This window comes from Lissotriton helveticus, chromosome 8 (assembly GCF_964261635.1).
Source record: "Lissotriton helveticus chromosome 8, aLisHel1.1, whole genome shotgun sequence".
NCBI classification, from domain to species: Eukaryota; Metazoa; Chordata; class Amphibia; order Caudata; family Salamandridae; genus Lissotriton; species Lissotriton helveticus.
In genome coordinates, this window is record NC_136069.1 from 622,276,900 (window position 1) to 622,565,257 (window position 288,358).

General features: G+C 43.3%; 1 protein-coding gene across 1 annotated transcript; it reads right to left on the bottom strand.

Moving 5' to 3' along the window:
• Positions 1-30,797: 30,797 nt before the first annotated feature.
• On the bottom strand, positions 30,798-193,250 carry EDNRB (endothelin receptor type B). The gene is made up of 8 exons (XM_078657483.1): positions 193,063-193,250; positions 191,216-191,776; positions 76,308-76,420; positions 76,004-76,208; positions 65,656-65,805; positions 58,535-58,668; positions 39,715-39,823; positions 30,798-33,797 (listed from the first exon to the last, which is right to left on the bottom strand). The coding sequence occupies exons 2-8, from the start codon at positions 191,666-191,668 to the stop codon at positions 33,666-33,668; spliced, it is 1,296 nt and encodes a 431-aa protein (XP_078513609.1). The 5' UTR covers positions 191,669-191,776; positions 193,063-193,250; the 3' UTR covers positions 30,798-33,665.
• Positions 193,251-288,358: the final 95,108 nt, after the last annotated feature.

The window sequence follows — 288,358 nt, forward strand, 5'->3', positions numbered from 1 at the left end:
CAGGCCAAGAAAGGCCCGTGCTGGCCTGAATCTTTGCTAGCTTAAGTTTGAGAGTGCCATTGTAACACTCTACCAGACCCGCTGACTGAGGATGGTTTGCCGCATGGAATTTTTGTTTAATGCCTAAACCTACACACAGCTTTTGCATAATTTGACCTACAAATTCACTTCCATTATCACTCCAGACAATGCGCGGCAAACCAAACCTCGGGAAGAATTCTTTCAAGAGTATTTTAGCAGTGGACAAAGCAGTATTGTCCTTTAGGGGGTAGGCCTCTATCCATCTGGAAAAGGCACAAACCACCACCAGGACATACTTGAGAATATTGGAACGTTCCATATGAATGTAATCTATCTGCAGTACCTCGAATGGGTATGTAGGGGGTGCAAAGTGACCTGCTGGAGTTGGAGTTCCTTTTCCTGGGTTGTGCATCAAACAAACAATGCAATGTTTCACCACATTTTCTGCACATTTTGGAATACCCTCATTCTGCCATACTGGAGCTAAAAGTTTGCATATACCACGGGCATTAATATGGGCTGGTCCATGAGCCATAGTAACTACAGGCAGCACATACGCATCAGGTAACAACCATCGCTGATGCTCTGACAATTCCGTCCAACATCCCGTACTATCCAACATTCCCGTACTTTCTTTCCACGTACTCAATTCTTTCTCAGTGGCCTCCTTCTGAATTGCTTTCACACTTTCCACTGTGTCTTCACACATACCAGCTTCTGCAACCCATCTAGCAGGCCCTGCAACATACATGCGACTTTCAACATTCCTCGCTGTTTCCTTCGCTACCTCATCTGCAAATGCATTCCCTCGACCCACGTCATCAATAATCTTCTTGTGCGCACTGCACTTCACAATCGCTATCTGAATAGGCAGGGCAAGTGAGTCAAGAAGATCCGTTACCAACTGACCATGCTGTATTTTAGTGCCGTGGGAGGTAAAGAATCCTCTTTCCCTCCACAAACGACCAAAACTATGGGCAACACCAAATGCATATTGACTGTCAGTATAGACAGTCACTCTTTTCCCTTTCGCCAACACACATGCTCTTGTCAACGCAATCAGTTCTGCAGCTTGCGCTGAGTTATGCAAAATGCGTGCAGTTTCTACCACTGTGCACAACGTCGTGACTGCATAAGCAGCTGTTGTTTCGCCATTAGAGAGCTTGAAACATGACCCATCCACCCATAGGGTACACAGCAAGACCACTGACTCATTGTCAGGGAAATTGCTCTCCCACTCTCGCAGCTCCACCATTAAGTGAGGTGCCCCTGCCCCTGCACTCTTGAGTGTTGGTGATCGAGGCCCTCCTCCACCCGCAGGTTTCCCTGCGCCTCATCCCTTGTGGTCCAGTGGACCTCGGTCTCCTTTCTTTCTTTCTGCTCCTTCACTCGTTTTTCTCCCCTTTCTATCTTTCACCTTTCTGCACCTCTGCTCTTTTGCGCCTTATTTCTGCCCATTTCCCTTTCTCTCCCTCTGCTCCTTCACTCGTTTTCACTCGTTTTTTTTCCCCTTTCTATCTTTCACCTTTCTGCACCTCTGCTCTTTTGTGCCTTATTTCTGCCTATTTTCCCTTTCTCTCCCTCTGCTCCTTCACTCGTTTTTTTACCCTTTCTATCTTTCACCTTTCTGCTCTTTTCTGCATCTCTGCTCTTTTGTGCCTTATTTCTGCTTATTTTCCCTTTTTTCTTTATCCCGTCTTTCCTCCCTTTACCTTTCCCTGCCGCTGCTGCCCCCGCGGCTCCTCCCCCCCCAGCACGACCGGCCCAATCCAGCTCCCCTCCCCGCTCCCGCCTCCCAGCTGTCCAGCCCTCCCCGACCCCTACTTAATGGCGGCCACTGCGGGGACAGGCGAGCAAGACCACTGACTCATTGTCAGTGAAATTGCTCTCCCACCCTCAAGTGAGGTGCCCCTGCACTCTTGAGTGTTGGTGATCGAGGCCCTCCTCCACCCGCAGGTTTCCCTGCGCCTCATCCCTGGTGGTCCAGTGGACCTCTGTCTCCTTTCTTTCTTTCTGCTCCTTCACTCGTTTTTCTCCCCTTTCTATCTTTCACCTTTCTGCACCTCTGCTCTTTTGCGCCTTATTTCCGCCCATTTCCCTTTCTCTCCCTCTGCTCCTTCACTCGTTTTCACTCGTTTTTTTCCCCTTTCTATCTTTCACCTTTCTGCACCTCTGCTCTTTTGTGCCTTATTTCTGCCCATTTTCCCGTTCTCTCCCTCTGCTCCTTCACTCGTTTTTTTCACTCGTTTTTTTACCCTTTCTATCTTTCACCTTTCTGCTCTTTTCTGCATCTCTGCTCTTTTGTGCCTTATTTCTGCTTATTTTCCCTTTTTTCTTTATCCCTTCTTTCCTCCCTTTACCTTTCCCCGCCGCAGCTGCCCCCGCGGCCCCTCCACCCCCAGCACGACCGGCCCAATCCAGCTCCCCTCCCCGCTCCCGCCTCCCAGCTGTCCAGCCCTCCCCGACCCCTACTTAATGGCGGCCACTGCGGGGACAGGCGAGCAAGACCACTGACTCATTGTCAGTGAAATTGCTCTCCCACCCTCGCAGCTCCACCATTAACCGCATGCGTGCGGGCGGAATTCCGCTCGTATGCTGAGATATGCGAAACCGCATGTTACGTGACGATCTGGGCTCGTCATCAGCGTAGCAAGAGGCTACCTCATGACGAGCCCAGCTCGTCATCAGCGTCGAAGGGGTTAAGTGAGGTGCCCCTGCCCCTGCACTCTTGAGTGTTGGTGATCGAGGCCCTCCTCCACCCTCAGGTTTCCCTGCACCTCATTCCTGGTGGTCCAGTGGACCTCTGTCTCCTTTCTTTCTTTCTGCTCCTTCACTCGTTTTTCTCCCCTTTCTATCTTTCACCTTTCTGCACCTCTGCTCTTTTGCGCCTTATTTCTTCCCATTTCCCTTTCTCTCCCACTGCTCCTTCACTCGTTTTCACTCGTTTTTTTCCCCTTTCTATCTTTCACCTTTCTGCACCTCTGCTCTTATTTTCCCTTTTTTCTTTATCCCTTCTTTCCTCCCTTTACCTTTCCCTGCCGCTGCTGCCCCCGCGGCCCCTCCCGCCCCAAGCACAACCAGCTCCCCTCCCCGCTCCCGCCTCCCAACTGTCCAGCCCTCCCCGACCCCTACTTAATGGCGGCCACTGGTGCACCGAAGGCGCGTCAAAGGCAAGCACGTCTGCGCCCGTCTGCGACCCGTCCGCGACCAGCACCAGGAACCCTGGACCTCCGCCACGCCAACGCTACGACTCAGCAGCACTCCACGCACTCAACCCAGGCTGCAACAACAACTGCAAGCTAGCATCACCAGCCGACACCCATGGACCCTTCAGCTGTCACCGCTGCCGGCACACCTGCAGCACCGCCAAGAACACGGATCCAGCAAAACCCGCCCACAAGAACACAACCGAACCGAAGACCCTGCAATGCATCCTCCTCAACGTCCGATCCCTCCACAAACATGCCACAGAAATCTGGGACCTCCTCGACAGCACAACCCCAGACGTAGCATTCTTCACCGAAACCTGGACCAACACCACATCGGGACCGGACATCGCCATCGCCATCCCCCAAGGATACAAGATCTCCAGGAAGGACCGCCCCATCCACCCAGGAGGAGGAATCGCCATCGTCCACAAATCCAGCCTCCGCCTGAGCACACTCCCTGACGAGTCCACAGAACTGATGGAACACCTTCACTTCAAGATACTGGCCAGCCCCACCGCAGCCCTCCGAGGAACCCTCATCTACCAACCCCCTGGACCCCGTGGACCCTTCGCCAACTCCATCACGGACATTATCTCCCCGCAGGCCATTGCATCCACCAACTACACCCTGCTGGGAGACCTCAACTTCCACCTCGACAATCAACTGGACCCCAACTCCACATCCCTCCTGGACAACCTCCGCAACATTGGACTCCGCCAGATCGTGACCGAGCCCACGCACTCAGCAGGACACACCCTCGACCCCCTCTTCACTACAGGAAACTCCATCACCTTCAGCCACACCACCGAACTCCCATGGACCGACCATCGTTGCGTCCACTTCACCTTCAGAACACCCACCATCCACAGACACCAGCACCTGCTTCCACAAAGAAACTGGACCAAAATCACCGATGATCAGCTCACCTCCTCACTCAACAACTCCACCCCAACCATCGCGGAAAACGACGACCCCAACACCGCAGCCCGAACCCTGCATAGATGGATCTCGGACAGCACCAACACCATAGCCCCCTTCAAGAAAAACAACAATACCCGTGCCAAGAAAGCCAGATGGTTTACCACCGAACTTCGAGAGTCCAGGTGCACATGCCGCCGCCTCGAAAAGGCCTGGAGAAACACCAAATCCACAGAAGCCCACAACAACTTCAGAGCCGCCACCAACGCCCACCATCAACTCATCAGAGAAACGAGGAAAAAAGCGATTGAAGACAGAATCTCCACCCACGCACACAACAGCAAGGAACTCTTCAGCATCATCAAGGAGTTCGCCCAACCCACCAGTGAGTCTACCGACATCCCTCCCTCACAAGACCTCTGCGACAAACTCAGCATCTTTTTCCACCACAAAATCAAGAGCATCTACGACAACTTCGACGAAGACAACCAACACACTGAACCCTCACCAACCACCCCCGACATCCGGAAACCAGCGATTGATGACTGGACAGCCCTCACCACCAAAGACACACTGAAGACAATGAAGTCAATCCACTCAGGGGCCCCCACGGACCCCTGCCCCCACCACATCTTCAACAGAGCCGCCAACACCATCGCACCCATGCTCCGCCAAACCATCAACCGCTCCCTGGCGACCGCCTCATTCCCCGACGACTGGAAACACGCCGAGGTCAACCCCCTCCTAAAGAAACCCTCAGCGGACCTCACCGACCTCAAAAACTACAGACCCATCTGCCTGCTCCCGTTCCCAGCGAAAGTCATCGAGAAAGCCATCAACAGCCAACTCGCCACATTCATTGAAGAACACAACATCCTCGACTCCTCCCAATCTGGCTTCAGAAAAAATCACAGTACGGAAACCGCCCTCCTCGCCGCAACAGACGACATCTGCACCTTACTGGACAAAGGAGAAACAGTAGCCCTCATCCTCCTCGACCTATCAGCGGCGTTCGACACAGTCTCCCACCGCACCCTAATACGCAGACTCTACGATGCAGGAATCCAGGACAAGGCCCTCGACTGGATCTGCTCCTTCCTCTCCAGCAGGACGCAGCGGGTCAGACTCCCCCCTTTCCTCTCGGACCCCACACCTATCACCTGCGGAGTCCCCCAAGGCTCCTCCCTCAGCCCGACGCTCTTCAACGTCTACATGGCTCCACTTGCCCCCATCGTCAGAACCTACGGACTCAACATCGTGTCATATGCAGACGACACCCAGCTCATCCTCTCCCTATCCAACGAGCCCAACACCGCCAGACGCAACTTTCGAGAAGGCATGGAAGCCGTCGCCAAATGGATGAAAAACAGCTGCCTACAACTAAACACCAACAAAACAGAAGTACTCATCATGGGCCCAAACCCCGACGCCTGGAGTGACACCTGGTGGCCCACCGCCCTCGGAAACCCGCCAACCCCCACAGACCACGAACGCAACCTGGGAATCATCCTGGACTCCGAGCTCAAAATGGACCGCCAGATCAACTCTGTCTCATCTTCCTGCTTCCACACCCTCCGCCTCCTTCGTAAGACCTTCAAATGGATCCCCCTCGAACACCGAAAGACAGTCACTCACGCCCTGGTCACCAGCAGACTCGACTACGGCAACGCACTCTACGCCGGAATAAACAAAAACCTCATCCGCAAGCTACAGAACATCCAGAACGCCGCCGCAAGACTGGTCCTCAACCTGCCAAAACACTGCCACATCTCCCAGCACCTGCGCACACTCCACTGGCTCCCCGTCGAGGCGAGAATCACCTTCAAGATGCTCACCCACGCACACAATGCCCTCCACGGCACCGGACCAGCATACCTGAACAGCCGACTCAAATTCCACGCACCCCAAAGAACCCTACGATCAGCCCAGCTTTCCTACGCTGTGGTCCCCCGCACCAGAAAGACCAGATCGGGAGGCCGCTCCTTCTCCTTCCTCGCGGCCAAAGCATGGAACGCCCTTCCGCTCCACCTCAGACAGACAACATCGCTCCCCATCTTCGCAAGAAACCTCAAAACCTGGCTCTTCGACAGAACCCCTCCTTGATGGAATGGAACCTGCACCCCCCCAACTCCCCCCCCACCCCTAGCGCCTTGAGACCCTTACGGGTGAGTAGTCGCGCTTTAACAAACTCCTGATAGAGGGTACCATCCGGATCCACAAGTGGTGTATCCTTGAGGTCTATTCGACCCTTTGTTTCTTCTTCAGTGCGAAGAAAACAATCGTGCTGATCTTGTACATTATTAACATCCAAAACAGGCAACAATGTGGCTGGATTCAAAACATTACATCTTCTTATATGTATATGACTAGCTAGAAGCGTCAACTCATATCCAGACAAACGAGCACTCGTTAAATGCTGAGTTTTTGTCCTATTAAGAAGAGTATCCACTGCATGTGGCACCATAACATTAAGAGTATGATCTAACACTAGTCCAGCGTACTGACGAATAGAAATGGCCGCTGCTGCTGTTGCTCTAAGGCAACTAGGTAATGCCTTCGCTACTGGATCTAATGTTGCAGAAAAATAGGCACACGGCCTTTGTTTATCACCGAATCGTTGCGTTAAGACTGATAATGCGCAACCTTTCCTTTCATGCACATAAAGTGTGAAAGGTTTACTGTAATCTGGAGTACCTAACACAGGAGCAGAACACAAAGCAGTACGTAAGTCTGTAAAACTCTTTTGGCATTCATCAGTCCAAGGCAAAGGCTGAGGCGTATCTTTAAGTGTAAGTGCCAACAAAGGTTTAGCAAGAAGGGAAAAATTTGGAATCCATTGCCTACAATAAGAGGTAATACCTAAGAAAGCACGCACTTCTCTCTGTGACAACGGTACAGACATTCGTGCAATTGCATGAATACGTTCTGGAGTCAATCGCCTTCCCTCCTTCGACAAGAGATGACCTAAGTAGGTAACCTCTTGTCGGCAATATTGTAACTTGGAAGACGATACTTTATGATGTAAATCAGAAAAATGCTGTAAGAGCGATACGGTCGCTGCTTTACAAACAGTCTCAGAATCAGCAGCAATCAATAGATCATCCACATATTGGATAAGAGTGGCACCTGAGGGCAAAGAAAATGTATCAAGTTGCGACTTCAAAGCTTGACTGTATATTGAAGGACTCTCACAATAGCCTTGAGGTGCGCGTTTAAACCGGAAGCTTCGACCTCCGAGAGAGAAGCTGAAAAGATCTCTACTTTCCTCAGCAATAGGAATGCTAAAGAAAGCATTCTTAAGATCGATCACTGAGAACCAGACTGCTGAAGCAGGAATCATAGTAAGCAAAGTCATGATCTCTGGCACAACAGGAAATTGAGGGACAACAATTTTGTTGACCTCTCGAAGATCAATTACAAAGCGGTAAACAGGTGGCTGAGAGGGATCAGTACATTTAAGAATAGGCAAAACAGGACTATTGCAGACGTTTCCTCTACTCTCTTCAACCACACCCTTCTGAACCAAATCATGAACAATGGCCAACAAGGCTCGCTCACCGTCACTGGAGATTTTATATTGAGGAACACGTGGCATCTTAACATTGTCTTTGACAGTAATGACATACGGTGGAATTTGTAACAAACCAACATCATTTGGACCCACAGCCCAAAGTTTAGCCGGAAGAGATTGCAACTCGGGTGGCAGCTGTTCCTTAGAAACATACATTGGAGAAATCGTTTTATCACCCAATGTAAGATGTACACCAGAGGGTGAACAATACAATGTAGCATATAAACGTTTCAAAAGGTCTAAACCCAACAAATTCTCTCCGCAACCTGTCGTTAAAAGGAGTGGAGCTTCCAAATCATATGGACCAATGGAAATGGGCAAGGGACAAGAAATAGGATTTGAAACTGGGGCGCCAGAGAATCCTACAGAAACATTTGTTAAGCCGGACAAAGGTGCCCCAGGGAGTTTAGAACGCATGATAGAACTTCTCATAGCGCCAGTATCCAAGAGAAATGGTTCTGTAACACCTAATGCCATAACATTATCATAAGGTCCTTCCTGATCTACTGGAACTGATATGACTCCCTCACTTTGTCTCTGGCTGTCCTAGCTAGTATGGAAAGCAACATTCTCATTGTCGTAACAATAGTCATCATTGTAGTATTGTGCAGATTGAGAAGTCTGCTGGTCAAAATAATTCGCAGAAGCTTGAGAAGGAGAGGAACGTCGTTCCTGAGTAGGGGCACCACGACCTCTACCTCTAGATATGGATCGAGAATCACCACGACCTCGTGGCGCTAACGATCCACCATACCGTTGTAATAAAATCGGACAAGTGTTCTTAAAATGACCCTCTTCCTTACAGTAGGCACACTGGTTGGGGCCCCATGGAGTCCGAGGAACAGAGGGAACTGGCTTCTGCAACAACCTCTGAAACTGTGGGGGCTGGGAAAATGAGGGTTGAGCAGAACGAGGGGGGTAAGCCTGTTGCAAAAGAACCTTCGTTTTCAAGTCTTTTGTCTTTTTCTCCGCTTTCTCCTTATCTTCCTTCTCCCTATTCTCATAATATTGAGCAGTAGCCAATATCTGGGCAGTGGAAGAGACAGCCCACGAACTCTCCGACTGTTTTAATTTATTCGATAAGTCTGGAAGTAAATTAAAAACAAACTTGTCTACGAATAATCGCTGTCCCCCTTCAGTGCTCATGTCTTGCCCACTGTGGTCGATGAAAGTCTCCTCGAAACGAGTAAAGTCGGAGACACTTTCATCCATCTTCTGCTTACATGCTGCCAACTTATCTCAGTTAACGCGCTTCGCAGGCATTAAAGTTTTCATCAAATCTATTATTTTTCCAGGTAATTCTATAATCAAAGCATCTGGTTTGGCCCCACCTACTTGACCTACGTCAGCAGCCGTAATGGCAGCCCAATCACCACCTAAGGCTACCGCATGATCCTGCCTACGAATCTTAGCCCATATAGCTTGTGGGACTACATTCCCCATGAGTAAGTCAATATCAGCCAAATTCATAATACAAGCGTCAACAGTCTGAGACAGCTCCTTATAATATCCAGCAGGATTCTTACGAGGGTCCGGTAAAGACTGTTTAAGAGCCAATACTTCCGATCTTTTCCACGGGTCATGTACCCATATACGCTGAAAATGAGCAGGAACACCTGGATTATTACCTGCTTGGGGAACTGCATCTCTCCATATTGGAGGAACTTCTCGCATAGGATATTGTGTCGTCTTACGACGAACCGCAGGATCAGACTCAGGTGAATTTTGAGAGAAAAGGGTAGACCGAAAAGCAACAAGTTGCTGAACAGCGCGCTCCACAGCAGAACCCACGATCAATCCCTTATCAAATTGATCCTGGATGTCAAATAAATCTCGAGGAGGCGAGTCTAGATCTACGTCTCCCCATGCTTTAATCAAAGTATTGCACATTACATCAAATACGTATCTCTGTGTGGGCGCGTTCCTTTGAAGAAAAGTATCTAATATATCATACGGTACACGACTCGTGATCCAATTAGAAGCAAGGGAATCTAATTTAGTTTGTTCTTCGAAATCTGGAAATTGACTACGAGATTGCCTCCTAGACGAGGCAGGAGAGAAGAAAAGAGAGCCAAGCAAAGGCGACAACAGACCTGCGACAGTATCAACTAAACGCTGTCTAGCTGTAGGGGAATCTGAAACTAAAACGGGAGACAATGTATTCTGTAAAACAGAAGAAGAATCTGTAGCGAAAGAAACGACAGATGGAGAAGGTGAGGCACAGGAGATTGGGGTACAGACATTGTCGGCAAAGGAGGCATAGACAAAATGACGGGGACAGGTATTTGTGCAGGAAGGACAGCGGCCGCATTGGCAGCAGGCTGTAATGGTGGTGCATTGGCTCCTACCACGTAAGGCAGAGGTAATGTCAACAAATGGGACACGAAAGAATCGTCATCAGGAGTTTTACTCTTTGTAACGGTAGGCAATACAGGATAGCATCTATCCACTGCCATACGATGTTGTCTTTCCGACACCTGAATCATCTGATCAGTTTCATCATTTTTAAATTGCTGGGCAGCCTGTAGAATCGTCACACTCTGCTCTTTCTTATCTTTCTTCATTTGCTTAATTTCTTTCTGTTTGGCTTCCTTGCGCCATAGGCGAAAAGAGTCAAACATTGCCGGCCGGGCTTTTCTCTTGAATAAAATCGCTTCCAAATTATTTAAAATATCTGTCTCAAAGGACCCATGTTGCGGCCATTGTAAAACACCAACTGGAGGAATCGGACACGAATCCTCCAACCGGGAGTCCGCAGAACAAGCACAACAACAGAATTTCTTACATTTGCTAAATCCAGGCATTTTAACCTTACAAACGTCAAGGGATCTGTTTAGACAATAAAGTCACAGCACAAACGTACTTACCCCTTGGCTTCGGTTAGCGCGCTAATCGAATAACAAAAATACAAAACAAAGAGAGTGGGCGCTACCCACAAATACTTACCTAAATGCTTTTCTCACGCCAACAGATGTCCGTCTATCGTCTCGCGATACCAATCATCACCAGGGGCCAAGGCAGGGCGACAGTCAGGGCAGCAGTCGTCAGCAGCCGTCGGGAAGGAGTAGCCACGCTTCAAAAGACCTTCGGTCCACTTCGACATGCAGGGGTCGCTCACGTGGTTCGCGAAATCCTCCGGAATTTTCCCGCGAAGCTCCTCACGACTCTGGGGCAAAACTACTACCGCTGAAGTCGCCCCACGTTGGGCCGCCAATTGGAGAACCTGGCCTTATGGGCCAAGCGGCGCAGGGCATGCCTTAAGATCCCCGAGTTCACCTGCCTTGACCGACAGAGACACTGGACACTGTTAGGCGTAGAAAAGTAGTTTATTAGCTGCAGCTAAGCACAGTTATCTAAGAAGTACCACACAGGTAGGTTCTCAAGAGACTGCCACTTCAATCTGTGGCGCACAGTCTATTATACAACACAAGTTTACAATGATAACTCCCAAGATACACAAAACTAACGAATAGGAATAGTTCGAAAACAAGTATCAGATGTCTAAAACACACCCTCCTTTCAGACCCCGTGTGCTCCCCTCCCATCAGGTTAATCAACACAGGTGACGGTAATCCAGTTTGCAAGTGGTAAAACATGTGTAGAATGCTTCAAAAGGAGAGCTATGTAACAAGAGAACACACAGAGAGAATAGTGAAGGCCAGTTAAATAAGATAAGGTAGAGAAGAATGGTGGGACCTAAACAGTGGAATAAAGTCATGGATTAATCAGTCTAGACATGGCTTTGCGAACTCGGCCGGACCCTGACATCAGTATTGCACACAAGGACAAAGGTTGCTCTTCGACAAGAAAAACACCGAGCAGCTGAAAGTGGCAAAAAGACCATTTTCCTGCGTTAGCCGTGCTGCCTGAGTGAGGCAACATAAAATGGCGACTGAACGCAAAATGGTGACTGTAGCAAAGGGAGGCTAAAACTACGTAACCTCAGTAGGGATTTAATGTGTTGATCCAATTACAAAAATCCTCCCAAATTTCCCTTTCGGCTTTCCAAAAGATGAGAATGTCATCCATAAATCTGTGCCCCAGGATGATGTTAGTCTTAAGGGGATTATTGGTCAGAGAAATTGCTTTTCTTCAAAGTTGGCAATGTAGTGACATGCCAGACTGAGAGCAAAGGTACTCCCCATTAAAGTCCCTAGGTTTAATGGTATAGTTGTTCTCCATTTTGAAAAAGGTTTTCTATCAAACCTATTGTAGCACATTCCATTAGGAAGCTGATGGGAGTGGCCAAAGTCCATGTCTCTGTGAGAAGGGTGCTCCCTATTACCTCTACGGTGGCCCCCTGGGGGTCAGGATGACTTTTCATTAGAAAATCTGCCTCATTTATTTATTTATTTTCTTTTTTTTATAAATTTCTTTATTGATTTTCAGAATAATACAGTTACAGCTCTGATAAGAGAAAAATCTAAAAACAATCAAAGAAAATAGAAAACATAAAAACAGTGCACTTGCCATATAAGCCATATTACACAAGATAAAGGTATTGCAGAAAACAATGACATCTCCAAGATGACATTAGCGACCACTATATAAAAGAACCATGGTCAGTCACAAGTAGATGTAAATCCAGCTGTGCAAGTGTCATGACAATAAACATGGCCCTCCCACAGTGCATACCATGTACCTGACTATATCCCAGTGACTGTTTTATTTGTCCCTGTGATCGTTATACCTTTAATTTGAGCCAAGCCAACTTCATTGCCTGAGTTGACTTCCGCACCTGTACCGCCCGTCTGTCCTTGGACCCAGTCTATGAATGGCCCCCCGAAGTCTTTAGGCCTAGAGGCTGGCGGCAGTCAGTCCCCAAAACGTGGCTAGCTGCGTTCGCCCATATGTGACCTCTCTGATCCAATTCTTAACAGTTGGTTTTCTCTTACTACCCCATAGCAAGGCTATTTGACGCTTGGCGAAAAGAAGCAGCAGTGCGTGTAGTTTACGTTTTTTGACATGTGGTCTTTAACATACCCCAACAAGCACAATAGTGGAGAAGGAGACAGTGCAACCTCCAAAATCTGGTTTATAGCTGCAAATATCCCAGCCCAATAGTCAGTAATGACCGGACAGTCTCATGTCATAAGTAAAAAGGAGGTTGCAACCGCCCCGCATCGCCAGCAACAGGCATCTTCCCTTAGCCCCATTTTATGTAAACCAATGGGTGTTCTATAATAGCGATGTAAAAACTTGAAATGAATAAGCCTGAGCTTATAATTGGGCGATAACTCGGTCATCGGAGCACAACCATATGCCCATTGTTCGTCTGACAGGGGGGGCGCTGTATTGGCAACCCATTTCTGATGAGTGTGAGAGGCAGCAACAGGGGCGTCATGTTGTATGGTCGTGTACAGTCTGGTGATGAGCTTGCATGAGGATGGAGACCGCAAAAGGTGTTCTAAAGCGTTTAATGGAGTTGGCTGAGTGGGGAATTCTCTATGTAATGCCTTACAGGCAGCCCAGAGCTTGTGGTACAAGAAGGCCTCACCGAAGGGCACTATTTGTCCTTCCTCTGCAACTGGCGGGCCTCTAAACGTCCCCTCGGGGTACAAGTCTGCAAATGTGTGAAAAGACAACCTTTTCGCCACCTTGCCACTGATCTCGCCCAAAATATTGGGCAACATGGGATTTTGTGCGAGGGGAATAGAGGGGGCATACAGAACCTTTGCTCCCGCCCTTCTTCGCAATCCATCCCAGGCCCACCTCAGGGTCTCTGGTGTGTCAATGTCCTCCCTGGGTCTCCTAAAGGTCTGATATATATGGCCACTCTGAGAGGAACATGCACCACTACATCCGCCTCCACTGCCACGTGAGGTTGAAAAGGCGTCGGGTGCACCCAGTAATGCTGGAATTGTGCCTGCGCACATAGTGCATACAATCTCATATCCAGTGCGCCCAGCCCGCCCTGAGCGTTTGGAAGCGACAAAAAGTCCCACGACACCCGCGCTTGTCCATTCACCCAAACCAACAAGGTCATTAAGGATTGTAATGTTTTGAAGAACGGTCGTGTGAGTATAAGTGGTAAGTTTACGAAAAGATTCACAAATTTAGGCAAAACAATCATTTTTACCAATGCAATTTTCCCTGCAAGTGATAAATGGAGTTTGGTCCATAAGGCTACATTATCCTCCAGCCAGGGTATGGTCTTGCCATAATTCAAATTCCAAATGACATGTTCCTACTAATCCAGACCCCCAAATACTTCACCTGTTCCTGTTCCCATTTTAATGGAAATTCCGAGGCCACTACCCTGGTGTTGTCAGTTAAGGGGAAAATCACAGACTTTGCCCAGTTTATGGTCACCCCAGAGAGCCCGCCAAACCTGATGAATTCTCGTGACACTATGTCAAGATTACGCTCAGGGTTAAGAATGTACAACGTGATGTCGTCCGCATATAGTGAAATCAACAGACTACGCGAGGTAAAGCCAATACCCTTATCGGTGTGGTGGTGTCTGATGCGTGCAGCTAATGACTCCATCGCGATAGCGAACAACAAGGGCGATAGCAGGCAGCCTTGCCTAAGTCTGCCTCATTTCTAGTTATCCATCCTTGTACCTCTGCGGTGGACACCAATGAGGTAATCTGTGTCAGCAGACGTTCAGTAGGGTCTTGATGGATGGAAGTGTAGTATTTGCATTTTGATAACTGCGGAGACATTTAGCATCATAGCTTTTAGATGCCAAAATCACTGTGGTGCCCGCTTTGTCTGTCTGCTTTATGGTAATGTATCTATGGGTAGTCAAGTCCTTGACTGTCTGTAATTCCAATTTGGATCGATTCTAAAAGCTGCGGAATGAGCAATTCTTATCTACATCTTTCAAGATGGCTTGTTCAAAAGAAAGAAGTTTATAGGGCACCATTTTAGCAGTGGGGGTAAAAGTCGCTGGGTTACGTAATCCAGAGTCTGTTTGATCTGGGATAGGCTTTCCTTTGAATAATGTCTTCAGACGTATATTGCAAAAAAAGTTTTGTGAAACGCAACTCATCTGAAACCTATCTGTGCTTGGGGTGGGTACAAAACCCAGACCCTTTAGTAGACATCCAGACTCAGTTTCAGTCAATGGTCTGGGTGATATATTGTCAACTAGTCTTTCTTCCCCGATTGGCTCCTGAGAGTCGTCTGTTGTGGAGTTGGCTCTTGCCACTGGACTCTCTTGTGCTGTTGCCCTCTTCTTTTTCCTCTTCCTCTGCCCCAGCCTCTGCCTAAAAAATGTGTGGTTGTACTGTTGCGGGAAGGGGGGTTGAGGGTCATGGGTATACCTTGGAAAAGTGCCATCCCTTATACAAACAAAGGTGGTGGACCCCTTCTCTCATTAATTGTTTTTACTGCTCCTTCTGCAATGTTGATCCCCAAGGCATTCGGCCGTGTTGATATTACGTACCAACCAATGTTTCAGGATGCTCTAAACTTTAAGAAGGAATTGAGGAGCAGTGAGACTAGTCTTTGCTGGGAGGTTGACATTTGCCTTGGCCAGACAAAAAGTACACCGGAGGAACTGGCAAAACAATCAAATGACTCTTCTATGGTGTATGTTCAGAAACAACATCAGCCATCATTGGCATCTAGGAAGTCCAATGGGTCGCTCACTGCTTGTCCTACCAGCGTGTTTCCCCAAAGCATTGGATGCTGCGTAGGCTGCCAAAAATATCTTCAGGTCTGGTACCGCTCGTGGCACGCAGGAGCGTAACCTGGGCTCGTCAGCCCCACCGGCTCAAGGGAGCCTGAATATAAAAGAAAGTCCAATGGGTCGCTCACTGCTTGTCCTACCAGCCTGTTGCCCCAAAGCATTGTGGTCCATGAAGTGAGCATCAGCGGGTGCGCCTCTGCCTGGGTCTTGGGCAAAAAATCAGTCGCGTTGGCCATCCCTGGACACGTGTTTCGAGGTTGTTGCCTCTCATCAGCAGGGAGTAGGAATGTATGTAGGGGTGCTGCGTAGGCTGCCAAAAATATCTTCAGGTCTGGTACCGCTCGTGGCACGCAGGAGCGTAACCTGGGCTCGTCAGCCCCACCGGCTCAAGGGAGCCTGAATATAAAAGAAAGTCCAATGAGTCGCTCACTGCTTGTCCTACCAGCGTGTTGCCCCAAAGCATTGTGGTCCATGAAGTGAGCATCAGCGGGTGCGCCTCTGCCTGGGTCTAGGGCAAAAAATCAGTCGCGTTGGCCATCCCTGGACACGTGTTTCGAGGTTGTTGCCTCTCGTCAGCAGGGAGTAGGAATGTATGTAGGGGTGCTGCATAGGCTGCCAAAAATATCTTCAGGTCTGGTACCGCTCGTGGCATGCAGGAGCGTAACCTGGGCTCGTCAGCCCCACCGGCTCAAGGGAGCCTGAATATAAAAGAAAGTCCAATGGGTCGCTCACTGCTTGTCCTACCAGCGTGTTGCCCCAAAGCATTGTGGTCCATGAAGTGAGCATCAGCGGATGCGCCTCTGCCTGGGTCTTGGGCAAAAAATCAGTCGCGTTGGCCATCCCTGGACACGTGTTTCGAGGTTGTTGCCTCTCGTCAGCAGGGAGTAGGAATGTATGTAGGGGTGCAGCGTAGGCTGGCAAAAAAATCTTCAGGTCTGGTACCGCTCGTGGCACGCAGGAGCGTAACCTGGGCTCGTCAGCCCCACCGGCTCAAGGGAGCCTGAATATAAAAGAAAGTCCAATGGGTCGCTCACTGCTTGTCCTACCAGCGTGTTGCCCCAAAGCATTGTGGTCCATGAAGTGAGCATCAGCGGGTGCGCCTCTGCCTGGGTCTTGGGCAAAAAATCATTCGCGTTGGCCATCCCTGGACACGTGTTTCGAGGTTGTTGCCTCTCGTCAGCAGGGAGTAGGAATGTATGTAGGGGTGCTGCGTAGGCTGCCAAAAATATCTTCAGGTCTGGTACCGCTCGTGGCACGCAGGAGCGTAACCTGGGCTCGTCAGCCCCACCGGCTCAAGGGAGCCTGAATATAAAAGAAAGTCCAATGGGTCGCTCACTGCTTGTCCTACCAGCGTGTTGCCCCAAAGCATTGTGGTCCATGAAGTGAGCATCAGCGGGTGCGCCTCTGCCTGGGTCTTGGGCAAAAAATCAGTCGCGTTGGCCATCCCTGGACACGTTTTTCGAGGTTGTTGCCTCTCGTCAGCAGGGAGTAGGAATGTATGTAGGGGTGCTGCATAGGCTGCCAAAAGATACAATTAAAGGAAACAGAAGGCTAACTTTTCTAGTTCCTACAGATTGGCAGATGCTTATTTATCTCCTACCCTCCCCTAATGTGTTGCAGCCCTGACTATGACAGGCATAGATCCAAACTGTCTCTTGGACTTCACATGCAGATCTTTGAGGCAACTTGAATCAAAGTCATTACTCTTTTTTGAATTCTGAGCATCATGAATATTGACTTCCTCAATTTAGTTTGTGTACCTTAATGGATATTTCTTACCACATATCCCCATCGACCATAAAACTGAGATGTTCATGAGGTTTGCCTTCCGGAGGGACTGCTTTAATTTATAAATGATTTCCATCATCCTGAAGACAATTGAATAAGTCAATTTTAGCTGACTTTGTTTTCCAATCATAGTTGGTACTACATGTTGCATGCAAGGGCATGACATGCCTCTGTGTTCCTGAAAAAAGAACAGTTTCATGATAAACTGTAACACAGTCAATCTGATCCCCTCTCAGGGCCTTGCTTATATTTGGGACAGGTTTGACACCAATGTTGGGTCAATCTCCCTTTCCTATGTTCAATTTGCTCAGGTGCCAGGTAAGTCTTGTTAGGTTACCCAAATAGACCATCAAACAAGCAGTGGGAGGGGGAGGGTCATAGTGGGAGAGATTACAAAAATCACATATGACCTACAAAGGATAGTTGGTTATGAGGAGGAAGCCTGGACTGCCAAATGCAGAGACATATCCCCAGATGTACAAAGACTCTTTCTGCCAAGTGGTTTTGTGTACTCAATCATTGCCTTACAATATAAATTCTGCTAGCAAGGTAGTATCTTTATTGGAAAGATCCTCCATAGGAAAATTAAGATCACCTAAAATAGCGAAATGAGTGTGCGAGATGCATGGTTTCATCCTCTGGCCCCAATTTGTGAGGAACTGCATTTGTGAACCAGGGGGATGATATATCAACAGGCCTGCGAAAATAACTTTCCCATGAATTTTAAGTCTGAAATGTGCTGTTCCTTACACCTCACTGATTACTATTTGCTCCAGAGTGCAGTTAAGAGACTCTGGGCTAGATGTACGACTATTGGAATTTACGACTCACACATTGCGTCAAATTGCGAGTCCTAATTTGCGAGTCGCAAAATCCAATGTACATCAGTGTCTGAGACACTGTTTGTGATTCCAAATGGAGTCGCAAATTGCATGCCTCATGAATATTAATGAGGCTGTCGCAATTTGCGACCACATTGGGAATGACTAGCACTCGCAGGGATGGTGGCCTGCTGGGGTCAGCAGACTATGTCTGGAACTGCTTTTAAATAAAGCAGTTTTTTTTAATGCAGCCTGTTTTACTTAAAGGAAAACAGGATGCATTTAAAAATAAAAATGAAAGTCTTCAGTTTCATTTTTTAAGGGCAGGCAGTGGTCCCCGGGGCCACTGCTTGCCCTCAAAAAATATTTGTGCATCCATTCCCAAAGGGGAAGGGGTCTCGTGGGGACCCCTTCCCATTTGCGATGGGCTTACCACCCTTCTGAGAAGGTTTTTGAGTCGCTATTAGGAAGGGGTGCCCTTGCCAAGCCCTACCTAATAGTGAGTCGTTAACCCTATTTTGCGAGTCGCTAATTGATTAGCGACTCGCAAATTAGGGTTAGTACATTGGCCTGACTTATTTTGCGGTCGCAAAGGGGCTGACATCCCCTTTGCAACTGCAAAAATCGGTCGTACATCTGGCCCTCTTTGCTGAATATAGCTAAGCCTCTCCCAGCCCAACCATGAAGGTCTACTCGAGAGATACTGTACCCCGTTGGGACTGGCTCTGCTAGATCCAGTCCCGAATATTCCTCTTCCCAGGTTTCTTTTATAAAAAGGCAGTCTAAATCATAGTTACAAATCAGATCATTCGCTTCTTGTTTATGTTTAATAAGTGACCGCGCATTAATAAGGGCACCTGCTATCTTCAGCGTGGTTCCGCTTCCCATTCAGCTGAAGGTCACTTCGTAGAGTTTGGTGCTAGGTTTAAAAATATTGCAGTTAGGGCACAGCGGGTGAACCAAGCTATCAGGGGAAATCGTAGGGCAAGCCCTTGGCTTACCTGTGGGATGCCACATGACTAGCTGCTCTCAGGAGTACTACTACTGCAGACCGTACAAAGGACAAAAATACAAGTAGTATAGGTAAACAGCTAATCTCCATAGATTTCCTGACCCCCTCCTACTAATTCCCATTATGGAACTAGATGACTCTGAATGAGAATGTGATTTACTATTTATTATGTTTTTATGCATAGGATGTGATTTAGTTATATATGATACTAGTTGGCTACTATAATGAATTTACTAAAGGAGTTATGATAATTTAGATTTTTTCTTATGGGGGCAGTCACATAAGTGATGCAAGATAATTTTTCTGACCTTCTTTGAGGTAAGACTGTTTTACTACTGATAAAACATGTCTTACCATTCTAAATTAATTTAAAAAAAATTTGGCAAGTGTTTTATTACATTGTAGGATGCTGCCATACTATGACTTGATGAAGACCCTACCTGTAAATAGCCGAATTGGGGCAAAACATTGACATAATAATTTGTTGGCTGCCATTTTATGCACTATTCATGAACCAGCCACCATTCCATATGCTTTTCACTGTCCACTTATGTCACCAGTAACTTGTACTGTGCCAGAACATTGAACACCTACATGTTCTTTTTATTCCATATGGGAATAAAATAGATAACCTATGCTCAAAATTCAATTATATTGTTACTTTTTATTTTTTAAGGGAGTATGTTGTGATGAGTTCTTCTTCTCTCTCAAAATTAAATGGTTCTTTTAATTCAAATCTGAGGGACTCATTACATTACTTCTATACCCAGGTTTCCAGGAACACTCAGTCATCCCTCGTTTGTTCTTGGTTTCCATACCTCTTTAATTCTACTAAAGGTCTCCTTTCCTTACTGTACCACAGCCTAGTCATCTTATCCTCTTCCAATCAGATTTGTTATTACCCACTTGTAATACGCATAGCTCATTAGTCATTTTCTGTTGAATTTTGTTCTGAAAGATTAGGAATGGCAAAAATGTGAAATATTTCCTAAATATTGATTCAAATTTTGTATGTTGTGTGAAATGCTCTTCTTCCAGTAGGGTGCATACACATACACAAGCTATGGGAGATACTGGTGGGAGACTCAAGCAAGGAGAAACTATGTTGCAGGGGTTGTAGCATTGGCTTGGCACACCTTACTTATGTATGTCAGAATTTGTATGTCTGTCACTCAGTCCATCTATTTAATTTTTGGTGAAAATATTTTTATTACATTTTACACAGAGGTATCGTCCACGAAAGTAACAAACAAAGTATTTTTGAAAAACTGGACAAACCATTTCATAAAAAGAGTCGCAGCCCGTTTCCACTCTCACCCCAGCAACCAATCTTCTCCAAACCCCAAATTCAGAAGGAAGATCCACTCACTGATCTGACCACCAAGAAGTACATATATCCTGACTCGTCTGTGAACACAATTCATTAATTAAGATGGGAAGAGAACAGAAAAAGAAACCAAGAAAAATCATCGGTCCAGTATCAAGCAGAGGAACAGCCTTACATCTAGACTCAATCAAAACTGCCAAAGGACTGCCATCGGGGACAGAGTAACCTGTGAGCCAGGCCCTACCCAGCATAGTATGTGCTGGTTTCGGTTTAGGATGGGTGCCGTTCAGATTGCTAATCAGTCTCTACATCTCCAGAATAGTTCAAAGATGGTGATACCAGTGCACCAATGGAGGGTAGTCTGCATATTTCCACTTTGGGTGATGTTTAATTTAGCGCCTCACAGACATTGCAACACCATATGCCATTACTGTTTCACTCATGATATCCGGAGGTGCCAGAAACTCCCGGTCCGCCAGAGACCTTTTGCTCCAACCTGCATGCTTCAGGAGAAAAAGAACGTACAATCGGGCCTTCTCTGGGGCTGCCCCAAGAATATGGAACTCACTCCCACCTGCCATCAGAAGATTACCGTCTCTAGCTTACTTCAAAAAGGAGGCCCAAACTTTCCTAATGGGCAAATTCCTCTACTAATGCTCACGTTACAATCACATCCGTAACCTGGCTTCACCTATCGTTACGGCTCCTTATGATACCCACCCGGCACTTCCGAACAAGCCCCCCAGGTGTTGAGACTGCTTCTCTAGCTTAATGTATCGATTTGTTCCTACCCAAAATGTATCCTGATATTATGATTGTTTGTTCTACCATATGCTGTATCTACCTGTGTCCCTATCCCTTCGGCTCTCTTCCCCCCTGTGTCCTTGTATCCTACCTGTTACTACTGTAAAGCGCCCTGATACCCTCACAGGTCTGGTTTGCACTCTATACTACTCTAAATAAGCATAGCCTTTAGGTCTGCAGGTTTGAGGTCCAGAAGTATCACTCCATATGGGAAAGGGATAGGGAAACCAAAAATGGGAAACCACCTGCTCCTAAAAAGGTTGGAACTTGGGACACCCCCGCCAATGGGCAGAGCTTCTGAGTGTCACACAGCCCCTCCTCAGAGATGCATCATGGCACATGCTATGCAGGTGAACTGGAGTATAGTGCCAACCAAACCAGATCGTGTAGTGGATTTTCCTGCGTAGGACCAAGATCGATGATGAGTAAATGTCCCTGCCACGGTGCTCTCAGTGCTTATGTACGATCTGCTTCCCTATCCCCTCACACTCTTCATAATGTTTCCATGCAGAGGGCAAGTCCTGCATTAGAAGCAATTTTCCCCTTGGTGTGATTTAAGTGCAATATAGGCATTTAGTATGATCAGGTTTTGACTTTAGAATGGGATTTCTGAATTGTGCCGGATCACCTTTTGTATTCGCTAGCATCTGTACTACTGTATGTTTAAAACGTAAATAATTTTCTGTGATATTGTTTTTCAGTATAATTCCTGCAAACTCTAATAAAAATACCTATAAAAACAAGTAAGTTTTAAATTCCAGAGATGACACCTCTACAGGGGAAAAAAGTTTAAAAACAGGTTTTGTCCCTAATAGCAGCAGAGAGAATAAAAGGATGAGTAATCCATTGCCGGATCTAAGCGTAACGGAGGCACTCTGTACCCAGGAGGGCAGAATCCACCTTGCATTGCAGGAATGTCTTCTGGGTCACACTGACATACATCATTCAGCACTCCCTCACTCCATCGTCAGAAGGCTATTCCCTCCACAGTGGGAGTAAAAGCAGCATTGCAATGGATTGACATGTATGCTCAAGGGAGTATCACCATATCCTTTGAAGCAATGTAAGTATCCCACACTCCTAATGTGGTACTCACAGGAGTGCTGAGATAAGGATTGGGGGGGCTATAAAGCTTCGTCTCCTAAACTATGTCCCAGATAGTTCTGTGAACTGCAGAATAGTTCTTCCTGTGCCAATTCTTCTTAGATTCTAGTGTAGACCATTATGTTACAATTCTGAATTGGGCAGCTGTGAAGCTGGTCTCTGAGGAATCCGTGGGGCCTTGCCCCTCCAGAAAAATCAAAGCTGTAGTTGCTGAAGTAAGCTCCATTCAGCCAGATCAAAAGTGCATGGAACACATAAAGTAGGCGCTGCAATATGGACATCTTTATTGCATTGATCATTCCTGTCAAAGAGAGAATAAGATCCCCATGGACCCCAGGTCAGTTTCTATGGACACAACCAGGTGGGGGGAGTAGTTGATGAGAAAAGCTCTCCGGGGTCTTCAGGATTCTGACCCCAGGATATTTAATAGAGTTTTTGGCCCATCTGAAGTGGAGGAACGCTCCCAATGTAACCCTCTCTGCATGTGCAGAGTGAGATTCAACAACTCAGATTTCTCATACTTCATTTTATACCCTGAGACTGCTTCAAAAGATCGCTAAAGGTCTAACATTGCAGCCAAAGTTGTGAACAAGGAGCCCAAAGTTAACAGAACATTGTCTTCATAAAACAAGATTTTGTAATCCTGTGCCCCAAATGGTATGTCAGACACCGAATCAGTTTGTCATATCAGGCCTGTGAGGGGATCAATGAAAAAGGCAAATAAATGTGGGGAAGGTGGACATCCTTACTAGTGCCCCTATCTAGTGCAAAGGGTGCAGAACTCTGACCATTAGGCGAGACCCTCACTGTTGGCCTGGCATCGTTAGAAAAAATTATTTTCACAAACGTAGGCCTATGCACATTCTGTGTAATGTTAATTGCAAGAAAGACTAGTATACCCATTTGAAAGCCTTTCAAGGATGGCAGAAAGTTTCTTCAGATAGACTTTTTTGACCATGTATATGGTAGTGTGGATATTATCATGTGCCTGGTGCCCCTGGACAGAACCTCTGTGATCGGGATGGACCATAGTTGGAAGTACCTCATTGAGACGGCTAGCTAACATTTTAGTATATACTTTAAAATATATATTCAACTGCGCGATCAGACAAAAAGTCATTCACAACTTAAGGCCCTTATCTGGTTTTGGAATAAATGTAATAATCGCTTCCCTTTTGGAAGGTGTAGTGGAGCCTATGTCTAATACTTGAGTAAGGAAACCAGTTTAGGGGTGAATTTAGAGGAGAACACCCTATAAAATTTGGATCTGAGCTCATCAGGGCCTGGGGCATGGTTAGATTTAAGTGGCTTTAAGGCCTGTTTAACTTCATTCAACTGGATCAGCTGGTTGAGCATCTCCCTCAGTAATGCCATGAGTCAGGGACGCATGAAGCCTTCCACAAAATTCACCTGTCCCTCTACAAAATTGGGGTGTGCACTGTATAGGTAGGGATAGAAGCTGTGGAAATGGTTTGATTGATCACAGTCATCAGTAGGTTCAGATTTCTCTTGTATATTCTTTCTCTCTTTTGTCCCACAGTAATTTAGCTAGTTGACTCCCCACTTTCTCTCAAGTGATGTGTGAGCTTTTTCTGAGAAGGGTACGTTTAGCCTTATTGGTATAGTTCATACAAAGTTGCCTTCTGGCCGCTATGAACCTGTGTGTGTTCAAGCTGGAAGGTTGCAAAGATCTCTTACATTTCAGTTCTTTAATGTCCAGTTCTAGTGTTTGAACCGCTATCTTACTGAGGTGGTGCTTCTCAACAGCAGCTGCTATGAAAAGGCCTCTAATCAGTGCTTTAAAGGCATCCCCAACACCGCTCTTCAGTCCCTCCCCATCCTCATTCGTTTCAAAGTACTCATCAATTTGGTGGCTAATTTCTTCATGCATCAACAAGTTGCACAGCAGACAGGGGTGCAGGTGCCAACCCCTAGGTCGTTGCAGAGATCCCAGATCCACACATGGTGTGACTGGGGAATGGTCAAAAAACAACATTTAAGCCAATATCCATTGGGCGGGTCATAGCCATGAGTGTTTTGCTAAAACTATGTTATCAATGGTTGAATACTTGCAATGGACTTGAGAGTAAAAGTGTGGCTCAAGTCTGAAGAGTGGAGTTCACGCCAAGAGTCTCTGTGGCCTAGGTTTGCAAGTGGCATCTGTAGTCGCCTCAAGAGTGTACCTGTGAGGAACGGCCCCCTCCCTCCCAGTCTTCGTGGGAAATCCACAGTGTATTAAATTCTCCTCTCAATATAATGTTGCCTCGGGTTACCCCAATAGGTCTTCCAGGAACTTCAAAAGAAAGGCATCTTTAGCCACATTGGGGGCGTAAAGAGAGGCCACAATAATGGATCATCTCTGCAGGAACCCAACCAGAACCTCTTATCAGCCCTCCTTATCTGTCTTGATATGGGAGAAAGAACAAGGTATGTTCTGTTTGACATAAATTGCAACGCTGCATTGTTTAGTAGGGGCTGAGAAGTGGCAACCTATAGGGTAGGTCCTGTGCTACACTTTCCCTTCTTTTATCATAGGAGGTGTGTTACCTCAGACATGCTAAATCTGGTGTCATATGTCATAAACACTTCCAAACCGCCATTCTTTTATTATGTGCATTGAGGCCCCTCGCATTCATCGATATCCATTCGTTGATCCTTCATTTTAGACCCTGGTCAGAGCGCAGATCTGCCAAGCTCGTATTAAAGTCTTGGCGTAATTCATTGCAAAGTTCAACTTTAAATGTACAAAGACTTTCCATGAGGTCAGACTTTGTCAGGGACATGGCAGGTTGGTCTTAAGAGGGATGAACCATCTCCAGATCTTGGTCAAATTGTGCTTCATGAGGAGGTATGTCCAAGGAGGCCAGTAGGCCACTGCTACTCATTTTCGGGGGGGTGGGCGCACAGGAAAGAGCAGAGGAATTGAAGCAGGTTGCTACACCAGGAGGCCGGGGGGGCACGAGCAGTGACCACCGTCCTCAGGTCCTATGGAAAGTCACCTCCTTTGCAATGTAGCCCCCACCTCTAGGCAGGCAGTATCAACAAGGTAGGAATATATGGATAAGAATAGGTTCACTATACTTAAATCCACATCTATGTACCTTCAAAGTATGTAGATGTGGAGTTGAGTAGTAAACTGATTCTCACCTATATGCACTTACTTTCAAAATATTTTGATTGTCTATATTTAGACCTCAATGTTTTGACCTCACAATATTATTTCGTCAAAAGCTAATATAGAAATGTTTTTTCAGATCTTAAATTATGTTGCAGTACTGATGAAATCACTGATTAAGTATATATAATTATTGTGCATAGTGACATTTTTGGTGGTGAAGTGGGCCGAAATAAACCACTTGTCTTGTAAATGAATTTGTAATCTCATGTGTTTTTCAAACTTTCTCCTAGGGGCACAATTATACTATCAAACATATGCTTTTGGTGGTGGTGGTGGGGGGCAAGGGGGTTCTCAAAGAAAATCCTTAATTTACCAGATTTTTCCTCCATTATGTAAAGTCCACAAAATTAGCAAAGCCTTAATAAAAAACGTCACAGAGTGGAGTAGGAAATGTTTCACAACTCACACTACTCCTCTATATGTCAACCTAGATAAAGGGTGATAATATTATCAACTATGGAAGGATGAAAAGCTAAGCCAAGTTGATAGAAGACTGACCTGCAGGTTATCCCCTGAAGTTTGTGTGAGGTTCAAATCAAGAAACGAATCAACTCGATTGGGTTTTCCAAAGTTTCAAACCAGTGGTAAGCTTGGCTGATTAAACCGCCACCCTCTCCTCTTTGGTTCTTTTTGGTGCAAGTTCATTCTTCACACTGATCCATGTGATTATTTAAGTGTCATGGCTGAGGAATAATGTGTGTTACATGGATTATATTTAGTCTACATTTTAGGTTCCCTTTTTAACTTACCATCTTTTTAAGATGGTGGTTTGCACATGTTTTTCACACGGGAAAATGCCACGTGTGCATTAATTGTGGTAGACGTTGTTTTGTAGACCGCACTTGCAAGGAAACAGATTCTAGAAGGCAATGTCCTAGCTTTATTATTTGCATGAAGGAAACAACTCTTTTTCTCCAGACTAAGGGCCTCATTAGGATGGAGGATTTTCAGCATTCCTCCGGGCCGGCGGAAGCCACCGCCGGCCCGGAGGATGCGGAAAATCCTCTGCGGAACCACCAAAGACCCACCGCCACATTAGGATGGCTGGTGGGTCCGGGTTTCCGTCCGCAGCTTTTCCGCCGCGGTTGGCTCACAACCGCGGCGGAAAAGCACTAATATGGTGATGGTGTCTCTCAGACACCGTCAGCCAGATTAGGATGGGCTCTGAAACATGCTTTTCCGCGGCGGCTTTTCCGCCGTGGAAAAGCATGTGTAACTTCAATGCGGGGGCCCGTTGCGGGCCCCCTAGGTGAAGGGGGGGTGGGGGGTGCACATGGGGGGTAACTATGGTACCCCCCTGCATTTGTATGCAGAAAGCGGCAGGCACCGCGCGGTGCCTGCCACTTTCTACATACAAATGCAATGCGTGCATTTTTAACATTGCTGCGGGTGCAGCTTGAAGCCGCACCCGCCGCAATGTTAAAAATAGAGGATGTGACCGCCAGGGTGGCGGTCACATCCTAATTGCACTGGAGTGACCTCCGCAGGCAATGCGGAGGTTCCCTCCTACTCTATGGTGGCGGACGGACTCAGGTCCGCCATCATAATGTGCCCCTTAGTAAAGATGTTTTTCTGTGTCTCTAGGAGAATGAGCTAAGGCTGTAGTTTTATTATTTAAACAGCATCTGTTTTTATTTCAGTGAAAGTCACTTTACACTGGAGTTATCATGAATGCGGCAGAGAGCTGTGAATGAGATGCAGCTCTGCAGATCTCAACATTCATCCTAAGAAGGAGGATAGCTGCACAAGCAAAGATGAGTGCAGACTTAAATACTTAAATGCAGTGCATTTGTTAATGCACTGAGCCCGGTTCCCTGAGACATTACACCAAGGTATGTGGTTAGATCATTCCAACTGGGTCTGGCAGAAGGGTACTCCCACAACGCTCCTACTAGAGTAGGTGTATTAGTGATAGATAAGAGTAACATTAGGAACAATTAACGTGGTTGAATTGTTTGTGTTTTTTACCATTCTAATAATGCTTATAACAATGATGTCTCATCTGTCTAATTATCGCAGTTCATGTTCTACTTACAATGATTAGATCTTTTCAATTAACATTTGAAAAAGTATTACTGTCTCTTCTTTTTGTAAAACTTTGGAAATGTAAAAGTGACCAACGATAGGGTTAGATCTGTTTCCATGAATTCCCTGCGAATAAGAGTGGTCATGTTTGAATTTGTTGACAGTATCTACTAATCTGGAGGCTGGAGGTTTAAAAGTTTAGATGTGGTACAGTGAGTTAGCCAAAAAACATGTACTGATGATTTAAGAAGACTCAGTCTCTGTATTATAAACATTTGATGATCCAACACACAGTCCTACTAAATTTGTATGAACCATATAACAGGTGATTATCCAACTTCTACACTCTGAAACCTTACAATGCCTTTCTACCCCATGTGAGTGGCTACTGGGTGCAAGGGAGTGTGGTGCTGTCAGGTGTACACTCTGACTTGTGTGAAATGTTCTGCTTGGATAATGACAGAGCACATCAGCTGTTCGGCCTGTGGATGGTGACAGGTCAGCGAGGGAGGCTGCACAAACTTGGCACAAAAAAACAGTCCTTCATTCAGCTTGGAGAAAGATGTAAAAGAAAGTTCAAATTCATCGATACCTAATTTTGGATAGATAAAACAAATTTGTCAAAAATAGATAATTGATCATCTCAGTGAGGCAATGCATATGAAGTTGACAGAAAAAAAGCAAAATCTCTAGGCCGGGCATCTGTGAATTCTGATATAGAGTTCCCTTCAATTACACTGATAAGCCCTAAATTACATTACTAAGCATGCCATGTTTATGAATCATTTCTTTTTATTGAGTTAACAGCATTAAAACACAGCTATGTACCTACAACCCCATGGGCCAACAGTGTAAAAACAATAGAAGGTGTGTACACAGCTTGCACCAACAACTTTGGGACCAGCAGCGTTAAAGGCAATGACAACCATACAAGTAGTTTTAAACAACCCCAAAGAACAGTCCCCTCAGCCACCAAGTATTTCTAGGTGTATAGCAAAGCAATAAATAGAGTTACCAGTCAATTTTAGGGTAAAGGAAAAGTTGTGTAGGTGTCATCATGTGGATGATTTGACGATTCACTGAAGCCAGAGCCAGGAGAGGGAATAAGTAGTAGAAGCTTCAAGTATGACGGGCATGTCAGTTTGTTAAACTCCGCAGAGAGATTGTGAATATAAGGATCCCAGTCAGTAGTGTAGTCATCTAATGTCTGTTCTAAGGCTAGGGACATTTTCTCCACGCCCAAAATAAAACAAAGTTTGTACAGCCGGGAAGTAGACTGAGGGCTCTTGTCAGTGCCACAAAGTGCAAGAATAACCTGGTGCGCTGCACCCAATGCTAGTGCCATATGTTTAATTCTGTGAGAGGGTCAGGCAATCCCAGGACAGTATAGGCAGGGAATCGGAGGATAGATGCCGCAAAAGCCTTATCTATTTCATTTAAAACTTGGTCCCAGAAACGATTACTTTTGGGGCAATGCCATAGAGGTGGAGAAGGGAGCCCATCCTCGGGCAAACCCCTCCAACATTCTTTAGAACGCTCTGCATTCCATGTGCTTATCTTCACGGGGGTCAAATACTAGTAGGACACTATGTTATATGTAGACGCTGGGCTGGACATGTTGTGTGTTGTATGTCGAGCTTGGTAGAATATGTCCACCTACTTGGAATCCAAGAGAGGTCTGCCAATCTCTTCCTCCTAGTGCTTCTGCCTCACATAGCGGGTGACAACCGCTTCCCCACCAAATATGGTATACAACTTGGAAATAAGCAGATGGTCACTTTTTTTAGTATTATACATTTTTCAAAAGGGGTCAAAGGTTGCTCCGCATGGGGCTGAATGGAAGGGTGTAGCACCCAATGGCATATTTGAAAGTATGGAACGCGATAGACAAAAAAGATCTGGCTGTAGACCTGGGGTGAAATTAGGGTTGGTCAAAATCATTTCATTGGCGAGGAAAAGCTCATCAGCCCGAATATGACTGCCACTGTGTCCCAGACCCGAAACATAGCTCCCGTAACCCGGGAAGAATAAAGACCCCCAAGCTGTATGTCTTTTGGGGAGCTAAGGCTCCCTCTAGATATGGGAGACAACAACTGCCTGGTTCATAGGACACCAGTGTTTCTCAGTGAGAGGTCTAGTCCACTCAACTAGGAATTGTAGTTGCAAGGCGTAAAAGTGTAAAAGTACCACAGGAGGAGGGGCACTGCAAGACCCCATCATGTGTAAGGCAATAAAGGAGGTATTTTTGCAATCAAGGCTTTTCCCTAACCAAATACACTTGTTATTCTCAACTTGCATGGATTGAAGTATTTGTTTGGGTGGGGTCAACGGCAATACTTGAAATAAATAAAGGTTGCGGAGCAAAGTGGTCATTTTAATAGCCACAATCCTACCCAACCAGGAAAGGCCCAGACATTCCCAATTATGGATATCTGATCTGAATAGTTTGGTTAGTGTGATATAATTAGGAGCAATGGTGTTGGAGATAGTGCTAGCCAATTGGATCTTAAGATGAGGGATGGATGTGCGAGTCCACTCAAATAGAAATTGAGACTGTAAAGAGGCCACTGAGGGAGGGAGAAAGGGTAATGCAACACAGAACAATATCAACGGAAGGGAGAGGAACCGATAACACCCGAAGATATCACTGCAGTGGCATTGATCTGGATCTTTGTAACACATATCCAAACCCAATGGCAGAGAGAAAACAATCTAACAATGGAGCCAATGCCCATTCGCATTATCAGCAATGGGGGGAGGCAATGGACCTCATTACTTGAGAAGATTTCTTTGAAGAAAAGCAACTTGCACAAATCTGGAGCTAACACTAGATTGTAGGAAAATGCACAGTGTGTCTATTAACAGCCACATATGCCTCTGACATGTATTTTTAAAGGCCACACTGTGGAGATGCAACTTATGATAGCCCATAGAAAGGTAATTTTAACATTAGTATTGATTTTAATAAGCTTTACATTGTAATGTGAACATGTATACAGTAAGCCAAATGGATTATTGAGAGTTTCTATGATATTAGGAAACAAAACTGACATTTCAAATAAATAAATAAAGATTAGATATGTGATACATTGTGAACATTGTCTTTTTTAAATTCAGAACAATGTAAACATGTGCAAATGTCAAGTAAAATCATGTTTTACTTTTTTAGAATGTTCCGATTTTACATTAGATTGCTCAAAAATAGAACTTAAAAACTACCCAATAGTTTTTTTATCAGAATTGGTTCATATGTACAATTTTGCAACAAGATATCATATTTTTTAAACAGGGCTAAAGATAGAATTATGCAAATCTTTCCTTTATTTTCACAAGTGCATTTGTGATAAAAAACTGTAATAATTTAAGCAAGTAGACAGACATAAAAATAACTAAAATTTTTATTTTTGTCAATATATGTTGATGACTGGTATAAAAAACATTAGAGATTAAATTCTATAGGTACATAAACACACATATATATTACAAGACTATACAAAGTTATTAGCAAAGTATGCCATACATTCAGGTAGTTGTATTTTAATCAAAGCAGTTCTAAACCCAATTGTTGTATGCAGTTATACATTTTAAATACAAATATAGACATATAACTTTATGAAAATAATACTGATCAATTTATATTTCAGGATGACATTAGTTACCCGTTTCGAGTAGTATGAGTGCACTGCATTGAAATAATTTTCACAAAGATCTAACAATGCTGTTTGGTTACGAAAATATATATATTTTTAAACAATTTTAGGGTGTCATAACGTAGAGCAAGCACAAACAACATAGTTGATCTTGCTTCTATTCCATGGATCTAGGTCAAAAGGTACATAATAGTGACAGATATTACACTTCACACTACAGTTGCAAATGCCTTCTGATGGTGATAAATGGTGTTTGCATCCAGTGGTGTAGCTTAGTCAGTGAGATTTGGTGGGACTAATTCATAAATTTCCCCACTAAAAAACTGTATCCCGAAGGGTGATGAGAGGACCAAAGTTTGGGATATGAACAGGTTCATTGCTGATTTGTATTAGGTGAGCCTCTGTCTAAGTTCCTGATAAAAAAACATAACTATTTAAAAACGTTTAGTCAAATAAGAATGAAGAGAAAAACCAACAAAGGCATAGGAGTCCCAACTCGGGCCCCCACACCTAACTCTCAGACCACAAATGCATTTATTTCAGGGGTGTCACACCCCAAACACCCCCTGAAGCTATGCCCATTTGCATCACCCAACAATACTAGTTGATCGCCCTCAAAAGGATGAAAGATGTTTTGTAACCATATATTTTTCATATTACACAATTTCTTTAATCAGAGCTCTGGCCCACTAAGCTACTTATGAGTAGATATTCTGCTGTTGTGATCAAACCGATCACAGGTTAGTGTTCTATGCGCCTTTTGTTAGAACACACATGCCCCTTATGGCAACTTTCATAATTTATGAGGCTAAATCATTATAAAGTCACAGACATTTAATTTAGGAGTTAAGTGTTTTTCAATGTTTGTCAAAAGTAGATTTGCCACAATGTACTTGCACTGTACAGAAATGGGGAAACATGGTAGACACTTGTCAGAAGGAGGTCAGAGATGGCATTATTCCCCAGACTCCAGGCTTTTTCTGGACCCTGCACATGAATACTAAAATGCATATAAATATTTTGGATCAAGTCTGCCTGTTTATAGGAGGCTGACACATCACATACCACTAGAAGGATGTAGATGATGGAGCTGCCCTTGTTTATCTTTCCATATAGGACTTTTTCTTTTTAATTAGAAACAGGTGTTCCTATTGTAAGAGGCTTACATGACGTTTTTGACCGGGCCTGAATAAATGTCTGACATGAGTGTCATGGTGTCTGCTACTGAATAATTACAACTCAAGGAGCCAATTCACCCTTCCTTTTAGCAAATGTTCAGACTGGAACAATGTGAATGTTATCTGAAAGAGGACATTCATTAACATTTTTGAAGATGTACAATTAGAGATTATGAGTCACTAAATGATGATCATGCTTGCACACTTGAAATCTCCAACAGATGTAGCTCTACATTCTAAAATAATGCATTTTCACACCTCACATGAGCTTACATGCTGATTACAAATCCAGCAAATTTATAAACTTTAATGTTGAACATGATGTAATATTTTAGTAATACAGCATTGACTAATATGTTTACAGAGTGTTTATTGCTCTAGACAATTCACACACATTTAACTTATAAAGCGGACACTTTATTTTACAAAACGCATTTAATATGGACCCTTTCCTCCAACCCTTATTATCGTATCTCCTTTCTTGGGCAATGTCTAGGGCTGCATCAATTGTGTGTCTTTTACAAGACATTGTGACACCCTTGAAGAAGTGATATTTTGTTGGGCTTTCACCTTAATACCGTGGCAAACATATCTACTCAGAGGAGCAATGGGGTACCCCAAAATCCACTCCACTGGTTGCAACTGTTGAATCTTACTGCAAACTAATACGCATAATGTTTCTGTCAAAGATTAGGCAAAACTTTGCTGTACTGATCTTCAGACCATTCTTACCATGCATTGTCCTCTGATATGTTTCACCCTACCCTACAGTGGTTCATAATTTTCCAACGCATTCAGTGGCCATCGTTCTATATCACTTTTGCTCTACTGCATCAATAAAATGATTGGATTGCAGTACTTGCATTGGATATCACACTTCACCACAAAACTGTCCTCAATACACAACTTGTGGCTCTCAAAGGAGAATGGAAGCCGGTGCATTCATTTTAATTCTAGAAACAAGGGGGTTAAGAAGCTTCTATTACACTTATGTTAATGTTATCTGTTGTTTATTCTGTGGTTGAAAACCATAAAAGCCACATCATCCATTTGATGCAAAAATTATTTTGTCTTCAACGTAATTAGTTCTTTTGAGTCCCCGTCGTAAAAAGAATCTCGTAAAACATTTTGACTTGCATAAGCCGTCGGTGAAGTGATTAAAGATTATCTTGAGGAGCTCAAAGTGCAGCATCCAAAAGGTGTAAGTGCTTGAGCTGTTCATTTTAATTTTCTTTGTTATTTCTTTTGGGCTATTCCTGTATTAGGCGAACACGTGCACATGTTCAACGCAGTACGTTTGTCCTGTTCAAGTCTACACAGAAACAATGCATTTGGAATCCCAGAGTCGCTACTGCGTTGATATATTAATTTAAGATGTAGCAAAAGTAAGAGTTGGCAAAGTCCAGGCTTCCATTCAGTCCTATGTAGAGCTGTCCTTGTTACTAGAACTGAAGTTGTCGTATCCATGATCGTTGGCTTTAAACTTCAGGCACGAAACTTTTTCCTCTGAAGGCAGCATGTCTTTTGACTGGCACCAGCAGCACAAACATGACTAGTTTTGAACAGAGAATAAAAGGAATTTAGTTACACATGGCTTTTGTACTCAAAACATTGTGATTTCTTGTGACAGATAAGTATCATTCACAGATGCTGTTTTGCTCAAAACAGTTTGTTTTTATATGCTTTCATTACTGTCCATATTTGAATAAGGAATGCCTCCTATATACAAAGTAATACAGCTTTTTTTTAAGCTGCTAATAATAGCTTTGACTTCCTATTTTCCGCAAGTAAAGTTTTATACAAAACTTGATGAATATGATTTCTGCTTGTTTACACAAATATGATAGAATTGGTGGCCACTTTACAGTCAGCTTAAACAAGGAAATTTACTTTAGTTTTAAAAAGTTAGAAATATCTCATTTGTTTACTCTCCAGTTAGTTTACCAGTCTGCAGCCCTTTCAGCAAATGCCATTCCATTTTTTGCCTCAAAACCTGGTTACAAGTTAATGATAGTCAAATTAGCTAGTTACCTGGAAAATTTCTATTGGACATTAGACAAGCCATTCTCTGGCAGAAAGAGAACATTCACCTGCAGATATGAGTATATTCATCTACTTAGCATTAAACTCCGACCAAAGTGCGACATATAATAAAGGAGCACATCCACACAAACAGCGAACTACTGTTAATTTTGGAATAGTAAGAGAAATCGTTCTTTCAGGAGAAATACTGACATCATCACTACCTTATTCCTCCTCTTTTGATTCTCTCCGTGAGGCCTACAAACAAGTTTGCCTATTACCAATCAATAATGTTATACAGTAAAAGAAACTGGTAACTTACCTGTAAAAGTAGTTTTGAAGTGTGTAACTCTTATACAATCACATTTATTTATTTTGAAAGTTTTATATAGCGCAAACAATATCTTTGCAGATAACAGAGCGCTTTACAAAGGCAAGGGGTAAGTGATTGGTAGGGTGGGTACACGAGGGAGCATAGTTAAGAAGGTAGGTCATCAATGCAAGTAGTACAAATAAGAGGGAGCATGAACAATCAGGTAGGAACAATCACATGTTTTGCATTAGTCCTCACCCTAGTAGTTGTGGTTGGAAATCATGACTTAAGGTCTGATTTAGAGTTTGGCAGATTGATATTTGATTACAAAAGTGATGGATATCCCATCCATCCTTTTGCAAGTGCATTAGGATGTAGTGAGCTTGTAATAAGGCGGGGAGGATATCTGTTGCATGTATGATGGAGTACCTGCCCACCAAACTATAAATGAGGCCTCGGGAAAGTTTCTTCTTTTTGTAAGTCAACCAAAGTCAGGGTCTATGACTGTGGGCCCGCTTCACAGAACTAACTTAAGACAAAATCCTTAACTTACTACCGTTTTGGTATTCACAGAAGGCACTTACTCATTTTGGTATTCACAGAAGGCACTTACTCATTTCGGTATTCACAGAAGTTAGGAGTCCTAACTTTAGGACTCCTAAATGCCTTCTGTGAATACCGAAAGTCTTAAAGTTAGGATTTAGTTTAGGAGTAGTAAAGTTAGGAGTCTTAACTTTAGGACTCCTAAATGCCTTCTGTGAATACCGAAAGTCTTAAAGTTAGGATTTTTCTCAGTTTAGGAGTAGTAAAGTTAGGACTGCTAACTTTAGGACTCCTAAACTGAGAAAAATCCTAACTTTAAGACTTTCGGTATTCACAGAAGGCATTTAGGAGTCCTAAAGTTAGAAGTTCTAACTTTACAACTCCTAAACTGAGAAAAATCCTAACTTTAAGACTTTTGGTATTCACAGAAGGCATTTAGGAGTCCTAAAGTTAGGACTCCTAACTTCTGGGAATACCGAAATGAGTAAGTGCCTTCTGTGAATACCAAAATGAGTAAGTTAGTTTAGGATTTTGTCTTCAGTTAGTTCTGTCAATCGGGCCCTGTGAGCATAAGTCCAAACTGCCCCAGTACATCTGCTCTGTCTTCAAATTCGTTTTTTTGATCTGTGGCCTATATCATTTCTAATGCTGGGAAATCATTTAAAAGCATGGTAATAGTAAATGCCCATTGGGGCCAGTGGGAGTGTGTAAATAAATGCTTCCACCATGTTGATAAGTGCACTAGAAAAACTCTTTGTTGTTTTAATGTAGGTACACTTACATCTAAAACGGAACCTAATCTCCGTTTGTCATGTTAAAATTACCAACCAGAATAATTAAGAAGATGTTTCCAAACCTCTGTGTCTTAAGTGGTGGATGATGTTAACATTATGAAGAGCCTTTCAAAATTCAATCAGTCTCATGAGGAAAGGGTGTCATTATAAACGTTTAACCACATCGATGCTATGCATTTTCCCCTCCTGTGCTGGGATTTACTCATTCCTATGTTTCATGACGAGCTGGGCTCGTCATGAGCGTGCGAGGAGGCTACCTCATGACGAGCCCAGCTCGTCATGAGCGTGGAAGGGGTTAATAGAAATATGTTACTACCTTTAAATCTCAAATCCCAGACCTGAATGTTGGGGAAACTTGTGAATTCTTAGACCCCTCAATTGAGAGAAAAAGAAGTCCACATAAAACAGTCTGCATTTGGCCTTGCCAGATTTCGATTGAAGAGCTGGTAATGCATAAGGTTCAAATCCTTCAACAAAGGGAATGAAGCTGACCAGTGCTATTGCAGAATTATGATGTTGAATTGACAAACAAAAGCCCATAGTTTTGATCGTATGCCTACTGTGTTCCATGGGATAACACTAAGACCATCAAGAAGAAAGTCATTAGCATTCAGTTTATCAGGTGATGCACATATATGGTGCCTTGTGTGTAGAAAGACAATCAATAGTGTCAAGAAATTCAGGAAGGGAAAACCTGTTAGAAAGTACAAGAGAGGTATTGAAGGAATGTCGCTAAATTGCAGTTTGCTAGAAAGATCGGTCTGGATGGGTTGTGTAATAAGATGTGGTCCATATGAAATAGTCTGTTAGATATTGGCCAAACTTTGCTCAATGTCAGTTAAAACTGCAGATGAAGTATCCTTTAATTTTGATATAAAAATGTCAAAACATGTCTGGAAGTCACCACATACAGCCTTGTTTGCCCACTGTTTATATCTTGAGCTAGTATTGCCCTGAGATTACCTTTGAGTTTTCTTAATGGAAACATTCACATCTTGAAAATATACATTAGCAATAACCATGTCACTGTTTTAAACTGGACCCTGAGACTGTTGATGTCAGAAAAATAGGTGGTACTTTTTTAGACCTTGTATTGGACATCACATTAATTATGGACTTAGTGTATTCAATTTCACATTATTCTGGTCACCCGCTCCAAAACCTCTCTCTCTGTGGAGTAGATTGCCATTTCTTAGTGGGAGCATCTCTTGTCGTGGGGTGGTAGCTTTAAGTGTACCCATGTCATCTATAAGTAATGCAGGAAGTGGGTCAGGACAGAAAGAGCCAGAATGAAAGAAAAGGGACCTTCTCCAGCCACCTTCTGCCTCCGTCAGGCCACAATTGTGCCTACCAATTACCTGCAGTTTGCCTGGCCTTTTCTCAGGTGTGTCCCACTCTGCAGTTATCCTCCCTGAGGTGATGGTGGGTGGGATAAAATAATAACAGAGACTTTGGCTCTCAATCAAATTTAGCAAGTGAGACAATTCCAGTATCAGATACAAACACTTATTTTTCAATGTGTGAAATGGAATCTTTTGCATCTTAAACAGTTTTACCAGAAACCATCTGAAGAAGACGCCTCACCAACTCAGGAATGCTTTTCTTTTACAATTAAATGCCATCTTCAATTTTCAATGATTGAAAACATCAGTCCATTGTACACTTACTGGCACATGCATCAAGGTAGGCTTTTGCGATTCCTTAATTGCGATTATTAAGGAATCGCAAAAGTCTATGCATGGAGGAATTGCTATAAAAATAGCGATTCCTAAACATTCCTTAATTGCAACTCGCAAATTGCGAGTCACAATTAAGGAATGCCTTCCCATTCATTCTTATGATACCACAGGCCCATAGGAATGAATAGGAGATTTCATGCACAATTTGCGAGTACCAATAGGTAATAGCAAATTGCGCATGCATTTTCAAGGGTGCAAGGCTGTCAAAAGGACACCCTGTTGCACCCCTAAAATTTAATTGGGCACCCATGTTGTGCACACACATACCCTAAGGGCATGTGTGTGTAACCTAAAACTTTAGAAAATGCATTTCAGTGCATTTTTCAAAGTTTCTGCAAATTACAGACAAGTTTGATTTGTCTGTAATTTGCGGTCCCAAATAGCAAAATCGCTATTTGAAAGTGCTTCTAGCATAGCATTTAAGAAATCGCAAATTGCGGTTCCTTAAATGCAATTGCAATTTAGGAATTCGAAAATAATTCCGAATTCTTAAATTGCGCATAGAAAACACTTTCATGCATCTCCAAAGGCCAATTTGTGATAGCAAACGGCAGATTTTTGTGAATCGCACCGTTTACGATCTCAAAAACCTTTGATGCATGTGCCCCTGAGTCTTCACTGCAATCCCTGTTTCTGCCTCTGTTTCTGTTGGTGTTTCAAAGCCGAGAAGCTATCTTTATCTCAGTTGTTTGCTTTACTAAGAGCATTAAAATGATATATAGTACACCACGAATCCTGATATCGTTCAAATTGGGAGCAGTTTGGTATGCAGTTTCTGAGAAAATGCCGACTGATTGAACCTGCTAAAGGTTCAATTGGATATCTTCTCCCTTGTCTACTCATCAGCAATCTTCACTATGTATTTCATAGTTCAGTGCAGATCAGTTCAAAGAAGCTCAGGATATAAGTTTGAAAAAATGGCTTAGGAGACAGGATCTTCATTGCAAACTGAAAATAAATGCAAACAGATTTTGCGTCTGTCTTCAGTGCATTTCTAGATGTGAATTAGCACTAAGGGGAAAATGTAGGAAAAGTGGCGCATTCAGCAAGTCACCTTGCTGCGCTGCATCACGTGTGAAAGGCAGAAATGCACCATATTTAAAGCATACGTTGCATTCCTGACTTTTTCTCCTGTGCTGGCGCTCAATGGGCTGCCTAGTGCCAACACAGGCACAGTTGCACCATGGTACAAGGGTGCCTGTGTTTGATGCAGGATTATTTTTGTGCAGGGAGGAACACCTTCCTGCACAAAAACAAGCCTAGAGACATATTCTCCTATCTATGTGTGTTGCAGAATGCAGCACTCACGCCTCTTTAGGAGGCGTATCTTTTTGGTGCATTTCCAGCTTTACAGGGTTTTGTAAATCTGGGAATGGGTCAAAAACCAAGGGAGTTGCTTAGGAACACCCATACAATGCCCATTGCAGAGTAATGCAATGCAGCGATTTGTGTTGCTTTGCATCACAACACATTTTTGGAGCCACTCAAAACCTGGCAAAGTGGCTTTGCATGTCTTCAAAAATCTGTCTTAGAGGTTTGCGTCATGCATGTACAATGTTACCTGGTGCAAATGTGACACAACAGTCTCATAAATATGCCCCTATTTGTGGTCTCTTTTTTCCCCTAGACCAAACAATAAAAACACAATGAAATGTGGTACTCATGCATTCAAATGGGTGCTAAACCTTTTGTCTGTGCTATAATAACTAACTTGAATGCAAGCACAAAACCTTGGGAAACAAGTGTAAATGTGACGATAGAGGTTCTTGCACCTAGATCTATTGCCAGGCTTTATTCAAACCTCTTTGCGTCGAAAATCAATCATCAACTTCTATAATGTAACCCACAAGACATTATGCAATTCTGACATAAAAACATCAAATTTAGCATTATTTGGAGTACTCAAAATACTAGCAAAATCAGATGCCTTCAAATCATTTGCAAAATACTAATATTTAACTTCTATTGTCAATAAACTATTTTGTATTTTTCAGCAGTGCTGTTTATATGTATCAAAACGACTAAATGAAATGATGCAACATTTGAACTAAATCTTACCTTAAAGCAGTTTTTGAATCTTGTGCTCACCATATACAATGCAATAGGATTGATGCATGAATTTAGAGAAGCCATATTGATACCAATGTAGTCCAACAAAAGAAAAATGCTGTAGAAATACAAAATGGAACACATTATAATAATAAACCTTCAAAGGACAGTTGTGGTACTTCTTCAGTATGCTAAACGGAAACAAGAGTAGGGGTAATTTTAAGTCTCTTTTTAAAGCTGACGACAGCCTAAAATGTCTTGGGTTAGCAGATAGCATTCTGCTCCTGAGCATTGCAGTCATTTCTGATAATTGTCCTTGATCTGTAGCTATAATTCTGCATGTTATTCTAGTAATACCTGACATGTCCTGTAAACCAGAGAAAATGATTCTGGCAGCCTTTTTGCTGCTTTGATTTGACTTGCACTAATCATTGGTGAAAATACTCAATTCACAAAGATTTTTGTAGTAATATGTGTTCCCATTCCCTGTTTGTCTGAGCTGGTGTCTGGAAGGTTCAGAGTGAATGATGTAGTAGAACATTGGTGGGTGGTGTGGAGTGAGCTAGGAGGCAGGTAGTTGGAGAGAGGATGGATCCCTGACAAGCCCTACCTGCTGTTACTGCTGGAACCTAAGAGCCAAACACGAAGTAAAGCACTTACATCCTACCTGAATGGCTCCAGAGTCCGGTATGAAGACCTTGCTCATCAGTTAACATTGTGCGTTATTGACTTTTATGGTACTTCTGGCTTACTCCTGAATTCTAAGAGTAAACCAGGAGTAGTCAATGCCTACTTCTGATTACTCCTGGAACTCAGGTGCAAGTCAAGAGTACTATAAGATTATGGGGCATATGTATCAAAAAATACTTTTGCGATTCTCAAATTGCGATATTTAGAGAATCGCAATTAGAGAATCGCAAACTGCAATGTATGTAGGATTCGCTAAATATTTTGTGAATCCTACATATTCCTTATTTGCGAATCGCAAATTGAGATCAGCAAATAAGGAATACCTTGCCATTCATTCCTATGGACTAGGAGGCCCATAGGAATGAATGGGAATACATTGTCAAATTGCGATTACCAATTAGAGAATCGCAAATTGAGAATGCTTTTTTAAGGTTACAAGGGTGCCAAAAGGACACCCTGTTGCACCCCTGAAATATGTATTTGTGCACATGTGGTGCACATGCATGACCTAATGGGCATGTATGTGTGCCACATGGCAATTTGAAAAATGCACAAAAATGAATTTTCAAAGAAATTGCAAATTATCGCCAACTTGAAGTTGATGGTAATTTGCGATTCCTTAAGGCTACATTGCATTTCAGGATCTTAATTTGCGATTCCTTAAATGCAATCACAAAATAGAGAATTGCAAATTTTGCAATTCTCTAATTTGCAATCCCTTTTGGGATGATACATCCCAAAAGGCCTTTTCCCGTTCGCAAACGGGCCTATTCTGAGAATCGGCCTGTTTGCAAATGGGCAAAGGGCTTGATACATATAACCCTAAGTCACATCAAAATCTTAGCAGCTTGGGCTCAATGTTTCTGCTTTTTTCCTGAAATCTCCATGCATGTTTAGAATATTGTAGAAATGGCTGCCAGATAATATCAATCCTGACCAGGAATTTCCACAATACCCTATGGATGTGTTCTATATATCACCAATTGTCTTTAAACTAATATTTGATGTGTACATGTACGATACAGTAAGCACATTTTTAACGGGCTACAAAACAATCATACCTAGAGATTGTCAAACTGAATTAAATGAAGTAATTATACTACAAATAAGCATTGGCAAAGTCAAGAACACTGTCTGTAATTTTTTGTGTATATGTTTTTTAGCCTTGTTTGGAAAGCTAGCAGAGCCAAAAAGAAAAATGTTGGTGCCCAAAATGAAGCACTCTATTTTCCAGTCAGATATTTGCTTGTGCACAAGCAAAATGCTGTCACACTGAAGAAAACCACTGGCTGAAGTGGTCTAACACATACTATGTGCTGCACTGGTTGGAACAAAGCTGTGAATGACAGTTAACAGTCCAATAGATGAAGAAGGCTGACAAATAGTATATACAAGCAGACACACACACATGCACACACGCACACACATTTTTCACAGTGACAGTCTTTTGCTTTGCTAACAACTTTAGCACCATATGACAAATGTTCAAAACATTTTCTAACAAGTAAGGTCATCCACTTGAGCTTCTTCCGAGAAGGTTGTTGGTGGTCCTTCATGCTGTGGCCAAGAAAAAGGAGGGTTTCAAAGCATTGATTTTCATGTTTATTATTCTCATTGGAAATGTTGGAAAGCGGTACACAAAAAATGGCTAATTAAACACATTTGGCAGAAAGGTTAAATGTTACTCAGAAAGCATGCTTTTTGGTACTTGGTGTAAATCTGTCCAGTCATTATCGAGAAATTTGTGTCTTAATTGGTGCCTAGGTGGTAATGAAGGGGTTAAAAAAATAGGTATATCTAGACTGTTGCTGTCCCAATATGCTCTGATTGGCCACTTTAAAAGGGACTAGATAATCCTAATTGGCTGGCCACAGCCATACAGGACTCAGGAACACTGTCCCTGTGTCATGAAAATTAATTAAAGAATATATAAGGGGGCAAGGTGAGTGCACCCTGATCCAGGCGAAATGTGGGGGCGGGAGAAGGCATAGAGGCCCCCCCTTGATTGACTGCCTACAACATTGACAACATGCTGTAGCAGCCACTGCAAGACCCAGGGCCATGGTCCCCACTGAAATGCATTGTAGCTAATGGCATGTTTTGAGTCACAAAAAAGGACCACATACATATAATGGTAATAACAGATTTTAATAGCTATATCAATTATGTGTTGGTGGTAGCACACTCATTTTAGGAACTTTGATATGCTCTAAGGTGATTTTTCCCAGTGGAAAAAATACTGGTCCTCTTGGAATTTGATGAACCATGTTTGAGAGAAAACTATTTCCTCTCATGAATTGCTCACAGAGGTTATGGAAGGAGCTCCAGAAGGTAGAATGAGAGCACATTTTCTATAAATTCACACTATTTTACTCAGCTATGTGATAATAAAATCTGATATTCTTAGGAAAACGTACTTCTAACAGCACCAGCAGTCTGTGTGTTGACTACCCAGTGTTATATTGAAGCTTCCCATAGTTTTCCAATGAACACAGAAGTGTTGCAAACCTGAAGCTATCTTGATGGATTCAAAAGCTGTAAAACGTTTAAGCAATTCTTTTACAAAAGAACAAAATGATTGGTTTTATGTCATAGACATTTTGCTTAGGACTCTAGCAAGCTAAAATGTGGACATATTTTCTAGGAGTTAAAATGTATTTCTCAAGAACTACAATATAGGGGGTCTGAGGGAAAATTTGAGAGACCAAACAGGATTCAATCCCCCTTTCTACTATATCAAACACAAATAGAATCAGTGGTCTCATATGTAGCGTGCCTCAGAAATTAAGTCTAAGAGCACCTAACAATTTAATGTACTTTGTCAAAAGCATGAGAAGACAAAAAGATGCAGAAAACAGAAATGAAAAGACAGGCAAAAAAACACCTCAGGATAATTGGTGTCCCATCATTACACATTTGAGTGCCCAGTGTCATCATCTGTGTTACCAAACAACTGCCTCTCACTTTCCCTTGATAATGAGGGAGCAGCCAGGAGGTTAAATTGTATCCTCTTGTGGATTCACAAAAGGGAAAGACAAGTGCAAAAGGGAATTTTTATGAAATATTTATGAAAGAAAGCAGTGCAAGAAAGAGAACGTGAGTTAAAATAGGATAAACTCCAAGGCTAAGTGTTAATAATATTCCTTTGGTAATTGCTTAGAGGAGCCTTCCAATCTAAAACCAAAGTGCAAGTGAAAGAAGAAAAAAGACAAACAAATTCCTAATACTCATGTAAAAAGAAAAAAAAAGAAAAAGTGCTTACCACTACTTGTCTAAGACAGGACCTCACCTCAATAGGCACCAGCTCAAGTTTTGTTGAGTGAGGCCCGCTCTGTAAAGTGGGAATTTTCTAAAAATATGTAAACAGTTGTAGCTCTAGCAAAATCAGCTACCAACAGTGTTTAGGTATAACCCAAAATATAACAAAAAGCAGGCTTTAATTCAAAACCTAACTTATTAGGCACCCACTTATTTCAGCACCCACTTATTTCGAATAGTGAGAGAGAAAGCCCCAGCATCACTCGTGAATGTTTGTATACATCGTGCAAATGGACAAGCCAAAAGAAAAGGAAAGAAAAATAACAATCACACGCGCTCTGCTTACCTATTCATCGGTACCTCCAGGTAGGACCTTTGCTGGAGTGGAGGTATCCGACGAGGTAGCCGGCGTGTCTTATATACTAATGAGACCAGGTGTTCTACATCTACACAAGGCTGGCACTGTTTAATGGCGTCACTCCGGCAAGACTACAGATTTGCAGCGAGCTTGCTGGGAAGTATAGTCATGGTTAATCTTATTTGAGGCACGTGATGTTTACCGATCTAAAACTGCCATAATGTGCCTACAAAACGTCCTTCCTGTGTTTTATTGTATTAGTGTGATAATAATTTGTTTGAAGAGAAAAAGGGGGTATCGCAACATCGCGTCGCTCACGTGATGCAATGCCGTCACTCATGAGGGAGTCTCTAAGAAGGACTACAGAACAACGGCGAGCACGCCGGGAAATGTAGTCTTCCTAATAAAGATCGTCCATAGCAATGTTTCAGTTTATATCTACATCGTGCTGCACTATTATATACAGCAACTCTATTCATATGCCCAACTAGAGAGCGCAAATGACATCACTCAAGCGGGCGTTGATAGAAAAGACTACAAAACAGCGGCAAGCACGCTGGGAGATGTAGTCATACTATGATGATCTATAACAGAACTTGAGTTCATGTATACATCATGCTACACTGTAATGTACAGCATCTTAATTCACATGCTCATACAAACAACCACTGTGTCTATCCTCTTAATCAGTCATATTAAATAAATGTTAATTTGTAATCTTTGATGTGATGTGTCACAAATCAGTGAATACCTGATATTTCAAATATGCTTTGCTCTTACTGTGTCTGGTATTTCTAAAATATCATGATGACTGGCAGGATTTTATTGCTGTGTTATCAAAAGAGACTAGCTTAAATATGACCAATATTGTTAGGACTCTGATTAGATTTGTCATGGGCACCTCGTTGGTGAGTCCATGAAGCCCTCACCCACCAACCTGGTTGGTGGCATGCTTCATCATCGGGCCCACCCAGTGACACCTACTGTGTCCCGGGTGTGCTGCGACGCCTGATTACAGCGGAGCTGGTATTTTACTGAGAGTGCAGTGTGAGGTGTAAAATGAAGTGTGAGTTAAAACGGCTTGGCGAGGGTCCCAGTACCCGAGGGTAAATTAAATTTTAATAACTGGGCCCCCGTCAGCGGTTAAAATAAGGCTTGGGGATGTTTAAGGGAGGCGAGTTACTACCTCCTACATCCATCAGTTGGTCGACATGTTTCAGCCAGTGCCTTAAACTAAATCTGGCTTTACTCAGGACCTTTTTAAAATAGAGTGTAGTGCAGGTTAAAAAGGAGTGTAATCCCGGCTATGTGTTACACTCACTAAGGTGTTTCTCTAAGTGTGAGAGGGGGGATTCCCTTCTCATATATGCGCTTAGATTTTGCAGCCAATGCTTCCGGAGTACGAGGACGGTGCAACAGGTACAAGGCAGGCTCTGACCAGAAAAGCTGGTCAACCCCTTACCGCTTCACTCCTGGAAGCATTGGCTGCAAAATCTAAGCGCATATATGAGATGGGAATCCCCCCTCTCACACTTAGAGAAACACCTTAGTGAGTGTAACACATAGCCTGGATTACACTCCTTTTTAACCTGCACTACACTCTATTTTAAAAAGGTCCTGAGGAAAGCCAGATTTAGTTTAAGGCACTGGCTGAAACATGTCGACCAACTGATGGATGTAGGAGGTAGTAACTCGCCTCCCTTAAACATCCCCAAGCCTTATTTTAACCGCTGACGGGGGCCCAGTTATTAAAATTTAATTTACCCTCAGGTACTGGGACCCTCGCCAAGCCGTTTTAACTCACACTTCATTTTACACCTCACACTGCACTCTCAGTAAAATACCAGCTCCGATGTAATCAGACATCGCAGCACACCTGGGACACATTAGGTGTCACTGGGTGGGCCCGATGATGAAGCATGCCACCAACCAGGTTGGTGGGTGAGGGCTTCATGAACTCACCAACGAGGTGCCCATGACAAATCTAATCAGAGTCCTAACAATATTAGTCAAATTTAAGCTAGTCTCTTTTGATAACACATATAAACCACGGGGACTCGGACTAGCTTTCTAGTCCTCACTCTCTCTCTCTTGATACACGCAGGATTTTATTGCTGCCACTCACACAATCCTATGATCTAATGACTATTTGTTGGACAGCGACATCCAGGGAATGGCATAATTTAGTCCTGTAATGTCACTCGACAACCTAAAGACACATCTTTGCTATCGTTGGAACAAAAAAGAGGAAACATCACTCATATGTGATGGAATAAATGGTTTTTCTAATACAGTCCACCTGAAATCTTCTGTTTTGTGTTCTTCCTCGACAAAGTATTTTGTTAACCTTGTCATGGTTTTCTTGAACCGGAAGCTGCTCTTGTTTTCCATCATTCGGAGTTTCACTTTCCGTGTAGTCATTCCTACATACTTGTACTCACAGGGACATGTGATCAAGTAGATCAGGTTATCACTGTTACAATTCGTAAAGCTTTTCTGTATCCACAGTTTGGAACTACTTATATCGATGGATTTAGTTTGTTTGGTCTGGGGACATACTCCGAAGGTTCAGGGACATTTCCCTTGTGGTTCCTGTGGAGTATGTGCATTTGTCATCCCGAGTGGGATGGGTATGCTCAGACGTGAGTCCCATGCTCTCCACACCACTAGAGTCAAGCTATCCAGGCTGATGAAGTCTAATAGCCAGAAACCGGTCCTTGGATGCTTGATTCCGGTCCAGGAAAGACATGGCTTGGCAGTTCGGGATGGACTGTTCCCATGAGGCACAGGGTCAAGGCTGATTTGCATATGGCCATGACTGACCTGGGGTGGAGTGCAAAAAAACGATGGATTTAGGCCCAGATCTCTGTACTGGGGTGAATGTATGACATTGTTCTGCATTCTGTCCATCAATTGTTGTTTTTGCACGTATATAATAGTGCAGCACGATGTAGACATAAACTGAAACATTGTTATGGACGATCTTCATTAGGGAGACTACATTTTCCGGTGTTTTCGCCGTTGTTCTGTAGTCCTTTTTAGAGACGCCCTTATGAGTGACGGCATTGCATCACATGAGCGACGCGATGTTGCGATACCCCGTTTTTCTCTTTTTATCTTCAAACAAATTATTATCACACTAATACAATAAAACACAGGAAGGACCTTTTGTAGGCACATTATGGCTGTTTTAGATCGGTAAACATCGAGTGCCTCAAATAAGCTTAACCGTGACTACACTTACCAGCAAGCTCACTGCAAATTTGTTGTCTTGCCGGAGTGACACCATTAAACAGTGCCAGCCTTGTGTAAATGTAGAACACCTGGTCTCATTAGTATATAAGACACGCCGCTCCCTCGTCGGATACCTCCACTCTAGCAAAGGTCCTACCTGGAGGTACCGACGGATAGGTAAATGGAGCGCGTGTGATTGTGATTGTTATTTTCTTATCCTTTTCTTCTGGCTTGTCCATTTGCACGATGTATACAAACATTCACGAGTGATGCTGGGGCTTTCTCTCTCACTATTCGAAATAAGTGGGTGCCGGTTTCCCTGAACATCATGCTAAGAGATACAATTTCATGTTATGGTTAGTTCCAGGCATAAAGATACATTGGCATTTTACAATTGAGGTGAAATTGCTGTTCCATGCAAGTTGGGTTCCTATATTATGACAATTTTTTCTAAGTATACTTCCAGAATCTGTTTTTTTGAGGAATCGCGAGCATGTGACATGCTCCTAAGCCGCTGTGGTTGTTAGTTTAGGTTTTGAATTAAAGCCTGCTTTTTGTTAAATTTTGGGTTATACCTAAACACTGTTGGTAGCTGATTTTGCTAGAGCTACAACTGTTTATATATTTTTATAAAATTCCCACTGTACAGAGCGGGCCTCATTCAACAGAACTTGAGCTGGTGCCTAGTGAGGTGAGGTCCTGTCTTAGACAAGTAGTGGTAAGCACTCTTTCTTCTTTTTTCTTTTTACATGAGTATTAGGAATTTGTTTGAAACAAATTGATGCAGATATATGTTTTACATTTATGTGTTTTTCTTTAGATATTATCTAAGAATCATGCTTGTACTAAGGATTTGAAAATCTACAACAGAAAATAAACAGTATGTATGAACCTTTTTTCCAATGTTGCAGTGACATATGTTGAGGTCCTGACGAAAGCCGGGAGATTTGTCCCTGTGGGTGAAACATGTTGACCACTGAGACAGTGAAAAACTTCTAACTCTCTTTTTTCTTCTTTCACTAGCACTTTGGTTTTAGATTGGAAGACTCTTCTAAGCGATTACCAAAGAAATATTATTAACACTTAGCCTTGGAGTTTTTCCGATTTTAACTCATCTTCTTTTTCTTGCACTGCTTTCTTTCATAAATATTTCATAAAAATTCCCTTTTGCACTTGTCTTTCCCTTGTGTGAATCCACGAGAGGATACAACTTAACCTCCTGGCTGCTCCCTAATTATCAAGGGAAAGTGAGAGGCAGTGGTTTGGTAACCCAGATGATGACACTGGTCACTCAAATGTGTAATGATGGGACACAAATTATCCTGAGTTGGTTATTTGCTTGTCTTTTCATTTCTGTTTTCCGCATCTTTTTGTCTTCTCATGCTTTTGACAAAGTACATTAAATTGTTAGGTGCTCTCAGACTTAATTTCTGAGGCACGCTACATACGAGACCACGGATTCTATTTGTGTTTGAAATGTCCATGTCAGTAAAACAGACAAAAACAAGTACTTTGAACACGGGAAAAGTATGTCAGTTATCTCCCCAGTGTGCTCCTGCAACTACCCACAGTGTTCTAATAAACAACTACTGAATTAACATTTGTCTTTACAGCAAAAATGTGGCACACCTGAAGCCATCTTCGTGGAAACAAAACGTAAAGCATTTCCTTTAGAAATGAAGCACAATGGGCTGTAGAGGGTATGAGCAAGGGTGCAGGGGCAGGCACACAGACCATGGAGGGCAGAAGAGAGAGTGGCTGGGGCAGCAAGCTGACCATGGAGGGTAGGCTGGTTTGAGCAGTGGCAGCACAAAAGACCAAGAGGGTAGGAAGGAGGGAGCAGGGGTACGCACATGGAGAATGGAGGTGACAAAAGCTTCTATATATAATAGTATTAACATGATAATACATAACGTGTATGTGAAGCTGATTGCATGTATTCTAGCATTTTTCAGTATAGACGTTGATTTTAAAACAAATGGATTTATTTTGCAGCCATCGTTAAGCACACAGCCATATTTTCACTTGTGTTTACCCCAGCATGCAGACTATTCTTGCACAAGCAACTTTGTAAACAATGTTTTTGCGATGTAATATCACTTTCCCACAATGTGTTTTTATTGAGAACTTCTCATTGTATAATAAGTAATAATATTTGTACTAACTACTGAGGGGTCTAAAGAGCACCAAGGATGGGAAGTATATTATGTGAATCTGTGGCAAAATGTTGAGGCTCTGGTCTCAGAAACTGTATTGTTCTTTCTTTATGTAATTGGTTCAAACCGTTGGGCTCTTACATAATTGTATTGAATTTTTGACTTTTATTGAACATTTTTATTGAATGTATGACTTTTATTGCATTTTATTACTTTTATTGCTTTTTAGCGGTTGTGGGCTCATTGTCCCTTGACTTTTAGGAGGCAGCACCATGCATAATTGTATAGAATTTTTGACTTTTATTGAACAATTGTATTGAATGTATGATTTTTATAGCATTGTATTACTTTTATTGTTTCTTAGCGGTTGTGGGCTCATTGTACCTTGACTTTTAGGAGGCAGTACCATGCCGGTCTGACCTCTGATTTATAAGTTTGATTTATTCTTTAAAGTTGAACTATATCTGATTCTACCTATCCATTTCCTGTACTTGATTCTTAGCTTCATGCTATTTACTAAGATAAATGACTAACTGACTGACTTTTACTATTCAATTTGCCTTTTGTAATGATTTTAACCCTTAATAGGTTGACCACAGATGGCAAGCGGGAAGGGCCAGAGGTATCCAGATAGTAGACAGAGGGCAGCATCCTGATCACAGAGAGCATGCCGTAATGAGTTGGGGGCTGCGCTATGGACCATTGAGGGCACCAGAGAGGGGGCAGGGGCATGCCCATGGAGAACAGAGAGCAGAAGAAGGGGCACAGGCAGCCAGCTGCCCATAGAGGACAGGCCATCATAGGCAGGGGCAGCACAGTGCACCATGTAGAGGAGAGAACATAGGGCAGGCGGGAGGGTGGCAATAGCCGCTAGCTGACCAGGGAGCACAATCTGGCATGGGCAGGGGCATAATGCTTGCCATAAAGGTCAACCTTGAGCTGGCAGTGGCAGATGGAGAATGGAAGGCAGGTGGGAGGGATGCAGGGACAGGGGAAACAAGTTGACTATTCAGGACATGGTGGCATGTGCTGGGGAAGCATCCTGACCACGGAGGGATGGAGGCAGGCAGCTAAGTCATGCAGATGGAGAACATGGCAGTTAGAAAGGAGCAGGGGAAGGGACAGCAAGCTGATCACAGAGGCCAGGCTGCTGTAGGTTGGCCACCCACATAGGTGACCTGGAACATCCTCCACAGTGCTGCTAAAGCGTTTCCGCACTTGGAGTGTTGAATATGTTAACAGAAATTCACTTAAAAAATGTTTGATAAAACATTATAGTTAGATATTTTAAAATGATCTTCTCTTTCATTAACAAAAACTTGAAATGTACTACAAAAAAAGTTTATAAATTAAAAAACACTGTATTTCACCAGTTACAGTTCAGTGAACTAACTGTAACCTGCGCCCCTCATACATTACATCACTCATGACATGTTAAATTTCAACATTGATGACATCACTGATGACATCTCAAATTACATCATTGATATATAGGATCTTTTTTAAACAATAAGGCTAGCAAAACAGCTAAAGATATCTCTAGGCCAGAGCTAGGTGCTGACAGTTCAAAGAAATGGGACACCATCAAAGTAAATTGATATGGTATTCTCTGGCCATTGAACTGTGTCTAATTCTATGCAATCGGCATGTATGGCAGCTATGATAAGTATAATATTGCCTGTTTACATCATTTAAATAATACAAATCATGGATGGAACAGCATAATAATCAATAAGGAACTCTATGGCAAAAGGAAAGACGCTTGCTATCAAGTTATATGTGCAATTTCATTATATAATTGACTGCCACACCACACAGCAGGTACCACTGCTACCTGGAAGCTGATAACAGGGTGTTATTCTTTTTAAGAGTACATTACCTTCCAGATTGTTATTAATGGAAGGATTTAGAAGAGACAGTAGTTAGGCATCATTCTCAACAAATGCCTCTAATAATACTTCCACAAAAATGGCTGGAAAACCATTAATTCATAGTTACTTTGGGAGTTAAGGTTGCATTTCCTAGGTATCGGATTGATAGTAACTTCTAAATGCCCAGATAATGTTTATACTTAAATTTCCAGTTTATGCATCCATCAAAGGCAACAAAGGCAACTTTTTCTAATGTTCTCATTATTGTTTACTATTGTTAGTCCATGTAAGTCCATAAAATATCGACCTGTAAATAAGCCATCATTCTTCATCAGCAAAAGAAGTTAGGGTCATATTTAGGAAGGAGCCTATATATCATGGTTTTGCATTGCCCTTGTACCACGCAAGGGGACGCAAAACCTAGAATGATATTTACCAAGCCACACAAGGCTGACGTACGTGGGCCTGTGTGGCTTGGTAAATGTGAAGAAATGCAAGGCAGCACAAGACATAGACCTGAAAAGGCGTCAAAAAGCTTCACCTCCCCAGGGAGTGATAACGAGGAGAGATATGCAGATTTCTCCTCGCTTTTTCCTCTTTCAATGCGTGATGCATTTTACAGCACACATAGAAAGAGGAATGAGCCTCAGAGGATTGTGTCCCTTCCTGTACTAAAACAACCCTGCCTACAACGCAGGCACACTTGCGCCAATGGTGCAAGGGTGCCTGCTTTTGCGCCAGGCAGCAGCTTTTTCGCCTGTACAGGCAGAGAGCAGGAATACACTGTATAATGTTAAACATGGCGTATTCCTGGCATTTTCCTCCCACACAATGCAGCACAGAAATGTGGCTTACTGCTTTGTGTGAATATTTTATTAATATATGCCCCTAAATATTCAAGCAACACAACACCATGCAGCAAGTCACCTTCGTGAGCTCCACTTTGCTGCAGGAAAGAGGGAAAATCGAGGAGACATAAGAATATGTCTCCTCGTTACGCATCTCCTGAGGAGGCATAATATTTTGACGCATTCACATATCTAACACCACTGCTAAATCTGGCACTGTCCCAAAATCCATGGGTGGATGCATGGGAACACCCACACTCCACCCATGGAACACATCCCTTGGGCAGCGTAACACAAGGCAACAACTTGCATGCCTTGTGTTAGTCCACATTTACCAAGCCACACAGTGCCTTGCAGGATAGCCTTGCATGGCTTGGTAAATGTCATTCTAGGTTTTGTGTCGCTCTTGCGTCCACTTGCAGGGTGCAAGGGTGCTGCAATTCCATGATAAATATGCCCCAGTTACTTTTTTAGTTATCGCATAGAAACAGCATTAGCTATCTTATTAGCCTCTTGCCATTATTATTTTACATATATGTATACACACATATAGATACATATACACACACACACACACACACACATATATATATATATATATGTATATGTGACATCTTTTCATGATGAGAACATATGGATGAGATGTAATATACTATTCTATTTAATTAAGATGCATCATTGATATTTGCAACTGAGGAGATCGGGGCACTTGCTCAGTATTCTGACATCTATTTAAGATTAGAACATATGGATGAACTTTCATATTGGAGAGAATCTGAGATTACGAACGTAATATAGTGTGATCGATATGTTTTGCATAGTTAAAGCTTGTTTGACTGTGCTGAGGATGAATATAAAAGATAATCTTGTTATTATTGTTATTTTTTCAAATAAGCTGCCATGGGCCTTAACCATTATGCCCTTTTTATATGGACGTCCAGTTAATTAACGTTTTCATTTGTGAAGACTTTTTCTATGTTTATGATTCACTTTTTTTGCAAACAGTATGCAAAAATGATGTTTTTTATTGGGAATCTGAATTGATGCACTGAAATTATGTTTGGGTGATCTATGGATTACACAAAATGAATTGTAGTGAGTAATGGGTTTTTGATGCGCTGAGTTTGATGAAGCTGTATCGACTTGTGGGGACACGTAATATTTTCTCAGTGCTCATTACCTGGAATTACTTATTTTCTATGGGAAATGGAGCTTATTCGCCTTGACAAAGGCTGTTTACAGCCAAAATGAGTCCGAGCGGCTGAGTTCCGTGTAACTAATACATTTGAATTTTTACACACGCATCCTGGAGTACCCTCTTTTCTTTCGGCGTCAGCCGAACTATATATAGGGTTTTGATCAATCCCCTTAATCCAATGGTCTGGTTCACATGTTTCTTCCTCCCACCACAGCCTACAGTATGGGGCGATTGGTCATATCTATGGTGAACTTTCAAAAAGCTAAATACTGTGAATCAGTCAGGAGCTACCATGCTAAGTTAAAACTTGCCCAGGCTACTTACTATGAATACAAAATTAATGGGGTGGTAAATTCCACTAGAAAGCTGTTTAAAGTCACCAAAGCCTTATCAGAAACCTAATCTATTAGCCCGGCTCTTGAATTCTCTAATGTCAGGTGCAACAATCTTGCTACCTGTTTTCATAATGACACAGTTTACATTTATCGATTTTTCCAAGGTATTGAGGGAGCCAGGGACCCCATTGTCGAGCTTGATAGCTTGAATGGCAGAATCCAGGTCTTCTGGGAAATTACCCATCTATCCTATGACAGTTTTGTGAATGTTTTAGTCACATCAAATCTGGCTCACCTTGCGATCCTACACCCCCTAGGATCCTCTTGTGGGTGCTGAAATCATTTTTCCAATTCTCCAGGATATGGCCAATTTATCCTTAGAAGAGGGAACAGTCTTGGCAGAGTGGAAGCATACTATCGTTAAAATCATTTTAAAGATACCAAATGCAGATTCCACCTGCTTGGCAAACTATTGTTCCATATCCTTGCTTCCAGGATTGAGTAAAGTGTTGGAAAAACACATTAAAAAGCATCTCTCCGAATTTATTAAAACCAACATTAGACTTCACTTCGCCCAAACCGGTTTCAGGCTCAAACATAGCACTGAGACCTCCCTTTTAGCAGAAGTGGAGGATGCTAAAATGAAGCTTGAGCAAGGTGGCATATCAGCTATTATCCTTCTTGACCTCAGCGCTGCCTTCCACACATGGAATCATGATGTACTCTTAGAAAGGATTCTCAGGACCGGATATCAGGACCTGCCCTGGATTGGCTAAGGTTGTTTCTTTCTGACAGATCCTTCCAGGTTTATGAGAAGTCTTTCTCCTCAGATACCTTTCCTCTTCAGTGTAGTGTCCTGCAGGGCTCTTCCTTGAGCCCAACACTTTTTAATTTATACATGCAGCCACCTGTGGATATTGTAAAACCATTTGGGATCTCTAGAGTATCATATGCGTATGACCCCCCCAACTGGTTTTCCCGCTACACCTGACCATGAACCGTCTTCACCCACCTTAGGACCCTGTATGGAGGTAGTGGCCAGTTGGATGGATAAATCCTGTCTGAAGCTATATGGCAACAAAACCGAGTTGATGGTTTTGGGGAACTATCACCCTCATCGTCTTAAAAAACCCTCATTTACGGATGAACCATGGTGCGGTATATCTTGGTTCTCCGCCTGGTAGGTTACGTGAAAAGCATCACCATCGGGTATTTTTTTAGGCTTTCCTCCACCTAGAAGAGGACCCACTGGTATCTTACTAGTGATCAGAGAAAGTGAGAGTGAGCTTGGAGTGTGATTAAAATTACCTCCATCTAACAACCTCGTTTTTATTGTGCTGAGGATGGGGTAAAGATAAAATAAAGAAGGCATACGGAAAGAGAAGGGTTACTGTTCTGTGGCGCCTAGTGAAGATCATAGCTGGTCAACATGTTTCAGCTCATGGGAGCCCAGTCGCGTCAATGGGCTTTCTTCAAGACCAAATAGTTACACTCTACTGTGTAGTAATGTGTAGGAGTAAGTGTAAGGGTAAGATCAAAACCTTGGTCGATTTTGCAGAAATGAGTGGTTACATCTCCACACAGAAGGCAGATTTCTTGGTGATGTGGGAAGAAAAACTCCCCTATTTGTCTACGTTACCCAAGATACACAAGAACAGAACCTCACCACTGGGGCATCCGATCATTTTGGGGATTGGTTCTCTGTTAGAACCCTTATCAAGCTTTTGTGATTTTTTTCTGAAGCCTTTAGTACGGAATACCACAACATACTTGAAAGACACGAAAAGTCTTCTGAACCTTCTCAAAGAAATAGATGTGGACACTAACTCAACCTTCCTAATGAGTCCCGATATTGAGAGCCTTTACACAAGCCTCCCACAGGACAACCAAGTTGAGCTTATCAGCAAAGCCCTAGCTGAACCTACATGGTAGTTCCGGACTCCAAGAGCCTTCATCACTGAGTGTGCTAAATTAGCCCTCAAAGAAATTTCTTTGAATTCGAAGGTGACCTGTGTTTACAAATTAATGGGATTTCTATGTGCAGTATTTTTGCCCCGAGTGCGACAGGCCTTTATGTCTACGATTTTGAAAAGAAATTCATCCTCCACACGAACAACCCCTATGGCAGCCACATTTTATTTGGGAGAAGGTACATAGATGACATCCTGCTGATTTGGCAAGGACCAAGTGACGTACTCTATGCTTCTCTTGAGTCAATCAACAAATGCGACAAAAACCTAAAATGTACCCACTCCTTTGACAAAAAGGTGATGATGTTCCTAGATATCACCATCACTAAGGAACATGGCAGATTGGAGACTAAAACCTACCACAAACCTACTGCCAAAAATAACCGGTTACAATTTGACAGTTTTCGCCGTAGGGCATTAAGGGAAAATCTGCCCTATGGACATTTCCTCCATCTGAGGAGGGATTGTAGCAAACTAGGGGACTAAATGGCCCAAGCGGCAGATCTTTCCAGAAAACTCAAGACCCATGGCTACCCAGACAGAAACCTTAAAACCTCACAAAAACGGGCTCGGAATCAACAACGAGACTCTCTTCTTGAGGATAATCCCTAGGAATACAAAATAAATCCAGTTGACATATGTAACAACATGTAGCACAATTTTTTATTTAGTTACAAAGTCTATCAATAAACACCGGCAAATACTTCGGACAGGAAAAAGGGAATGGGAAAAATCACTGATTTCCTTCAAGAAAGCAAGGAGCCTAAAGGACTCCTTAGTTTCCACCTGCCCTAGAATAGCTGGAAGTGCTCAAACAACAACAGTTCTGAATGTTTGGGGTCTTTCAAACGTGACTGGACACTACCCCTGTGGTAATTGTAGTGTGTGTCACCTTAAGGCCCCCAGAAAAAGTCTTGATCTGGAATTTAACAAGACCTGGGTTCTACGTACAAACTAACTGTAACTCTGCCAAAGTGGTATAACTGATAACGTGCCCCTGTGGTTTACGGTACATAGCAGGAAAGTGAAACAACGTATCTGCAAACATCGTAGTAACATCAGGTGCAACCAAAACACAACAAGAATAACAGAACATTTTTTGCAAACAGGCCACACAACAAATGACCTAAGATTGACAATCATTAGCAAGTACAAACGACACAAAAACTCTTATTGGAAAAAGAACAGAGATGGGTATACAGATGTTCTACCCATAATGAGGGCCTTAATGACAACATTCCCTGGAACACACTTAACCAGAGGTGATATACCCTTGGGATGACCAGGCACATCTACACATAATTCACACTGGACAGAGTAGAACTAGGTCCAATATCTTAACTGTATTTTAGGGATGGTGGGTATATGAAAACCCTTAATGATTTAATAGGTTCCTTTGAAACGAGACTGCACACTGAAATGACCTCTCTCTTATTTAAGCTGGGTTGAGATATGAAGCAATATCTGTGGACACCCACCCTGATAGCGCAAATTAAAGGTTAGCATAATGCCCAGCGTTTGTGCATCTCCAGTCAACATGTTATCCATGTCGTGGGGTAGTAATTGAACGTTTTTTTTGCCATCATTTTTTTCACCTTGTTATTTTAAATTTTCTGAAAACTTTAATTAAATGTTTCTGATAATAGTCCATTACCTATCGGAGAGCATGCACCATTTTGTGCTCCATTGCGTTTGTACACACCCAGTAATTTAATGCAAGGTCTCAATAAAGCATTATACGAAGCATGCCTGTCAAGTGTGGGTTAATATTACCAAAGAGAACGCCCGCGTGCTGACGTCACTACGCCCCATGTGATGACGCACACGGAAACAGTGTCAGAGATTTAATGTGGTTAGCCCGGGAGGCAGGTTATCCTTGGGATCCCCGGCCGGGACTGAAGTAGGTGCCAGATGCGGGCGCTTACCGTGATGAAGTGAGTAGGGCAACTGCCCATTAAAATGCCAGATAACTAACACGTACTGATCTTTCTGATTTTTCATACTTATTCTTTTCAAGGGTTTGACTACAGGTATCGCCCCCCCCACCAGGATCCATAGGGTATTGCACACTTGCGATCAACGTAAGATGCCAGTAGAGTTATATTTCTTCATCATGTGTTTTTTCTAATGTGTTTTTTTCTAATGTTTCTTCCCTTATATATAAATCCTTTTTTTTTTTTTTTTAATGAACCATCACATTGTCTCCTTATAAATTGACAAGCTGGAGAGCCCGTAGTGTTCGGTTTCTCTCCCCTGACAGGGCAATTTTGGCAAGTTGCATGTGAATTTCCTATAAATAGATCACACCACTAGCATCACAAGTAGGATTGAAAGCATGCGTATGATGGCTAATATTGGTGGCCTCTTAGACACATGTGTGTGCACTACTTGCACTAGGGTCATGGGTGGAATAAACTAGTGAAGATCCATGCATGTGGATCATGAGTCATTGCACCTGGTGAACCTTTCTTGAATAAAGGATCATTAACCTTATGTGTTTTTTCTTCCAGAACAGGTCGTTGGTGGCAGAACCGTAAGTTTGCGGTTCACTTCTCATCGAGTGAGTGCACCTTAGCGAGTGCACTTATTTTCCCACTGTTCCTGAAGAAATGCTAGTTATTAAGCAACGAAAGGCTGACACACGTAGACCAAATGACGACCTTACCACGGATGTTAATGACCAATTAAGTCACAGAGAACATCCCCTTGCTATTTAAACCTTGCCTATGACCCTACCAATACATTTCTAGGTGTCATAGAGGCAATTTTAATCATTTTCACTTGTCACTCGCTTTGCACTGTTCACAAAAAAACCTTTATTGCATCATGTCCTTATTACAGTCTGGAACAGGTACTTGAACTTTTACTTTTGTGGTAATTATATTAAATTTGTACCGCATTTTGGGCTCACCTCAACAGATCACATCTATTGGGGTCCATCTGATCGTATATCGTTTGCTTCAAAATCCGGCTGAGATGGAGTGGAAACCAGCAGAGAGCAAAAACAAGCACAAGGCAAAAAACAGTTTTTGCCACTTCACGTCTCTAAGGGGAATAAATATCAGTGTTAACAAGAATTTATAATTTATCTACTCTGAAAGAACAGTCCAATGTTAATTATGCACCTACCGGTTCCTTTAGTACTTACAACAAAAATTGTTAATTCTGCTTTTAATACCAGTCACAGAGTATGCTCTCTCAAAACATTATTGCTTTGTATTGTAAGGATTCAGCAGAGATTTGGCTACAAAGTTATTCTGATATCAGCAGTGTATACAAACTGTACAAATATATCAAATCGTTCTTCTCATCTAGAAAATATCATAGGTTTGCATTCATTGATGTAGTGCAAGAGTAAAATGTGACTTTTCATTGTTCATGTGATGTTGATGAAGAAAATAGAGCCTGAGTTGCAAATGTGAAGAAGGGTCCACCTGCTTCATTTAGAGTCGGGAGAACTGTAAGTATTCCGTGGATGTTGCCCCAGTGGGCTATGTCAATGGAGTGCTTCCTCCGATGGCCAAAAGGAGTGGGGACCATCGCAGAAAGGACTTTACACCATCAACCCTATGTTTGGTGTATGGTGTAAAGTCTTTATTTTCCCGTCCTTCACCAACAGGAAACAAACTGTGGAAAGGGATAGGAAAAAACAATATTGAATCCCACACCCAGAAGAAAATTTCCTGGGAAGGGAGGCCATTAGTATTTTGTTTTTCATAAATAAACTCCCCCTGTGGTAGTTTGTTTTTAAAAACAAAAAACTTTTAAAACGGTTCATGGCGGGTCGACATTGCTAAAGGTACCGTCTTTCCTGCATTGACAAGAACTGCTGTGACAGTGGTTCCTCTCAATGTATTGAATTTTAGCACGGCTGGTGGTCAACTTTGAAATTTGGTGGGCAAATGTCACTAGGGATGATGCAGATCAATCAGCCCTATAGTTATTTGAATTGAGCCCTTTACCATGAACTCCCCCCCCCCCCAAGTTGTAGAAGTACGTTGTACGTGAAGTGGAATCACTGAGACTGCCAATGCACTACTGCAGGAAAAGCCATAGGCTTGATTCTTAAAGATGTTACTGTACTTAGGTGTGCCCTACTGTTAGAAAACTGTTGACTTACTACAGAGCTCCAAGTGTAAGCCAGGCGTACACTTATCTTACTCCTGCAATTCAGGAATAACCCAGAAGTATTACAATAGTGAGTCATGGCTATTCCTAAAAATCGTTATGAATTTGGCCCTATGTTTACGTTTTTGGTGGGAACTAAAGGTGCCACTTACTGCGACTGCATCAAAGTGCATCCAGTGACACCTGCAGAGACAGAGGCTTTTCCAAAATCAACTCGTTGGATGGGCATCAGAGATGTATCTTCCTTATGGTCAGCGACACTGGAATTATTCAATTATGTGGCCACAGCATTTTCCACATAATCTTGGATTTTATTTACGTGCCACATAATTCACCTTCTGGGCATGATTTGCACATTACACAAAAATTGTTTTTTTTTATATTAAATTGATCAAAAATTACTAAAAAAGTGCCAAAATGGGGTTCTGCTCAATGACAGATTATCGGCCGAGGCTATCTAATTCCCTTCCTATTGTTGATTGCTGCATCCGAGTGTTGAAGTGGTACTAATGAGGATTACATTTTCCATCTGATAGTATTATTAGGTGTTGGAATGGCAAATAACATAATATAACTGTCCCAAATTGTGTGTCATTATGCCGCATCATTTGCCTTTTCTTGCAACATGATTATGTCAACTCTGCCCCAACACTTGGTCCTTCAATGCAGCATAATTCTAGTGTCCCTCTTTATGATGTTCAAAGGGAAATGGAGACAGGAATTCTGCTTTCATGATTTAATGGAATTTGTACTTCCATTGCCCAAGTTTAAGACAATTGTAGCACGTTATGCCTGGAAAAAAAGACACTACTTCCTAGTAAAAGTAAATATGTGCTATTCTACATGCTTTGCATAGTTTCCATGCACATAAACATAAGACATTGAGCAACAGCACACTAATAAATGAGTTCCTGCTAAGAAGCACTCTGCTGTTAAAATTGCTTCTCCAGTGGCACAATTATAAAGTACTGTAAATGTTGATTGGATAAGCAATCCCAAATTTTCTGTTGAAATCAGTGGATGTGCATTTGTGAAATGTATGTCACTGTCACCCCCATCACCTGAACTTAAGCTAGAACATAAAATAGACACACGGCTGAAAGTATAGGCAATATAGAGTATGTTTTGTTAATGTCAGATGGTAACGATTGCTAGGAAAGCCAGCTCACACAGTGCCACCATGCGCGACGTGACATCAACTCCCTTCGCTCAGTCCCCTGGTGAAGAGACAGTCTCATAGAGTGGCAGGGAAGGTGAGCTGGATACTTCTGCATTGGGTGAGTTTCTAGCTTGTCTTTGGAAGCTTTAAGCCGCCGAGGTCGAATAAGAGGTGTGAAAACTTTCCCGGACATCTATACTTGCCTAAGCAAGTTGTTGTTGTGTTTTTGAGGCGGGCAGGCTATTGAGGTGGGGTGGAGGGTTGCAGAATTGCTTCTCAGGAAGTTCTTGGAAAGAAGTCCCCTCCTCTGTAAGGCTCCACCCCTTCTCACACTGTGATAGTTTTATGTTGGCAGGTTTGAATTGTCTTGTTTTTTTTTATGTTTGTTCTTTTGCTTGCAATGGTCATGCATGAGGGAAATATTCCATACAGACATTTTGTACAAAGTTACCATTTACAGTAATCCATATATAAACACTCAGCCAACAGGATATGGGTGCTGTATTGGTGTGTAGCTCAATACTTTATTTCAGTTGCTTCCTAATGGAAACCTCAAATTAACCTATATTTCTGAATGATACATTCTTTTTAATATGTATAGTATTTAGAACATTTATCCCAACAAGTGCAGCAAGCTTAGGAACAGTGAAAATTTAGTGTAGAGTGGGTCACATTGGATTTGGCCGGAAGCAACCTCTCTATCAAGGGAAATGCTTTGGCACTGTAGTCACATCACCACTGCATTATACTATTGCAAGAACCAGAAGCATATTCTTTCAGAGTGGAAGAATAGCATTGAAAAATTCACACGTAGCAACAAAAACAACAACCTTTACACCAGCTCGCAGAGAAACTATGTTATACAGTTGCCTCATCCACCTCGATATGCTAACTATTGTGCCTGCTAGGACAGGGCCAAGCAGTTGCATTTTAACAACAGCTTTATTCCCCCGCCTGATACCAGTTCGGGAGGTCTGAGGGCACCCAGGAACCCTGGTCACATAGCATTGAATTTTCCAAAATTATTTTTTCATGATGGAGTCTCCAAACTCCAGAACATTTAGTATGGTCCTTCTCTTTATCTCTCCCCCCCCCCCCCATCACTATAGGGCAGGTCTGTACCCACATACCCATGTCATTTATTTGGTTTGATACAAAACTCTATTCATCACATCACTTTGAAGAACCTTCAAGAATGTCTGTGTAGAGCCATTCCCCGGAAAATTAACCTACACTTGGATTTACATGTGTATACTGACATGGAGCTAATGCAGTTGAAACAAATTTGCTAGGACCTGTCAAGTGTGTTTTCCTGGCTTATGCTAACTAGACATCAATAAGGCCCGATGCCATCTTGTCCAAAATGGATGAAGCAAGATGTGGATGTGTTTATTTCTGAATGACACTATTCTTGAAGAAAGCCTGGCAAAGGTCCTAGTGTAAGAATTTTTTAACACCTTGGCTGCTAAGGCTTTTCCCCTCCTGTGCTGCAGAATTAGGTTTCCCATTATACATGACGAGTTGACCTTGTCATGAGCACAGCTCCAGTGTGCCTCATGACGAGTTCACCTTGTCATTAGCATGGAAAAGGTTAAGGAAGTTTCACTTGCATACCGTACTGCATTTATGCGCAATTGTTCACTGTTTTTTATGTAACTGGTTTGTTCAGACACCTCTGGATGAAATTAGATCCAAAGGGATGAATCAATATTCATGTGGCGGTTTAGTCTTAAGGTGGTAGGGTTATGGAATGTTTTGAAATTCTGTAAGATGGTTTGTTGAAAATGTAATTCTTTGCTCACGCCATGGTGGCTCTGCAGTTCTAATACTTTTCTATGGAGAAAATGGCAATATAAACCCTTGATTTGGGGGGTGAGCCAGAACTTTTTAGACCAGTGCTTCCCAAAATTTTTGAAAATGATCCAATTTTTAGAGCGACAAACGTTTGCAAACCACCTAGCATTAATGGATATGACGCATGCGATTTTTTTAAATGTAACTAAAACATTGTCTAGTCGCACACTGTCATTTTTATACAGCACATTTTCCATTGAAATGGCTACTAAATTTGCCCAGATATACAGGGTCTGATTCACAAAAAGCCTGCATAGTTGCGGTGAAGGCTCTACATTCGTGGCGGAAGCGCCAGAACTGCGGAGCCCCCGTTTCGACTGCAGAGGCTCTTTGTGAATGATATTGTATGAAAATCGAGTTTCATTGAATATTTATCATTTGTGTATCACCAATTAAAGTGTCTTGATTTGTTTTCATCCTAATAAAATCTTTATTTCCATCCCACTTGAAAATTACAAAAACGTGCTTCATTTTTGCTTTCATAACTGCTGAATGTGTACAGTTAATTTACAGGTATTTAAATTGTGTTGGGTTAGAAAACAATGACATCCAAAGCCTTTCCTAAGCATGTACCCAACTGAGATTGTTACATAAGTCAAAAACGTTTCTTTCTGTGACTGCAAAGCAATCGGAGTTCCAAAACACCAATACCCATGTTAGAAAAACAAAAGCAGCAAATTGTCAGAAGACATAGCTTGACATTTGACCTCGGTCCTTGAAGTGCAGCAAATGTGACAAGATAAAAACAAAATTTAAATGCGTCATTATTTATTGCTTGAACTTTCTGACCCACGAAAAATAGACTTACAAGCACACTCGTGGGTCCCGACCTACAGTTTGGGAAACACTGCTATAGAGACCTTTCCTGTGCTACTAGGGATGCTGTCCGTTTTCTTACTGATTTTGCTACATATTTGAGACTTAGCCTTGATTTTGCTTATGATTCTGCATTATTTCTATTACTGAGAGCCTTCATGGCAATGCCTTTATGCATTTAAATGACGTTTGCTGCACCTGCACTTCTCTATTTCAGTATTGTACCCTTTTAAATTGTGTAATAAATATTTATGGTTGTCCTAAATTCCTCTCTAGAAGTTACTTTCTGAGTCAGTTCGTTCTTTATTGACTGCATTTTAAAATGCTATTTTTGAACATTGTTTATGGAACACACTGCCTCGTGATTCGAGATTAACAGCATTCTTGATCCACCCAAATCCTGAACGTGTTATTGAGCTGTAAACTTTTATGGGTACAGCATGCGCATAACAGATTTGTTTGGAGCGGAATATTAGGCCCAGAAGAAAGCTTGTTGGGAGACAGGACAGCAGATACTGTCTTCTTTAAATAACAGGAAGGGATTGAGGAAGATATTACTGAGCGTGCTGGAGCAATAAGGCAGGATGACAATTAAAAAAAATATATATTAATACAGGAGATGGAAGACTTGCTGATAGTGGTGGGGGAGAGTGCAAGGATGTCATTTATTTTGTATGGATGGTTAAAGAAGGGTACTTTCAAAGTTTTTTATTGTTGTTTTAATTACGTGGGTTGGGGTTGGGAGGGATGGCCGGAGGTTGGGTGACAAAACAATAGGTATGCATTTTTTCTAAATGTATACCTTGGGGGAGATTAGCTGTGAGGGTTAGGGCTTGATGTGCGTGGCTCCTCCATGGCTCTTTCACCCATGCTCAGCTAGTCACTGTGATCAGATGAACACGTTAAAAGCATCTGGGGGTCTAAGCTGTACACAAAGTTGTAGATGAGTAGCTGTCAAGTTTTCCACCTCTAGTTTCAATGTGACATCATAGCCAACCCAAGCGTCACTCTTACCTATTTGAGATCTGTGGGAACCCCTCAAAGGAAAACAATCCCTTAACCGAAAGCTACCAGTAACTATTTATATGGCCGAATTCTCTGATGTACATGTTGAGTTATTTTATCATAGTTGATGATTAACTGACTGTTAGGGTGTCGAGAATATTTATTAATCTTTCCTTCCTTAATAGGAGCAAATTATAACTGTTCTCGTACATCTGATTTGGCACAATTGTAGAATAGAATACAATATTCTAGTGTACAATTAAGAAATCTAAACCATTTCCTTGGGAAATATTTTCTTATATCACTCTAAAATATTTTCCATAACATGTCCTTCCCTTCCTTCCTTCCCCTTTCCTGTGAAAAATGGGTTAATAGGGGCTCTTTATTACACTTTCTGAAACAGGTACTTCTTGACCTTCTGCTTCTAACTTAAGTGTTCAGATGAATATGATAAATGAGTTTAGAAATGTTTGTGAATCGAAAAAAAGTTACACCTGATTGTGCATGCACACCATATGTGTGTAATTTCTCTACCCACTTTCCTAAAACGACACATAAAAGAAAACGTAAGTGTGCCTAAGTTATGCACACGTGAGCAAGTTACATAGTCTTAACTCACAGACATATGTACCTGTTGAATCTTCTGATAATATGGTGCGATTAACAGAAGCATAAAATACTCTAATTTAAAAATTTGTAAATTGATCTCTATAAGTAGGAATCATTTTTCCTAGTATTGAATATGGAAGAAATCTAAATTTCCTGAATTTGCCCCCCCCCCCATATTCAATAAAACTTTCTCTAATCACAGTGCCATAAAAATAGCTGGGTGAGTTAATTTTGTAACACGGTCTTGCACCTAGGTAACGAACAATCATTGATGGTGAACATTTGATGCATTGATCCACATTTTAGCTTCTTCTTAGTTGAACATCTGGAAATAGTTGACACAACAGCCTAAATGCATTTTGTCTAGATTTAATTTAATGTGAGGCTTTTCTTAAAGATAGGACTTAATCAAAGAGTAAGTAAAGACAATTTATCTAAAAAATGTCAGTTACATTTCTTACCTGTTTTAAGTGGTCGTTCAAAGCAATCTCCAGCCCTCCTTTCTTTCTCAGCATCTCACATGTCATTAGAGTATAGAAAAATGCAGTGATCGCCAATGGTAGGCAGAAATAGAAGCTGAACAGCCACCAGTCTTTTGATTTCTGGTAAAACTGCAAAATGAGACATTTGTTAAGGGGCTCAGTATTTTGCCAAAGTTCATATTTACTTATTTCTAAACCTGTGCCCTAATGACTTCTCTCTGATACTTCTACCACATCTGCGACTTATTCATTTTCTTACTACCATGACCACATCGTTACAATCACAGCCAGCGTGTTCAACTGTCTGGTCCATTCGGTTGTAAAATAAGCCATTCCCTTTGTAACCTTGAAGATAGGAGGTGATGGTATGGAAATATGAGAACAATCATCATGGCAATGTTGTTTTCCACTGCTTGTATTTGTTCTAAAACCACAATGATACAAGCTATAGTTGCTTACACCAACAGTGTACATTAGAGAAAATCTTGCAGTGCCTTGGGATGGAGGTTGTAAGGAGGTTTTGCAAAATAATGCTGGCATGTAACTACAAGAACTGAACCCTTATCATCAGTTTGCAGCAGCAGTCCATGACCAATGATAAGCCGTATGCAATGGTGTTTGGTTATTAGTAAAGTCAGCTTATAGAGAACGCACAACAAACAAAGATGATCCTTTAATAATTCCATGGGGTATTCATGCCCCTTACCTCAGAGAATGGAATGTGAGAAGATATAGACATATCAATTGCAGATCTTTAGCTGAGTGGTCACTGTGCTGAGCTACTTAATGACTGTCATTAAGGATGTACAAACAATACATTATTACTTATGTGAAGTAGTAGTTTTAGAACTTGAAGAATTTTCTGGATTCAAGTGCCATATCATCTAATGGTATGGTGCGGAATTGTCTCTTTTAGTCCCTTTTCTTCCTATTTTTAATGTGGGCGTTGTAGAGTGAACAATTTAGTGCTATGCCCCTCCTGATATGATGTCAGATGCCACTGTTTGTGGTAGTAGCCATCATCAGATTCTTTTTTCCTCTTGACTACTGTTCTGTAGTTCTGGGATTCCCTTTCCCCTGCACATATTCCTCCCACATCTTTTTTGCAACTCACCTCATTTTCAAGCAGGAGGGAGGGTCGCAAAATATTGCAAACAATTTTCCAACCCACAAATCTACTCCTACAGGCGAGTAACCATTTTGTTTTGCAGCATGATTTTTTCTTGGATTCACATGCTGTACATAGATTTTGTAGCATTATTCTGTGTTCTTTGGAGGTTGGGTTAAAGTGAGTGAGTATTTGAGAACTGGTGTTTTTCTACACTTTGTCACACCTGCGCTTCTTTGTTACCTTCGATATCCACACAATAAGGTATTATGGAAGTGTGTATTGAAGACAATGTGGCTGCCAAGCAGATGTCCATAATGGAAACATTAGAAATGAAAAGCATTTTAGCTCCATTTCTTTCTTATTGTTTGTGTCCTTTTTTCCTAAGTGATACTATTGTGTCTTGTAGCATGTCTACAGTGTCTGAACTGTCCATCTTGCAATACGCTCCGAAGTGACTGGTGAGCCTTTATTTTTGGTGCAAAGGAGATGCAAAATTGGTGCCTCTTAATGTTTTGTCTTGTTTCCTGCAGTTAATACATGACTGCCCTAGTATGTGACGGATCCTTATTGCGTGATCTTGCTTTTTTGGGAGAAAGATGCTAGTTCTATAGATTAATAGATATAGAAGTGTGAAATGACCTTTCTGAAAACAAATAGATTTTTCCTCATTACCACTCTGCCCTTATGTATCTACAAGTAAAGTTCTTGTGATGTGAGTGCTTAATCACTGACTTTTTGTAAAGATGTGATGGTAGCAAGATGGCTCCTTGAATGTTAAGAACTTCGGTTCCACCTTATGCATATACTCAACTGGTGGTTTCATTAACTGTGTGAAACCACATTAATATGTGGGCTAATCTTGGCTGTGTCAGTTTTTTTGCTCCTTTTAAGAATCTCTTGATTGCCATTGTGCTGAAGAATTATCATCCTGTGCTGCTCCTTGTGGTATGCCACTACAGCCAACTGACTTGCTTTTAGTGCGGTTCAGAAAAAGGTTCTCATCTAGAAGATGGACCAGGTACCAGACAATAGCAGTATCACTTGTTCAGCTGTCACCAAATCCTCCCCTATTACACCAGTGAATTAATCTTTTCCATTTTGTAGTGTAGCACTTCAGTATGGTGGGTCTTCCAGCCTCTCTCAGGACTTTTATGTGTATATGGGGTAATCTTTGGTGCCTCAGAAGCCATGCTGCTAGGCTGAGGGTGTTTGTTATAAAACAGGGGTAGACCCAATATAGTCAAAGGACCTGGGTATTCATTAGTATAGACAACAATTGGTCCTCGACATCATTTTACTGGTAAAGATACTCATAACATTTGATCAATCTAATTAACTCCACAATCAGACTTAATCTATAGTCTTTTTGACATAAATGATAATAGCCCACAACCTCAAAGAACATTTACAGTATGTGCCAATAAATCAATAAACTCGAAAAGAGAGGAAGTTCAGCTGACGTAAGTAATTTAATATATCATGTATTGACAAATGAAAATCAATATTTCTATGTACACATATTTACACAAATCCTAAGACGAAATACATTTTAACTCTAAAACTGGAAAAAAGAGAACGTGCACAGAGATAGATAAAGCGTGTGCTCAAGTGAATGATCAAGAGGATCAGGAAAACAGTGTAGATCATTTATATACAGGAAAACATTGAGCCTGTCCTAGGTATAGCTTGTAAAAAATACTTCTTTTTTACTCGCTAGGTACTATCTACAATCCCTTGGTCCTTAAGTTGCCCCGTTGGCAATAGGGTTACCAGGGAAAGGAGGGTGGAAGGTGGACTGGGGACAGGGGTCAATAGGTACAGGCTCCCAGAGGGGAATGTCGTCGACGTTTCGACCCAAAAGAGAGTGGGCGGTTTAAGTCCTCAACAGCGGGTCTTCATCAGGACGGAGTGACAAGGGATATCTCTCAAAGTGCACGTCAATTAAAACCATTTGTGTGGCACCCTCCCGTGGTGCCTTGATACGTCCAAGTGCGACGACTGGTCCGCACTTGTAATATGCAAGTGTCCAAAAAATTTTTTACCAATGCGATTGTCACTGGTGTACTTATTTCAGAGTTGTATGCTGTTAGCTCAGCACGTCTGGTGCCTCACGCTCGTGTGTACATTCAACGCCGAGGTAACTGGTTATTCAGCTCCGTTTCGCGATGTGCAGCCTTCCGTCTTGCACCGCGTTTTGGAATGCGGAAGCTTCCGCATTCCAAAACGCGGTGCAAGACGGAAGGCTGCACATCGCGAAACGGAGCTGAATGTACACACGAGCGTGAGGCACCAGACGTGCTGAGCTAACAGCATACAACTCTGAAATAAGTACACCAGTGACAATCGCATTGGTAAAAATTTTTTTGGACACTTGCATATTACAAGTGCGGACCAGTCGTCGCACTTGGACGTATCAAGGCACCACGGGAGGGTGCCACACAAATGGTTTTAATTGACGTGCACTTTGAGAGATATCCCTTGTCACTCCGTCCTGATGAAGACCCGCTGTTGAGGACTTAAACCGCCCACTCTCTTTTGGGTCGAAACGTCGACGACATTCCCCTCTGGGAGCCTGTACCTATTGACCCCTGTCCCCAGTCCACCTTCCACCCTCCTTTCCCTGGTAACCCTATTGCCAACGGGGCAACTTAAGGACCAAGGGATTGTAGATAGTACCTAGCGAGTAAAAAAGAAGTATTTTTTACAAGCTATACCTAGGACAGGCTCAATGTTTTCCTGTATATAAATGATCTACACTGTTTTCCTGATCCTCTTGATCATTCACTTGAGCACACGCTTTATCTATCTCTGTGCACGTTCTCTTTTTTCCAGTTTTAGAGTTAAAATGTATTTCGTCTTAGGATTTGTGTAAATATGTGTACATAGAAATATTGATTTTCATTTGTCAATACATGATATATTAAATTACTTACGTCAGCTGAACTTCCTCTCTTTTCGAGTTTATTGATTTATTGGCACATACTGTAAATGTTCTTTGAGGTTGTGGGCTATTATCATTTATGTCAAAAAGACTATAGATTAAGTCTGATTGTGGAGTTAATTAGATTGATCAAATGTTATGAGTATCTTTGCTAGGCTGAGGGTGGCTGAATCAGACCCCTTTGAATTGTCAACAATTCTTGATGAGCTGTCACTGATCTCCCTGTTTTATGCCATCTCCACTAGATGTGACAACCATGTCTGTCTGACCCATTGAGGCGCAATCAGAATCAGTGTCATCATTGTCATTGTTGTTTTTTTGCCTCGGTCAATGATTAGTGATATCAATGGGATTGGGTCAAACGTGTATACAAAGTGTATCAGACTGGCCTATCAATAGGACATTTCTCAGGGCCTGTTGTTGTGGGTATCCTGATACAAGACTTTGGCATTTTGCATTTTATTTATTTTATTTTTATTTTACAGAGTTTTATATAGCTCGAACTTGACCTGCATTCTCTTGTTTTGCAAAGAGATCTATCTCTGGTGTACTCCATTTTCAGTAGATCCTGTCTACAATGTGCTGTTTTTCTTGTGGTCATGTGAGGAGTACGTGTGCCTGTTTAGCCTGTCTGCTTCTGTGTATAGAACCCCTGGCAGGTGTATGGCTACTAGGGCTTTCTTTCTCCAAATAGGTTATTTCGATATGTCCTGTACTAACTTGAACAGGATGTGTGACCTTGTTCTTCCCAGAGTGTTGAGGTAAAACATAGTGATTATATTTTCTGTCTGGATTTGAACCATTCTGCCCCTGGCCTGAGTCTGGAAGGCCTTTACAGCTAAAAAGAGGATTTTTAGTTCTAACAGATTTATAGGTTTCACTCTTTCCTTCTGGTTGCTATGGCCCCCGGCTTTCAGTCCTCCCATGTGAACCCCCTCCCCATGTGGGATGCCTCTGTTTTGATGGTTACAGAGGGTGTTGGTTGGTTTAAAGATATGTCCACTGTGTGCCAAGTATTACCCTTCCTTCAGCCAAAGAATGACTTCTTGAAGTGTGGCCACCTTGATTTTGTTGCCTTGATGAATTTGTTCAAAATGCATTGGTCTAGAATGGAATTCCATGTTTTGCCTGAATTGGGCTCTAGGAAGTAAAGGTAGTAGACCCCTTAATGTTTTTCTTCCTCTGTATCTCTTGTTTGCTTTGAAGGTTCTCAACTCCTTGCTTCAGGCACAGCAATTGTATCTTTTTTCTTTTTTTACTGAGTTTTATAAAACTTGACCCAAAGGTATCGGTTATCAGAGCGCTTTACATAGCACCAGTTGCGTTATATGAGGACACATCAATTTATTGTTAGGACTGGGGAGATTAAGTAATTTGCTCAGAATCACAGGATGTTCAGTGTCGTTGCCGAGACCCGAACCCAGTTCCCCAGATTCAAGGACAACCGCCCTAGCTGTTAGGCCAACTCCTCTCCATAAACTCCTCTCCTTGCTACTGGTTCTTGCCTGTAGCCTGATTGTTGGAGGCTTTTGTTCCAGCTCCATAAAATTGCAATGCTGTATTATGTGTCCATTTGTCAGAGGTGGTTGCCCTCCTCTTCTAGGGGAAACCTCCAATTCTTCCCACTACTGGGATTGTGTATTGGGGTGTACTGCTGGCAAGTCACCTGCTTGCTGGTTCTGACCCCTGTTGAGTGTGACCTCTTCATATCTCCTCTAAAAAGTGCTAACTTGGTGTTGCGAGTTGTTGCCACTACAATGGTGCACTGTCAGTTCTGGTCTGTGGCAGGATGCCTCCATGGGGAATGACACTGTGATATTTCTCTTGCGGGCACCCTTCGTCTTGCTGTGACTAACACCCGAACTGCAAGTCGGACATCATGGTTTTGTTTTCTTCATTCTTTGCAGTGGCTTGTCCACCGCATTCACAAAGATGTTTTGTCCATAAAATTCATGTTTATTATAGCCACCTGCCGTTCATGCTTAAAACCTAAAACAGGCATATCTATTTAGGGTGGTGACTGGGCACAACTGCCTGCTGGCTGTATCTGCGCCATCCAGTACCAATTGGAGGTGCATGTTGAAGATCTTCTTTTCCTCCTGGATAACTGCCTTCACATACTTCTTATACTAATCTGGGAGATGCTCCACTAACTCTTCAATTTTCTCCCATTGTCGGTGTCCATTCCTGCTGAGCAATGAGTTTGAGTTGCCTATGCCCAATTGTGTGGCAGCTGACACCTCCATCCGGCGACTCACCTTCTTCACCCTTTTGCTCTCCTTGCTTAGAGGGCAACCCCTGGTAGCATGAGCATAAATTACACAAAATGCCAATCCAATATTTTGCACTATGTTGTTAACAAAATACTTTTTTGTTCGTTTGCGTTATTTTTGTGCTTCCACATTAAGATTTTTGCCAAAATGAAAACTCAATTATGCAATGGGGTACCATTTGAGGTATGTTGTCTAACAAAATTAATTTGAAATGCCAAAAATTTCACAAGATTATGCTGACTTAACAATTACATAGATTTCTTAACTGGGTAGCTCTAAGAAACACTAAGGTATTGTTGAGACGGGCCTTTCTCCTGCATGGCATACAGTTATATTCTCCTGCCCTGAGTGCCTAACTGTGAGTATTTGCTATACTGGTTGGTGAATTTTGGCCGAGCCTCGCAATAATTTAGTTTTTGAGCAACGGTCTAGGGTTGTTCTTTGACATGAATGAGGTTCTGAACACAACTTTAGACCTAAAAGTGTGCCGTGAGCATACACTTAATACATTTATAATGGACTACTGTACCTGTCATGGGTTTAGCAAGTAGGAGTGGTGGTGGCACTGAATCACATTTTATGAATCCATAGTTGTTAGCAGGCATGTTTATTTGTGTCCCTGGAGTGGAGACCTACTCATCTACTCATGTAAAGTTCCATTTCCATGCACTAGCCCAGATCCACAATGGTTTTTGGTGTGTTTTTGTGGCCTACATGGTAGATGCATTGTGTGCATGTGTGAGCCAGGGTAATAGTGGCCCGTGGGATCCATTTTGGATACACCTGGCCTGACTTTCTGCACAAGAAGCTGGAGTGATGAGAAAGTTACACTAAAGTGATCAGAGAGTAGGCAATACTCCTTTTATACTACAGTTAGGCCTTTGGCTAAGAAAAGCTGCTCATTAGCCTTTCTGTAATGAAGGGTGAGACTGCAGCCTCTGTTGTTCATGGCAAAAGGGACCCTTTTGGTGAGGACAACCATACGTTTTCCCCTGTCTCTACTCTGGTGTAGTTAGCTCACACCTCTTTTTTCCTCTGTTGTAGATTCTACAGCATCACTCAGCACAGGTCTGTGTCTGGAGAGTAGCCTGAAAAGGGCATTTAAAAGAAGACACACCAGAAGCCCATTCTGAAAGTGTAGACAGTGGCGCAACATCTCCTTTCTGCTTTCACTTTATACAAGTGGGAGAAAATGACCTACTTTTTGTTCCAGTTACAAGTTCTCTTTGACCAAGGAAAGGAGTGTTTCACAGAATACTCGAAGGACTGCTGTGCCGCTAGAGCAGGTGCCCGCCTTACAGTCAACTTCAAAAGGGCAAAAGGCCATTATCTGAATTCTGACTAGAAAAAAACTGCCCAGCTTACAAGAAGTGGCTAGAAGCCAACCTGACTACTGACAGAGAGAGAGAAGGAGTTTGCCACCATGCAAGGGGTGTGACTGACCAGGAAGAGCCAGAAGCTGCAACACCTCAGTGCTGGTGGGATCTGTCAGAGGAAGGACGACAGAAGAGAGTGATCTGCATGTCCCAGGTGTTGATGAGCATCGTACTATTCAGAGCAACCAAAGAAGTGTGCCTGCAGCTGTCCATGCTGCTTTGACCATGGGCAGGTTACCTTCGACAGTCCACACCGCTGTTATCTAGAAGTACGCCTGTGTTTGTCCCCATCTCTGTGACCATGAGCAAAGTGCATGTTTAGCTGTTCTCTGTGCTACTTTTACTCAAAGGTAGCATGACCCTCCAGCATCAACCCATTGTTGGAAGATCCCAAAAGTGAGTAAGAAGTCTACTGTGACCTACCCTGCTACATGTGGCCATTACCTGTACATCTGGCTGGAACACTCAAATGGCAGTCAACTGCCTTACCCTCTCCAGGACAGAAGTAGGTCACATCGGTGTGAAGAGCAAGAAGAGAGATTGAATGCATTCCCATCCCAGTACCATTCTAGGTCCTGCCTAAATAAAGAACTGCATTTGCAATGATGCTGCAAACTAAAAAAGGGAAACTGTTCTGAACAGAGTGCTTCCAAATCTATAAGGGGAAATCTGCAGTTGAGCTTTGATTCATGCCTTTACATAATCTCTAACACACAAGACAGATCCATATAATGCAAAGACGATGAGACACCTGAGTGGTGGACAGGGTGGTTGGCATATTGAAACACAATAACCCCTCGCCAGTTCCGTGAACAGAATCCATTAGCTATTGCATGGGTGGTATTTGATTTTAAGATATTAATAAAGTATTTTCTTTTTGTTAAGTAAGGCAGTGGGATGGGCAATTAATTATTGTGCCTCTGGGTGATTGCTGATTTCTGAGCTTACTCACCCCAACACTACATCCCCCCTCGAAGAAGCCTGTGACAGCTCGCCATTACTACTACTGAGATTGCTGAAGATGTGTACTTGGCCAAGTTTGCAGAGTGATAGTAAGATGGACCCCATGACATTTGAGGTGCACAACCCCAACCTCCACAGATGAGGCCCAGAAGATCCTGCTTCAACCATGCAAACCCCAACGGGGTCTGATGGTGTATTCTCTCCAAGACCTTCACCAGAAGCCAGCCCAGTTCTTTGAGCACTTAACATCATTTGCCTTGATGTATACTTTTCAGAAAACTTTGGATTGTGTTCCTTAGAAAACTGGTTCATCCAGTTAAATTGATAGAAACCTGATAGAAAATTAGAGATCTTACATGTATGGACTGTGTCATTTGATTGGCTCTCGCCAACAACAGTTCTGTTTTTAACATTTCCCATCTCAATCTGTCATCTACCAGCAATGTATTGGTACTCTTATTTTACAAGATTTCTATTTTCCTTCTTGCATTTCAACTAGTCTACCTTTATTACATATGTATGGGGAGAGGAGTTGGCCTAATGGCTAGGGCGGTCGACCTCGAATCTGGGGAACCGGGTTCGAGTCTTGGCAATAACGCTGAATATCCTGTGATTCTGGGCAAATCACTTAATCTCCCCGTGCCTAAAAAAACATGGATGTGTCCTCATGTAATGCAACTGGTGCTATGTAAAGCGCTCCGATACCTTCGGGTCAAGTTTGCGCTATATAAAACTCCGTAAAATAAAAAACATATGTTCCCTCCCTGTGTGTGTTGGCATTACTTCTCACAATAAACTACATTTTTTAAAAATGTTTTATTACTTCAGAAAAGGGGTACGTGACAAACACAATTCAATGGACACCTTCAGGTTTTATCAACTTCTTTATGGGCTTTTAATGACTGGAATTGGTCATTGGTAATAAATCTCAATAGACTAAAGCACCTGTTCCAAATGTCTCTGTGCAACCTGCAAATCACATATTCCATATCCAGTATTGTGACTCAACCTTTCATCCTTTTGAGGTCAAAAGTATCATAGGGTGAAGGTAATCCTTGGTATCCAAAGATCATCACAATCTAACAAACGCTGTAGCAGCAAGTTATTAGCATTATGATGTGTAACTGGAATGTCGATGTAGGAATCTTGATGGCTACAAAATATCGTGGACACAATATTGAAGGACAAAATATTGTACGGTAAGTAATTATAGATTTTCTATACAGCTTTACATATATGTGCCTTGACAGTATGTATGTTTTCAAGATGCATTTATTTGGAGTTAAGAATAGTAAATCTATACTTCATCTGTATGCACGTACCTTTCTATATTTTATCTCTCGATATTCTGTCCACGATATTGGTGAATCTCAAATATTCTTAGCATCAATATTCTGTAGTACAATGGTTTAATAGGACATTAGATGACTCTTGACACTAACCTCATATAGCCCTATAGCTCACTGCTCTGTACTATACTGGCTGCTAACAGGGAGAACCAGACAGACACACATTGAAATGTTGGAACCGCAGGCCTATACCAGTCACTATTGACCATGAACCACACCATTGTTGTATTCAAGGAAGCTTTTAACATTCCACTTTTCTAATAATGCAAAATTAGGCAATCATGAAAGTCAGGCTGAGCATGAGACCACCTCACCTGCATAAAACCATAATTTTGCTTGGGATGCAACAGGCAGATTCGAAGCTCCTGTCCTCTGTATTGTGTATAAACCATGTCAAAGCCTATAGCTTCTGGAACTGCTAGGACGATTGAGAGAACCCATATCAAGATGATTTCCACTGCCGTCCATTTTGGGACGCCGATTCCTCTTATGCGGCTCCAGGAAGCAACTGCCCGATACCTAGAGATGAAGATAGTGCAGAATATGGAAATACCAATAAGTGTTGTGTATCTTGCAAACTGATTTTAAAGGTATTTAAATTGAGTGGCTACTTCTTACCTGTCAATGCTGAGGGCACATAAGCTCAAGACTGTGATTCCAACCGAGGATTTCTGAATAAAAGGCACCAGTTTGCACATCTCAACACCAAAGGGCCAATCTCCAGCATTGAGCTGAAAAACAACATGGATTTATTTCTACATATCTGCTACTGCTACTATTATATTCAATAAAGCAAAAAACATCAGTGCCATAGCTTTTCGTCACCCAGAGACACAACCCTGAATATAGTTAAAACACCAAGGCAAGGTAATGCACTAGCTCAATGAGTTAGTCATATGCTCTCAATATCCACGTGTAACCAGCAGGTCATAGGTTTGATTCTCTACATGAATAGTTTATCCATTCATCCTTCAAATGTAGATCAAAAGAATACAACAGAGCTAGGTAATGGAAACACCAGTTACTTAAAGTACTGAGATGGTGAACATTTTGGTGGTAGCAAATGCTAGAAAAATGTGATATTCGGAACTGGTATATGAAATATCCATTCACAAAAAGTGGTTGCAAATTGCTTACCGATTTTCTGTGAATGAAAAATTAATTTTGGGAACTGACCTACGCACTAATAGGCCGGTTCACAAAATTCCAAATTGCGGTATGTTGCAATCCAACCTACCGCACTCATATTCATGAAATAGGCCACAAATTGTGACCCATTATGATTCACTGTCATTGGAGGGACAGTGGCCTGCCAGCGTCAGCAGAACATCATGTCTGCAAAAATTGTTTTTTTAAACACCACATATTTTCCTTAGAGGAAGAAGGGATGTGTTTATAAAAAAATACAACTTTTTTTATTAACTATTGTTAAGACTAGGCAGTGGTCCTTCTGCCTGAGGGGCCTTTTACCATGTGCAAAATAGTTACCCAATCCTTTGAGGTGTTGGTTGCCAATCAAAGCAATCACAAGCCATTGTTACATACCTAGAGAATTCGCAAGTAGGAAGTGCTACTTCCAATTTGTGATTCGGTATGTACTCAGAAACCTACTTTGTGATTCAGCAACGTGCTACCGAAAGGCAATTTGGGTTTTGTACATACTCTAAAGCTATTTTGAGGTAATAAAGATTCCAGTTTTGTGAATCGAACCTTTGTCAGCACAAAATGTCTTTGTACATCAGACCCTTAGTTTCTTGCTCATATGATTAGATTTGTCAAAAATCCTAGATGCACACATGAGTCTCCACATGAATTTTTAGAGTTTCAGGCTTTTAGACTAGGTATTGGTCAAACTGTTAAAAACAGATTCATGTCCAACCTTTAATTATTCTGATCCATTATCAAATTCAGAGTGATCAAGAGTTCTAATTTGTGCAAACAGTAGTAAATCTGTACCCACAAATTTACTACCTCCTGTGGGTACAGATTTACTATAGTTTGAAATTCACAAAGCATTTCCAGGTTACGTCATGAAGTCTTCACTAAACACGCCTTTGTAAGCATAATTCTGAAAATGTTCCTCGCATTATTTTTTTTCGTAGTAAATATATGCAAATGCATATTTTTGGAAGTGAAAAAAACAAAGAAATTACTATTTGTTTCTATTTTTCTTCACAGGGAACACATTTTTACCCGTGCAGAAACTGTTCCATATATTGCTAGTAATTTTGATGGGGTTGCTTTCCCAGCCTGGAAATTGATTTACTTATGCCCTTTTCAGTATTGGCACAAGTTTCCAGGCACACTTCTGGATGCCATTATCAAGTGTTAGACCTGTGGCTGCAGATTTACGACTTTCTTTGAGAGGTGTGAACACAGCAGTTATGACCAGTAGCAAGATTATTGCCCAGAGCAATGAATAAAAGAAGTCCCATGCCCAGTTTTGAAATAAAGTGGTGAAATATGAAAAATAATTCAGAAATTTAACTTAGAAAATACAGGTCAATACAGTACCAGATTTTGCATTGGCAAGACAAGGCACATACATGTTGTTAGAGATTGTAGTACTAGGATCACAAATAGGCTTAAGGTACAAAGAGCGTACAAGGTGTGCCCAAATAGGGTAACACAGCCCCATCTCCTCCAATACCTCTTGAATTTGAAAGTTTCTACCTGTTGGATAGCTGTCAACCTTTCAAAGTTTAATGAGGGTCCTCTCCACTGGCAAGAAAATGCTGGTCCTAGTTGAACTTTCCATTATAGTGCTCTAGATTGAAAAGATATGTTGGAGGGTTGTAGCAGAAAAATGGCCACTTTAAAAAAAGATTCAGAGTAAAATACCAGACCAAGTATTTCACACTCGCTTTACATCAAAACTAACAGCTTTCTAACTATTACCTGCTAAAGGATTACTATTATAAAAGTCTATCTAGACCCTCTAAATGGGGTATTACTAGCATTTAAATTGATTGTTATGAATAGTCTACACCCCACTCCTTAACTCAATCACCTGATGTTGGTATCCGTCACACCATCACTAAATAGATAAGAGGAGAATCAGAAGGAGAAATGAGAACAACTGCAGGATTTAGTAAGTCGGGGTACCCTCCACCATCTATGCCACAATGTGTGGTCCTTGTCCATCACCAGCTTACATATCATATCATATGCAAGCTAAAGCTTACACAAAAGTGGGGAGGGGGCTGTTGGTAGAGTATTGCATTTATTTAAAGTTAACTCTGGACTTTAACCAAAGCTCCTTAAAAAAGTGTCCCTCATTTTTATGCACAATGTGAGGATCTGGGTGTACTATATGTTATGGCTGTAGGGCCTTATCGTGGAGTAAACTCACAGACACTACCTTGGGTCCAGTCAGTATCATTTACTCAACCTTAGCACAACCCTGGGTAGCTGTGGCTGCGAGCAGTAAGGCTTGGCAAAGGAACTAACTGTGGTGCATTTAACAGCTCCAAACAACGGAATAAGAAAGTCAATCAACAATAAAGATACATGACAATAATTTATAAAAAATAAAGAATATATTTATGAATGCTAGAGTCCTTGATCAATCAAAATTCTCGGGAGGGTTTCGGAGATACAGATTTTTAAAGTAATAAATACATTTTAATGCAACCACAAACAAGCATTGGTGAACAAAAACTTTGTAAGCTTTTGAAAAGTTTGAACAGTTAGTTTGACGACTCTGACCCGGGATGGGTGACCAATTCCAACAGGGCACAGGTCTAGGAATCTGGTATGGATACTTTGGACAATTACCTGTCTACCAGAAAAAATTTTAAGCAAGTCCCAAACTTTACAGAACAACCGCTATAGACTTCAATGGTCCTGATGGTGAGGGATGGGGGCAAAGGAGGCTCCGGATGTTGTGAGGTAGACGGGGTGAATTGCGGTTGATCCCCAGGTTCATCGGTGGGTTGAGGTGACTTTGACCATGACACTTGGGTTCCCAGGATGTCCTCTTTGCAACGGTCAATGTCCAGCTGCGGCTGAGCACTCATTCACATGACACAACGGTCACAGCAAATATACTTGGTTGGGGCTAGTATCCCTTGGGAGCAATGAATCCGGTTGCAGATAGCACTACCGAATTTGGTCGACATGGGTGCATCTTTTGGCTATCACAGACTTGTCTCTCAGTGTGTCCAGCAACTGGCAGGGGCACGGCAACTGTGGTGGCTACCACTTTGTTGCCTTGGACATTGTCAGATCTTGTGTCCCTGGAACAGGTTCCAGGGGATCAGCCAACTTATCTTCGGAGTCACTGATATTGGTGAAGGCGGGAAATCAACTTTTAAAGTGTCAGGAGTGACAGGCACAGTCCCAGTCTTGCTAGCCCAAAAGTGCAGCAGGTGCAGTCTTCTCGATAATGCAGCCTCTTTTGTGCAGGTAGAACGCAGCAGGGCAGTCTTTCCTTTGCCCACTCTTCATCTCCAGTGTGAACTGAGGAGCAGGGTGCCAGGGGTGCCCTACTTATCCCAGGAATGAGCCCCGAGGTAACCATGTTGTCACTGGTTAATGGGCTACTATGTTCCCTTCTCTCTGGTGAAGACGTTTCTGTGATGTGTGGTATCTGGCTCTCCTAGAGCGCCCTGTTCGTGCCCCTTTTAAGATGTCACAACCCTTCTTAAGTCATCAGGAGCAGGGTAGTACACACTAGAAGTGTGGCTATCAGTGAGCTACATGCCCACAGGAAAACGGGTTTGGACACAGGTTTCCCTTCCTTGGCTCTGTCTCCTAATTGACTCCTTGAACTAAAGACATCCTCCTCAGGGATGCTGTCTCAAGCAGCCCTTCAAAGGCAGCTTCACCTTTGAAGCCTGTATTTGGGCTAACAACCTGATTGGCCATCCTGGGAGAGGAGGTGACATCTTACTCTGCCACAACTGCCTTTGTTCCTGAGCCTGGGATTTGTTCACACATCTCCCCAGGCAGTCAGAAATGGTGGGCAACTTTCTAAAAGTTGCTCAACTTTAGTAGTGAGTTAAACTCTGGCCTGGCCATCAGGTTGGACTTAATGTCAGAATTAATTTGATACTTTACTTGACCTGTTAGGTAGTCCCATTCAGACGTTTGCCAGGCTGGGATGCCAGCAGGTAATCCTGTGTTAGCCAATGGGACCCCAAACATTTCCACAGTAAACCAACAATCTGGAAGGGTTGCTTCTAAAATATATTGGAAATAATATGTCCTACTCAATAATATATAGTTCCTTGCCATAGAGCTCCATAGACCTTCCTGAAGGGAGACCTACGCATATCACTAAGGGAAGTGGTGACTTTGCCATTAGGTGTAATAGCAAAGTCAAATTAGCAGTGTAAGACACTGCAGTCTCCAGTGTCAGGCATGGGTCTATTTTGTGTCTGTCACATGCAGGGTGGCAGAACCAGTACTGTAGCCCTAGGTGAACACTTTGCCTTACATGCCCTTGGTACCTTGGGTACCATATACTAGGGACTTATAAGTAAGTCAGTCCTTGCAAATTGGCTGTATCTAATTAAACATACATTTTTTAATGATGGGTCCGAACACTGGCACTGAGGTCTGGACAGCCGGCCTCACTGCCCTTCCAAATTTGAAACCCAGCAGCTAGTAGTATGAATGGGGCTGAACTTGTGGGGAAACCTTCACAAAAGCCTGCTTCCTTACACACAATGTACACCAAAATGTATCCAGCAGGTCTCAGGTTTCAAAAGTGGCACAATAGTAGGTCTCAGAGTTGTTTCTTAGTAAAAGAGCTGAGTTGCTTCATACTTTTAATGCAGAAATCCAAGTTTATCATACAGGTTCCTATCTCATTAAAATGTATTAGTGGTGTATCTCTGTAAAGACATGCATGTAATCTGAAGGGTATAATTTTTTATCTCAAGTATCAAATGGGAGAGAGAGGAATGGTACTGGAGCCAGTTCACTTCCCCATAAATGCATGTGTAAATCAAAAAGAACTAGCTACAACATAGGTGGTCCTAGTGTATGTTTGTTCATGGGAAAACACAATGTTTTTTTAAGAAGACCCTCACTCACCAACCTAGTTGGTGACATGCTTCATCATTGGGTCCCGCCCAAGGTCCTGAATGTTCCTTGGGTTTGCTTCGACGCCTTGATAAGGCAGAGCTGGTTTTGTGCAGTGAGTGTGTGATGAAAGGTGAATAAATATGAATTAAAAAACTGTCCTTAGGGTCCCTAAAAGAAGAAAAGACTATTTTAATATCTGTGCCCTTGGCAGTGGTTAAAAACGAGATGCGGTAAACCCTGGAGGTCTTTAGTAACTCTGATATCCTTATTGGTCAACATGTTTCAGCCATGCTCCTTTAATAAGGATGGTACAAAAGGGGGTGGGTATGGACGGAGCATCTGAACCAATCAAACACTCACACCCAGTCAAAAGATCTGGGTTTAATCCATCACCGTTCTTTAGCCCACTCTGCCACCGCAGTTCAGACACGGCTATATGCAAATCAGTCTGACCCTGTGCCTCATGGGAACAGTCCAGCCCGAACTGCCAAGCCATGCCTTCCCTGGACCGGAAACAAGCTACCGAGGACCGGTTTCTGGCATTACAGCCGTCTTCAGCCCGGCTTATTTATTTATTTATTTATTTATTTTATTTATAAAATTTCTATAGCGCACAAATACATTCCGCTGTCTCTGCGCTAGAGTTTACAGATTGCAAAGGGTTCCTATTGAAAGTTTACTGATTAAAAAGCCAGGTTTTAAGGTGCTTTCGAATGTTAGTAGTGATGGGCTAAATTTGATATAAGAAGGGAGCAGGTTCCATAGTTTAGAAGCAGCAACCACAAAGCGTTTGTCTCCCCATGTCGCTTTTTTTGTGCGTGGAATTTGGAGCTGTTGGGCTGCAGATGAGCGTAATGTTCGACTAGGTGTGTAAACACTAATGGCCTTTCTAAAAAATTCTGGTCCCATGTTGTTCAATGCCTTATATGTGATACACAAGGCCTTAAACTTTGTACGGCTTCTAACCGGCAACCAATGTAGTTGACGAATGATGGGAGAGATAGATGAATATTTAGGTGTGCCGGTTAGAATCCTTGCGGCAGCATTTTAAACAAGCTGTAATTTGTTCAAAACTTGCTCCTGCGCGTTCAACAGTAGGCCGTTGCAATAGTCCACTTTAGACAATACCAAAGTGGACATTAGGGTCTTGCCTGCATTTGGGGGAAGAAATGGAAGCAATTTCTTTACCATTCTTAGGGTAAAAAAGGAGGCTGAGACCACTGCGTTGGCATGGCTGACAAAAGCTAGCTTGTTGTCAAATAGAACTCCCAGATTTCTAACTTTGGATACTGGTGATGGGGGGGTTCCCAGCTCCGAAGGCCACCAAATTGGGGACCAAGACGGGGTCAGCTCACCAAATACCATAACCTCAGTCTTGTCAGAATTTAACTTTAAACAATTCTGATCCATCCAGGTACTGATGTCTCTCATACCCTCCTGGAAATTAGCGGCTACTGCTCCTCCATTTTTGTGGATCGCCAGGACCAGCTGGGTGTCATCGGCATATGAGGTCAATCCAATACCAAATGACTTGATCACCCTCGCCAAGTCCGACACATAGGCTTGCTCGAATCCAGTGGCAAAGTGAGCAAGGGACTCACGTCTGAGCATACCCTGCCAACTTATGGCGTACAAAGTGGTACAAAAGGGGGTGGTGATGGACGGAGCATCTGAACCAATCAAACACTCACACCCAGTGAAAAGATCTGGGTTTAATCCATCACTGTTCTTTAGCCCACTCTGCCACCCCAGTTCAGACATGGCCATATGCAAATCAGTCTGACCCTGTGCCTCATGGGAACAGTCCAGCCGAACTGCCAAGCCATGCCTTCCCTGCACCGGAAACAAGCTTCCGAGGACCATCACCACCCCCTTTTGCACCGTTTTGGCCGCCATAAGTGTGGCAATGTATGCTCAGACGTGAGTCCCTTGCTCACTTTACCACTGGATTCAAGCAAGCCGGGCTGAAGACGGCTGTAATGCCAGAAACCGGTCCTCGGAAGCTTGTTTCCGGTCCAGGGAAAGCATGGCTTGGCAGTTCGGGCTGGACTGTTCCCATGAGGCACAGGGTCAGACTGATTTGCATATGGCCATGTCTGAACTGGGGTGGCAGAGTGGGCTAAAGAACGGTGATGGATTAAACCCAGATCTTTTGACTGGGTGTGAGTGTTTGATTGGTTCAGATGCTCCATCCATCACCACCCCCTTTTGTACCCCTTTATTAGGATGGCTTTCGTCAGGACCTAAAGTGAATGAGTGCTAATGTGGTCTAAAAGGGTAGTGTGTTAAAGACCAACTATGTGGGGCACATGTTGACAATAAGGATATCAGAGTTACTAAAGACCTCCAGGGTTAACGGCTTCTCGTTTTTAACCACTGCCAAGGGCACCGATATTAAAATAGTCTTTTCTTTTTTTTGAGACCCGTAGGACAGTTTTTTAATTCATATTCATTCACCTTTCACTGCACACTCACTGCACAAAACCACCTCCGCTGTATTCAGGCATCGAAGCGCACCCAAGGAACATTCTGGACCTTTGGTGGGACCCAATGATGAAGCATGTCACCAACTAGGTTGGTGAGTGAGGGTCTTCTTAAAAAAGCAATGTGTTTTCCCATGTACAAACATACACTAGGAGCACCTATGTTGTAGCTAGTTATTTTTGGTTTACACATAATTTGTAATCCCACAAGGACTACCTCAAAATACCATTGGTCTGAGAGTAAAAACAAATCTGATTTCCGTGGGTAGTAAGTAACATAGATATGTAGCAGGAAACAGTTCTTTGTTGTGTGCTCATTATGTGGTCATTTATAGAATAATTAAGTAACTAGAATAGATTATTGTGGTATCCTTCACTATCTTATATGTGTGTGACTTGCTGATTGTAGAATGTTATTCTTAGAATGTCATGATGTAGTTATGTTATGATTCCAATTGAGGCCAGGACTGTTACTGCCTGCCTGTGTCTCCTGTGGATGAGATCCTTTTCTTCTTGAGATATTAATAAAGAAACCTTTTAACTATCCTTCATTCATGATGTACTTCTTCACATTGGCGACGAGGACGGGATGAAGACTTCTCTTCCAACTTTCAACATTCATTTTGAAGAAAAAGAAAAACTTTTCTTTTAAAAGGAAATTCTCTAAAAGGATCAAAGGAAATGTTTTAAAAGGATCTCAACACCAAGCCTCAACTTAAGGTACTTTGCACTAATTTTGTTTTCTTATTGGGCTTTGGAAATTAAGAAAAAGAAGATTCTACATTATTTTGAAATTTTTTTTCCTTTTCCTTTCCCTGCCATTACATTCTCTTTTGAGGCTTGAAAGTTTCTGGTCGCTTATCACACATCTAAAAAGTGGCAAATTTCATTGGCTTTCTTTTAAAATACTATTTTTATTTGTTGACTTTGAAAATACTTGCCCCTTTGACACCTTTTCAACCCCTGAAGTCTTGAAATTTGAAGACTCACCTCACGGAGGATTTTGTTTTATTTACCTACATTTCTAATGACTGCCTGCCGAGTTTCTTTCTCGTTTCTAAAGGATTAGCAGTAGAAACTATTCGCCTAAACGTCTCTAAGTGTTTTCATTGTGTAACTTTGGGCTTTTCGTGACTATGAGTGTGCAACGGAGCGAAATTTGAAAGTAAACAATTACCTCCACCCGCACGTTCCTCGCTCTGCCGTCCAGCCACGCTCTAAGCTCATTAACTACACGATGCGCGCATGCTCCTGACGCTGCGTTCCAAACGTGTCTACGCTGCGCTCCACATGCGTCACACTTAGACAGAGACGGAGCTTTCCTTGGCAACGTTTGGCTTTCCTTGGCAACGCCACACCGGAACGTCGGTTTACGGCGGCGCTTCCTCGCTAATCCTTTCTCCTCACGAACTTGAATGTGAGGAATGTGGGGAAGGTAACAGCATTTTATTCCATAACGGCAAGAACACCTGAATACTGTCAGAACTGTACTTCGTGGAATTTGTGGTCCTTAAAGACTTTATCTACGGTAACAGCATTTTATTTTAAAACGGCAAGAACACCTGAATACTGTTTGATCTGTGCTTTGTAGGATTTATGGTCTTTAAAGGATTTATCTACGCTGACACACTCAGCTTATTAGTGTGTGCGGTCAAACTATACTTTTACTCTTTAGTCATTTAACTATTATTTATTTACAGGGTCTGATGATAAACTCTTTGCATCGTGACATTTAAAGACTTTGTCTACGCTGACACACTCAGCTTTATTAGTGTGTATTTATTAACTATACTTATACTGTACTTCATTTTAACTATATTTTATTCACAGGTTTTTGCTGATAATCTCGTTTCTTTTGATGATAAATTTATTATTATACTGATATTTTATGCCATTTAATTTTACTTCCTTACAAATTCATTGACATACTTTACTGATATTATCTTCAAATAGTAATTATTTGATTTATTTCTGTGTTCACCCTAGTTTTCTGGTATTCTACTAGTGAGTTATGCAGAACGTTACAGCTGCGCCCTTTTTCCTATCAAAACCAGGGGATCCAGCCATTCGCTGGTCCAAATGGAAAAAATTGTTTCTAAATTGTGCAAGGGTATGTGGTACTTCTCTTTCTGCGGAAAGGAAGTCTGCACTTTTAATGCACTGCTTAGGCTCCGAAGGACAAGAAGTGTTCGAACATTTGCCTGAATTGACTACTGAAGAAGCAAACAATTTGAATGAATTTGAGATCAACATTAAAAAACTGGATAAACATTACTTGCCAAAAGTGAGTACCATCTTAGAAAGATACCACTTTGGCAGGCGTATCCAGAAAGATGAGGAGTCTGTTGAAACTTATGTCACGGCTTTACGCAAATTGGCTGCCACTTGTAAATTTGAAGGTACTTTAGAGGAAAGAATACGTGATCAATTCATGTTAGGATGTTGTTTAGAGAAAATTAAAGACGAACTGTGCCAAAAAGATGATCCAGATTTAGATGAGGTCATCACTATAGCCAAAAGATTAGAACACTCTCTTGCATGTGTAAAAGTTTTTAAGAAGGAAAAGGAGACGTCTGAGGAAAAAGTCCTAGTCGTTAATAAGAATGAGTCCCTGGGAAAACCAGACCAGAGAACAACTAGAACCACTAAGAAAATGTCCAACTCCGCTCTTTCTTCTTCTAATTTTTACAGAACCTCCACTAGTTCTAAGCTAAAGTGCTTTCGTTGTAATGCCTCTGATCATCTAGCCAATGATAAGTCGTGCCCTGCTTTATCTTCTAAATGTAACAATTGCGGTAAGGTAGGGCATTACTCGAAGGCTTGCAGGTCTCAAACAAATGAAAAAAAAAACAAGTGAAAGAAGTGATAATTGATGAAAACTCTGATTCTGATTCAGATGAGTTACATTGTGGTGAAATTTCCTTATTTGATGAAGACTCTAATTCTGATTCAGACAACATACTTTGTCGCGAAATTTCCTTATCTGATGGGAAAAAGTGTAAAGGTGCTGTTGATGTTGTACGCATTGATAATTGTGAAGTCAAGATGTTATTTGACTCTGGGGCAAAAATCACTTTAATACCCGAAGTTTTCTTTGAAAAGAAACTTTTTGGAAAGGTAAGAGTTTTTAGGCCTGATATAAGACCACTGGCCTATGGGAGAAAACCTATTAAACTCGTAGGTTATTTCAATGGTCAAATTGATTACAAGGGACGACTTACTGCGGGGAAAATTTACATCTCCTGCAGTGCGGACAGCATTCTAAGTTGGTTTCATCAGGCAGACTTACATGTCGCTTTAGTTCCTGGTGAGAACCCCTGCATTGTTCTAAGAGACATAGTATATCACTCTGGGGGGGATAATGATGTCTTAAATGATGTGTCCCCATGTGCAACTGGCTGTAATGTGGTAAGTGTAAATAAGGTCACTAATCTGAATACAAATGAGGTGTCTTATCCTGACTGGCGAGGACAATTTAAAAATGTCTTTAGTGACAAACTAGGTTGTCTTTCTGATTATGTTCATAATATTACCTTAAAGACAAATGCAGTTCCTGTGGCATGTAAAGTGCGTAGCGATCCTTTAGCTATGCAGGAGCCTATGCGACGGGAATTGGAGAAACTCTTGAGTGATGGAATCATTGTGAAATCTGAAGCAAGTGAGTGGGTTTCGCCTGTTGTCTTAGCGCGCAACCCTCAGGCGAGATTCGTTTTTGTGTTGACCTTAGAGGTCTTAATAGAGAGGTTGTAGCGGATAGATACCCTCTTCCCAATATTAATACCATGTTAACTTAACTTGGGGATGCCTGCATGTTCTCCACACTGGACCTTAGGGCTGCATACCATCAAGTCAGGATTGATGACATGTCCATGGGTCTCACAACCTTTATCACACCCTTTGGCACTTATAAGTTTACTCGCTTACCTTTTGGCTTAGTCTCTGCAGCCTCTGTTTTTCAGAGAGTAATGGAGAATGTATTGAAGGGTATTACTGGCGTTAAAATTTATCAGGATGATGTACTTGTTTTTGGTTCGTCACAAAATGAACATGATCTTAGAGTTAGATCTGTTCTGGAGCGTTTTGAGGACAGAGGGTTGACTTTAAGGGAAAATAAGTGTAGATTTAACTTTACTGAGATTGACTATTTAGGTCACTGTTTGACTCCTGATGGTGTAAAACCTAAGGACAAGTTAGTGAAAACTATACACAGTTTGCCTACGCCAAAGTCTAGAGAGGAATTGATTACCTTTCTAGGCATGGCGGAATATTATAACAAGTTTGTGCCTCATTTTGCGAACAAGACATCTAACATGAGAGATTTGTTAAAAAAAGGAGTAAAGTTTTCTTGGTCTCAAATGTGTCAAAAGGAGTATGAACTTGTCAAACAAGATTTAAGTCTAGCCCCTTCTTTACAGAGTTTTGATGTAGGTAATGATTCAATTTTGGTCACAGATGCTAGTTCCCGAGGCTTAGGAGCTGTGCTCAAACAAATGAGGGATGGAAAAGAGATGACCATCTTGTTTCTGTCTAGATCTTTAGTTGGCCCTGAATTGTCATATTCTGTGATCGAAAAGGAGGCTCTTTGTATTTATTGGGCAATTAGGAAATTGAAAAGTTTCTCTGGGGTAATTCGTTTGTGGTTCACACTGATCATAAACCATTGAAGGAGGTCTTTTATAAAAAAGGTTTGGATGCCATTTCTTCACGTATTTGTAAATGGGTTATCGCTCTCCAAGATTTTGAATTTGATGTGAGATATTTACCAGGTGTGAATAACAAGGTTGCTGATTGTCTATCTAGATTAGTTGTGGAGCAGAATGACCAAACTTCTTTATCTTCTGAAGATTCTTGGGAAGTAGATGAGTTCAAGGTGTGTGAGATTGTTGAAGGAATTGTTCAGGAGAATGATTGGAGAGACGCCATGTGTACAGACTCTGAATTACAGGAAGTTTGTGATTTGATGAGTAAAGGGTGGCCATGTCTTAAGAATTTGAGCGTTACTGCCAAGAGGTACTGGAATGTTAAGGATGAATTATCTTTAAAGGATGGATCGTTGTGGAGAGGCACTAGACTTATCCCTCCTTCTCTGATTAGGGAAAAAATTCTTCATTTAGCTCACCAGGGACACCAAGGCATATCCAAGACTAAGGAGAGAATACGGTTACATTTCTGGTGGCCAGGTATAGATATTCTTGTAGAGCGAATGATTCGCGATTGTGTTGAATGTAACTCCTCTGACAAGGTGTGTAAGACAAGGACGCAACCAATGGTCATTAGGGAGATGCCGGTACGTTGTTGGCAAGATGTAGCCTTAGACATTTTGGGTCCGATTTCTTCTGGGATTAGTCAACGGTATGTGTTAGTCATGATTGATATGCTCTCACGATGGCAAGAGATAAAAATCACCCAAAGCATCAAGACCAAGGATATAGTCAAATTTTTACGAGATATTTTTGCTAGGGAAGGGTTCCCTGAAACAATCCTTACAGATAATGGTGTACAGCTGGTATCAAAGGAGATGGAAGATTTCCTGGCGAATAAGGGTATTAAATATAAACGTTGTTCTCTTTACCATCCGGAATGTAACGGAATGGTGGAGAGGTTCAACCGAGTACTTAAGGAATCTATTCAGATTTCTAAAGATCAGGGCTCAGATTGGAAAGATAACCTGATGGAAAGAGTTATGGTGTATAGAATTACACCACATTCCACCACAGGTGAGATTCCTTTTGAGCTTTTCCGAGGTCGCACACCAAACACTTCAATATTTCAAACTTGGATGAGAAAATTAGGGGTGGAAACAGTAAATCACAACAGAGGCCTAAGTTCATTGAAACAGGAGGTGAAATCTGAGCTGAGGAAGAAGAACTTTGATAGCAGACATGTAGTTGCCCATTCCAAAGTGTGTGTTGGTGATCGGGTGAGGATACGTCTCCCACTTAGATCTTCAGGGCCAAAGTACTCTTCTCCTTTTTATGTCACAAAACTCTTTCGTAATGCTGTTAAACTAAATGATGGAAGGATTTGGAATTTGAATCGTGTTGCTTCATTTTCAGGTTCTGCTTTGAAAGACAAGGGGTCGAACAGTAATGATATTTCTGCTGGAAAGACTTTAACAAATAGCAATCTAATTAATAAAGAAGCTCATGTCGAGTCTGATGTTCCTGTCAGGAAAAGTACACGTTTAGTCCGTACTCCTGCAGCTCTTAGTGACTATGTTTTAAAATAGCACTTTTTATGTTTCAGGGGAAGGTGTGTGGTATCCTTCACTATCTTATATGTGTGTGACTTGCTGATTGTAGAATGTTATTCTTAGAATGTCATGATGTAGTTATGTTATGATTCCAATTGAGGCCAGGACTGGTCAGTTACTGCCTGCCTGGGTCTCCTGTGGATGAGATCCTTTTCTTCTTGAGATATTAATAAAGAAACTTTTTAACTATCCTTCCTTCATGATGTACTTCTTCACAATTATGCTGCATATATTGTGAATTTAGAGAACTTGCGCTTCAGTGAAAAGAGGATGCAACACACGTTCAGCAATTTATGATGTCTATCCTTGTTCTACGGATACTTTTCTAGCTTACAGGTGGAAAACAGTTCATCTCTTCATTCAGCCTGAAAATGTAAACCACTTTTCCTATCTCCGTTGAGTTCTTATTTGCTCATGTGACAGTCCTTCTGTTTGACATCTCACACATACAGCCAGCCAGAATATTCAATATCTAAAATAAATTCAACTATGGGTTCTAATGCCTGTCATCAGGTCACTAATTACAGACCGGAAACAGCCTTCACCACACAGTGCCTTTACCAAGCGGGCACTACAATGACCGCGTCTTCCCACACGTTCCTTTACCACATAAGTCATTACAACAACTTGCTTTAGGTAGCACATTGTTGGACTGGTGTTGGATTTTAAGTCCAACGCCTTCCCAATAATGACTTGTGTGGTAAAGGAACGCGTGGTAATGGCACCTTCATTGTATTGCCCGGGGTGTAAAGGCATGAGAGGTAAATGCATGCATGGTTCTGTCATACAACCATTACAGACCGAACAGCTGGCCACCTCTCCTTTCATTCACTCGTTACTTCATACTGAAAATCACACAGCTTTATGTTAGAATCAAGGGGAAATGTACCGTCGCTCACTGTCTAATCAGTGTCCCAGCATGTTGAGGTCTACAGGGGGTGAGTAGTTTAAAACTTGGGTGCAATTAAACTGATTTCAGGTCTGTACTCAGTACTCATAGAGCAATTCTATTCTAAACCAACATTTCATTCTGGTCTAAGGGTGTCACAAAATGATTTGAGGACTTCAATGGGCCACAATTCTGGCTGAAAACGGGAAAGGTCTTAGGGAATTACGAATAAAGTTAAGTTTCCTCAGAATACTGCATAATTGGCCCTGGTTCACTCACAAACTTCACTAAGCCTCCCATTACTTTCCTTAATAGCTCCCTTACTCAGGGAGTGGTGATCCCCCCTCTTAAATCAGCTACAATAGTGCCCATTTTAAAGAAGCCCGGCGCTGACCAATCCATCTCAGCTAATTACCGCCCTATTTCCCTGTTGCCATACTTGGGCAAGGTGCTTGAGCGCCATGTCACCTCGGTACTCAGCACCCACGTAGAAGCAAATGGGGGTCTGGCATCTCGTCAGGCCGGCTTCCGCCCCAGGCATTCTACCGAGTCTGTCGTGGTGTCAGTCTTGGACAACCTCAGGAAGGGTATGGATTGCAACAAACATCAGGCTCTGATGCTCCTCGACCTCTCCGCCGCCTTTGACACGGTGGACCATACCATCTTACTTTCACGTGTCAGGGCGGCGGGAATTGAGGGCTCAGCCCTGGTCTGGCTATCCTCCTTCCTGAGGGACCGCACCCAGGCGGTTCGGTTGGGGGACATCACGACCACCCCACTTCAAGTCACCTGCGGTGTCCCCCAGGGTTCCTCTCTTTCTCCCTTATTATTCAATCTTTACATCTTTCCTCTAATCCTGGCACTTCAGCAGCTGGAGGTCACCGTTTATAATTACGCGGATGACCTCCAGCTCATCTTTAATCTCTCCTCTTCTCCCCTCTCTATCTCAAATTTCCAGTCTACTATGATTTTCATCAGGGACTGGATGAACCACAACCATCTCAAGCTGAACCCGGACAAAACCGAGTTGGTTCTCACAGGTGGTTCTTCCAGTCCCTGGAACTCTCTCTTCTGGCCCTCTTGTTTTGGTCCCTCCCCCACTCCTTCCTCCACAGTTAAAACCCTGGGTGTTAAAATAAATAACCAACTCACTTTACACTCACAAATCAGCTCTGTGGTTTCTTCCTGTTTCCTCACTCTCCGAACTATTCGCGCTGTTGATCCAGCGGGCTATAGAAAATATATCATAAACTACGCTACCCAACTTCATAACCTATAAACAAAATTCTATACTAAATATGGACCCATTTATGAACCTGATATATTTTGGGCCTACTGAATCAGGTGGTCAGAATAAATCTATATACACATTATCTACACACTATATACATATTTATACATTTGCAAAAAGAATATTGTCATTAGAATAAAACCCAACCATTTAAACGACCACCATAGGTGATGTGATCTAGCTAATGGTAACCTATACTTCTAAATAATCAAGACCAGCTTGTTTGTCAAAAGTAAGATTTTATTTTCTAAATTATGGTATATATGTTGTAAGTTTTATAAATGAATTTTATTTGCAATAAAGCAAGCATGATGGTAAGAAATATAAGAAAAATACAATTTAAGCAATTGAATCAATTATAAAGAAATTATATAAAGTTTAGCATTTCTAAAACCTATTTCCCTAACTGAGCTAAATAGACAGAAATTAAAGTAAAGATCTTTGAGGATTCTTACGTGCTCCACGCAAAGTCCAGCAGCACATCACCCTCATCGGAAAGTCAGAAAGCAGCAGCCAGCCCAACCCTAAGGGCATGACTTTTTATACCTTTCTACGCTAACTAAACTAGCAAAGGAAAGTTTTCAGAAATCCTCGACGTCCCATTGGCTAAGAGTGACAAGTGACATGTCACCCGATTCTTAAAAAGTTCCACAAAATCATGTCTTACAAAGACCATTGTCTCTTCCACGTGAAGCCAGAAGCTTCCTGCGATTGCAACTTTGTATTAAGTCATCCTCGCAGCTTCCATAGTCTTTCAGTACAACTTCCGCGGATGCCAAGTTAAGGATTGACAAAAAGTTCATTTTCGACCTTGGCCATGTCCGACAGAATGATGTCAGCTCATCAGTTTTTGCTTTGTGAATGCAGCTTCAATAATCGTTTTAATTCAGAATGGGCGTCTCGTGACTTTCTGCAGAATTATAGATCAGCTCTTTTTCTGCGGCTCAAATAACTAGGCCCAAAAGCAGGCAACTTATGTTTTCTAGTATAAAACAAACACAAGAAAAGTATTAATGTAAGAAATAAAGTATATTCTGTATCCACCCCATGGTTTACTAATTAATTAACCCACCCGATTAATCAAAATGTTACCTAGCTAATGCAAACAAATAAAGCAGCGTTTATATTTACCAGTCTCCGTTTTTCTATGAGACCCATATGCACCTAGAATAGTAGAAATGACATCACACAGACAAGGAAAAGCAAAACAAGCACATGCTTCTTTTAAGTTTGCAGCAGTTAGTAATGACAAAAACGAAAACAATAAATTATTTTATTATTTTGCACGAACAAAAAGATGCAACAAATATGCACGTTTATGAGCACACATGTTAGTCCCTCCACGTGTAAAGTTTAATCTAAGTTGTATTAGCATGACATATCACAAATCATTAATAATTTTATTCATGTTATGGAAATGTGACTTTGCGAGTCTAAACAAAATTTTGTTTTCTATCTCGCTCCATCAACTCCCTCATCTGGTGATTAACAAATCACCACACCAGCACTCAAAATTTTGGTAAATTAAATTTTAAGAAATCGATTCAAATTCATTTGTATTAGTAAACCTAAAAATCTGTTTCAGCATAATCTTTGCAATTAACATGACGCTCTCTATGTAACTCCTGCAACTCAATCTCCCTTTCCTCTTCTTTTCTGAGTTTATAGATTCTCTTCTTTTCCTTCAACTGTTTCTTTCTTTTATGTAACAAACAACCTACTTTAGTCAAAATAAAAATGAATACTATTATAATCAAAGGTGCCAGAATCTTGCCAAGAATTGAACTTCCGATATTATGAAACCAGTTTTTAATTGCTTGAAACCTTTTTGAAAGTTTACCTGTAAAATCTTCTTCTTCTAAAGGAATTATCTCTGAATGCATTTGTGTAATATTCTTAATATACATTTCAATATTCTTACTTTCATCCGGTATATATGTACAGCAATGTTGGACATGTAAAATGCCACAGACTCCTCCCTCTTTTGCTAGGAGTATGTCTAAAGCAAGACGATCTTGAATTACCATGGATCTAATTGCAATAACTTCAACATTCACTAATTGAAATCCATCAGCAGTGTCTGTTGATAATCTATCAACTATAGTGGACAATTTTCTGATTCTCCCTGCATTTAGGGTTATACCAACAAAAGGTATTACAGCTTGGAAAATATCTCCCAGAACTTCAGTAAAAGTTTCTCTTTTAGCTCTATTTACATAATTATGAATTTTAAACAATCCTTCTGAATCTCTGTCAACATGAAACACTTTAGGAAAAACAATTCCCACATAACAAGTTCCATACCAATGGTCTGGAAGGTTATAGTAAGCTTTGTCACCACAAACAAAATAAATTCCAGGAAAGATAGGATCTTTTCCACCTTTAAATCCCCAACCTCCCATAATCTGATAAGTATCTTCACAGTTGCTTGCACCTACAAAATAATTATCAAAAAGTGTATTATCTCTTCTAATGCAAAGCTTTCCACTAACAGGTTTGTCTATGTGAATTGCAATATTTTCAAGCATTTTGCCATTTAATTTCTCATCCTCTTTTTGCCAGAAGGATGACTTAGTCTGTTTGACTAATTCATTTCTCTTATAAATTGCTCTTCTCTCCTCAACCATATTCAAAAATTTATTTCCTTCAGCACTTAATTTACATGTTAGATTATTCTTATAAGCATACTCATAAGTGAGTTCGTTAGTAACAAGGAAATATTCTCTCAATTGTTTTGCTTTCTTATGCTTATTTAAAGCATTATCAATCTTAACATTAGCAAAAATCTCATCATAATTTGAATAGTAATATTCTAAACGTCCAGTTTGGTAAAATAAACTAGTTAATACACTACATGTTACAGCATAAGTGAGAGGAAGCATATTATATGTTACTCCCTCAGAAACAGAAGCAGGTAACTTAACACAGACATAACAGTCTTTTGTATCCATTACCTTTACATATTCACTCAAAAGTTTTGTGAATGTATTGCTTGAAAAATCACCTATTGATTTATCTTGATGAATGTTAGACTGATGATCAATTACTTTTGCAGATGCACTATGTTTAGTTTGGCTAACCAGAGCTTTGCTTGTTATGTTAACTTTGTGTAATTCTCTATTCATTTCTAAAGGTATAATCACAGCTAGCACCAACCAGAGCAGAACTAAAATGAGCAGACACACCAGAGTCATCTTACAGCATCTTTTAAAAACAGAACATTTTGAAGTGCTCTCCTTAACGTAAGGCATTTTTAGGTTAGTTTTAGCCTCAAAAATAAAAATAAATTTTAAAATTTATATACACCCCCCTTTTAAAATATATTTTTCTTTTATAACCCTAAACAAGATTTCTTCGACCTTATGTCATACATAAGTTTTCTTCAACTAAACAGTTTTTCTTCGACCTTGTGTCAACTAACAGATTTTCTTCAGCCTTTTGCCAATTTAATAATTCTGTACTTCAATCATTGTCATTAATTTCTTGGATTTCGTTTTCTTCTTCACTACTATCATATATGTCTATAACAGGTGGAATTACTAAGTAAGTCCACTCAGGAGACTTGTATTTCTGGTTTGGTCTAATTATTCTCTTCCCTTTTCTCGATATCACTTCAATTTTTCTTCCAACTCCAATTTCTTTTCCTGGACTCTTTTGACTACTTATTTCTTCAACTTGTTCTATTGGCTTTTTGATCAATCTGACTCTCAATCTTCCACCAGGCCAGTAGTCTGCTTTTCTCACGTACTTCTTCTTTGGTTCAGAATTATTTGATTCTGATTTCCAAGTCCTTTTCTTTCCGTTTTCACTTCCACCTTCCACGTCACTTTCTTCAGTTTCGTAGTCTGAAATTTCAATTGACTCAGGAACTTCTCTATTCGGCAATTTCACTCCTTCAGGAACTTCACTTTGTCTTCCATCACTGGTACTCGGTAATTCGTTCTCCTCTTCTTCTTCAATTACCTCTAGCTTCCCAGATTTCGGATTTCTGTTCCTTACTTCAGAGCTTGTTCTCTGCCTTTCGGTACTCTCCTGGTCTGAAACTTCTTTTGGTTCAGCTTCTTTGTCTTCAATAGAGACAACTGAATCCTCAGTTATCTTTCCTTTTAACAGATTCTCTTCACCTTCATAATCTATTTCAATTATTTCTAAGTCTTTTCTTGTCAGATTTCCATTCACTGGCACAGTTTCCAGATGTCGACTTTCTTGTCGATCTTCAGAATCTGGAATTACTTCACCTTCTGTTCTATCTTCTGCTTCAGAATCAGAATCATCTGTGGTATCACTTTCAACATCAGAACTCTCAGGAGTTGGTACGGGAATAGTATGACTTGGATGAATCCAGCGCTTCAATCCTCTGCACTTTACAGCATTAGTAGTGATCAAGATTACCTGCCTAGGTTTCTGCCATCTAGGAGATAGACAATTCCTCCTCCGATGTACTTTCGTTCTGACCCAATCGCCAGGTCTCAGATCATGAGTCAAAACTTTTTCATTTGATTGAGCTTCAGTTCCCACCTGATTAGACACAGAAGTTACCATATCAGATAACCTTTTACAGTAATCCAAAATTGCACTGTCATTTATGCTCAACAGTTTACCTACAGGTACAAAAGCTTGCCTCATAACTCTTCCCATTAAAATTTCATGAGGACTCAGACCTGTCTTTTTATCTGGTGTACTTCTTAATGACATCAAAACAAGTGGAAGAGCATCAGTCCACTTAACACCTGTCTCTAGACACATTTTTCCAATTCTGTTTTTGATAGTTCCATTTATTTGTTCAACTACACCTGATGCCTCTGGTCTGTATGCACAGTGTATTTTCTGCTCAATGCTCAAAGCTTCACAAATTAACTTCAACAGTTTGTTATCAAAATGGCTTCCTCCATCACTCTCAATAGTGACTGGAAAACCGTACCTTGGGATGATTTCTCTGAGCATTAGTTTTGCTACTGTAATTGAATCACAATGTCGTGTAGGGAAAGCTTCTACCCATCTTGAGAATAGGCATACAATTACAAGTACATATTTCAAACAGTTGTGTAAGGGCATTTCAATGAAATCTATTTGTAACCTGGTAAAGGGACCACCCTCTCGACCAATTATTCCTGTCCCCACCACTGATTTTCTGTTTGGATTCATTTGTTGGCATGATAAACACCTTTGACAAAAAGATTCTGCAATGGTTCTAAATTTGGTATTGAACCATGTTTCTCTAAAAAGTCTGACCATAGAATCTCTTCCTAGATGTGCAGGACCATGATATAATCTGGCCATGTCAGCAATCAAGCAATTTGGTAAGACTATTCTGCCATCTTTGTAAACCCACACTCCATCTTCTTCACGTGGTCTACAATCTGATCTTAACCATAGGTCTTTTTCTTCATCATCTGCTTCGTTTTGTAAATCTCTAATCTCATGCCATGTTTCTACAACAGTTGTTAGCATTAATGAATTTGAATCAGTTTCTTTACTCCTCTCCCGATTGTATGAATAATTTTTCCTTGCGCAGTACTTTGCTGTTTCGTCTGCGAAGGCATTTCCCTTGGAAATATAATCAGTTCCTCTAGTGTGCGCTGCACACTTGACTATGGCAATTTCTTTTGGCAATTGTATTGCTTCAATTAATCTTCTAATGAAAACTGCATTTTTAATTGGTGATCCTGTTGATGTCATGTATCCTCTCTGTGACCAGAGTTGTCCATAATCATGCACAACTCCGTATCCATACTGACTATCAGTAATGATGGTAACTCTTATATCTTTTGATATTTCACATGCACGAATTAAAGCAATCAGTTCAGTCACTTGTGCTGAACGAACTCCTTCAAGACATGATGCTTCTTCAACATCTACAACTGTACAAACTGAGTATGAAGCTTTCAAGACACCTCCTTCGGATCTTAAGCATGAGCCATCTACAAAGTAGACAAAATCCGATTCAGACAAAGGTCTGTCTTTGATGTCTTTTCTTGGTTTTGTGCAGAATTCCATGACATCTAAACATTCATGTTCAGTTTCAATATCATCAATAATTTCAGAATCAGGCAGTAATGTAGAAGGATTCAGATTCAAACATCTTGAAATCGAAACATTATCTGCTCCCAGTATTATTTTCTCATACTTTGTCAATCTGCTACTTGTTAAATGTTGAGTCTTACCTCTTGTCAGTAATATTTCAACTGAATGAGGCACAAAAACTTTCACAGGAAATCCCATAATGATTCCTTCACTTTGTTCAAGGCTGATACTTGTAGCTGCAACTGCTTTCAAACATCCTGGTAATGCTTTTGCAATTGGATCAAGAACTGCGGAGAAGTATGCAATAGGTTTCTTTAGATTTCCATGTCTCTGTATTAATACAGATAATGCACATCCTTCTCTCTCACTGCAATACAGTTCAAAATCTTTCTCATAATTTGGCATACCCAAAGCAGGAGCTTGGCATAAGCTCTTTTTCAGGTTCTCAAAAGATTCTATCTCAGCATCATTGAGAATAATTGGATCTTTTACATCTGATTTGGTCAATCTTTGTAGTGGTTTTGCAATTACTGAAAATCCACTTATCCATTGTCGACAGTAACCTACCATTCCCAGGAACATTCTGACCTGTCTTTGTGTTCTTGGCGGTAACATTGCTTGAATCATTTTTATTCTCTCTATTGTTACTTGTCTTTTTCCTTTTGCAATTCTGTGACCAAGATATTTTACTTCTTGTTTGCAAAACTGTAGTTTTGCTGGGGACACTTTATGTCCTTCTTCTGCAAGGCGATTTAACAGAATTATTGTGTCTGTTACACAATTTTCTCTTGTCTTTGCAGCTATTAACAAATCATCAATATACTGCACCAGCGTAGACCTACCTGGTAAGTCTAAATCTTCTAATGATCTTTTTAACAATTCATTAAAGATTGAAGGACTTTCTGTATAGCCCTGAGGGATCCTTGTCCATCCAAGGGTCTTACCTTGGAATCTGAAAGCAAAAATTTCATAACTGTCTGGGTGTAAGGGAACAGTAAAGAATGCATTGCAAAGGTCAATAACTGTGTACCATTCAGCATCATGTGGAATCTGAAATAGAATTACTGCTGGATTTGGAACCACAGGACAACATGGAATGACAATTTGATTAATCTTTCTCAAATCTTGTACGATCCTAAATGTTCCGTTAGACTTTTTAACTCCCATAATTGGTGAATTACAAGAACTACTTTTCATTTCCTTTAATACGCCTTGCTTGATTAATTTTTCAATTATAGGTGTAATACCTTCAATTGTCTCTGTTTTCATTTTATACTGTGGAGTGTTTGGAAATTCTATTCCCTGTTTCAATGCAATTTTTACAGGATCTACGTTTTTCATCAGACCCATCTCATTCCCAGTAAAATCCCATATTTCAGATTTCACTGTTTCTTTTAGCTCTTCAGGTAAATCCTTTTCTTCAAATGCAGGAAACAATTTTGTTTCTTCTGCTTCCATCATCATCATTGTCATCCTGTACAAACCATCTTCCTCCATTGTTTGTAATTCAACTCCTTCAGGAGAACAATATATTCTGCAATTCATTTTACATAGGATGTCTCTGCCTAATAGATTTACTGGACTACTGTTACAAACCACAAATCTGTGTCTGTCTCTGTAATTTCCAATTTCAACTGGTACTGGATCAGTTAAGTCTGTTTTAATTTGCTGATTACTTACTCCCACAACTTGGATGGTATCCCCAGAGAGAGGTAGGTTTTCAATTTCCACTGATCTAACAGTAGAACGGGTAGCACCAGTGTCCACTAGAAAAGTGATGTCTACATCATTAACTTTCCCGTTTACATAAGGACCAGACTGGTCAACCTCAAGAGTGGCTCCAACAACACACTCTTCCTCCTCTCTCGGGCACCGTCAGCAATAATCATCAGAATCACTGTCTTGACTTTCTGTTAATAAAAATTGTTGTGAAGCATTTTGCATTTGAACCTTTTGCTGCTTTTGCTGTTTTTGTGGTTTTATTACCTGTTCACATCCCTGAAATCCCACGTTTGGATTATATTTTTGAACTCCCCCACAATTCGGAAAAGGTGGTTGTGGTAACTGGTCTTGACTATTATTCACCTGTTGTTGTTGCTGTTGTTGTAACTGTCGCTGAATATTAAATTCATTTAACCCCTGTTGCATCTGTAGCTGTCGCTGCAGGTTAACACCATTCTGCATCTGTGGATTCAATAAGGGATTCTTTGAGTTTCTAGGAGGATGAGGACACTCGTCCCTCCAATGTCCAATTTCGCCACAATTAAAACAAGGTAATCTTTGTTTCAGCTCTTCTATCTTTGGGCTAAATTTCTTTGGGAAATTATTACCTTTAAACTTTCCTTGTATCTGGTTTGCATTTCCAGTTTGAACAAAATTAGTGTTCTTATTTCCCATGCTGACAATCTGTTGCTCAGCCACCTTTACCTGAGCCCACATGGCTTTCTCCTTCAGCTTTTTCTGTTTTACTTCTAATTCATCGCTACAATATTTTGCTTTTCTTAGAATATCATCTACAGATAGTGCTTGCCATCCGACAATACTAGTTCTGATCATTTCTCCAATTTCAGGTTTTAGTCCATAAACAAATCTATAGATAAAATGACTCATGTCTTTTTCATCTAATTTTTCATAACCACTGTATTGTTTAAAGATTAACAATAGTCTTTCATAAAAAGAATGAACTGATTCTTTTGTTTCCTGTTCTGTTCTTTCTATTTTAACCCAATCAACTTCTTTGGGTGGAATTTTGTTTTTCATCCAAACAATTACTTTCTCATAGAAATCCATTACAAGTGGATTTGGGGCACCTGTTTCTTTAATTCGCTCAGGTTCTGCTTTTGGCCAACTAATAGATATTTTACATTCTGTCCAAAGATCAGATGGGACTACAATGTCAAAAAATCCATCTAAATCAATCCACAGAACTTTTGACACTTTGATAAATCTATCGACTTGCCTGTACCACTCAACTGGTTTCTCCCTCAATTTTGGAAAGTCATTTGTGAATAACAGAATGTCTTGTCTTGACCATGGGACATGAACATATCCTCCACCTGCAACTTCTCTCATTGGAAATTGTTTTGACAATTTTTCCAATCTTTCATCTTCCTTCCTTTTGGTCCATTTCACTCTCCATTTGTTCAGTTCTCCTAGCTTTTTGATATAGACAATCAAATCTTTAATGTGAACTATTCTTCCCATTGAGTTCAAACTCTCAATGTCACTTTCTGAAAAGTCTAATCTGTAATGCTTTGCAAAATTCTTTTGTTTACTCACATCGATTTCCAGTTCTGCAGCTAGATCTTCTAATTGATCATATTTATTTTTCGTTTTCCACTGAATACTTTTGCAAATGAATAGTAGTTCATCATCTCGATAGTAATTTAAACTATCTGGGCCAATTGTTCCAATTATTAATTCTTCTATATTCGCTTTTAATTTGGCCACATCAAGTTTTGGTGTGGTTACCCTGACTTCAGGACTTCCTACATCTGACATAGCACCCATTGGTGTTTTTGGAGATAAATCCTCATTAAAGGTTAAATCAGGCATTCTCGATCTAGAAGTGTTTAATTCAGTCAAGTCTGAATAAAATTTTTCGGCAGGCTTTTGAATTTCTGTATTTAAAGGAATAGTTAATCCGTTTTTGTTTGTATCTCTTTGATCAAATACAGGCTGAACAGGACCTATTGTTACTGGAACTGTGACAGCTTCCATGCCTTTTGTCATTCTTTTAATTAATTCTTCTTTAGACCTTAAATATTCATTATAATCAACATCCTCAACATTTCTTGTCTCTCTTGCATAATCTTTTGGAGGTTCCCTTGCTCTTGGAGTCATTGAAAAATGTCTACCTTCATTTCGAGCATTCTCGAATTCTGATCTTCTAGGAGTTTCAGTGATTTCACTATTATTTGGATAAAGTTTAGGAGCTTCACTAATTGGAGGTGCACTCGGTGAAGTTTCAGTAGAAACCACCGGAGTAGACCATGATCTAGGAGGTCTCAAAGGCTGATTAGGCTGTTTCTTTCTAGCAGTTGTATATATTTCTTCCATAACTGCATCCTCAGATTCACTTTCCATAGATTTCCCTGTAGGAGAACCCATTACCATTTCATGAATTAAATATAATCCTTCACTCATGTTTCCCTGTCTCCACATTCGCAATCTATCTTCATGAGTTTCTCTTTTCCATGATGGATTTTTAGAAGGTCTTTTAATTCCACTAGCTTCTCTTTGTAACTGATACATCTCGTCTTCCCACTCAACTAAAGCTTCAAATTGAGTTGGTCTCGGTTTTGGAACAAGAGCATTCATTTTCTCTCGTAAATTTCTTAAAACTCTTACATTAAATGAACCATCATCAGGCCAAGCTAAAACACCGTCATTTTTAGTATAACCTTTCCAACTGTCGAACCATAAGACAGTATGATATCCGTATTCACCTTCCATGTATGCTGCAGGTGTTTTATACTTATGAAGTAGTTTACCACCTCGCGTTTCGATTTTCTTGTCAGGTGAAAATAAATTCTTAAATTTCTGAAATAATGTTGTCTTTTTCTCAACATGTTTAAAATGATAACTCATTTTTAAGAGTTAAATTTAATTCACAAATTCGTTCGTAAAATATTTCCGGGATGTTCCACAAAACAACCAATCCGTGCGCGAAACACACCAACAAGCCAATGGCAGTTGAGCTACGTCACTTTTCTGCTCAACCAATAAATTTAGAAATTTTCCGAACGACCAATCAGTTCACAGGCCATCAGAGACTCAAGAGCCAATCAGAATACAGCTTGTGACGTAGGTCACCCAATCCCAGCGCGGCTCTGTGACGTACACAGCAGCTGCGGTTTCTCGCTTCTCACTCCTGGCGCTTACCCCTCCTTCACAAAATCTTTTCACAGCGCCATTTTAAGGACACTTTCAGTGTAAATTAATTCTTAACAATGACTATAAAGACAACATCTGTTCGTTTCACTAATTAGGATAGTTTACATACATTCAAGTATCCACACTTCGGAATAGACGGCGCTATTCACACTAAGGATAATATTCAATTGTCAGTAGAGTAATCTTACCCCACCCTTCTAACACGTATAATTATGAACTCGCTTTGCTCTGAACCCACCGCGAAGTGAAAGTTCTAAGAGTTCCACTTGAACATAAAATACAATTCAAACTCGCACTTTTACACGGAAAATTCCCTAAATTCAAACACACATGAAATCCGTACAGGACTCTCACCTGTTTATAGAATTCATGCACCGTTAGCAAAATAACGACGTTATCCGTACAGGGCTCTCACCTGTTTATAGATATGAAACATGTACCCGTACAGGACTCTAACCTGTTTATAGATAATCATGTACCGACGTTAATTTTACCCTTCACTCAAGCTCGGATATAACTAATACTCTCATCACAGTGAGTTTTATGGAAGGCGCTTTGTCCCTATTCTCATGCTGCTTTGATTTCTTAGAAAATCCTCACTATACAAGATTCAGACCTAGCCCTAAAACTGTGCTGCTCGGCGACAACACTATGGTACACGGCGATACCTCTTGTGATACTCGGCGATATCACTACAAACTGAACAGATGTCTTGCGTGACTAATTTCTCGCCACACAATCTATACCGGTATAGCTTACAGATAGCACGAAAAACGAACTTAACAAGTGTTAAAACATCGATCCTATTTCTATACCATGACGTAACCCTTAGCAACTAATATATTACCTTGGTTACCTCTTAGCAACCATCAATTTCTGCTACCAGAGAATTGATCCAGCGGGCTATAGAAAATATATCATAAACTACGCTACCCAACTTCATAACCTATAAACAAAATTCTATACTAAATATGGACCCATTTATGAACCTGATATATTTTGGGCCTACTGAATCAGGTGGTCAGAATAAATCTATATACACATTATCTACACACTATATACATATTTATACATTTGCAAAAAGAATATTGTCATTAGAATAAAACCCAACCATTTAAACGACCACCATAGGTGATGTGATCTAGCTAATGGTAACCTATACTTCTAAATAATCAAGACCAGCTTGTTTGTCAAAAGTAAGATTTTATTTTCTAAATTATGGTATATATGTTGTAAGTTTTATAAATGAATTTTATTTGCAATAAAGCAAGCATGATGGTAAGAAATATAAGAAAAATACAATTTAAGCAATTGAATCAATTATAAAGAAATTATATAAAGTTTAGCATTTCTAAAACCTATTTCCCTAACTGAGCTAAATAGACAGAAATTAAAGTAAAGATCTTTGAGGATTCTTACGTGCTCCACGCAAAGTCCAGCAGCACATCACCCTCATCGGAAAGTCAGAAAGCAGCAGCCAGCCCAACCCTAAGGGCATGACTTTTTATACCTTTCTACGCTAACTAAACTAGCAAAGGAAAGTTTTCAGAAATCCTCGACGTCCCATTGGCTAAGAGTGACAAGTGACATGTCACCCGATTCTTAAAAAGTTCCACAAAATCATGTCTTACAAAGACCATTGTCTCTTCCACGTGAAGCCAGAAGCTTCCTGCGATTGCAACTTTGTATTAAGTCATCCTCGCAGCTTCCATAGTCTTTCAGTACAACTTCCGCGGATGCCAAGTTAAGGATTGACAAAAAGTTCATTTTCGACCTTGGCCATGTCCGACAGAATGATGTCAGCTCATCAGTTTTTGCTTTGTGAATGCAGCTTCAATAATCGTTTTAATTCAGAATGGGCGTCTCGTGACTTTCTGCAGAATTATAGATCAGCTCTTTTTCTGCGGCTCAAATAACTAGGCCCAAAAGCAGGCAACTTATGTTTTCTAGTATAAAACAAACACAAGAAAAGTATTAATGTAAGAAATAAAGTATATTCTGTATCCACCCCATGGTTTACTAATTAATTAACCCACCCGATTAATCAAAATGTTACCTAGCTAATGCAAACAAATAAAGCAGCGTTTATATTTACCAGTCTCCGTTTTTCTATGAGACCCATATGCACCTAGAATAGTAGAAATGACATCACACAGACAAGGAAAAGCAAAACAAGCACATGCTTCTTTTAAGTTTGCAGCAGTTAGTAATGACAAAAACGAAAACAATAAATTATTTTATTATTTTGCACGAACAAAAAGATGCAACAAATATGCACGTTTATGAGCACACATGTTAGTCCCTCCACGTGTAAAGTTTAATCTAAGTTGTATTAGCATGACATATCACAAATCATTAATAATTTTATTCATGTTATGGAAATGTGACTTTGCGAGTCTAAACAAAATTTTGTTTTCTATCTCGCTCCATCACTGTCCCCCGTTTTTTTTCCCCCCAGGCACTTAAGCTGATCATGTCCGCGCTGGTGATCTCGCGGCTGGACTATGCCAATGCCCTGTACAACGGCATCCCAGCATACAGCCTGCACAAGCTCCAGATGGTCCAGAACCAAGCGGCTCGGTTGGTGTATGGTCTCCCACGTTTTCACCACTCAACACCCCTCCTTAAGGAGCTCCATTGGCTTCCTGTCAAGGAACGCTCCCTCTTTAAAACCGGCTGTATGGTCTTTCAGGCCCGCCAGGGCACCGCCCCAGCCTTCATCTCCTCTGAGATTAATGAATATGTCCCGGTCAGAGAGCTTCGTTCTTCCGCTAAATCCTTCCTGCAAATCCCGCGCTTTAAACGTAAAAAGTGGGGGGGAGCCAACTTTTCAACTTTGGCCCCCACCTTTTGGAACTCCCTCCCCGACCATTTACGATTTGCCACACAATACTCCTCCTTCCGCAAAGACCTAAAAACGTTTCTGTTTAAACAGGCCTTTTCCTTGTAACCTGTCCCTCCTTTCCCTGCACCAGGTTCACTCCGCCCTTAGTTGCTGGACCTACTACTGTAGCGCCAAGAAACCGTAGGGTGCACGCCGCGCTTTACAAATGTTTTTTAAATTAAATTAAATTAAGCACATCTCGACCTAAATTCAAACGGTTATAGATGTGCACAAACGGGAGGAGATCTGATACACATATTTTGTTGATGTCACTCTCATACCACTCTCTTCTGGAATGTGATATGGGAAGCAATGTGATAAGTGCATACTGTACACTTTCAATCTAAGAGGGATCAAGCTATCCTACATAACATGGAAGATGTTACAGGTCTCAGTGTACGTGAACAACATTTGATAACCTCTTTGCTTGCGACAGCTAAACTTTGGCCCTTAGCAAAATGGAAGAAACTGAATACCTCTTCCCTGTCAGACTGGTTCGACACATGGGTACATTGGCATAGTATAAAAGGCAATTTACAAACTCAACGATCAATTAGCAGAGTGTGGTCTTATATGGGATCCCTTCTTAGCGGTTCTCTGCAATGCATCTCCTACAGGAGACATGTGTAATTAGATTTGAAACGAGGCCCTGATCAATCAGAGGTAGCAACAGGAGCAAGGGTGGCTTACTCACCGGCGTTATAGCATTCTTTTATTCACACTTTGGCTCTATCCATGTTATAGAACCTGGGACAGGAATTATTTGATGCATTTAAAGATGAGTTATTTTGGAAGGCTATGCCTGATATACTGTAGCGTGCATACAGAGTGTTGTTGGCTGACTTGTAATAACTCAACTAATACGTTTATTTGCTACAATTTATTGTTATTTCAAAAGTGTTTCTATGCATGACTGATCTTTATCTCTTGTTATGATGAAGTTGAAAAACATGATGAACCAAAAAAACCTTGGGGGCAAGTCCTGTACATTAAGCTCATGGTTGGCCAGCTCAACTGCCATTCTTTGCAAAACAACGAGCCACTTTCCCAACATTTGTTTACATTGGATTTCAGAGGAAGTAAAGTAAAAATAAAAAAAGCGGAAATGGCTGCCAAGATGGATACCAATCCAAGATGAACGCTTTTTGTGAGCATTTGTGTGCATGCGGTGCAATGCATATGTGCATTATGATGCATGGATGCGTCATGAGCAGTAGCTTTGTGTTTATTTACCATTCCAACATGGCTGACAATCATCTAAAAAATAAAAAATAAGCATGCCTAGAACTTAAAAATGAAGCAAGTGCCCCAGCAGGACTTTTCAGTGGCTAGGCCCTGGAAATATTCTCTTTAAAAAAAACATGAAGCAGGTTCAGCAGGGAACCGAGAAGAAGCAAAGAGGTGGGCGTGGAGGATAGAGAGACGAGGAGTTGAAAGACACAGACAGTTTGTCCTCTCAATTAATAAAACACGATAAAGAGGCATTCATGAGAATGTGTGTCATGGACTACTTTTCTGAGTAGTCCACATATGCAAAAACCCATAGGTTAAACCAATGTTAATGGACCGCCCTGTCACCCAATGCCTAAAGCCAACTTAACCTCTTTAGCTAATGCCTCAAGGGGACCATCCAAACGTTCCGTTCTCTGTATTTATTTATATGTATGTATGTGTACCTGGATCTGTTTATTCTCCTTTGTGAGTGGTGAAGTGTGTACTGTGGTGTGTGTTGTGTGATGACATGAGCTCTTGACCTAATCAATAGGAATATTGATTCATTAAATTGAAGGTGCTGATTTGGGGGACAAAAACCTGGCCCATGACTGAATGCTGGGACCCTTTAAAGAATGAATGCTAAGCCATTTCGTCACCTTCATGTTTTTGCAATCATAAATAGGTCGAATACATGGATGTTTCCAATCTCTAAGCAACGCATTGCCTAAGCTATTTTTCAATGAAAATCGTGCATACAGAGAGCTGGCCTCTGAGCTATTTCAGGCAGAAGTCATAAAACAAGGAAATATTGTTCTCCTTTGAGTCTGCTAGTGAAGACTTACATTGATGTTAAGTGTCTCAAATGTTTATGTAAGAAGGAAGGCAAAGTCTATCTTCTTCACTTTTGTGGTTTGATTTATGTATGGCAGTTTATATTTCCAGACGGTAAAAACTTTGGGTCAGATTCACCACCACTTTATCACACCTAAGTTTGACTGAGTTAGGTAAAAACTGCCCTCTGTAGGCCCCATTTACAAACCACATTCATAGAAGCATGGAATTAAGTTACTCATGCATGTCGGTATATTTTACAACTGTGGAAAATGAGTATGGCAGGTTTTACACACTCAAAAGTACAGTGTTATGGATGGAACATGGGAGGTGCAGTAGGACTTTGTGAATGTTTGTGAACCTTTTTTTGGCTTTATATAGTGCAAACTAGGCCCAAAGGCATTGGGGCACTTTACGTGAGCACCAGGTGATTCAGAGAGGGACACATTAATTTGTTTGTTAGGCACGGGGAGATTAAGTGATTTACCCAGAATGACAGGATGTTGAGCGTCCCTGCTGAACTCGAACCTGGTTCCCCAGCTCCGAGGAAAACAGCTCTAGCCCTTAGGCCACATCCTAACCTTTGTAATTGCCTTTCATATTCAGTTTGTGCATTCACCATTCCTGCACACAAAAAACGCTGCCACAAGTGTGGGAATTTGGTGAGAAATTTACCTAAACTGTCCCCTCTTTAATAGGGTCATAAGAGAAAGGATTTCTCCACCTTTAGAAATATTAGAAGGTACGAGTCTTGCATAAACTATTTTGTCATGACATTGGCAAACGGGTACGTATTCCTTTCAAACGTTACATGAATGGACAACGTACAGTGGCACCCTTAGCAACACTCTTGAAGTAATGGAATGTCAGTCGTTAGCAGTAATTGGGAGTTTGCAGAAATAATTGAAGAGCTCTGGTAGCCAATTGTGCCCCATTGCTGTTCCCACCCTGCCCCTTCAGCATTCCATCCAGCCTCCCCCTTCAGCTAAGATGTTAGACAAACACACGCCTTCCTGTCATTGACAAAAACGTTTGCTTTAAACGCTTTACAACACTTGAGTCCTGATAAAGTTCTTAATAAGGATATGTACCCTTAGCGGGGAACAATACCACACAGAGGGCCCGCTAGTGATATTGTACTCATACACATATACATCCTGTTACACACCGACACTCATCCATAGAGTTACTATGGATGAGCAATACCACAACCCCTTACCTGCTGGCAATACATCTCTCTATATAGCGCTTTCTATCGCAGTCTCTGCATTTTAAAGTGCTTAATGTTAACAGACCCAGCGGAACTCGTTTTATTAAGCTTAGAAATATGACGACTAAGTCAATTCTCACAAATGTAAACCGTGGTCTGTACTTTGCATGTCTGGTGCATTAAGCCACTGGGTTATTTTAGTGCCCTTATTTTATCATCCAGACACATTGAGGCCCAGACCTCATTAATTTTAATGACTGTAGAAGATGCTTATCCAGATTAATCTTCAATATTTCCAGATGGGAAGTATAAATAACTGGGCCTTGTTCCCAATCAGGCCCACCACCTTCTGCAATGCCTACCATCAATGCTATGGAGAATATTGGGGTGCATTAGGATTCGTTAACCAACATGGCTTGATTCTAAGCTTTACTGAAGGCTGAGTAAGTCAATTTTCCAACATTTCTTGTTCCAATTCGTTCAACATGATGGTTCACACCTTTTACGTACATATGTCTGAGTGGTATTGAATGCATCATTACAATTTAATGCATCACCAGATCAATTGGTGTATCTAGATCTGCTGCACTTGTAACTCAGTCAAATAACCCAGTTTTGACTGGTGTGCCTCCCATTGTACAACTTCCATGCTGCCATGGATCCTGGAATCAACCAGTTGCAACATATCTTAGCTCGTCTTTTTGAAGGGACATCGGTTATTAGCCTTAAGACTGCTTCCAAGATTCAAATTCAAAAAGTTGAATAAGATGCCCAAGTAGTTGCTCACTCAAGAGGCACCCCATACTTCTGCCCAGGTAGTAGCCACACTTCTTGTAGATTTCCCCTGAACCCCTAAAGAGAAGAGACCACAAGACTTTACTGATCAAGTATCTGACATAGCGACTTGTGAATCACCATGGACCATTGTGCAATGTAATTTGTGATGAACTGTGTTTATATTTTATGATTTTTTGATGTAATGATAACGTTTATGGTTTAATATGCTGAAACAGAATAAAGTTTGAATTGACTGATTGATTGATTGACATAGTGACTCAAGGTTTGTATGAAATGTTTATGAACTTTCTTAGTAGGGCCAATTTTTTTTTATTGTGTCTGATTGTTTAAAAAGAGATGCTCTCTCAATGTAAATTAAACGTTCCATGTCACATACGAAAAAGGACAGCATTTTCTCAGAGAGAAGGAGTGGACAAAATTCAGGCAAAATAATGTCTTGATCCAAGTGAAAAGAAGATGAAGCATTAGGAATAAAGAAGCATCCAACATTAGATGTATTCTATCACAAACAGCAACCTTAATGCCTGGGTAGAACCCTTCCTGAAAAGAGAATATTTAGTCCATCAGTACTAAAAGGTTCGAGATTTCTTATGTCGCATCCGATCTAAAATAACTCCAAAGACAGTAATATGATTAAAGGGTTGGTTGTCTTCTGGAAGTCTATACTGCCATGGCTAGCTGTAGCGATAACCCCTTGCTTTGCAAACTGACCTGTTCAACGTCCAGACCATTATGATGGATTAAGGTTTCCTGGCCAACACCATAAACACCAGTGGAGAGTGAGTTATTGGCAACACCCATGTTAGACAAATATTCATCAGGCAGGTCCAATTATGAGCAATCAGATTAACCGAAACACCTTCCCTGTTTATCTGAAAATCTTCAAAATTACAGGGATGGAAGAGGGCTTTCTGCAATCCCTGGGGCCATGGGGAAGAAAGTGCAAGAATATGCATGAATCCCCCACAATCCCTACTCCCAGTCCTTGAACAAGAAGTTGGTAGGAAAGCAGTTGTCTGACTTGCGAACAAATCTGTGACTGGCAACCCCCCTCACTGACATATGACTGAAAACAATTGAGGGTTTAAGCGATAACCCAGAGAGTAGGAAAACCCCTGCTGAGCTGCACTGTTACAACATTGTCTTTACCCTAAATGTGAATTGCAGACAGGGACATTAAATACCGCTCTAAAAACATGCAATTTAGAAGATGAAGCTCCTCCATCTGTTTATTAGAGATTTGTCGGTCATATTTTCCTTTCTAACACAAATTGTCTTTCCCTCCATTGAAGGAGAAAATCTAAGGAGAACCAGATGAATTACTTCCTGCACCCTCCAATTGGGAGAGTGTTTTTTCTCCAAAAGAGACCATGTTCCTTGTAGGCTTTGTTCTTCCACCCATGCTCCCCAGTCTATACTTCTGGTGTCTGTTGTCACAACTGCCATTGCAGGAAGTGATAAAGAGACTCCTTTCAGAAGATGGTAGGGCTCCAGCTACCCATTTAACTCCTTCCTGGGAAGCTGAGCCATGTTATCGATAGCTTGTAATTCGAGAGATTTTGTTTTCCAAGAGGATAGAATGCAGGTCACTAGCAAACTAGGTCAAACCTGGCCCAAGGAACCACTGAAAGAGTTGCTGCCATATCTCCGCAAGTCTTCGCCCAGGATCTCACTGCTGCAGTTTTTTATACCAGGAGAGATCTCAGATTCTCTGATTATCTGTGTCCTCATTCCAGAAGACCCTAACGTCTGTATCTTTACAGCAACTGGCTCTATACATTCCAGTTCTAAATGAGAAGCCTCTCGATTTATTAGGAAATAATCATTTGGAAGAACCTTCAAAACTCCATGTCTGTCATCTCAAAGGCATAAATTCTGATGGCATGAGGTCTCACCTGATTTCTCTAGAAAATACATTCTTCACATACATTTTGGAATGTTGATGTGGTGTAGACCTCACCATTCTGTCAAGAGCAGAGGTATTAATTTTGTCATGCACCAACAAAGCTTAGTTTGAATATTTCTCACATTGATGAAAAGACTTTGTCTTCTAGTAATGGAATTTCAAGATTTTCAGGTTCTCTCTTACCTAATCCAAAACTTGTCTCATTTCTCACCTGGCATTCTTCCCAAACCTCAAAATACTAGGATCAGCATCCGAAGAACTAAAAGATGAATCTTGGCCAATAGTAGAATGATGCTTTGACCTCCTCCTTTCACTCTCCGAGGCCAAACTTTAATCAACAATCATTTTGATCAGAATTTGAATTTCATTGGCCATCATGATCTGGGGTGTGGCCTCGTAGGGGGCCCATGCAGTGTCCCATCCCCCTAATAATAGCTGAAATTCAGGTTTTAGGAGGTCTTGTCAAATCTGTGAAGCCACAGTAAATCTATATTTAATAAATTACCCACAAACAGCTTCTTGAGCTGTGCAGTTTCCATTAGAGTCCGCTGAAATGATATTGGAGCATGTTTATGATGTGGAAATGAGGTGGAAAAATGAAACCTAGAGTGGCTAAGTGCTGTCAGTACTTTCTGCTCCCCAGGCTGCACATTTTGAATCTTCAACGAATGTGCAACTGTGTGACTTTGAAGGGTAATCACACTGAAATTGATAGAAATAGAAAATAAATTAAGCACGAACAGCTTTCAGGGCAGGTCAAAATGCTGGTCTATGGGAGATATTTCACTTGTATGGAATGCAAATATGACTTGAAGGGTTACTTGAGGCCCTTAAAACAAGAGAGAGTTTGAAGGCATGGTGTTCCATCTCAGAGGGGCAAATACCTACTGGAGGAACATTGATGCAGGAGAGATTTCAGCACAAGCCCTGTGCAGGAGCAGACTGACCATTAACATTACCAGGATAATGTTCAATGGACCAGCTGCAATGACAACGTCTACAAATGCACCCTGCCAGATAGGCTCACTTCGTTGCCAGAGTTTCTTTTTATCCTTACTAGCAGCAAAAAACATAAGAGTAGGACAACCCGCCCTGAACACTCCACTCCAATGTCTGTATCCTCAAAAACCCTAATGCCCATAACCCCCCCCCCCCCCACCACCACCACCACCAACTCGTCATACCAAATTTTTTTTGTCACCTAACTACAGTGTTTAGTATTTGGTTATTTCTTGAAAATCAGGCCACTGTTCAAATTAGTATCGTATGTAAATTCAATATAGCTTGATATATTTCCATAAAAAGAAATGCTAAAGTGTCTTTGTGTGAAACCGGTTCGTGAGTCAAGTGTTTTACAGTTTCATCCAGCAGATAATTTAAGACACCAGACCCGAAGGTCAGGCAATTTATATTTTAGTTTTTTCGAGGCCCGGCAATGATGTCGCAGGATAGCTTAATTTAGAGAGAAATAAAAGTACTTTAGTTAAAAATAATTTTAAAATTAGGCCTTGAATATGTGATAATCATGAATCCTTCAACCCCTTGGCTTTCAAATGTGTTTTCAGGTCAGATAACATTGGTTACTAGTGCTGTATTCACATTGGATAAGATTACTCCGCCTCCTTTCTTGTCTGGCAGCCCCACCACTTTCAAAATTCCCCAGCTGACACTGCCAATACATAAATCCAAAGTACATGTACAACTACTAGGCAAGGCTGCCACAGTCACCTCATATCATTGCTAAGATGTAGGTTACTTTTTGACATGAGCTTTTAAATAGGTGGGATTCGTTTTAACAACCAGCTGCCTCTGGATGATTCTTTCAGACAGTTTAATGTATTTTGCGCGCAGTAGCTATGCCCATATTGCTGTATAGTACTGCCGCCAATGAAAGTGATATTAGCTGCCTTTTACTGCCTCGACAGGGTGTTTCTGTCACGCTCTGTAAATTATAAGCTGTTCAAGATGGCGGCAACTGTCAACACTGTGAAACGTGACATGCATAATTTCTTTGTTTCATGCCGGTGACCACTGTTTTTTGATTCTTACATGGCTTATGCTCCCTTGGCAAACCCAGAGCTTTCAACCACAATGCTTACTTTTCATAAAATGGTGGTATGTCTGACAAAGAAGAAAATTGTTCATGCAGGACAATTCTGCCGGTTAATTGGCATGAGATATATACTCTTTTTTAAATTCTAAGTGTAATTATTATCTCAACAAGTGGTTTCAAATGAATTCCAGCGTAAAACTGTTTAAAGTAAGATGCCACAACTCACTTATCGTATTGCCGTTTACCGTTTAAATACTTTATTTCGACATGCATGTCATAAAAGTTTAACATCAAAAATGGCCATTCAACATTATAGTATTTCCTTATAAGTGAGTTTGAAATTCAAAATGCTCCTGCACAGTGTTAATACATAGCGGGCACCTGTCCTCTCACTGATTTATTGGGCGACAGTATTAGGAGGAATGAAGAAGGTAGAAAGTGCTGAAACAGGAATTGAGCTGCAAAACAGAGAAAATGGAATGAATGACAACTGAAAAAGAAAAGAAACAAGCACTGGAAAAGTCAATCGTTTTCACTTGCCAATGTTTAACGAACAATACGAGTAGCTTTGCCAGTGCCTCACTGACTTTTCATGTTATAAGTGTACAAACCAATGCAAACATTGCTTCTACGCTTTTCAAGATGGACGTGTATTGCGTTATCAGTCCAACTACAAGTATATGTTATTCAAATATTGGTTTCTGTACTTCCAAGCTGGTGGTGATGTAACTTGTGTTCGCCATGATATGCTTTATCGTGACGTCACAGCATGGTGACCAACTTGAGAGTAAAAAAATAACAATGTTTTCATTGTTTTTCTATACTTTTACCATGGCTGGATGCCGCTTTTAGCTTTGCCAATGCCAGTTGAGTTTAAAATACTTCGAACCTGGCACAGCAAATAGCGGCTACAACCATGTGAGCGGAGTAGGTCCATGACATCAGTAGTGAAAGGTTACACCATAGACAATCCAAAGCAAGAATTAAAGAGCTAGGCTGCATGGGAGGCCAACCACCGAATAGGGACGAAAGCTACAAATAAAACAGGCATTGGCATAGCCAATAGATCTCACCGTTGTGACCTTCTAAGTATTTAGCCATGCAGCAGCACATTATCCTGAGTGCTACAAAATCTACTGTTACTTCACATGCCACCGGTGAACGACCACACACACCCAAGGAAGGGCCTCGGTGTTATTTCATGAAAATATGATAAAGTAGCTAGAAAATTCAAAATGTGTATTTCTTTAACAAAGAAGCTTTGACACTAATAGGCACATTATGACAATGTATTGAAAAGTACTCATTTAATGTGTTTTTTGTACAACTGGTAGTCTCAACTTGTATATCTGGAAGTCCTCTATAGAAGATAATGAAAGAAAAAAGAGTTTTAGTGAAATAAGATACCAGTAGCACATTAAACCATGACATAATAAATACCCAAAATCCTAAAGCATTAAAAATCAAACAATCACATTGATTAAGTTCCTTAAAAAATCAGCAAATACAATGCCTCAAAACCTATTTAAAATGGAGAAATGGTATTGCTATTGTAGTTTAAACCGTAAAGGTACTTTGAAGATGTTTACAAGCAAATTAGGAGTTGTTCCTTTTTCTGCAAAACACAAGCATAGTTTACAGATTTTCCAATGCGTTATGGAGTGAATGTATGTGGTGTGCAGTAGAATTATGTGGGTTGCATTGGAATTGTTAGATGTGGAATTTGTGTGGTGTGAAGTGGATTTGTGTTGTGAGATTATGTGGCATGGTGTGCTGTGGAATTATGTGGATATTAATTATGTGGTATTGAGTGTACTGGAAATATGTAGAGTGGAATTGTGTGTTATGGAGTGTAATTATGTCGAATTGTATTTTGTGTTGTGGAGTGGTATGTACTGAAGTGTAACTATGTGGGGAGCAGTCTAAGTTTGTGGCATGATGTTGAATTCTGTGGTGTGGATTGGATATATGGGATGTGTTGTATAATGGTGTTGTTGAGTTGAATTATGTGATGTGGATTAGAAATGTGTGAAGTTGAATTGTGTGCGATGGAACTGTATGGATAATTAACACTAACTAGTCAAAAGCAGCAAACCACAGAAGCCACCATTTTCAATTCACTCAAGATGATCTATGCCAAATAGCAAGTATTGAAGTACACACACCCAAAAAAGCACATATACAACGGATACAACTCCACTACTCTATGACCCTGGCACACTGATCCTCACTTTATTAGTTTGTGCATAGCAGAACCAGGAAACAAACCTCAGTCCAGGCAGTACAGAGTGGTGCTGCAAAACACATTTCAGATAAATCAGAGCCAGTGCAATGGAGTTCAACACAGTTCATTTTGTTTGAATCAAAGTGTGACCTGTTGGAGCATTGTTGCCCACCATTAACCTATGCATAGTATCGGTGCACGGTACACACCCCTGGCCCGCAGTGTATACCTCCAGCGGGTACACTAGCTAGTCACACTTCAAAACAAGCTCATACTGTGTAACCTTCTGCAACGCTATTTGCACATCCTTTTTTTGCATTTTTAAACTATAGGGGTTTATTGTGTACACAGATTTCCATGTGACAGTTGCTTAATTTAGCCAACGGTTTTAAACATGCCATCCCAGAAATAAACACACACTGGTAGAGAGGAGGTTAGGTTATCAGCTGTTTAGTTCAAGGGGCTGGGCCTCTACGGTGGCCAAGGACCACAAGTCTTGAGAAATTCATTAGAGACAGGCTACCAATAAACTTTTTACAAGCACGTGCCCTGGGGTCGGCTTTGTAGGGGTTTGCAAGTAAATGTGGGGGATGGGCGAATGTGGGGGCGCCAAAAGTGATTGTCGCACCGGCGCCACCAGTGCTAAAGCCGGCCATAGTTGCACTGACCCGTGGAGAACTGGCTGCATGCAGCCATCCAGCCTGCCCCTGAGGGCAGAGAGAGATGCGGTGCGCAGTGCCGCCTGCCCGTTCAGTTGGTAGCATGCAGAGTACTATGGGGGATTCCTCAGCTCCGATATACTACACAGAGCTGGGTGCAGTGCTATGCTGTCTTTTCTGTAGCACAAAATCCCAAGTTCTCATAAGTGTCCAGGCAGTAGTGCCAGACCCTGAGACCATGGGAAAATGGTGGCTGATGAAACACGGCTACTCTTTAAACAATCATGGATGGTGGTGTGGGGTGGGGCAGCAAGACAATTAAAATGAAACATAAAAATCCTAAATCACAGCACGAGCAGAGGAGAGGTGACGGCGGGCAGCAACACAAAGAAGAAATGCGGGCAACAGTTGTTTTTTAAAAGTACATGAAGCATAGAGTGTGCAGCAGAAAGACTAATTTAGCAAACCAATTCTGTGTTTGTGTACATGGGAGGAGATAGGAGGGCCGAAACTGGAAAGATCTGCATTTACGTTGTTGAGCAGACTTTTTTATTAGTCACTGTTTTAACATAGCCATCGGCTGTGATATTTTAAATTTCAATTGCATTTATCGTTATCCAACTGGTCGTGTTAAAAAAATTATGCAGCCGGATCACAGCGACAGATTCTGTTTGAAACAGACGTTAAGGTAAATTGTAATAATGTAACGCATCCCAAACTTGAGCACAGAAAATAACACGCAAAATTTGCAACATACCTACGGAATATTAAAGAGAGATCCCTGTAGCAGGTGCAGTCTCCAGGGCAGGAATAAAACAGCCAGAAGGTGGGGCAAATTTAAACATTCACCCCCAACAGCATAGGGTTTCGAAAGCCAGAGGAAACAACCAATGAGAAGTGCTGGGAGTGTTCAAAGCCCATAGAGTGAAAACTGCATGTCTGGAAGACAGGGCATGCCCACTACCTAGGCTCGACATAAAAAGCAAGGAGCTAAGATTGTCAAGGAATTACTTTCTGTATCCACACCGCACAAAGGACATAAGATGGGAGGAGACACAAAGAGAAAAGTGAATAATATAAGGGAAGGTGGAAGGAAAAAATTGAAAAATTAAATGAAGGGAAAATGTGGAAAATAGCACTTTGTACGAAAAAAAAAGAGAAAGAACACATCTTAAATGAGGTTGCAGATTGCAGTAATAGAAAAAAAAAAGAAACTAAAATAGCCGCAGATTTTTTTTCTGGAAGGGGGTTGGAGGAAAAACTCACACCCATGTATTATATAAAATACATAAACAAAACATACTCATAAAGATACGTCAAGTGTGTTTACATGACATGCAGATTGCAGTAAAAGAAGAAAAAAAAAAAGAAACTAAAATAGCCGCAGATTTCTATTCTGGAAGGGGGTTGGAGAAAAAACTCACACCCATTTATTATATGAAATATATAAACTAAACATAATCTTAAAGATACCGCAAGTGTATTTACATGACATTACATTACTACACCAGTGTCAGGGATTCACAGCCAGGTTCCATTTTGGAGAATTCTCCTGCTTTCAGTGATGGGCAGAATCACACTGTCTAAAATGATAGTACTCTGGTGAATGATATATTACTTTGCCAATCTCCCTCTTCTCCTGTCAGTGTAGTTTTTCCGTTTTATGGAGGTCCTGTTGCGTGATCTCATTTGGCACAGAGGCCACCACACAGTTGCACTGTCCATGCTTAGGCTGACCACTAACAACTGTGGCTTGGGGGTGCCCAATTACAAGCACTACTACCAAGCGGCTCAACAACAATGGGTAGCCACTGGTTTGCAGAGAGCCACATAGACAACACCACCTCGAATCATTTTTTCTGGTGGTTGGAACAGATCCTATCCTTGTTCCATCCCACTCAGACCAAGCTCCTTCGGCGTTGCGTTTGCTCCAAATGGCACATCACTGCTTTTGCAAGGAATTTACGTATCACAGACCCTACCCTTCTCTATGCTACTGCCGTTCCCCTGCTAGGCTCCGGTGCACCTGGGGCTCGCTGACATCCGCTGATCTACGAGGTTAGCATGTAGAGGGAGTGACGACCATGGGTGATCTCTTTCAGGACAGCACTCTAATGCCATTCGATGAGTTAGTGAAACAGCGTAACACTCCCAGGCGGCAACGTCTATCGTCCAATGCATTGGTTGATTTGACTGCATCAGCTGGAACATTGAGATGGTGGAACCCACACCTCATGCTGTAGTACAATATCTCCACAGCATGGGAGGCAGTTACAGGCTGGACGGCTGGCTTTCCAAAGCTATAGGGAGCACACCCAGACTTCTCTGATCAATCTGGGTGATAGATGGGAAACATAAATAGAGGTAGTTGTACCAAGCAAGGAATGGCACAGGATGTTGGCCTACCTGGCTGCAGTTTCTAGAAATGCAAGGATAAACCTCATCCACTTCATACAGCAAATCTACCGCCTGCCAAGATCAATGGGTTTGTCACTGAAGCGAATGCTGGTTTCCTGATGCTGACTTGCACTCTAAGCAATGGTTGTGCCCGTCCCTGTCCCAGTACTGGCTAACAATTACTTTGCAGCATGTGCAACTGACTGAAATAACTAGCCTTCACGGTTGGGATGTCTGTGGTCCGACTCATTCGCACACATCGTGAAACATAAACCTGTAGCATGCCTTCTTGATCTGGTTTTGCTTTAGGATATGCACACATTTGCGCCATTGGAAGGCCCCCCCTACTGCCTCTGCATGACAGCGCCCCCTTTTGGTTTTGGCTGGGGCAGAAAATACTGAACTGAACAGTGAGGACAGCGGCCTACTGCAATGCCCCATTCGAAAGAGATGCTCTAATGCTCAGCTTACAAGCACTGGCCAAAGATGATCCTCTCCTCCCTAGTTGTGCCTCTAGGGTCTTGGTAAGATATTCCCTGTGTTAATGCACACCCAGTGTAGCTCAACCTGACGGCACTTCCCCCCTGTCAGCGTTCCCTTGGTGCTGTCCTTTATATTCCATAGACTTGTGTTTGCTGGCTGGGTGGGCTTTCCCCCCTGCAGACACCACCCATGACACCCTAGATGCACGCTCAGATTACTACCTGCCCCTTGATCGCGACTGTACACAGGCGTATCTTTTGTTGCCCGTATATACATGCCGCTGTTATTGTTTCATACTCGCCCCTCCACTTGTTGTCCTTTCTTTTCATAACCCCCTCTGCTCATTGATGCTATATATGCATTTCCTGGTAGCAACATTGTTGTGCTAAAGTTTATCATCTTGATAGTTTTTCTTTTGCCCTGCCTGTTGTTGTTATTATGGCTGCAACAATGTACATGGCTACTGTACTGTTACCACTCTATTGTATTGTCGCCCCCATTATAAAACGCAATAAAGACAATTACATTTACATGACATTTACAATATCTATCTTGATGAATTAATAAGGAAGAAACTCGTTTTTGCAAAATAATGATCAATGAATCACAGTGTATTTTAATGGGGGCTAAGAGATCTATTTACATTCCCTCCCCTAGTTGCTTTGAATGCCCCTCCTGCACCATTACTTCACTGGCCGCCAGTGCAGGTCTGTATCGAACATCCAGTAGTGATTTTCATTTTTTTTTTTTTTACAAATCCCTAAATTTTAAACAGGACTTGCATTGCACTGCTAAGTGTAATAGAGATATGTACCTCTGCTGTTGTTCAGCTCTGGGGACCTTGATTTGCCCGAATGTGTTTTCATTATTCTGTGTCCTTAAAGCAACATTGAATGTCTTTAATCATTGTTATATGTTTTGATTCTAAACATTCATGCTACAAAAGGGTCTCCTGACATAATGACATGGAGTTAGGGCGCAAATGTTGTAGAATGGCCTTCCAATTATAACTGGGGATATTTTATCCCATATATAAAAGGGCAGCTTTATGATTTCAGTACTTTATTTCTGTCAGTTTTGTATGATGTATCTTAGCAATTTACATTTAATGTAGCTGGATGGATTGGTTTCTGTTGATTGTTCTTCTTTGTCTTGTATTGATTTACCTTCAGGGGTTTCCTCCTGATATGCTATGAAATCATTTTTCCTGGATCCAGTGTGACATATGGGGTCAAATAAGGGACATTCTACTCAATGAGTGCAAGCACAGACTAAAACCAAAGGCAAACCACAGGCACTAACAAGCACAAACCAACTTTTCAACCTAATCCTACTGTGCTACTTGTGTCAAATGGAACTCCATTTAGGCTATCCTCTGCAAATGCTGATCAGTGCTGCCAACTCCTAGATCTGCTCTATACCATCAGAATGCTCCTGCGACAAAAAATGCACTATTGGTTTGATCTATGTGTGTGAATTACCAGCACAATTGTTATGTAACTTTCTTGGCTCAGACAGCTTCAGCTCACTATAGGCAGACCTATTGGTCCCAACACATAAAATGTACTTGGAGTGTTTTTTGAGTTTGCCCCTTTGTATGGAAACAGGTTTTGTGCAGGTTTACCCCAACCATTTGCCCCCTAGGTACTGGTTTAATGGCTTTGCAATGCCCTGAGCACTGCTAAACAGGTCTCTGACCCTTGAAATGGTGTATGTTTAATTGGCTTGACCCAAATTGGCATAGCCTAACTTCCTTGTAAGTCCCCAGTATATACTACCAGGGGTAACCAGGGCCTGTATGTTAGATGTTCCCCAAGGGACTGCAGAACTAGTTGTGCCACCTGAGTGGGACAAGGTAAAACATGGCTCCCAGCCTGCCACTGCAGACTGGAAGGGCTGTTTAAAACTGCCAACTCGACTTTGCCAATAAAAGCAATGGCAAAGCCCAAACCTCTCTTTTTAATGTCTGTAGGTCACCCCCACAGCAGGCCTAATGAACCCTAATGCAGGGTGCTGTATGTTAGAAAGTGGAACATGCACTTTTACATGTTCCAACAGTAAAAAAAAACAAATTGTTGTTTTTACTGTGGAAAGGAGTGTACCCCATTGGGAAGTACAGAGTGACAGGCTGGCACCCCAGCCCTACTAACCTTTGAGTGGGACTACTAAGGTTGGTACCGTCTGTTATAAAAAAAAATCAGTACACTAAATCCAATTTAATGGTTAAATCTAATGTAATTTCACTTAACTTTAGTTACTACTTCAGTTGCCCAAGGTTTCCAGTGCCCGTTTACTGATGTACATGGGGCTTGTCCTGCAGACAGCTTTCCACCCTCCTGGGGAGATGTGCTAATAACTCCCAGGAACTGACACAATAGGGGCCTGCATGGGAGAGAGGTGCTATCCTCCTGCAGGAAGCCACATGTGTGTTAGCCCCAAAAGGCCAGCTTCAAACGAGATGCCACCTTTGAAGGGCTAATGGGTAACACTTAGCAGAAGGGCTGCTCTAGTGTTTAGGAAGACATGCTAGCACTGGGGACATTGGAGAAGAAGGCAGTAGTCAAACTGGTTTTTCCAGAGGTGTGTAGCCCTTTGGCAGCCACACTTCTGGGAGTGAGCAGAATGGGGCATCCTGGGAGACCTAGATGCCACACTTCCTAGGAAATGGCCATCAGGAGAGAGGGAACCTGGTAGCCCATTGGCTACAAACCACATTCTACCCTGAGGGGATTTTATGAAGATAAAGAGGGAATGCCTGGTACCAGGAACTCGGCCAACTTGGAAAAAGGTCTGAAGAAAGACTGCCCTGCTGCACCGACAGACCAGCAAAGAGAGGTTGCATCGACGAGGACTGCACCTGCTGCACATGGTGACTAGCGAAGTTAGAAACTGTGCATGCTGTATCCTGCTCAAGAAGACGTTGTCTCCAGAGCCCAGTCAAGCCAGAAGAACTCCAATGGCCAGTTGACTGGCCTTCTATGTGCAGCACAGGGACACAACAGCTGAAGAAGCTTGCTGGGGCAAGTTGGTAGCTCAAAGTCTTCAAGGCGCTACCACTGCTGCCGTACAGCACCAATGACGAAAACCTGGTCACAGAGTTGAACCCAAATTCGCTCTGGGGGTGCTGTCAGAGAGTCACTATTATCCTCAGAAGGCAGGTTTTTGACACAGCAAGGATTGACCTCTGATCGCAACAAAGGGCAACTGGTAGTCCAGAGGCGACTGGACTTTTGCCGGACCAGAGAGGATTTTATGAGATGTTGACCCTACAACCAGGACCCCCTCACCATCTTTGTGGACTGTGGCATCCCTGCAGGAAGACTTTCATCGACTGTGTAACATCCACAGCATCTTTAGAGAATCTTCAGCATCCTTCATACCTTGCATCAGGACCACTCCATAGAATTCCATTGCAACGCGGATAAAGTGCCTGGATCTGCAGAAGGATTGCTTCCCCTGTGAAGGTAACTGCTCTTGAGGACCTTGTTGGTCCCCCTGAGTAGCTCCCTGTTCAAGTCGGTTGCCCTAAGTGCTTCTAACCAACCGCACTTACACTTACCTACATTTTCTTAGAAAAGCTTTCTAAGTGTTCAATTCGTTGATTTTGCCAAGGCTTGTTTGCAGGTGAGTGCGATTGATTATTGCTTGTAAAAGCCATATCTCCAGAACCCTCTGGTGGATCTCTTTCATTCTAGTGTCTAGATTCTTACAAAAATAGAACCTAATATTATAAATTGGTGTTGGATTTCTTGAGTGCCATGCCAATTTCTTCTTTAATTGTTTTGGTTGCTGTTTAAATGCTTAACACCTGTTCGTCTGTGTAGGCTTTACTGCTCAGTGCTACAGCTACCCAGGACTGAGCTGAGGGTTTGAAAGATAAAACCTAAGGGTCCTAAATGGGTCGGTAAGTGTATTACCCGGTGAGGTTGCACTACCACATAAAATATACACCCCATTTCTCCACACCCTTGTTCAAGTCTTTTGTTGTCTGCCTGAGCTGTTAGCTCTTAATTTGCTGACTTACCTTCCTGTTGCTCATTTGTTTGATCCACGCGTTTTAACCTCCCAGTGTTGTGACTGGATACTTTGTACACACCTCCACAGCATACTTGATGCGATTTTTATTTGTTTGGATTGAGCACTCCATGGGAATGCATGTATTTCGTTACTTTCTCCCTCTTTTTACATGATTGCAGGCCATGTTTGTGCATGTGTGTGCATGCAACTTGCATCTTGATGCTGGTTTTTCCTCTCAATGCCAACAAACATTGGCAAAGCCAATAGCTCGGTCTTTTAGGAACAGAGACCTATTGGCTGTGCTAAAGATATTTTTTCTTTCTGGCACTAATACATTTCTATTGCAGCTCAAACACCCCATTGTGGAAAAATAATAGTATTTTGCACCCAGTGAGGTCAGTGTTAATAGCGAGGACACACAACAGATGCAACTAAAGATACAGCACAATGACATGGAAACAAATTATTTTAAGTTTCCTGAATTTCTGTCAACATTCCATCCGACAGAAGCCATAAGCCAATTCCTGATGCTGATAGATCTATGAGAAGGACGAAGAGCTGGAGTTGTGACTGTTATATTTGCTATGTCACCTTGAACATTGAAGATACAGTGGGTTACCTTTGAAATATTTAAATCTCACAATTGCTCTGGAAAAAGTTGCGATGTATTCTCAAATATTCTTTACAGTTTCATTGATTTGCCTATTTGCTACTAGCACTGCTTACAGGGGAACCACATACATCTCTCTCTCTCTGTCTCTCTCTCTCTCTACTCTTATTCAGGGTTGGTGGTCTCAAAAGACATTGTTGCTTTGGGAAATAGAGGGCCCACATGGTGAAATGCCTTGCGTTAGAGCTGATCCGATGCGAAACTGAAAAGGAAGCACCGTAAGACTGTCAGCCATTGAGCCATATTAGGCGCTTTTTTTTGCATTTTTTTCTACTGATAAATCAAAAACAAGTCAAAAATTCAGTATATGAATAGCATAATATTCACTTCCTAGCCTATAAAATCGAGACTTTCATTTACTAAGCTAGGACAATGTACATTTGGTACTGATTCAGGGAGTAGTTCCAGAAAACAACCCTCCTTTAAGTGTAGGTAAACAATTACTATCTGGCAACAGCAGTCCTCACAATCAAACAGGGTAATGCCCTACTCAGGAAATATCTGTGTTGGTTTTGTAGCCCTGCAGACCTCTATGTAAAGGTCGGGAGAAAGTATTGAGAATCACAAACATTGAGGCACCTATCTATGTGGTCAGATCTAAGTAGCATATTTATTTTTAATTGTAGAGATCAGGGGTTGCACAGCTGAGGAAATGTTGTATATTTGTGCAAAAAGCACCTGGCAGGGATTTAATGATCTGTATCTTATTGAATGCCTTTCATGGGTTGCCATGGACCATGATAGTAACCGTGTAAAACTCTCAAGCCATCACTAGGCCAGCGCGAGCCGCCACTGAAACGCAGATTCGAAACAAGCGCTTAGACCATGCCGAATCAGAGATTGACAAGTTTTCATGCACCTCCCACAGGAATCCGCAAGAAACTGAAGGGCAAATATTTTATCGCGCATTAGAATCTGATATAGAACTGGACAGCAAATCTGAATGCCCTCATTGTAGGTCCCCTCAGAGAGCATTCCTTGGCGGCCATCTCACTTTCCCACCAATTGTTTTTTTTTTATTTACGACTTCCTGTCCAGTGCTGCAGTTATATACGTACTTCACAAACTTGTCTCGCTGTGTCAGGATTCAGTCAGAGCAGTCGTAAGGTACACTAGGGTTGAAGATGGTGGAAGGATGGTTAGGTAAACGTAGGAGGTTGGAATCACTAGACCTCTAGCAGCCAGATAGTCAGCCCACTCACTTCCTTTATTGGGTCACTTCTAGATTACTGCTGGCAGAGACTTGTTTATGGCCCTTCATGGCGCATGGTGTTTGCCTGGCAAAGTGTTGTGAGCTTTTGTAGGTCTTCACCTCGGACCAGAGTGCAATGGTTATCCAGCCCTCACTTTTGCTGTTTTGTCCCTCTCAGTTTGCCTCTGCGTAGCTCCCAATAGGTTTCGCTTACTCTGTGTTGCTGCGTTTGTTGGTCCTTTTCTTGCTGGCCTCATAGATATGACCAGTGAGTTTGTGGTGTTTCCTGGGGCCCTCAGTGGGATTCCTGGTTGGCTTAAGGCTCATCAGAGCAATACCCACTACTGAAGCCGGTCAGCATCTCAAAGATCGATGTACCATAAATGTTCAACCCAGCTGGTATTCTTTCCTTACCCGTTATCCTCCATCTTCCATGCAGCTAGTTCATCAAGTCCTGTCTTTGTAACACTGAAATTGAGGGCATTGCTCTTCGATTTAGATTACTCTCTTTACAAGTAGTGAGATCTAGCCTCAAAAAACCCCATCCAAGCCATCATAAGAACGCATGACGAATTAGAAGAATGAATCTTTATGCTAAATCATATTAATCAATCGATCTCTTATCCATCTACTTAGATCACATCCTCACAGAAAACCTTGTTGTAGGCAATAATAACACCCCAGAAAGAAGACAAAATTCTGAGACAGTTATTGAAAGATAATTTGGAAAGAGATTTTATCTGACATTTTCGAGTGTAAGAGATTTGTTTCCCTCACTCCTTTCCTTGGATTCCCCAGATCTCTATAGGCAACAGTTCCATCATGCTTACATGTATAGGCATTTTTTGGCTGGCAGGGCCTTTCAGTTGATCTACACTGATAGAACCTGACTCTCTGTCGTGCTGTGACAGCCCCTCCACATCCTATAGTAATGGGAAATGTAAGCCCTAACAATGAATGAAATGCAGAAAAAATAAACAAACCAACATGTTTATTTTTTCCTAATGGCCATTGGGCTTACAACCCCATTTAGGGGCCGATCCGATCTCGCTCAGAAGGGCCCCGAACGCGATCCGGCTGGAAAAACTATGAGCCGAACGTGTGCTCTCCCCTTGACTCATGCAGCTGTACGAGCGAGCAAGTACAATGCGAGAAACATAAAATCGAATCCGGGTCCGAACCACTCCGTACGCCTCGTCCGTAAGCAAACCGTGCCGTGCAATGGAGGCGATTTCTGACCGAGCCAGTACGATGCATGTGTCAGACAGCCGGATCGAGCTGAAATTTCCTGCTCGCAAAACGTCCGGGAAGCTGCATGTGGGGGTCAGCATCAGACCCCCGTCACCCTCAGTCTTATGACTCAAACACAGGGGAGACCCAAGGGTCTACCTAACACAGGCATGTACGTTGCAGATGGCACCGACGTGTACCCACTGTAGGGGGCACCCTTGTGCAAGATGTACCCATTCAGTCAATGGGAGCTCATGTATGCGTTGTACGACCGGCTCCCATTGACTTCTATGGGAGTCCGACCGAACCGAGTCCGGTAGCATGCTCGCTCGGACTGCAGGAGTCTGGCTCGGTCGGAAAAAACTCTGGATCCGCTTTCCGACCCAGATCGGAATCGGCAACTAAGTGTCCGAAGGGAAGGACGCAGAAGGACTCAGAGACCAGCTTTTAAACAAGGAGAACTGGAGCAGTGCTGATTGAAGGCCATTTCCGCCATAAGTATGCCTAGCTAAATTTACAGCTAGGGTGGGGGGTGCTAACAGCCTAATTGATATTACCTGCAGGACCATAATGTTTTTTAATTATCCTCTTCTCATTATTGTATTTGTAAATTGTAATTTATAGAGCGCATTATTACCCAGAGGTCTCTAAGCGCTGTGTAGAGGGTGCACCAGAGCCAGAAGGAGTGAGCTGAAAGCTGCTTAGATATTGCCCCAAGCCTCTAAGAAAAGCAGCATCTTCAGCTTCTTACTAAATGGAAGGAGATTTGTTTCCTTGCGAAGGTTTGCCGGGAGGCTGTTCCACACCTAGGGAATAGTTGTCGAGAACGCTCTGCCGCCCATAGACGACAGGTTGAAGCGGGGGCATACCAGTAGTGGGGACAGTTTTCGCAGCTGTCTCAGCAGTCCGACACAAGTTCCAACGACTGCCAACACCTGTTGTCCCATGGATAGTTTGGCATCGATCTTGATGCCCAGGCTTTTCATGGCCACAGCTGGTTCTGGAAAAGGCCCAAGTTCCTTGGGCCAGAAGAGGTCGCTCCAAGGGTTGGAGGTTGTGGTGACTGCCAGTACCTCTGTTTTATCGGGCTTTATCTTTAGAGAGTTTGCTGCCTTCCAATTGACAGTAAATTTTAGAATGTTTTGCATCATTATGGGCCCTTACCTGCACCTCTGGCCCATAAATGGAGTTAGTTTAAAACGGTTATTGCCCGTAGGGAATAATGCTTAATTTCTATATGGCATTAAGCAATGAAACTATGACACTTCCTGGAATAATATTACAGGTATCACTTTCCCATATTGAATGATCGGTGCTCACACAACTATCAGCACCTTGACAAATTGAGCAGTGATGCAAATATTATGTACACCACTTTGACTAATCGACCTACCCACGGTTCTATATTTTCACACAAACATGCATATTACAGCAGTAACTATACCAGTTGTTTTTCTTTGTACAAAGCAAACTCTTTGGGATGTGTGTGGGCAGAGAAACTGTGAAAAGGCACATATCTTGTGCACAACTCGTGTTGATTCACCAGCACAGGTTTTGTGAGTGGATTTCCTAATGATCTTCCTAATACATTTTCTTATGAGCACCCTTGCAGATGCTGAACAGTTTGATAATGGCAACAGAAATGTTGTTGCTGCTGCTGACGGGCAATGCGTTGTTGCTGTTTCCACAAATATATCTGAATAAACGTGCCACAAAAAGCACAGCTTGCCAATATTTTTTTCCAGACATTTCTGTTGGGGAGAATCCCAACCCAAACTTGGAAAACACTAGCCCACAAAGTGCTGGAAAATGATACAGGAGCTTTATTGGGTGATGTGCCTGATTTTACACAAAGCTACAATTCTGAACTCAACCTGCTCGAATGGAGTTACGTAACCTTACGAAGACTTTTCTTTCAATAAATCCCATGGAGAAAAAAATGCTTAATCCATTAAATGCTTATTGCACTACATTGGCACCCACCAAGCACTAACTCCAGGTGAAATTCCACCACCACAGTCCAAGCATCACTGGGCCTGGAATTATTAGGTCCTCAAACTTTGAAACCATAATTCCAGGTCCGGAGAAACAAAACCCCTTCACATGGACAAGGGCTGAGGGCAACAGTGCAGCCCAGTCCCCACTCGACCCTGCATTAATATTGAGGAGCAGACAATGTTCCTCTGGGGAGGCACATTGACCCCCTTCCACCTCCAACAAGCGTCGCTGTCCTTCTCATCAATCCTCTTTGCTTTGAGCAGGTAGAACATGTTTCCACCCCAGAATCATGAAAAACTTCCTGGAAAAAGGACCCGGTATTACAGGGTTTGTGAAGTCACTCCCCATTCTAGTGAGAAACCAAGCAATCGCCAGAATTTGTTGTGTGGAAACTGACCTGATTTGGAGATTCCAGGCCTCTGGTATACCTGAACCAAATTTCAACACACACTTAATGACGGCTTTAGTGGTAGTGACTTTGTGATTGTTCACCCCATTTACACTGTCCTTTCACCAGACACTCTTCTAGAGCAGACCCCTTTTGCCCACTCCTCTGGGTCACATATAACTGTTGAAAGTTTGCATCTGACATTCATCAACATATGTTTTTTGAATGCTCATTGCTACAACCCTTTAGGGAGCTGGTCCAGAAACACTTGTCACTGATCTTTGGTACAGTAATTGAGCTTGCATTACCTATAATCTTATTGGGTCCATGGGCTTCACCTACTCCTTTGTCCCTTGATGCTACTGATATGCAATTGTTGGACCTCCTTATATCAATCGCTGTTAAAGTTATATTAACAGAGTGGAAGACCTTTAATTTATTATCACATCATACTTGGTGGGCATGGGTATCATATCTTCGTGGGGCTCATACTTTTGTTGCTGAGAAGCACTATACGCCATCCATTTCTAATACTGTTTGGAGGTCATTGGACAAATATATGAGCTTGGCTTCGCAAGGGTTTGTGGCTCAGTATCCTTTTGTGTTCATCTCTTAACTTGTCTCCCTCAATGAAGTAGCTGTCCCCATCTACCATCTATCGCTATCGTTTGTCCTTTCTTCTTTTCCTTTCTTTTCTCTTTTTCCCAGCTTACTATTTTTCTGCTCTTTCTTTTTCTCTCTTTCTTTTATTTTGTTGTCTATCTTAGCTAAACAATGCAACAGTTTTTTACCCAGATTTGATATTCTTTTAAATATAATATTTATTACATATATTATTTTTGTATTCATGAAATGTTTATCTATTTATGGTTCATAATGTCAAGTTGTATTGCATCCTATTATAATTGAATTAACTTGTGTCACTTAAAAATTAATAAAGATATTGGAACAAAAATAACTGTTGAAAGTTTGCACAATAACTCTGCAGTTGTAAATTACACCTCCCTATGACATTTCGTAGGATCTTGATTTTTTCCAACCCGGAACACAATTCACATGCAAATATGATATGACGCTTTTTGCAAATAGGTAAGGTTTTGAGAATCACGCCCTACCTACATCATTGGAATAGAATGCATTTTTCCTACAAGAAAGCCAAGAAATTCAAAACATAAAACCATTGACCTCTAAGATTTGGTTGCACCAATATTGCTATTGAACATCTGAGTGTAATGCTAAATTTATTGTACATGGTGGTAGATTTACGAGATTGTCATGCAGTGCTGTGCTGCACTTTGTGATAGGGAAAGGACAGGAGTGTGCCATATTTAAGTCAATATGATGCATTCCTGCCTTTTTCCCTGAGCTGATGCCCTTTTGGCAGCCTAGTGCCAATGCAGGCACCCTTGCACAATGGTACAAGGGTGCCACCGTTGCATGCAGGATTTATTTTGTGCAGGAAGGGGCTCGCTCCTCCCTGCACAAACACAATCCTGAGAAGCATATTACTCTCTCTATGTGTAGTGCAGAATCCGGCACACATAGAAAGATATTTCTGCATGTTATGTCTCTCCTGGGAATGTGTATCTTTTCGACACGTTCCCAGGTTTAACAATCCTGGTAAATCTGGGAATCTGTCAAAATCCATAGGTGTCGCGTGGGAACGCCCACGCTACGCCCATGGATCTTGTTCCCAGGTCAGATAAGGTGACGCAGAGATTTGAGCTACTTTGCTTTACTCCAGATTTATGGAGTCACTCAGGGCCACGCGGAGTGGCCTTGCATGGCTTCATAAATCTCACTTAAGGTTTGCATCGCTCATGTACCATGTTGCGTAGTGTAAACGTGATGCAAACCAGGTCATAAATGCCACTTGTTGTTTGTTATCAGTGCGTTGAACTGCTCCAGAATCACAAGAGAAATTAATATTGTCAGTTACATTATTTGGAAAACTTAATGCACAAGAGAAACATGACATAAGATGCTAACTGACAAGAAGCATGCTCCCTAGTGTCTATCACAGATGACTTGGGTGTGGTTTGATTCTTTCTTGCACTGAATCTCTTGGAACATTTGTGTTTTTTGACCACAATTTAAAGTTAATCCACTGGGGGAGTAGACTCAACCTATTCTAAGGAGTAGTCTAAATGGATAATTTAATGCTAAACATAGAGTAGTACCCAGCACATGTCATAGTCCATAACAGTGTCTACAAAAGTTTTTTGTAGTGCTCATGTTTCTTGGCCTTGATTTTTATTTCACTTGAGAAATGGACACTGAGACAAGCGCTGGCAAGTTAAGCGAAACTAGCCGCATAATACTGCGGAAAGGCTGAGGGTCAGGAAACTCGGCACGAGGCATACTGCCCGCCATTTCTGACATTCTCGAGGAAACACAACATCTGGAAGCTTTGCTTGATGAAAAGCAGAAGATCCACTTGAGAGAGCTAGGTCATGGATCTGATGAGGAAATAGAAGTTGAGTTATTCCACATGCACCGGAATCAGTCCCAGCAGGTTTTTTTTTAATTCAAGCTGATTAATTCTTCAAAAATTTCAAGCGATCTCAATTGAGAATTGTTTGGTTGATGTAAAAAACAGTATGTGCGACCGATAAAGGATCCTAATTATATGGCACTGTGCTCCATAACCTCGGTGTATTAATATAGAATGAAAACATCTGTAAACAGTTTAGGTTCATCTGAACACTACTGGAGTTCTGCAATATTGTATGGTCGCAGATATTCCTCTGGTCCTATAGTGGCTGATTCAGAGGATTTTCCTTTAAAATGGAGAATAACGCGCGTGATAACTACTTTTGCACTGTTTTGGATGTAAAAGCTCTTGCAGATGAAACTGACAGAATATGCATAGCTCAAAACCAGAGACGATTTGCGCAGAACTCATAATTAGAAATTTGGCAGAACTACCAAATTTATCCGATTGCAGCATTTCTGTACTACCTGGCCTGTTAGCATGTATGAACAGCTCTTGCATGAGCCACCCCTGGAGTTTTTTTTACAGTTCTTTATTTTTGTTATGGGAACAGGACATTAGCTTTTCTATCAGCAACGTTCTCACATGAGAGACAAAAGTACTTTTAGGCAAAGTTAAACCCTACAACATTGAACAGGAAGGAGACAGGCTGGAAAACTTCACGCTTTGCAAAGTATGTCCATCACCAATCGTTCATATAATACTGGGGGAATTTCAGTGCCCACAAATCTAGGACCAGGCTAAATTTGTGCCCATCTGATGATTTGAAATCGGGTACAAGCACCATTTGCAACCATTTTCCACAACACCTCAGTATTTCTAGTAAGGCTGCGCGTAGGTAATTTGTTGTATGCACCACTCAAATCCTTTGAGGTTGTTGGGGAATTTATTCATGACTCACTTGAGAATCAAAGGTAGGGATGGACAAACTCATCCCTTCACAAGTGTAGAAGAGACAATGTTGCTCTTTGCAAAGAGGTGGCAAGCACTAGACGTTGCAGAGGGTGGTTTTACTTTTTCCATCTTGTAACTATGGAGACAGAAACCCACCATTATGCATGAGACACCAGCTTCCAGGAGAGTGTGTTTCCCTTAAATTACTCATGGATGCCAACCAGTAGTTTCAGTAACCCTGCATGCCATTTTTATAGGTCTTGCCTGCCACAGTGCATGCATGCGGTAGCGCATGTGCTCTCAGTTGCGAGAGATATTGTGTTCTACAGGGGCCTTGGAGCATGCCCATTGGTTCCATCAGTGGCGTAACGAAAGTTTAAGGGGCCCACCTGCAAATGTACACAGAGGGGCCCCTGCTCCGGAATTAATCCGAGTGCTCAGGCCTAAGTACAGTGCTGAGGGGGCCCCCGCAGCTCGGGGGCCCCCTGCACCGCAGCGATGTAGGTGCCTGTGTTACGCCCCTGGGTTCCATTTGTGGGCTTCATTGTCACTCTTATTTGCTGCCTCCAAATGAGACAGTGTGAGAGAGCTTTACTTTCTCTTCTTTCGTCTGGAGCATTAACCAAGAACAGATAAGTTAATATTCTTGATTCGGGCCCTTCCCTTGCTGGCACTGTGATTGAGGTACTATTTTCTTCCTCTTGTGTTGCTTCTTTTTTTTAATTCTTCTTCTTGTCAGGGTGTTCCATGTTCCTTTGTCCATCCCGACCCTTCTATCGCATTGCTTCTTCCTTCCCATCCCCCCACCCCCTGGTGTCTGTGTTACATTCCCTCCAAGTCCCCACCCTCCCATTGCCCGTGTTGCCTCTTCCAATCTGTGTTGCCCCAACCGACTATAAAAAAGCACTATGATGCTGCCAGCGCTGGCTTGGCATCATAGCACTTTTTTTTTAACCTTCCTGTGTCATAGAGCTTCTTAAAAAAACTTTTATAACACTTTTTTCTTTAAAACTTTTAGCCATGCTGCACAGCAGGCACGCTGCTCTACAACATGACTAAAAGATATTGGCAAAGCCAGTAACTCTCACATAGGCAGAACACCTTGGCTTTACCAATGCTTTCCTCCCCTGGAGTTCCATTGTGGGAACTGAAGCTCGGTCATGCGAGGTAAGATAACCACGCCCCTCTTTTGACAGGCTGCAGCTGTTAAGCACAGTTGTTCCTGCTGCAACACATAGCACTTTTTTGGCCGACCTTTTTAATATTAAACCGTTAAATTTCACCAGCTTCGCGGTTCATTTAGCTGGTGAGGTTTTACATCAATGAAAGTGGTGACGTAGAATTTCATAACTGCATAACGGTTATTGTAAAGTTGATCGATAGGTCAATTTGAAAGTGTAATGTGGACAGATAAAAACAGTAATTCCTTATCGCAAGAAATACATTTGAGGTAATAGTTACAGATAAAGAAGTAATATGTAAGACTTAATTCAATGAATAGATCAGGCATTACTAAATCTGTACATGTACCCAGGCAAGTGATTATAAAATATCCCCTATTGAGCTCTACATTATATTGTGGCTCTGTTAGCAATCTGGGGCCACTTCGCCTGCCCGGCATGTTGCAGCTTATATGCCCCGCCACAAGTTGTTCGGTGTTTAACAATTTGGGGCATATTACCAACCTACAGCGATATTTATCGCTAAGTAGGGTTAGCGGTAATATTTTTATTGCCGCCCTTCACCTGTTTTTATCGCTGAGATAACTTGCTATTAGCAAGGTTTATCTCAAAAGCGATAAAAATCAGGCGAAATGCATGAATATCGCTGTCAATACAGCGATATTCACGCATTAGCGTGACAATGCTCTTAGCCATGTTATCCACCTGCCATTGGATAACATGGCTAAGAACTGGTCAGGGCAGACGTTAGCTTTTGGAGATATTTGCGCTTAGCGTGAATATTTCTCAAACTACGCCTGTGTCGATCATAGGCGATAGCGATGTTAGCGACTGTTTTCAGTCGCTAACATTTTGGCACGCCCACTTTGCATGTCATTAGCGATAAATATCGCAGACATGCAAAGCGGGTCCCAAAATGCTCGCTATCGCCTACAAGCTGTCGCTAACTGGTGTTAGCGACAGCTTGGTAATTGGGCGAGAAAATTAGCGCCGCTTTAGCGGGAAAAAGTCCCGCTAAAGCGGCGATAAGGGCCCTTGGTAATATGCCCCTTAATATCTGTTTTCTGTGAAGGCCACGAGGCCAAATGGAAATTTCCCTTTGGCCTAGACTAAACATGTCAATAGTAACCCCTTCAGAATTCTTCGTTTCCACGAGAACTGTAAATTTAAAATAATTCCTTTGTTTTTTTATTCCATAAAATTATGGAAAGAAACATCCGCTTTTAAAAAACTTAAGAAAAGAAGAGCATTGAAATTCCTGCCCTTGGGTTTGGTTCAAGACTCAACAACACCCTCGCAGCAAACGTGTGGGTAATGAGTAGCCCGTGTTTTGTTCACTCATTTGCATGTCTAATTTGCATTGGGCGCGGCGAGGACTCCTGAGACAATTGCGTCTCATTAGCGACGACAGATTGACACAGGAGCGTGAGACCTTGTGAAACTGCCTCGTGTATTTCACTGTTGATGAATCTCCCAGCAGGGGTTGTATGAGAACATTATAGTTGCCCAATTTATGAACAAAAACCTGTTTTTTTTCTTTTGATTCGAATTTTCTTGGAAAGGAATTCGGAGGTTTGTTCAAATGTCACCAAGGCCCCGATTTTTGGAGACACAAAGAGAACACAAATTCTAATTGATGAAGGGTGTATTACGTTGCGTTCCCGAGGACAGGCGTGAGTGTGCTCATTAATAAAGATTACCGCCGTTCCCAACAGTTATTTTGCATGTAAAATAAACTGGGAAATAAAGTACTTTGTATTTCTCTGTTCCATTGGCCAGCTCTGTTTTCCAATTTTCTCTTCTCGTTCGTTTTATGTTTTTTAAGAAAAGTGAACAAGATTCCAACAAAAGCAGGGTGAATTATGGGTGTTAAAATGCCTGCTCAAACGGAACCTCATTACCGCCTCATAGGACCTCCTCGTCCCACTCCTTTGAGCCAAAACTCAAAAACAAAGCATGTCCCAAAAGATACATGCTGAACCCAAAGCTTAAGCAAAATAAAGTTTAAGACAGAGCTGCATTCAAAACTGTCCACAGCAGCATATAACACTTCGAGACAATAATGCATGATGAAAGTGAGATGCGACTGCCAGGTAGCCACCCTACAAATCTCTGGGATAGAAACTCCTGCCGCCTCAGCCCAGGAATCAGACTCAGACTGAGTGGAGAGTATCTGAACTTGAGTTGAATGAGCCAGCCCCATAAACTTATAAGACTGGCAAACTGCCAAGCACACCCACCTACTGATGGTTGATGTAGACACCTTCTTCCCCTTAGCCACTCCCCACAGGACACAAACAGCACAGGGGAAAGACGAAAGCCTTGGGTATGCTTGCAGATAAATCTGAAGGGCCCTCAAAACATCCAATACAGAAGGATTCAGAACACCTGACTCCCCTGGAAAATCAGGAAGATCAGCCTCCTGCTTTAAATGGAGCTTAAAGCAGACCATAGGGAGAAAGACCACATCCAGCTGCAAAACCACTTGGTCTGGGAGAAACTTCAAATAGGGAATAGAGATAAGCAAGGCCCCCAATTCACCCAACGTCTGGGCTGAAGTAATGGTGAACGGAAAGGCCAACTTAGCAGACAGCCACAGCAAATAGGCCCCCAACAAAGGCTCAAAAGGGGACAATTGGAGCCTCTGCAAGATAGTCACCATATCCCAAGAGGGAACAATCACTGGAGTGACCGGGCGACAAAGTAGAAAACTCTGCAGCAGCTGAACCGCCAAAGAAGCAACACAGTCCAGTGCAACCCCCAAACCTATACAGGCACGGATAGCTGCCCATTGAGCAGTCAAAGTAGAGGGGGAAAGATTCTTTAAAAGACCATTCCTGAGGAATTCAAGATTTTTTGTCTGCTCCTCAGCAACATGATCCACCCCATGAGAGACACACCACCGGATAAAAGAGCCCCAATGTTTATTATAAGACTTATGGGTGGAATCGTTGCGAGAACGTTGAATATTGGTCAGAAATCAAGCTGGACCAATCATCATGGAACAAACAGAGCTGGTCTCCCACCCCGGCATAGTCACTTCTGACCAGCCCTTTGGGCTGCTGATTCTGGGATCAGGACTTGGTGAATGCAGCCCTCAACTTCGGACCAGTCTACGAAAGGGCTGAGAAGAGGAGAGAACTTCCTGAAAGGTCTGTGTATGGAAGAGCAATTTTTTCTAATGCACAGACTGGAAAGGCTTCAGCAATTGATATCCCATCGTGTTCAATTCGTCCCCAAATTGTTTGGGACCTTCAAAGGGCAGGTTATGAATTAAGGCCTTCGGTGCTGCTTCCAGACGCCATGGTTTTGTCCACAGTGACCATCTACCAGCCATCATCGCCCCTGCCAAGGAAGAGAAATCCCACAGGGTATCAAATGTAACGTCGGACAGAAATTGGCTCAACACCTCCATCTGTTTCAAGATAGGAGTGGGATCTCCTTGATTCTGAAGACAATTAGATAACTTCTGGAAATCCTTAATAAGGACTTATGAGGAATAAGTGCTTGCCTGGATCCCAAAATAGAATGAGAAGTATGCCCGCTTCAAGGCAGCCTCCACTTTCCTTTTAACAGGATAACAAAGAGAAGCCTTCTCAGAAGACAAGGAAGAGGTAGACGCCATAGAGGACAACATGGAATTGACCTTAGGGACCTGCGGAAATTGTTCATCAACCTGCGCCAGGTGATACCTATTGCCAGAAAGCATGGAATCCCCTGCTTATCGATATTGTGCCATTCCATATTTGTCTTTTGCTGAATTGTCCAGTTCCTCATCCTCATCCCATTTTTGTTTTCTTCGCAGAAGGCTCACTCAATGCATCCTGAACCACAGAATGAAGTGCACACAAACAACTTCCCATTTATAACTGTCTCCTAGCAACCAAGTCTAATTCCCTGTTAGACTTTAGAAGCTAAGGGTCAGCCTTGCTGCCTCTCCCGCATCCACATACAACGGAGACACCTCAACAAATAACACCACTGGTTTTGTGCTCCCAACAGTAAGGCCAAGCCACTGACCAATATAGAACTGAACAACTGCCAATACTGTTACATCAGATACTTTTATGATAACACCATCATATTGGAATTGAACACAACATGGGTCCAAGACTTATAATTCAGTCTGAATTAATCTTTTTGTTTTATTTCTATTTCTCAACACATTACTTTGATTTGATTTCACCAAATTTTCATACGGAGAGAGCAAAGTCATGACCCACAGAAAACGATGGTAAGGCCAGCGTGATATGTTGCCACACAAATTTTAAAACACAAAAGTGAAATGACATTCATTAAACGTGAAAATCAAAAGTTGCACTTACACCGTTTAAAACCACGTCGCGTTTTGACAGCCCGTCTAGGGAGAGGGAAAAAAAACAGCCATGGCGGAGCATAGGAGGGGTTTATATACTAAAATAAAGAAGACAAGCATTTCAGCAACCTGTAAGGGAGGCAGGAACACCTCTATAATGTAAGGACTGGGACGAAGAAGTACTATCAAGGGGTAATAGTCTTATGTTCTAACTTCGGCTAAATGATCAAGTACCATCTGCACATGCTGAACTTTTATGATACAAAACAGTATGAAATCCTTTGGTCTGAACTAAAATATGGTGATGAAACCTATAAGGCAAAATATGCTACAATAAACTAACACAAAACCAATATCTAGTGCCCACAGATCTAGCGTTGGGCAGATCTCTTAATAGGAGGAAATCCCTCACTCACCAAAGGTGACATGCTTCATTATTTGGGATTTCTCCTCCCAGAGGAAACACCTAGTTCCTCTGAGGGCAGGGAGCTCAGGGATGTTTTGAGTATTGGTGGAGTATACTAAACCCACAAGTTAGAAGATATAGTATGAGTGAGGTCGCAGCGTAAACAATACGAAAAAGTGAGAGAACTGTGAGCTAAAACTAGCTAATGAGCACACAATTTATTTTTTTATTAGGATATGCCCATTGCCAGGATTAAAATGCAGTGCACCAACGGTACGGGTTTAAACTGTTTTGGTGTACGTGAAAAAAGTGGTCAGCCTCGAATATCCAACCATGGATTGGGCTTTCGTCAGGACCTCAGAATGGTGTTGCTGCTTAAGTGAAATCGTGAGATAAATCAAAAAAGGATATCATACACAGACGAAATATCGTGTCAGTCTGTCTCATGACAAACCATGACCCGCAACTGCTGGGTCGTCAACCTCACCTCTACCTGGTGAAAGCTCAGGAAGGGGGCACTGCTCTCTACGTTAGTTCACCAGGTCCGTTTGAGCCTGTAGCCAGTCATTTCTGTTTTCACAGTGCTAGAAGCAGGAGTTTTTCTTTATTTAGTCCAACACAGAAAGATATTTTTTTTTATTAGATATTCTTCGGGATTTTAAATACTTGTAAATAGTTTAATACATTTCCTACAAAATTAAAGACATTGTATAATAACTATGGGCCTTTCGCCATGTTTTAGTCAACAAATGTTGCTCTACTGAAAGCAACTACTAACAGGTGGATTGAATGAAGCAGAAATATAATGGTAGGTTGCATTGGCCACACTTTGTTCCACCTCACCAGGTTTCTGAGCTAGAGAGAGTGCGATGATTGGGCATGCCTGATACAATAGTTTAGGATAAATATGTGGTGAAAGATTTCTAGCATAGTGAGATGCTGCCAAGGCTATGAATCTGATTCTTGCACCACTAAATGAAAGCCCACTTCTCTTTTTCGGTGTTTAATCTAAAACTACTGGAGGCTTTCTGGGGCAGCAAAGGCAAATGCACCAGACATTTGTGGAAGACATGGCAAACTGCATTGGGCAGAAGACGCTGAGCAATGTACAATTAGGGGAGTGATGGCTTCTATTTTTTTGGGTAAACATATTTTATTGTATTTCTAATAAGCAAAGTACTTCTACAATATATCAGCATTGAAGACAGTGGTCAGTCCACAGCCAGTCGCTAGGTTTAATAGTGAGCGGAGTGGCATCACAATCATTAGGGCAGTACAGCAGTGCATAAAAGTGGTAGTTTAACTAGTGCATGGTTAATAAACAATGTGAAGACCATTAACCAACCAGAACTAACCACATTCCCTCCCCTTACCCATCACTGGAACCCATATGAAAGAATAGTAGTGGAATCACTGTGGTTAATTTCTTAACAGGAATTGGAATCTGAGAAGGCGGAGCCAATTGGAATCTGAGAAGGCAGAGGATCTAAGCAAGCGGGCCGAGATCCTGTGGTCCAGTGGGCAGTTAAGTGTTCAGAGGGGGGAATCATGTTCAGATATTCCCTACTCTCTCATCCCTTCTATCAGGTCTTCCCATGCCCTAGCAAGTCCAGGGACCCTCTGCCCTTGTTAGCATCTCTGAGAACGGCATCGTCTCGATATTTCACCCAGGTAAGAAGATTGGCATTCCAACATTTCACCTGGGGGCCCGTAGATGCTTTCCATTTAATCATTATGTGGCGCTTCGCCAAAATGTGTGTCAGATCAAGAAATCTAGATGCCAGCTTCTACTTGGCTGGGCAGGAGAAGAGCCCTATTATATATTATGGGAGATAAGTATATGTTGCGGTCATTGAATTTGTTCAGGAAGTGAAGTACCTCAGTCCAATAGGGAGTCAAAGAGAATCCCCACACCATATGTAATATCTCCACCCTATCCAGGCCGCATCTGGGGCAGGGAAAGGGCAAGAATATGCCATAGCTATCAAGATATACAAAAGGGGATGATGGACGGAGCGGTTGAGCAAATCAAACACTCACCCCCAGTCAACTGATCTGGGTTTAATCCATCACCATTCTTTAGCCCACTCAGCCACCCCATTTCAGACATGGCCATATGCAAATCAGTCTTACCCTGTGCCTCATGGGAACAGTGTAGCCCGAAATATCAAGCCATGTCTTCCATGGACCGGAAACAAGCATCCTGATGAGGATTATGAATCCGAAACCGGTCCCAGGATGCTTGTTTCCGGTCCAGGGAAGACATGGCTTGGCAGTTCGGGCTGGACTGTTCCCATGAGGCTCGGGGTCAGACTGATTTGCATATAGCCATGTCTGAACTGGGGTGGCTGAGTGAACTAAAGAATGGTGATGGATTAAACCCAGATCAGTTGACTGGGGCTGAGTGTTTGATTTGCTCAAGCGCTCTGTCCATCATCCCCTTTTGTATAGCTATCAAGATATGGCACGTTCCTGCTCTCTCCTTACACTGTCGCACTTTTGGCTGCCTAGCGCAAATGCAGGCAGGATTGTTTTTGTGGAGGAAGAGACACCTTCCTGCACTTAACCCCTTCCATGCTCATGACGAGCCCAGCTCGGCATGAGGCACAGTGAAGCTGTTCTCATGACGAGCTGAGCTCGTCATAACGGCCGCGGCCCGCCCACGTGCGATTGATTCCCCGCCTGTGTGGGAGAATCAATCAGTGGGAGGGCTGTGACGAGCCCAGCTCGTCATGAGCACAGCTCCACTGTGCCTCATGACGAGCTGGGCTCGTCACGAGCACCGCGGCGCCATGCTCCCCCCCGCCCCAGCACCGTGGGGGAATTACCCCCGCGGCGAAGGGGTTAAACAATCCTTTGTTTTTTTTTCCTTATTCTACGTGCGCTGCAGAATGCTGTGCTGATAATATGTCTGATATTTTGCTTTCTTTCAGGTAGATGACATCTGCCTACATGCCACCAGTCATACCAGGTAAGAGTGGTGGGGCGGGCGGAGCTTTGGGGGTGAGTCAGCAGACGAGAACCAGGGAAAATAAAAGAAAAAAAGAAAACCACTTACCTTGCACTCGTCGCATCGCCGACTAGGCAATGCGGCAAGTGCAAGGTAAGGAGTTTTTTTTTACATTTTATTTTCCCTTGTCGTTTTAGGTCAACTCACCCCCGCCTGCCCCACCCCACGGCCCCACTGCTCTTACCTGCACCAGCCGCGACTACATGCTACAGCACTGCCCCCTGCTTGCATTTAAGTTCAGGGGTTTATTCTTTGTTATATACTGTATATATGCCTGGTCAGTACTCAGATTAGAGCAGGTGTATGAGCCACTTGATTGCTGTCAGAATAAGGCCACTGGAGCTGTAACGGGGGTAGGGGGCAAAGCTAACAAGGGTTGGAGCAGGTCGATTTGCTTCTGTCTAACTTAAGTCACTGCAAGTCAGAATCTTCTCAGTTATCAATTGCTATGTCACTGCCATTTTCTGGAGTTTGGTAGTTCCAGCACTTCTTGTGTGGAACCCTGTTATTGTAGGTTCAAGGTGACTGCTTTGCTTGATTGCACTGTATTATACTACAGCATGTGTATAGCCCTCACCACCCCTATGCGGCGTGCTTTTGAAGCACTTATCCACATGGATAACAAGCTGCCTCTTGTAAGGTGTGTGGTTGCAAGGGTATTGTTTTTCTTTTCAGTCTATCTGTGAAGTGCTTTCATGTCATGCATGAGGACCAAGGAGGTGCAGTTATCGTGGTATGGGACACAGAACCTAGCGGTGTGATGGGTGAGGATATGTGAGAGATAGAGGTACACATTATAATTGTGTTGAGGAACTAAATAAAACAATCATTTAATCAACACCAGCTGAGGCATAGGGTCAGCAAGATCCTTTGTGTGAACACCCTAAAAGGGCGTAATAAGACAAGGCTCAATAATCTATATGGCAACATATGCGAGGCAGAAACATTTGCCAGGGGACATGCTGTTAAATGAGTAAAAGAATGCTAAATGGGCAAGAATGTGAATTGGTACCAGGAATAGTGGCCATGCACCATTTAATTTTATTATGGCTGCTAATCACAAATGCTGCAGCCCCTAGTGTTTGTGTTTTTGAGGAGACCCATTTGGTATCCTCCAGTAAATATCAGCGATGCTGTGCAAGAGATCTGCAATATACTTTGCTTGGCCTCTGCACTTTCCTAGAAACCTCTTGCCTTTTACTCTCATGCTTATTTCAGCACTAGGAGTCCTTATTTGGAGGCTATATCAGTCAAGTTTTTACCACATATGTAATTTACTAGTAGTAAGTCTACTAGTAGTAAAGTTAATAGAAGTAACTTACCTTTGTTAATACGAAAAAAGTAGTAAGGTTAGAATTGTTCTCTCTTAGACTCTTGGTTTAACTACATCGTTGTGAATCAGGACCTTAATTTTTAAGGATTATGGTGTGGAAGTCTTAGACATCTTGCAAACAAGATTAATAGTAAAAAAATCTGACCCGTTATGATACAATAATGAACAGCAGTGCATTTCAACCATTAGAAATGAAATGGTAAAGTGCATTTGCCCTAAATAGCTTTACTGTTGTTGTTCACTATTATATTTTTTTCTGTGGAAAAACTACTTTCCCTAAGGCGGAGGCCCCACCAGTTTTGAGAGTATTCCCTCTATATTCCAAAAATCAAAACAGATGTACTCCTATTTTGACAAGAGAACTGCTAAGAATGTTATCAAGTTTGGAAAGAAATTCCAAAAAGTTTGACAATAACCACAAACTCGCCTGTTTGTGAGTGTTCAACACGGTTTGCTGGTGCTTCCACCTAGGAAAGCCCACAGACCCAGAAAGTTCAAAATCCTGCAATTATTCAGGAAGAGGATTTTGCACAGAACTGCTTTATGTTGCTAATGGTAGTCCAACCTAGGTGTGCAAAAATGTGAATATGCCCACTTTGATACAAAAATGCACTGGAACCATTTTGTCACTTGGAGAGCTCTTATCTAATGACATTGGTTTGGTGGCTTGCACATGAAGACATTTTACTGATCTGGCCAAATCTGCATCAAAAGTCTCCTCTTTTTTATTCTGCTTCAATACACTTACTACAGCATCGTTGAAATATGGTATTTGAAGCCATGTTCGGGTACACAGCTCTAACATAAAAATGTTGAAGTTCCCATGCTGAGACCATTCTGACTTTCACTGACAACTAGATGGCTTTATTATGTGGCCTTTGAAGTAAATGAGAAATGAATGTTATTTTGGTGGCAGGGGGCCAAGAAAGAGCACAGCTGTTTGTCATGCGTTGGTGTTTTAAACCATATATTATAGAATTCTGCTTTACTATTCTTGTTTTCAGGCAGTGTAGCTCAATTTTGCTTTGTAGTTTTTCAGTGTGGTTTTGGGCAGACATGTGGTACTAAAAATCGAAAAAATGAAATTTGACCTGACCTACTGTAAGCAAGATGCTAAGCTGTCATTTCTGAAGTATTTTGTTATGCAGGGGTTAGTTGAGTTCCACCTTTACACTAGTGCGTCTTTCATGTGTTCTTGGAATGTTGGAAATATGTTTAAATTTATAGGAGATAGAAAACAAAGTTTAGAGGAGAGCTCAAGAGCTTCACTTACCTTCTGTGCATAAACTATGGAACCGATTCACGAAAGTATGTATGAGGAAGGGAGTTAATACTCCTGTAGTACTCTTCTATTTTATATATTCTTGCATTTAATTGTGAATCGGCCCAGAATGTCCAACTACATAATAGTAAAAGTGCAAAGCGGGCATGGTCCTTTTTGTTTGTACTATATGTACATGAATAGTCTCTGAATATTCTCATTAAATTCCCATTTAGATTTTTTGTGGCCTTTTCACAAATATTTTTTGATTCATTTTATTTAATTTGTAAAATGTATATTGTTCACAAAGGCACATGTTCTTTGTCGGAAATGCAAACACAAGGCAAATTTCACATACAGTTGCTCTTACTTTCTCTGAATCTCTTCCTCCATACTATTAGGGATGTACTCCTCAGAAAGGAGGGGAAGAACAGTCCATCACATTCACAGGCTGAATTGAGTTGAGGTTTTGCAAATTGGGACGAGTACAGCCAATTTTATAGATGGAGATAAAATTCTGAATCAGCCTCTGAAACATCTTGGGGAGCTGAGATCCTGTTCCACTGGAGCTCAGTGCATCTTAACCTGAGTCTGACTCTATTTGTCAAACACTTCTGAGTTGCAGTACCAGACACCTCAGGCCTCTCTCATTGGTTGGGTGCCTGAATCTTGATCCCTATCGAAGACACCATTGATGTAAATGGATTGTCTGAAGTGATTGTCAACCTTTCTGTTTTGATAAAAACAATATCCACTTTCATTTTATGGATTACATAATCTTGAAGATTTTTCAAGACCTGCTCCTAACAGGTCCATTGGCACCTGAGATGCAGCTTTCAAAGCCACCCTCACATGGCCCTTGCATCGCCTTTGAGCTGAAGTGCATCCGCGTTGCCTCTGTAAAGTCACTAGGAAACTGCATTCCTGGAAGAACAAGCCCATCATCTGTGAAGGGGTTCTGTAAATATATACTTTGGGGGAGGCATATCTTGGTTTTTCTTTCAAAACATTAGATGAATAGTTGGCACGTCAATGTAAGCCTTCCAAATTAGCCAACCACTTTTATTTGTGCTTAAAGTGTATTCCAATATAAAGCAACAAAATTCCCACCCACCACTTTACATCGGTGTTTCTGCCTTAATACCAGCATGCCTTTCCCTTGGATTCTATTCATATTTTTTGGGTCCATAGTAGAATATAAATTTACCCATACATTTCTGCTGTTCATCATCAAGTCCTCACTTGCAGCTCTCTCTCTGTCTCATTCATTGACATTCTAGATATCTCACGTCACTGCCCTAGGCCATCACTGTAGTGAAATCACTATTATTAGGTTGAGCCTCGGCAGCGCAGGTGCTGCTCTGCGAGGCATGCTGTATTCGAGTATTGACCTAGAGCCCCGCCCACTTGCCGCCCATATTTTTCATTGGCTTGAAGCATTTTCCTTCGTAAATGCTGGTTTCTGATTTGTTAATAGGCTTGTAAGTCCCTACTTAGTACCACTTTGTCTTCATTTGTAATCTCCCATGGGGACGCTCCCTTTTACTTCAGTTGTTGCACTGTATTTCTTATTTAGTCTATCAGCACTATTTTCTTTAATGCATTTCCCCTAGTGCAGACACAACATGCTTTCCTGCAACATTCAGCGTGCCATGCACGCTTTAACTTTTCTAAGCAGCCCAGGACAATGGCAACCGAGGTCTCGCATTTACAAGAGTTTGAGCTACGGGAATTGTAAATAACAACGCCTTTTATTTATGTGTTAGTTATCTAAACACAAATAAATGGCATTAACCTTCACAATGCCAATAGCTTAAACTCGCAAATGCGAGATCTATTGCATTGCAAATGGTTGTTGTCATTTGCTTAAATGCCATTGACAGAGGTGAGTGTCTGGTCAACTTGCACTTCATTGAAGGCCTCTATATAGGAGGAGTCTGCTTCACAATTATTTTGTTGAAACGTACTCTTGTGAAACTCTTTATTTACTCCTGAATTCCAGGAGTAAGTCTATAGTAAGCCAGGAGTTCGCTTCAAAACTATTCTGCTGAAATGAATTCCTGTGGTTCACTTGGGCTACTTGGAGCAAGCCTTGAGTAAACCAGGAGTACTCCTAGCTTACTCTTGGAATTCAGGAGCAAGCCAGGAGTACCACAGGAGCAAGCCACACGTACTTGCTGGAAAACTTTTGCAAATCGGGTCCATAGAGCACTTAGTAATACTGGTAATGGGTGGCAGCAGTCCATTTCCAAATTCAAGGGATTTGTACATCAGAACCTGAAACAATTGCAAAGAAATGTCATGAGATTTGCAAGCAATAGGGTGTATACAATTTTGGGCCTGATTCACAAAGAATTTTCTGTAATTACGTGTGACTTACAACTTCTTGCTTACTCTTAGAATTAAGGAGTAAACCAGGAGTGCTTACGTTTCAGCTAAAGTCTTGTGCATTGTTTACCCTGTAAACATGTATATTCTGTGAACTTGTTGATGGCTCCAGCTTTTCCCAGTCAATTCAAAAGTCTTCATGGCATGCTTATATCCTAAGGTGACCTGACAACCAGAATTTTTCACGATGGATCCTGGAATAGCTCCATAAATTTGGCGCAAGTTCCAGTTTCCATACAGGGTTGCCCAAACATTGAGGGAGGCACGTTTTCAAGTGTTTCAGTGCATGATAAGTTAGCAACCCTTATCAGAAAGCAAGTGACACTGGGCCCGATTCACAGAACTAACTTAAGACAAAATCCTAAACTTACTACCATTTTGGTATTCACAGAAGGCATTTAGGAGTCCTAAAGTTAGGACTCCTAACTTCTGTGAATACCAAAATGAGTAAGTGCCTTCTGTGAATACCAAAATGAGTAAGTGCTTTCTGTGAATACCAAAATGGTAGTAAGTTTAGGATTTTGTCTTAAGTTAGTTCTGTGAATCGGGCCCACTGTGTGTAAAAAAGTAGTATTTAATTAACCCCTGGTGCCAGGGTTCGATAAGCAGTACAACAGTCGACCAATCGCTGCCCTGTCACAAAGGCCTACTGGGGAGGCGTTTTTTTTCCAGTTGACTTGCCCAATTGTCATGCACAAAATGAGACTGGGCCATGCTCCACAGGCACTGCGTGACGTGTGCCTGCTCCTGACCAGCTCTTAAGTCCTCACAAGAGAGGTGCTTTTTGGAATGCACTCGGCACTCACACTGAGGAGGGCAGGGTGTAGGAAGGTGGCTACCTGACTATGGTTACCCCAGATTTTTTGCCTGTGTTTAGCTGGTTTTTTGACTTAGTTGACCTGGTTCCCTGCTAATCAGGGCCCCAGGCCATCTGCTCTCTCTGTAAAATGGATTCCATGTACCCTAGGTACATACCACAATTGGAAATGGACTCCTTGTCAGCCCCTGTATAATGCACTATAGGTGCCCAGGGCATAGGGGCCACCAAGGCCTGCCAGGGGCTGCAGCATATCTTTTGCCACCCCTGGCTGGTTCTTAAATTGACACAACTGGCTGATCACTCAGCTGGGGTAAGGTGGTGTAATCACCCCTTACTTAGAAATAGTATACCTATATCTGGACACATATTAACCTGTGAGCCACTCCTATGGAAGGCCTCATCAATCCTGGAGGCAGAGTGTGTGGTTTAATGTGAGATGGAGCTCTAGCATGAGCTGAGCCTGTCTGCAGCTGTCGGGAACAACTCCCTAAGCTGTTTCAGGATAATGCCATACCATATACTCTTAATCGCCTTATAATCCTCGCGGTTATATAGCAACTTTGGTTTGGCTTTATCAAAACATGTCGTGTAAGGTGTCATACGATTTGGAATACTATCCCCTCGCCAGTTCTGGTGACGGGGATAGCATTCCACCCCTCTAGAGGGGTAAGACATGTTACTTTACTTAAATGCGGTTAATTTCTAAAAGGACCTTGGATCCACAAAATGGATGCCTCTGCCACAGACACGAATCTGACCCCCTGAAGCTGACCGAAACTCAGCCAAATGGGGCCTGGACAAAGGGTTTCCTGTCGCAGGGAGGTGCTACACCCCCTCAGACAGGAGATAGTGGATTGTAGCGGGGAGGTTTGAAAGAAACCAGACACTGCTTGGGGCGCACAAGGCTGCCCCTTGCATAATCCGGCCAAACCGGTTCTGGGGCACTCCAGCCCTCGTGCCAGGGCGGCCTGGATCAAAGGAAGGGGGTGTATCCACCCACTTCCTGGGTCCCACCCCTAGGAGGGGACCTAGCAGGTAATCCAACCCCCCAGATTCGAATAAGAGTGGGAGCAGTGCCAATGCACTTGAGATTATCCTGATGAAACATAAGAAACGAAACTCTGGACCCTTCGACATCCTACTTGACGTAGAAGCCCGAAGAATCTCCCTTGTGGTCAAGGAGTGACCACCCTGTGCAAACAGGCACCATCCAGCCATCAATGTCTGCTTTGTCGCAGTTCCCGCCGGAACTTGAGCGACAGAGATCGACGAGATTAAGCTTGCCTGCCTTCTAACAGCCCGATCCACAGTCCCTGCAGAGCTGAGACCCGTGGAGGCGACCGGAAGCGTGGGGCACGCCATCTTGGAAAGACCACGAGACGCTGACCGTGCAGCCCACAAGTGACCCTCGAAGCTGTACACCGGGGTTTGAGAAGCCCCAACCCTGAGCCACTCTTGCACCGAAGCTCACCCCTCTACACTCACCGAGTGCTGCGTGGGGCCCTTCTGCTACTTTTGGCTCAACGCGTTGGCCCGGTCACTTGCCAGCCGGCTAGTGGCCCCTGTGCCGACGAAACTTGAAATTCGACCTGCGAATCTGGTTGCTCCAGATCTGCACCAGCTCCCCTGAAAAGGAGCCCCCACTCTGACCCTCCTGGTTCGAGTGAGAAGCAATCTCCCGGTTCCGCGTGGATTGCTTTTGCCAAGTGTTGTTTGCTCCAATCTTGAAGCCGACAGCGCCGACGGCGAGAGCCTGCGTGGGACAGATCGTGACCTGCTCCTGGACGTCGTAGATGCCCCAGAGCCCACGTGACAGCGGAGAGAAGCTCCTCAACGATGACCTGATTGCGCCCGACATTGCCTGGTTCCGTCCTGGTTCCACCCTGGTCACTGCTGAGTGACCCAGACTCTGTCCCCTCTGCTTTCAGGTACTTTTCGACTTGAGTCCACCCTTGGACTCCACCGGACACTTCTCTTTCACCCCGCCTGCAGCCCTTTCAGCTTCAAGCACCAAGAGCCTGCGTGACGAAACCCGACTCAACTTCGACCCTGTGCACCCGCGTCCTGTGGGTGAGGTAACTTTGCTCCGCCGGTGTTCCCACACTGGTACACATCTCTAGGGTCTGTGTCTTAAGTTTTGTTCCTTTAGGTTCAGCGGAAGTGTCTTTAAACTTTAACTTTACAACTTTTACGCACCATTGGTTAACATTGGTGCATGCGTGCGCTTTCCGCACTGCACCCGAATCCCGTGGGCCTCTCCCGACTTCAGCATTGCTTGTCCCGACTGCTCCCAGCGATTCCCTAGGCCCTAGGCCTAACCACTGTTCGATTGGTATCTCTTATACCACTTGTTTAGTATATGGTTTGAGTGGCCCCCCGCCCTCATCCATAATTGTGCAACTTTGTATGTTTAAACTGTGCTTTTGATTTAACACTTGTGCCCCTTTATTCATGAAGAATACTGGGGATTGTTTTTAGTAATAAATACATATATTTTTATAATATATACTTGTGTGGTGTCCTTTCATTTGATATTACAGGATTGTATGTGGTAAAACAGCTCGCTTAACACGACCTCTTAAGTTAAGCCTTTAGGCTGCTTAGTCCATGCTACCCCTAGGATAGCTTGTCTAATAAGGTTGACTTACAACCAGACACCATAAGGGATTGTTTGGTCTGATAACCGGTGGTTCCAGAATTGGAAACATCACCTATCAGGCCAACTTCTCACACAGGGGATCTATAAAAGTAACTAAACAGTAAGGTCCTCATTATGACTAAGCCAGGATGTGGTGCAATGATATCAGGACGCCTGCAAAAACAACAGTTGATGGACAGAATGCAGAACAATGTCATACATTCACCCCAGTACAGAGATCTGGGCCTAAATCCATCGTTTATTTGCTCACCACACCACCCCAGTTCAGACATGGCCATATGCAAATCAGCCTTGACCCTGTGCCTCATGGGAACAGTCCAGCCCGAACTGCCAAGCCATGTCTTTCCTGGGATATCAGGATGCCGTCACCAAATTCTGGCGATTAAGATTTTGTTCCCTGGAACTGGGAATATCTGCTTGGACCTGGAGATATATTTGCTTGGACCTGTCCTTTACCTGGCAGTTTTTTCCTGATACTAGTGAAACAAAGAAGGACATTTTCCGCTTGTTCTGACCAGGCTGTTGGGAGATTCGGGAAGGGGTGGTCTAGGAGTCTGGACAGGGTTCTGTCTGCTCAGGGAGAGCATTGTTTGCTCCCCCGTGCTGCAGGGATCAGGCAGTGGCCAGGCTGTGCTGCAGCTGTAAAGTCAGATTAGGTGTCTCTGGGCCTAGAATTACTATATCCAGAGTTTGCGGACTTGCTATTCTAGCCCCAGAGAAACTTGCACATCCCAGTTGCAATATTTAACCCATAGTTACCACTCTGGGTGAAATACCCCAACTCATAACGAATGCCTTGGTGTAGAAATACACTGTAAGGTTGATGAGAAGGTACCAAACGTGCTTCGATAACTGTAGCAGCCAGAAGAGGAATCAAATTGTAGGAGTGAACTGGTAGTTTTTGTCAGTGTTTAATTTGACCCGGTAGTTTCCCGTTCCACTTAATTGTCAACACTGACACTTATGACAGTCTGCCACATAGTGGCGCTGTTTGGAAAATGTATAGTAGAGCACAACAACTGTTTATTGATTCAATATACATTAAACATGACAAATATGTGCCATTCTTATACCTTTGGGGGCCTGGAAAAGTCTGAATTGTTATACCTGTAGGATTGTGAGAGTTAGTAGTTGTTTTGGTCCTGTCATTGGTAGGGTTGGCAGGGACATGGATGGTGCAAGCAGAAGTGGCCCCCTCAGCAGGGCACTGGCACTTATGCTTTTACAAATTAAGCACTGGGTATTGTAAAATAATGGCAATTTCAATGGTGCACATTAATCTGTTTTCTACTGAAAAGTTGATTGATTAGAGACAATCTGGTATTGTAAACATGTAGCACACTAAGCATGATAGTTAAAGATGCTTTCTGGTACCTAGATGTGTCTAAGCTGTGCTTCTATCAGTCACATTCCATCGGCCTCCATCACTAAGACCCTCGCACTGCCTCTTTGTCAGCTGCTTGGTCTGTTGTCTTGCTCTGTATGCATGTAAGTGTTTGTCTTGCCTTTGACTGTTTATCTGCTCATCTGTTTGTGTTTGCGTGTCTGCCAGATTACTCGCCTCTCGTTCTCTCTTTGTTTGTGTGCGTCACTCTCTCTATATCTGTCAATCCCCACCTGTCAGTCTGTGAATGGGGCTTCCTGTGCTAGAGTGGTGGTGAGATAGCTCAGCGGGTTGCTATGTACACTGCATACAACTCTGTGCAATCACAGGTCACAGGGTCCAACCGTACTAGGTAATTTTACTGTCCCTGCTGCTGAGACCTCTGTGTGACCTGCACATCCAGTTGTCCAGCAAAGAAATGTGTGTGTGTTAACTGCAAAACCTTGTCGGTTGAATTCGAGGTTCACACGCCTGTACATGGCTATTGGTGCGAGCTGCCTTTGTCAGTGGTGAAACCTGATGGCCAACCTGCTGTGGAAGTACCAAAGGGGTTCTGATTTGACATTTGACTCCAGGAGGGATCATAAGGAGTTTGGATACATTTAGAGACCGGTCCCTCTCTGTCACCATTGGTACATGAATTACAAGAATGCCCAATCACCTTTTCCCAGATTGCTACAGGTTGCATGACAAGGACCAATCAGATCATACTCACAATTAAGTAGGTGGGAGCAGGTGAATGTAGGACTCTGTGAAACCTGCATGGAGTCAATGAGCTGATCAAAACTGTCAGTCCTCAGTACCTTTGCAAGCAGGGACTTTATATCAAACAAGGAAGGGTGTTTACCGCAGGGGTTTTCAAAATAAGGAAAATGTAGGGCTCCAAGAGGCTTGTGGGCAGGTGGTGCCCAAGGGATCAGACCTTTGAAACTAACCTGAGGCATCCTTCTTTACCCAGGACAGGGTTCCAGAAGCTCCAAAGTGGCTCCCTGGCTCCTCCAGAAGTGACACGCTTCAGAGCGAGCCCAGATTGCGCTTCTGGAGGCCCACGTGTCTCTGTGGCATATAAGCCCTAGGTTTGCTCTTCGGCCACTGACAAAAGGCCTCCCTCCATACTCAGCAGGGAATTCCAAATGCTCCCTCAGAGACTCTCAGACTCCTCAGTGGTAGCAAGCTCTGAGGTGACCTCAAGCAGAACTCCTCTGTGAATCAGAGCATTGAAAGGATGTAAGGAAATTATGGAGTCCTTACTTAAAGTTACTGCAGTCCAGAAATGACTTCAAACAATAGTCTCATATTTTCATCAAAAAAAATTACAAGTTTTAATGGAGCAAGAAATATTTTGTTTGAGAGTCTTGTCGTTTCTTTTAGTGGGTCATAATCAAGCATTCATGCTTTTTTCTGACATTAAAAGTACTTTTCTTCGAGACCTCTCTCCTGTGAATCAGGAGATGAGGTTACACAGACATTTCAGAGCTGTTCTTTCAAATTTCCTTTAGTCTTATGGAGATGACCCAGTGAATACCTCAGACAAAAGCTTTCAGGCAAAATACTTTGTGAGTAAACTAGATTTTACTTATTTTGAATCTTTTAGAAGATTTCATGTTTATAGGCGTTAAACCAAATGTATTTTTTTACTCTTTGTCATTACAGGTTGAAGTCTCCAACATCTCTTCATTGTGAATCCGCAAGAGAAGAAAGAATGCACGAGATGTTCAAAACCATTCTTTTTTTGTCATTATTGGTTCTAGAGATCTTGACTGAACTATTCTGCCTTGGCCTTATACTAGACTTCTGATTTGTGTACTAATCAGAGTTCAAGACACAGTTGGCTGAGAAAAAGGGTTCTTTCTATTTTGTGCAAAAAGCTGAGGCTACAAGTAAGTATTCAATTTTCATCATCATCTTCAATAAAGCTTTATTCAACATTTTGTCATAAAAGCATAATCCAATGCATAAAACATCCAGTAAAACAGACAAAAGAAGAATGAGTAGTATCTCTCAATTATAAAACATCTGTATAAAAAGTTATAAAAACACCAAGAGTAAAATCAGTAATCACAGCTCAAATGGCAATAGAAATTGAGCAATAAAGTGTTATTCATTTGGTGGCCATGACCGTGTATAAATTCATATATATACAGGAATTTACAGAATTTGGAAATATATACACAATGTACATTGATCATGATGCCACGATTGCTCTAGCTCTTATAATCCATGTCCAACCTAAATACTTGGCTACGGCGATGTTAAGCGACAACCACGCTTCAGTGCGAATCAATCTTAAAGCCTCGTCACATTCAATTTTCAAAGCAGCAGTGAAGTAAAGGTATTTTTAATCTTCACCAATGATACTGGCCTAACAAGCAGTAAAACACTTAGGCCCACATTTACAAATACTTGCGTCAGGTGTGCGTTACTTTTTTAAAACAACCCTAATGCAAAATATATAGGAGGGATTTACAATCAATGTAAATTGGAATTTACTTTAGATTGCAACCAAAAGTAACGCAAAGCTGGGCAGCACGTTGCTTGCATTACTTTGCGTCAAGGGGGCACTCCTTGGGTGGTGCATGGAGGTTCTCATGTATTCACCCATCGTTTTTCATTCAAATCCCTATCTACAAAGAACTGAAGACGGGGATTTGCAGCAAAATTCTACAACTCATTGAGGCCGGTGTAACAGATAGAAAGTGGGAAACACCTTTAAGCATAGTTTTAGTTCTGTGATTCCCATAGTGTGCCACTAGGCCAGTATTTTTGATTCCTCTGTGAGTTTTCTGGTATTGCATCCAGATAAATAACACAACTGACATACAGCTCAAACCAACCAGGAGTAGTAGATTTGTCAATGGTTGATATCTATTTAAGATAAATAAATAACAACAGAGAATTTGTTGTAAAAAATGTTAAGGCCTGTCAAAGAGTTAGTGGTCTCCTGTTATATTTACTCTATGCTAAACGTGTAAGCTCTTGTTCTCTCCAGTTGTAATGCATCTGCATGTCTTACACCTCATCACTTTCCTCTTCAACATCCTTCATTCTCTCCTGAATGCACTTCCTCACATCTCTTTCGCTTCACCACCCCTAAACACACAATGCACCCACTTACCTGTAAGCACCCCATTTTGCTTTTACTATTGCCTTATCAATACTTTGACAACTGTCCACCTCCTTCAAAAACATCTGCACAGACTCACAATTGCGACTGGAATAGTTGACCATTGTTCTGAGTGCTCTGCAGAGAGGCCAAGGATTGGATGATCATGTATTCTGAACATCTTTCGAACCCACTCATAGACAGTATGAAAAACTCACTCCATGTTCAACCTTCTCTCTAGAGCGCTCAGTGATCGCTCGTTATAAACATGTTGAGGTGGCTCAATTCAAAGTATGCACTAAACATGAGTAAAAGACTAAACGAAAAGAAATAGAGAAACACAACATCCTGAAAATAGTTAACACTGTTAGGCAATTCAAGATTAAGCTTGACGTGAAATATAGACAGTAACTAAATCAATGAGTTACTTGGATTACCTTGACATGTTTCCAATTCGTTGTTCAGTAATTGGATCAGTGTTTTGCCAGTAAAGTTAGGGACATGAATATACGGCCCAATAAAGGCCTGTTTCAATATCTATTTTTAATTACAACTGAGTCTGAAACCTGGAGGAACCAGGCCCTTTAAAGCTCTGGCGCGAGGGCGTTAGTGCATGGCAGCCGAAAGAGCGTCAGCACAGAGAGAGATCAGCTTATCATCTTAGTAGATAAGACATTGTTTTGCTCTCTCCTATTCACACGGTGCATTGCAGCATCTTTACTTGATGCACTGTATTGCATGATTTTTTGTTGTTGTAAATCTAGGGGCATATTTACAGAGCCCTCAGTGCCACCGGAGCATCACTTTTTTGATGCTCCAATGGTGCAGCTCCATTTTCCATATTTACAAGGTGGCTCTAAGCAACTTTGCGCGGCTAAACGCTACCTTGTAAAAATCCCCCTCTCTGCTGCAGTCTTCTGCAGAAGGGGCGTGCACTGGGTGTTGCTGTGGGCTGTTCTACTGCAACACGTATTGCTTTTTGACACTTCCCCACAGTTAATAAGACTGAGGCAGCGCCAAAAACTAATGTCAGGGAGCACCAACCGTTAGAATGGCACAAAGAGGAGAAGTTATTAATGTCTCCTCTTTTTTCTGCTTTTTCCATGTATGCTGTATTCTGTAGCACATACAGAAAATGGAAAACACCATTATTGATTATGTTACGTACAGTAAGGTGTCTTTTCCTGCACATAAACAATTATCCCTGTAGTGCAGGCACCCTTGCAACATGATGGCAGGGGGCCTGTGTTGGAGCTAAGAAGCTTTTTTTGTGCCAGCTCTAGGGGAAACACAGAGGTGCGCTGTATTCTTGTGAATATGACATTGCTGCGTTTTGAAAATGTTGGAGCGTGGCACTGCCAAATTTAGTGCAGCCCCATGCACCAACATTTTCTTGTGAATATGCCCACCCGAACTTCAATTTAGCACAGATTTCCCCCACAATTAGCCTCTTGATACTAAGTCAGCAATGCTTAATGAAAAGCAGTGATCTGTGAATGTGGGCACAATTTGTTTGGGTGCCTAGGATTATTTTTGACTTCAAACCAATCCTGCTTAGTTTCTCATTGTCTGTGTTTTCTGTGTTGGTGAGCGCTGTCAAGTAAGCCATTCTGTGTCACTCATTCGATGCAAAATTGCAGTCCTACATCCATGTTTACGGAATGTTCATATTTTCGGTTTTTAAAATCTGGTCACCCTAATGTATCCTGACTTTGTTTATTGAGTGGCTTCCTTGATGTATTTTTTTCTGAAGGGTTGGTTTCTATAATAATCTCTTTGAATTGGTGATTGGAAACTGCAAAACTGCTACAATTCTGCTTTGTAGATGTATGCTACTTACACCTCACTGCCTCCCGGATATTCCCTTTTTGTTAGTGGTAGATAATCGAGTGGATTAGTGTTAAGTGCAGATGTCTTAAGTGATAACAAAGATGCTTCTGCAGATTGCCTGCAGGAATTCAGGTTCAGCTGATGTGTGCAGGCAACAAAGCCCAGCTTATGGCACTTTGTTATGCTGCAGACGTGTTACGCCCGCTCACACTAGAACTAATAAGCAGAGCAACCTAGATAATGTCTGTGACAACACAGACAACAGACAGAAGCTGTGAGGATGTGCTGTTGTTGTCAGCAACACTGTTTGTAGTTTGCAGCTCAGAGAAGCCGCATTCTTTGTGGGGAAAAGCAGTTGATAAGAGCGATTTTCACTCAATCGTTGGACCCAATTGTTCTTTTATTTCCTTGTAAAATTGAACAGTTGAAATCGAAATCCCTGCTTTTCCAATCAGATTGGGTGATATTAGAGCACGTCATATATTGGTCACACGCCCCTGTTGGAGAAATGATCCATTAAATGAAATCCCCAGGTATCCCACAACAGAATGATATAAATGGAGATATGTTGCTCAGCTTCTGGGTACAGTAAAAGGGTCTCTTTCACACCACAAGATAGGCACAAAATCTACTTGCAACAAGCGCCACTGACGGCTATTGACCAGCCCCCACAGCAACCACTAAGGACATCCGAGTGAGTAGTCCTTATGTCAAATTCAAGCACAACTTGAATTTTAAATCATGGTCACCAACAGGTGGCTTATACCTTGTCTGCATTTTTTCCCATGCGAAAAGGGTGCACTTTAGATGTTTATAGCAACCGTAAAAGTTTGTGTTTTAGAAGAAAGATTTAATTATATTTGCAATTAACTGGAAATGGGTATTCAGAAACATATTGTCAATGTCTAAGTCGGATGTATGATGTTACAACGCATACTTTTACAACGCCTACCTTTACCACGCAATTTTTACAACGCAGGATCCATTACAACGAAGTACCATTACAACGCATGTATTTACAACGCAGATACCTTTACAACGCATACCATTACAACGTAAGTATTGGTAAGTTTATAATATTTTTTTTATGTAAATTAATTAAAATTAATTTAATTTGATTTAATTAATTTAATTTAATTTAATTTAATTAATTTAATTTAATTTATTTTAATTTAATCAATTTAATTTACTGTAATTTAAATTTAATTGTACTTAATTTTTACCCTGTACCCCTTTACCCAAAAACCCAAAACTGACCCTGAACCCTAAAAATACCCCTTTACCCAAAAAAACCAAAACTGACCCTGAACCCTAAAAATACCCCTTTACCCAAAAACCCAAAACTGACCCTGAACCCTAAAAATACCCCTTTACCCAAAAACCCAAAACTGACCCTGAACCCTAAAAATACCCCTTTACCCAAAAACCCAAAACTGACCATGAACCCTAAAAATACCCCTTTACCCAAAAACCCCAAACTGACCCTGAACCCTAAAAATACCCCTTTACCCAAAAAACCCAAAACTGACCCTGAACCCTAAAAATACCCCTTTACCCAAAAACCCAAAACTGACCCTGAACCCTAAAAATACCCCTTTACCCAAAAACCCAAACTTATAATATTTTTGATAAAATTATATACTTACCAATACTTACGTTGTAATGGTATGCGTTGTAAAGGTACCTGCGTTGTAAATACATGCGTTGTAATGGTACTTCGTTGTAATGGATCCTGCGTTGTAAAAATTGCGTGGTAAAGGTAGGTCGTTGTAAAAGTTGCGTGGTAAAGGTTGTATACCGTCTAAGTCCAATATACAGACGGAAACCAGAAGGGTAAGGTAATTCTGTCAGGATCAGAATGCGCTTTGGGTAATGCACAAATGAAATATATTATTCAAGTGAAGATTATCACTTATTTAGGCCTCTCTATCCAAAACGTCCAGAATCTCCTTGAAAAAAATGCACATGCCTGAGGACCGCAGCTAAACAGAAAGAATTTACTTGCGACTGCAAACCTTCACAAACCTTAATTTGGCTATTCTGTTTCAAATCACCTCGTCCATCTATTTCACTGCTCACACTGACCCCTACTACCACCTGCCGGCTTTCCCCACCCCTACTTCCTAATGTACACCTGTACTCCTACTGCATTAAAATATCTCCCCACATATATATGTATCTCCTTTATATGACACACTCTAGACCCCATCTGCCTTAAATCGATAATATTATATGATGCCTCCTTGGAAAGTTGTCTATACAATTCCCTGAAAAGGCCTATAATGTTTGACTCCATCCTCTCCGTCTCCTATACCTCATGCAAATGTTGCATACAACCTCTTGTAAATTATACTTATGTAGGTAGCACATGTAAAATGTTTGAATCCTTCCTTCTCACCTCTTCTATACCTCATGAAAATGATACATATACCTCTTGTAAATGATACTTATGTCCATGTTGTCGTGCAGTTTCCTATAAATCTATATAGGAACTGCGCGTTTAGACAACATAAACTATGGCATTGGAATCCAGACTCCCCCACAGGTATGTTCGCCTGTAGACCAGCTAGCTATCAGTGACATTATGAGCACCTCTTACTAAGGAGCAAATTGTTTCTGGCAACTATCGAACATGGTAACCCTGACAGCTCAGGGATCTTGGAAACAGTACTGTACTTTTCGCTCAGTCACTCGTGCTCACTTTGTCTCAGAGTGATACACAGAATAAACATTGGGGAAGTTTTCAATAAGTATTTATTTATTACAAGCACCAACAGAATATATAAAAGATAGAATTCTACCATGGTGCTGAAACAGTGAATATTTGCAGGCATATAGATACACGGCAGTAATAATGATTACTCCTACAATGCAAACCCTAACTAGATGTACCTAAGTGTATCTAGCATGTTTGTAGGTGTATAGCAAATAATCCCCTAGGAAAGAGCCAACCCCATTACCTGATGTGTGAGAATGGAGGACCCCTTCTTGGTCTCGAGTTGAACACACCGTGAGGGATGTCAGACCACTGCGTGCTGGAGTGTCTGCATACAGGGACTTCAGCGTCTCATATCAGCATGGAAGTTTTTCCTCTGGATTGCTTAGCGAAGATCTGGCACTTATATACCCGAAAGGTACCCTCAGGGTCCTGCACTGACTCCCCGTCAGCAAAAGGATCACGTTCAAGCTTCTCACCCACGCACACAAGTCTCTCCACGACCTGGGCCCCAAGTACCTCAACGACCGCCTGACCTTCTACACACCCACCCGCCAGCTACGCTCTACAAGCCTCGCCCTCGCCGCCGTACCACGCATCCGAAGAGCCACCGCCGGAGGAAGATCCTTCTCCTACCTGGCAGCCAAGACATGGAACTCCCTCCCCATCCACCTCCGGCTGACACAGGACCACCTCGCCTTCAGGAAACAACTCAAGACCTGGCTGTTCGAGCAGTAGCAACCCCCTCCCCCCAGCGCCTTGAGACCCTTCCGGGTGAGTAGCGCGCGATACAAATGCCATGATTGATTGATTGATTGAGGGTTTCTACCTAGATGTGTCATGCATGGCACTATGGGCATGTCGGCCTAGGATGACGATAGTGGTTACCCTTGTACAAAGTTAATAGGCAGAAGATGGTAATCCTGTTGTGATACTAAAAATCCTCATGCATAATAAATGAGGCTAGTTTTCAGAGAAAACCACACTACATTTATTCGGCACCTAATTAGGTAACAGGTCAGCACCAGAACCATTATGTAGAACAATGGTAGAACAAATGTCGATAAAAAGTCGTGAAACTACCTAGGCATATTTTGGTGCACAAAGCGCTCTGATCCCTTTGGATCAAGTTTGTGCTATAAAACTCAAAAATTAAATAAATAAATAAATATCTCAATAATCTCAGCGAAAAAAGGAACAATGGACACAGCTGATGCTGTGCTTCCAGCATATAATAGTCAGCATGGTCCATACACAGATGCTTTGGACCTTGGCATGATCTGTCACCCATACTGCCATGCACTTCCTCAATCCTGTAATGTCAATACAAGCTGCGGTACCTGATTGCTAACTTTAACGATTAATCATTTCAAAAGTTTCAGGGGCCCTTGCAGGGAGTGGTATATACAATATTTCATCTTCATTTCCCAGCTCTAGGGCATTTATGGTGTTGATGTTCTCAAGTGCTGGTCAGGCTGGCCACAAAGGAGATTAGGTACACCACAGCTACCTAGCAATTTCTGATAGGAATGACAGGAGGCAATGCTGTTCTAGATCTGCTTTTAAACTCCAGTCAGTTCCGCCCCAGGCTTTAAGCACCAGTTCCAACCCATTACAGATACACCCAATTAGGGCTGTATCCTCGGAAGTGGTAGTCCATAATCGCACCTCGCTCCCTCATTACTTCGAAATCTTTGATAAGGGACCTTTGTCCATCCACATTTGTACCTTACTGTGCTGTCAATCAGCTATCCCCTCCTCACCTCAGGGCTAGAGAGTCCTAGACCTGTAGGTGACTGCCAATGGGTAAACAACCTTTACAACGCAACTTTTACCACGCAGTGCCTTTACAACGCAACTTTTACAACGTAAACCATTACAACGCATTGCGCTGGGGGGCGCTCTAGGATAGGGAATAGGTTCAATGTACTATCCAACACCTTCCCTACTATCCATGGGGACTGGAGTTGGAACAGTAAATTAAACAATTCACTATCCAGCGCCTAAAAGCACTATGCGTTGTAAAGGTATTCGTTGTAAATACCGCGTTGTAAAGGCATGCGATGTAAAAGCATGCGTTGTAATGTCATACATCCCTGCCAATGTACTGGAGCGAACACAATTGAGCCTTAAGAAAGAGGGTTTCTTAAGGCAGAAAACTGGTGTCAATGAAAGGCTTCACCACCGGAACAGTCACCACCACCCCATCACCACCAGAGACTAAGGCAGCATCTGTCCAGGAAGCACCCGAAATGATGTCCTCTTTAATGTCTCACATTGTGGTTATGAACAGAACTTTATCAGTGGAACCATTAATGAGATCACTCAGAAAAGAAATGGGATAATGGGGAAACTAAACCTCCTGCTATCCATGTGGTGTGTGGGTCATCTGAGTGAAAACTGTAAAAATTGTCTTTGCTAGCCTACTGACTGCCAGAACATTTCATGGAGAAATCCCTTTTGAGCAGGATAATTTAGTCGTTGGCATCATTCCATGGACAGCAAAAGAAACAAGTGTACACCAGCAAACTTACATAAAGTTTAGTCTTTCCAATACATTGCTGTAAAAATTGGCCTAATTTGCCACAGTTTTCTGCTAAGACAACCATGTCATGTTATCTCATTTAGAACAGAAAGAATCTGTGAAAGGGTTCTTGCTAACTCCTGCTAAGTTTCATGTAAAAGGAGGCAGATTTCGTTTCCCTAATCCTTGAAGTGGTATGTTGTCTTTCTCAGCTTACATCCAGCTTCCAAACTGGATTCCTGCCAATAACACTCAAGACACTCAGCTCTGTCTTTCAAGTGAAAGAATCTGTTTAGAAAACCCTTCTTCTGTGATCTCAAGAATGATCCCATCTTTCTTCTGGTGCTAATGTAATTCTTGAGAGGGCCAATCTTACATTTGGAGTTTTTATTTGTCTGAAACAAAGGGGGAAATTTACAAACTGTTTGTGTTGGGTTTGCGTCACAAAAGTGATGCAAACCAGGCGAAAAGTGTTGAAATATTCTTTCCAAGCACAAATTATGATTTGTGTTAGAGAGTTATTTAAAATAACGCAGAGCAGTGCTGCGTGCTTCTATGCGTTACTTTGGATCAAGGGGCACCCTATGGGTTGTAAATGGGCATTTTGATGCACAAAACATGGGATTTGACACAAATCCCTACAAACTGCATCTGTAGACAAGGATTTGCATTAAAAACATAATCTTCCCTGTGGCAGGTGTAACAGTGGAGCAAGTTTTAAAAGTCTTCACACTTTTCCAACTCTGCATGACTGCCGACCTGCGCAGCACACATACAAAGAAGAACAAGTTTTAAACTATTTCAAAGCATTTTTTTTGTATTGGAAGGTTACCTTTTCAGTACAAAACCTACATTGGAAGGGTGTGTGCGGTGATGAATGGCTGCCTAAAGTGCACTAGTGCTGGGGCATAGAAAAACAGCGCCATATCTAAAACAGCACCATATCTAATAGATATGGTGCTGTTTTTCTATCTACCTTTGACACAATGCAGCAACTTTGGTGACTGTGCTGCATTGCACCAAAAAGTAGTACATTTGACCCAAAGTGTTTCAAATGGAAAGACTGTGCGTAATTCATGTCAGTGAAGAAGGCGTGCACAGGGTTGTGATACCAGAGGAAATGGATGCAGGATGCAAGTGACTGGTTGAGGAATGAGTCATCAGAGTGACAGTACAGCACACTAGTATAATCATTGTTCCCAGATTTCCATTTGAACTAATTTTTACACATATATACAAAGAGAAATACAGTATTCCCCTATCTGTACCTATTTTGAAAAATATATAAAGCAGAATTCGGATCTTTCTTGGGTGCCTCTATATTCTGACATTCATGGCTACCAGGCCAATAGCCATGCATATATAATGCAAGTTTTTTTTTTTATACACATTACATTTACCAATGAATTGTATATGGTTACAGATGTTCATGTTTACTGAAATGACAATGATAATGTTCTCACAAGAGTGTGTTATTGTATTGTTTATAGATATTCTACGCCCTAACATTGTACAAATATCAAAGTGATGAGTGTGAATTAGTGAAAGAAACTGGCTGCCGTTTCACTAATCAAAAATAAACATGTATAAATATAAGTAAGATGAGAACAAATATGAATGGAATGAAATGTCAAAAAAAGAAAGGCCATTAAAACTCCACGATTATTAACAGTACATTATCTGTTGCTGTTAATACTACCAAGGATAAAACGGGGAGTATCGGGAGCAAGCCCAGAAAGTGTTGTGTTACCCATGGTCTATCAATTCTCAGCTGGAATGTGGCAGGACTGGAATCTAAACTTCTGGACCCCGCATGGGCTGAGATAATTGAAGACATGGATATTCTTATGTTCCAAGAAACGTGGGCTGTTGGGAACTTATACATAGAGGGATATCACTGCTTTAGTATAACTTCACCCAAACCTAGTTTTGGGCGAGCATTGGGTTGCCTGTTTATTGGGATTAAGATTCTGACAGGTGGCTCAATTAGAGACCTGCCTAGCGATAATTCCAATATTCAAATCCTTGAACTTAAGCTAAAGTCAAAGACCACGATTTATTTAATTAATTTTTATAACAATGATTTTTACCATGTACCGAATAAGAATTTTTTGGCATTGTCAAAAGCTTTAAGTAAACTGGAATGTTTTTTATCATTAGACACAGAGTCAGGAATTCTAATAGGGGGTGATTTTAATGCTAAATTAACAAAGAGATATGGGTTTGAGAACGGAACCTACCTAGATCAAGCTGAACGCAGGGGTACTGAATTATTTAACATATTAACTGAATTCGACCTTGCAGACGCTATGAGAGTAGGGTATAGTCCTAGTTCCCCTCACGCCCCCACGTTTATAAGTAGGGACAGTAGTTCCATTATTGATTATATATTTATGTCACCCCTGTTAACAGATTGTATAGTAAAAACTTCTATGGTGGTGACATCTTTCAGTGATCATAATCCATTAACTGTAATTTTGAATCTCGCACCGAGCCCTATTTTTATGAACCTAAACAGTGCGAGGGATATCACACCATCAATTGATGGTCTACGACTAAAATGGAGGGGAGTTGATTGTGGGGCAATTTTAGATAATGTACAAACGTCACACCCGCAGTTGATTGAGTCTTGCCTGTCTCCAAGTGGCAACCATGATAACATAATCGCTGACTTTGAAGTACTGTGTTCCACTATAAAAACTTTCTTGTCAGTCCCATTACCCAAGGAAGGCAAAGAGCCAAGGTGGTTTGACTCAGCCTGTTCCTTGGCAAACAGGGAGCTAAGAAAGGCCCTTTCTGCCAAACCTAGGTGCAAAGTGACCGTTCAAGTAGCCAGGAAACACTATAAAGCTAAAATATCTGAAATTAAGGCTAATTTGCTCTCTGAACAGTGGGAATCATTGGTGATTAGCGCAAATCTGGGTGGCAGAGGTCCTTTTTGGGCCGCCGTCAGAAAAACGAGTGAAATGGGCAAGAAGCTTACCCAAATCAGTTGTAATATCACAAGCGATGCATGGGAGACTCACTTCTCTAAAATGTATGCAGCCCCATTAGAGGAACACTCTATTTCAAACCCAGGACAATTGTGTGGCTTACAGATTGAAGCTCATGAAGTCAAAATAGCCATAAAAGAGAGTCTGGGAAATAAGGCGCCCGGCCCTGATGGCCTTCCTATAGACATTATTAAGCATAACGCTGATTTTTGGACACCAATACTTCTGAATGTCTTTAACAGTCTCCCTAGCAAAATTAGGAAATCCCTGTCTCAGTAAGACAGCAGATAGCTGGTTTTAGTACTTGTGGAAGTGGTCTAGTTTGAGAGGGATAGTAGATTATCCCATTCTCTATGGGGGTAGATATACCTACTAGGTGGAGCACTATACTACAACTTAATGAACTTACAAACGCACTCAAATATACCAAACAGGAAAAGGTTTTTGTCGTTAAAAAAATGATCATCAGGATTTATTTACCTCCCAATTGGGTTACAGTCTAACATGTTATCACAATTTTAAGAAAAATTAAAAGACCATATAACATGGTTGTACAATCTCATTAAAAAAGTCAAAGATTTAATAAGAAAACAGTCGACGCAACGTTTCTAATCTGCAGGAAGACGCCAACACGGAGGAGCAGGGAGGCCACATTTGAGAAACAAGATATCTGGACCTTGGATGAGAGAAATCCTGATATTGGGGCCGCGTACCATATAATTTTCGCGGATGTCCATAATAAATTGGCCAAAAGCATAACAAGGTTTAAAGACAATAAGAAGTACCGCCCTGACTGATGGTGGCTCCTCCGTGTACATATAACATAGAGTTGCTTATAGCAAGAGCTCAAGGAAATTGATAAACCTGAGCATCTCGCAAATACGTGGGAAATTTTTGAAATGCATCAATTTTAAAATACAGAAATAATGGAGTCAAATATTGTAAAGTCCTGAAGAAGGTGTCAAAAAAGAAAAAGCACCGAAACGCTGCGTCAACTGTTTTCTTATTAAATCTTTGACTTTTTTTATGAGATTGTACAACCATGTTATATGGTCTTTTAATTTTTCTTTAAATTGTGATAACATGTTAGACTGTAACCCAATTGGGAGGTAAATAAATCCTGATGATCATTTTTTTAACGACAAAAACCTTTTCCTGTTTGGTATATTTGAGTGCGTTTGTAAGTTCATTAAGTTGTAGTATAGTGCTCCACCTAGTAGGTATATCTACCCCCATAGAGAATGGGATAATCTACTATCCCTCTCAAACTAGACCACTTCCACAAGTACTAAAACCAGCTATCTGCTGTCTTACTGAGACAGGGATTTCCTAATTTTGCTACTGTTCTAACCCCCTTCCCTGTTGCAAAATATATGGGGTACCTCCTATTTGTTTTGCTTGTTTAACAGTCTCCCAACAGCAGCTATGCCGGCCACATGGGCAACTAGCATTATCGTCCCAATTTACAAAAAGGGAGATAGGTCAGAACCAGCTAATTATCGTCCAATCTCCCTTTTGCACAATACTTTAAAAATGTTGGGACGTATAATCTATAATAGAGTACTTGAATGGGCGGAGGATGCTGATTTCCTGGACCCTTGCCAGATGGGATTCCGGAGTGGGGTAGGAACAGTGGAGCAATGTTTGAATTTGAAATTAATAATTGATAAGTACAGCATTGCTAGTTCATCCCCTACCTACCTTGCTTTTATGGATCTCTCATCTGCTTTTGACTTAGTGAATAGATCCAAACTCTGGTCAATCCTATCTCACAATGGCCTGAATGATACCCTTGTGAGATTCTTGGCCTATCTACACACTGACTTGAAAGCACGTGTACGAATCGGGATGGGTGGAGAAGTTTCAGGAGCCATTAATATAGGCAGGGGGTGAGACAGGGGTGCGTTTTAGCACCCGTGTTGTTCATCATCTATATCAATGGTTTATCTAATTGCCTGAAAAAAGCCACAACAGATGTTCCGATAATTTTAGGGAAACCTTTACCAGTGCTTCTATATGCAGACGATGCGGTGCTTATGGCCCGCACACCAAATGCTCTTCGTCTGCTTGTACATAGTTTTGTCAATTTTATGAAGGGTCTGGATTTGAGGGTCAATTTTAAAAAATCTTTTTTCATGTCCTGTGGTCCCGGCAAAAGGAAACTCAACACCATACAGATAGGCACAGATAAATTAGAATCTGTCCCTACATTTCCCTATCTAGGGTTGGTTTTCGCTGCGAACGGCTCGTGGAGTGGGCATCTGGCCCACGCCACGAGCAAGTTCTCGAAAGCCAATAATTCTGTTTTGAGTCTTCCGCGCCCAAAGAAAATTGGTGCCACTAAGGCTATTTTAAAGATTTTTAAATTGCAGTGCTCACCTGTTGCCTCGTATGGAGCGGAGCTCTGGGGGACGGGAAGCAGACATTGTATACAACGAGAGGAAAGTCGCTTCTGCAGTAAAATGTTGGGTGCACCGATCTCATCCTCTGATTTTGTTTGCCATAGTGAATTGAATCTTTCATACATAAGTGATTTTATTAGAGCAAGACCAGCACTTTTTTGGATTAGAGTCTGGATGAATAATGCGGCCGTTCTTACACAAAATATCATAAAGGACTGTTTAAATTGTGATCATGGAATGGCGATTCCATGGCTCCTAGAAGTTTTTAAATCACTTAATGCAGTGGATAGAGGCACTTTGTTTATTGATCCTATGTCAATTGAAATCAAGGATAAACTTGAGGTTAAAAATGCACTGTACGCACTTTATAATACTGAAAGGATAGGAAGAGAATTGCAGAAATCAAGTGTTGCAAAATATGTAGGGAATGAACTGTGTAGACAACCCCTCCCGAATTATCTGTCCCTTCCTATGACCAGTTGGGAGAGATCACTGTTGTTTCGCTTAAGGGCGGGTACAATAAAATGTGTGTTGTCTTTCCCTTTGGGGTATCGCCATAGTGCTGATTTTAATCCGTGCCCCTGTGATGGTGTTAGTACACAAGATGACTTGCACTTCCTATTCTTTTGTACATTTTATCTTAGATTTATTAAATGGCTCTTAACTCCTTATTTTAAGAAACACAGACCACTCTCACTTAAAGAATCGTATAGTATGTTGGTTTCCCTGGATACTTATGAATTAATCTTTCGCACAAGCACTTTTTTAAGACTGGCTATACGAGTGCGCAAAACGATGGATAATCCCTGAAAATAGAAACTAGCCTTATTAGAGCTTATTGCACTATTACCAAGGGCGAGGCTAGACGAGCCCGCCTTTAGGGCCCGGCTCCCCGGCCCACACCGCGCCGCCATTGTCCGAAGGTCCCAGGAGGCTGCCCTATGGGCAGCCAGCCTGGGGAGTACTTCCGGGTCAGGGGGAGGGGGTGACGCACGTCCGGTGGGGGCGTGGGGGCAGAGGCCATGACCTATTTAGGTCTCGGTCACGGGCAACTCGGCCTCTTTCCCCGCCAGCACCGGACCTGCTCACCCACTCCCTGTCCCTTGGTTATCCTGCTTCTTCAATGGCACAGTTGTCTGGCCTTCCGCCCCGGTGTCCAATTCAGAGTTGGGACTATTCACGGATGCTGCAGGCAGCGTCGGGTTTGGTGCTATCCTCGGTCCTCGCTGGTGCGGGGCTGAGTGGCCAGAAGAGTGGCACCAAACAGGTTTGACTAAAAATGTAGCCTTTTTGGAGTTATTTCCCATATTGGTGGCGGTGTCCGTCTGGTCAGAGCACTTCAGGAACAGATCAGTGATATTTTGGTCAGACAACATGTCTGTGGTTGAAGCCATTAACCGACAAGGGGCCACGTGTAAAAATGTGCTGAGATTGTTGAAACAGCTGGTGTTGGCATGTTTGAAGTTGAATTTGATGTTTAGGGCTGCACACATACCGGGTGTTGACAATCATGCTGCTGATGCTTTGTCTCGTTCCAAGCTGCAGGAATTTCGGAGGTTCCATCCGGGAGCGGAGGAGCAGAGGACGGTGTTTCCACCATCACTGTGGAGGATTGGAGCCCCGCTTTAGCGGGGCTGGTAGGTGCCTCATTGAGTGACCGCACTCGGAAAACGTATCAGCAGAGTTTTTTGTATTACAGGACATTGGTACAAGAGGCGGGTTTCTCATGTTGGCATTCTGATCAAGCTATGTTTCACTTCCTTCAGCGAATCAGTGATCTGGGCAGGTCACTCTCTTACGCCAGAACGCACATCACTTCTGTGGGATTCTTTGCCAGATTAGCGGGCTTGTATGATCCAGGGATGTCTTATGTGGTCAAGAGAGCATTAACGGGGTGGGCCAGGAGGGAAGGCCCTAAGCGAGACAGTAGACGGCCTTTAGATGTGGGGCCTTTGAAGAGTATGCTAGACGCCCTCCCTAGACTGTGCACCTCTGCTTTTGAGGGCACATTATTCTCTGCAGTCTTCTCTTTAGCCTTTTATGGGGCGTTTCGTCTGGGGGAGATCGTAGGGTCTTCCCGCAATGATCATAATGGGGGGCTGCAGTTCAGGGATCTCAGTCTTAGAGCAGGGACCTTGGAAGTATTCCTTAGAAAGTCGAAGACCGACCAGCTAGGGAAAGGGGCCTGGATCCAATTGTGCCCGGCGCCAGATGCGCCTGTTTGCCCTGTGGAAAAGTAAATTTTGCCATGTTCTGTGTCCCTACGTGTCCTCCATCTTATGTTATGTGTGCATGATTAAATATGCATATGTATCCCCCATGTTTGATTAAAGACGCAATTACAGTTGTGTCCATTTCTAGTATGCCAGTTTCCAGTTCTCGTGAAAGCTACGAGTATTAGGCCTATGTAAAGTTACGTTGCCACGTTTCTCAGTGTGTACGTTATTTCATTGTAAAGTCCCCGTTTCTAGGCCTCAAAAGGGCCCGGACACCAGATTCAGCTCCTGTCTCCTGAGCCTCGCTGAGGAGCGATACAGCCCCCACCTGTATCCTCGACCCTTCACTTACTTCCTGCCTCACAGTGCCCGGCTCAGCCTGGCTCTGCCTCTGAGTCTGCCAAGAGTATGTTATGATTCTAGTTATCAGTCCAGCCCTCCTTCTCTGCATTCCTAAGCTACTGAATCGCATCAATAGTTTCCGTCATTGTCTAGCCTTTACGTCTCCATGTAAGAGAAATACTGCATTTAATGGTCATTTAATATTCTTCATCACGCACTACATGTAGAGTAATGCATGCTCCAGTCTTAGAGTCCGTTAGCCTTTACCCCGATAACTTTTGATTCTATCAACATGTTCTCTAAACATCAGATACTAGATACTGTTTAGGTACATGTCGCCCTGACTCTCCAGACTTCAGTCTCTGCTCCTAGCACAGAGTTCATAGCCCCCAGCTTCTCCTAGTAACACGTCATTGTCAGTTTGCGCGCACCATTAGGTTAGAGGTCCCGGCTCCTTAGGTAGCCCCCTCCATGTTTCCGCCCCATTTATGACATATTCTGTTACGTTTACATCACATGTCTATGTATACGCCCCTGTTACACCCATTTTCACCCTTATCTTTCGCGACTGCTATTGACCACACCCACTGCTCCGCCTATCATATGTACTGTAATGCAACTGTTTTACTATATATGCTTGTGTATTGTTATTAAATGTTACGCCAGTCCTTTCCACCCATTCCCTTATGCCGATTCTGATCCTGCCCCCGGCAGCGCTGCCATCCTGTTCCCGTGCAGGTTGTCCTGTTCCTGTCCTTTATGCTGTATTAAACCTGCAAACTCCTACTACCTCGAATCTTGACTCTTATTTATTGAGCTATCTGTTATTGCTATGTCCAGTCAAACCTAGATCCGGTATTATTTATTTATATACCACATAATGGCGCCCGAATAGGGACTTGCCCTTTCCCCACGCGCCGGTGAAGCCACGCCGGCCCCCTGACCCTCTGCAGCCGTGACGGAACCATACCGTGCACGTGCAGATATTTCTGCTCCAAGTATCCCTCAGGCCCACGGAGGAGACGGAGGTGGCGGTCCAGCATCCAGACGAGGCGGTGGAGGAACGCGGCGAGTCCCGACCAGAGCCCAAGCCGAGAGTACAAGGTCCGAGGTATCCGGAGGCCCACCCGTAACAGAAGTCCGAAGTTCGTCCGTCCGGCGTCGAAGCAGTCCAGTCCAGTCCGAGGCCTTCCGTTCTTGCTGCCCGGTGAGTACCATTGCTGGGGTAGTATCTAGACAGGGTCAATCTAATTGACTCTGGTCCGTGGGTTGGTGGTACACAGACCCACAAACGAAGTGTCCACTTCGGTGGATGCGGGTCCTGACGTGTCTCTTTATGAGACCGGTAAGTTTCATACTGTTTCAGCAGTGCATCTAGTTTCTGTTCTAGTCAGTCCTGTTCTCGAGAAATTCATGTATTCTGTTTTCAGTATTCCAGGTAGTATTCTGTTCGAATTGATATTTTAAATATTCTTCATGTATTTTGATGTCGTGGTATGAATGTGAAGTAATTATCGTGTTCATTGTGTATTGTATTGTGTCTAGATCAACAGTTCAGTCATGCCGTTATTTTCCAGACTACGTCAGTTAAAAACCAGAAAAGGTCTGCTAGAAGCAGCAGTTCCTGTCCCGCCTAGGGACAGTCCAGGTCATTTTATGTATCAGAAGCATGGCATAAGTGCCATATTATATCTAGATTTATGGGTAGAGTATACCAAACAGTTAGAAGAAAAGTATAGATGGCCCGTATCGGGTACATGGGATGCCGAGTGCATCATGCGAGTAGAAGAAGCATTATGGAAAAAGAAAGCCAGACAGTCACAGAAAGATGCCATCGAGTTATGGCGCAAAGAATCTCATAAAAGAACCGAAAAAGAAATCAGAAGGTCAGAATTAAGTAGAGAATCCTTAGAACGAGCCCAAGAAAGGGAACTAATCGAGATAGGTGAACGAGTCAAAACTGAACAGTCAGATAGACAGAGGCATGCCCTCATTAAGGGTATGTATCCTCTTCTTGCCGAGGGCTTGCCAAAAGCGACCCCGGAGGCATCCAGTAATTTTCCGCCACCATTAGTTCCGACCAAGCTACGTCACAAACCGACCGCAGCTGATATTTTCATCTCGTCCTATTTGGACGACACAGTCCCGGAATATGCAAATCCTGTTCCGCCAGTCCCTGTAAATCAGGCAATTCCTGCTCCCCCAGACACCGGGGCACCTCTTGCAGTACCTGCTACGGTACCCCCGGTCCAGCCTACATTACAATTTCCCGCCGCGCTAGTACGAAGAGTATCAGTCGATGATTCCAGTTTACGGACCGCAGGAGGAGGTCCTCCTGGTACCCCGCCGCCGCACCAACGTAGAACGTTGGCCGAGTTACATGAATGTGCGTTACAGCGTACGCCCAAATTTAAGTCCGTTGCAGAAATCCGACGAGCTCTTACTGAATGCCGCTATGATCCAGTTGCAGGTGATGATAGTACAGTAATATATTCCATCCGTGTAAGACGGGTGACCGGGTATTTAGACACCCTACCAGATATGAAAGGAGATCTAGACAGAATATATCGTTTCATCCGTACAGGGGATGATCCAGAAAGTATTGGCGAAGCCATGTCTCAAAGGAAAGCTGAGATCCAGCTCATGTTATTAAAGTTCCTGATTAATTGTCTAATAAGAGAACAAGATTCCCCGACTAAAGATCAGGCCGAAATGAAAATCCTGACAAGGTGGAGTGATAATATAGCCGAGGGTAAACACAAGACTATCAGTAGTATAGAGAGTATGTACAAGAAAATCCGTAAAGAAATAATAAAGTTACACGAACAACGTAAAGCAGCACAAGTAAACGAGAAAGAAAATGACTCTTCTACTGAAGAGGTAGAGGACGAGAATCCCGCCAGAATAGCGTATGTAGGAAAATCTAGATTTCCAGACCGACATTCACGTCTAGACTACAAGAAAACTGTTCCTCATCCGGCACCAGAACAAGGTTCTCTAGAACAAGTATTTCAAGCTACCGATCACATTCTGAAATCACGAATCGGTTATAGCGAGTTAAGTACTATGCATGAACAAGAACTAGCTCGATCAGCAGTCCGATGGATTACTGATTCTACCACTTTTCCAGACGAAATAGTGGCACAAATGTTCCTGAAATTGCCCCCAGCCGAGCAACGACTGGTGGGTATGTATATGATCCAGCACCTCATTACTCTGTATGAGGGTCAACATTCTGATCCAGGTCCGTTACACGATGTCCTGAACGAGTTACTCCAGTATAGATGGAAAGGTTTAGGTACCGATTTAATTAGTGTCATCCTAGAACAGCGCCACAAATATAGAACGTTTCTGAACCCGCATTTTGTTCATGTCTCACCTCCAGAAAGTAAACCCTTTTACATAGACAGACAGAATCCGTTACGAGAAGTACACCCAGTTAGGACAACAGATGGTGAAATGCAACGAGTGTTTGTTTACACTCCGATTACAAAGATGGAACTCTTAGAGATGAAAAAATTAATTCCCTGCCATGACAAAGATCCAGCAGGGTTCCACCGAGAATTAAAAGACATGCTCCGTATGGGAGAATACACGTATCCAGATATAATTAAAATGTTAAAAGTCTTATTGCCCGCAGGGGTATACGAGAAACTCAAGGAAAAAGATTGGGAGGTGGGAGAGAAAAAGATCGATTGGGCAGTTCTAGAAGCTGAAGATAAGATACGAGTACCAGGTACCGGTCTAGGAGAGAAATGTAAAGAATTACCTGAACTGTTAATACAAGTTTTGCCAAGGTTATTAGCCACTAAAAAGGAAGACTGGGATGCAATCTCAGCCTGTAAACAGAAACAAGACGAAGACACTAGTGATTTTTATTCTAGATTCGAGAAATGTTTTAGTATAAACAGTGGCCTCAAGACGAGTAGCGAGTCATACCCTCATCTTTTTGTTACTAAATTAGTCGAGAATTCAAGTCCACAAGTTAAGAATCGAGTTTTGAAAGTCGAAAGTACCTGGCAAGCTAATACCCCGTCCCAGATGTTACAGATGCTTCAATACCACCAGAATAGAATCAGAGAAGAACAAGATCACGAAAGGAAACGCATGAAAGACACGAAAATGAAAGTACTAGTTGCACAATCTGTTCCACAAGACAGTCAGAAGAGGGGTACGAATCAAGCCAGTCATCCTGCAGTTCCCGTTAAAGGGACATGCAATTATTGTAAACAGCCAGGTCACTATATAAACGAGTGTGCAGTTCTGAAACACAATATAGCTACTGGTAAGACTAAAGAAAGACCACGTCCGCCTAGACAAGAACAAGTTTCACAGACTTCTCAGCCACAGAATGCACAACAGACAGTTCCAGCACCGCAGCCTATTGCTGCAACACAGCATGTTACACAGCAGATGTACCAGTATGCGCAGTCCGAGTATCCAGAGTATCAGCCATATTCATGAAACAGCCTAGAGAGGGAGGTAGGCTTGCCTCTCATCGAGATTCCTGTAGATCAAGAGGGTCCCTATGTTCATAGTCAAGTATTAGGGAAAGACAGAAAGTTTTTGATTGATACAGGGGCAAGTAGGACCACCATTAGTCACGCCGAAGTTCCAGGGGCTCCGCTCTCAGGCTCTAGAAATGTTTCCCTTGGATTTTCAGGAAAGCCTATTGTAAATGAGATATCTAACACAGTTACTCTAGAAGTAGGTCCATTGTCCCACACTACTGATCTGTTACTTACGAAGTCATGTCCAGAAAATTTGTTAGGTATTAGAACACTGAAAGAATTAGGTGCAGTTATTTGCTGTTCCCCAGAGGGAATACGCCTGTTCCTACGTGACTTCAAGGGTCACTATGTATTACGAGATTTTGATCCGAGATTGTCTAATGTTCCGCAGCATCTATGGGCACAAGGTCCAACTGATGTTGGCTTCATGCAAATCACACCCCATCGTGTGACTCTCAAACCAGGTGTAGTGTTACCACGAATCAGACAGTACAGATTGCCACCTGAGGCTGTAGCAGCCTTATCCAAAATTATTGACGAGCTCATGGCTCAAGGAGTAGTTGTAGAAACTGACTCCAATGTATGTAATTCTCCGATCATTCCAGTCATGAAACGTACTGATCCAAATGCACCCCCGGTATATCGATTAGTGATTGACCTACGAGAACTTAATAAATGTATTATTCCCCAGTATCCAGTTGTCCCAGATATCTCTTCCCTATTGACAGCCATTGATTCTGAAGCCTCATTTTTACCAGTCATAGACCTCAAGAACGCGTTTTTTAGTGTCCCCATTCATCCAGACAGCCAGTTCCTTTTCGGATTTTGTTTAAATGGAAGGAGCTATATGTTCACACGAGCTCCTCAAGGTTTCACAGAAAGTCCTAGTATTTACAGTCAAGCACTTAAGAGACAACTAGACAATATTCACATGCCAACTGACACTGCCCTGCTCCAGTATGTCGATGATCTACTGATCACAGCCCGTTCTGAACGTGCTTGCGAGCGAGCATCCCTTACAGTCTTGTATTTCCTTGCCGAGATGGGGCACAAGGTGTCCCCTTCTAAGCTTCAATTCTGTGTCCAGCAAGTGATCTACTTAGGCCACTTACTGTCCAAGTGGGGTAGGCAGTTGACACCTGACCGTATCCAGTTAATAGCGAGTCTTCCTCAGCCCAAGACACAGAAGGAGGTACGTGCTTTTATCGGCCTTACTTCTTATTGCAGACAATGGATTCCTCAGTATGCATTTCTAGCCAAGCCACTGATACAGTTAACGACACAGGAGGCAGCCGTATCGACTGTCCTCCCTTGGACATCTGAACATACACTTAGTTTCAATGAATTAAAGAAAGCTCTATGCCAAGCTCCAGTTCTAGCTACACTGAACTACAGTAAGCCTTTTACACTTTTTGTCACTGAACGCGAAGGTACAGCATTATCTGTTCTCACACAAGATCAAGCAGGACAATACAAGCCCTGTGCTTATTTTTCGAGTACATTAGATCCTGTAGCCCAGGCGCTGCCTGCGTGCCTCAAGTCAGTTGCAGCCACAGCACTAGCTATCAGACAAAGTGATTCCATAGTATTAGGACATTCCTTGACAGTACAAGTTCCACACTCCGTGGAAGTTCTTTTAAACCGAACACAGACTCAGCACTTGACAATTGCACGTTTAACAGGTTATGAATTGACACTGTTCCAGCCACACATAGAAATCAGACGCTGCAACGTTCTAAATCCTGCTACACTGTTACCGTCAGTTAATTCGAATCCTGCCACACACGACTGTGTGGAAGTAGTTAACATTATGACTAAGCCAAGACAAGACTTGACAGATATTCCATTACCAGATCCCGACCTGACACTTTATGTGGATGGTTCATGTATGAGAACAAGTACAGGAGAACTAGTAGCCGCGTATGCAGTGACTACTGACACTGAAGTTATTGAAACACACCGTATTGACACCCTGTCTGCTCAAGCAGCAGAGCTAGTTGCTCTGACTCAAGCCTGCATACATGCCAAGAACCTGAAAGTTAATGTTTACACAGATTCACGTTACGCATTTGGAGTCGTACACGACTTTGGAGTGCTCTGGCAGGAGAGAGGTTTCATGACTTCTCATGGAACCAAGATTCAGCATGGTCTCCTTATTCAAGCTCTGTTAGATGCCATACATTTACCGACATCTATTGCTATCATGAAATGCAAAGCACATACGAAAGTTACTGACACTATTTCTCAAGGTAATGATCTAGCAGATCGCACAGCCAAGCTTACAGCACAGACACCAGACATTCCAGTTAATAAGACACCGACATACACTCCAGATCCGACTACCTGTATGACAGTTAAGGACCCTACTCAAGATGTCATAGATATCCAGTTACATGCTACTCCCGAGGAAATCAAGAAATGGTCCGAACAAGGAGGGGTCCAGACAGACCAGGGATGGGTAACGAAGGGTAAAGCCACATGGTTTCTCCCCGATTCTATGGTTCAAGTCATTATCAATACCGCACATAGTCCAGCACATTTAGGAGAAAAAGCTATGTTAGACAGTATCCAGAACATTTGGTTCAACAAGCATTTACGAGCTGCAGCCAAGCAGAAAGTCCGTACCTGTATGATATGTTGTCAGTTTAATCCAGGTAAAAGTGTCCCGGTGGAACAAGGTGGATTCCAGCCCCCTGACCACCCTTTTGAAGTCCTCCAGATGGATTATATTCAGATGGAGCGATGTCGAGGTTTCAAGTATGTCCTTGTAGTTGTATGCGCTTTGTCCAGGTGGACAGAAGCATATCCAGTCCCAGATTACACAGCCGCGACCACTGCCAAGCAGTTGGTTCGTGAGTTCTTCCCCCGTTATGGACTCCCTAGAGTCGTGTATTCTGATAACGGCCAGCCATTCTCATCTGAGCTCATGAAACATATTTCCCTTTTGTTAGGGTACCAGTGGAAGTTCCATTGTGTACGCCACCCTGAAGCAGCTGGTCTAGTAGAGAGACATAATCAGACCCTGAAAATCCGTATTGCCAAGATTTGTAAAGAGAAAGGTGTGGACTGGCTAGTAGCTCTGCCAGTCGCTTTATTTTATATGCGCATGGTCGCACACTCCAGATCAGGTCTGTCCCCGTATGAAGTCGTATTCGGCCGCCCCCCTAACATGTGGGGTACACCTAGACCTCGAAGTATTACCGATGTTTCAAGTAATATGCTGACAGATTACCTAGCTTCCTTGATGTCTGCCCTCAACTCTTGTCGTTCACAGGTTGCTGCCGCATTTCCAGACAATACCGAGGTGGCACCGCATGAAATCGTTCCCGGATCCATGGTTCTTGTCCGAAATTTTGATCGTTCAAGTCCGCTGGAGCCTCGCTGGAAGGAACCCCGACAGGTCCTCCTGGCCACCCGTACTGCCGTCAAGCTGGAAGGCAGGAAGGGCTGGGTGCATCTGTCACATGTGAAAAGATTTTTTTGGATTGAAGCCTGTTTCAAAGAACATTTCCGAGGATTCTAAAGACTGCCAAAGTACTATTCTTAAGGACTGTCCCGCAAAAGACATTGCTACGAACCCTTCCCTGTTAGAGAAAACTCCGCAGCAGGAGTATAAGCTTAAACTAAGGTCTAGTAAAATAAGTCAGCCAGTTTGATTGTCTAAGTCCTCCCCTAGGTGAAACGGTTAGACCGGTTTCTGACATGTATATAATAGACCCCCACAGAGAGAGAGTTAGTGAGAACTCTAGAAGTTGCACTATTATATTATGTTTTCTGCTATATTTCAGCCTTATGACTACCTGCACCAGTTATGCTTTTTATTTGTGTTTTTCAGTTTCTCATGTAAATAAGTCTGCCAATGTTACAGTAGAGCACACGTTTAGTGATCTGCCTCCTCATGAACTCTCTTATCGTCTTGCTATGCGTAATAATTCTTTTATCCGCATGTTACATTATTCACACCAGACCAGCAATGCCACAAATTGTTGGGTGTGTGGTCGACTCCCCCCTTTCCAGACACCGAAGGGAGTTCTGCCACTCTTTCCTTATCCATTTTCACATAACGGTTCGTGTGGAGCATGGTCCACGTTAACGTCATCCTCAACAGATATGTCTTTTCTGAACAGTACATGTTTCCCAGACAAGCAAGGTCTTCCCCACAGAACAGGGTTAGATCTAGAAAATGAAGTTTATAATTTAGGTAATTATTCTTCGAATTTTATGGTCCTAAATGTTCAGTCTGATTCTACTCCAGACTTACCTGCTATGTCAGTATTACCAGTCAAAGGTGAATTATGTGTCCGAAATAATGGTTCCGTACATGTAGGCCATAGTGATTGTACTACTATTGTCAAGTATAGTGACAGTAGGAAATCTATTTTCAAAGCTTCACGTCATTCTTATTTTGTTTGTGGTCAGACCGCATATGTTCGTCTGCCCCTTGATTGGGATGGTACATGTTACATTGCCTTCCTACTGCCACCAGTTTTCCTAGCCCCACCTGACTATCATAGGAATTCCCACCTAGTACATACTAGACACAAGAGAAATCTCCCGATTGTCGATTATACTGAAACTGCTCTAGAACAATACATAGATATCAATAAAGGTGTCTTCCCTTACTTAGGTACTGTCGTGAATAGTAAACTGATACGTAGATTAACCAGAACACTTGAAGCAGTAGTGATTGAAACTACTTCTGCTCTAGGTAACTTAACCGAAGAACAATCCTTTATGAGAATTGTCGTGCTCCAGAATCGTCTCGTCCTTGACGTCATACTGGCCGATAGGGGCGGGGCATGTAGAGTCATCGGATCTAGTTGCTGCATTTTCATTCCTAATAATGCACCGTCTGTTTATTCAGCTATTACCAGACTCCATAAAATTGCCCATATGTTACACCAAGATCTAGGCACCTGGACATGGTCCGGTTGGTTCTGGAATATAATTTCCGCCTGGGGATGGAAAGTATTGTCATTTCTGGGTATTGCAGTAGCGATCATATTCAGTTGCTGCCTCTGTATACAATGTGGCCCTGCGATTTGCGGCATTTGTGCTACATCTTGTATTCCTAGTCCCGAGTCCCGTTCTAAATCCCGTTCCAAGAAAATTCGAGACGAGCAAATGATACTGTATGAAATGATAGATGGTATCATGAATATTGATGTTTCCTGATGGAAACGTAGTGACAAGGAGGGAATGTGGAAAAGTAAATTTTGCCATGTTCTGTGTCCCTACGTGTCCTCCATCTTATGTTATGTGTGCATGATTAAATATGCATATGTATCCCCCATGTTTGATTAAAGACGCAATTACAGTTGTGTCCATTTCTAGTATGCCAGTTTCCAGTTCTCGTGAAAGCTACGAGTATTAGGCCTATGTAAAGTTACGTTGCCACGTTTCTCAGTGTGTACGTTATTTCATTGTAAAGTCCCCGTTTCTAGGCCTCAAAAGGGCCCGGACACCAGATTCAGCTCCTGTCTCCTGAGCCTCGCTGAGGAGCGATACAGCCCCCACCTGTATCCTCGACCCTTCACTTACTTCCTGCCTCACAGTGCCCGGCTCAGCCTGGCTCTGCCTCTGAGTCTGCCAAGAGTATGTTATGATTCTAGTTATCAGTCCAGCCCTCCTTCTCTGCATTCCTAAGCTACTGAATCGCATCAATAGTTTCCGTCATTGTCTAGCCTTTACGTCTCCATGTAAGAGAAATACTGCATTTAATGGTCATTTAATATTCTTCATCACGCACTACATGTAGAGTAATGCATGCTCCAGTCTTAGAGTCCGTTAGCCTTTACCCCGATAACTTTTGATTCTATCAACATGTTCTCTAAACATCAGATACTAGATACTGTTTAGGTACATGTCGCCCTGACTCTCCAGACTTCAGTCTCTGCTCCTAGCACAGAGTTCATAGCCCCCAGCTTCTCCTAGTAACACGTCATTGTCAGTTTGCGCGCACCATTAGGTTAGAGATCCCGGCTCCTTAGGTAGCCCCCTCCATGTTTCCGCCCCATTTATGACATATTCTGTTACGTTTACATCACATGTCTATGTATACGCCCCTGTTACACCCATTTTCACCCTTATCTTTCGCGACTGCTATTGACCACACCCACTGCTCCGCCTATCATATGTACTGTAATGCAACTGTTTTACTATATATGCTTGTGTATTGTTATTAAATGTTACGCCAGTCCTTTCCACCCATTCCCTTATGCCGATTCTGATCCTGCCCCCGGCAGCGCTGCCATCCTGTTCCCGTGCAGGTTGTCCTGTTCCTGTCCTTTATGCTGTATTAAACCTGCAAACTCCTACTACCTCGAATCTTGACTCTTATTTATTGAGCTATCTGTTATTGCTATGTCCAGTCAAACCTAGATCCGGTATTATTTATTTATATACCACAGCCCGGTAGCCTGTATGCAGGCTTACCTGGCCATCCGCCCTGGGGGGAAGAGTCAGGCCTTGTTCATTCATGAGGGCGGGGAGTGTGTGTCGCAATATCAATTCAAGGCTGTACTTCGGGTGGCCCTGGGTGACCTGGACCTCGGGATTCTGGTTATTCGTCCCATTCATTCAGGATAGGCGATGCCACATTGGCAGCAGGGGCAGGGTTTTCTTCCAAGGCTGTGAAGAAGGTGGGCCGTTGGTCGTCCGACTGCTTTAAACGATATGTAAGTCCCGAATTGCTATGACGTCATATAATGCCATGCTCTTGCCTGACTTTTCTATTTCCTCTCCGATCACTAGTATGCCAGGGAAGGTGGTGTGGGTATTGGGACACTCGTTCGTTCGACGTGCAGCGGTGCGACTGCGGCAGCGGCGAGTGCGGAAGCCACCCGGGCTGGAAGGGACGGAATTTTTGTGGCATGGTGTGGGAGGAATGCGGATCCGGCACCTGCGGCGACTTGTGGAAGACATCAAAGGGCGCGAGAGGCAGTCTCCCGCATTGGTCATCATCCACTTGGGCGGCAACGACATGGTCGACAGGGGCCGCCTCGCAGTCAAGGAGGCACTGCTTACAGAATTTGCTTGGCTGGGGCGAACCTTCCCCCAGGCCAGGATAGCATGGTCATGCATGATCCCACGACGATGGTGGGGCAATGGAATCCGGCCGTATCCGGTAAACGTGTCTGTGAGGCGTCTCAACGGGGATTTGGCAAAGATGTGCTCAGGAAAGGGCCGCTTGCTACATCTCCCGCACAGGATGATCTCGGGATCTGAAATGTTTCACCAGGATGGGGTGCATTTATCGGACACTGGTATGGACGCTTGGATTCATGGCATTTGGTCATTTGTGATGAACTTGGCTGCAGGGGGGAAGGGCGACGGACCTGAGGGCCCTAGTCTCCCTTGTGGCGGAAAAGAGACATTTGAACACTGATAGACTGGAAAAATGGAGTGGAGTCCGCCTTGCGCACTCCCTAGGCCAGCACTGAGGGGAGAGAGGGTAAGCTCTCCGCAGGGGGATGGAGACCACCGGCTGGGGAGGCAAGGGCGTCAGGTACGAGCCTCCTAGCAGCATGGTGGATGAGAGGTGGGGCCCTGGAAATGGCGGACAAGGACCCGAGGGCTGGGGCCCATCGCTCGGGGGGCGCAGGTGGGTTGCACCTGGCGCGGGCATCTTTACTTGGGGGATGCGAACCTAAAGGCCCCTTGGTGCTGGGGGAAGCAAGAAGTTATGAGCAAAATAAATGCAAGTTGAAACGTATAATAAAGTTGATGATGAAGAGTTGATAATAAAGGAGAAGGGTTGCTCATAATTTGAGAGATGTATAATAATTTACATGTCATGTTTATGAAGTATGATTAAACATGGCCTTTTTTACACCCACCAGTTCCCATGTGATTGTTTGGTGGGGAGGCGGGTGTGGAGCATGCTGGGGGATCCGGGGCCTATACCAAGGGCGAGGCTAGACGAGCCCGCCTTTAGGGCCCGGCCCCCCGGCCCACACCGCGCCGCCATTGGCCGAAGGTCCCAGGAGGCTGCCCTATGGGCAGCCAGCCTGGGGAGTACTTCCGGGTCAGGGGGAGGGGGTGACGCACGTCCGGTGGGGGCGTGGGGGCAGAGGCCATGACCTATTTAGGTCTCGGTCACGGGCAACTCGGCCTCTTTCCCCGCCAGCACCGGACCTGCTCACCCACTCCCTGTCCCTTGGTTATCCTGCTTCAATCTCCCACCCACCCGTCCCTTAAGGCTGTGATTTGGAGGTGTGTGTTGCGGAAAAGAGACATTTGAACACTGATAGACTGGAAAAATGGAGTCGAGTCCGCCTTGCGCACTCCCTAGGCCAGCACTGAGGGGAGAGAGGGTAAGCTCTCCGCAGGGGGATGGAGACCACCGGCTGGGGAGGCAAGGGCGTCAGGTACGAGCCTCCTAGCAGCATGGTGGATGAGAGGTGGGGCCCTGGAAATGGCGGACAAGGACCCGAGGGCTGGGGCCCATCGCTCGGGGGGCGCAGGTGGGTTGCACCTGGCGCGGGCATCTTTACTTGGGGGATGCGAACCTAAAGGCCCCTTGGTGCTGGGGGAAGCAAGAAGTTATGAGCAAAATAAATGCAAGTTGAAACGTATAATAAAGTTGATGATGAAGAGTTGATAATAAAGGAGAAGGGTTGCTCATAATTTGAGAGATGTATAATAATTTACATGTCATGTTTATGAAGTATGATTAAACATGGCCTTTTTTACACCCACCAGTTCCCATGTGATTGTTTGGTGGGGAGGCGGGTGTGGAGCATGCTGGGGGATCCGGGGCCTATACCAAGGGCGAGGCTAGACGAGCCCGCCTTTAGGGCCCGGCCCCCCGGCCCACACCGCGCCGCCATTGGCCGAAGGTCCCAGGAGGCTGCCCTATGGGCAGCCAGCCTGGGGAGTACTTCCGGGTCAGGGGGAGGGGGTGACGCACGTCCGGTGGGGGCGTGGGGGCAGAGGCCATGACCTATTTAGGTCTCGGTCACGGGCAACTCGGCCTCTTTCCCCGCCAGCACCGGACCTGCTCACCCACTCCCTGTCCCTTGGTTATCCTGCTTCAATCTCCCACCCACCCGTCCCTTAAGGCTGTGATTTGGAGGTGTGTGTTGCGGAAAAGAGACATTTGAACACTGATAGACTGGAAAAATGGAGTTGAGTCCGCCTTGCGCACTCCCTAGGCCAGCACTGAGGGGAAAGAGGGTAAGCTCTCCGCAGGGGGATGGAGACCACCGGCTGGGGAGGCAAGGGCGTCAGGTACGAGCCTCCTAGCAGCATGGTGGATGAGAGGTGGGGCCCTGGAAATGGCGGACAAGGACCCGAGGGCTGGGGCCCATCGCTCGGGGGGCGCAGGTGGGTTGCACCTGGCGCGGGCATCTTTACTTGGGGGATGCGAACCTAAAGGCCCCTTGGTGCTGGGGGAAGCAAGAAGTTATGAGCAAAATAAATGCAAGTTGAAACGTATAATAAAGTTGATGATGAAGAGTTGATAATAAAGGAGAAGGGTTGCTCATAATTTGAGAGATGTATAATAATTTACATGTCATGTTTATGAAGTATGATTAAACATGGCCTTTTTTACACCCACCAGTTCCCATGTGATTGTTTGGTGGGGAGGCGGGTGTGGAGCATGCTGGGGGATCCGGGGCCTAATTGTAATTGTATGGAACTTTATATCATTGTACTTTATTATAACTGTATGGAACCCTATATCATGAAATATTTTAAATTACAATATTGTTGTATGCATGTACATTTTAATGAATTGTTGTTTTTATCGCGGTACTTTTATGGATTTTTTGAAATTCGAATAAAGGTCTTTTGAACTGAACTTGAACATAGAAATCTAAGTATTATGAAGGTTTTCTGAGGTTAAGGTCACGAATGAGGGAGATGTAAGAATCATTACCGGGCATGGTCAGCAGTCGAGGTCCTCAAATTGGGGAGAGGGGCCTTAATTTTGGATTTAAATGTTAGAACATAAACGTTGCCCTTGAAAGCTACTGAACAGTGAAAAGAGGAGATGTAATCACAAAGGGAAGTGCAGCTGCAACCTCTATATAAATTATACAATAAAATACAATGTTTAAATTGGAGACATTGAAGTAAACCACCCTTAAAAAGTTACAATCCCCCCAAAAAAATGAATTAGACATGCTTCCAAATGACTGTTGTGTTCACAGATCCTTGAATATTAGCCTTAAAGGCAGCTTGGTGGTGTTAGTGTGTCTTCTGTTGTGATGGAAGTGCAACCTCAGCGCGCTAGTTGACTTTAGTGTGGCATGAAAGTTCAGTTCCCCAAAACTTCATGTAGAATTTCCTCAATGTATTTATTTGATTGCTCAACTTACAAGTGGTTCAGCCTATCATTGACATATCCTTAAAGTGGACGACAGTAACACCTGCTTTTGACAGCCGTACAAATCATGTTCATTAAGGATAAACCCTCGAATAGTAAAGTTGTAACTGGCTGCCACCTTGTCAATGTACCAAAAGCAGTGGCTGAAAACGGGGATTAATGAACGAGTTAGTGAGCATCATTGCCACTCTATGGTTGCATCTTTATATGGGAGGCCAACAGTAGCCCCTGGCCCAACGTCCGTCTTCCTTGTGACGTCTCCATAAAGCGGGTGTGTGCTCATTGCATGCAACGAACAATTCTAAAGGCGTGCTGGGACTGGATGCTACTGCTAGTGTGTTGTAGACATTAAAGGGCACTTGGATTGTAAATCTGGTGACAAACGAAGCCCGAAGAACCAGAGGAAAGCAAAAAGCCACAGTTTGCTCACAGTTGCTGGCAAAATGGTGCTGTGGGTTGTATCCTGGCTGTAAAACTCTGCAGATCGGGGGTTCGAATCCGTGCCAGGCAGACGCGCCCTTCCAGGGTCGGTAACCAGAGCCCTTTACACTGGCACGGTTTTGCTTTTTTTCCACTTGTTATATCAATAAAGTTGTTCGCCGTTTCTACATTTAAAAAGATAGACGGGGAGGAGGTGGCTGGCGAGTTTGGCTTCTGCTTGACAGCGTGCCGCGCTCTTTCACAATTAAAAGCCTTGTCCAGGCAGCTACAGTGCTTCCTCCATGCCCCCGCCTCCCCCCGCCCTTTCCTAACAACACCCGGGGGCGGAACTCGCCGTGGGCCGTCAGGACTGTATCTATGAAATCTCGGCCACGAGTAATTAGAAGGACAAGAAAGGGCTAATTCAGAGCCCCTGGGACATAAATGAAGAGGTTCAGTGTGTGATGGAGCAGTTAATCTGCTACAATTGTGACGAGAGAGGCCACGGAGCGCCCTGCTGAGGATGTTGGGCGGTTATCACGACTTCCGCCCTAAGGTGCTTTCATTAGTCGGCCCTTTTAGTTTAGCACTGCTGGCTTGTGGTAAAGCACACATACTGCTGCCTTTGTGGAATAAAATGTAGTGATCAAAGAGAGCTTTTGCATTTTTCTATTAACAATTTAGATCAGGGCTTTAAGTGGGCCGGGTCCTGCCGGTGCTCAGCACCGGCAAAGCAGATGCTGAGATGTGTCTCTATCGGGCTCTCCATTTTTACCCTCACCCAGAAAAGTAAACCTTAACTCTGCCGCAGTACCACCCTTCACTGCCTTTGATGTGACTTCAAAGAAACTCGTTATAGGTCTTTCACAGTCTCATCATTTCAGAATGTATGCTTTTTCAATACTGTACACGACGAAGCCATAGTTGTTGCTTATTTATCTCACGAAACTAACAACCATTGACAAAGCCAATAGTCCTGACTTGTTGCTGGTGTAATGTTACTTGTTGTATTATATATCTGGATGCAATGACAGAAGCAGCAAAATACTAGTCGGGCGGCACACTATGCTAAACACAGACTTTTAGTTGATGTGTTTTTAAGCCACGCCCTTAATTACATTGACCACACCCATTTGAGAACCCCCCTAGTTTTTTCATACCACCTAAAGCCCTTGTTTAGACACACATTGGGCACTGCAAGAGTGCGTAAAAGAGAACTCCTGCTGCGCTTCCTGTACTCATAAATGCTTTTGTGAATCGCCCCCTTGCTCAAGGCCAAATATACAATTGGCGCAGCAGGTGCGGTGGCACCGGTCCCACACCCCTGAGGGGCCCCTTGAACCCTGATAATTGCTGTATTTTGCTAACCCAATAGCAGTTGAGGGGGTTGTTTTCTGTGTTGCTTGCACCAGCGACCATGGCACCGTGCCTGGCTGACCAACTCTCCCTGGTGCGGTCCTGGTAAGATGCGGATGCCAAACTCTCATTGGCATCTGCACCTCCTGCCTTTGGTGTTTGGATTCCTTCTGGCTGGTGATTGATGTCCTGGCTGGTTGGAGACTCCCCGTCTGGTTGAAGTGGTGGGGCAGGGAGCCACATTCGACAAGTACCCTGCCCTCCCCACTCTTCCTGGACGTATTTTGTATAGTGTATAAGACCCTTTGAAGCTGTAAGAGTACGGATTGCATATGGCTTGCACTAATGTTATGCATGTTTTGAGGACCTTCCTATATTTAATGTGGGTTTCAGCAAGGCCCTGTTCTAGACGGTGAGCCAGGTGGACCAGTCCCACCCAAGGAAACCCTGGCCCACCCAAGGCCATTCAGAACTGAAAAACAAGTGCCTTTCACCTTAAGTTTCCGTGGGATCTCCCTTATCATTTATTTTAACGATTAACACCTTTGACATAGGATACTTTCAGGCCTGGGGGGAGGTGTGAAGTCAGCAGAGCTTATAAACTGCTGTGATGCACAAATGACATGCATATCCTGAAAACTGAATTATGATTCTGGGTTTATTGCATCGTATTTTTAAACTTCAATGCTCTCCAAATTAAAAAGCTGCCAACGCGTTTTAAAAACATGAAAAGCTACAATGTAGCTCTGTATGGCAGCAGAAACATTTCTGCTGCTGCACATGACCAGAAGCATGCTGCAGCCTTAAAGTTCTGCATCTTAAAGATTTGACAATCAGTGTCCCTCCCCCTTCCCCAAAGCAAGTACATCAGAGAAAGCAGCTCCCTGTGTGCTGATTATTGTGTTAAAATTGTCACATGCAGATAGATGCCAAAATACCTAAAATATCAGATTGATTAAATACTTTGTTGTTTTTTGGCCAGTACCCACTCATCTTCATTGCCCACCCATGCTTCTTTACGACCCTCCCAAAGAAAAAAAGATCTAGAGCCAGGCCTGGTTTCAGCACAGTGCAACTGTGCCATGTTTGAAATCCCTGTAGATTAAGGTCAAGCTTGTTTTTCAAATTGGGCCAGTTTGTATTTCTAACCAACCAGCAGCAGCAAGTTCCTTTTTTTGTTCCACTAGACATCTGTAATCCACTTCATACAAACTCTGGGGCACCACAACTGGATGCAGAAGAAACCACAGAGCTGGTCAGCTGCAGCCCCCACCAGGGCGTGTCTGCTGCTGTTTCCAGGACAAAGGCCAGCCACTGGGAAACGCACACATTTGCCGGCATCAATGCACAAATGGCCCAGCAGTGGAATTCCGATGCCAATGGTCTCCGTGGCAGTTGTTTATTTAGGTAAAGCCATCTGCTGCACGGCCTCCTTCCTGCATAGTTTGTCACCGGTCTGACTGTTCAAGGCAGACAGTCACACGTACCTATCCCACAATGCACTGCTCACTTTGTCACAAACAACAGTAACAAAGAGATGCCATATTCACGGTATCAAAGCGCAGATGTGGTACTCATGTTAACAACCTCGTAAAAATGGCGCAGACGTGGTACTCATTTTACCAACCTCGGGGTGGGGGGGGAGATGCAGCGTTGATTTTTCGACTTTGGACTGTTGAGGGGTACATATGCACAATTGAAATAGGAGCAACTACCTTTTACACTTGTTTTCTTCTATAGCACACTCTGCAAACTGAATCGCTTCCAGGCACTTCCAGTATTTGACACGCTGGGAGAAAACGTGATTTGCTCAGGATCACACATTTTAGTTAAAAAGTGAAACCAGAACTCAAACCAGCGTTTCTTGGTTACTGGGTCTGCAAGCGGGCATAAGACAGCATTTCCACTCCAATAACGTTATGCAAAGTTTTATAATAATATAACAATAATCAAAAGACATTGGTAGTAGAATTGTATTGCCGGACAAAAACATACATTTGTCACAGATTACTAGTAGCCTGTCTGGTAGTTAGCATTTTAAGATCAAAACACTAAAACGGTTTGGTGTATATATAATAAGTTTTAAATAACACTTTTTTGGAAGCCTTTAAAACAGACTTTTTCAATTTATAGTTTTTTTTTTAAGAAAAGATGCCGGTACTACCCATTTTTACAGCACTCGCTTTATCGACCTGGAAAGGAGAGAATACTGAACAAGCAAGCACACCAGAATTAAAACGCGTGATCTGCAAATCACAGAATACATCACTACAGCGCTCTCAGCAACTTTGCTAGCAATTTACCACACCTCATTCCATGAGGTAAAGTGTCTGGTTTCTGACATTAGTAAAATTATTGTTTTTACTTTTCCTAGATTGAATCCTCATTTCATTATATGTTCTGTTTTCTTTTCTACTTCTGGAGTAAACCAATCGAAAGCACATTCAGCTTCAGAGGGCAACTTATTCCTTCATGGTGATGTTAGCTGCCACTCAAATGTACCATATTTACAGACGCTATGACATAATAGAAAGAACAAAGAAAAAGCCCTAAAGCTACATACATGTTACAGACTGACACCTCAGATTGTCTTTTTTTTTTCTTTTTCAGTTACATATAGATATTTTTGCGCGACCTCAGCCCCAAGACCAGTTAATTGTACACGGATTTAGACTGATGGATTGTGTAATTTGCGCAGGATCACATTCTGTTCAAACGAGCGCCGGGACTCGGATGTGGCTCCTCAGTTTCAAACGCCAAAGGCAACAGTTTTAGTCGTTACGCCACACCCTCTCCCCGATGCACACGTTAGCCTTGTCCATGAGAAAAAAACACTTAACCCATTAAACGTCAAAACATTCCATTTCGGCTGTTTCAATCCCTATGCTCAGGTTAGAATGTGCATTTAATACAGATTCACCAATGTTTAGGATGAAGTTGGAAATGTATCCCTCATAAATTGCCGCCCACGATGTGCATGTATAGATTAACAGAAATAACCGTCCGTGCGATTGAAAATCTACATTAATTGGGACTCAATCTGACCAAATGTGGTTTGTGCCTTTCATGCTTCAGGTGTATATTGTGGCGGTAGGGGGGCGGGGCCTGCCATCTGATGAAGAAACAGATCGACCGTGTGTGTGTGTTTTTATTCAGTGCTTAAAGCCAGTGGTTTCCAAGGGCTTGCAATTTAGGCAAATAAGGGAGATAATGGGAAAAACGCAAATTGCTCAGGAACACACAATTCAGTCAAATGGGGATTACAACCTGTGCTCCTTGTGTCAGAGCGTACGATACACCCAGTAAGCTGCTTTTGTCTGTAGTTGCGCTATTGTGTGCAAGTGGAACGCAAAGCCCACTGACTATGTGTTGCACGTGGGTGTCATGTTTCCATAAGTTACTGTGCGCATATTTCCGAGTCCCTGCAGCCGGATCATGCTATGCCCGGAAGCAGTGTAGCCCTGAACCGGCATGTAGGCTTCTTGTGGGCGCGGGTGCCATGTGCATTAAGTCCCTGTGTAAACTCGTGTAAGGGCACTGCCTTCATTACCTGCGCCCATCTGTTCAGGGGCAGGGGGTGCAGAGGAATGTAGGGACCTTTGCCTCAGGGGCCCCCTAGGGGGTGCAGAGGAATGTAGGGACCTTTGCCTCAGGGTATCTGCGAGCATCTCTGCAGGAGCCAGTTGGTGCCATGTGAAGCTCAGTAGCTTTGTAAAGAGACCGAGGACATGTGGGTGCCACGTGTCGCTCATTACACATGTGAAGCTGTCTGTGTGTGTGTGTGGGGGGGGGGGGGGGGGGCAGGGTCGGACTGGCCTACAGGGCAATCAGGAAGTGAACGACGGGCTGGTATGATGACGGGTGAGTGTGGACCAGTTTTTCAGCAGTTTGAGGGCCTGTTTTATGACGCGGTGGGTCAGGTTCTCCTGTTGATTTCCCAAATACTGCTACAAACATTGCCTGCAGCAACCACACATGCATTCAGTATCACAGGCCTTGCAAAATACCCGTACAGTGTGTGGGTCAGTCAGTGCCAATGGCAGCTTCGTATTTGGGTACTGCTGTGTGGAAAAATCTGTGTGTCATGTGTTGCTCATTACCTGCGTAAAGCTGTGCAGGGATGTGTGTGTGTGTGTGTGTTGGGGGGGGGGGGGTGTGGGGGGGGTGCGTTTACCTTTTTTAGTACCTTTGTCCATCTATGCCGGGGCCAGTCGGAGCCGTCAGGCGAAGCTCAGTATTTGTGTCCATCTATGCGGGAGTCGATGCCATGGGCAACTCACTAACTGTGTAAAGGTGTGCCGGAGACGTGAGGGGCACCTATGCATGGACAGCTGTGAAAAGTAGTGCAGGGGACGGGAGGGCACCTGTTCAGGGGCTCAGTCGGGGCATCGTGCAGCTCAGTCCCTGTGTAAAATTGTGCAGGGGCCGTGAGGGGCACCCGTGCAGGGGGTCTGTCGGTGTATTGTGCAGCTCAGTACCTGTGCGCAGCTGTGCACAGGTATGTGGGGGCTTCGTGCTGCTCTGTCGCTGTGTGGAGCTGCGCACGCGCCGGTGGGTGCCTCCCAGGACCCCTGGAGTGAGCGGCGCGCGAGTGCGGCCCGCTGCCCTTACCTTGTAGGCGTTGATGGGGATGTCGATGATGATGTGCAGCAGGTCGCCCAGCGCCAGGCTGGCGATCAGCACGTTGGGCCCGTTGCGCATGCTCTTGTTGTTGTAGATGATGCGCAGCAGCGTGGCGTTGCCAATGATCCCCACCACGAAGACCAGGCAGGAGATGGCCGTGCTGATGTACTTGAAGGAGCTCCGGATCTCCAGCATCCCCGTGCACATGGGAGGGGAGAGGGGCCGGGACCCCGCTGTCCTCAGCGTCTTCGAGCCGTTCTGGGGAGCAGCGACATTAGAGGTGTCCGAGGGCGAGCCCAGACCCGCTGCCCAGGTCACGGGGGCAGCCGCAGCCCCCGAGGCCGGGGCCTCGCCATTGGAGGACCCGCTGTCCTGCCCTAACACCAGCAGAGCACACGTGAGGGCGAGCAGCAGCGCCGGGATGCAGGAGTGCGCCTTCATGCTGACTGACAGGTGTCCTCCCTCGTGGGGAGTCGTGAACAGCGGCCAGAGGTTGAGACACGCAGCGGGGGCGACGGGGCTTACACGGAGCCTGCTTCCAGCCCGAACCTAGACAGAGAGACAGACAAAACACGCATCAGCACAGCCAGACTCAGGTACACTGCCAAACAGGGGCGTAGGTATCATCGGTGCAGCAGGTGCGGTGGCACCGGGGCACAGGCTCTGATTATTTTTCAACATTGCCCCAGCCTAGGGCCTAGCTCTGTGTTTACACTTTGGTGAGGGCTCGTGGGTATAGTGGGGGTGGAGGAAAGATGAGAAGTTTGGACGAGAGTGGAATCGAAAGAAAGAAAAGGAGAGAGTGAATTGAAGGAAGGAAAAAAAATGACAGAACTGGAGAATGATGGGAGAGAGAATAGATAAGGACGACCGTAGGGGGCACACGAGAAATGTGACACATGAAGATATCAGCGAGAGAAGGGTGTTATGCGAAAGTAGGACACAGAAGGGGGGAAGAGAGTGATGAAGAAAAGAGAAAGGTAGAAAGGAATACTAGACAATAGGGGGAGGAAAGACAGGTAGAATCAGTAACTTAGAAAACCTGGGTAGAGGTACGCCTGTCATTAAAACAGCAGTGTCCATGAGAGTGAGGGACCCCAACTTCTCATGGGCATGACACAGACCCCTAAATCATAGGTGTGGCCCCAACCCTTCAGGGACCGGCAATCACTTCAGGGTGCCCCAAGTCAGCTAGTATGCAAATTAATGTCTGTCAGCTATGGGAGACTAGGGGGCAAGTGTCCTTAATTCTATTGGACCTGTGGCAGTAGGGCAAACTGTTGCCAACATCAGGGGCGCAACACATACCCCTGTAGCCCCTGCAGTGCAGGCGGTGCCCTAATCCTCTAGGGGTCTCCAATGCTTCAGAAGAACCCCATTCAACCCAATAGGAGACTCGGGAACCCCGCATTTTGGGGGGTGGGGGGCAGACTCTTTCCCCCATGATGCAGGGTGAAACAGACATGAAAGAGCTGGCATATTAAAGACACAATGGAGCAAACGCCCATCTGCCAGACACCTAACTATCTTTCAAAATGCAATTTTCTCTTGTCCACGTCTATTTAAAATATTTAGAACCGAAAATGATAAAAACGCTTGCTTCACAATTCCAAAGAACCATGCACACTAATGCTCAATCTTCCCAAACAAGAAATTCATTTGATGGCATGAATTATATTCTACACGTGACACGCATGTCTAAAAGTCATTTCCACTCAGTACACGCCGTGCTATTCGGCCATGGTAAGGTCGGTGCTTTCCTCCAGCTTACTCTTCAGTCCCTCTTCTCCTGATGTCTTTGCCCATATTGCATGCTGTACTTTAAAGGGACTTACCTTTCACACCGTCCGGACACAAGCATGTCGTTCTGTCGGCAGTGGGGCTTGCTTGTCGGGCTCTGGCGGGATCCCAGCAGTTCGGTTGCTCTTGGCTTGCACTTTGAGCCCCTGGGACTGCAGTGTCCCACCCGGCCTCCCTTGAAATGACACAGAGGACGTCAGCAGCGACTGAGCCAGACCTCGCTCCTGGTGAGTGTATGTATCGGAGTCCAAGAGAATTAGTCAAATGGTTGCCATCAATTACGAGCTGGCTCCGCCCACTGCTTCCTAGAGGGCACGCGGCCTCGCCTCTCTGTCTCGTGCGGCTGCCTGGACAGCATCACCCGAACCCTGCCCATCAGCCTGGTGGGCCATGAGTCGACTATGTTTATCTATGTAATGCTCATATTTCTAGATAATAGAGAACTACGTCATAGAAACAAACTTCAAAGGAAAGTCTTAAAATCCGAAATCGTTATGGCCATTTGACACATAATTAACTTCCCCTATGCTTATGAAAATACTGGCTAATTGCACAATGTAAACCCCAGGCCTCCTGACATGCGACTTTGTGAACACGTAACATATCAACGGGAATATACACGTTAGGTTTCGTAAAACGAACCCACAAGGGTGCAGGGCACCAGAAGTTTCATACCTCCCTTTTGCAGTTCTCTCTCGCCTCCATTTACTGTCTTTCCCCCTCGCTTGGTCCACTTTCCTCCTTTCCCTCTGCCTGTGTTTTAGATGACGTTGTCACTCGTGTACATTTCATGTATACGACTATGCACGTCCAAGAACAAACGATACGAACTGTTGCAAATATCTGTGCTGTTACCTGCTCCTTTAATTCAGTACCTACATTTCTACGAACCGTAGAGCGCTCAACCACCCCAACCGAAGTCTTTGAAGCGCTACTCCAAGAACTTGAAAACAAGCAAAGTAAACCCACATGTTCCATCAACAAAGTCAAGATCACAGTGCGACTTGCAGTAAGAGTTGTTTACAATTTTAGCTTCGTGGTAAGGCTTCCGTAGTTATTTCATTTTATTTGAATTTTTGCGCAATCAGGCACGCTTTTAGAAATTAATGATGCGCCACAAAGAGGAGGCGCTGCCGTGTCCTACTCCTGTTTCTTTAAAATGCACGCAAAAGTCAGTGATATAACTTCAACCGTATCCCTGCAGTGTTACTGCCTTCTTAAATTCCAATGATATTTTTTTGTTTTCAATACACACCGTGCTTGAGGCTGAGAGAGTTGGATGAACGCAGCCTTCAGTGTTGGCAAAACAGGCAATTAAACGCTTGACAGCAGACACTTCCTTTGTGGTCTGAAATCCTACCTTGAAAAGCGCATATACAAAGAGATATGAAAAGCCCCTGAGGCGGAAGATTAGTTGTGAGCACCCCATTCTGCAACGCTGCACTTTTTAATCTGTCTGGGTTCTGTTCTCGCACTATTCACTTGTGACAGTGGGATTAAAAACCAGCCAACTAGTTCTCGTGGCCTGTAACCCTGTCTGGAGAAACTTCAATTTTCAGACCTTAGTTTCATTATGTATTCAATTCATAATGTAGGAAAACTAATGTAAGTGATTTTAAAGTGTATATTCTTGACTTTCAAGAAAATAGCCTTGGTGCAATTGCATCACTATTTTTTATTGTAATATGTGATAACTTGTAAAATATATGTTAATTACTTTAAAAAGTCCTTCATGTTATTATAAGATATTTTTATAGGGCTAGTTGAGTCAACGGGCCCTATGCAACCCCTCCATAACCACATCACCCAACACCTCTGCCACCTCCACTGTCTCCCCATCAAAAGAAGAATAACCTTCAAGCTCCTCATGCACACATACAAGGCCCTCCACAACATCAGACCAGCATCCAACCTCTTCTCCTTCCGCGCACTCAAGAGAATCTTCGTTCAGCTGACCTCTCTCTTGCCACCATTCCATGCATCTACAAGACCAGAACTGGTGGAAAGTCCTTCTCCTACCTCGCAGCCGAGACCTGGAACAACCTCCCCCTCCACCTCTGGCAAAGCCCTACACTGCACCAGTTCAGGAAGGACCTCAAAACCTGGCTTTTCTGATGACCACAGCACCCTACGGAGCTGCCCCCCCCCCCCCTTGCTCCTTGAAACCATCACTGGTGAGTAGCTGCACTATACAAACTCCTGATTGGTTGATTGACACATAAAGATTTAGAAATAGGTGTCCCTCACTCTTGTAGAACTCTTAACTCCTGAATTTCTGGTGTATGGCAGCAGTACTACTGACCCATTGGGACGGCACAGTAATTCACTGGGCCAATGTGGAATCAATAACTGTGAGAAGGGAACATGCAAGAGGACTCCATAAACACCCCCATTGTTCAGCATGGGATGCGCTGAATTTCTCCTTTAAAAACTGCCTCAAAGTTGACAGTAGACCACCTTAGATAGACCCAATTTTGCTCTTACATAACAATAATGTATTCAAGATCGCAGCAAGTGACCTATATCACAACCCCGGCCTTGGGCGAGCTTCCCCAACATATCGTGATTGTACACCCAAATTTGACATCTCTAACCTAACTTCAGGACTTGCCGTCACTTCTCTTGCTCATGCTATATGACCAGGCTTGACGTTGTTTCATGATGCTACCCTTCCATCACTATTTGGTCATGGTTTAGACTTTTCAATGGATTTACATTATTAAACAGAGTCATTCACTGTTGAAAAATTGGTGTCAATGATCTTAAATTTCTTTTTGTCAGTGTTTTCTTATTGATGTCTACAGTGAAAATTTCCTGTTGAGAAGACGGGTTCTCTGTTTTTTGGAGGTTAAAAAAAGAAAAATCTAATAGCATTGGTTGAAAAAAGCCAGGAATACTAGCGATTTACTCCTGGAATTCAGGAGTAATCCAGGTTTAAAACAAGAATAAGTCGCACAGCTAAATCTTAATGCAGCAGTCCTATGTTTCACAATGAGTAAGTTCATCAAGCTGAAATCGAAACATTAAAAATATGTGAAAGAACTTCTACCAAAGCTAAAACAGCCCCAGATAAGATTTTTTTCCAGGATTATTTTAGTAACTACTTTCGGAAGATAGGAGCAATCCTTTATATCAGTAAATTAAGGTAAGTTACATTCTCGTGGAAACATAGGTGAAGTAAAACTAGTAACCTTGCCCAAGTTAGGTATGGGAAATCCGGAGAACTGAGCCCTGCTTCCCAGTAAACAGAGGAGTGAGACAGGGGTGTGTGCTGGCCCCCACTCTGTTTTCCCTTTTTATCAACGCCCTGGTGGCTCAATTAAACGAGGTAGCGGACAATGATGCCCTGAAGCTGGTGCAAGGCAGGGTGCCAGCAATGCTGTTCGCTGATGACACTTTGCTGTTGTCCAAGTCTCCCATGGGCATCCAAAGAATCCTAGACAGTTTCTCTCTATTTTGTAAAAATCGAGGGCTAGAGATTAACACTTCTAAAACCAAAATTATGGTTTTCAATCCAGCCAAAACATCTTGCCCAAACCCCTCCCTAAATAGCACCCTCTTAGAGGGGATGACTGTCTTCGATTACCATGAACAATTGAATGGGGCAACTAGATAAGGCAGGCTTTAGGCATGGGCAGCTGGCAGGGGGAATCACTAAATCTTATAGGAACTCCGTATACAAACCGCCAGGCCCTATTGTTGAACTTTATAAAGTGCAAGTAAGGAGTCCTGCAATGTATGAGGCAGAATTGTGAGGCCACCGCCCCTCTGGCGGATTGGCCAAAATAGAGAACCGATTTATGAGAAAGCTCTTGGGCTTACCCCCTTGCACTCCCCTCAACCCTCTGCACCTTGATTTAGGAGTCAAACCAATTGCAGAAGAGATTGGTCTAAGACCACTGACTTTCTGGCGCAGACTGTGGGCAACTCCTGTAGTACTGAAAATCCGAATTCGTGTAACCATTCCAGACTCGAGAATAAAACTTCGTCGTATCATGACGAATTTGGTGTCAAAAGACCGAGAATGACGAGTACATTATGTACAAGCATTTTCGTCGCGTTCGAGCAATGATTTCACCTCGAAATCATCACTTGTACCTCGAACCCTTGGCTTCCATTTTGTATTTGGCAGCCATTTTGTGTGTTGCCCTTCACATAGGCTTTAATCCAATATCAAAAGGACACGTACTCCTTGATTGACTTTTCTGTGACCTGGGCAGGTTGAAACCATCGCCCAGGCTGAACTCGTTTGGTCAGTTCCTCTCCCAGTGGCCGGTCGAGATAGCATCTAGGCGCAACCGGCCATAAAACCCTTTCATCACACACACACCCTGCCGAATCCTGCCCCCACCTGTCTCCACCCTTTTCTCTGACTTGTTTTATGATGGGGACGGGCTCGTTTTATTGGGGGAACACCGATATCTGATGGAAATACCGGACCTTGCCGAGTAATTTATCATGGATTGGACATTCGAAATGCGAGCTTGTCATCATAACTCTGTTACTTATTTGTGTTCGAAATATGTGAATAGTATCCTGAAAATCTAGGAATGTTTGCCTGAAGCTTATTATTTTGTATAAAGAGAGAAGCCTGACTTTGTGAATTGAAGCAGTCTCCTGAGAACATACTTCCCGTGTGTTGTACTTCTAGGACGCTTGTTACCTTGGTTGCAGCCAATAAATCGATGTTTGACTTCACCTAGAAGACTCTGAGTTTCTGTGGTCTGAATCAGGAAGAACTCGAGGTCTTTGGGTGTACCCTGGCACCGCTGGGTTACCGGATCAGTACTGGTTCTGAAAAACCCAGTACCTCAGTTGGCGCCCAACGTTTGGGGCGATTCCAGCGATACCAGCCCAGCCAGAGGTTCGTGAGGAGCTTCGTGTGGAAATTCTGGAGGACGGCCAACCACTTCAACGACCCCTGCATGTCGACGTGGTCCGAAGGTCTTTACTGCGAGGTTCCCCGCTTCCCGACGGCTACGAAGGACTGCTGCCCTGGCTATCGCCCTGATTTGGACCCCTGAAGTTTGGTAGAGCGAAGCACTAAGACGAGTCTTCTAAGTGACGTCATCAATATTTCAGTTAAGTATAAGTGGAGCGTCTCCCAGTCCTTAGTTGGTTCTTAGTTTTTCTTTGGGTTTTTGATTTGGTACTTGCAAGCACCAAAACCGAAGGACTCGTGTATTCACGAGAAATATCGTAATCGATAATCCTTTGAAGTTTGGAACTAGACTAGAGAGCGAAAATGCCTGGTCTTAGACTTAGAAAAATGTTTTGTCTTGGTTGTAATAATAGGGACTCCTGATTGGAGGACTCGTGTCCGGTTCCTCCGGTTGGAACTCCAACATATGAGCTGTATGTGAAACATGGAGTAGGTCCCATCACATATAATGAAGTGTGGATTAAATACACTGAAACGATGGTGTTTTAAAATGGCCCCAACACGGTAGTTTTGACACTGAAATACTGGATAATCTTGAGGTTAAACTGTTCAAAAAGAAAGCCCGGCCGGCGATGTTTGACTCTTTCCGCCTATGGCGTAAAGAGGCCAAACAAAAGGAAATTAAATTAGAGAAGAAAAATAAGAGAGAAAGGGGTATTTCAGTAATGCAAGCTGCTATGCAGTTTAAAGACAATGAAGAAGAACAGATGAGTGAGCAGTTGCACAGGCAACGTGAAATGGCAATAGATAAATGCTATCCAGTTTTGCCGTCTCTTCAGAAAGAAGCAGCAAAAGAGCGTGAAAAAGATCCATTAATGTCGCATTTACTAAGTTCGCCACCCCCCTATGCGCAAAATGCTATGGCACCTCCTCAACCTTTAGTTGCACAGCCTATAATTGCTATGACTCCTGCTGCTCCGCAGCAACCTCCAGCTGTCCTTCAGCTGGCTCCTACTCCTATGGTGCAGCCTCCTCAAGGCACACCGATTACGTCTGTCTCACCTATGCTTTCTACGACTTTGTCTAGTATACCTTCTACTTCTCCTAATGCTCCTTCTGCTATTGTCTCTGCTCCTACCTTATCTCAGCATGTTTTTCCGCCCGTTCCGTCAGTTTCTCCTTCTATTCGACAGAGAATGGCCAACACTGTTACTAATATTTTCTCGCCTTTTCTTGGGTCGCCTAACACGACCCCTAACACAGAACGAAGACAGTTTCGAAGTCAACTGCCTGACTATCAAGAGAGAGATTTACTGAATCGTTTAGCACGTTAATGGGTTATGGACACTGTAAGATATGATGTAGATTCTGTCATGGATGTCTTCCGTCAATGGGAAGCATCGAAGCAGAGATACGTTTTTGAGCAAATGCGTGTTTTCCTCTGTGAAGATTTGGAAGACAATGATCAGGAATGTAACCCGCCCGAATTATGTAGTGCGCGGTTCGATTTTGCAGAGGGTATGATTGTAGGTACCGATGTTAAGAAAGCGGTTGAAATATTGTTGTCATATCGGAGTAAGGGAAGCACTTCTGGGTCATCATCTGAGCCTAGTACATCTAGTAGGAAAAAGGAGTGACAATACCCCATGAGAGAAGTTCCACCGCAATGGAGAGAGGGTGACACATCCGTTGACCTGCCTATTCAGCCTCATTTCCAACGAGTATGGGTACATGTCCCATGGAAGCGAGCTGAGGTTTTCGCTCTCTAACAGACATTGCCAGATCCGCGTAAGAATCCTACAGGGTATTATAAGGAATTGTCACAAACTGCTGGTTCATGTATCATGAATCTAGCCGATATCGATATGTTATTTGGGAATGTTGTTCCACAGCCTTTATGGGGTAAGATTCGTCATACAGATCATGATCAGGAATTAGGTGACTCATGGGCTAATATTGCTGCTGCAGATGCCCGACAAGTTGGTGGTGCTAAGCCTGAGCCTTTGGTAGCAGAACTCCCTGGTAAAATAGTTGATTACATGAAAACGATAATGCCTGCGATACGTGTAAATTGGGATAAGTTGTCTGCGTGTAAGCAGAAGAAAGATGAAACGGTCTCAGATTTCTTCACCAGGTTTGAAGAGACGTTTGTCGACCACAGTGGTCAAGACATGAGCACCGAAGGTGGTCAGCGATTGTTCGAGATAAATTCGTGCACAATCTACTTCCAGAATTGTGTAAAAAGTTAAAGGACTCAGAGAGTTCATGGGCTGTTTCTTCTTCAGCCCAGATATTGGCCACTGCCCAATATTACGAAAATAGAGAAAAAGACGAGAAAGATAGAGCAGATAAGAAAACTAAAGAGTTGAAAACAAAAGTTTTGTTGCAGCAAGCCTATCCGCCACGTGGTGATGGTAATGGCCAGAATAATGGTGGTCAGAATAACTATCAGAACAATTATCAGCAGCCTCAACAGTATCAAAGAAACTCACAAAGAGCCAAGTATAATCAGCCACGCATCCAAGTAGGTCCCAACCAGTGCTCATATTGCAAGGAAGAAGGTCATTTAAAAAATAATTGCCCTATCCTATTACAACGTGCGAATGGTGTTTCAAACACAAGAGGTAGAGGCGTTCAGCAAGCGTCTAGAGGTAGAGGACGTGGACACGTCCCCCATAACGCGCAGTCTCTTCCACCACAAAGTTCTATGAATAAGTTCGATCAGCAGAATAACGCATCTGGTAAGACAGCTCAGTACTATACTGGTGATTACTATACAGAAGGCGAAAATTGGGAAAGTGATGATTGCTAGGACAGCCATGGACAAAGAGAGGGAGTTGTTTCAGTTCCATTAGATCAGAGTGGACCATACGTTGAGGTGATTACATCAGGTGTGTCAGAACCTTTTCTCTTGGATACTGGTGCTACAAAGAGTTCTATTATGCACTCCAAACTCCCTGGCGCACCTTTGTCTGGCGAAACGAATGTTTCTGTAGGTTTTTCTGGCGCCCCGGTTAGAAATCTGATTTCTGGGGAGGAGCTTGGCGGGCATCCGAGATGGCCGTGTGAGCACGGCGCTCTCCGGATCCCCGCCACTCCCGGCATGATATCCTGAACATATCCTGACTCTTTACGAGGATTTGTGTAGAGGACGCTGGGCTGATTGCCCTGGAACTTTTGAAATTTGATTTGGACCCGGGGTGCCGGAGTTACGGTGATTCGAACTTTCGGGCTCCGCCCTCGAGGTACGCCCGGGACTGGGTGAGGCTCTGTGGCCGTCCTGGAGTTGAACAACAGCGGCAGGGGGATTCGACTTGTGGGTCCCCCTCTTAAGTTTCGGTTTCGTTTCTGCCTCAGACTGAGACATCTGGCAGGGGAGCCTGGCCTGGGCTGGATCCGGGGCACGAGACGGCTGTCGGGCCTTTGGCTGGTCTATTCTCCTGTCTGCTGGCCCTCTAATGGTGGTACCCTGGCTGCGGCTCTTTGGTCCCGAAGCCCTATTTTCCTGTGCCATTCCATCGAGCCTGGTAAATCTCCTGGTGACGCAGTTCTAGCATGGCAGGCAGAGGGGACCGAGAGACTCGGAAGACCAAGACGCCCCTGCGTGGGGGCCCGGTCCAGTCTAACGTTATGGACCGTTACACCCATTCGAAGGGGTCCCCCGGAGCCGCCCTGCCCGGATCAAGTACTGCTGACCACATTGTGGACGCGTCAACTGAGCCGTCCTTGCAGGACATCATGGGCGCCATTGCTGGCATGAAGGAGGCGATAGGCCAACAATATGAAGCTTTGGCCCACAAAATCGACACCGTGGCAATTGATGTGAACTTGATTCGAGCCGACCTGTCGAAAACCAATGAGAAGGTGAAGTCATTGGATCTCAAGTCATCCAGCCTCACGGCAGACGTCTCGGAGATACAGACGGAGATCGGCAACCTCCCTAGGGTGAACGATTTCATGACCCGGCGCTTGGAGGACTTTGAAAACAGGGCACGTCGCTGTAATGTGCGCGTGGTCGGAGTTCCGGAGAATCCAGAACCTCACTCTGTTGATCTCCTTGTTGAGGACTTGATTCAGAACTACCTCTCTCCGTCTGGTCTGAGTAAATTTTTCGCAGTGGAGCGTGCCCATCGTGTTCCGGGGGGCCAGGGTAAGCCAGGTGCCCCGCCGAGGCCTATTGTTGCGAAACTCTTCCATTATAGGGATCGGGACGCTATCCTGCAAGCATCACATGTGAAGGGCCCGGTGGCCTTTGAGAACGCCACGGTGAACTTTTATCCGGACTTTTCTCAACAAGTCCAGAAACAGCGTATGGGCTTCCGTGGTGTCAAGAAACGTCTCCGAGACATGGGGTTATGCTACGCTATGCTTTTTCCGACCAGGCTGCGCGTTGAGTACAATGACCGAACCTTCTTCTTTGATCGGCCTGATTCTGTGAATGACTGGCTGGACTCCCTGCCTGACCGACCTCCTGTGACTGAGTCCGCCGCCCACCCGGGTGGTGCTGAGGGTGGTGTGGAGTGCTGAACAATTCGTCTACGCCTGGGCCCTCGTATAGAGTAAACTCTCAGGGATTCTATGCCTCAGTGCCTCTACTGTTTGTGTGTTTTCCTCATTATTTGTTTTGCTCGGGGTGGCGGGTGGGCCAGAGCCTTTCCTCCTCCGGGGTCTTTTTGTAGAATAGGGGTTCTTGGGCAACAGGCACACTGCATGTTGGGGTGGCTTTTTAGCATTTTGCAGGGGTGCAGGGTGGGGGGTGTTTTCTTGATTGTAGGGGGGTGGGTGGTTGGGACGTTCGATGTTTGTGTGTTTTGTTCTCAAGGCGACTCAATCTTGCTTCTGATGTTTTTTATGTCATGCTCATTGCAGAGGGGTTTCGGCGTTGCTATGTGGGATGGGGGGTAGCGGGTTGAGGTTTGTTTCGTGGAATGTTAATGGTCTGGGAGATCGCATTAAGCGGAGTGTGGTGTTAAAATGTCTACGCCGTTTATCTCCAGATATTGTTTTTCTACAGGAGACTCACTTGGTGGGTAATACTTGTCGTGCGATGAATAGGTGGGGATATCGCCTTGCCGCACATTCGGGGTTTACCACGGGTTCCAGGGGGGTGGGTATCCTTGTTCGGGCTTCCCTCCCCCTAGCTATTGATGATGTGATCCTTGATGATCGGGGGCGTTATGCTGTCCTCGTGGGTCGTTATGAAGGTCGTACCCTCTCCTTGTTTACTGTTTATGTGCCCCCCGGCCTGCAGACTTCCACCTTTTCTGATTTGGGCCGTGTGTTGTTAAACCTCCCTGAAAGTACTCTCTTCATTGCAGGTGACTTTAATTCTGTGATCTCCGGTCTACACGATCGTTACCCCCCTAGGGATACTCCTTCGGCCCAACAGTGGCTGGGTGGGTTTTTGGACACGTTTGGCTTGGTGGATTGCTGGAGGCTTCTGCATCCTACCCAGCTTCAATACACTTTCCATTCGGGGGCCCATGGGAGTCTGTCTAGACTGGATTATTTCCTGCTGCCCGCGGCGCAGACGCCGGCGGTGCGTGAGATCAGACACCTCCCCCGGGGCATCTCCGATCATTCTCCGCTCTGGCTTTGTTTTGAGATTGGGGTGGAAGCGGCAGGCCGAGTGGCTCCTATTAACCCCTGGTACCTTACCTCCCCTGAGACCCGCAACCTTTTGACTAAGTCTATGGATGCTTATTTTTTAGACAACGAGGGGTCCGTTTCCTCTGCGGTATCCCTGTGGGAGGCCTTTAAGACAGTGATTCGTGGGCAGGCCCTTTCCCTTATTGCTGAATCCAAGAAGGCTAGGAATCGGGAGGTGGTGGACCTTGAGAGAGAGATTTCGGAGAGGGAGGCTGACTTGGAATCGAATGTTACCTCTGATAAACTCCACGCCCTGGGTCTGAAACAATTTGCTTATAAGTCCTTGGTCACGGATGCGGCTAAACTGATGTTTCGGGAACAGCAGGGTCGTCTGTATGATGTGGGGGATAAAGCGGGTAAATTGTTGGCATGGTTGGATAAGAAAGAGAGGGCGAATCGTGTGGTGCCTGTGATTCAGTCGTCGAATGGTGTCGAAGTGACGGACCCGGTTGGCATAGTTGAATGTTTTGCGGAGTATTTTCGTGTGGTTTACACCCCTGTGTCTGGACGGGATGTTGCTGACTCTCGCCTTTTGTTGCGCGATATAGCTTTGCCCAGTGTTTCCGATCTAGACCGTGTCTCGTTGGAGTCCCCTTTTACTACGGATGAGATAGCGACTGCCATTCGTTCGCTCCGTTCGGGCAAGGCCTTGGGCCCGAATGGGTTGCCAATTGAACTGTACAAGCTACGCCCTGACAGGGTTGCGCCCTATCTTCGTGCCATGTTTTTGGGGTCCCGGGAACGGGGTATTCTCCCGTATGACCAGCGTTTGGCTACGATAGTCGTGATTCCCAAGGACGGGAAACCGCGGGACCTTTGTTCGTCTTATAGGCCCATTTCCCTGTTAAATGTTGAGCCTAAGGTCCTGGCTAAGCTCCTGGCGACCCGCCTACTGACGGTCATTAGTGGCTTGGTTCATCCGGATCAATCCGGATTTATCCCGCATCGCAACACGGCTCTTAACCTACGTCGTCTCCATGGTGCTGTTGCGAGGGCAGGGCTTCTGATGGAGCCGGCCATTTTGGCCTCGTTAGACGCCTCGATGGCCTTTGACACTGTGGAGTGGCCCTATCTTTGGGCAGCTCTCGAAAAATTTGGTTTTGGACCTGAGTTTATTGGTTGGGTGAAGTTGTTGTACGTTGAACCCTTAGCGCAGGTAGTGGTGAACGGTAGAGTTTCTGTCCCCTTCTGCCTTGGTAGGGGGACCCGTCAGGGTTGCCCTTTGTCGCCATTGCTTTTCGCGCTTGCCTTGGAACCGTTAGCTGCGTGGCTTCGATGGGAGCCTTCACTCAAGGGGATCCGTTGGTCGCCGGACTTTGAGGACCGCGTCTCTCTTTACGCGGACGACATTCTTCTATATCTTACCTCCCCGCGTAAATCTTTAAATGTCTTATTTGATGTTCTTACTTCGTTCGGTGCTAACTCGGGCCTTGTTATTAACTGGGCTAAGTCCTGTGTGTATGTTCTTTCGGGTGTTTTGCCCCCTTTGCCGGACAGATTTCCTATCCAGGTAGTCCAGTCTGGCTTCAAGTATTTGGGGATTTTTATTACCCTGGACCCCTCACTCCGGTTTGAGCGTAATCTCCTCCCCCCGCTTCTTAGACTGCGACTGGATGTGGCCCGTTGGCGTAAGCTACCCCTATCTCCTCTGGGTAGGGCGGCTCTTTTTAAAATGATGTCCTTGCCGCGGTTCCTCTACGCACTTCAGAATTCTTATGACGACATTCCCGCTACCTATTTCCGAGAGATCGAGAGTCTGCAAAGACAACTGATTTGGGACGGGCGTCCACGTATAGCCCTTGCGAAACTTACCATCCCTTGGTACGACGGAGGCATGGCGCTCCCCGACATCAAGAGATATTACTGGGCTGCCCAGCTATCTGCCATTAACCACGCGATGTATTTGCCGGGTCGCGATCCGGCCTTTGAGATGGATAGGTTCCAGCTGCCGGGAGGGGACTTTAATAGAGCGCTTTATTCTAGATCGGCCGGGCGCCATCTTATGGGCCCGTCCAGGACCGCAGTCAACGTGTGGCGCGCCGCGAATGTGAGTTTGGGATGGGAGAATCGACTGACGCTGGCGACCCCGCTTTATGCTTCTGAACGTTTGGGGTGTCTCTGGTCTACTAAGGGCTTTGAACGCTGGGATATGATTGGAATTTGTAAGGTGGGTGATGTTTGCGTGAAAGGTAACGTGAAGTCATTCGAGGCCCTTAAGGCAGAATACGACTTGAGTTATAGAGAGTTTTTCCGGTATCTGCAGGTCCGGCATGCCCTGGCCTCTGTTCTGACTCCTGATGTGGCCCTGCCCGAGTCCTCCCCCCTTGAAGATCGTATACTAGATGGACACCTGCCTGACAGCACTATCTCCCTTATTTACAAAAAATTGATTCTTAATCGCGCTGATTTGTTGGTCCGACTCAGGGAGATGTGGGTCGGTGACGGTTTGGAATTAGATGACGAGGATTGGCAGTCGGCACTCTCCTCTCCGAAAGAGGTCGCCATTCCCGCCCGTCTTCGTTTGGTGCAACTTAAGATCCTCCACCGGGTGTATGTGACTGGTCCGCGTCTGGTTGTAATGGGTTTTTCCCCGGATGGCTTATGTAAGCGTGGCTGTGGGATGAGCGCTACCTTTATGCATATAATTTGGGAGTGCCCTGTGGTGGCAGCCTACTGGGTTGATGTACTTGCGGTAATGGCTGTTGTGACTGGTGTTACCCTGCGGCCTGAGGCCCGACGATGCCTGCTGAACGTGTGGGAACCCTCCGATTACTCTGTGGCCCAGACTAGATGGGCGACCTTGGGTTACATGGTCGCGAAGCGTGACATTGCGCAACTCTGGGGCGCATCCCGGCCTCCAGACGTTTCGGTGTGGGAGGATAACATGGACTGGTCCATGTTCCGAGAGAAGACCGTCTATGTGGCTAGGGGCAGACCCAGGGCGTGGACGAAAATTTGGGGTCAATGGAATGCATATCGTGGAGAAATTTGTACCCCTCCCTTGGTTGACACCTCCGATGTTACCCTGTCTCCCTAGGCTGACGTTCCCGGAATTTTTCATTCTGTTTTAGGATTTTCCTGTCCTCCCTGCTTCCCCCCCCCCCCCCCCGGCCCTGCCGAATCTCATTGATTTACCTTTGTTTTCCTGATTAGTGGACTTCCCCTCTGCCTTCCGGGCTGACTTGATTGCTGTATTCGCCTTGTTTGGTGTTCGTTATTTTAATGTTTATTATAGAAAATTATTATGTCCTGTACTATGTCTGGAGCAAAGTTTACTCTATGATTTCGGCCTGGCCACGGAAATGATTGTTTACTTAATGTGTTGTGCATTGCAAATTAGCGGCCAGCCCGTGTGGTTGTAGGCCCATCTCTGTACTTTTTATCTGATTGCTCAATAAAAGTTTTTAACCAAAAAAAAAAAAAAAAAAAAAAAAAAATCTGATTTCTGACCCTTTGTCTCTGTCTGTTGGTCCCTGCGAATTAGAAGCACCCCTTATTCTGACAACAGGTTGTGGTGAAAATTTGTTGGGATTAGATCTGTTAAAACGATTGTATGCGACTTTGTACTGTTCTCCTTCAGGAGTACAACTTACTCTAGGTAAGAAAGTGGTTTCTCCGATGTATTTATCAAGGGATGACATTCCAACAGAATTGTCACTCCTTCCCGATATCCTTTGGGCTGCTGGTCCCAATGACGTGGGACTCTTAGAAATACCACCATATGTTGTAACATTGAAAGCCAATGTTAAAATGCCACTTATTCCCCAATACCGAATTTCTAGTGAGGGTGAAAAAGCCTTGCTAGAGATCGTTTACGAGCTAATTGCAAAAGACGTGATTGAAGAGACAAGAGGCAACGTTTGCAATAGTCCTGTTCTGCCTGTTTTGAAACGAACTGACCCTTCTAAGCCACCGGTGTACAGATTCGTGATTGATCTTAGAGAGGTCAAGAAAATAGTTGTGCCACAATTTCCAGTTGTCCCCGACATTACTACATTACTGACTATGATTCCAGCTTCTGCCACTTGGTTTTCGGTGATTGACCTGAAGAATGCTTTCTTCAGCATCCCGATTGCTGAGGAGAGCAGGGATATTTTTGCCTTCAGTTTAGGAGGTTGCAGCTTCCGCTTTAAACGCGCTCCTTAGGGCTACTGTGAAAGTCCATTATTATACAGTCAAGCTCTAAAGACACAGCTTGATACGATTGTTTTACCTGATGGTGCTACTCTTGTACAGTATGTTGACGATTTGCTCATTGCTGCAGATACTGAGGAAATATGTAAGAAAGCCACGTTGTCATTATTGCATCATTTGTGTGAATTGCATCACAAGGTGTCACTTTCCAAACTACAATACTGCCGACAAGAAGTGACCTACTTAGGGTCACCTCTTATCAAAGGAGGGAAGGAAATTGACCCCAGAGAGAATTCAGGCAACAGTGAAATTGAGTGTGCCAAAAACGCAGAGAGAAGTGCTTGCTTTCTTGGGCATTACATCGTACTGTAGACAGTGGATTCAAAATTTTTCGTTATTAGCCAAACCTTTGGTGGCATTAACGTGTAAAGGTACACCGAATCCCATTCCTTGGTCTGAAGAGTGCCAGAAAAGTTTTTCTGAACTACGTGATGCATTGTGTTCGGCTCCTGTGTTGGGTACCCCCAACTACAGTAAGCCCTTTACATTGTATGTCCATGAGAAGGAAGGTTGCGCATTGTCAGTTCTAACTCAGTTATTTGGGGACAAACAGCGTCCATGTGCATATTTTTCGTCGACTTTGGATCCAGTGGCTAGAGCGTTGCCAAGTTGTTTAAGAGCCACAGCGGCAGCAGCTGTTTCTATTCGACAGTCTGCTGGCCTAGTAATGAATAATACACTAGTCGTGATGGTCCCACATGCAGTAGACACGTTGTTAAATAGAACCAGGACACAGCACTTAACTAGTGCTCGATTGTCAGGTTACGAATTAACGTTATTAGCAAGTCATGTGCACATCAAAAGGTGCAGCACTTTAAACCTAGCCACATTGTTGCCAATCGTAGAGGAATCAGACACTTCAGAACAACATGATTGTTTTCTTAGAACAGAAGAAGAGACAAAAGGAAGAGTTGATCTTTATGACACTCCTCTGGCTGAATGCGATGGTACATTATGGGTGGATGGTTCATGCTTCAAGCTCCCGAATGGTGATACGACTGCAGCATATGCTGTCACGACTTTGCACACGATTGTTGAAACTGCACGTATTCCACATAATTCAGCTCAAGCAGCAGAATTGATTGCACTCACGAGAGCATGTGTGTTGTCGAAAGGAATGAAAGTAACTGTCTATACTAACAGTCAGTATGCATTTGGTGTGGTTCACAGTTTTGGGCGATTGTGGAGAGAACGTGGATTTCTGACTTCGCATGGAGCTAAGATTCAGCATGGTCAGTTGGTGAATGAGCTTCTTGAATCCCTGACTTTGCCCCTACAGGTAGCGATTGTGAAATGTAGTGCTCACAAGAAGGTGACTGATGATGTTGGTCGTGGAAATGCATTCGCCGATGAAATCGCGAAAGAAACTGCAAAGAATCTGATAAGCCGAATGTATGTTGCAGGGCCTGCAAGATGGGTTGGTGATGTGGGTATGTGTGAAGACACGATAGAGAGTGTGAAATCTATTCAAGCTGAGGCTACAGAGAAAGAGTTGAGCATGTGGAGAGAAAGTACGGGTAGGATGCATGCAAATGGTTGTTGGGTTGAATTGTCTGAACATCAGAGATGGTTGTTACCCGATGCGTACGTGCTTGCAATAGTTACAATGGCTCATGGAATGGCTCATATCAGCGTGAAAGGGATTTGCAAGTTGTTGGCTCCAGTATGGCAAAATCCGGGGATTCCCAAGTGTGCAGAGAATGTTGTCAAGAATTGCATGGTATGTCTGCAACACAATCCTGGTAGGGGAACCCCAACTCCAGCTGGTCATTTTGCAACTCCTACGTATCCGTTTGAGGTTTTGCAGCTAGATTTCATCCACATGGAGAGGTGCAACAATTTAAAATACGTGCTAGTTGTTGTTTGTGCCTTCTCAAGATGGGTAGAAGCATATCCCCTAAAAGACAATACTGCCTTGTCCACAGCGAAAGCCCTTGTGAAAGAGTACTTCCCTAGATTCGGAATGCCTAGAATGATCTGGTCTGACAACGGGAGTGAATTTATAGGCCGTGTGATGAAGAATGTATGTGAGGGATTAGGTATCAGGCAGAAGTTCCACGCTGCAAATCACCCCCAATCAGCTGGATTAGTAGAATGTTACAACGGCACTCTTAAGTTAAAACTAGCCAAAATCCAAGCGAGCACAGGTCTTAAATGGCCTGACGCTCTACCCTTAGCACTCCTATCCACCAGAATGACTGTGCATTCGCGAGTGAAACTTAGCCCCTATGAGATAGTTTTTGGCCGCCCGGCCAACATATGGGGAGTGCCTAGGCCCAAAAAGTTTAGCGAACTTGAACATCCTGTTTTACTCGATTATCGGTATGAATTGACGGCTAAATTGCGTGTTTTGCATCAACAGGTCAACGACACCCTGCCTCCGGTCTCTGAAACTCCAGGCCACGAAATCAGCCCTGGATCCTGGGTCCTCGTGAGGAACTTTCAGAGGACGAAAAACGACCAGCCAGGTGGACCGGACCACACCTGGTCCTTCTCTCCACAAGATCAGCGGTCCGAGTGGAAGGGAAGAAACAGTGGGTCCACGGGGCCCATTGTAAGAGGATTCCTTTTCCTCTACCATATGACCAGTGGGTCCAGGAAGGTGTCGCTGACTCAGAGACTAGCACCGTGCCGAAATTTGTACCTTTCAGTGATGCACGAGTAAAAGAAACTAACTCTGAACTTGAAAACGAGAACATTCTGCAAGAAGCTGTGCCACCGTCAAAACGATTGAACACTTCGGAGCCTGAACTGTTGTTTCAGGACCACACCGTACCAGGACGAAAACGGTATAATTTGAGACCAAGACCTATGGACTAATAAATGCACCTTTTTTCCCTCCAAGTACTTTTGAACTAATTAAATACAGATTCCTTTTTTTCCTCCAAGTATTTTTAGCGCAGCTCTCCCATTAGAAGGAAACTTGCTTATTTTTGTTTTTCGAACCGCCATCCGGGTTCCGCTGCAAGGGCCTCGGTTGCCTAAAAAGTCTTTGGGGTGCAGCTAACGACGTTAGGTCGGTAGTTCTGGTTGGTCTAAGGGAGTTGCCCTGGACTGACAGAAGCATCCTTTAGCAGAATCAACCTACCACCGCGGGCAGCACTCTAGAGAGGATGGAGTTTTCTGAAATGGAGAGACCTGCCAAACAAACGAACTCTGCACACAAATTATGTCGAGTGATGACAAAGAAACGTTTTTAATATTGTGCATTTTTATGGTATCGAGTGTGATGATATTTTTTTATAGGGTATGTTTTATTCTCCTTTCGTGTAACATTTGCACCTACTACATCCCCTACACCTCCTCCGCATACTGTCTCCTCTCATTCCTTCCACTCCCTTCCTGACCACGAATCCAATAGAAGATTAGAGTTCATTAATAACTCCTTCGTTCAGCTCTTGCACCAGCACCAGCTAGTAATAAACACAACTAACTGTTGGGTTTGCGGCCTTATGCCTCACACTACTGATAAAGGTATCCCTTATCTAGTCCTGCCTTTCAGTCGTAATGGCTCTGTGTGGGCATACAGAACGATGTTCGTATATGCACGAGAAGTCCAACCCCTACGTTCTGTAAAAGACAAGCTTAAGACTAGCGCCCTAGTCAAAGGAATAGTTGACATGATTAAGGAAGTAATTTCTTATGAAGATACTCCGGATGATGAGATATCTGCATATGTAGGTTGGAACGTGACCGGATATGGAGTCACTGTAAGTGAGAAACAGCAAGCGAAAATGTCTTCCCCGATCTGGATTGTATCCCATCAGGGCAACCTGTGTCTGCAAGGTATTGGCAGGAATCCCAGAGCTCAGTTAGGGAAGAGTGTCTGTACAGAAACATATGTTTTTGGGTCTCAGACTTCCCCTGCGTTTTTAGCAGCTAAGGGTACTTATTTCATCTGTCATGACAGAGCCTATACATGGTTGCCCCCTGACTTCTCGGGCTCATGTTTTGTTTCCTTCCTGTTACCTCCCACCTACACAGCAGCGGCGGATTAGCACAGGACAAGGGTAGTTAGAGGTGTCTTGAGTAAAGAAGACACTGCAGGTCAAGAATTTGGGGACTTTGCAAAAGGTTTTCTGCCGTTCTGGGGACCCATGGTAAACAGCAGGAACATAAGGCAATTGACAAGGGTAGTTGAGTCCACCGTGATTGAAACTGCTGGTGCCCTTAGTAACTTGACTCCTGAGCTGCAGTCGGATCGTCTTATGACCCTTCAAAACAGGGTTGCTTTAGATGTCATACTTGCAGACCGAGGTGGGGTATGCAGATTGATCCAATCTAGCTGCTGCGTTTTCATCCCAGATAACGCTCTGACAGTGTACCAGGCCATCTCCAAACTGCATAAGATTTCCGAATCTATTCATGTGGATAAAGGAGATTGGTCATTAATGGGGTGGTTCTGGGAACTGATATCAGGCTGGGGATGGAAAATTCTGATGGTCATTGGGATGGTCTTAGCCATCCTTTTCCTGTTCTGTCTGTGCGTGCAGTGTGCTCCTGCAATATGTGGCCTCTGTGTCACCTCATGTGTAAGGAAGCCTGTATCCAGAGATGAGCTAAGTACTAGGATGATGTTACAGCAACATCTCAATGACTTTAGGAATATCGACCTAGACTCAGATTAGCATGAGATTAGGTTAAATTGCCTATGTAAGGGCAAAAGGAGGGTTTGTAGTACTGAAAATCTGAATTCGTGTAACCATTCCAGACTCGAGAATAAAAATTCGTCGTATCATGACGAATTTGGTGTCAAAAGACCGAGAATGACGAGTACATTATGTACAAGCATATTCGTCGCGTTCGAGCAATGATTTCACCTCGAAATCATCACTTGTACCTCGAACCCGTGGCTTCCATTTTGTATTTGGCAGCCATTTTGTGTGTTGCCCTTCACATAGGCTTTAATCCAATATCAAAAGGACACGTACTCCTTGATTGACTTTTCTGTGACCTGGGCAGGTTGAAACCATCGCCCCTGGCTGAACTCGTTTGGTCAGTTCCTCTCCCAGTGGCCGGTCGAGATAGCATCTAGGCGCAACCGGCCATAAAACCCTTTCATCACACACACACCCTGCCGAATCCTGCCCCCACCTGTCTCCACCCTTTTCTCTGACTTGTTTTATGATGGGGACGGGCTCGTTTTATTGGGGGAACACCGATATCTGATGGAAATACCGGACCTTGCCGAGTAATTTATCATGGATTGGACATTCGAAATGCGAGCTTGTCATCATAACTCTGTTACTTATTTGTGTTCGAAATATGTGAATAGTATCCTGAAAATCTAGGAATGTTTGCCTGAAGTTTAATATTTTGTATAAAGAGAGAAGCCTGACTTTGTGAATTGAAGCAGTCTCCTGAGAACATACTTCCCGTGTGTTGTACTTCTAGGACGCTTGTTACCTTGGTTGCAGCCAATAAATCGATCTTTGACTTCACTTAGAAGACTCTGAGTTTCTGTAGTCTGAATCAGGAAGAACTCGAGGTCTTTGGGTGTACCCTGGCACCGCTGGGTTTCCGGATCAGTACCGGTTCTGAAAAACCCAGTACCTCAGTTGGCGCCCAACGTTTGGGGTGATTCCAGCGGTACCAGCCCAGCCAGAGGTTCGTGAGGAGCTTCGTGTGGAAATTCTGGAGGACGGCCAACCACTTCAACGACCCCTGCATGTCGACGTGGTCCGAAGGTCTTTACTGCGAGGTTCCCCGCTTCCCGACGGCTATGAAGGACTGCTGCCCTGGCTATCGCCCTGATTTGGACCCCTGAAGTTTGGTAGAGCGAAACACTAAGACGAGTCTTCTAAGTGACGTCATCGACATTTCAGTTAAGTATAAGTGGAGCGTCTCCCAGTCCTTAGTTGGTTCTTAGTTTTTCTTTGGGTTTTTGATTTGGTACTTGCAAGCACCAAAACCGAAGGACTCGTGTATTCATGAGAAATATCGTAATCGATAATCCTTTGAAGTTTGGAACTAGACTAGAGAGCGAAAATGCCTGGTCTTAGACTTAGAAAAATGTTTTGTCTTGGTTGTAATAATAGGGACTCCCGATTGGAGGACTCGTGTCCGGTTCCTCTGGTTGGAACTCCAACATATGAGCTGTATGTGAAACATGGAGTAGGTCCCATCACATATAATGAAGTGTGGATTAAATACACTGAAACGATGGTGTTTTAAAATGGCCCCAACACGGTAGTTTTGACACTGAAATACTGGATAATCTTGAGGTTAAACTGTTCAAAAAGAAAGCCCGGCCGGCGATGTTTGACTCTTTCCGCCTATGGCGTAAAGAGGCCAAACAAAAGGAAATTAAATTAGAGAAGAAAAATAAGAGAGAAAGGGGTATTTCAGTAATGCAAGCTGCTATGCAGTTTAAAGACAATGAAGAAGAACAGATGAGTGAGCAGTTGCACAGGCAACGTAAAATGGCAATAGATAAATGCTATCCAGTTTTGCCGTCTCTTCAGAAAGAAGCAGCAAAAGAGCGTGAAAAAGATCCATTAATGTCGCATTTACTAAGTTCGCCACCCCCCTATGCGCAAAATGCTATGGCACCTCCTCAACCTTTAGTTGCACAGCCTATAATTGCTATGACTCCTGCTGCTCCGCAGCAACCTCCAGCTGTCCTTCAGCTGGCTCCTACTCCTATGATGCAGCCTCCTCAAGGCACACCGATTACGTCTGTCTCACCTATGCTTTCTACGACTTTGTCTAGTATACCTTCTACTTCTCCTAATGCTCCTTCTGCTATTGTCTCTGCTCCTACCTTATCTCAGCATGTTTTTCCGCCCGTTCCGTCAGTTTCTCCTTCTATTCGACAGAGAATGGCCAACACTGTTACTAATATTTTCTCGCCTTTTCTTGGGTCGCCTAACACGACCCCTAACACAGAACGAAGACAGTTGCGAAGTCAACTGCCTGACTATCAAGAGAGAGATTTACTGAATCGTTTAGCACGTAAATGGGTTACGGACACTGTAAGATATGATGTAGATTCTGTCATGGATGTCTTCCGTCAATGGGAAGCATCGAAGCAGAGATACATTTTTGAGGAAATGTGATTTGGAAGACAATGATCAGGAATGTAACCCGCCCGAATTATGTAGTGCGCGGTTCGATTTTGCAGAGGGTATGATTGTAGGTACCGATGTTAAGAAAGCGGTTGAAATATTGTTGTCATATCGGAGTAAGGGAAGCACTTCTGGGTCATCATCTGAGCCTAGTACATCTAGTAGGAAAAAGGAGTGACAATACCCCATGAGAGAAGTTCCACCGCAATGGAGAGAGGGTGACACATCCGTTGACCTGCCTATTCAGCCTCATTTCCAACGAGTATGGGTACATGTCCCATGGAAGCGAGCTGAGGTTTTAGCTCTCTAACAGACATTGCCAGATCCGCGTAAGAATCCTGCAGGGTGTTATAAGGAATTGTCACAAACTGCTGGTTCATGTATCATGAATCTAGCCGATATCGATATGTTATTTGGGAATGTTGTTCCACAGCCTTTATGGGGTAAGATTCGTCATACAGATCATGATCAGGAATTAGGTGACTCATGGGCTAATATTGCTGCTGCAGATGCCCGACAAGTTGGTGGTGCTAAGCCTGAGCCTTTGGTAGCAGAACTCCCTGGTAAAATAGTTGATTACATGAAAACGATAATGCCTGCGAAACGTGTAAATTGGGATAAGTTGTCTGCGTGTAAGCAGAAGAAAGATGAAACGGTCTCAGATTTCTTCACCAGGTTTGAAGAGACGTTTGTCGACCACAGTGGTCAAGACATGAGCACCGAAGGTGGTCAGCGATTGTTCGAGATAAATTCGTGCACAATCTACTTCCAGAATTGTGTAAAAAGTTAAAGGACTCAGAGAGTTCATGGGCTGTTTCTTCTTCAGCCCAGATATTGGCCACTGCCCAATATTACGAAAATAGAGAAAAAGACGAGAAAGATAGAGCAGATAAGAAAACTAAAGAGTTGAAAACAAAAGTTTTGTTGCAGCAAGCCTATCCGCCACGTGGTGATGGTAATGGCCAGAATAATGGTGGTCAGAATAACTATCAGAACAATTATCAGCAGCCTCAACAGTATCAAAGAAACTCACAAAGAGTCAAGTTTAATCAGCCACGCATCCAAGTAGGTCCCAACCAGTGCTCATATTGCAAGGAAGAAGGTCATTTAAAAAATAATTGCCCTATCCTATTACAACGTGCGAATGGTGTTTCAAACACAAGAGGTAGAGGCGTTCAGCAAGCGTCTAGAGGTAGAGGACGTGGACACGTCCCCCATAACGCGCAGTCTCTTCCACCACAAAGTTCTATGAATAAGTTCGATCAGCAGAATAACGCATCTGGTAAGACAGCTCAGTACTATACTGGTGATTACTATACAGAAGGCGAAAATTGGGAAAGTGATGATTGCTAGGACAGCCATGGACAAAGAGAGGGAGTTGTTTCAGTTCCAGTAGATCAGAGTGGACCATACGTTGAGGTGATTACATCAGGTGTGTCAGAACCTTTTCTCTTGGATACTGGTGCTACAAAGAGTTCTATTATGCACTCCAAACTCCCTGGCACACCTTTGTCTGGCGAAACGAATGTTTCTGTAGGTTTTTCTGGCGCCCCGGTTAGAAATCTGATTTCTGACCCTTTGTCTCTGTCTGTTGGTCCCTGCGAATTAGAAGCACCCCTTATTCATACAACAGGTTGTGGTGAAAATTTGTTGGGATTAGATCTGTTAAAACGATTGTATGCGACTTTGTACTGTTCTCCTTCAGGAGTACAACTTACTCTAGGTAAGAAAGTGGTTTCTCCGATGTATTTATCAAGGGATGACATTCCAACAGAATAGTCACTCCTTCCCGATATCCTTTGGGCTGCTGGTCCCAATGACGTGGGACTCTTAGAAATACCACCATATGTTGTAACATTGAAAGCCAATGTTAAAATGCCACTTATTCCCCAATACCGAATTTCTAGTGAGGGTGAAAAAGCCTTGCTAGAGATCGTTTACGAGCTAATTGCAAAAGACGTGATTGAAGAGACAAGAGGCAACGTTTGCAATAGTCCTGTTCTGCCTGTTTTGAAATGAACTGACCCTTCTAAGCCACCGGTGTACAGATTCGTGATTGATCTTAGAGAGGTCAAGAAAATAGTTGTGCCACAATTTCCAGTTGTCCCCGACATTACTACATTACTGACTATGATTCCAGCTTCTGCCACTTGGTTTTCGGTGATTGACCTGAAGAATGCTTTCTTCAGCATCCCGATTGCTGAGGAGAGCAGGGATATTTTTGCCTTCAGTTTAGGAGGTCGCAGCTTCCGCTTTAAACGCGCTCCTTAGGGCTACTGTGAAAGTCCATCAATATACAGTCAAGCTCTAAAGACACAGCTTGATACGATTGTTTTACCTGATGGTGCTACTCTTGTACAGTATGTTGACGAATTTCTCATTGCTGCAGATACTGAGGAAATATGTAAGAAAGCCACGTTGTCATTATTGCATCATTTGTGTGAATTGCATCACAAGGTGTCACTTTCCAAACTACAATACTGCCGACAAGAAGTGACCTACTTAGGTCACCTCTTATCGAAGGAGGGAAGGAAATTGACCCCAGAGAGAATTCAGGCAATAGTGAAATTGAGTGTGCCAAAAACGCAGAGAGAAGTGCGTGCTTTCTTGGGCATTACATCGTACTGTAGACAGTGGATTCCAAATTTTTCGTTATTAGCCAAACCTTTGGTGGCATTAACGTGTAAAGGTAGACCGAATCCCATTCCTTGGTCTGAAGAGTGCCAGAAAAGTTTTTCTGAACTACGTGATGCATTGTGTTCGGCTCCTGTGTTGGGTACCCCCAACTACAGTAAGCCCTTTACATTGTATGTCCATGAGAAGGAAGGTTGCGCATTGTCAGTTCTAACTCAGTTATTTGGGGACAAACAGCGTCCATGTGCATATTTTTCGTCGACTTTGGATCCAGTGGCTAGAGCGTTGCCAAGTTGTTTAAGAGCCACAGCGGCAGCAGCTGTTTCTATTCGACAGTCTGCTGGCCTAGTAATGAATAATACACTAGTCGTGATGGTCCCACATGCAGTAGACACGTTGTTAAATAGAACCAGGACACAGCACTTTACTAGTGCTCGATTGTCAGGTTACGAATTAACGTTATTAGCAAGTCATGTGCACATCAAAAGGTGCAGCACTTTAAACCTAGCCACATTGTTGCCAATCGTAGAGGAATCAGACACTTCAGAACAACATGATTGTTTTCTTATAACAGAAGAAGAGACAAAAGGAAGAGTTGATCTTTATGGCACTCCTCTGGCTGAATGCGATGGTACATTATGGGTGGATGGTTCATGCTTCAAGCTCCCGAATGGTGATACGACTGCAGCATATGCTGTCACGACTTTGCACACGATTGTTGAAACTGCACGTATTCCACATAATTCAGCTCAAGCAGCAGAATTGATTGCACTCACGAGAGCATGTGTGTTGTCGAAAGGAATGAAAGTAACTGTCTATACTGACAGTCAGTATGCATTTGGTGTGGTTCCCAGTTTTGGGCAATTGTGGAGAGAACGTGGATTTCTGACTTCGCATGGAGCTAAGATTCAGCATGGTCAGTTGGTGAATGAGCTTCTTGAATCCCTGACTTTGACCCTACAGGTAGCGATTGTGAAATGTAGTGCTCACAAGAAGGTGACTGATGATGTTGGTCGTGGAAATGCATTCGCCGATGAAATCGCTAAAGAAACTGCAAGGAATGTGATAAGCCGAATGTATGTTGCAGGGCCTGCAAGATGGGTTGGTGATGTGGGTATGTGTGAAGACACGATAGAGAGTGTGAAATCTATTCAAGCTGAGGCTACAGAGAAAGAGTTGAGCATGTGGAGAGAAAGTACGGGTAGGATGGATGCAAATGGTTGTTGGGTTGAATTGTCTGAACATCAGAGATGGTTGTTACCCGATGCGTACATGCTTGCAGTAGTTACAATGGCTCATGGAATGGCTCATATCAGCGTGAAAGGGATTTGCAAGTTGTTGGCTCCAGTATGGCAAAATCCGGGGATTCCCAAGTGTGCAGAGAATGTTGTCAAGAATTGCATGGTATGTCTGCAACACAATCCTGGTAGGGGAACCCCAACTCCAGCTGGTCATTTTGCAACTCCTAAGTATCCGTTTGAGGTTTTGCAGCTAGATTTCATCCACATGGAGAGGTGCAACAATTTAAAATACGTGCTAGTTGTTGTTTGTGCCTTCTCAAGATGGGTAGAAGCATATCCTCTAAAAGACAATACTGCCTTGTCCACAGCGAAAGCCCTTGTGAAAGAGTACTTCCCTAGATTCGGAATGCCTAGAATGATCTGGTCTGACAACGGGAGTGAATTTATAGGCCGTGTGATGAAGAATGTATGTGAGGGATTAGGTATCAGGCAGAAGTTCCACGCTGCAAATCACCCCCAATCAGCTGGATTAGTAGAATGTTACAACGGCACTCTTAAGTTAAAACTAGCCAAAATCCAAGCGAGCACAGGTCTTAAATGGCCTGACGCTCTACCCTTAGCACTCCTATCCACCAGAATGACTGTGCATTCGCGAGTGAAACTTAGCCCCTATGAGATAGTTTTTGGCCGCCCGGCCAACATATGGGGAGTGCCTAGGCCCAAAAAGTTTAGCGAACTTGAACATCCTGTTTTACTTGATTATCTGTATGAATTGACGGCTAAATTGTGTGTTTTGCATCAACAGGCCAACGACACCCTGCCTCCGGTCTCTGAAACTACAGGCCACTAAATCAGCCCTGGATCCTGGGTCCTCGTGAGGAACTTTCAGAGGACGAAAAACGACCAGCCCAGGTGGACCGGACCACACCTGGTCCTTCTCTCCACAAGATCAGCGGTCCGAGTGGAAGGGAAGAAACAGTGGGTCCACGAGGCCCATTGTAAGAGGATTCCTTTTCCTCTACCATATGACCAGTGGGTCCAGGAAGGTGTCGCTGACTCAGAGACTAGCACCGTGCCGAAATTTGTACCTTTCAGTGATGCACGAGTAAAAGAAACTAACTCTGAACGTGAAAACGAGAACATTCTGCAAGAAGCTGTGCCACCGTCAAAACGAGTGAACACTTCGGAGCCTGAACTGTTGTTTCAGGACCACACCGTACCAGGACGAAAACTGTATAATTTGAGACCAAGACCTATGGACTAATAAATGCACCTTTTTTCCCTCCAAGTACTTTTGAACTAATTAAATACAGATTCCTTTTTTTCCTCCAAGTATTTTTAGCGCAGCTCTCCCATTAGAAGGAAACTTGCTTATTTTTGTTTTTCGAACCGCCATCCGGGTTCCGCTGCTAGGGCCGCGGTTGCCTAAAAAGTCTTTGGGGTGCAGCTAACGACGTTAGGTCGGTAGTTCTGGTTGGTCTAAGGGAGTTGCCCTGGACTGACAGAAGCATCCTTTAGCAGAATCAACCTACCACCGCGGGCAGCACTCTAGAGAGGATGGAGTTTTCTGAAATGTAGAGACCTGCCAAACAAACGAACTCTGCACACAAATTATGTAGAGTGATGGCAAAGAAACGTTTTTAATATTGTGCATTTTTATGGTATCGAGTGTGATGATATTTTTTTATAGGGTATGTTTTATTCTCCTTTCGTGTAACATTTGCACCTACTACATCCCCTACACCTCCTCCGCCTACTGTCTCCTCTCATTCCTTCCACTCCCTTCCTGACCACAAATCCAATAGAAGATTAGAGTTCATTAATAACTCCTTCGTTCAGCTCTTGCACCAGCACCAGCTAGTAATAAACACAACTAACTGTTGGGTTTGCGGCCTTATGCCTCTCACTACTGATAAAGGTATCCCTTATCTAGTCCTGCCTTTCAGTCGTAATGGCTCTGTGTGGGCATACAGAACGATGTTCATATATGCACGAGAAGTCCAACCCCTACGTTCTGTAAAAGACAAGCTTAAGACTAGCGCCCTAGTCAAAGGAATAGTTGACATGATTAAGGAAGTAATTTCTTATGAAGATACTCCGGATGATGAGATATCTGCATATGTAGGTTGGAACGTGACCGGATATGGAGTCACTGTAAGTGAGAAACAGCAAGCGAAAAGGTCTTCCCCGATCTGGATTGTACCCCATCAGGGCAACCTGTGTCTGCAAGGTATTGGCAGGAATCCCAGAGCTCAGTTAGGGAAGAGTGTCTGTACAGAAACATATGTTTTTGGGTCTCAGACTTCCCCTGCGTTTTTAGCAGCTAAGGGTACTTATTTCATCTGTCATGACAGAGCCTACACATGGTTGCCCCCTGACTTCTCGGGCTCATGTTTTGTTTCCTTCCTGTTACCTCCCACCTACACAGCAGCGGCGGATTACCACAGGACAAGGGTAGTTAGAGGTGTCTTGAGTAAAGAAGACACTGCAGGTCAAGAATTTGGGGACTTTGCAAAAGGTTTTCTGCCATTCTGGGGACCCATGGTAAACAGCAGGAACATAAGGCAATTGACAAGGGTAGTTGAGTCCACCGTGATTGAAACTGCTGGTGCCCTTAGTAACTTGACTGCTGAGCTCCAGTCGGATCGTCTTATGACCCTTCAAAACAGGGTTGCTTTAGATGTCATACTTGCAGACCGAGGTGGGGTATGCAGATTGATCCAATCTAGCTGCTGCGTTTTCATCCCAGATAACGCTCCGACAGTGTACCAGGCCATCTCCAAACTGCATAAGATTTCCGAATCTATTCATGTGGATAAAGGAGATTGGTCATTAATGGGGTGGTTCTGGGAACTGATATCAGGCTGGTGATGGAAAATTCTGATGGTCATTGGGATGGTCTTAGCCATCCTTTTCCTGTTCTGTCTGTGCGTGCAGTGTGCTCCTGCAATATGTGGCCTCTGTGTCACCTCATGTGTAAGGAAGCCTGTATCCAGAGATGAGCTAAGTACTAGGATGATGTTACAGCAACATCTCAATGACTTTAGGAATATCGACCTAGACTCAGATTAGCATGAGATTAGGTTAAATTGCCTATGTAAGGGCAAAAGGAGGGTTTGTAGTACTGAAAATCCGAATTCGTGTAACCATTCCAGACTCGAGAATAAAAATTCGTCGTATCATGACGAATTTGGTGTCAAAAGACCGAGAATGACGAGTACATTATGTACAAGCATATTCGTCGCGTTCGAGCAATGATTTCACCTCGAAATCATCACTTGTACCTCGAACCCTTGGCTTCCATTTTGTATTTGGCAGCCATTTTGTGTGTTGCCCTTCACATAGGCTTTAATCCAATATCAAAAGGACACGTACTCCTTGATTGACTTTTCTGTGACCTGGGCAGGTTGAAACCATCGCCCCTGGCTGAACTCGTTTGGTCAGTTCCTCTCCCAGTGGCCGGTCGAGATAGCATCTAGGCGCAACCGGCCATAAAACCCTTTCATCACACACACACCCTGCCGAATCCTGCCCCCACCTGTCTCCACCCTTTTCTCTGACTTGTTTTATGATGGGGACGGGCTCGTTTTATTGGGGGAACACCGATATCTGATGGAAATACCGGACCTTGCCGAGTAATTTATCATGGATTGGACATTCGAAATGCGAGCTTGTCATCATAACTCTGTTACTTATTTGTGTTCGAAATATGTGAATAGTATCCTGAAAATCTAGGAATGTTTGCCTGAAGCTTATTATTTTGTATAAAGAGAGAAGCCTGACTTTGTGAATTGAAGGAGTCTCCTGAGAACATACTTCCCCTGTGTTGTACTTCTAGGACGCTTGTTACCTTGGTTGCAGCCAATAAATCGATCTTTGACTTCACTTAGAAGACTCTGAGTTTCTGTAGTCTGAATCAGGAAGAACTCGAGATCTTTGGGTGTACCCTGGCACCGCTGGGTTACCGGATCAGTACCGGTTCTGAAAAACCCAGTACCTCACTCCTGAACTAGCATCCTACCGAATTTAACTCAAGGGGTCTTGGGTCTACCGGGGTTGGGAAAATTGCCTTGGTTTAAGCACATCAAAGAAACCTGTGCCAGAATAGGTATACCCAAATTGTGGACTAATCCTGAGGAAGTGTCCCCAACAATATCTCGACTACAACTTGTCAGAGCTTATAGGGCACACAAACTAGTCGAGCTGCAGGTAAATACCAAACTCGGGCATTTAACGGCTGAATTTTTTAACATAAAACCGAGTCTTTTTTGGATGACATACAGCCTCCCATGGCAAGGAAGTTGTAGGTCCAGTTCAGAACAGGGACCCTTCCGGTCAATGCTTTCATGAACAAATGGTCAAAAGATCCCTCTGTTGGTTGTCCTTCCTCCAACAGCCCTGACATGACCAATATTCATGTTCTTTTTTTCTGCCCTGGTTATAAAACTGCCTGGAGGTGTTGGCTCATACCATTATGCAGAAACTTGGGATGCACACATTATTTGGAGGTGTATAGAATGCAGATGCTGTGTGTCCATTGGGGCATTGGGGCGTTGACCCCCCCCCCCCCGCCGGCCGGAGCCCGCAGATCCCTCGGCATCTCTGAACTTAAGTAAACGGACTCAGTTTATTTAAGTTCAGAGACGCCGGGGGAGAACTGACAATCATGTCAGTCAGCATGAAGTCGGACAGCCCGCCCTTCAGAGTCTGAAGGGGGTGGGTGGTCTGGCGTCATGTTGACTGACAAAGCGATACCAAAGGGGATGATGGACGGAGCGTTTGAGAAAATCAAACACTCATCCCCAGTCATCTGATCTGGGTTTAATCCATCACCATTCTTTAGCTCACTCCACCACCCCAGTTCAGACATGGCCATATGCAAATCAGTCTGACACTGTGCCTCATGGGAACAGTCCAGCCCGAACTGCCAAGCCATGTCTTCCCTGGACCAGAAACAAGCATCCTAGGACCATTTTCAGATTCATAATTCTCATCAGCCAGGCTATCTTGAATCCAGTGGTAGAGTGAGCAAGGGACCCACGTCTGGGCATACCCTGCCAACTTAGGACGAACAAAGCGATACCAAAGGGGATGATGGATGGAGCGTTTGAGCAAACCAAACACTCACCCCCAGCCAACTGATCTGGGTTTAATCCATCACCATTCTTTAGCTCACTCCACCACCCCAGTTCAGACATGGCCATTTGCAAATCAGTCTGACCCTGTGCCTCATTGGAACAGTCCAGCCCGAACTGCCAAGCCATGTCTACTCTGGACCGGAAACAAGCATCCTGGGACCGGTTTTGGATTCATAATTCTCATTAGCCAGGCTATCTTGAATCCAGTGGCAGAGTGAGCAAGGTAGGTCCTGAGGTAGGCTAGACACTCTTTAGGACACAGATAGCTGAAACATGTAGACCGACCTACCCCCTAAAACTAGACAGTAGCAGTTTATTTTTTCAAAACTGCCTTAGCACTGGTTTTAACTCTGACACTAAGTGATATACAATAAATACATTTTTCTCTTAGTAGCCAGTTTTAACTTCACTCATTTTTGGGGTTTTTGCACTGCGTCAGTCACTTACAGAGAACCCACAGCTCATCATATCTTGGATTTTAGTATATCCTATGAGATCACTCCAATAAAACATCCCTGTGCTCCTCCCTCACAGTGAGGGGGTTGTAGCGCTCGGCTGTACTAGGAGTTACACTCGGGAGGAGATCTCAAATGATGAAGCATGTCACCTGCGGGTTTGTGATGGAACTCCATTTCCCTATAAAGGTTGCCCATATGGCATTTTTCATTTAGTTGAGCTTGGGCACTTATGAGTAGCGTAGGATGCCATTTGGCACCTAGTAATCATGTAGACCTCGAGACAATCTATTGTGTACCCACCTTGCTAGACAGCTTATTGAGAATTTACAATAAAATTATATTGCAGACATCCACCTTCTCTCAGACCAGGAAGCACACACAGAAAAGCATAAAGTACAAACTTTCACTGATTTCTACTCCACAATGTATACCAAAGAATAAACAGATATGACAACACAAGTGGCCTACCTTGCGTCAATAGATCTTTCGCTAATCTCCTGGGATGGGGTAGAGGACCTAGATTTGACTATTACCCTAGAAGGGTGAACAACCTTTACAGTGAAACTTTTACAACGCACTACCATTACAACGCGGTCATTACAACGCAAACCATTACAATGCATTGCGCTGGGGGGCGCTCTAGGATAGGAATATGTTTAATTTTCTATCCAACACCTTCCCTAGTGTCCACGGGGACTGGAGTTGGAATAGAAAATTAAACTTTTCACTATCCAGCACCTCTAAGCGCTATGCGTTGTAAAGGTTTGTGATGTAAAAACTGCGTTGTAAAGGCAGGCGTTGTAATAGCCTGCGTTGTAACGTCATACATCCCCCTAGAAGAAGTGAAACTAGCAATTAAGACTCTTACTCTACACAATGTCCTGGGGCCAGATGGCAAATTTCTGTAAGACATTTTCTAACGCGCTGGCACCATACTTAACAAACAACCTTTTTAAATTACTTATGAGCCACAGGTAAAGTAAGACCTTCTATGACACAGGCCAATATTTCATTGATACTCAATCCAAGTAAGAACCTAAGACTTTGCTCTTCATATAGACCCATTGCTTTCTTGAATTTAGATCCTAACTTTTACATCATAATCCTCGCCACTAGGTTGGAATCCATACTCTCTAAATTCATCTGCCCAGACCAATCTAGGTTTCTAGGAGAATGACAAACCCATGATAACATCCACAGAGTTAAACATCTAAGAGAGAAGGCCCGAAAAAAATAACCCTGCTCTCATAGCATCTCGAGTTGTAGAAAAACATTTGACCAGGTTGACTGGCGCTTATTGAGGCTGACTCTTAAATGTTTTATCTTTGGGTCACCGTTTGTTTGAATGGTTATGGTAGGTTACCATGATCCACACTTAAGATTCACAATCAATGGCAGATAATCCCTCCACAGAAGAACTAGGCAGGGGTGTTCCCTTCCCCCGCTTTTTGCCCTCAGTATTAAATCATTTGCATAAAAAATAAGACCAATGCCGAGAAGCCAGAGATACCTAACCTGACACCATCCCCGGTGAAGGTTACCACCCTCCAAAATAGCACACCTTCTAAATGGGTGACCAAATGAATTAAATACCTGGGCATCAATGTCATTCCAGATCTTGCAAAACTATATAAGGCTAATTATCCACCACTTTTACAATCCTTAATGGCGGATCTCATAAGCTGATCACTGCCGTTTTTATCATGACTCTGCCGAATGAACACAATAAAAATGAATGTGCTGCCATGAATACTTTAACGTTTCCACGCTCTTCCTATTCCAGTTCCTCCGAACTTCTTTGCAACTTTAAAGAGTGCAACACAGTGCTTCAATTGGCATGAGGGACAGCCTTGAGTAGGCTACAAGGTGTTATGCAGATCAAGAGCTGAGGGGCAACGGATCCTCCCTGATTGCCCTTTATTCTATAGAGCAATGCAATTGAAGGTTCTAGCAGACTGGTCACTATGAATGTCGGATAATTATTGGGTCCAAATGGATACAACAACCGCCAGAGGAATTTTCTGGGGCTTCGCATGGGAACCTTAAATAGACCATCTAATGTTTATACAAGCACATCCAGTGCATAATTTCAAAGGTATTGGAGTACCTTACACAACATACTACAGTGGTCTCCCTTTCATCCTTGCATAAACTAACCATCATAATCCTGACTTTACTCCGGCACTACACTCCGGCCCCTTTGATAGGAAACTGTCAAATGTCTAACAATCTCAGGTCTCCTCTCAGGCCCAGAGAAACTCTATTTCCCAGATTGCAAACAAAAATTCAATCTAAATGAAAAGAACACTATCACACCTACAACTACGATATTGGGTGATACAAGTTGAATTCATGTTAGCAGCTACCATATACATTACCCCTTTAGAAGATTTTGCTAAACATGCAGGGACTATGAAGGGTCATATGTCAATGCTCAACTGTATCCTTCAAGCTTCTACCATTTTCCTCATCCATTCCGTTCCCACTGGTCAGGGGGACTCGGGCAACCAATAAAGGAGAAACAGTGACCAACCCTTTGGAGAGACATTCTGACAAATACAAAGAGCAAAATTGGAAGATAAGCTCACTAAGAAAGTGTGCAATTGTTTATCTCATCCTAACTAATTTGAAGAAATTCTACCCATAAACACCAGGCCTTTGTGGGTGTGGCTATGAACTACTAGGAGATTTTAGAAATATATGGTGGGACTGCCCATTCATTAAACCTTTCCGTTCTAAAATACTCACAGCAATGAAAAATATACTAGCTTATCCACTCTTGATGCACATTGACTTCATATTACTGGGGCTAAGGGCAGGCGCGTAGAAAGGGGGGTGCGGTGCGTGCCGGCCGTCCCGGGTGTCATCACTGAGGGGGATCACAAAATGGCCAACATATGTGTTTTAGACACATATTTTTGCCATTTTGTCACCACCCTCAGTGATGACACTTGTCACTCCCACCTTGACAAAATGGCAAAAATATGTGTTTTAAACACACATTTTTGCCTTTTTGTCAAGGTGAGGGTGACAAGAAATTGTCTGCACCCCGTACTGCCTGACCTTGCTCCGCCACTAGCTAAGGCACCCCGAATTGAAGTACATCCGGTCTGTGGTCTACTTTTATACAGTTCATCATGGACAAAAAAGTATCTGGTAGTCCATGTATTGTAAGGAATGTAAGCTGCTGCCTCTGTAATCATAAATTGATTGTCTAATGGAAAGTACAGGTAGGCCTCGACCTTGCGTGCACACAATGTGGCCAGTGGGTAAAGTGTCCAGATGTCCGACATGGGGAGCACATGATCACTGTGTGTGCTGTGTCCTGATTGGCTATATGTTCCTAATTCATGTGGCATCTGACTTGATGGAGTTTTAGGAGCGCGCAGAACCCCACCGGCCATGCATGCTTTTTTGGGGGCTAATCTCCCTGGGCCATTGTAGTTTCATTGTGCCTTTCTGTGGGATTGATCTAGGATTTCCTGTTCGTGAGTTGGTCTGCCAGCTACGTGCCACTCCACCTATGACCTATTAATTAGCGACCTCAAGCCTAGGTCTCAGAGCCTGCCTGATTACGTATTTGCGAGTCAGGAGTTGATGTGGAGTCTACAGTAGGCAAATTCGTTAATAAAGGTGCGATTTCGTTCTCATACATGAATGTTTCGTTTTTCATATTAGCATAGACCTTTTCCATATTAACATATCTATCTCTCTGTATATATGCCTCTACATATATAACTTAAGCGCTCTCTCTCTCTTATATATATATATATATATGTATATATTACCCATCTACACCACAAGGGTGGAGATCTCTGTATAGTTAACTATAGGGAAAAATTACCTATGCTTTATTCTATAGTTCTATGGGAGGGTGTTGCAGTATCACTGGATGGCCTTGTGTGGCGCTAAACTTACTTCTGTTTCTCTTTGCAGTAGTAACTTACACTTCTAAATTTTGCCCCACTCCCCTTTTCAGGGGACTGAGGTCTTAGTAAGTCTACACTTTTGAGTAATTTTATACTCAGATTTCGTAAATAGTGAAAAGTAGTAAAGCCACTCAAAAGTGTAAGAGTAAATACATGTGTAAATGACTCACAAGTGTAAGTTACCTTTGTGAATAGACCCCTCAGGTAATATGCATTGAATTTGGTGTGTCATTTATGGTTTGTATGGGTATTGTGAGCCTTATAGATTGCGGTTGCAACCTTAACTTGGAGTTACCAGGTCAAATTCACAATGGTAAACTTAAACGTTTGTGTAAGTTTACATGTGTTTGCTATTTGCGATGGGCCTTGCGAGTAGTATCTTTACGAGCGCAGAGTCTCCACACATAAAAAGACGTATCTTTTTTTAAATTTTATTTTTTAATATTTTTATTAAGAATTTCTGGTGCGTTAGAAAGGATAAAAAGAGCAGATACAATTCATTATTCATAACACTCTAAGTCAATCTAGGTCCAAAATTTAAAAAGAGATATACAATTGCAGGTTCAGGACAGTTAGAATATTAATCACAGGAAAAAACGATGTTAATAATAAAACTCTACGAATTAATCAGATTCAAACAGGGAAAGCTGTACCAATAATTACAATCTTTGCTCCCTCCATTCTGTAAGTGGAGCACAGATGCGGCTTCCTAGGTCCCGCATTTTTTTGCCCTTCTGTTCATAGAGGGCCGCCTCTATATTATGTATGCCCAGTAATCTGGTAAACCACATTTGGAACGAAGTTATCTTTCCAGCCAGAAGAGATTAAAATCCGGATTACCGCTACTGATATAAAAACCAGGGCTTCCTCATCTTTCCCCAGCCGTAGCTTCTCATCAATACCCAGTAGCATCAGAGTTGGGGATAGATCGATCTTGAGACCTAGCAGCCCCTCCAAAAAAATTTCTATTTCCTCCCTAATTGGAGCTAACGCACTACAATAGGAGAACATGTGTAATAGGTCTGCTTGTCCCTCATTGCATCTGGGACAACAATCGTCCTCCCTAACCCCCCAAGAAAATAATTTTGCTGGCGTATAATATAAATTAAATAGTATTTTATAGTGCTGGGCTCTCAAATTTGAAGACCGGAAGATTTTTTTGTTCAAATTTAGGGCAAGATCCAAATCTACATCAGGGTTGGACAATTTGATTGCTAGAGCGGATTCAGTCTTCTCTAAATCATCTTGAATTCCCATCAGGAGAAGATTATAGGCTATTTTTATTTTCTTACATCCTTTGGCTAGTGAGTCCAACAAAGGAAAGTCGGCCAGATGTGTCAACTTAGGTCTCAGTGCTTTCAGGATACATTCAATTTGGGCATATAAAAGCCAATGGGAAGATGGAATAGGAAACTTATATTGCAGGGCATCGAATCTTGCTATTTCTTCACCTTCCATGATATCACCTATAGTCTTGATACCCAGCCCTTTCCACACCTGAAGGTTACCTTCTGCGCACAAATGAGAGAAAAGGCTAGAGTTGCAAAAAGGTAGATATACATTAACCTTAGGAACATTAAAAAACTTCAATACAGACTTCCATATACTCCATGCCCCTTCCAGAATCTTGAGCCGTGCCCTCTTATAGTACCTACGATCCACTTCGCATAATAGTAGGCCTAATGCCTTCCTCCCCAGCAAGAGCTCAAAGATAGAGGGAGGACTCTGAGTTTCTGTAGCTACAGAATCCATGTCAGGCTGAAGCAGGATAAACATTTGTGTAAGAAGACATGTCCAATGATATAATCTTAGGTTTGGTAAGGCCAACCCCCCCTTTCCATAGAAAGTGACATATGATTAGTGGAACGCCTAACCTTGCCATACTGCCAAATAAATCTTATAAATACAGTTTCCAATTTTTTCATTAGTCCCTCTTCAATGAATAAGGGTATGGCCGAAACAAGTATAACACTTTAGGAAACATTGTCATCTTCACCACGTTTACTCTCCCAATCAATCAGAGGTGAAGCACATCTATTCTTTTCAACTCTATTTCTATGGATTTAATAAGAGGGAGGTAGTTTTCATCCAGTATTTTTTCAATTGAGGCATTTATTCTAACCCCTAGATACACTGCAGCATCAACACACGCTTGGCAGTTCGGGCTGGACTGTTCCCATGAGGCACAGGGTCAGACTGATTTGCATATAGCCATGTCTGAACTGGGGTGGCAGAGTGGGCTAAAGAACGGTGATGGATTAAACCCAGATCTTTTGACTGGGTGTGAGTGTTTGATTGGTTCAGATGCTCCGTCCATCACCACCCCCTTTTGTACCGCTTTTGGCCGCCATAAGTGTGGCAGGGTATGCTCAGACGTGAGTCCCTTGCTCACTTTGCCACTGGATTCAAGCAAGCCGGGCTGACGAAGGCTGCAATGCCAGAAACCGGTCCTCGGAAGCTTGTTTCCGGTCCAGGGAAGGCATGGCTTGGCAGTTTGGGCTGGACTGTTCCCATGAGGCACAGGGTCAGACTGATTCGCATATTGCCATGTCTGAACTGGGGTGGCAGAGTGGGCTTAAGAACAGTGATGGATTAAACCCAGATCTTTTGACTGCTGTGAGTGTTTGATTGGTTCAGATACTCCGTCCTTCACCACCCCCTTTTGTACCGGAATTGAGCAAGAGCTGGCATCGCCTGCTGAGGATCAGTAGTGATGACAGCCAGATCAGCAGCGTATGCAAAGATTTTATTTACGCGGCCATTTAGTACTACCGGACTAATCCTTGGACACCCTAACATTTTTTGTATAAGCGGATCGATATAAAGAGAGAAGAGGATCGGGGAACAGGGACACCCCTGACGTGTACCTCTCTGAATGGCAATCTTATCTGATCTTTCGCCCATAACAACCACTCTAGCCTCGGGTTCTCTATACATAGCTTTGAGGGCGCCGATGATGTTATCCCCAAAGCCTCTACCTGCCAAAATAGACCAGAGAAACTTCCATACCACCCTATCAAAAGCCTTCTCTGCGTCGAGCAGGATCAAGGCCATCTACCCCCCCCCCCGTAGCAGCATGAGCATCGAACAGAGCAATTGCTCTCCTTGTATGGTCCGTCGTGCCGCGACCAGGGACAAACCCATGCTGCCACGGGGAAACGAGACTGCCTATGATCCTGCCCAACCTCTTAGCCCAGATCTTGGAATACAATTTTGTATCCGCGTTTATCAGCGAGATAGGGCGGTAGGACCCCGGATTCTCCCTAGGTTTCCCTTTTTTATGAAAGATTACAATATTGGTCTCTCTCCAAGAATCTGGGATCTCTCCTGAGTACATTATACCGTTAAATAAATCCACAATTAGTGGGGTAATTTCAGTTTCGAGACATTTATAGACCTCCAGGGGGATCCCATCTGGGCCCGCTGCTATACCAGCGGCCAGATCCTGTAGTGCAGCAGTAACCTCGCCACTAGTAATATCTCTATCAAGTTCTATTCTTGCTGAATCATCTAATCGTGGGCCATTATCCCAACCCTCCTCCTACTGTACTCCATCCCTATCTTCCTCCTCATATAACGTTTGGTAAAAATTCTTGAAAACCTGTAGGATTTCTTTAGTCTCAGTAAATTCTTTGCCATTTTCTTCTATTCTAACAATTGTATTTTTTACTTTTTCCTGTCTGATCCTTAGCGCTAAGACTCTACCTGCCTGTTCGCCAATTTCATACCGTCTGGCTCTGGATGTTTGGTATTCTGCGGTAACCTTCTGTGTTACCACCCTTCGGAGCTCTGCTGTAACACTCATCAGCTTCATTTGACTCTCGCTTCCAGCTACCCCCGAGCTATATCCTTAATGTGCTGTTCTTCTGCCTCAGTTAATTTCGCCATTAGTCTCTCAACCTCCTTACTGTCCTCTCTTCTCAATCTCGCCGAAGAGCTTATGGATTTGCCCCTTAAGGCTGCCTTAAATGCTTCCCATACCTTATTCCGTGAAGTACTATATCTGTTAGCGGCGAAAAACTCATCCGCCCATTTAGTAAGGTGCTCCACAAATCTCTTGTCCCCCAGTAAGTTCCTTTCAAAGGTCCAGCTGGTCCTTTTCCTAACCAGTTTATCAGATTCATAGGTTAAAATCAACGGGTTGTGGTCTGAGTTTAGTCTGGGAAGTTTTATTATCCTGACCTTGTTTATTTCTGGAGAAGAGATGAAGAAATAGTCCAGTTTTGTATACCTTTTATGGGGATTTGAAAAGTATGTAACACCTGAATCGTGTGGTTTTTTGACTGCCCAAACATCCCTCACTCCGTGAGAACTAATAAGAGCCTTTACTGCCCTAAAAACTCTTGGTTTCCGACCTACATATGGTGCACTATTATCCCAATCTGCTGAGATATTAAAATCACCACACATTATTGTGGGGGTCATCCAAACTGCTAGTTCTGTTTCTAAAAAGTCATAGATCTCGGGATCATCTCTATTTGAGCCGTAGACTGCACATAATGTGAGGCCCATTTCCAGCTCGACAATTACCCTATCTTTTCATGTGCAGAGACTTCACACTCGTAAGGATACTACTCGTAAATACCTTTGTGAACAGCAAACAATCGTAAACTTACACAAAAGTGTAAGCTTACCTTGTGAATCAGGCCCATAAAGTTTGTTCGCATTTAATTCATAATCACACTGCACATAAACTGTTGTTTTTTAACCGCTTCCGTGCGGCGCCTATTCCCCCCCCTGTGCTTGACATTCCAGAACAGGGTGCGGTCGTGACGGAACCATTCCATCATCAGCACAGCTCAACCATGACTGATGACGGAATGGTTCCGTCACAAGCATCGAAGGGGCTAAGGCAATTTCTATGGTATTTTAAACATAGGTTAAGGTGTTCTAACCAAACCTAACCATACCTTCATTTGAACCTTTTAAGTTTTTTCAGTGAACATATATTCCCTATTATGTACAGGTTTCATCATTTTAGGACAGTCCCAAACCACTCTTCATATCTTTACTGTTTGTCAAGGCTTTTTATTTATTTATTTATTGAATTTGTACAGCGCAACAGCTACCCGTAGGTTTCCCGGCGCTTGGGACCGCTAAAAATACTGGGGGACAAAAACAAATAAGAGTTAACAGAATTATTGATTAAACAACCATGTTTTAACTTCCTTCCGGAATTTGAGGAAGTATTGCTCAGTGCGCAGATGAAATGGAAGCGAGTTCCAAATCAAAGGAGCCAGACAGGAAAAGGAATGTCCGCCCATTCTTACACGTCTAACCCTGGGAACTTCAAAAAGATGCTGATTGGATGACCGGAGCATGCGAGATGGGCTGTATTGATGGACCAAAGCCTTTAAGTACTGAGGTGCATTGCCCGACTTGATCTTGTGCATATAGCACAGAGCTTTGAACTTCGCACGATTTGCAATCCGAAGCCAGTGAAGATCACGTAGCGAGGCTGAGATCGGTGTTCTGTATGGAAGTTTATAGAGTAAATGGGCAGCAGAATTTTGTACAACCTGTAACCTATGAAATACTTGCTTACTTGCCCCCAGAAATAATATATTGCCATAGTCCAGCCTAGATGATATAAGGGCATGAACTACAGTTTTCTGGGTGGGCAGAGGAAGCATCCATAGGATTTTTCGTAGCCACTTAAGAATCACAAAACAAGTGGAGGCTACTTTAACAGCTTGTTGCTTCATAGTCAGCTGGTCGTCAACAATGACACCCAGATTGCGGGCCGAATGCACGGGAATAGGAGGTAGTCCCATCTTAGGGGGCCAATGTTGAGGGCCCCAGAGGGATTTGTCATTGCCAAAAAGAAGTAGTTCGGTTTTACCCCCATTAAGCTTAAGTTTATTAGCATACATCCAATCGGAAATGCTTGTCAGTCCAGCACAGAGTCCCGAAATATCATGTTTGGTTTTGGCCGAGAGTGAAAAAATAATCTGAGTGTAATCGGCGTAAGAATACACCGTGAACCCAGCTTGCTCCGCTATTCTAGCCAATGGACTCACATAAATATTAAAAAGTAAAGGGCTGAGTATGGAGCCCTGAGGGACTCCATACTGAGAGACATGGATTTTGGAGCTGGAAGTGGCCTGAAAGGTTCTCTGCCATAAAAAGCTAGCTAGCCACTCAAGTGCCAATCCAGTAATGACATAAGATTGGAGGGTGTTAAGAAGAATGGAGTGAGAAACAGTGTCAAATGCGGCACTTAAATCAAGAAGAATAAGTGCCACAGTTTGACCTCTATCTACTAATAAGCGGATATTTTTCCGTAACACCCAGCAGAGTGGATTCCGTGGAGAACCCTGCCCTAAAACCTGATTGTGAGGGGTGAAGGACATCATGAGACTCCACGAAACTAGTCAGCTGGGTGTTAATATGCTTCTCCAAGATTTTTGAAAATATAAGGAGAAGAGAAATTGGACGGAAATTAGATGGCTCCTCAGGATTTAGATTAGCTTTCTTTAATAAAGGCACAATCATGGCATGTTTCCATGCTCCGTGGCTTCAGCTAAAGAAATGCTCAATAACTCTCTAATGAGTTTAGATGAGGGCGGATTCAGAGCTTGAAGGACTGACGGAGGCAGCGGATCCTTCGGAGATCCAGATTTAATGCCCCTTAAGATGTCACAAAAGGTGGGAGCATCAAGTGGAGCCCATTTATCTAAAACCATGGTATTAGTAGTTAATATAGGAGCCTGCGAGGAAAGGTCCTTACGAGAGTCGTTGGTACAAGAGTTGGTAGTAGATATATCAATCTGTTTGCCAAACTCGTCATAAATATTATCAATTTTATTAGTGTAGAACACCGCCAGCTCTTCACATTGTTGAGAGTCAAGATGGGGGGGCTTAGGCTGACAGGCAGCTCCAGAGAGTTCTTTAACCACCTTAAAGAGTACCTTGGGGTAGTTTTGAGCTTCCAGGATAGTTGAATTTACGTGCCTTGCTCGTGCTTCACTACAATGTCCATGGTAAGTACTAAGGGCAGATTTATAAAACAATTTAATCTTGGGATCATAGTATTTGCGCAATTGTCTTTCCAGATTTTTACATCTAGTTTTTTCCAGCTTTAGAATCTCAGAAAACCAAGGAGCCGGTGGAAGACAATGAGTGTGCTTCTTCTTAACCAAGGGGAGACAGGCATCAACGGAAGAGCTAAGCCAATGATGGATGGCTGCAGCTTCCTTTAGTGAAGTAATAGTAGATACTGGTCTAGTATTGTCAAGGCAGAAATTTAACTTATTAGCATCCAGATATTTCCAATTTTTACTATTTTTAGGCACTGAAGTAACAGAAAAATTGGCTAAGGAATGCCCCGATTTGATTTGAAATTCAACCAAGTAGTGATCCGACCAGAGAACAGGGACCGCTGGTTTACGTGATAACATACTTAAATTAGAAAGAATTGGGTCTAACAAATTGCCAGCTATGTGAGTAGGGCCAGAGTTATGCAGGATGATGTTAAGTGCTGCTAAATTCGAAATGAAATTCCCTGTTGTGGCTAAGGAGGTGTCATTCAGATGAATATTAAGATCACCTACAATCAGGAAATTAGGAGCCTGAAGCAACAACTGGGCAATATGGTCAGAGAAGGAAGCAGCCCACAAGCTTACTGGCCCTGGAGGGTGATAAATGAGAGTCCCAGAGAGAGTAAAATTGGGAGAGAGCAGTAATTTAAAAAGTCCCGCCTCACAATCAGGGAGAGCAAGATCATCCCATTTACAGGTATATATGTTCTTAAAAATAATCACCATCCCTCCTCCTTCTTTGCCAATACGGTTTCTACCCAGAAGTGAATAATTAAGGGGGAGAGCCGTAGCAATATCCGGACCTGAACTATCACTTAGCCATGTCTCCGTAAGGAAGATGGCATCTGGCTGAGATCCTTCGAGTAGGTCAAAGATATCTCTTTTATGTTTTTGGAGCGACCTACAGTTAAGACTAAAAAATTTGAAAACAGGATCATTAAGGCGAGATTGTACAGATCCTCCTGTGCTAACTTTAACTTTCTGACCGAGGGTAGGGGATGGGAAGCCGCAATCAGGACAGCAAAAAGGACTCTGATCACAATTAATAGGAACCTCATTAGCACAAACACTGTATCTGAAGGAGATACGAGCCTCACGAGAATAGCAAAGAGTACCTTGTTGCAAATGACATGCGGTTCTGGCCCCAGGCCCCGGCCAGCCGCGGACGGGCTCAGACGGGCTTGCCTCTGGCGCGCCTCTGGCGCGCCATCGGCGCGTCCGCTGCGCTTCCGCGTTATGGAAATCATAAGTACTCTATGGCCTGTATGGCCCGGAGCACTAGCCCGCCGACCTGCCCTCACTAAAAATGGCGCCCGCCCAAACTGCAATCCATACGAGGCAGTAGCCTTGTCCCGAGTCAGCCCTGGATCGACCAACACGAGACCAGCAGGGTTAGAAGTATACAAATAGAGCACACAGCAGTTTAAAATCAGGTAAGAACAATTATTCCAAATTTAAAACGTCCCTAAAGATTCTCGGCTTTCCGCCTCAAGAATCAAACTAGCGGAATTATAGGATTATGCTGTGTGGAGAACGAAATTATGCATCAAGGCTGTCTAAATTATGTGTCAAGAAAGTTAAATTATGCAGTGTGTTCTCTGGCTCTATCATTTTCATCCTTTGTTTTCTGGAAGTAACTACGATTTATTACATCTGCAAATCGTGTGGCAAATGCTGTCATTCATAGTTATGCAGCAAACATTACAGCCACAGAATTACATACATTCATTTCCCCCTTGCCCGTTTTCTAGCTAACTAATCTAGAATAAACATGCAGTATACAAATGCATGACTTAACTTGTTTACTATGGTCAAAAATTGTGTATGTTTCCTGTGTCCTGTAGAGAAGCACACATCTCGTTTTCAATTCATGCCAGTGGAATCGGCTTCCAGCTGCGACCTAGACGTGAACTGTGTATTATGAATACCTAAGAATCCTCTGAGGTAATCACCAGTGCACAGTTTATTACATATGTGCCACAGGGATGGGACTGCAGCTGTGTCCTAGATGTGAACTGTGTATTATGAGTACCTAAGGCGTCCCTGAGGTAAGTCACCAGAGCCCAGCTTGTGCCCGTGAAGGTACTGGTAATTAAGCTTGCTATGACAGTTCTTATCAATTTTCCTATTGTGATAGATCATACCTTCCTCAGGGGACTGTTTAAATAAACAAAAGATTTCACAAGTGCAGGTCTAAAAGATAAAAGGTGCAGGAAATAAGTGAATGCTGTAGACACTTACATGCTTTCTGACCCAACATCTCACAATATTCTCATTTGCTGCCAGAAGTTGTGGTGCTGCCTGGACAGTTTAAATAAAATCATTCCATACAAATTGTTTGTACTTGGACTGGCATGCAAATTTGCTCTTGACATCTAGTGAGTGTCCATTCTCCAAGAGATATTTCAAGAAGAAGGCTTTTTACAAAGGCCTAACCATCTCAGGTGGCATACAATGCCAGAGATTCAACCCGGCAGATGGTCTGGGTGCGGGAAGATGGTGCACTGAGGGGCAAAATGTGCCTCAAAGGAAGGAGCATAGGTGAAGGCTGGAAATGGAAAGCCAAGAAGTGGCGGAACTTTGGCGCCAAAGGAAAAAAAAAGAAATATTGATGCAAAGGCCACCGTCAGTAGGATTGGCTAGCTGCATTCAAAAGGACCAATCAAGCTCTTCCGCAGCAAATGAGGTAAGGGCCCACATTGGTCTTGGAGCTCAGTATTGGCAGCATGAAGTTTGACCCATTTTCCAAGCCTAGAACGAGGATCAAGTGAAGCTTGGGCAGAAAGGTTTAAAGTTGTAGTTGATCTGATCAGTAATCTAATTCTCAGTATTCTAATGATCAGACTCATGGTAATGGCCCAAGAGGGGATGAGCTTTCAAACCAGTGAGCCTGGGGAGGCCAAATAGCAGGGGCAGCTGGAAAAGGGGAAAGGATGGGTTATCCCAAGTCAGACACAGCACTTAGAACACAAACTCGGCTGAGGGTCAGATAGCACAGGCAATCGCATTGGTTAGTGAGTTGAGCCTACAATCTGTAGGGGTGAACTCCATGGACTGGCCAATACCAGAAGAGAATCTCCACATCACCGTTTCCTTTTGTGAATGATAATTGAAAACTTCATGTTAAGTATGACTTTTTAAATATAGCATGTTTTAATACTGGACCTGCCTGCGAGTGGGCTGTTTTTGCTTTAAGAAATTAAGTAAAACTAGGGCTGGTGCAACCCAGCAAACGTTTTTGTCTAACTACATGTTACCTATTATTGGGGTTCAAGTGGTTGGGTTAAAAACTCTCCCTGATGGAGCTACAAGCTGGAGAATAAATATCACTTTTATGGAGCATTTTTGTAGGTGGCGGCTACTACTCGGCTGCAAATGTTACCTACCTATTAGTAATATTAGCCAAAGAAAGGTGACTGTAGAAAGCATCTGTATGGAGACTTGTATCACATGACGTGTGGATCTTGGGGATTTCATAAGCCCACAAAATAGGTGCGTTTGTAGCGGAAAAGACAACTGCTTCAATAGTTGCCACCTTGTGAAGCAAGCATTGGCAGAGCAAATCGGTCTAGTTTTAGCTCTCTGCCAGAATTTTGTAGTAATGCAAACTAATACCCAAACTAATATTACAAAAAGGGGCTAAAAGCAAGCATCTGAGCAAAGGAAAGCCCTATTGGCTTTGCCAATACTTTTGTTCAAAATACTCCGTCTTTTCTCATTTGGAATATACTTCCTGGCACATATTTAATTTAGCATGGTAAATACCTACAAACTCCATAATAATCATTTGGCTTCAATACTGCTGTTCCCATCCTGTCAACGAAACTACCCAGGAAACTAGTAACCAGCCACTAGCTTTTAGACTTACCAACCAGACTGTTTACGTGTTTGTAGATGGAATGCCTCTTGTGGCCCATACCAAAATCTTACAGTGGTCTTAGATCCCACCCATAGCTTGCTGTTAGTTGGTTTTACTGTCCCTCTCATTTGCTTGCTCTTATTTGATAGCTTGCCTTCCCCTTCTTATGTTTGTCCTCCCCTGGAGCAGAGCATCTGTCGATCCATTTCAATGGTTGGCTTGTATCTTTCCACTGCTCACATTTAAATAACTACTTTTTTCTTTTCATTCAGCACTCCATGAGAATGCATGTGTATATTTCCTGTTTGCCTCATGTGATGCTTCCACCCTCATATTACTAAATACCCATCCATGCACTGTGTCACTCACCACTCCTCCCAATTTTTCTGTACTTTTCTGTATTTTTCCAGGTATGACTACACATCGGACTTGAAGTGCCGTTTTTGTTTTATGTCCTGCATTCCACACATTGCATAAAAGCTAAGGCCTTGGCCTTTATCGTGCTGGGGGCGGGTTGTGGGGAGTCAGCTGCTATACTCACTCATCTGGCATTTGATGCAGAAGGAGTAGTTAGCATGACTGAAAAGGAGATGTCTCTTCTCCTGCAAGCCTTTAAATATGTTACCTGTGCTATGGCAGGGGACCAAGGGGTCCATTAGGATGGCGGGCGGACTTTGTCCGCCCGCCACCCTAACGGAGATCGGGATCACCCGCCATAAGGGCGGGGGTCCCGTTGTGGGTATTAGGATGTGCCCGCCACAGTGGCGGGCACATCCTATATGTTTTGCATTGTGGCGGGAGGTGCTCTCTGCACCGCCCGCCACAATGCAAAACATATGCTGACGCATTTCAGGATGCAAAGCGGCAGTCACCCCGCGGTGCCTGCCGCTTTGCATATGTATATGTGGGGGGGTGCCCCCCCGATTGTGATGGCAACCTGGGGGCCCTGCAGGGGGCCCCCGCAGCAATCTCCGCCTGCCTTTCCGTGGCGGCATTGCCGCCGATGAAAGGCCCCTACTTTGTGCCATGGTAATATGGCTGGCGGTGTCCATTGGACACCGCCACCATATTAATCTATTGCGACCGCGGCGGTAAAGCGGCGGACGGTCTTTCCGTCCGCCGCTGTCCCCTCCGCCATCCTAATCTGGCGGAGGGGAAAACGAGAGTGCTTGTCGTGCGGATTGCCTCCGCCAGGGTGGCGGTGGCTACCGCCAGCCTGGTGGAGGCAATCCGCCCGATATCATAATGGACCCCCAAATGTCTGGAGCTTCAGTTCTGAGTAAAGTGGGCTAGCAAGCGTTTTACTTTAAACTTCCTTATTCTTCTTAAAATTGTTTTAGAGTTTCCTGAGTAAAAAATAAACCATGGCACTTATAAATGTTGTAAATATTAAATTCAGAGTAGAGCTTTGATGTAAAATATGTGTTTGCTTTTTCAGGAATAATTTCAAATCCTTTTTTATTTTACTTTCATTATAAACAATGCTTTACAAACATGCATTGGCAAAGGCAATTGCTTGGCCCTATTGTTATAAAGGTAAGACCTATTGGCTTCACCAGCGCTCGTTTTGGACTGCTCTTCTGCAAGTTCTGTGAAATGTAAAAAACAGGATTTACCGGTACCAAATTTAGTGGTACTCAGGGGCATATTATCAAGACATGAGATAAAATTATCGCCGCTTTATCAGCAGAAAACTGCTGATAAAGCGACGATAATGGGCTTGCTAATATGCTCAATGGAATTCCAATCGAAGCCCATGTTAGATGTGAAGACATCTAACATGGGCTTCGATTGGAATTCCATAGAGCATATTATCAAGCCCATTACCGCCGCTTTATCTGCAGTTTTCTGCCGATAAAGCGGCGGTAATTTTATCTCCTGTCTTGATAATATCCCCCTCAGTTCTATAATCTTAGTAGGATGAGTTGGTTTTGTTCAAATTTAGTGGTACTCAGTTCTATAATCTTAGTACGGTGAGTTGGTTTTGTTAGGCCTTTCACTAAAAACTGCATATCACTGATATTAGCGGTAAGTGTTTATTCACGTAGTCATCTTGAAATGTTTTTTACTGAAGGCCTTATTTAGGGTTTGGCGGGTGGGTTACCCGGTCAACCAAACTGTAATTCAGGCGCTAATTAATACACAGCTGTGGGCTAACGGGGAAGACAAACAACTCTGCCCTAAGCACTTAAATCTCCCCAAACACAAGATTTCCCTAAAAGACATGAAGTAATGAATGACTGTTTAAATCTGGTTAAATCACATTTCTAATCACTAATATAATTTACAAACACACAGACATCAAACATTTCCATGATGGTCTTTCTACACATAGCTGCTACGTATTCATTACTAAAGAAAAAAATAGATTTTCACTTACTTTTGACAGCACTCGGCAAGCACAGTTGACTGGTACTACTCATTCTCTTTCTACTCACCTAACTGAAGAATTTCTTCCATCAAGCCATGTTGATATCTTTAATTTAACCCATTGCCTTCCCAGCCTTCAATTTTAAGACTCCATAACCAGTTGCATTCCTAAACCTTCACTTGTCCTTCTTAAGGAGGCATTCACCATTAGAGGTAAGCCATTCACAGGAGTATAAATGATGCCCTATAGAATCTATTTTAAAAAGTTATCCTAGCTGCAACTAGATGCAAGATGATGCTCTAAACCAGATGCGCCCACTAGGCAACCTAACATATTTGGCCCAAAAAGAGAAATATTTCAGCCACAAATGTCCCACATGCAGTGACTTGATGTCAAGTTTGCACTGACCTGGCAATTCGGATCCAACAGGAGTGATGCTAATATTCACACTTTCCTGAATCCACTCATTACCATGCAAAAGATGTAAGTTTCAATGGGAAGGCAATATGTTATAACATACATCAATCAATAAAACACTTTGTAAGGTATGATTGTGAAGGATGGCAATAACAACTTTGCAAATTTTACATTATGCCATCCAGCGTTGTGTGTTCAAGTGGCAACCACGCCGCCAATGGCGGTCCGTTGTATACACGTTGAACAGCCTAACTAGAAACACACACACCCTTTAATCCACCCACCCTACCCACCTCAAGCTTCCAATCATATACAGAATTGGCACCATATTATTACTGCTCAGAAAAATGAAAAAACGAGCAGCAGCATGTGGTACTCCTAAGTCAAGCGATTACATATTGCCCTGACGAGTCACAGCAATAAAGTCTTGGTGTATGTGAGTCCTTCAGACGCCCCTCGTCTTATTACCCTTCAAGGTACCAGACTCATCTTGCATCATAGGTCTTCAAGCTAGCAAGGCTTCAGCACCCTTCTTCTCCCTATGTTTTTTTTCATGTGTGCCTCTTCGGCACCGGCCCATTCAATATAGTCCCATTTCCAGGCCTCTATTTTAGGGGGCTGGGGCCTAGTCCAATGGAACGCTATTCTCTGCTTTGCCACAATGAGCCTCAGCTGCACATGCCGCTTGCTCAGTGTTTTTTTAGGGTTATCAGGTAGGTGTCCAAACAAGCCAGTGAGAATCCGTCTGGGGATGTCCCAGCCAGTAACCCGATTATTGCAGGACAGCACTTAAAAAAGACCATAGCGCTATACAATGCCTTGCCATGTGTAAAAAATCTGCTTCCATGGTGGCGCAATGGGGACAACTTTGAGCTCTATGCGGATAAATGTTATGTAATCTCCTAGGGGACAAATATACTATATGCACTATATATTGCTCTGGATATGCTTAAATCTAGTGCAGACAAACACCCATCACATACTTGCATGTATCTTTGACCAATCTTTAATAGTTATTGTGTTTTCACTGGCCTCTTGGCAGGCCTCCTCCCTCCATAGCTGCGGCAACCTCAGATCCGCATGTAGTGCCCTATATAAATGTGTGATGAGTCGTCGGCCTCCTGCCATAGACAGCAACTTCACCAGAGTGTGCACAGAATCAGGAGACTCTTGAAAAGTGGGTCATAGTTTTTATGCCTTGTCCGCCTGTTTTTCATATTGCGAAAAATTGACTCCCTTCTAAACCACAGGAGTCCGGTGCCTCCTGAATAGTAATGAAGCAGCCTTCTGGATATGCAGCCGCTCGCCTCCCATTGGGCAACTGCCATCACATCACCTATTTGGGAAAAAGGACGTCTAATCCAAAATGCTAAATCAGGGGCCTATGGTGTAGCCAGAAGTATACTCCTCATTGTTCTATCCCAGAGTCTACTCATGAGCCAAATCAAATGAGGGCAATTGTTCTAAATATCCCGGCTTCGTAGCAGTAGCGCCCTGAGTTGATGTGTGCGGGGCCTCCCAAAGAGATCTCTTCCAGTTCGTCTCGCTATCCAACCAGTGCACTGCATATTGCAGCTGGGCCACCAGGTAGTAAAGTTCAAGATCCTGAACCTCCATCCTCCCCAGTTCCCACTCTCTGTGTAGTGTGGCAAGGGCCACCCTGCAGTGCTTACCCTACTAGATGAGCTCCACTATTAGAGAGTCCAATTTCCAAAACACCTCTCCGGGGATCTTGGACATGGCCACTTGGAAGACATACAAACATCTAGGTGAGACCATCATCTTAAAAAGCTTGATTTTTCCTATCAGGGGTATCTTCAAGTATTACAGAAAGGAATGGACAATTGAAGTGTGTGGAGCACCCGACCCATATTCAGGTCACACTGGCGTTGTTCGCCACGTGCTATGTGCCTGACCAGATATTTAACCTGGTTGACATTCCAGGGCAGACCCACTAGGGAGAGCCGATCTACAGGGATCGACTGCGGGAGACCCAATTAGAATAGCAGAGATTTGGCACTGTTTACCTGTAATCCAGAGAACGCATGAAATTCTTCCAATATATTGAGCGGCATTGGGACCGTTGTCTTGGGTTGTTGCAAGTATACCATAGTATACCCCTGCAGGGCCTGCTGGAGTCTACAGACCAGGCTACATCGTGACAGCAAAAATCAGTGAGGAAAGGTGGCACCTCTGGGGGGTGCTCCTTTGAAATGTTATGGTCTCAAATACAACTCGACCAGTCCTGAACCTGGCCATGGGGGAGCTATGTAACAGCTGGATCTACTTGATATAATTGTGACCAGTCCCATTTCCTCCAGAACCTCCCCCAAATATTCCCATCTCACAGGAGGTAAAAGCCTGTTCAATGTCCAGAAAGACAATCGTGCATGAGTCACCAGCCAGCTCTGGAGCATGTGGCACATGAGTCAGTCCCTGCAGATTGCTCAATGTATTAAGACGAGGGATAAATCCTGACTGGTCTGCATGGCAAGTGTGGGAGCAATCTGGCCGCAAGAGCACGACTGATGATCTTCAGATCCACAATTAACATGGAAAGAGGTCTATAGGAAGACAACTCAAACGGGTCCAAACCCAGCTTTGGCAACATTACTCTTATGGCTTCCCTCATTATGGCTGGGAGCACACCTTTCTCCAAGGGCCTCCATTTAGATGAGGAGCATTCTATTGGTCAGAGTATCAGGAAAGAGTTGATAACATTATGGCAGGAAGCTGTCACCTCCCGGTGTCTTAGCTGACTTTAGCAACCACATTGAAGTCAGCAATTCCTGTTTTTAGAGGGGCACATTCAGCAGTTAGCAGTCTTCTGACGACAAGGTTGATACTAACAACTCCTGCAGGTATGTTTGGAGCGCACCCCTGAGAGAGGCACTTTGGACTGCACTGTAAACCGCCCGCAGATACGCCGTATTAATATCTAGTTGTGTGTGGGGTGCCTCTCAGCCTGAGATCTAACCAGGTGGGCCAGCAGGCGCCCTACCTTTCCCCCTCCACATACCAGCATCAGCGTCCTGCGTTGTGGACATACTTCTTGAGCTGATCCCAGAGCTCGCAGACCCTATGACACCACCGCTCCCATTCCACCATGGAGCCAGTTGAGTCCGCCATTGTCTTTTCTAGTGACATAAGCCCAGCTTCCTGTCTAGTTAGGTCTCCTTTCAATGTCCGTAGTAAATCCACCGATGTGGCCATACATATACCACCCAGTAGCACTTTTAATGCATCCCACTCAGTTGCCCTACTGCCAGTACTCTCCCAAACATTCTCAAAGTATTCGACCAGGGATTCCCCAAGAGTGCCCGTGAAAGCCTGATCTGTAGGTGTCTCAGTACTAAGCTTCCACAAGGACACTTGTGGGCGAGCTCGCTGCAAGGAGTACATAGCCGACAATAGTGAGTTGTCCGAAATGTAACGGACCAGATATCAGATATCTGCGACCCTGAGTACCGTCAAGGAGGAGATACAAAAATTGTCTAGGCGACTATATGTACCAGACACAGGGGAGTAACAAGAATACACTTATGTCTGGGGGTTATGGGCATGGCAGGCATCTATCAAAGACAAACTAATCAGGGTCTGATGGAGGACAGCGGTCATACGAGATTTGGTGTCGGGGCATGAAGGAGTTCTATCTAACTGTCCATCTATCACACAGTTAAAGTCGCCCGCTAGGACCAGCACCGATGCCTCTGAGATGCTCCTTATCCCGCTCCATCATGCAAGACTACGTGCAGTATTTCTGCCCATGGAGGGGTAGGCAGATGACACAGTGTCTCAACAGTGTATCCACTGGGAGCACCCTGGCCCCTCCCAACCACACAGTCCCAGACAATGCAGGGACTGCCAGTGATCCCCCTGCTGCGCCAATGCACCTGCAGGTAAGTAACAGAGATCAATGTTCCACTAGCGCAATCTATATTTAGGGTCCAGCCGATGCTCACACAATGTATAATAATATAATGTCAGAAACATTACAATGCCTGAAATCCTGAAATGGGGAGCTGTTAATAAATTATAGAGCATCTATACTTATACTAAAGAGATCACAATCAGTGCACATTTAACATATACTATTCAAATGCATGGAATAGCATGGCCTGGGCTACCACGAAAACTGTAACAGTTGAAAGCATTAGGGAACATAACTATCACCTTAATATTACTGAATTAGAAGTCTGAGATATTTTTCAAGACCTTAAAGAAGCAAGTACGAGCTCTCAAGAACCAACTGGAACAATACCTAATAATGATATGCCAAAAGTTGAACAGGCAACAGGCCAACTCCCTGGCATGCCAAAAAAAAGATTAATTGCAAGAACATGTAAACCATGCAGGAAAACATTGATACCACCAACAAATGGGAAGAAATAGTTATACCCAAATACTTACTAACCACAAAAAGACACCTTTTATGACATGGCAACTTCAATACTGACACAATTATTATAATTTATTTCACCAATAATGTTTTACAACCTTAATGCAATGTAAAACGTAGATGATGGATAGCACTTTTTTTGTGCCCTCTACCAGCATTCAGTCAAATATATGCAAACCCTGGTCAATATCAAAATACAAACATCCTGTTAGTATATGCACTGTTACCTAACAAGCAAAGTGTAACTTCAAAAACTACAAATGTTTAAAGATGAGGAAACTCTGCCGGATTCACTCACCAGACCATTAAAGAAGAAATAAATACACCTAACCAAGTAAGTAAAACTTATATTTAAACTAAATCATAAATGTTATTAAACTTAAAAATGTAAACTAGCAAACGACCACCCTCCAACTTCTATCTCTTTACATAGACTTTCCAAAAGTAAAGACTACAATGTGAAAACTGCCAGAAAAAAACAACTAACATAAACCAGCAAAAAGATACGACAGTAAGTATATATGAATTCATAAAAAACTATAAACTCACCCAAATAGCAAGCAAAATTAAACCAGAAAGCACCTGCTCCACATTAGAACACCCCCAACGGAAAAGCTGCAAAACCGTGGGAAATATCTAAACAGAACATACATGTAAGTATACAAAATAGAAGCAGTTGCATATTTTTACATTCAAATAACAAACGTATAAACTTTATACTATTGTATATATTTATACTATTACACTACTTCCAGACACAATGACAGAAGCTGCAAAATATGTCAAATCACATAACTAAAATCAGTTACTAAATCACATGGGCTACACCTACAGCCAAGAAAGTACATCATCTGAAAATATAAACTTGAAATTTACTAAATATTATTCTAATGCATGCTATGGGAGGGCAACTACAAACAATGTTATTGTAATTCATGTAAGAGAACACAACCACCCATAAATGTGACAGATATAGAACCAAGGGAGATATTGCAGGATATAAGAGAGGCAAGCACTTAGCTACCAGGAAACCACAACCAAAATCCTTAAATATATACTACCTAAAGCCCACAAACACATAACAGGCCAACTACAACCTATCCCCACTGTAAACCATTTAATTGCACAAACTAAAAAAAAACACTAGTGATACCCCACCTGCACTTAGAAGATACCAAGATATACACATACCTGAACATTTATAAATTACACATAATGCAGAACCTTTCCTTTTACACAACAACCTAAATAATGGGAAACAAATCCTAATATTCTCTGCAACAGATAACCTAGTAAAGCGTAGCCAATGTCAAGCATGGATGATGGATGGGAACTTGAAAATCTGTTCCAAACCGTTCACTCAGATATGCTCCATACATGGTGAATATCAAAATACAAATATCCCATTTATATATGCCCTGCTACCAAATAAAAAAGCATCACTTACAACAACCTCTTAAGCCATGTAAAACATAAAACAAATAACTACTACCCCCACAAAATAATCATAGACTTTGAGCAAGCCATGTGTCAAACATTTCTAAAATTTACCCTCACAAGGCTGTTACTATAATTTTAATCAAAGAATATGGAGACATCCCCAAAAAGAAGTGTGGCTCACTGGTTAGAGCGGCAGACTCTAAAGCACAGATCAGGCCCGGGACCAGGGTTCAAGTCCCGACACGGCAGGGTCTTGGGCTCAATGTCCGCGGACTCGATAATTCTCGCATCGGCGCCTACTCTAATCATGGGTCCCACGCTGCAACTCTGGGCAATAGCCTGCTTAATCTCCACAACGGGCCCTACAACACTGGGATGCCTGGCTTCACCTTGGGGGTGCACAGGAGAGGCATCTCACAGGGAGAGCCAGGAAGGGTTCCACAGCCTTATACAGCGCCGGGACGCCCCGTTGGGACAGCTTTGCGCTTTACAAAATACACTACATTTACATTATGATGCCAGTCCAACCGGCCGTTTGACTACCACAACTGCGGTCCGATTCCCATCGCCGAGGTAGGGAAAGCTCCGCCTGCCTTATTATGATGCAACCGCTGCTCCAGTGAAGTTGTTATAGTCGGTGGTGCCCCACTCCCTGGAAATGTCACTGCAATTGAATACAACTGCACAGGAAACGTGCGGTAATGAGACGAAATCTCAAAGCAAAAAATTCTAACAACATTAATATTGAGTTGGAAATATCGTGGAATTAAAATATCGAGTGCAAGAATATCATTGTCAAGATTATCGATTTGAAGGTAAGTAATATCAATTTAAAAAATATAAAAAGTCATTAATATCGTTTGCAAAATATAGTTGTCTAAAATATCGATGTTTTAATTAGTGTTATGTATTTTAGTATATATTTTAAATGTATGTCATGTAATTTCTTTGTATAATTATTGTTTTTGTTTTTAATATATGTGTTACATTTCTAGTAATTATTACATTTAATTTCATTACATTTGCATCTTTTAGTTCCATAGAAGGTTGTGGGTACAGGATGGGAAGTAATTTAATTGTAAGAAAATAATGATTATTTTCTATTTAATTATATTTATTTAATTGATATTTAATGGTGTTAATTGTGCTTTTATTTTTTGCGGTTAGTGTGTGCTGTGGGGTTTATAGGGGTAAAAGGTGGTAAGTAATTTATTTTTAATTCATTATTAATTAGTGGTTGATTCTGATTTCGTTCAGAAGGGCTCTGAATCGGATTTGGGTTTGCTGAAACCGATCCAGAGTCCTTGTTTCCGACCGACTCGTTCCCAGTTCCCAACGACCAAGTACGATGCCTGGAAACTGTATGGGCTGACCAAATCGGTCCTGGAAGGCATTCAGACAGGACAAGCCTTTCTGGATCCGATTCGTACAGCTCTATGGACTTGGTTTCCGAATGAGAGAGTACAATGATCGATTCGGACAGCCTCTCTGATTCGGTTTGAGCGGAATGAACCAGCTTCCGGAATCGGTCTTTGGGAACCCCTAGCAGGCCTCCCTTCAGCCAGGGCCCTCCGAATAGGACCCGTGGGGGCACCCAAGGGGCCCTCCATTCCTACCATGCACAATGTGGCAAGCACCATGGGGTGCCCCCCACAGGGCATATGATTTTCCCCAACCACCCCTTTCTTCAATGGGAGCATGTGTTCGTGTTCGGAACACATGCTCCCATTGAAGTCAATGGGAGCCCAACCGAATCGTACCCGGAAGCATCTGGATGCATCATACTCGCTCAGTCAGACTCCCCCGATCCACGTCGTCCTAAAAGCATTCCGGAACCGATTCGGTCAGAATGCTTTCCGAATCAGATCGGAATCAGGCCCTTAGTCCTTAATAAATATTCATTATTAATTGACAATTAATTATGATAATTGTGTAATCTTTCAGGTCCATGTCTTGGAGCTGATAGGGGTAAAGGGTGGGAAGTCATTAATTTTTTTCTTAATGAATAATTAGTTGTTAATTAATATTAATGAATTAATTGATAATTAAATATGGTAATTGTGTTTTCGTTTTTTTTAGGTGCGGGTTGTGGGGTTAATAGGGATGAAGGGTGGAAATTAATTTATTTTTAGTTAATAATTCGTTGATAATTAATAATAATGAATTATTTGATAATTAATTATGTTAATTGTTTAATTATATTTTTGGGGTGTGGGTTTTGGGTTTATAGGGGTAAAGGGTGGGGATTAAATTATTTTGACTTAATTTATAATTAGTTATTAAATACTATTACTTATTTAATTGAAACTTAGGAGCTCATTACGATTGCAGACAGACTTCTGTCCATCAGCCATCGTCCCGGTGATGGGGTCAGCCCACCTATAAGGCAGTAGTTCCACATATCATATTACAATGCAGCCGCTACCACGACGGCCGCAAAAGGCATTTTTAACATTGCAGCGGGTGCTGCTGGATGCAGCACCCGCCGCAATGCTAAAAAGGCAGGTTTTACTTTTCCCTGAAACACGTGGCAGGCACCACACAATGCCTGCCTCATGGAGCAGGGAGATGTAGGGGGGTGCTATTGGTGCCCCCAAGTGCAAGTACAAACTGCCCCTGCCCACGGGGGGTCCGCAGGGGGCCTACAAAGTCAATCCCCACAAGCCTTTTTGTGGCTGTTGAACCACCATGGAAAGGCTGGCAGGGATCTAGCATCCTGATCTGGCGGACGGTGCCTGCTAGGCACCACCACCATTCTGTGGATGTGGCGTGGTCCGACAGGCAATCGTAATGATTGCCTCAGTCGGAACCGTGGTGGACAGGCTTTCTGCCCGTCCACCACGGCCCATCCTAATTTGGCGGGCGGTAATTAGCCTTAAGATGGCGGTGAACTTGCCAGCGGCAGGCTGCCGGTGGCGTGTTCACCGCCATTGTAATCAGGCCCTTAATTTCAATTGTGTAATTAATGTTTTTAAAGTTCAATTTTAGGTGCGGGTTGTGGGGACTATAGGGGTAAAGGATGGGAAGTTAATTAATTTGAATGAATTATCATTTGGTTTTTAATTAATAATATTTTTTTAATTGATAATTAATTATGCAAATACATCTTTTTTATTTACATTTTAGATGTGGGTTCTGAGTTTTGTAGGGGTATGGGGTGGGAAGTAAATCAATTTTAAGCAATTTTTTTTTAAAATAATAATATTTAATACTTCAATAATTAATTGTGTTGTATGTTTTGTGGGGGTATATTGTGGGAAGTACATTAATTATAATGAATTAATAATGAATATTTAATTAACGAAAATTATTTTGTTGTTGAATATTTATATTAATAGAGTAAATAATTTTTTAGGTGCAGGTTGTGAGTTTTGTGGTGTTATAGGTTGGGAAGTTACTAAACTAAATGTATGTAATAATTAATGTTTTGGTTAATAAATATTTTAAAAATGTAAATATTTATTTGTATGAAAATCATTTTTGTATTTTATTTATAATAATATTTGTAGGTATGCGTGATATGTATTTAACATTATAATATATATATTTTTTTAATTTAAAAAATATATATTTTTCAACATATTTATATATTTTTTCATTTACTTTTTTAAAAAAAATATTTGTATTTTGTTGAAGATATTTTGTTTGTTTTTAATGTTGAACTGGCTGGAATGTGAATAATAAATGTTACCCCTATGCTATCCGACACTTTCCCTACTGTTGCATATATTGGAGTGGGAATTGTAAATGTTACCCCTCCACAATCCAACACTTTCCCTACTGTTGTACTGACTGGAGTGGGAATACTAAATTGTACCCCTCCACAATTCAACACTTTCCCTATTGTTATACTGACCGTATTGGGAATAGTAAATTGTACCCCTCAGCAATCCAACACTTTCCCTACTTTTGCACTGACTGGAGTGGGAATAGTAAATTGTATCCCATGCAATCCAACACTTTCCCTACAATTGCACTGAATGGATTGGGAGTAGTAAATGTTACCCCTCAGTAATCCAGCGCTTTCCCACTGTTGCACTGACTAGAGTGGGAATAGTACATTTTACCCTTCCGCAATCCAATGCTTTCCTTACTGTTGCACTGACTGGAGTGGGAATAGTAAATTTGACCCCTCCGCAATCCAGCGCTTTCCCTACTGTTGCAGTGACTGGAGTGGGAATAGTACATTTTACCCTCCACAATCTAACACTTTTCCTACTGTTGCACAGATTAAAGTGGGATTTGCTTTTTTTTGTTAAATATACATGTTATTGTTGTTTTAAGTGTAGTGGGAATAGTAAATTGTAGTATTTTGTAATGTTATATTTGATGAAGTTTTAAATGTATTGTAGTTAGAATGGTAAATCTTATTTTTGTGTGGTGTAAAATATTTTGTTACTGTTGTGTTGTTTTAGATGAAAGTAATTGATATTTATTTGTAGAAAAATGTTTTCTTTATAATGTGGTGGGAAATATATATATATATATTTATGTTAATTTGTAATCATTTATTTTATGTTGGAATTTATATAATTATGTTTTTGATTGATAATAATAATAATATCATAATTTGCAATATTTTTTGTTTGCAACTTATTGTTAATTAAATTGTAAAATATGTGAGTTTAATTTTTATTTTAAAGTACATTGATTCCCTTTTTTAATATTTTATGTTTTTGTTATATATAAATATGTGAACATTTATTTTTGATAATATTATGCTATTTAAGATTTTAGAAATTATATTATTAATCAAAATATTAGTTTATATGTTTTATATATGTATAATTATATATTTATATGTATATATGTGTGTTTACACTTTTTAAAGAAGTGTATTTGTTGTATTTGTTCAAATATACATTGAATCATATTTAAAAAAAAATTAAAGTTAGTATTTAATGTATCTTTCTTTTAATATTTTAGAATATATATATTTTAAATTAGATATTTAAATCAACTATATTATTGTAAACTATATATTTGTTCTTGATATTTTTGTACTTACCTGTTTAAGGTATTTTTGTGGTCTATATTCTGTCAGTGAACCAACATGTGCAGTTGTACACACATGTATGGCGCATGTGGGGACAAGCCTTGTGTACCATGTATCCCATTGCTGGAGTGTGGCGCTATGTGCACAGCCAGTCAATGGGGAAACATGCCACATGAGGACTTACCTGGATTCTGCTGCCCACAGGACCACCTACTTCAGGGTGCAGCTGCTGAGGTGAAAGGGGGACCTGGAGGAAGGCATCCACGCTGGAGTCTGCAGGGAAGAAGGGGAATCAGCTGAGTATTCACCCCTATTCCTTCGCTTCTGATGACTTGAGGCAGCCAGTCGGACTGCCACTGTCGGGTCGTCGAAAACCCACATCGTAATCCGGATGGCGGTCAGTGAGCCCTATACAGCTCTAGGAATGCAGTTTGTCTCTGACCGCCATTTCGGTGGTCAGAGAACAGCTGTCGCAGTCGTGGTCTTTTAGCAGTCAGTTGGAGTACACGATGCATGCATCGTAATCCAACGGTCACAACGACAGATTCCATCACATAAAAAATTAAAACACATAAATCCAATAATTCCACATAACAATCACAAAGGGACAGCTTACGATGTTGGGCGGAAAGCCTCCAAATGTTAGTCGGAAGCTTTCCGACTGCGGTCGGAGGCCTTCTGACCGACACGGTCGGTTTGTGGTCCGAGAGCCGAATTATGATGTCAGCGATCGGAGCGTAAACTGGTCGGTCATTCAGACACGGTTCAGACCAGCTCTTGGAGTCTGCCGGGTGGTCGGACCCACACTGTAATCCCCTATGGACAGCGTTTCCGCCATCAGGATTGCAATGTCGTATTCCGCAGAGGCAAGGGCGCCCTGCTAGGTGCCCCCAAACTCACTTTCTGACAGCCTTTCCGTGTTGGAAAGGCCGGCACGGAAAGGCCGGCACGGAAAGGCTGTCGAAAACCAACATCGTAAGAAGGTGTCGCTAAAGAGGTGAAATTTACAATGTCTACTTCAAAACCTAACATTTTACACTAGGTAATTTTAAATACACACTTAATACTCTATAATCACACACATTTTTACTATTAAATTAAATAACATTTTATCTGAAAATACACTAGCTAAAACTACAAGCATACATATACATATGAAAACATCAAAATATAATTTTTGGTTTAATTACTATTATTAATTATTATATTTTCAAAGTATTTACTACCATTAAACTCACTAATAAAATCATTATACAAAACTAACAAATATAAATAAATTATATTTAAATACATTTTATAAATTAAAAAAATTAAAAATATTTAAAAGATAAATGTATATTAAAAAAAATGAAAATATTTCGACAATTAAATAAAAAATGTGTTACAAAACATTTGTAATTAAAAAAAGTTTAACAATATTTTGAAATATCGATCTTTATTAAATGTTGTGCTATATATATTTTAATTTTATACTATTTTATTTTTATTTTTTTTATTTACTACCATGAACATATATCTTCATTAATATGAAAATAAAATGTATTACAATATTAATATACCAAAATACAATAAAACATTCTGTATTATTATTTACATATCGTTAAAATTATTATTTATACTTTAAATTCAATTATTGAAAGCTTTCCCCACCCTTAGCCCCTAAAAATATAATATCCCGCTACTAAAAAGAAGTTAAACAATTATTTATGCACATAAATACAACTAAAAAGTACCCATTTCAACAAATTTCGTAACAAAAAACTTACATTACAAAAAACACAAATAAATAAAAATAAGAAACATATGCAATCAAACTCACTACAATAAATTATATACTAATTAACACTTAAAAAAGATATTACATGCAATGATATTTTCTACATTGATATTTCTTACAATACCAAAAACAATACTTAATGCAATATTTTTACCTACGGTATTCTTGTCAACTATTTTTATGATATCCCAATATTCTTGAGACAACATTTTTGTATCACAATATTTTTTTTTTCAATACTTTGTTCAAATACCCACTGCATCTCAGGCATGCTACTGTCACCTTAACCAGAGCATATGGAGCCCTATCCAAAAATTCACACCGAGAGCCCGATTCCGATCTTGTTCAGAAAGCACATGACCAAATCAGTTCTGGAATGCTTTCCGTGCGACTCGGATCGGGGGAGTCCCACCGACCGATGCATCCGGATCTGATGCAACCTACAATTGACTTCAATAGGAACCTGTGTTCCGAATAGTGAACACAGGCTCCCTTTGAAGTAAGGGGTGGTTAGGGGAAACCTTGCACTCTGTGGCAGGCATCCCATGGTGCCTGCCACACTGTGCATGGTTGGGAAGATGGCACCCATGGGCCCGATTCAGAGGGCCATGGGTGAAGGGGGGCCTGCTATGGGCCCCTAAACACCGATTCCGGCAGCCGTTTTTCCCGGGCAAACCGAATCGGAAAGGGTGTCCATCATACTCGCTCGCTCAGAGTCCATAGAGCTGTACAAATAAGCTCCAGAAAGGCTTGATCTCTTTGAATGCCTTTCAGAGCCGATTCGGTCAGCCCTAATGGTTTCTAGGCATCATACTTGGTTGTTTGAACAGAGAACTAATCTATTGGAAACAAGGGATCAGGATTGGATTTGGCAAACCTGAATCCGATTCGGAGCACTTCCGAACGACATCGGAATAATCCCCTGAGTATTCAATAGGCTACTAACCTAGAATTTGTAAACAAAACAGACAAACAGAACATTATGATAACTTATCACAGTGAGTCACATTTCTTCACGGAGGCACTTACTAATTTGAACAGGACTACAGCGGCTCCCTTTCCTTTACCGCCCGGACCCACATCTCGCCGCACCCGCTCCGCGGGTGCCGCCTCGTCTGGAGAGGCGCAGGGGGCACTTCAGGTGGACACACAGCTTCAGGCGGTGAGAGGTGCGAGGTGCTAGCGGGGCTGCGAGCGTGCAGGGACTCCAGGAACCAGGAGTCCCTGCGAGACCAATCACCATCTTCCGGTCCGCTCTCCCTGCTGGCCCGCCCCCCGCCCTGCTGAGGCTTAAAGCAACGACCCTCCCTATTCCCCTGTGAGTCACATTTCTTCACGGAGGCACTTACTAATTTGAACAGGACTACAGCGGCTCCCTTTCCTTTACCGCCCGGACCCACATCTCGCCGCACCCGCTCCGCGGGTGCCGCCTCGTCTGGAGAGGCGCAGGGGGCACTTCAGGTGGACACACAGCTTCAGGCGGTGAGAGGTGCGAGGTGCTAGCGGGGCTGCGAGCGTGCAGGGACTCCAGGAACCAGGAGTCCCTGCGAGACCAATCACCATCTTCCGGTCCGCTCTCCCTGCTGGCCCGCCCCCTGCCCTGCTGAGGCTTAAAGCAACGACCCTCCCTATTCCCCTGTGAGTCACATTTCTTCACGGAGGCACTTACTAATTTGAACAGGACTACAGCGGCTCCCTTTCCTTTACCGCCCGGACCCACATCTCGCCACACCCGCTCCGCGGGTGCCGCCTCGTCTGGAGAGGCGCAGGGGGCACTTCAGGTGGACACACAGCTTCAGGCGGTGAGAGGTGCGAGGTGCTAGCGGGGCTGCGAGCGTGCAGGGACTCCAGGAACCAGGAGTCCCTGCGAGACCAATCACCATCTTCCGGTCCGCTCTCCCTGCTGGCCCGCCCCCCGCCCTGCTGAGGCTTAAAGCAACGACCCTCCCTATTCCCCTGTGAGTCACATTTCTTCACGGAGGCACTTACTAATTTGAACAGGACTACAGCGGCTCCCTTTCCTTTACCGCCCGGACCCACATCTCGCCACACCCGCTCCGCGGGTGCCGCCTCGTCTGGAGAGGCGCAGGGGGCACTTCAGGTGGACACACAGCTTCAGGCGGTGAGAGGTGCGAGGTGCTAGCGGGGCTGCGAGCGTGCAGGGACTCCAGGAAACAGGAGTCCCTGCGAGACCAATCACCATCTTCCGGTCCGCTCTCCCTGGTGGCCCGCCCCCCGCCCTACACGCCCCTTTATAATTGAGTAAACCTCCCGCAGCGCGGGACGCAGCCCGGGGCGAAGACCGGGCAAAGAGCGGGCCGTTTGAGGCCGTTCGAGGACTAAGAGGACTGGGCTGGGCCACGCCCCCTTGTCGGTGCATTATCCAGTTTTATTGGTTCATTATTTATTGATATTTATTTATTATTCTGTATAATGTGCTCAAGGGGTAGTCGGAGCAAAACCCTTATGGCTGCGAGTAATTCTAATCGAACACTGGATGATTTCCTAGTCAAAACCAATTTGCCCATTGATGAGGAAATCAGTAAAATGCAGCACAGGGTCTCTTTGGATCTTGAAGCTGCACGAAGGCTATCCGAGCACCTAGCCAGCACTAGAAAATCCTCCTTGGGGAATATCGCTTCTGCCCGTACCCCCGAGCATATAGTAGGTCCTCGGCCACTGTTAACAATGGCTGCCATCCATCCAGCCCCTTCTACCACTTCTCCAATATCCCCCCCCATCCATCCTCCCATTCCATTGGAATCAAATAAGGATCCTGTCCCACTAATTTGCATGTCAGGCACCTCCTATCCCCCTAAAACTAATCCACCCATGAGTTTAAGCAGGACTAGGAAAGCTGCAATCTATAAAAAGAAATGCATCGCTAGGTCCATACATGCACGAAAAAAAGCAAAAATTGCCAGATCACAGTTTTTCAATAGTAGAAGGGCATTAGGATCTCTTGGGATAAAGGATGATAGTATTAAAACTAATCCCAGCATTCTGGGTGGGGCAGCCGCTCCGGACTTAATCACCTCTGCGGATAACAGCATCTTGGTTGCCTCCCCAGGGTCGAACATAACGAATCATCTGGTGGGGCGGTTGAGTGGATCTGAGAATGATAGAGGGGGTGATGAAGAATTCCTTAATATAGTTTGGGGCACGTTAAAACAACTACTTACCCCCTTGGAACTAAGGCTTTCTCGCATAGAGAATAATCTGTTAGAAATGGATCGGACCATAGTTACCCTGGCCAGCCTGAGCCTAAAGGAAATGGAAGCTAAGCTTCCTCGTGAAACTAAACCATCACCCCAGACAAAAGCACCAGAACCCTTATCACTATCCTTACAATCACCTCAAAATATTCCTATGCCCCTACCAATACCTAAACCTATACCGAAGCCACGCACCACTGTTGCAAACCACACTGCATCAACTCCTAGTGTTGCTGCACCAAACTCCCGTCCCTTGCTTAATCCAGCCCATAGGCAGAATCCCAACCCACGAGCTGTCCCACAACACGCTATAAGGCAAGACTATGTGAATAACCCTCAGCGGCCGGCCAGTCGTCCCAATTTTCGTGGAGGATTTATTGATCTTCCACCAGAAGCTGGGCCTTATGTTATCATACTACCCGGCGTTCCCGAGTTGGACCAGCACTCCCAGGAGAACCATCATTCCCTGAAAAATAAAGTCATTCATTGGCTTAATTCCAACAAACAGCTTCCTGCCCATCAAAGAAGCAGTGTACTAATGGTACGAAGAGTGCCTTGGATAGGTCCCACACATAAGTCCCTGGCAGGTGACTGTATCGTGGTTTCTTTTGCTGACCCTCACACAGCACAGCACCTATGCGCATGGCCATCGTACGAAGTCAATCCCACAATAGTCGTGAGACCCCTTACCTTTTTTTACCCTCCAAGACACCATCATGCGAAGGAAGGTTCATGGTCAATTGTCCAGAATCCCAGACGGACAATAAACAGGAACGATGGATACAGCCAGCATAACTGGTGGCAAAGGGCACCCACCACCAATATGTTTGGTTGCCCGGAGGAGGTGGCAGGATGGTTTCCAAGTAACATCCCCTTAAGAAACCGCTTTGATCCACTTGTGGGCATGGAAGAGGTAGATTGACCATCACAAAATTCACTTGGTAATGCCCTGATAATAGGAGAGTCTAGCCAGAGGGAGAAGGGAGAAAGTCGTAACGATAACTTATGGGAGAATCTTTCCATTGGTGACGATCGTACCTCCAACCCACAAGCCCCTGAGGCTGGTCTCATTAAAGAAAGTGTACCAAACTCAATTATCTTAAGGCAAAATCTGGAAGTATCATCTGAACCAGCCAGAAAGAACCAAAGTGAACTAAGGATGTGCCTAATTTCCTGGAACATTGCTTGGCTTGCCTCAAGACTGGAGGATGAGGCATGGTTAGACTTTGTGGGTGTCTGTGACATTTTGTGTCTCCAGGAAACATGGAGTCGATCCACTCAGAACATTGAGGGCTTTCAAGCCTTTAACACCCTAGCGGTACCTTCACAAGCGGGTAGGGCAAAAGGTGGTCTAATGACAGCAACTTCGTTAAAACTATGTAAACTCGCAATCTCTAAGATAGCTGACACCCCATGGTTTCAAGTGCTAATGTTGGTCAATTTGTTTCCTGAACAATTGTTACTGATTAATTGGTATTACAACATCTTTGATAATAATGAGACAACTGTAATGTTGAAGTTGGACGAGGCCATAGCCAGGGCACGCCACGAGCAACCCCTACTCTTTGTCATCTGGGTGGGAGATTTTAACTGCTCGTTATGCACACATGGGGACTCGAAGGTGTGTGGTTTGAGAGACTCCCATGACCATCCCCTGACACACTTTAAACATACACCCCAGGGGGACGCCTTAAATAACATCATTATTTTAAATGATTTATGTATATTGGAACCCTGGGTTGGTCCAAATTTGGTTCTAATACCAACTTTTCAGGGGAGTGGAGCTAGAGCTATGATGAGTTTTATTGACTTTGCAATTATTTCCAGCGGGTACTTTCATTATGTTGAAAAATTGGAAGTAACCGCTAATGCTGCCAGTGACCACAACCCTTTAATCCTATCCCTGCTTTGTCCTGTTAAACCCAAACATTTTGTCTGGGAACAATCTATAAAGTATAATAGGAACCAAGGAATCACTCTTAAATGGGGTAAAATAGACGCTGCAGGTCTTGAGGCAGAGATCCTAAATGGATATAGCTCCGAATATGAGGCATGTCTATCACCTACAGCTAACCCCGAAAAGGTTATAGGGAATTTTGAATCTTTATGCGGGCATGTAGCTGAACGTCTCACAAAACCAATTGGGAAAAATAAAAGGTTAGGGCCCAGATGGTTTGATGCTGCATGCTCGGCAACACACAGATCCCTGAAAGTGGCATTAAAACAAAAACCTAGGGATATAGATTTGGTAAGAGCATCTAGACTGGCCTATAAAGAAGCCATAAGAATAAGGAAGCTGGACTTAAAAAACCTAGCCTGGGAAGATCTAGAAAAGGCCTCGGAATTGAAGGACAGCAGGCTTTTTTGGGAAGTTATTAATCGCCCCCTTTTTATAAGTAATGGTAAGGACAATATTGTGATGCAGATCGCATGTGAAACATGGGAATCACATTTTGGGGATATTTTTAACCCACATGGAATTTTACTTAATGAACCATCACTAGGAGATCCTAGGGAATTGGTGATTTCTCAATCCTCTTTGTCCCTGAGCTTATCACTCAACCTGCAAGAAGTGGAAGATGCTCTGTCGAAAGGTATACCATTAAAAGCACCCGGCCCTGATTTAGTGCCTCTGGACTTCTTTAAGCACAATGTTAAGGTTTGGGCCCCTCTCTTGTTAAATGTATTTAGAGCAGTTGTTATTAGCCGTATCCCGACATCATGGAAGGAGGCAGTAGTGGTGCCAATTTTCAAGAAGGGCGACAGATCTGATCCCCGATGCTATCGCCCAATCTCATTAATTGACGCATCGTGTAAGATATTGGGTAGGGTCATCTTAGCCAGACTGGAAACATGGGCAGACTCGGTGGGCCTTATTGTAAATTCCCAATATGGGATCAGAAAAGGCAAAGGCACTGTTGAACAGTGCCTGAACCTGGCTATGATCATAGGGAAATACATGAAGGCAAGGAATTCTTCCATCCATCTTGCCTTCATGGATCTCTCAAGTGCATTCGACACTGTGTGTCGGAGCAAGCTGTGGCAAATGATGGAGGTTATGGGTTTCGAGGAACCCTTGGTCATCCTGCTCCGCAGACTCCATGAATCAACCACTGTAGCCATAAGGTTCGGGCCAGGGGGAGAGAAAACTAAGTCCATTCCCTCAACTGAGGGCGTCCGCCAAGGATGCATATTAGCCCCCTTTTTGTTTCTAGTGTACACCAATGGGTTGGAAAAATACTTGTTGGACCACTGCCATGATTTTCCAAAGGTCAACGGCAGGAGCATACCAATGCTTTCTTACGCCGACGATACGGTACTAATGACACTCGCAGGAAACAGTATGCAGCATTGTCTTGATGCCTTCCATAACTTCATGTTGGACCTAGACCTGAAGGTAAACTTCACCAAATCCTTTGCTATGGTCTGTGGCCCAAAGGGCACCAAAACCAGAAAGTTGGTAGTAAATAACTCCACCATTGAAAAGGTTGAAAATTTTAACTATCTGGGTAACCTTTTCAATAACAAATTAAGCTGGGCCCCGTTAATGAAGACTCGAGTCCAGAGTGCCAGTCGTTCTATTGAAGGTCTGTTTCGTTTCTGTGGCAAATTAGGTCAAAAACCTGTTACACATCTAAAAACCCTGTACAAAGCAAAATGTTTGTCGGTAGCTACCTATGGGGCAGGGGTTTGGGGGACCGAAAGCCCTGACACGATACAAACCATGGAGAACAAATTTTTAAAGCGTGTATTGGCTATTCCATTAAGTTCCTCAAATAGATTTGCCCATGATGAGATAGGTCTGAGTTACGTGAGTGACACCATTCGCCTCTCCCCCTTATTATTATGGGGTAAGATATGGGTATCAGAGGATTTGCAGCTTTCTAGAGATATCCTCCGGGACTGTTTAAAACTGGCAAACATGAAACAGATCCCATGGCTATCTTATGTTAACGAAATACTCCATAAAATAGGTCTGGGTGACATTTTTGACAACCCCGAAAATATTAAGGGAGATATTAAAGCTGTTATCAAATCAAGTTATTGGAAATCCTCACTTGTGCACTCTTTGGTTAGCCCTCGCGTTCCCAAGGTTACTTTACAGCACCAGTTTTATTTAACCTTTACAAATCATGTGCAATGGCGATTCTATTTGACAAGGTTTAGGTTACACATTTTGCATTTTCTTTTTGCGTTTCCTAAACAGGGGGGCTGGTGTGAGAGACTGCCCCCCTGTCCCTGTAACAACAAAGATAGCCAAAGCACGATGCATGTTGTTCTTTTCTGCTCCCTATATAAGGATCCGAGAATTAGGTTTATCAAGCCGATCCTTAAGGAAAGGCAACCATGTCACTATAAAGAGGGTTATGACTATCTGTTATCTTTGTCTTCATCTGGTGTGTGTTGTGCAATGTTAAATTTCATACGAGTGTCACTCTTGATTAGAAAACGGTACGGCTAATTCTGGCTCCTAGAACTTGTCCCTTTGCCCATGCATATTGTTGTTTTATGATTTTCCTTCCCTGTTATTTTCTTTAATGTATACCCTGGTATGAAGAACTAATGAATTACCCTAATTTGATTGAATAAGTTATGGGTTAGAAATGTGATCGTATTAATTGATGTATCTTATTAGTTTAGTGTTATAATTTTAAAAATTGTCTTTTAAATGAATTCTAAACTATGTTTGTAAAAGCAATTGTTTGACTTTTATGATTCTTTTCTCTGAATCGAATAAAGTTTTTGAAACGAAACGATAACTTATCAACCATTACCAATTGCATGAAACAAAACTAGCTCCACTAATGGATTATTTTGAAGGTATTTGGGCTAGTCAGCTGCACCGGCCAGGCCATAATTTAAACCCAAGTATCACAGTCCATGGTGGAATATCTCTGAGAACATCATGATCTAAATAGCAAAGACAAATAACACATTGGAACATAGCACAATTCCTTCCGAGGAACAAGTACGAGCCGTACGCGTGTTTTCCACCCGACTCGTACAGCTGTATGAGCGAGCAAGTACGATGCGAGCAACGCGAAATTCACGGACCGAATCGTTTCCAGGTCCAAACCACACAGTAAGTCTCGTCCGTAAGCAAACCGCGCCGTGCAATGGATGTGATTTATGACCAAGCCAGTACGATGCATGTGTCGGGCAGCCGGTTCGAGGTGAAGTTTCTGGCTCTCAAAACGTCCAGGACGTTGCCTTTGGGGGTCCACGTCGGACCCCCTTTCACCCGCAGCCTTACGACTCGGACACAGGGGAAGACCCAAGGGTCTCCCCAACACAGGCATGTACGGTGAAAAAAAATCTTGTTAGGTAAAAAAAAAAAACCACAAAAATGCTTACAGCCCTACCTTGAGGGGCAAGATGGAGGCCGCGTCTGTGGCCGAGTGAGAGGTTGTGAGAGGTTGTGAGAGCTGAGATCCACCGGAGCCTGCCCGTACCTGAAAGCGCCTGTAGTCTTGGAGTGAAGCAGTGGAGGCGAGGTTTGGTGTATTGCAGGCGCATTGTATGCGGAATTCGAGCCAGGACTAGGAGTCGCAAGGGGCAGTCGAGAATTGGAGCACGCCCGGAAGCAAAGCACTTTCGGGAGCGAGGGCGGCTGCAGCTTCATTCCGAAAGCGGAGCTTAGTGGAGTTCGCAGACCAGAGCGGAACGGCGACGAAGGTGGAGCAGAACTGGAGCTGGGGCCATAAGCTGCTGTGGAGCAAACCATGCCTACGCCTACATCTGCAGGCAGAATAGTAGCGGCTGGGGCAACACCTAAGCCCATGCCCATGTCCATGCCCGGAGGTGTAGGAGAAGATGTTATGGTTGAACTGTGTCAGGCTGTAGGCAAAGTCAGAGTCTCTCCCACGATTGTTGTAGACAGATCTGAAAGTCGCCCAGATATAGGGTTATGTGCTGAGGTGAATTTGACCCCTGGGACTGTAGATGAAGCGACATTCTGGCTCTATATCCTAACGAAGGCACCGCCACCCCAGGAGATTGGGAAAGCCGTTAATGATCTAGGAATGGTTGTAATGAACGACAGAGATTCAGCTGGCTCGGGGGGCAATTTTACTCTATGTCTGATGTTTCCATCACCTCGGAGAGTGAGAATGAGAATGACCTAGACAGGCAGAGTAACTTGAGTGAGTGGGCAGACGATGGCAGCTCACTACAAGAAGAAGATATACTAAGCCTAGATTCTACAATGAATCAAGATAGGCCAAGAGACAGTGCGTAGAGTGTTTGAGTCTGTGAAAGCGCCTTCAAACGATAGATTGAGTCTTGTTAACCCACCCCAATGGGATACCTCGCCTTGTCCTCAGTTTAATCATGGTAATGCAAGTGAAGAAGTTGAACTATTATTATTATTATTATTATTATTATGCGTTCTTATATAGCGCTCGATTACCCGTAGGCCTCTCGGCGCTTGCCTTGGGAACCCGTCCTGGCTTTTCCCTGTGAGATACCCGTACTGGGCATCCCCAAGGTGAAAGCCAGGCATCCCGCCGCGGGAGGGCCGTAGTGGATATTAAACAGGCTAATGCCCAGAGCTGCAGAGTGTGAACCCGTGATTCGAGTCGGCACCGAAACGAGAATTATCGAGTCCGTGGATATTTGGGCTCAAGACCCTGCCGTGTCGGGAATTGAACCCTGGTCCCGGGTCTGACCTCTGCTTCAGGTCTGCCTCCTCTAACCAGTGAGCCACACTTCTCCACAGTGAGCCACACTTCTCCACGAAGGCGACATCACCTTTACAACCATTTATACGGTCATTATGGCTCATAGGGAGGAAACCAAAGCTGAGGGGCTGCGGACCCAGGGGGCGGTGTGAAAACTACAAAATACCGTACAACGTATTGCTAAATCCTGCACAGAGGTAACCACTAGGGTGCACGAAGCAGGGGAATGGATCTCATCAGTCGAGGATCAACTGACTTTGCAAAAATCATCAATTACTACATTACAGAAAAGTGGGCAGGACGTGGACTGGAAACTTACGGATTTGGAAAATCGTGCACGCAGAAATAACCTACGTGTTCTAGGTGTACCGGAAGGTAGCAATGGGAAAGACACGCGACGGTTTGTGGTGGAACTGTTTGCCGAAGCCTTTCCAGATGTTAAAGATTGGAACTGGGACAAGGAGATTATAAGGGCTCACAGATTTCCCTTCGTGCAGAAACGAAACCTAGGGGGCGGGGTGGAGAAACCCAGAGCAATCCTTATATGCCTGCATAATTATCTGCTTCGGGAAGTTCTTTATGATTTGGCCAGGCCTGATCGGCCGAGGAAAGGCAACATTTGGGACTCTTTTGTGCGCCTGGATTTTTGTCAGGTGACTGTACAACAAAGGTGGCGCTTAATACAAATGATGTCACCTATTCAAGCCAGAGGGGGCAGGTGTTTTTATTAAATCCTGCCAAACTGAAAGTGATTTATAAAGGGAAAACAATATATTTTTTCTCAGAAATGAAGGCACAGGAGTTTTTGGACATGATGTGAATTTGTGAATTCTGTTAGGCCTAGAGCTTTTGGGCTTTTAGTTTTTTTTTTGTTGCTGTGTGTTGTGGGTACTGTAATGGAAAGATATGCACTACATGAGAAGTAATCGAAGCTCGGGGGGACGGGTTTCAAGCGGGACACGGTGGGACTCACTCACATTCACGATCACTTACCATCACTGAGGACATGGTCCTTACGCCTCTATTGGGTTGGGTCATTGAGGGTGGGGGCTTGCGGGGGGAGAGGGAGAGGGAGGGCGGGTGGGGGGAGGGGTCACAAAAAAAAACAAGAATCCATGACCCTGCCGGGCAGTGGACCTGGATACTGGAGTGTCTTTGCCTTATAGTTTGTATAATGACATTTATAAATTTGCTTCAGGGCGGTGTTGGATAGGAGAATGTTTAATCGTATCCAGTGCTGCTCTTTGAATGTCAGTGGTTTGAACAATTATAATAAACAGCAACGGGTTGCTAGAGAACTGGCAATGTTACAGAGTGATTTGATCTGTCTTCAGGAAACCCATATTCCTTGGGCTAAAAGAAAATTGCTTTTGGAGTTAGGCTACAAAGTGTTGATTAGTACATACCAATCTACTACTACGAGAGGAGTGGCAATCTTAGCTAAAGATTATATACAAGGGACAGGTAGGGTATCAGCGGATAAGCAAGGGAGATGGGCTATTGCCGAATGTAATATTGGTAGTCAGAAATTGAAATGTACTTTTTGCTCTACCTATGGGTCAAATTGCGATGAGGCGCCGATAATCGAAGAGCTTAACTTGGAATTAGCGCAGTGGCCCACCCCCTTAATAATATGCAGGGACTTAAATATACATCTTGGGCCTCTAGGGTTACAAGATAATAATTTCCAATATAGGGGGAGAAAACCCAAGGTTTTTAAGGCACTACAATCATTGATGAGTGATCATGGTCTGGCGGATGCCTGGGTGGAGTTGAGAGGTGATGAACCGGGGTACACTTTTTATTCCTGCCCCCATCAAAAATTGGTAAGACTTGATTATTTTCTGGTGCCACGGTCAATGTTGGTGGGGGAAAAAATTCAGGTGTACCCACGTATAACCTCGGACCACGGCCCTCTTGTATTAACTATAGATGCTAACACGGGAAATAAACCTTGTGCTTTCTCCTTTGATAGGAAACTTTTATGTGATTCAGCATTTGTTGACAAGTTTAAAATCTGGATTACACATTTTTTTAATATCAATCGAAATACTGCCGGGAAAGGATGTGTGTGGGATGCTTTTAAGGCCGCTTTTAGGGGGGAGGTGCTCAGTTATGGTCTATAAAAACAAAAGCAACAATGCACAGCATTATTGGAATTATGTACAGCACTCGCCCAGGCAGAAGAGAGGCTGCTTATAGATATACAAGGGGGTTTGGATACCACAGATTCTCTGACCGAAGTGGCCCGTTGCAAAGCTAAGATCAATTTGTATTGGAGTACAGAGACGGCCAAGCAATACACGATCAGGAAACATTTGACTATGAGTATGGGGAGTCTAGCGGACGGTGTCTTGCTCAGAAATTAAGAACTAAAGAGGCGGCCCAGAGGATCTGTGCAATTAGAAACAGGCAGGGTGACCTTATGGAGACAGAGCTAGGGATCCTCAAAGTATTTCATGAATTTTATGAGACGTTATATAAGGGGGAAGAGTATGATATACGAGCGTGTGATGCATTGGCCTGGCACTTTTGTGATAATAAGCTCAGTGAACAAGAGGTTGACCTCCTGGAGGCTCCTATAACTTTGGAGGGGGTGGAGTGAGCCATTAATAGCTTGGCTTTGGGAAAGGCTGCTGGGCCTGTTAAGCTTCCAGTGGAAATTTATAAAATCTTTTTTGATTGTTTGAAAGTGGATTTGTTGGCCACTTTTAGGCAGGCTCAGATAGGCTTCCCTCCTAGTTCGAGGGACGAGGCTAGTATCATAGTGTTAAAAAAAAAGACAAGCCTTCGGATAATCCTGCCTCATATCGGCCGATATCGTTATTGAATACAGATAGCTAGATTTACTCCAAAATCCACGTGACCCGGTTAGCCGAAGATATATCCCCCTTGGTATCTATAAGACAACATGGCTTTATTCCTCAACGAGGGACGATTAATCACATCAATAGGGTGGTGACATTGATGGATATCGCTAATACCATAGGGGACCCGTTTAGTCTTATAATTTTAGATGCCAAAAAGGTTTTTGACCGGGTCGCATGGGGATTTCTGTGGGCTGTGTTACAACATCACGGGTTCCGGTCTAACTTTATCCGAGCCATACAAACGCTTTATCGGCAACCGACAGCACGCATTTGCACCATGGGATTAGAATCTAGCCCGGTGCTTATTTCTCACGGTACACGGCAGGGGTGTCCCTGCTCCCCTATATTGTTTTCGTTATACATAGACCCATTTTTAAAAATGCTTGAGGCTACTAGTAGGATTGAACCTGTGATATGGCAGCAAGAACATTATTGGGTTCGGGCATATGCAGATGATGTGGCCATTGTTAGTCGGAATCCTGATATTGCCATGCTAGAAATTGAGTCGTTGGCCGATCAATTTGGAGCTATATCTGGCTATAAGCTTCACGCCGCTAAGACTCAAATACTCTGTGTCAATATCACAACTTGCATAGACCAACGGGTAGTGCCGGAAGTGAGTTATTTAGGGATTAAACTATGTGCCTGTTGAAATGCATTAGTTGAAGTCAATTGGTCATCCTTAGTGAATGATGTAAAGAAGTAATTGGACAAAGTTGAATGCTTGCCCTTATCTATGGTTGGGCGCTGTAATGTCCTTAAAATGACCGTCCTACCAAAAATGTTGTACTTCCTGAGAGCTGTCCCATTGGAGATATCATGGGCTAATCTTTCACGGCTACAATCGGTATGTTCTAGATTTTTGTTTTTTGTAGGCACAGGGGAAACCATGGAGAGCCCTGCGATTCATGATTTTATTGCGTGATCAAGGTGGATGGGTGTCGTGTCCTCTCCATCTTCATGTCATAAGGTTCTGTAGAACTTACAATGCTATGCTTGCTGATGTTCCCTGGAAATCAGTTACTCGCTGGTAGCTGATGGGCAAACCTTTAAAGGAGATTTTCACGACAAAAGGCTTGGATTGTGTATCTTCGCGCATAAGGAAATGGGTGATTGGACTACAGGAATTCAATTTTAGTGTAAATTATATACCGGGAGTGGAAAATATGTCTGCGAACTGTCTTTCAAGGTTGGTTGGAGATGCAAATGGTGTATCTGAAGAAGATGAGGTCTGTCAGGATGAGGTGAATGTGTGTGAAATTACATCTGGTGTTATACTTGAGGAAGAGTGGTTGGAAGAATATGGGAAAGATGAGGTGATTTCTAAGATAAAGAATTTGATTCAAGATAATTCAGTTCTTGATAAAACTTTTGATAAAGTTTGGCACTTAGTATTTAATGATTTGTCTGTTGAAAATGATGTTTTGTTAAGAGGTTCAAAATTAATTCCTCCTATCACTTTGAGGAAAAGAATAATTGAAGAGGCACATCAAGGTCATCTAGGAATTGTAAAAACTAAGGAAAGAATTCGCAGTTCTTTCTGGTGGCCTGGAATGGATTTGGAAATAGAAAGGTAAGTGAGGGAATGTGTACATTGTAAAGTAAGTGATAAAATTTTGTTTCCAAGGACAGCACCTATGGTTTTTAGGAATTTACCTACTGGTCCTTGGGAGGATATTGCTATTGATATTGTAGGTCCCCTTTCAGGTGAACAGAGAACTCCTTATTTGATTGTTTTAATAGATCTTTACTCTAGATGGGTTGAAGTTTCTTCTGTGTCGGAGGTCACATCTTTTTGTGTGATTTCTTTTCTTAAAGATGTTTTCAGAAGGGAAGGATTTCCTACGTCAATTTTAACTGATAATGGACCCCAATTTTGTTCAAATATGATGAATGAATTCATGTTGTCATGTGGGATAAAACATAAAAGAACGTCTGTATATCACCCAGAATCTAATGGCGTAATAGAAAGATTCAATAGAGTTATAAAGGAAAATATTCAACTCTCAAGGGTGAATTCCTTGAATTGGAAAGAAGAATTGCAGAAATGTATTTTGGCACATAGATTTTCTCCACAAACTACAACTAAGAGAACCCCTTTTGAATTATTTAAGGGTAGAAATCCCAATACTAGTCTGTCTCCTGGTTGGATGTTTTGGGGTAAAGGACTAAAGGATAAAAGTTATGATGCTTGGAAAGAAAGAGAAGAAAAAATGCAGATTAAAAATAAAGGGGTATATTATCAAGGGGTTTATCTCCGCTTTTTTGGCTTTAAAAGCCAAGAAAGCGGAGATAAAATTATCTCCCTATTACCAAGCTGTCGCTAACACCAGTTAGTGACAGCTAATAGGAGATAGCGACCATCTTGGGCCCCGCTTTGCATGTCAGTGATATTTATCACTAATGACATGCAAAGTGGGCGTGCCAAGATGTTAGCGACTGGAAACAGTCGCTAACATCGCTATCTCCTATTACCAACTTTTGGAGATATTCGCGCTAAGCGCGAATATCTCCAAAAGCTAACACCTGCCCTGAGCAGTTCTTCACCATGTTATCCAATGGGAGGTGGATAACATGGCTAAGAGCATTTGCTCGATAATGCATGAATATCGCTGACTTTTCAGCGATATTCATGCATTGCGGCCGTTTTTTATCGCATTTGCGATAAACCTTGCTAATAGCAAGGTTTATCTGCGATAAAAATCGCCGATGTGCGGCGATAATTTTTGTCTCTAAACAAGTTAGAGACAAAAATTATCGCTAGTTGTTGGTAATATGCCCCAAAGTTTCCTATGATTCCAGGAAAAGAGTAAAGGAAAGTGTAGTGGTAGTTGGTGATTTGGTTCGTGTGAAAGCTCCAGTTGGGGCTATGTCCTGGTCAAAGTATTCTACTCCTATGCGGGTAGTGAAATGTTTTAAAAATTCTGTTAAATTGGAGAATGGGAAGATCTGGAATGTTAATCGTGTGGTTGTTGTCAATGAAGATGCTTTTAATTGTGTTCCCGTTGAAAGTAGGTCTACTGATCCTAATGAATCAAATGTTTGCTGTAAAAAGGATTCTACTCGTGTTAGGAAAATGCCAATATATCTCAAGGACTATGTAAGTTAAAGATGTGATTTTAAGTGTAACATGTTTTAATTTGATTTCTTTCTGCATTGTTTCTTTTTCTTGTTTTTCTCTCATGCCTTTTGTGAGTTAATGCTTTGTTATAAGAAGGAAGATGTGTAGTGTCTTCTCCATCTTCATGTCATAAGGTTCTGTAGAACTTAGAATGCTATACTTGCTGATGTTCCCTGGAAATCAGTTACTCGCTGGTAGCTGATGGATGGGGTGTTTCTTAATAAACCTCTTAGACATACTTCAATCTTGTATGCATATATTTTGGTGAACTTTTCAATGGGCTGTTCCGGATTTCACCCTCTATTATTTTGTGTGCATGCTGCAGCACATGAGCATTTTATTAACAGGGACTGAACCGTGCAATGTGGCAGAAGCTCCCTCTATCTTTCAAATGTTATTAGGCAGTGAAGCCAACAATAGTTTATTAATTAATACTGATATGAATTATTATAAGAGGACTAGGTTCAAAGTGCTGTTAGCAGCCTTCAAGGTATGGAGGTCCGTGAAACATCTTTACAATATGGGGAAGATAACTAGATATACTCCGTTGACTGCCTCGGCACTTTTCCCGCCGATATTTTTGGATCGAATAATAGATCAGTGGATAGGCAAAGGGGTTCAAAGAATAGGAGATTTATATTCTGATGGGGATTTGATGTCCTTTGAAATGTTAATCGAGAAGTTTCAAATTCGCCGGCGTGAATTTTTTAAATACCTTCAAGTCCGTGATTATCTTCATAAACATCATCTGGATATGGAAAAAAAACAGTCATTGTGGGTAAGAATTCTCGTATTGGCTATTTGTATTCTTTATTATTAAAAAACAGGAGTAATGACCTAGATATGCATAATTTAAAATGGGATACTCGGCTTGGCAGGGTTGGGACCCGGATAGAAACTTCTCTCAACATGGCTAGCAGACTCTTTTTAGCCGCCAATCTCAGCACACAACATTACAAGACCATTTTTAATTTATACCATACACCAGCTAAAATGCTTAAGTGAGGAGGCAATAATGATGGAAAATGCTTCCGATGTCAATCTGACGAAGCTGATATATTACACATTTTCTACTCATGTATCTGTCTAAACACTCTATTGGGGCATGTGGAGACATTTTTGGAGGAGATATTGGGTGGGGCGGTTCGATTGTCTCATGCTCAGGTGTTATTGGGATTAGATGAGGACATTTCGAGAGACTCAGTTATGTTTAAACATCAATATTTTATATTCTTGGCCACGGTGGTAATAAGGTCATGCATTGCCTCAATGTGGCTGCAGAAGGATGCACCAACATTTGAAGTGTGGAGGGCCAGATTTTTGGCAACTTTCAACATTGAACACTCTTTGTATGCTTTGAAAGGTATTCGGAAAAAGAAACTTGGGTTAGCAATCTGGGGGCCAGTGGTGACCTACATGAATAGATAAAGCCCTATCTGCTGTTCTGTTTGTATTAGCCTGTTTTTCGGTGCTTTATTTGTGCCTTAGCCAAGTTTTGTATTAATGTAGGAAATTACATACCGCTGACTGATGTGTGAAAACTGCCTTTTTTTTTTCTTCGACATATGCTGTTTGATTAATGTGCTGTGTTTTTTTTTCTGTTTCTGTCTTGGACGATCATGGATTCATAATAAAAATACATTTAAAAAAAAACGCTTACAGCCCTCTAATATAACAAATCACAGTAACAAAGCATGACAATCAATGTTAAACACACAGAATACACATATTAAAATATGCCCTACCAATGTCAAACTCAGTAAAGAGTTAGGGCCTGATTACGAGTTTGGCAGTTTGACCGGCCAAACTCCGCAGTCTCTAGAAGACTGCAGTGCTGGTGGTTTTCCGACTGCCGTATTACAAGGTGACCACGGGCGGTCAATGGTATTCCATATTTATTGATGCCTGTGTGTATATTTCAACTGCACAGTGTTGAGAGTACACATATACATAATATTATGGGAAAATACCACCTACCCATTGCCGGAGTCTGGCCCATAAGTGGGCAGTCCAGTCAATGGGAATATGGTAAAAACAGACTTTCCTGTATTTTGCTGCAAACAGGCTTGTTTTCTTTGGGTAGAAGATGCTACTGTGAAGGGGAGGCTTGGAGAAAGGGATCCACATTGACCTTGGATGGGAAGAACAGGAGAGGGTTGAGCATACACCCCAAATCCTTTGATTCCACTGACTCAAAGCCAGTGGTCCCATCACGCCAACGGGTCACTGGAAAACCAACTCATAATACAGACAATGGTGAAACTTCTCTATACCGCCCTATGACAGCTGCTTTTCCCTGACCGCAGCCACGGCAGTTTGAGGATGGCTGGCAGTGTCTGCGGTTCGCCGGTGGTATTTCCAACACCAATCTGACAATCTCATAATACGGTGGTCGGACCGTTGAGGTTGCGGCAGTCGGACTGCAACCGAGGGTATTGCGGTTAATGGACCGCCTAACTTGTAATCAGGCCCTTTATGTTTATATTTATCTACTCAAATGTGTTTTACTTTTAATCTTACCGACATATAGCTACCCACATGTGTTATAATGCTCTTCCATCTTGGCCCACCACATTCTTTCTACCTTCACACACTTGTCCATCTATTCATCTTCTATCTCCAGTCCCCGCACTTCACAGTTTTTACTCATGCAATCTTTGCATTGGCAAGCATGCCTTTGCTCTTTGTAGAATCATGCAAATGCCCTAAACATATCCACTGCTTTGGATGTAACATAAACAGAACCAGTGTGCCCTTCATACTCATGTGTCCCGGTGCAACTGCTCCTGCTGCACAAATGACAACTACAACCCTTTTAATATACACATTAGGTTGCTCCGTCAGTCAATCAATCAATATGAATCTTTATTCGGTAAATAAAATCACCATAAAAGAATACAAATCAGACATGATAAAATCAATTTCATGAATAATAAAAACAGAGAATGAGATTGCTCATAAGAACAAAGAAAATATAAGACAATTAATCAGGTCTCATTTTCCTGGACGCCCAGACAGCTTGTAATAAAGATAAATCAGTAATGGTCACATGCTCCATAGGGAGCATCTGAAGGTACAACAAGGCGGGCCTGACTTGTTCAAAATGCAGTGATTCAGCAAGGGGAATAAAAAATGCATCCTCGGCCAACTGAAGTAAGAGCAAAACATTATAAAGTGGAGCAAATCCTGCGGAGTCACATTGTCGCACCCGCAGGGTGCCTTAGCCCCAAGCCGAAGCCCCTACATGGGGAAGCCAATAAATGGTGCAATTGATTAAACCTGAACCTAACCAGTGAAAACCTATTATGCTGTGAGCGAACTAAGCCCAGGTATGGCTCCATCCCCTGTACATTTTTTAAAAGCATGTGGCCTCAAACTGATCACTTCTGAAGTTCTAAACCTTCTCTCTCTGAACGGGAGCACTCCAGGAATAATCTTTTAACACTCCCCAACTCATGGGCAGAGGGAGAAATAGAATTCATAAAAATATCAGGTTTGCCAAAAGAAGAAAAGGATGCCTTAACATAAGCAAATCAGGGTATACTAGTTACCCAGTCCAAAGACAAATAGTCCTCAAGGATCAACCAGCTTAGCTTCAGCTCTGCCCTGCTCCAGATCTTAATCCAGCACAGGGGCAAGCGTAAGGAGATCAGGTCAGAGACATAATCAAGCCCTTACTCCACATGTACAGAAAATGCGGGGGAAAACTGGGGTACATGGACCATTTTGTGCAAAAAGTTATTCTCCATAGTCTGAATCTGATCCACCTTAACCTAACCCCAGACCTCTCTACCATAGCGCAGCTGTGCAATACACTTGGCCTAATAGATTTTTAAAAGATCCCTTGGTGCTCTCGACCCTGAAACCGTCTCCATAGTTTTTACGGACTCAGAACTTTTGGCCTCCACCAGGGGTTTTCAGCACTTATTGCCGTCAACTAAAAGTCCCAAATAGGGGAATGCCTTAACTTTGCACAAGGTAAAATTAGATACCTTGAAGGTCTTGCTGCTTGTAGATTTGAGGCCTACTATTATTATGACAGGTCCAGGAGTCTCATGAAAAAGGCACATACTTGGCCAGCAACAAGTCTCTGTGCGGTCTGAGCCATCAGGACTGCATCATCTGCGTATAACAAAACAGGGAGAAATCTGTCCCCAATCTTAGGGCAGTCGGCCTACACTGATAGTAGCACCGACTTTAACCCGTTCACATAAAAGGTGAACAAAAGAGATACAAGTATGCACCCTTGGCGAACCTCACAGCTTGTTGAGAATGATCGGGTGCACACTGCACCTTGAGAAATACGCACCGAGGCTGAGGTCGATCAGTGAAGATCTACTAATAATGCCACAATGCTGGCACAGCCACAGAGCCTTTTTAAAATTACCCTCCCCAAGACCTTAAACGTAGCGTCCAATAAGGAAATTGGCCGATAACATTGTGAATTCTCTTTATTCCCCCTTCTTAAACATGGGAATGATCACTGCGGTAGACCAAGAGGGTAGCGACCCCTCCTGTGCAGCTGCATTGAAGACCTGCATAAGTAAAGGGGCCCAAACCTCTGTACTAGCTTTTAACAGGTCTGGTGGTATACTATATGGGCCCGGGGCCTTATTGCTGGACAGGGCAAGGATTCCTTGTTGGGGTTCAACTAACGTGAAGACCACTCGCTTACCAGCTTTAACAGGTGCCACAGGTGTCTTATCGCCCCCTCCAATCCCATGGTTATAGATGCCCTCAAAGTGATCCACCCACGGTTGCTCCGGGATATGATGACATCAAAGCGGGCCAGAGCCCTCAGAAAAACAAGGCCTATTTACAAGGCTCCAAAAAAGGGAACTGTCCCCTGTTTCACAGTTTTGATAAAGAGCCTCCCAAGCTGACTCCTGTAAGTTATGTCTACACACCTTTTGAGCCAACTTATAAGCCTGCCTACGGTTCGTGATCAAATGCCCGTCCCTCGGGGACTGCTTCCGGGCTGCCTTCAAATGACGCAGAGTTCTCGAGCAGTCCCTATCAAACCGTTTTGGGTTTTTTGACACCAAGGTGCTAATGGATGTGACCGTCATAGGTTTACAAATACCCAGAGCTATGTCTTTTTAAGGTTCCAATACCACCTCCACCTGCATCAATATCCAGGCAGATATTAAAATCATGCAGGCAGGAAGTGAGGTTCCGTGAATTCTGAACCCGTGTTTTAAATGTCATGGTTCCGTTACGATTTTGGTAACAATGAACCGTAACTGATGAGTTCGGCAAGTACGAGTGTTTTCGCCAGGTTAAACACAAGGATTCACAGTGTATTTGAAGATTCCGTTCCGAACCATAGTTTTCATTTTGTGTAAGGCAGCCATTTTGTGGTTGCCCTCACATAGGCCGATGACTGCGGCTGACTGAGTCTTTAAGACCCGTGACCTTTAGCTGGGGTTTGTGCTGACTTTTACATGACCCGAAGTGAACTGACCTCGTTGCCTGAAGCCGACCTTGCTGAGCCAGTTCTTGCCCGCTAGCCGATCAAGACTAAGATCAGAGCGCAGGGCATCGTAAAGTTTTTACTACACACAAATATGCCTTATCCTACTCTTACCTGTTTCTGTTTCTTTCTTTATGGTCTATTTATGATATGGGTTGTGGCCTCTTTATTATGGGTTCGTTCGGCCTGTCTAAAGAAGAATGGTGGGTTTGTTCGATGATTGATCATGGGCCGGACAATTGAAAAGTGGGTTTTACCGTCATGCGATACTTTTGGTGTGGATACATGTGATTGGACAGTTCGTAAGTGTTAGGTGTTGGTCTGGAATAGGATTTTTGGCATAAAAAGGGATGACTTGCTTTGTAAAATTGAGCAGTCTCCTGAGAACTCATACCGTGATGATTTCTAGGACTTCTGTTACTGGCTGCAGTCAATAAATTCGATCTTTGACGTCACCACGAAGAGTCCCGTGTCGCTGTATTCTAAGACAGGTGAACCCGAAGACTTTGGGCGTGCCCCTGGCGCCGCTGGGTTCTAAATAACCCGGTTCTTCAGTTGGCGCCCAACGCGGGGCGACATCAAGCGGTACCGGTCCAAGCCTGAAGATCGTGAGGAGCTTCGTGAGGAAATTCCGGAAGAAGGGCCCCCACTCCATCGACCCCGGTATGTCGAACGTGGACTGAAGGTCTTTGCTGTGAGGTTTCCCGCTTTCTAGACGGCTACGAAGGACCGCTGCCCTGACTGCCGCCCTGTCTTGGACCCCCCTTTGTGCAGCTTTGTAAGGCGAGACGATAGACGGGTCTTCTGGTCACTTGACTGATACCTTAGTTAAGTATACGTGGATCGCTCTCAGTTCTTTTTTTTTGGTTCTTTGAATACTTAGTTTTTGGGTCTTTGATTTGGGTATTGCAATTTCCAAAGCCGAGGGACTCGTATATTTGCGAGACTATCGTTGTAGATAATCCCTTGAAGTTTGAAGCTAGATTAGTGAGCGAAGATGCCTAGTCTTAGCAAAATTAGGAGGATATTCTGTTGTGGTTGTAACAGGGATTCCCGATTGAAGGATTCATGTCCGATACCTCCAGTTGGAACACCGACTTATGAACTCTATTCTAAACACGGTGTGGGCCCCATTACGTTCAATGAAGTGTGGGTCCGCTATACTAGGAAAGATGGGGTTTTACGATGGCCCCAATATGGTAGTTTTGATACTGAGATTTTAGATAATTTAGAAACAAAATTGTTTAGAAAGAAAGCCCGGCCGGCAATGTTTGACTCAGTCAGTCAATATAGCTTTATTCGATTTTGGTTTAAAATCATAAAAGCGTACAGTTAAAATCGGTTATACATAAAAACATACATACAGTAACATATAATATCTGTAAGTTAAAAGAAGCTTTTGCCCGACCTGTGGGGATAAATACCTTGATTATAGTGTACTTTTCATAGGTTAAGCTTAAATCAAACAGTAATTAATAGGGGTTCCAATACTTAGGACTATAAAACAATAATTCCTAGAGGATATAGGTGGGAAAGCTACGGCCGCTCGATACATATAGTCCTCTGCCCGTTTGCGTATTGCAGCCTGCCTTTAGACTAGATGTGGGAAGGCACGGTATTCTCGGGTAAAAATCATACAAATCCCAGACAGAAATTGGGCCATTTCCCACTTGGGGTGCACAGGTACGCAAGTATGGGACAATGTGTCTCTGCCTAAATCTAACGAGTACAAGGTCACCATCGATGTCTTTTGGGAGGGAACCCAGCCAATCCACCCTTCTGACGCTCAATATTGTACCCTCGAGGTTAGGTGGCAGGGGTCTGTTTTGTGTCAGCCAAAATTTAACCTTGTTCAGCAGATCGTGTTGTCTCTCGGTTTTCCCAGGTGTAAGTGATGGTACTCCCGCGAGGACGCATACAAAGGGAGCTGCCTCCGGTGGGAGTTGGATAGGAGTAACTTTATTATACTGTGTTCTAGAAAAAGTAAGCTGCGGCAAAACAGGTTTAAAAGAAGTTTTGCGGGCTATTGGGGCTGGTGCGTTAGGGGCTCCTGATTGCGTTGGAGCCATTTTGTGTTGCGTAATTGGCTTGGGGACTTTGGGAGTAGAGGGTGGGTTGGAACAATTAGGTGTTGTAAAGCATTTATTGGCTAGCAAGTTCGACTTGATGGTTTCCTCCATTCCAGTCAGCCTGTCCCCTAGTGTGTTTATTTTTTCGATTAGTGGTGACATAATGGAGCTGACCAGTTGTTCAATAAGGGATAATAGATCCAGCTGTGTTGGAGATGCTAGAACGACTAATTTCTCGGCAGCCTCAGGAGCCGTGGAAGAATTATTGACCGGAGCTGTGGGGCTTGAGCGCAATTTTTGGAATTTTGATTGGTTCCCAATGTGATTATCCACACTACATTTCCTTTTAGCGGATGAGAACTGGGGAGATGCAATCCTTTGGGTGTTTTCAATATTGGCTTTTTTGGGTAATGGGAGGGGTTGCAGGGGGCTAACAGTATCGGTTAATACACAGGAACTTTCGTCAGGAAGCGGTGATTGCACTAAGACATGTTTAGTTTTACACAGGGTGTTTAAGTCATCTAACCACGCAAAAGCGTGCTCTGAGTCTACTGTTTGTGTGGGCTGGGGAGATACGCCTTTATCGAATTCTCTAGCAATGGACAACGTTATACTGTTTGTATTGCCCCCCTTGCAAGTCATAGTGTTATGTGGATATAACAGAATAGTTATCGACGAATCGTGAGCATCCGGAGAGAAAAATGTCCTTGGAGAAAGGCAAAGTCAATATGCAGAAAACTAAAAAGGAAACAAAAGCCTGTCTTTACCTCCTCTTAACGAAGAGCCAAGGGGGTAGCCCTGTCCCGTCGTCCTCGGGACTCTGAAGGCCACAGAGGGCCTGCCCTTTGCCCGGGCTTAGCCCGCGCGCGTCCCGCGACGCGGAAGGGTCTCAGTCCTTTTCTGCGCCTTCCAGGCGCATCAGTGGGCGGGAAGGGGCGGTTTCAACAGTAAAAGCCCCAAATGCCCCGGTGAGTTCTCCGTGGTGATGGTCGCCTTTGGTGTAAAGAAGCCAGACAAGGAGAAATCAAACAAGCTAAAAGAGATAAGAGAGAAAAGGGGTTGTCGATAATGCAAGCTGCCAAGCAGTTTAAAGAAGACGAAGAAGATAAAGCAATTGAGGTATCAGATAGGCAACATAATATGGCTATTGATAAATGTTATCCAGCATTGCCACCTCTTCTTGAGAAGGCGACAAAGGACCCTGAAAAGGACCCTTTAATGTCACATCTATTGAGATTACCACCCCCTTATGCACAGAACGCTACGGCACCTCCTCCACCTCCAGTTGTTCCACCTCCTGGTCCTGCTCAACCGCCGGCTCATCTTCAGCTGGTCCTTCCTCCTACGGCCCGCCTCCTCTGGGGCCGCAAACTTTGCTATCAGTTTTGCCTGGACCTTCTTTGCCTTACTCTCCTTTACCTTTCACTTCTGCTACTTTGCCTCAAAATACTTTGTCTCCTGTCCTTATGACGGCTTCTCCTTCTGCTCGACAACGGATGGCCGAAACTGTTACTGGTCTTTTGTCTCCTTTCCTTGGGTCGTCGAGTATGACCCCCATTTCTCCGCGTAAACAACTGCGTAGTCAGTTACCTAGTCCCGAAGAGCGGACAGTGTTGGATCTCCTGGTTCACAGGTGGATTTCGAATGTTTCAAGGTATAATTTAGAGTCAGTTATGGATGTCTTCCTGCAGTGGGAAGCACCCAAGCAAAGATATGTGTTTGATGTAATGTGTACTTTCCTCCGTGAGGAATGGGAAGATAATGATTTGGGTTCAGTCCCGGTAGAGTTGCTAAATGTCCAGTCTGAGTTTTCGAAAGGGACGATAGTGGGTCCCGGAATTGAGGAAGCAGTTGCGATGGTACTTGCGTTTTGGAGCGATTTCCCTTCTCAGCGACTGTTTGAGCCTGATTCCGCAGTTAGGAGAAAGGTACGACAATATCCAATGAGAGAGGTTCTCCCAGTTTGGAGAGAAGGGGACGCAAACGCTGCTCCACCTGTTCTGCCTCATTTTCAGAGAGTATGGGTACATGTGCCATGGAAGAGAGTAGAAGTTTTGGCCCTTAAACAGTCTTTACCTGATCCCCGTAAGAATCCAGCCGGCTATTACAAAGAATTGTCCCAGACAGTTGACGCATGCATCATGAATTTAGCCGACATAGATATGCTGTTGGGTAACGTAGTACCTCAACCTCTATGGGCAAAGATTCGTCATGAGGATCATGCGATTGAATTAGGTGACTTATGGGTCAATATTGCTGCTGAGGACGCTAGACAAGTTGGTGGTTCTAAGTCTGAGCCTCTAGTGGCAGATCTACCTGGCAGAATTATAGATCTTATGAAAACGATGATGCCAGCGTTACGAGTATATTGGGACAAGTTAGCAGCATGTAAGCAGAAGAAGGACGAAAGTGTATCTGATTTCTTCACTAGGTTTGAAGAGACATTTATAGATCATAGTGGTCAAGAGATGAGTACAGAAGGTGGGCAAAGATTGTTCGTAGATAAGTTTGTCTTTAACTTACTTCCTGAACTGTGTAATAAGTTGAAAGATTCTGAGAGTTCTTGGGCTGTTTCCTCGTCGGCCCAGATATTGGCGACTGCACAGTACTACGAGAATAGGGATAAGGACGAGAAAGAAAGAGTAGAGAAAAAGACAAAAGACTTAAAGGCAAAGGTTCTTTTGCAGCAGGAGTACCCGCCTCGCTCGAATCAGCAAGAGTCACAGCAACGCCCACAGTTTCAGTAACCTCCATCGTTTCAGACACCGCAACAGAAGGCTGGGTATTTTCCTCCAAGACCACCTTTGGGCTTGAATCAGTGTGCGTATTGTAGGGAGGAAGGTCATTATAAAAATGAGTGCCTTGTTTTACGACAGCGCGCGAGTGGTATGCCGGCCCCAAGAGGTCGTGGTGGTTTCCAGCAAGTGTTTAGGGGTAGAGGACGTGGTGCGTTTCCTTAGAACGAACGTTCCTTTCCCCCACAGAATTCTATGAATTGTTTTGATCAACAGAAAATTGCGTCTGGTCAGTCGACTCAGTACTATGCTGATGACTATTATGATGGGAGTGAGAATGCTGACTATAATGATTGTTAGGACAGCCATGGACAAAGAGATGGAGTAGTGTCGGTTCCAGTAGATCAGAGTGGGCCTTATGTTGCAGTAGTTACATCAGGTGTGGTAGCGCCTTTTCTTTTGGATACCGGTGCAGCGAAGAGTTCTATCATGCACTCTAAACTCCCTGGCGCACCTTTGTCTGGCTTAACGAATGTTTCGGTAGGATTCTCTGGCGCCCCAGTTCGTAATCCAGTTTCTAGTTCCTTGTCTCTTTCTATAGGGCCTTGTGAATTGGAAGCACCTCTCATTTTAACGACAGGTTGTGGTGAGAATTTGTTGGGTTTGGATTTGTTGAAAAGGTTGAATGCGACATTGCATTGTTCTCCTTCGAGAGTACAGCTTACATTGGGCAAGAAAGTGATCTCTCCGATGTATTTGTCTAAAGATCGGCTTCCACCAGAATTGCGTTCTCTCCCTGATACTCTTTCGGCTACTGGTCCTAATGATGTGGGTCTTTTGGAGATTCTACCTTATGTTGTAACGCTTAAAGCGAATGTTAAATTGCCACGCATTCCCCAATATAGGATTTCTAGAGATGGTGAAAGAGCGCTTTTAGCAATCATTTATGATTTGATTGAGAAAGGTGTGATTGAAGAAACGAGAGGTAATGTGTGTAACAGTCCCGTTTTGCCTGTCCTGAAGCGCACTGACTCTTCTCAGCCACCTGTCTACAGGTTTGTGATCGACCTTCGAGAGGTTAATAAGATTGTTGTGCCACAGTTTCCTGTTGTTCCGGACATTACTGCTTTGCTGACTATGATTCCTGCTTCAGCTGCCTGGTTTTCAGTTATAGATCTGAAGAATGCTTTCTTCAGTATTCCAATTGCCGAGGAGAGTAGAGATATTTTTGGCTTCTCTTTAGGAGGCCGAAGCTTCCGGTTTAAGCGCGCTCCTCAAGGCTATTGCGAAAGTCCTTCCATTTATAGCCAGGCTTTGAAAACTCAGCTTGATACTCTTGTGTTGCCTGCTGGTACTGCTCGTATGTTGACGATTTATTAGTGACTGCTGATGATGAGGAAACTTGTAAAGAAGCTACTTTTTCTTTGTTACAACATTTGTCTGATTTGCATCATAAAGTGTCACCTTCAAAGTTGTAGTATTGTCGCCAAGAGGTGACCTACTTAGGTCATCTCTTGTCGAAGGAGGGAAGAAGGTTGACCCCAGAACGAATTCAAGCGATTGCTCAAATGATTGTACCAAGTACGCAGAGAGAGGTACGTGCTTTTCTGGGTATCACGTCATATTGTAGACAGTGGATTCCGAACTTTTCTTTGTTGGCAAAACCTCTGTTGGCATTGACTTGTAAGGATATACCGAACCCTCTTCCTTGGTCTGACGATTGTCAGAAAAGTTTTTCTGAGTTGCGTGATGCGTTGTGTTCTGCTCCAGTGTTGGGTACTCCTGACTACAGTAAGCCTTTTACACTCTACGTCCATGAGAGAGAGGGTTGTGCATTGTCAGTTTTGACTCAACAATTCGGTGATAAGCAGCATCCATGTGCGTATTTCTCATCGACTTTAGATCCGGTAGCTAGAGCGTTGCCAAGTTGCTTAAGAGCTACAGCGGCAGCGGCTGTTTCTATCCGACAGTCTGCTGGATTGGTGATGGATAACACGTTGGTCGTGATGGTTCCACATGCAGTGGATACTTTATTAAATAGAACCAAGACTCAGCCCCTTACTAGTGCGAGGTTGTCGGGCTATGAGTTGACGCTTTTGGCTAGTCATGTGCACATCAAGTGGTGTAATATATTGAATCCAGCGACATTGTTGCCGATTTCTGTGGACACAGATGGTCAGGAACAGCATGATTGTTTTCTTAGGATGGAGGAGGAAACGAAGGGTAAAGTCGATTTGAAAGATACTGCTCTTTCGGATCCTGATGGTACGCTATGGGTTGATGGGAATCAAGCTCCCAAATGGCGATACGACCGCGGCATATGCCGTGATGACATTATGTACGATTGTTGAAACTGCACGAGTGAGCTATAATTCGGCGCTAGCAGCAGAATTGATTGCATTAACGAGACCGTGTATTTTATCTGAGGGAAAGAGAGTGAATGTGTATACCGATAGTCAGTACGCGTTTGGTGTAGCACACAGTTTTGGACGCTTGTGGAAGGAAAGAGGATTTCTCACATCGCATGGGACTAAGATCCAACATGGGCAGTTGGTGAATGAGCTTCTTGAGTCCCTTACTTTGCCGAAGCAAGTTGCGATTGTGAAGTGTAGTGCTCACCGGAAGGTTACGGATGATGTTGGTCGTGGTAATGCGTTTGCGGATGAAGTTGCGAAAGAAACAGCGAGAAATGTGATGAGTCGAATGTACGTTGCAGGCCCTGCGAGATGGATTGGTGCAGCTGGAATGTGTGAAGATACGATTGAGAGTGTGAAATCAATCCAGGCTGAAGCTACTGAAAATGAAAAGAGTGTGTGGAGAGAAACTACGGGTAGATTGGATTCGACTGGTTGTTGGGTTGAGTTATCAGAACACCAAAGATGGATGTTGCCGGATGCATATGTGCTTGCAGTGGTTACGATGGCACATGGGTTGTCTCACATTAGTGCCAAAGGAATTTGTAAGTTGTTGGCTCCAGTGTGGGAGAATGGTCGGATTCCCAAATGTTCGGAGAATGTGGTCAAGAATTGTATGGTGTGTTTGATGTATAATCCAGGTAAGGGAACTCCAACTCCAGCTGGTCACTTTGCGCCTCCGACGTAGGTTCTGCAATTGGATTTTATCCACATGGAAAGATGCAACAATTTGAAATACGTCCTTGTAGTTGTTTGTGCCTTTTCTAGATGGGTAGAGGCATACCCCCTAAAAGATAATACTGCCTCGTCCACAGCTAAAGTCTTGCTCAAAGAATATTTCCCTAGGTTTGGGTTGCCAAGGATGGTGTGGAGTGATAACGGAAATGAGTTCGTGGGGAAGATCATGAAGAGAGTATGTGAGGGTTTGGGCATAAAACAGAAATTCTATGCTGCGAATCATCCCCAATCAGCTGGGTTAGTGGAATGTTACAATGGCACTCTGAAGCTGAAGTTAGCCAAAATCCAGGCGAGTTCTGGTCTCCAATGGCCCGATGCTTTGACGTTGGCACTTTTGTCAACTAGAACTACAGTGCATTCCCGAATCGGAATTAGTCCGTATGAAATTGTTTTTGGTCGACCGGCAAATGTGTGGGGAGTGCCGAGACCAACACAATTTAGTGATATTGACTATCCTGTGTTGGTGGACTATTTGTATGACCTGACGGCTAAATTGCGTGTCTTGCATCAACAGGTTCACGATAACCTGCCACCAGCCTCTGTGGACCCAGGTCACACCATCAATCCTGGTGACTGGGTCCTCGTGAAAAATGTTCAACGGACCAAGAACGACCATCCCCGCTGGACAGGCCCTCATCAGGTGTTGCTGTCTACAAGAACATCTGTAAAAGTCTTTGGGAAGAAAAATTGGATCCACGGCGTACACTGTAAGAGGGTACCTTTACCTCTGCCGTACGACCAGTGGATCCTCGAAGGTATTGCAGACACCGAGACTGAAAGGTTACCGAAGTTCACACCGTTCAGCGAAGCTGAGTTTTTTATGGAGAGGGACTGAGAAAGAAGACGATGATGTCTTACAAGCAGCTGTGCCTTCATGGGAATGCGAGTGAGTGTGGTTGTGTTGCGACAGAGAGTCCTGAGGCGGAAAGCCGGGACTGTATGTTTTTAATTGCTAAAACTGCTAAACTGCTAAAACTGCTTGTTTGAAGTGGAAAATCACCACTGCCTTTTTTAACCGGCATCTCGGGAAGTTTGTAAATATTGAACTGTGCACTTACCCGATTTCATCATTTTAAACTGCTAATTACCGCTGTGTGTAGCGGAGTGCTGTCCCGCCCTAAAGACTCGCCCAGAGCTTTAGTCTCTTCACCTGTGCCCGCTCTCTACCCCCACAGTAGCCGAGTAGGCGCTGCTTGGGGTCCCGCCATTTTTGAACAGGGCGAGCAGACGATTGCTTGGCCCCTCCCCGCCCTCACGTCATCACCAGCATAAAAGCTGCTAGAAACACCCCCCGCTGAATAAGAGTGAGTGTGGATGTGTTGCGACAGAGAGTCCTGAGGCGGAAAGCCGGGACTGTATGTTTTTAATTGCTAAAACTGCTAAACTGCTAAAACCGCTTGTTTGAAGTGGAAAATCAACACTGCCTTTTTTAACTGGCACCTCGGGAAGTTTGTAAATATTGAACTGTGCACTTACCCGATTTCACCATTTTAAACTGCTAATTACCGCTGTGTGTAGCGGAGTGCTGTCCCGCCCTAAAGACTCGCCCAGAGCTTGAATCTCTTCACCTGTGCCCGCTCTCTACCCCCACAGCAGCCGAGTAGGTGCTGCTTGGGGTCCCGCAATTTTTTAACAGGGCGAGCAGACGATTGCTTGGCCCCTCCCCGCCCTCACGTCATCGCCAGCATAAAATGATGCCCTCTCCCAGGAGACGCAGCGGACGGGCGCTGCGGCGGCGCCGGCGGAGCGCCGAAGGTGCGCCAAAGGTAAGCCCGTATGCGCCCGTCCGCACCTCGATCGGGCCCAGGGCCATAGCCCCCGGCCGACCCATGCAGTACTCTAAAGAAACCCTGCTAGGCCTGAAACAAATGACAATTACCTGCACCCCATCTCTTAACATGGAGAACTGGGCAGGACCATGGAGTTGCTACACATGCAAAAATAGTTTTGGGTACACTCAAACAAAGAGCCCCCTATGCCATAACAAAATGGAAAATCTACACTGTGGGCTTGTCAATGTCAGGTCCATGGGCAAGCATGCCCAACATATCTTTGATTTAATCTCTGAAAAGGAGCAGGACTGTCTCTTTATGACAGAAACCTGGCTAACCCAGAATAGCAACCCAGATGTGACGACCGCTCTCCCTCAGGGATACCTCATTGCCAGAGAAGACAGACCCCTCCAGAGAGGTGGAGGTATAGAAATTGTATACAGGGACTCATTGAGTTGCCTAACTTTCCCAATTCCAGGTATCAAAGGTGCGGAAAGCATAGGTTTCGCTCTAAGGGTGCATGATTCCTTCACCTTCTCAGGAGCACTAATATTAAGCATGATCGCAAAATCCGTTACGCTCGCGGATTTTGCGAATTTTTGGTAAATTCGCGATCCGCGAACTCCAGCGAATTTACCGCGAATTCGCAAATCCGCGAGCGGCGGATTCCGGGGGCAAAAGTTCAAGCCTTGCTGGCCTGTTGTAACTATTTTACGATGGCGCCGGCAGCTTGCCGGCGCCATCGTAAAATAGTTACAACAGGCACAAAACGGTGGCGTCTTCTTGAATACATATGAAGGGCAGGGTTCATTCTGGCACGATGGTCCTGGCACAAAAATTAAACCTCAACCGGAAGCACTTACAGATATCAATTAAGCATGTGCCCTAGTTGAAGCTTAAATTCAGTGACTCATTCATCGGCCCAAAAAACAATCGTGAGCGTTGTCAAGGCTGGGCAGATGTGCCTTCTTCCCAAATATACCATCGAAAATCAGCTGTGATGCTGGACAGAGGCCTTTGCATGCTTGACTTTCACAAGCGCAATCCTCGTGCTGTTCCTGTGGCCAGGAGCTTCTGTATCTTCATCTGCTGCTCTGATCGGTCTCTGACCTTTTATACACACACGAGGCATGTGCACTCGCATGGAAGCCCCGTCCGTTTGGCCCCGCCCACACACTCGTGGTGTGCACCGTCTTCCCGCCATTTACCCACTATGATAGCTCACTCAAGGGACCCCTGCGCCCTTCGGCGCGATTGCATAGTAACACACACCTGGTCGCTGTAGACAAATCTCTGGCACTTTAGGCAGCTGTAGTGTAGTAAAAGCACTACACATTTACCCAACGAGGTAGCACTTACTGATTATCCAGTAGAAAGTACTCCAGTTGAGTAGAGGTATGGCGCAAAACGGTGGCGTCTTCTTGAATAAATATGAAGGGCAGGGTTCATTCTGGCACGATGGTCCTGGCACAAAAATTAAACCTCAACCGGAAGCACTTACAGATATCAATTAAGCATTTGCCCTAGTTGAAGCTTAAATTCAGTGACTCATTCATCGGCCCAAAAAACAATCGTGAGCGTTGTCAAGGCTGGGCAGATGTGCCTTCTTCCCAAATATACCATCGAAAATCAGCTGTGATGCTGGAAAGAGGCCTTTGCATCCTTGACTTTCACGAGCGCAATTCTCGTGCTGTTCCTGTGGCCAGGAGCTTCTGTATCTTCATCTGCTGCTCTGATCGGTCTCTGACCTTTTATACACACAAGAGGCATGTGCACTCGCATGGAAGCCCCGCCCCAAATCCGCAAATCCGCAAAATCCGCGGATTTTGCGGATCCACGATCCGTGAATACGCAAATCCGCGAATCGTGGATCCGCAAAAATCCACCCATGCTTAACTAATATACCGACCACCGGGAACACCCACTGACTTCACGAATAGTATTGGAGAAGCAGTAGGGGACTTAGCCCTGAAATCCACCAACTACACGATCTTAGGAGACACCAACATACACCTAGACTCCCTCTCAGACCACGCCACCTTAGGTTTCACTGACACAATGAAGGTCCTAGGCCTCAAAATACTCACCACCATGCCCACACACAATGGAGGACACATCCTCGATTGAATTTGTTCAAACCTGGATACACTCCTTGTAAAAAAAAAACAAGCACTAACCTGGTCTGACCACAGCTACATCCCTTTTGAACTCCAAGGGATACTGACACACAAACCTGGGAATAAACCATGCGCTCCCCAGGGAGGGCCCCACTGGAAGGACCTAACAGGACAACCGGGGTTTCTAATCAAGGCACTAGAAACCATACCGTTATCTGTAGGGAACCCTGGGAAGGATAGCCAGTCCTTTAGGGAATGGATGGATGCCCTATCTATGGAGAATGGTACAAAAGGGGGTGGTGATGGACGGAGCATCCGAACCAATCAAACACTCATACCCAGTCAAAAGATCTGGGTTTGATCCATCACCGTTTTTTAGCCCACTCTGCCACCCCAGTTCAGACATGGCTATTTGCTAATCAGTCTGACCCTGTGCCTCATGGGAACAGTCCAGCCCGAACTGCCAAGCCATGTCTTCCCTGGACCGGAAACAAGCTTCCGAGGACCGGTTTCTGGCATTACAGCCGTCTTCAGCCCTGCTTGCTTGAATCCAGTGGCAAAGTGAGCAAGGGACTCACGTCTGAGCATACCCTGCCACATTTATGGCGGCCAAAGCGGTACAAAAGGGGGTGGTGA

What these genes read in the sequence shown, in the direction of transcription:
- EDNRB (XM_078657483.1), bottom strand. Translation starts at nt 191,668, where the DNA reads ATGAAGGCGCACTCCTGCATCCCGGCGCTGCTGCTCGCCCTCACGTGT. An exon ending in TCCCCATCAACGCCTACAAG is followed by an intron (nt 76,421 to 191,215) that starts GTAAGGGCAGCG and finishes GTTGTTTTTCAG; the next exon opens with CTCAATGCTGGAGATTGGCC. An exon ending in GATTCAAAAACTGCTTTAAG is followed by an intron (nt 33,798 to 39,714) that starts GTAAGATTTAGT and finishes GTTCAAAACTAG; the next exon opens with TCATGTTTGTGCTGCTGGTG.